This window comes from Crassostrea angulata, chromosome 1 (genome assembly GCF_025612915.1).
Source record: "Crassostrea angulata isolate pt1a10 chromosome 1, ASM2561291v2, whole genome shotgun sequence".
In the NCBI taxonomy this organism is placed as follows: domain Eukaryota; kingdom Metazoa; phylum Mollusca; class Bivalvia; order Ostreida; family Ostreidae; genus Magallana; species Magallana angulata.
In genome coordinates this window covers 7,838,273-8,114,021 of record NC_069111.1, presented here as the reverse complement: position 1 = coordinate 8,114,021, position 275,749 = coordinate 7,838,273, and the positions used below count along the sequence as shown (strand labels likewise).

At 33.0% G+C, this 275,749-nt stretch overlaps 10 protein-coding genes, 3 long non-coding RNA genes and 1 pseudogene across 16 annotated transcripts in view; 10 read left to right on the top strand and 4 right to left on the bottom strand.

The window, feature by feature from the left end:
- Positions 1-23,273: 23,273 nt before the first annotated feature.
- Positions 23,274-31,199, top strand: LOC128174628 (uncharacterized). The gene is made up of 2 exons (XM_052840140.1): positions 23,274-24,971; positions 30,010-31,199. Exons 1-2 carry the CDS (start codon positions 23,297-23,299, stop codon positions 31,014-31,016), a joined length of 2,682 nt encoding a protein of 893 aa, XP_052696100.1. The 5' UTR covers positions 23,274-23,296; the 3' UTR covers positions 31,017-31,199.
- A 4,241-nt stretch (positions 31,200-35,440) lies between these two features.
- On the top strand, positions 35,441-45,774 carry LOC128174650 (uncharacterized). The gene is made up of 4 exons (XM_052840154.1): positions 35,441-35,669; positions 41,122-42,853; positions 43,600-44,589; positions 45,206-45,774. The coding sequence occupies exons 2-4, from the start codon at positions 42,154-42,156 to the stop codon at positions 45,256-45,258; spliced, it is 1,743 nt and encodes a 580-aa protein (XP_052696114.1). The 5' UTR covers positions 35,441-35,669; positions 41,122-42,153; the 3' UTR covers positions 45,259-45,774.
- A 10,039-nt stretch (positions 45,775-55,813) lies between these two features.
- On the top strand, positions 55,814-89,076 carry LOC128174796 (uncharacterized). The gene is made up of 11 exons (XM_052840253.1): positions 55,814-56,151; positions 61,409-61,477; positions 61,586-67,378; positions 68,336-68,530; positions 68,630-68,839; positions 69,010-69,033; positions 69,786-69,986; positions 71,819-72,168; positions 88,039-88,135; positions 88,225-88,304; positions 88,738-89,076. Exons 1-11 carry the CDS (start codon positions 55,962-55,964, stop codon positions 88,777-88,779), a joined length of 7,251 nt encoding a protein of 2,416 aa, XP_052696213.1. The 5' UTR covers positions 55,814-55,961; the 3' UTR covers positions 88,780-89,076.
- A 4,827-nt stretch (positions 89,077-93,903) lies between these two features.
- On the top strand, positions 93,904-103,078 carry LOC128174678 (putative ammonium transporter 1). Of its 2 annotated transcripts, none has more exons than XM_052840174.1 (11): positions 93,904-94,074; positions 97,072-97,161; positions 98,447-98,683; positions 98,927-99,030; positions 99,494-99,631; positions 99,835-100,065; positions 100,799-100,937; positions 101,624-101,718; positions 101,982-102,108; positions 102,243-102,356; positions 102,534-103,077. In XM_052840174.1, the coding sequence occupies exons 1-11, from the start codon at positions 93,939-93,941 to the stop codon at positions 102,692-102,694; spliced, it is 1,572 nt and encodes a 523-aa protein (XP_052696134.1). In that variant the 5' UTR covers positions 93,904-93,938; the 3' UTR covers positions 102,695-103,077. The 2 variants fall into 2 exon arrangements, with proteins under 2 accessions (XP_052696134.1, XP_052696140.1); XM_052840180.1 differs by lacking the exon at positions 93,904-94,074 and adding an exon at positions 95,584-95,996 and having other exon boundaries at positions 102,534-103,078.
- Positions 103,079-103,350: 272 nt separating this feature from the next.
- On the top strand, positions 103,351-125,465 carry LOC128174817 (uncharacterized; annotated as a pseudogene).
- Positions 125,466-127,455: 1,990 nt separating this feature from the next.
- Positions 127,456-156,623, top strand: LOC128174806 (uncharacterized). The gene is made up of 18 exons (XM_052840262.1): positions 127,456-128,226; positions 133,054-133,143; positions 134,498-134,728; positions 134,933-135,009; positions 135,802-135,939; positions 138,250-138,474; positions 139,306-139,444; positions 139,532-139,633; positions 140,426-140,554; positions 145,416-145,505; positions 145,653-145,883; positions 146,319-146,422; positions 148,298-148,435; positions 153,365-153,601; positions 154,936-155,074; positions 155,171-155,265; positions 155,465-155,591; positions 155,859-156,623. The coding sequence occupies exons 1-18, from the start codon at positions 128,160-128,162 to the stop codon at positions 156,002-156,004; spliced, it is 2,505 nt and encodes an 834-aa protein (XP_052696222.1). The 5' UTR covers positions 127,456-128,159; the 3' UTR covers positions 156,005-156,623.
- A 12,274-nt stretch (positions 156,624-168,897) lies between these two features.
- On the bottom strand, positions 168,898-171,408 carry LOC128174695 (protein FAM124A-like). The gene has a single exon (XM_052840188.1). The coding sequence runs from the start codon at positions 170,031-170,033 to the stop codon at positions 168,978-168,980; it is 1,056 nt and encodes a 351-aa protein (XP_052696148.1). The 5' UTR covers positions 170,034-171,408; the 3' UTR covers positions 168,898-168,977.
- A 13,335-nt stretch (positions 171,409-184,743) lies between these two features.
- Positions 184,744-186,389, top strand: LOC128174837 (uncharacterized). Its single transcript, XR_008242587.1, has 2 exons — positions 184,744-185,046; positions 185,743-186,389. It is a non-coding gene; the product is annotated as an uncharacterized LOC128174837 (long non-coding RNA).
- A 9,716-nt stretch (positions 186,390-196,105) lies between these two features.
- LOC128174844 (uncharacterized) lies at positions 196,106-197,725 on the bottom strand. The gene is made up of 2 exons (XR_008242588.1): positions 197,427-197,725; positions 196,106-196,754 (listed from the first exon to the last, which is right to left on the bottom strand). It is a non-coding gene; the product is annotated as an uncharacterized LOC128174844 (long non-coding RNA).
- Positions 197,726-204,364: 6,639 nt separating this feature from the next.
- LOC128174785 (uncharacterized) lies at positions 204,365-206,303 on the top strand. Its single transcript, XM_052840246.1, has 3 exons — positions 204,365-204,529; positions 204,890-205,024; positions 205,874-206,303. The coding sequence occupies exons 1-3, from the start codon at positions 204,460-204,462 to the stop codon at positions 206,092-206,094; spliced, it is 426 nt and encodes a 141-aa protein (XP_052696206.1). The 5' UTR covers positions 204,365-204,459; the 3' UTR covers positions 206,095-206,303.
- Positions 206,304-219,574: 13,271 nt separating this feature from the next.
- On the bottom strand, positions 219,575-223,040 carry LOC128174826 (uncharacterized). 2 transcript variants are annotated; one of them, XR_008242585.1, is made up of 3 exons: positions 222,931-223,040; positions 221,351-221,483; positions 219,575-219,872 (listed from the first exon to the last, which is right to left on the bottom strand). It is a non-coding gene; the product is annotated as an uncharacterized LOC128174826 (long non-coding RNA). The 2 variants fall into 2 exon arrangements; XR_008242586.1 differs by lacking the exon at positions 222,931-223,040 and adding an exon at positions 221,785-221,858.
- Positions 223,041-232,390: 9,350 nt separating this feature from the next.
- Positions 232,391-236,846, top strand: LOC128174661 (uncharacterized). 2 transcript variants are annotated; one of them, XM_052840165.1, is made up of 3 exons: positions 232,391-232,910; positions 236,076-236,132; positions 236,227-236,846. In XM_052840165.1, the coding sequence occupies exons 1-3, from the start codon at positions 232,733-232,735 to the stop codon at positions 236,820-236,822; spliced, it is 831 nt and encodes a 276-aa protein (XP_052696125.1). In that variant the 5' UTR covers positions 232,391-232,732; the 3' UTR covers positions 236,823-236,846. The 2 variants fall into 2 exon arrangements, with proteins under 2 accessions (XP_052696125.1, XP_052696119.1); XM_052840159.1 differs by having other exon boundaries at positions 235,200-236,132.
- Positions 236,847-246,820: 9,974 nt separating this feature from the next.
- On the top strand, positions 246,821-252,350 carry LOC128174706 (fibrinogen-like protein A). The gene is made up of 6 exons (XM_052840194.1): positions 246,821-247,117; positions 247,191-247,290; positions 250,276-250,394; positions 250,778-250,874; positions 251,071-251,247; positions 251,669-252,350. The coding sequence occupies exons 1-6, from the start codon at positions 246,821-246,823 to the stop codon at positions 251,929-251,931; spliced, it is 1,053 nt and encodes a 350-aa protein (XP_052696154.1). The 3' UTR covers positions 251,932-252,350.
- Positions 252,351-275,590: 23,240 nt separating this feature from the next.
- Positions 275,591-275,749, bottom strand: part of LOC128177075 (ficolin-1-A-like) — a 3,276-nt gene continuing 3,117 nt past the window's right edge. The window contains exon 5 of the mRNA XM_052843605.1: positions 275,591-275,749. This exon is cut by the window's right edge and continues 68 nt beyond it. Within this exon, the coding sequence (XP_052699565.1) occupies positions 275,591-275,749 (159 nt within the window).

Below are 275,749 nucleotides of genomic sequence, written 5' to 3'. Positions count from 1 at the left end.
GATGATATAAGAATTCAATTGTATGATCATTTACCGCAATTGGATGAAGTTTTATTCAATGTAGAACTAACAAAAAACGGTGTGAATAATTGTATAGAATCATTTACGCAAGTACTTAATAATGTATTTTTACCGCATTGTAGCAAAGAGTTTGTTGTAAATAAAACTAGCAATTATACTCATTGTAAAAGTTATAAAACCTTAGACAACAAACCTTGGTTTGACGAAAAATGTGTAAACCTTCGGAGAATCTATTTACGGAATTTGAAACTGTTCAATAGTGCAAAAACTCATTACAATAGAACTCTTCTGGTTTCAGCAAAAAGAACTTATAAAAAATACGAAGGAAAACTTAAGCGTGTTTACCTCCGATACCAAGGAGATCATATGGCATATTTAAAAAAGAAGAACCCCAAACAATTTTACCATTTCTTTCGTCAACATAAGAAGAATCCTATACAAGGACCAACTATTATAAATTTTCATGATCATTTTAAAGAGCTGTCCTCCTCGGATAACAACACCTACTCCGATCAGGAAACATTCGCTGAAACGGACACTTCTTCGTACCCCGAACTTAACGGTCCAATAACAACAGAGGAGGTAACTCGCGTCATAAAACGTTTGAAAAAGGACAAGTCTCCAGGAATGGACAATCTTTTGAATGAATATTTTATTGCGTTTGGTGACTATCTTACTACATACTTAGTTGACTTATTTAATATTGTTTTTTCTTCCGGTATCTTTCCCCAAATATGGTCGGAAGGTATTATAACTCCTATTTATAAAAAAGGAGACTCTGTGGACTGTAATAACTACAGAGGTATCACACTTGTAAGCTGTTTATCTAAAATATTTACATCTCTATTGAACGACAGATTATGTAATTGGTCCAAGGCATATAATGTAATCACTGATGCTCAATTTGGCTTTAGAGCTGGACATAGTACAACAGATGCAATTTTTATTTTACATTGGTTGATTAGTCGAAGTATTGCAAAGAGGAAAAAATTATTTTGCTGTTTTGTAGATTATCAAAAGGCTTTTGACAAAATTGATAGAAACCTAATGTTTTTTAAATTAGCAAGAAGTGGTGTTGATTGTCGTATGTTAAACATTATAAAGTCTATGTATAGTAACATAAAGTCATGTGTAAAATATCAAAATCATATATCCGAGTTTTTTGATTGTCTCGAGGGTTTGATGCAGGGTGAGTCTCTGTCTCCTTTCTTATTTTCCTTGTACGTAAATGATTTTGAAATTGAATTCATAAAGGAGATGTGTCTACCTGTTGAAATTAGAGATATTGCTTTATTCTTAATTATGTATGCAGACGACACTGTACTTTTTTCAGAGACAGAGCAAGGTTTACAAAATATGCTGGATTGTCTACAGCAATATACATCCAAGTGGAAGTTAAAAGTTAATGTAGATAAAACAAAAATTGTTGTATTTAGAAAAGGTGGAAGGTTAAAAAATAATTATTGTTGGAATTATAACAATGAATGTATTGATATTGTTGAAAACTTCAATTATCTTGGTATAACTCTGAATTTTAATGGCAGTTTTCATAAAACGCAAAGCGTTTTAGCATCACAAAGTAGAAAAGCGATGTATTGTTTATTGTCCAAAATGAAGCCATTACAATTGAATGTTAATACAAAATTGTCACTGTTTGATACATATATTGGTAGCATAGTACATTATGGTTGTGAATTATGGGGACAGCACCCAGCAAGTGAATTAGAAAGTATACATTTAGATTTTTGTAAGAAGTTATTATGTGTTAAGAAAAGTGTTACATCAATGATGGTGTATTTTGAATTAGGTCGTAAACCACTGCAGTTGGATAGAAATTATAGAATGTTGAAATATTGGATAAAGTTAAAGAATAGTGATAATTGTATTTTAAGCAATATATACCAAGATATGTTAAATGAATGTGAAACACAGTTAGCCTCTAATTGTTGGCTCTCATACATAAAACAATTGATTAACAATTTAGGTTTTGGATATATATGGAACTGCAAAGAACAATTTAATGAACATGTATTCCTACATGAAGTGAAGCAGAGGTTGACCGACATGTTTATACAAGAAGGACATGGCTACTTTGAAAATTCTCCCAAATGTACAATGTATAAGCACTTATGTTATAATTTTGAAGTACAAGAATATTTAACAAAACCAATACCAACTGTATATGTTCAATTTATAAGTAAATACCGTTTATCCTCTCATCAACTCGAGATTGAGCGTGGCAGATTTTATAATATCCATAGAAATGAGAGAGTTTGTAAACTATGTTCACTATCACAGATTGAAGATGAGTTTCATTTTATTTTAATCTGTCCATTTTATAAGGAAATAAGAAAGTTGTATGTAAAAAAATATTATTATGAAAAGCCTTCTGTTTTTAAACTTATTCAATTACTTTCAACAAAGAATATCAAAGAGTTGTGCAATTTGGGAAAATACTTATATAAATGCTCAAAATTACGATAAAATTATAATTAGTTTTTGTTTTGATAATATACTCTTCATTATCCTGTTTACTTCTGTCATGTAAATTTTGCAGACTGCTGTGTGCACACGCAGTCTAATACAAGATTGTGATGGTCTTTCTTTTTTGTTTCTGTTTTTAAAAATTGTTTTCATATGTTTGTTCACTTATGTATATATGTTAAACCTATGAATCGTATGGTTCTTGGTAATAAACAATACAATACAATTACCAATATTTATATAATGTTAAGCCATCGTGCGATTAAATAAGCAAACCCCGCAGGCGCCTCAATTTGGCGTCATTTGAAGTCATGGGTTTTATAGTACAAAATCGATACAAAGTGTTATCACAGGCAAAGACACTGGAAAATCTCAATATTATGAATTAAACACATACACTCAATCATTTTATAGTTTTTTAGTTAACTGCTAAATAAGTTATCTTTAGTATTATTTTTTGAAATAAACATGTTACTTTGTGAGAGGGTTTAATTTATTGACTTTAAGACCAAAGAATGGAATTCTTTCTTCATGTACACGCACATAATAAATTTTCGGAGATATGTAAGCACAGGAATAAAAATATTTGAAATACACATATTATACTAATTGTCAATTGAAACATACAAGTGTTAGGGTTGTGGCCACTTGTGGGCATATGCCTCGGCTTATTCCCCCAGGTTCTTTTCAATGGAATTCAATGGCGTATCCCCTAAAAGAATAATCATATTATAACATATCTTATTTTTTTCTGGTTGATGAAAAAATCGTCAATTTTATTATCTAAACAGGATACTTAAAATAATTGAGGAATGTGGAATTATTGATTAAATCATTTTTTCTTTAAAATTATCGTGGAATAAGGGGGGGGGGGGTCATGACTTCGAGCAGAGGTTAGCAAACATCGTTGTCTGAATTTGATACTGAATTTATTGCTGTAGTTTCACCAATATCCATGTAAACCATTTTTTTTAGCATTTTGTTGTTGAGTTGATCAACAAAATGAAATGTTTAAAAGAAAATGATATTTTTAATAAGCATATTGTTTTGATAGGATCACTGGCCACAAATTTACATATCCTTGAAAATGGGTTTTAACCTAATCGTCAGAAATGGGCGCACACGAATTATGTACATATCACTTTGTTTTTAATATTATAGTAATAAAATGTAATTTTTAATGCTCAATTATGTATACAGATGTTTTGAAAAAAATGGGTTTTTTTTATTATTATTAAATACATATTATAAGAGAACCAGTTTTTTATATGTTGATAACTTTTCTTTCAGGTACCTCACTACACCTACACTTATACTTTTTAAGACACTACGTCACAAGATGGCGATTTAAATGTTTTGATAAACTGTTCATATCGTTCGTTTGGGTTGTATATAGTTATAGCTCAGTGGTTAAAATATTGGGTTTCTGAACCGCAGATCATGAGTTCGAATCTGCCTGGAGCTTTTGTTCATGTTAACAGAATTAAATTTTTGAAAATGTAATTTTTCATCCAAAACTGCACATTTTTTGCCTACAGGACTTAAATACTTCTTATCCATTATGATATCTATCATAATCAAGTAATTTTCTGCTGATTTGAGAAAATATTTCACGGTGTAGTGAGCCACCTTAATTCATATATATTTAAGTATATTGCTCTTATTTTATTTCTTATGCTATACCCTTCATGCTTTGTTTACATAAAATACAATTACGTGCATATTAATTTATCGTGTATTAAAATATCAAAACTTTCTAGAGTTTCATTTTTCTAAAACATCTATTTAATTTTGAAAAAAGAAAACAATTTTCAACATGAGGAAGAAGTAGACAACTATCATGATTTACATTTGCGTTTAATAGAATCATGAAAACAACATTGCAGGATTAAGAAAGATCTGGTATAGGAATGTGTTATCAGATTAAGGCGCCAATTACGTTATCACAATACAAGTCCTCGGGCACGGGTTATATGACTTGGTGGAGAAAAGATCAATACGAGAAGCTCATGTTCCTATTCTCATAGCTTGTTGTCTAAATTGCCAAGGCCAGGTGCTTAAATATACATGTAACTATACTGAACGTCTGAAGGTTGTTTCTTTGCTGCCGGGTTTAGCATTGCCACTACAAAAATAAAACAAAGATCATACTTCATGACTTCCGCAACGCTGTTGATTTGATATTTTTGGTTAAGTGTAACAATCTATACATGGTGTTTTGCTTTCATGTATCAACAGTATGATGTATACCACATGAAAACGCATTGATTTTATGAAAGTGTAATTAAACAACCTTTTCGACCTTTAAATGTTTATTTTTTTTAAATTCCACAACCATCAGAAAATTGTTAACACGAAAAGCATTTCTGCACCAATCGTTTGAACGTGAAATTTAAGAACAAAAACGATTTTTAGTACAAACAAGAATGACAAGAACTTGCTTGGACTACAACAACCTTGACTTCAGTGTTCGTTTATTGTTCAAAATAAGTCCTTAACGAAAACATGAAGATAATTTTTTTTTTGATGTGTTAAAATCCAAGGTAAATCAAGTAGTTTGTTGTCGCTTGTTAGGTTAGACCGATACAAGCATAAAAGTATCGGAACATATGTCGAATAGAATTCATACAAAATGCTACAGTAAAATTAACTTGGGTTATTTTCATCGAAAGGAGAGTTTCTTTAGCAACTGAAAGTTTCTCTGCAGTGATTGGAAATCTAGTTTCTAACATTTCCTCTCTGTAACATTTAGTCTGTCCCCTTTCAGATTGATGTTGATTTAGGAGATACTCAATGACATTTTGTTTTTACATAATGTACAGTGTGTTATGGTTAGGCCCTTGAATCTTTGTCTCTATCAATCCGGTGCCATGTTTTTCTACAAAATGTGTTTTCTTTATTACGTCGGGGAATTTAAAAATCAAAACGCAAGGAATTTCCTTGAAGCACTGGTAGGAACAACCTTTGTTCTTCCGTTAACATGCACATTGTCTATTGAACACAGATACACAGCACACCCACTATATGCCCGAGGACCTTCATCTATTATAAAATATTATTTTTCTTTACATAACTTGCATGTCTATTTAAAAGTGAACGGTATGAATAATATTGTCATTAAAAATAAACATGAGAATTACTAGAAATAAAGTTCAAGGTTGGGTTCTGCTAGAGAAACTTCGAGGGAAACGTCAGGTTTAAGAGGATTCGACGGTCGGGGCCATTATATAGACTATTTTTAACTCTTCGAGAAAAAGAGCTCTATATTAATGTACAGGAGAACGTTCAAATATAAACGCCAACTTGTATGGGATTTTTCTATACTGTATTACATGACGGTTAACTTTGTAGCTTACAAAATCATACCTTAAAATTTAAAATATATCCATTTGGTAACCGTTTGATAACCAAGTCCCCTTAAGTTAAACATATTTGATGCAAAACATATGATCATATGTATACAGTTTAAGTACATTGGTGCTTTTTTAATTATTTGAAGAAAACATCTTCATTTGAAAGGTGAATATAAGTCTTATACATGGAGGAAAATTACTTGTAAAATATAGATGACCATTTACCCTGAAACCCTCTGAGACTGGACGAGGAACAACCAGTCCAAGTCAAAGCATCAATAAATATTCTCTAAAAAGGAGCAAATTGGCTGTAAAATCAATACACAAGCGTGCTAGATTGATGAGGTGTCTAGTTTGTTTAAATGAAAGAATAATGATGAAAAGATAAAGGTATTTTGAAAAAGAACTTGTTTTGATGAAAAGAGAGAAGGCTAAAAACAAGTATTATCCGTATACCTTCTGGGGATAAGAGAGTATACTAGGAGTCGTTTATTTGCTTGTAAGATAAAACTGAATGGTAGTGTGTATGCAGGAAATATTTATATCAGAGGGAATACGCAATAATAACATTCTGTTAGTAATTAGAGTCAAGGACACTCTGCTTCTGTTTATCATTTGGTTTCATTAAAGCAACAAAGTAAATTCAATTTAAGGTATCACACTCAACAATGTTCTTTTATCAAGAATTTCTTGAGAAGTATATCATTGAAATTTCTAGACAAAACACAATTAAAAAATACAAAGATAATGGGAGGTCAATGTTCATCTCACTGAGTTATGGCCAATTTAACTTGACCACTTTGCACATAAAATGCAATTTCAGCCTGACTGGGATTTGTTGTCAGTATTTTTGATTAAGCAAACTTTTTGCTTTAAATATTATTTTTAATTAAGCGCAATGGTCACACTGAATAGAGGGATGTACGAAGCTGCAACATTTTTGTGTGACCTTTTTGCAATTAGAATAGACAATTTCTATGATAGTTACTAAAAACATTTGAATATCAAGAAATTAAGAGCAATCCAGTTTGCCTACATATGTATTTGGTATCATTTTGACATACCAAAACGTGGGAGGTCAGTGACGTCAAATTTTAGATATATGGCTTCAAAGGTAAATTTCTCACAAAATTTGACTTAAATAATTTCAGACATTTTCTATATATTTGCCTGATTTTATGCTACATATCTATCACTCTCTCTAAGTTTGGTTTTTGTACAAGTCATACAGAACCTAGAGAACATGTCACAAACACATCAAATGTTCAAAATGTGAATAATGAATAAAGTATAATAAAAAGAAAAGTATATTTAAAAATTCATAAAATTTCTTGTTTCTGTAATTTCGACTAAAAAACCTTCCGCACGAGAAAGTAGTCCCCCCCCCAAAAAAAAACCCAAAACAAAACAAAACTTGTTTGTTTCCTGAATTCAAATGGATTTTCTTTATGAATGTTGTGTTATTATGAAATGATGATCTCTCTGTGAGGTTTAAATTGATAAAATCATATTCCTTTAAATTATAATGAACATCTGCGCGATGAATCAAAACATGAGAAGTGAGATACCTTAAATTAATATAGTAAATTCATTTAAAATGAAAAAAGAGTACATTTTGTAAAGTTGTTGAAGCCAATGTGCTTTGCATCACACTCATTTGTTGACTTGTTTTTTTTAACATTGTAGTTGTTTATTTACAGTAGTGCTTTAAAAATTATAATTTGGCTTATCATATCAGATATTAAATGATTGCCTAATTGGTTTAATTAATTATCTAAAAAAAAAAATGCTTCCACTAGATACGAAGAATAGGAAAAAGAATTTATATTTTCACAGTTGCTTACTCGTTTTGGATTAAATCGCAAAGTATCCATACTTTACGATATAAAGTGACAAACAATATTTTTCTTCCAGTAAATACTAGAATTCCTTAATGCAAAGGAATTTATGTCAGAAGTATATTAATATCCATAAAATCTCAGTGTTTGTGCATTATACATTTAATGTGCTCAGATAAAAAACGTAAAGCTGAAAAATACACAAAATTCAAAATAAAACATCTAGCAATTACCGCCAGTTCATTATACAGTAAAAAAACAAAACAAATGTTTTAAATTAACACATTCCTTATGCTCTCAATATTTATGAAATGCCAGCTATTAACTTTCTAAAAACAATAGAATTTGACAATTGCTATTGCAGTAAAAGTTCTTGGTCCTTTGAATGTATGGTCGTAAATTTATTGTTTAACATTTTCCAATAAAAATCCTGAAACAGGAGTCGTTTTTAGAGAGACGGCTGATAGGGGAGTACGGCTACACAGTTAGCAGCTATTCATCTCATGTGACAAGTTTGTAGATGTGGCTTCCTGATATCTTATTATCAGGACATTTCTGAGACCACGGACTGATCACGGGTCTGATATTGTATCGAGCTCGTGTGAATTTGCATTTTCAGAACGAAAACAAACCTTAATCACAAGGATATTTATGATGAAGGTGCAAATGCGAAAAAAAACTGATAAAATGTTATACATGAAATATATTTCCTGAACATTTTTTTGGGGGGATGGGGTGTTTGTTATGTGTTATTTACGTCAATTTTTAAAATTCTTTCATTACTTTTTCTTCCATATTGTACATAAAATGTTTATTAATTTTAACATTTACTCAAGATAAAAGAGCGCAAATTACACGATGCTTTCATAAGCTGAATAAGTGGAATCGTTTCGGTTACTTTGGTTTTAATTTTGATATTACATTTTGTTAATAATTAAATTCCATTTCAAAGTTAAATAGATTGTATGTAAGCCCTAAACATATCGTTCATATTAATCAAACAATAAGAATTCTGATGGTATCGAATAAGACTGTACACATGGAATTATTCGCCCCCGTTTTATCTTCGCCCTTTCGCCCTCGTTGATAGCGGGCAAATTTAAGACTAGGCAAATTCCCATGTCTTAAACTAAGTCTTTTTAAACACAACTAAGTCTGGTGCGAAACGTTTTGCAATTGTAGAAGGGCGAAGCAAAAATAACATTGAATACAATAATAGGTAACTTATTTACATGAGTAATTTATTTACGGTTCATCACCATTATGTGGTGCAACAAAGTAAATTGGATCTAATGAAAAAAGTTCCATTATATATCTTGAATTGAAACCGGAACATAAATCTATACAGCACCATAAAATATGTTAATCCTACCTCATTCCAATCAATGGACCTAGTATGTTCATTTCTCGGTGTTTTTTTTTTTTTTATAGTTGATCAAAATCAGTAAAGGTTGATATAACCTTCGACACTTGGGATGAAGTCTAAGTACACTAAGTTTGAAACAGTGACTTGATATTCCTTTCGCGTTCAGTAGTCGCAGTGAAGTTACAGGACGGGTACCATCTATCAAGGGATGTTTTTGAAGTACGATACGAATTTTGATCAACTAATTCGATCCTTACAATTTATAAGACGGGAAACACATGTATTATTCGTAATTATCGCATTTTTACCCTTCATAAAACCCCCTTTCTACTGATTAATTTCTATTAAAGCCTTTGAAAAGAGGTAATTTTCGGGAGCATTTTAGAATTTTTTTTAATGTAAAACCTAATTATGAGTTTAGATTAAAACACATTCTATGCAGAAATTGAGTTTCATTGCGAGATTAACAACAATCGAAGGGAGATATTGTGAAATCGGCAATTAATTGAATATCATCTATGTTATGTTATGTACTTTGGCAAATATATCACTGGATCAATATAGCTTGTAACTGTTTCTATGAGTTATGAGATGGAGAAATTGACGAGAGAGAGAGAGAGAGAGAGAGAGAGAGAGAGAGAGAGAGAGAGAGAGAGAGAGAGAGAGAGAGAGAGAGAGAGAGAGAGAGAGAATAGTTAAAATTAATAGCATTTTTCTAAGGTTAAACAAGTTTAACAATGTTTAGTGGCATTGAGATAACACGTTTTTATGGCGTTTTCAATTATCACAGAAATAACAAAAGAATTGACTTTTGGTTTTAAGCACACAAGACGGGCAAAATGTGTTACACTTATGGTCTTTCGTGTGAGAACAATTGCTACAGTAAAACAATTTTTACAAGAGGAACATAGCATGATAATTTAGTCAATTCTATTTGATGGAGGTTGTTGAAAATAAATATCCGCTTACACGTGTTAAGTACTTATTCCACTTTACTTCAATGTTAGGACACGCGAAACTGGAAAAAAGAAAACAAAGGAAATTTAATTGAAATTTGCAACATTGCGCATCCCTTAAAACACACTAATCCTTGATAATGCGTTTATTGTCGTTTATTCAAGAACTTGAGTAAAGTTTGTGTTGAAGGATATTTCAAATCGTTAGGAATTATTTAAAAGTAAAATTGCCAAGTGTATGTCCAAACATATTTGTTATTCATGAACATCCAAATTCATAAACAATGTATTGAACTTGATTCAATCTCATTTGGTTAAATCGCAGCCTCCACTGTGAATGAGATAAAAAATGACCTATTTAAAGGTATATGTGGCGTATTTTTTCACGCTGAGAAATATTTGATTGATTTATTCATTTAAATACATGTATGTTATAAAAAGATAGATCTTCACAAAAAATCACTCAGTTTATATCAATCGGGTTAAAAAGATATAGAACTTAATAAATAATTTTTATAATTATTGTGAAGTCTAAAATAAATACAGCATTCGAATAAACCACGCTCAATCTATCACAACAACAATGGCGACGACGACAAAGATAGGTATACCGTTAAGTTTGACTGATTTGGCAATGAAAGAAATAAAGAGATAAGAGAGGCTGACAAGGATAGGAACAAAGGAAAGATTGTCATCGGAGACCATGTAGATTGATGGAATAGCCGAATTATACTTAAGTTTTTATCATTAAGTTGTAGGGGTTTTGCTAGTCAGGTTCGTACGTGCTCCACGTGCATGTTCCATGTCTTTACTTTATAAGTTATAAACCACAAGTGGATTTTCGTTTGGCGGAATTCTTGACTAAAGAATAAATAAACACTTTCAGTACACGTATCCCTCAGAGAGAGGGGATATTCACTCATTTTACTTGATTTTATTTCTCATATTACTCAATTGATGCTAAACTCATTTCATCTTTATTACACATAATTAGGAATTTATATCGTTCTACATTAAATAATAATGGAATAGTAATGCTTCGATTATCATCTGATATAAGAATTATCTAGTTAAAGACATGAGAAATATGATTCTAATTTGTAAACAAACTGTTCTTCCATCATGTTTTTATACTAGGTTTTCATGCGCAGTGGCGTTACAAATGGCGGATCACATTTATATTCATCAGATGTGTAGCAAAGTTTAGAGACAAATATAGACTAAAGAAAGAACATGTTTTACGGACTTAGATTTTGTGAAACGTCTAATTATAAGAAGCATGATTTATATTTTTATACTCAAACTCATGTCAAAGATTTTACTAAAAGGCCATTGACTTTATATACTTTATAAGCAGGAAACTTACTAATAAATAACAAAATTTAGTTTTAAAAGTGTGTGGTCCTTTACCCAGTGATGCTTTGTGCCAAGGTTGGTAGGGTAGATATCAGCCCGGTGGTTCTTGAGAAGAAGAATGTGAAACGAAAACGACGCCAACGACGAAAGACAACGGACAAGCGACAAATCTTAATCAGAAAAGCTCACATGAGCCTTCGGCTGGGATGAGCTAAACAGCAAAGTATTAAGCTGTGAATAACATTTCAAATTATTAATTCTGGACGTATGTTTTTTTGTTTTGTTTGTTTGTTGTTTTTGGCTTGGGTTTTTAAGGATTTTCTTCTTGCTATAATTACAGTTACAATTTGTAATTTGACACTGAGGACGTCCGGGTGTCAATGAGAAATATGTCTACCGAAGGTTTCTCTCAAGTTAAATGAGATTTGCGGTAAGATTTCCTACCATCGAGAAGACAAATTTAAGGTTAGTGCTTCTAAAATCTGTAATCAACTTTTTGCATTATTTACACAATCGTAGATCAAATAATGTTCTTACCGTTGCTCCTCGATTGTTTTTATTTTCGTCAAAGAAGCAAACATTGATATGAGAAAGAGAAAACGAGAGATTTATTTAAGGTAAGTGCAGTATAATTTTCACATTTGTTTTATCTCGCAAACATTTTCACATATTTTTTAACATACTTAATAGATTTTGGTAGCTATTACAGCAAAAAATCCGTGAAGTTGATAATTCGATTGAATATAAATAGCATGCAAAAGGTTTTGCATACTCTAGAGACCTAAGATTGTATTGAGATAATCTATTTCGTGACCTTGTAACTTTTTAAATAGAAGATATTGTCAGCTTTTACAACAGAAACTTCATAAACCTTACATAATTATAGCTGACACACGGTTCAGGTATACTTTTGTATTAGAATAGTTTATACAGAAGAAAATTTTGAAAGAGAAATCTTAATGTGTGAGTAAAGACAATTTGATTGCTGGAATTTGATATTTAAATTCATTATTAATTCACGAAAAATTCAATTATTATGACGTGAGGGTTATCGTAGTTAGCACATCTGGGCAGAAATTTTTCTGTAACATATCGGTATTAATGTATAACATTTCAGCTAACCGATATATTGTCTTGAGCATTGGAGGAGAATAGTGCAAAAACCAAGATCAAATTTTGTTCATAGTTTATTGCAATAATGTCCTTCAACGCTGAAACTAACCCATTGAGAATCCATTTACCCTTATCCAATCGACTAAACAAATTAATCTGATGTCATGTACCAAGTTCCGCTAGCTTCTAAAAAAAGGTGGATTATCTTAATCAAAGCTCTTTCGTATTTCACATTCATTTCTATAAATCGACAGGTAGAATTAAGAATTCAAATGAATCATTCGGTTTACGAATAGAATAAACGTTATCCATGGTACTTATTTTTTTCAGATAACTTGAATCAAAGGTTCTATTAATTTTTTTTCTCTGAGAATAAAATTGCTTTATATAAAAGGTAAATATTTTCCATAATGGGTGAAGTGAATAAAAAAAAAACCCGTGATTTTAGAACACAAAGGCAGAGCTCTATCAAATGATTTATTTCGGATATCTTTGTTGTATCCAAGACAGGAGCAAGGTGCCATTTTGACACTGAAGTAAGCAATACTCATCGTTTTTATTTTAGAAGCTAAAAAGATTTTCCATCAATTTGGAAGAAAAGAAAAAGGCTCAATCTGCTCATTAGTGTCTTCAGATTACAGGTTCCTTTTGTTATCTAAACGGCAGGGAAATGGAATATCGCTTTTACAACATAGATTATCTAAAAGGTAATGTACAAAAATCTACTAAGTTGAGACACTTTCTTTGGTAAAAGTTTCTCAGCACAACACAAAGTAGTGCAATTGTTTGAAATAAATATGATGCTCTTTGCATGCTTAGAAATCTAAAGCTTACATGAAAAATCAAAGTACTGAAAGTACTGGAAAGCGCTAAGCCGGAAAGAAAGTGTTGAATCATAGACAGTTTCTTCTGCGGTATATTTTAGGGTATATCAATAAATTGCATTAAGTCTCTAGCTCACATCTTATCATACGTAAAAAGTAGCGTGTTTCAACAAGTTTAATTTAAAGGGTGTTGTCATGGACGCCGATCCAAATGTCACAACAGATTTTTATCTTAGGTCACGTCAAAACAGGGCTGAGGAAATATAATTTCCGATTTTTCCTTCGAATTTGGGTCATTTCCACTTGCGACAAGGGATAACCTTTAATGTAATGAAAGAGCACGTGTAAGGTGTCTGACTATCAAAGTTTTGTAATAATGCAAGATCATTTGAATTTTTTATGCATGTTGTCTTTTTTAGGGGAGGGTGAATGAAAAGTTCTTGACTTATGGTCTTGTGCTTTTCAAGCACACGTGTAACTTCGACGTAACAAACTCTCACGCCTTGATGGACGCACATGTGTTTTTGCTAAGTTATTCCAATTATTGCTTAACACCTAATACACAATCAAATGCATATAACACCCATTTTTTCCCAAAAAATTCTAACTGGAAAGAAATCATCATGAATGTGATATCTTTTGGAGCACCCATATCCGACATATGATAATAATATTCATTAAATGAATTTATTCCCAATTTAATACTGATAGAACAAATGTATCTGCATGCAGGATAACTTGGAGATATGTTTTTTCTACTGCATAGTTATGAGTTCTCCCGAGTACGACTTCTCCAGGGTACGACTTCTCTAGCATCCGCCGATAGGTGGCGGTATTTCGGAAATGCGAAATCGAAAGTGGAAGTAGGATCAGAAATCTGGCGACAAAAAAGCGCTGCAGCTATGCTTAGCGCTTTAAAAAAGCCTGCAATTTCGAATTTAAGTTACAAAGGTTGTTAAAACTTTACTGTAAGTACTATCTGTAAACGTAAAATTAATTATCACCAACTGTCAAAAAGTGATAAATAAGGACCCTGGTTTTAAGTCATACAGTATAGAATTTTGTTATATGAGGCTAAGTTAATCAACACAGACGTGTTCTGTTTCAAACAGAAATTTTTCAAGGACCCATACAGCTGAAGACAAATATAATCCTTGCCTGCAGGGGTTACAAACTAAATCATGAACGAACACACCGCAACATTTCAAAAAGGAAATGGAAGCTTAGCGGACAAGGTACAAGACAAGTTATTGGAATTCTATACACAATACTTTAACATCCTCAGCGCTGTCGCTGTAAGTGGGAGCTGGGAGTTGAGGAATCGACTGTTATCAATAGCGTGCCGTTGGGAATGATCCATTTAATCTTGTTAAAGTCGAACGCGTTCGCTTTCTTGAGAATACGGCCCTTTTATGAGAGTTTACAACTTGCCGCCAAATTCGATAACACAGCGAATTTGCAATGATCTTCAGAAGCCGAGGAAATTCCTTTTTAGATAATGAAATCTCTGACATAATTGCTCAATCTCAACATCTACGTAAAGGTTTATTGTGGATGTATGAATTAGCAATTTATAGAGAACGACCAGAGTAGAACATATATCCAAGCCACGGTTGCCACAACGTTAAAAGCGTACTAGAGTGATTTTGTCACTTCTGCTGAATAATTCCTAACATCACAGTTGTTGATAACATCCGATACTACAAAATATACATTAAAACCACGGAATCATTGTGACAATGCAGACACATCGAACAAAACCTACCACACACACACACATATATATATATATATATATATATATATATATATATATATATATATATATATATATATATATATATATATATATATATATATATATACACACACACACACAAAGCAGATTAGTTTCCGTACATACAAAAAAGGTATTTGGAATGGAAATCAAACCAATGCAATTTTAGTTTCGTCGTTCTCGTGAAGACTTTAACGAGCTTTAGAGCATTTTGTCATCAGATTTGGACAAAAACCAACCCTGTTTTAAATTAAAACTTTTGAACTCCAGTAATATGTTATTATAGTATATATCTTAACAAAAAACCTTCTTCCATTCCATATTCACGTGTGAAAGATAATCAATAGCCATCAAGGATTCGACCGCCGGCTTTGTTCGTGTAGTTACAAACCTAATTTGTCTGAAGGCTGCCTGATACCTTTTGTATTATTTTTGGTTATTACAGTTTCTAATAATTTTCCATACAAATGAATTTACCTTTGAAAATTATAGACCTATTTATCTAGTATGTAGAACAGTAGAATCGATCATTTTTATTGATAGAAATGTTTGCAGAAACAAAAATTATTTCCGTATGGTAACACAAAATACATAGCTCATATACGTCATGAGTGTGTTAACACAGGGGAACCGTTTAGCATTGTCCCCCAGCTGCTAGGGTTTTTCTCGTTAGTTTTTTGGTCATGTGTTCGTTGTTCATGAAACTCCCGGGGCTCAATCCTAGGGTAAACTAGCACTACACTGTTTATCAAACTCCCTTTCATCTTGACATTCACCAAAGTTTTCTATCAAACTTTGCCAATTTTTGTATATTAACTATACAGGCGTATGCAAACACATCAGTACGTTATTTCGTCAAAAGTCATTCGAAACTTTAGAAGTCAAATCTTGGTTTGATGTGGATGTTTAAATTACAACTGTTATCATTTTTTTTTTATTAAATTACGTGACCGCACGCTTGCACAAATTTACATGTAGATTCTTATAATTTCCAATAATAATTCCTTATAATTTAAATTCTATTAATCAATTAATTAATTAATTTAGCAGCAAGACCGTTCAAAACAAATATGGTCAGTTTAAGTACAATGGAAGACGATGGGCGGATCTAGAAATTTTCCCATGGGAAGGGGGTTCTTTGACAGTAAGAGATGGTGAATTCAAGCCTATCTAAGAAAGGAGGCGTGTAAAACAGATGTCGTATGACATCAATGACAGAGCAATCAAACAGAAGCGAATTTTTCTAGGAAAAGAGAGCTAACTGTTGATATCTACAACTGATTCATTTGCTATTTGTGAACATATATTTTTCCAAAAAATTCGTGAAATATACAATTTATTGAAATCGGATCAACATTCTGATATTTGTTCCTGTTTAACTGTGACAACTGTTAGTGAAACAACGCCACTTAATGATATGAATATCATTTATGCGTAGGAATTGCAGCTCCATGTGCTATAAATTAATGCATTAAGAGTTAACGTTTCCAACTGCTAATGGTATATCGCTGCTTGTTTATTAAGCGTAACAAAGGCACAACAGCTCTAAAACTTAATAAAACAAAGTCCTAACTATTCTCACAATGGCTAATGATACAAACTGTTTATCATTATGCGTTCTTGTCGCACCCTTTAATGATACGTAACTGTTAAATTGAATAAAACAACACATTTATAGACTTTTTTCTTAAGTTTGCTTTAATAAGTCATTTTTTTTCTATGTACCTGTACTGTATTTATATGAAGTCTGCTTCAAGAATGAAACTTATAAAATCAGACAGGCAAACAAACAGATAGATAGATAGATAGATAGATAGATAGATAGATAGATAGATAGATAGATAAATTTCTAATGTTGAGCAAATTTAGGAAAATGGAAAGGTTTTTTTTTTTTTTTTTACAATAGAAGTGCATTCAAATTTACAAAGTATCATTACATGGTGCGACTGCAACACTTAAAAGTTTGTATCATTGGCTGTTGAGTGTGTAGATATATTCTTGTTTCATTAAGCGTTTATGACGCTTAAAATGATACAGTTCTATCATTTAGCGGCGATTTATCATTGGCAGTCAGAAATGTAATCTGTTAATGCAATTTAATATAATGTTTATACCATTAGGCGTTGCTATCTATATCATAAAGCGGCGTGTGGATCATTAAGAGTTCTTACATACATGCACCACCCCTACCACGGAATACGAATAAATGAAAAGGAAATTTGTGTATATAGAATTAATAACGTATGACATTTTAAACTTGAAAGCATGTCAAAAAGTATAACAGTAAAATAGAACAGTGCCGAGAAATCCTGGCGCTAAAACGCACTGCTACCGTTGAGAGAAAGTGTCATGGTGACTATGGTGACAACAATCAACAATCGGAATTTTCAAAATGAAAGTCGAGACAAGCTATGTCAATATATTTATCTAAAGGATATATGCTCATTCGAAGAGAAAGGTAAAAACTCACAAAACAGTGTGTGCTGCACTATGATTTGCTACCTTGCCTTTGTGTTCAATATCATCGAAACGACAGTCTCGAATTCTCTCTAGCTTATCTTACGTCAGTATAAAAGTAGTACAGTATATTGTTGTGGTTACTGGTTTTTTTTAAACAAAGAGGGTTCTTATATCATATTTGTAGTTTGATTCTTTTTCAATTGAGAAGTAGGGGGAGAGATACAGAGAGAAACACTGATTGAGCAGTACTAGTGGTATTGATTGTGTTTTGTAACGAATAAAAGATTATTTAATTTCCATTTTAACGTATAGACGAAAAAAGAAATGTCAGGTTGGAAATGTAACGCATTATATCCAATGGCGTTATAACATGATTTTAACATCATTTCTCAATCTACTGTAATAAATTGTCCCCCGTCTCCAAAAAAGCAAATTATTCTACCAATCGATGCTTACAATAATGCAACTATACCTTGACTGAAATCTGCAAACAATTTGTTACTAAAATTATAAATCGTGATTTACACTTTGGGTAAGAAATTTGATATATTGAGGCACCACACATAAATTTTGCAAACAGACAAACGAAATTCTTCCTGTCGTATTCTTACATTTATGTAGATGGCTCTATCAGCTTAAAACTATACTCACTATGCTTGGATAATTATAGTTACAACTAGAGCAAAGCTCGTTGCAGAGCAACGAGTGGGTCTTCCGTTAATGTTGGAGGTAAAGCCGGAAGTTCCTGTAAGAAGCAGAGCTCTTAAACCAATAACAAGAGTAACTAAAATATAAAAGATGAAAAAAATCGAATTATTCCTGGTACGACTTAACAAACTACGAATGATTTTAAGTACGACTTAACAAACACCTTTCCGATTTCAAGAACGACTTAACAAATAAAATCCGAATGTGTTCAAGTACGACTTAACAATTATTTTTGGTACGAGTTAATTTCACTTTAAACATTACGCTATTTTTTAAACCAAGGACGCGGAATTAAAATTTCCGGAAAAATTGATTTTTAAACCCCGATATCTCTGTAATGCATCGTCCGATTTTAAAACGGGTTTCGGTTTTAAATTAACTTAAAAAAAGCTTCTTTGCTGCTTTATGATTAATATCAAATTATTGGTCAGAAAAGAGTTATTATGAAAAGACTTAGTAGCCCTTCTGGCCCCTAATTTGAGAGGTCAGCCCCTTTTTCTTGATATCAAATAAATGGTCTTTGCTAATATCAACATATTTTGTTCTACAAGTGTTCATGAATTGTAAACCGTTCTCGAGATATCTGTACAAATGCGTTTTAGGGGCCGACCCTTTAACCCCTTACAGGGGCCACTAACAACAAAATTTTTGGTATCATATTGTGAAGAACACTATTTTGAAGAACTTTTGTTCTACATTGCTTTTAAAAATAGTTCTCCTTTTTCAGATATTAATGATCATAGTTTTGAGTTCTGGCCCCTTGAAACCCCTAATTACATAATATATGACTTGGGTATGGTAATGTATAGATGAACAGCTGTACAATGAGCATTTTTGCTTCTATAATTAATAACAAAATATTGTTCAGTAAAGGGTTATTGTAAGAAGACATTAGAGCCCTCTTGGCCCCTTATTTTAGGGGCCAGCCCCTTTTTCTTGACATCAAATGAAAAGTTTTGTAAATATAAACATATTTTGTTGTACAAGTGTTCAAAAAATGTTTATCGTTCTTGAGATATCTGTACAAATGTGTTTTAGGGACCGACCCTTTAACTCCTAAATGGGGTCATAAACAAAAACATTTAAGGTAGCATAATGTACAAAACATTATTTTGAACAACTTTTGTTCTACATTGCTTTTCAAAATATTTCTCCTTTTTCAGATATTAATGATCAAAGTTTTGAACTTCTGGCCCCTTGAAACCCCTAAAAACGTAATATATGACTTAAGTATGGTACTGTATAGATAAACAGCTGTACAATGAACATTTTTGCTTCTATAATTGATAACAAATTATTGTTCACTAAAAAGTTATTGCAAATAGACTTTAGAGCCATTTTGGCCCCTAATTTGAGGGGCCAGCCCCTTTTTCTTGGTATCAAATAAAAGCCCGTGCAAATTGAAACAGCTTTTGCATTACATGTTTTAACAAAATATTTATACGTCAAAAGATATAACGGAAAATGTGCGAAAATTTTGTGAAAAAATTTGGTGCTAATTTTCAGGTTCAGGCGAGCTTCTAGGCCTTGCGCATTTTTCGCAATTGGAAGCATGGAGGAAAATCTACAGACATTCATCTACAATCCCTGCAAATTTCAAGCTTTTATCATGATTAGTTTCAGAGGAGATGCGTGGACAAAATGACCCTTAAAAATTTACAAAATCGTCAATATCTGAAACCGGAAGTGACGTAATCATTTGAAATTTTAATAATCTGTAGCGACATTGATGCTTTATAACTCCTAAAAATTTGGTGTAAATCTGTTGAATAGTTTCTGAGAAATAACGATCCAAAAAAGTCAGAAAAAGAAAAAAAAGTATAACTAGACACGATCTCGTTGCGAGCAACGAGGAGGTCTTCCGTACGATTATTATAAGGATATGTGACGTCATTGACTTTGATTTTCGACAAGAAAACATGATATGAAAAAAGGAGTGGAGTACTAATGTTTTTTTTTTTTTTGGTATCTCTTTTTATAAGTTCTCTGACATTGCTTTTTTAAATACTTGCACTCTTCCAATTAAGATAGAAAAGATGAGAAAATCATTATGTTGTTAGGATATATTAACGTATTATACCTAATCTAGCTTTAATAACCTTTAACAAAATGGCTCTGAGTAAAAGGATATAGGTAAAATACTTTAGAGCCCTTTGGTTCCCTAATTTAAGAGGCCAGCCCCTTTTTCTTGATATCATTTGAAAGGTCATCTAATTCTAAACACATTTTGTTCAACAAGTGTTTAGAAATTCGGTATCGTTCTAGAGATATATGAGAAAGAAGGTTTTAGGGGCCGATCCCTTATCCCCTTATAGGGGCCGTTTGACGAAATTTTGAAGGTTGCATTTCGTTAAGAACATTATTTTGAACAACTTTTCTTCTATACTGCATTTAAAAAAAAAATTCCTTTCTGAGGTCTGGTTGATCAAATTTTGGGACCTTTGGCCCCTAAAAACCCCTAATTTCATAACACATGATAAAATCCTTACATTTCTTGGATACATAACTGTAAGGTAATCATATTTGCTTCTAAAACATTTCACAAAATATCTCTCAGTAAATGGCTACAGATAAAAGACTTTAGAGCCCTTTGGTCTCCTTATTTAAGGGGCCAGCCCCTTTTTTTTTGATATCATATGAAAGGTCATTTTATTCTAAACAATTTTATTCAACAAGTGTTTAGAAATTCGTTAATGTTCTGGAGATATATGAGAAAGAAGGTTTTAGGGGCCGATCCCTTATCCCCTTATAGGGGCCGTTTGACGAAATTTTGAAGGTTGCATTTCGTTAAGAACATTATTTTGAACAACTTTTCTTCTATACTGCATTTAAAAAAAAAATTCCTTTCTGAGGTCTGGTTGATCAAATTTTGGGACCTTTGGCCCCTAAAAACCCCTAATTTCATAACACATGATAAAATCCTTACATTTCTTGGATACATAACTGTAAGGTAATCATATTTGCTTCTAAAACATTTCACAAAATATCTCTCAGTAAATGGCTACAGATAAAAGACTTTAGAGCCCTTTGGTCTCCTTATTTAAGGGGCCAGCCCCTTTTTTTTGATATCATATGAAAGGTCATTTTATTCTAAACAATTTTATTCAACAAGTGTTTAGAAATTCGTTAATGTTCTGGAGATATATGAGAAAGAAGGTTTTAGGGGCCGATCCCTTATCCCCTTATAGGGGCCGTTTGACGAAATTTTGAAGGTTGCATTTCGTTAAGAACATTATTTTGAACAACTTTTCTTCTATACTGCATTTCAAAATATTTTTCCTTTCTGAGATATGGGTGATCAAATTTTCGGACTTTTGGCCCCTAAAAACCCCTAATTACATAACACATGATAAAATCCTTACATAACTTAGATACATAAATGTAAGATAAACATATTTGCTTCTATAACATTTCACAAAATATCCCTGAGTAAAAGGATATATGTAAAAGACTTTAGAGCCCTTTGGTTCCCTTATTTAAGGGGCCAGATATCATATGAAAGGTCATCTAATTCTATACATATTTTGTTCAACAAGTGTTTAGAAATTCGTTAGCATTCTGGAGATATATGAGAAAGAAGGTTTTAGGGGCCGATCCCTTATTCCCTTATAGGGGCCGTTCGACGAAATTTTGAAGGTTGCATATCGTTAAGAACATCATTTTGAACAACTTTTCTTCTGTATTGCATTACAAAATATTTTTCCTTTCTGAGATATGGGTGATCAAAATTTTATACTTTTGGCCCCTAAAAACCCCTAGTTATGTAATACATGACAAAATCATTACATTGCATGGATACATAACTGTGAGATAAACATATCTGCTTCTATAACATTTAACAAAATATCTCTCAGTAAAGAGCTACAGATTAAAGACTTTAGAGCCCTTTTGACCCCTTATTTGAGGAGCCAGCCCCTTTTTCTTGATTTCAAAGAAAAGGTCATGTAAATACAAACGTTTTTTACATTACATGTCTTAACAAAATATTTTTCAGAAAAGAGATAAACAAAGAAAACCAGAAAAAATAACGACGTTTTTTTAATCTCAATTTTCGGGTCCAGGCGAGCTTCAGCGCCTTTTGAGTCAGACAAAAATGAATACCTAAAGACACATCTACAATCTTTCGACTACAATCCCTGAAAGTTTGAACTCAATATCTTCAATCGTTAAGGAGAAGATCCCAGGACAAGCCGACCCTCTGAAAATCGCTAAAACGTCAATATATCAAAAACGGAAATGACGTCATCAAAATAAAAAATTACGTATAAAGTTTAGATCCGTATCTATCATATCTGAAAGTTTGATGAAAATCGGTTGAGTCATTTTTGAGAAATCGCGTGCACAAAATTTTTTGGAAAAAAAAGAAAAATAGCGAAGAAAAAGAAACAGAACGAAAACAATAAGGTCTTCCGTTGGAAACGGAAGACCTTAAATAAATGCACATCAAATCTACAAACATTGGTCAAGAAGAAGGAGTCGTATTGAAACCTCGTACATAGGAACTGCAACACAACATGCTGATATTAGTACACTTAATTCAACAAAGTTTTCAGATTTTCTCCACAGCAGCAGGAAGAGAACGTAATCAAAAGGAAACTAATTTTAATCCCCAGATGCTCATGGAATATCACTTGAATGACAAAAATTAGAAAATTACAAAGTGTGGGTCGGTCTTCGTCAGTTATTGTTTAGTTTCTCCATTTCTCAGTTGTGACCCATTTAACATTTAATACATTTTATTAACTACTTGCACTGGAAGGTATTGTACTAAAGTGTTTGTACTTTTGCTTTTGCTTGCAAATTCATAACATCGATATGAATTTCTACTAAAAATAATTTTAACAAGCGTGTAATGGTTTAAATCCTTCAAGAAATATTGACTTATGCACAACGCATATTTTTGATTGTTTGATCATTCATCGTGCAGTATGGAAATTCTTGAGTGGAGCAATGTACCTATTAATATAAAAATATGCACATTTCTTTGTCATAATGTTGTCTCCCACAGGTTGCCTAATTACGACCTAGACTCTCTACATCATGAACAAATCAAGCACCCTATATACCGTACGTCAGTGTTCTGAGTGTCCAGGGGACGCAGAGTACCATTGTGAACCATGTCCATGTTATCTTTGCCTCCAATGTAAAGAGAAGCATGTAACAGATCTCAAGACAATAGACCATGAGTTGGTGATATATCCTGAACAATTTAATTGCATTCCAACGAACGAATTGTGTATAAGACATCCCAGCTACGTATATAGTATGTATTGTGAACCTTGTGAAGTTCCTGTCTGCTATCTGTGTTCAGAGCATAGAACACACCGTTGGATGGATCTTCAAAGAGCTTATAAAACAAAGCAACAACAGCACAGAAGAACCATTCAAACCATCAGAAGTGAGGCTCTTTTTTACAGACCTGTTCTCCTGGCAGGAATCAAAGCTGATGTCAAGGCATGTCAAACAGAATTATATCAATCAGTGATATTAACAAAGGCCAAGACACTAAAGAATCGCATTGATAAAAGCTTAGAGAATGTTGATTACAAACACAGATGTTTCAAACAGAAGTTAGAAACATATAGATATATTGCCATCCTACAAAGGTATGAACAGATCTATCAACAGTCAGCAGTCAGTCCGCTGAAGTTCATTTCATGTACAAAGAAAGATCGCCTCCCAAAGATACTTCTTACACTCCACACCACCAAGCTTTTAATGCTTGGGTCACTCAACAAGAAAGGTGTGACTGAGTTATTGAATGCAATCCAAATGAAAGAGAGGGGAAAACGACACATAAGAAATGATCAGTTGCTTACCCCGATGTCTGCTCTCACAGTGACAAGTGTTGATAGTTGTGATCACATATCCTGTGTTACATCAGACTTGGTTTGGGTCAAACGTTGGACAAAGCTTATCTTAACAAACACAGCAGGTGAAAATCTACATTGTAGGGATGATACATGCATTAAATTACAATGTGGAGCACATACAGTGAACAGTGAGAGGGAAATAATTTACATAGATAATGACTATAACGTTAAAAAACTGTCAAAAAATATGAAAACAATTACCACATTTATAAAATCAACCCCCTCAGGGTTTGGTCCTCGGTGTCTGTACTGCTCCCCGGTCAGTGGCGATCTGCTTGTCGGCGTGTCACTTAAGGATACTGATGACGAATTGATGGAACTTTTTGGGATGTGTGCTATATGTATACCAGCAATATACGTAGTTGAAAGGTACAACCAGACCGGACAACTAATTCAAACAATTGAACGCGACAACACAGATGACCCATACCTGATTTTTAACTACAAGTATCCTAATTATATAACAGAAAATAACAATGGGGATATTGTGGTTTCTTACACTACCGATAGTCCTGAATACGGTTCTGTATTGGTGAGAGATCGTGGAGGAAAATATCGTTTTAATTACAAAGGCCCTCCATCAGGATCTGAACAATTAGATCCGCGTGGAGTCTGTATTGACGCGCTGTCACACATTCTGGTCTGTGATGGTATAACTAATACAGTACAGATGTTAGACTGTGACGGTCAGTTCCTGTCACATCTTCTGATTAGACCATCAGGGATATTCTCACCACGCAGCCTGAGTTATGATGTCAACACCCACCGTCTATGGGTTGGATCCGAGAGAAACAACAAAGTGTGTGTTTTTAGATATATAACCCGAAAACACACTCTGGCGGGTAAGTCTGATTAATTACATGAATTAAAGTGGGTGTTTTCAGAAATAATATGCTTTTTGTTATTTTGTTATAAAGTTATCTGAATTTTCTGACATGTTGATTTGGATGATAATAGTCCAGTTCCGCAATACCGATTTCGGATAAAATGTCCGTCATCATTTTGGGCGTTACTTACGATGCGGAAGTTACTTCCGAGGAGTTCAATATCGATATCGACTTGTGATTGATTGCCGCTGTGCGTTGTTTTTAGCATACCTTGTGTCGAGTGTGGCTTACAGTTCGAAGATTTAACAAGGTAAGCGTTAGTCTTGAACTGTTTTGAACATTTCTTGTTGACATTTGCAATGTTTACACCGTTGAACCATAGAATTGTTAACAAGTTATTAAGGCTGTCAACAAATACAAAATTACCGTGTGTTCTGGTTGTGTCATTAAAAACTGTCTATAGACACATTAAGGAAATAAATTGTTTGGGACATTCACTAATGCAATTACACATACATTTATGGGTAAAGTTGTAAATGCTTATTGATTATATTAAAGAAGGTGTCTTTATAGACATGTCATCAGATTCGGAAATAGAGAATGAAACCAATCCATCATTAGATGAGCTAAACACATGAAAAGTGGTGGAACACTGAAGGAATGGTTAACAAAAAAAAAGGAATGAAAAAATTGGCAACAAAGATATTCTTTTAAACAGATTTTACATGGGGATGAAAGACTCTAGATTCTGATGAATCTTGCGACAATGACAGTGAAGCTAACTGCAGTGAATGTCTACCTATACATCTTGTCAACGAAAATTGGAAAACTATAGAAAATAATAATATTCCTGATATGACAATCAAAGATGTGGATGCATACTTTTTATATCAAAAGAATCCAGCAACTGGAGGTTTGACAAATTTTGAAAGACAAATGAAAAAGCCAAAAAATTCAGCAACGAAGGATTTGTTAAGGACATTGAATATAATGAGCTACAAAAGGAATCCACATATTGTTACATTAGATGCAATTGTATGCCATCAATGCGACAAAATGTCATGATTGGTAACCATGGCAAGACTGCAGAATTTTACTCCCTGCATACTGTGGTTTCATCAATATTAGCTGAATACCAATTTTCGTGGATTTCGTTGTTAAGTTTATCCATGAAATTAAATGTTCATTGAAGTGCACTTTCTATTAATAATTTGTATTGACAGGGTCATTGGTCACGAATTTACGTATCCTTGAAACTGTGATTTTTACTTTATCCACAAAAATTGATACCCTTGAATATTAATGAAACCACAGTTTATGTGTCCAGAAAACATATGGCTATATCTCCAAGCAGCTCGTAATTGCAAAGCAGGTGCAGCTGGACTTTGTGCACACATTGGTGCTTTACTTTATACATAAGTAAAAACTGAAAAAGCATGCACTAATAATGAACGCAGATGGGACTGTCCAGGCCTCTGCAAAGGTAGCCAAGTCCAAAGCGAGTATGTGATATTAGTTTTTATAAAACTGCATGATAAAAAGAATCTAGTTGAAAAGGTGAAGCCTTATCCGGGTGTATACCAAGCTGGACCATGCGGAGAGGATGGTGAATCTTTTCTACAAGAAATATTAAATGGTTTAAAGAACATATATCCCAAAGTGTCTTATATCAAACTTTAACGGCAGAACCAGCTGACATAAGTTCCTTTTTAAAACATTTTATTCCTGATTTCATGTATGCAGGTCACATGGATCTAAAACTCACAAAAATGTTAAGATATTTTATCAAATTTTCTCTCAAACTTAAAGCTTACTAATGAAGTATGTCAGAATTTGGAAAAGGGAACAAGGGGCCAACAAATTAACAACAACTGGAGAGAGGCAAGAAGTTGTCTTATTACTGCCTCAGTTATGGGCGAGGTTGTGAAACGTATATCTACTAAACCAAACAATCTTCGAGGATACATAACAATCCCAGAAACTGTTAGAAGCATACAATACAGACGTAAATATGAATCTGTGGCCGTAGAACATTATGCTCAAAAACACATGGAAAAATGCAAAACAGTACAGATTGAAGCCAGAGGTCTTCTTGTTAATCCAAAATATCTGTATTTAGGAGCAAGTATCGATGGCCTTGTCATTTGTGAGAATTGTGGAACTGGATTAATTGAAGTTAAGTGTTCATACGGCTCTGAAAGAAGTGAAGTGCCTTGGCGGCATATGTTACCTATGGAATGCGGTAAGGATGACAATTTTTTTTTGTACAGAAAGCAATGGAGAATTGTTCCTTAAAGAACATCATAATTACATGTATCAAATACAAGGTCAATTAGCTGTCTATGAACTGGAATGGGTAGACTTTGTTGTATGGACAAACAAAGGAATAAGTGTTCAGAGAATACCCTTTCCATATGAAAGGTGGGAGAAAATGTTGCCAAGATTAAAAGCATTCTACTTGAATGGAATCCTACCCGAGCTATATTCCAGTAGAGTAAGGCGTGGTATTTCTTTATACTGACTGTGTCATTTAGCCATCATGAAAACCAACAATCAAAATGGACATTAAATAAATTTTTTAATCAATTTTTGGTGTCTTTATCTATTCAAACAGTTTTCAAAACAATTACATAACAGATAAATACCCAGTATATTTAGCAAGCAAAGGATAGTAACTGGGCTAAAACTCAACAAATCTTAAAAAAGAAAATTCAGTATTCACAAGAACTCAATATAAATATTGGTATGACATGATATGTTAGTCAGAGTAATTTATTTGACACAATTACTTTAGTTTTACTGTAGAAGAGGTGGTAATAAGTTGCAAATGGTCAATGATACACGTGTAACTATTATTTGCTCAGCAAGATGTGCCTCTGAAAGTGGTACCACTGAATTTTATATTTGAAAATTTTTCACTTGCCCCATTTTCATTTGGACTACTATTCTACCAGAGGCAATATGAGCAGTTTTAAAAAATTCTGATGAAGACATTTGACTCGTTGTTGACATTCTAGGGTGTACATTTAAACCAATATTTGCTGGAAGTAGATCATCTATGGTAAAACCTTTGTCTGCCATAATAACATCACCAGGTGACAATTTTGATATTAAATCATCATTCTGTACAATATGCCTATCAGATGCATTCCTTCCCCATAATCTTGGTACAAATGATACCATTCCAAAGGTAACTCCTTTGAGTATCTTAAAGGTGTTATGGTGCTTATACTCGGACCATGTTAACCACTGACATGCAAGAAAAGATGGCCTTTATACAAAAAACTCAGTGCAATCACCAACTACATTGTATGCGAGTATCTGAATGATTATTAAAATGTCTTGGTAAATTAGCAAGTATTTGTTCTCTTGTAGGCCATGCTATCAAACCCTTACTATGGTCATATATAGAATCAACACAAGTGTTCAATATTCTAGAAACAGTAGTTTTTGATATTCTAAAAATATCGGCTAAATGTTCTTGGTTTAGTCCATGTCTGAGTCTCATGCATGTAAGTAGAAATTCATCAATTGGTCGAAGTAATCTTCTCTTTCCTGGTTTTTGATGGCCCTCTTGATGATAGTGTTTGTCCCCCATTGACCGTCTCTCACCTTCCCAATAGTTTAGTTTCTCTACACCATGTTTCAGAAGTGTCAAAAAGAACATCCAGAATACTTGAAATGTTGGAAAACCTGTGTAAATTAATCGAACCTTTTCATCACTGTCCTTGATGTCCTCATAGATCATTCTAGGTAATCACACTGCACAGCAACGTCGCTGGTTATGGAGAAAGAAAGACCTACTTGTACTCCCACTTCATTGCTGTAAAACTCTGTACATGTACTAGTACACTTATTAGCAGTGTTTGATGATACAGCTAAACACTTTTGTTCCGGTGAAATTTCCATCACAGATTCATCTTCAAAAATTGTTTAGAGATAAAGAAAGTCATACATGCAGTATCACTGAACTCAGACACAGTAGTATTTACCGGTATGTTGCCGTTAAAATATGTGTGTCTTGTAATTGGTCTTCTTACCTTAGTTTGTTTTACTGGTTTTGATGGAAATACATGTTGGTACCGATTCATCTGTGAATGTGCCTTCAAAATGCGCACTACATATTCTTAAACTGACACTAAAAAACAAAATTGGCCCTCACTGTTTTAACTTTGCTTGTCCATTGGCATTTGAGCTTTTTTCTGGGACATAGGGAATCTGCGAAGAATTACTTTGGAACTGTTTTCCAGAATTGAATCGAAGGTGTTATGACACAAGGGAATACAGCAATATTTTTTACTCATCCTATAAAGAAAAAACTACACATTTTTTTCATATGGGTTTCAATATATATACTAAATAATAATCATGACCGAGATTAGTTCTACTAAATAGAGGAACACCGTGTGTTAAAAAAAAGCCCCTACCTGTATTTTCTGTGCACTTGAGCGTGAACTCCCCGGAAGTAAATAGCACATTAAAAAATTCAAAACCGAAAACAATATTTCACGTAAAATAGTCATTGCGGAACCGGACTATTAATGTTTCTTTCAGTATCATTTGGGTTAAATATGGTATACTTAGGTTGCATGTGGGTATCACTTTGGTTCTGTGGCCTATCGAGGTACCGATGTGGTTTTACTATTTGCAAAAAAGCTAGATTTATATCATAAAATGCCGCGCACAAAAATTAACCAAATTATATTCTTCAAAACAACTCTGCATCAAAAATGTTCCTTAAGCACAGTTTCAAATAGTTTACAATTCAAGTTGAAATGTTTATGTAAAAAAGGTATTAGAATTTGGTGTTTTTCCTTCCCTAATTTTTTTTATCGCAAACATTGATTGCTTTTAGACATAAAAAGTCGACCTCTTTTGATTTAATACGTTTTTTGTGATTACGTAATTTATAGAATTGTAAGTATTTATAAAAAAGTAAAACATGTGGTTTATTTTTAAGATGCAAAGATAACCTTTAGTAATTTTTCAGTAAAATTACTTTTGAATAAATTATTTTGCTTATGTACTTAAAATATGTATATTTAATTTCTAGACCAAGATAAACGCCATGATGTGATGGAGTCACTACGTGAAATACCAGCCATTAAGACACAAGGGAATAGGTGTCTGCTGAAACTGGTGCATCCCTTTAAGTTACTTGAAAAAATAATTATGCCTGATGATCTTAATTGTACCCACATTTCCCTATTGACTGCAAGCCGGGCCTGGGTCAGTGACTCGTTAGGCAATCTTTACTTAACAAGCAAAACAAGTAAAATTCTACATCGCATAGTCAATTTGCTTTATGGAAGCTCAGGATCACATACGGTTAACGGCAAGTGTGAACTTATTTATATAGACACGGACTATAACATCAATAAACTAAGAAAAGATTTGAGAGCATGCTCTGTATTCATTAGGAAAATAAAAGACTCTATATGGAAACCACGGTGTGTGTTCTGCTCCCTGTCCACTGGGGATCTACTTGTGGGGATGTATTCTAACGATCTAGACATAGGCAAGGTAACCCGGTACAACCAAAGCGGACAACTGACGCAAACCATACAAGACGACGGCACAGGACTGGAACTATATTACAAACCAAGCTTTATAGCAGAGAACAACAATGGGAATGTCGTGGTGTCAGACTCTGAATGGTCAGGCTATTACTCTGCGTCTGGTGCTGTAGTTGTGACAGATCGTTGTGGAAAGTATCGTTTCTCGTATACAGGACATCCACCAGGATCAGGAATACGACCAAGAGGAATCTGTACCGACGCGCTATCAAACATTGTGGTGTGTGATGATAGAACCCAAGAACTACATATTTTAAACAGTGACGGTCAGTTTCTGTCTCTTCATCTGCCACCATCATCATATTTTCAACAACGCAGCGTTAGTTACGATGCCGATACCTACTGTCTTTGGGTTTGCTTTGACGGCGAGCTTCATGTCTATAAGTATATATCGCTGCGGGACTCACAAACAGGTGGTGAAGGTTTGGAGGAAAAGTTTGTGAGCAAACAACATGGAAAAAGTGATATGGCAGCAAGTTTTTAATCTTTATTTAATGAAAACAGTTTGTTGATGGTGACAACAAATAGTTTTACTTATAAATTTCATTCCAATTTAAGAATATTACCAATATAATGACCGTAAAGATGATATTATTACTTATTAGGTTAGTTACTGACTCACTACGGAAATATATTGGGTTGATCAATCTCATAGATGGCGAGGCGAAGCCGAGCCTTCTATGAGATTGATCAACCCAATATATTTCCGTAGTGAGTCAGTAAGTAACCTAATAAGTGTTTTGTTTTCTCGAGGACTTTCAAACGACATATTTATTCACAAATAGCGATGATCTACGCAAAGCCATGTACAAGATGCCTTACATCTCGTCCAATTTAACTCATTTAAACTCTTCAAAATTTTTAATCTCACCTTTCAAATACTCTTTCAAAATCTTTGCTTCACCCATGTTTACTTACAATGTTTTGTTGCTATTGAATTTTAAATGTTTTCTCCCTTTCCTCTGCAAATTTCGACGCTACCATTTTGTTCTGCTCCAGACAAAACAATGAGACGTCAATATTCTAAGGGAAACTACTCTAATTTTAAAGAATTTCAAAGGGCAACTACTCCAAAAACTTTAAGAACTTACGGCATGCTGTTTATGTATAAAATACTATGAAATGTCGAAATGAGTAAGCGATGCGTCGACCAATGCCGGCCATATTGCGTAATATTTTTTCTCACAGAACAAATATAGAGATATATGAGGCAATCACGTGCTATGTTTAAACCAATGAAATTGTGACTGAAATGTCACATTTTCATTGGTTTCAAGGGAAAACAAATATATATTTATATATATATATATATAGAGAGAGAGAGAGAGAGAGAGAGATAGAGAGAGAGAGAGAGTAAAAAAACAATAAACTGTTTTTTTTATAATTCAAAGAAGCAATCATGAAAGCTTTAGCATTGCAGTATGATTACAATGCACATGCACATGCGTCAGCGCACTATAGAAATACTCACAGAAACCACCAATGAAATCATGGTATTGTTAAGGTTAAGAAAAAGCGTCAATAAGGAGCGTAGGCGGTCAGCAAAGTAGCCACCAGCCACCAGATTTAAGCTAATCTATAGAATTTGTCTTATCTTTAAATTTGTTAATTTTTTTTTAATCTTTATTCAGAGCTCTTTTTTAAAGGAGATCATCAAAGTCTCAAAATGGCCACGACCATTTTGTAGTTAATATATGAAATGTATAAATATCAGTTCACTAACATATGTCGTAATATTTTGACAATTTATTTGAATTGCTGATATAAACTGTTCTACATGGAGTGTCTGGTCCCACGTGGAATCAGTTCAAGAAATGTGAAAGTTTAAATCATGAATGTAAAATCCGTATATGTTTTTCATAATTTACTCTTTCAATTTAAATTGATCAGTGTAACATATGTGTTTACATAATTATGCAATGCGTGATTAGTAAAATGTTTATTTACCAGTATAATTCATTTTCTGTTCAGTCGAGAATGCTAGCCTGTATATCAGATTTAAGGTGGAATAACACACCTGGAAAAAGTCACTCAAATTAAAAGAAATTTTTTTGATAAAAGAAATAATGATAAATAAACTGAAGAAATATCATATAAGCGAAAAATTTGCAGTTTGGGAATAAAAAATGAATATCTAAAATAATTATTCCAGTAAGTAACAACAAAAGCCCCTGCGGAATTCGAACTCGGGATGTACGAATCACAAGTCCGACACTTTATCCACTGGGCTATGGAGTTAGTTACATGTTCAACTCATGAAATCCTTTTGATAAAATGAAATGACGTTTCGATCAGCGGTCAGCCATTTTGTGATTCCTCCTTAATGAACAAAATTCATTTCTTTTCTCTCCTCTCATTTATTTCCATGTAAACGACTGTTTTGAAGGGAAAAAAGTAGTTAAACATGATATTGCAAAATGATTAAGAAATTAAATTGTTATTACAAATTTTCTTTAATCTTTATCTAATTAAAGACGACCAGATTGGATTTTTTTTTTATAATATTTAAATTTACACAACTAGTACAAACACCTTTATAGTATTATATAAATCAAACGATACAGCTTTCTATATTCAACTTTTATTTTGGTGAACGAGAGTTTAACCACTTTTGACTGTCAAATATTTTATATGTTTGATACTTGTTTTCTGAGAAATAAATCTATATTTTTTATTGTTGATTAATGAATTTTCATGATCTTAACACATTACTGTATTCATGGTTATTTTCACACTGTCTTATTTTACACTTGCAAACACTTTCTCCCTGTCGGTAAAACTTTATATTTTTTCATATTAATACTGTTGTTTAAATTTTTCAGTTTGCGCAGTCTTAAACAGTGAGGGCAATAGGAACAAAAAATAATCAGGTCCGAACATTTCCCTGTATAATTATGGTATCTAGTACTCAACAACGTGAATTGCAATAAAATTTCTCATGTTTTATTGTAATTATTACGTAACTGTGATTCAAGGAAAACTTGTGTTTGCAATTTAAGATAAAAAGTATTCAAAGATATATATTGTCCTGTTTTTGCATTAGTAAAACAATTGACATTAGTGCTAGGGATATCAAAAGTTGTCCTTCGTACAAGTGATGGTTGACAAAACAAAGTTTATAAAATGTAAATCGAAACAACCAAAAAAATGTATGATTACTGATTCTGGTTTCTTCAGATATAAAAAGCCACTTCTAAACATGGATAGTACTTGTTTTAACACAATTAAAACATTTTTAATACGCATTCCTTCGTGTTTTTGTTTACTTTTATACAAGATATAACGCTTCCAAATTTAAAAGGAATCCAATGAGTTACCTGTAGGTGTCCATTCTTAAAAATAATGGATAGAAAACTGCCCATTCTTGAAAATAATGAACAAAGACAGGTTAACTTATTGGACGTCTATAGGTAAGTCCAAAACAGAAAAAAGACATCACAATTAATAAAAAAGAGACTTAATACTTAACACCTTAAGAAGGAGGTACTAGCATGATACAGCCAAGAAACACTTGAAACCAGTAGATATTATCCTGTATGATATATATCTATTCCAGTTTTCATAATCAACGTTTTTCAAGTCATTCAACACATTTTAACAGGTATTGATCAGCAACGTTTACGTCAGCTCTTGTTATTTGGTAGTCCTGATTATGTACTTTATGTCAATGTTAAAGTACATGAGGCAGTACATTATTGCATCAACGAAACGTTATGTCTAAATATCAATGAAAAAGATAAGTAGTCTTACACTCTTACTAAACCAGTATCAGCATTATTTTTGTTTCTTAATTTTATTTGTTTGTTTTCTTTTTCCCATTTATATCCTTTCTATACTTTGATTGTATTTACTCAACATGTTAAGTTTGACCTTGCTGTAGAGAGAAAACTAAAAAAAGGCTGTGGCTGCTGCATTTTATCATTCAATCTTTTTTAATAAAATTTGTTTAGAAAAGAATAAGAAAATTAACATTATCTGCAAGGTAAAGAAAGGACGCAATATTTAATTAATATAAAAATACTGTAATCCTTTTATCTGCAGAAAAATAACATGTACGGCAATGTGAAAGATATAACCTCAAACGTAAAAAAATCATAGAGTGCTTACTTTTAATTATATCCGAATTATCTGTCAAGTGTCCGTCGGTGGGCTTATACGGCTGAACAAAAATAGTACAGGTACATGTTATAGTAAAAAAAAATAATGTTTAGCAAATAAAGGGAAATAAAAATGTGTTTTCCGTAAAAGAAGTGCATTCAATTTTACAATTTTGTATCATTAGAGGGTGCAACTAAACGCCTAAAGATTAAAAGGTTTTATCCATAGAGGGATGTGGATATAAAATGTATACCAAACCTCTCTCCGGCAATCTTCAGATGTTATACAATGTATCACACTCTTTTCCGTTAATTATCGACTTTTATGACGTAGAGTTAGGTATGCGTCGATCAACTCCGATCTCCCAGCATGATGTCCAATAGTACGACGACGTCACACTGGTATACAAACAGCTGGCGCAAAAATCAGAGATGGAATATATAGACACGGAACGATGTGTTAACAATCGTCATTCATCGCATATTTTTATTGTTTCTTTGATATTTTCTACAAGTATATGATTTAAAAATCATAACATGGCAATTTTTTTTTATTTTGCATCGTAAATTAGCCCTCGGTCGCTGTATATCAGCGACCTCGAGCTAAAAAAAAAATATATAGGATGCGATATAAAAATTGCCATGTAATAATCTATATAAATCATTAGCCGTTGACGATGTCAAATGCTGATTCAATAATTCATAGTATTAGGCGTTGCATCATTCACGGTTATTAACATGTATTAACAAACATGTACTTCCCCAACCACGATACACTAATAAATAAAAAAGAAGACTATGTTAAGGAATTAAATAACGTATGATATGTAAAACTCGAAAGTATGCCAAAAAGTATTAGGACGAAAAAGAATAGTGCCGAAAAATCCTGGCGACAAGACGCACTGCTACCGTTGATAGAAAGTGTCACAGTGACCATGGTGACAACAATCAACAATTCGAATTTTAAAGTGAAAGTTCAGACTAGCAATGTCAATATATTCATATAAAGGATATAGGCCTATGATCATTTGAAGAAAAAGGTAAGGATTCACAAAACTGTGTATGTTGTACTAGATATGCTATATTTGTATATGTACCTTACCTTTGTGTACAATATAATCGAAATGATAGTTCAGAATTTCCTCTAGCTTATCTTACTTCAATATAAACGTAGCAAAGTACATTATTGTGGTTACTGCTTCCAAATATCTTTTCCTATAGACTAATATATTATCTTTGTAGTTTGATTCTTTCAATCGAGAGAGGGAGTGGGAGGGAGACAGAGAAACACAGCTTGCTGTTATTAGTACACTTAATTTAACGAAGTTTGCAGATTTTCTCGAAAGCAGCATGTAAAAAGTAACCAGAAGAAAACTTCAATTTTCGGATGCTGATACGAAAGTGAAAAAATCGGAAAATCAAAGTACTGAAAGTACTGTTAGACGGTGGCGTCGTTTGAAAGTGGCATATTACATGTAACAATGAGTGATGTATGATAATTATTTTTGTCGGAAACCGCGGCCAGTATCGCATTCATGTACTAATACTTAACGCTTACTCGCACAACTAGTCGTGAGTTTCCTACATGGATAATTCTGTGGAAATCGTAGCTGTAATCTCACTCTACACTTTACAAATGCTGTGTCTCTTGGTCGTCATCTTTTGGGAAATACCCAAAGATTTATCACAGTAGTCTTTGTCGTATAGAAGTTTGTATCTATATTTTGTATCAATATGTTTGTATCTATATCAGTTGACATTAAAACCCCGTTTGAATGGTTGCCACCACATATTGAATGAATAAATCAAATCCAAAGCGATTTCATCACAGTACGCCCAAATATTTGATTGTTTGAAGAAGGGGAATTTTGGTTTATTCCTTTTTGACCTTTGGGTTGGCCCCGCAAATGGGAACAACTTTTGAAAAGTGTGGATTGGACTATTGTGCTTTAAATATATTGTAGATTTCTCAAAGTAACGAGAACAAATAAAGCTTTGGTATGATAAAATACTTATTTTTACTAACTATCTGGGCATACATATAGTATATTAATTGTCCCTCTCGACAGCATTTTCCCTCATTTTCTTCACGGGGAAAAAGTTGCAGTCTTGTGGATCATCACATTTGCTTTTTTTTCCCTCGTAGTCAGTTAATACATTAAGGTGTAAAGAAAACGGAATGGGTTTACAAGAACCTGTTTGATAAAACTGGTATTGCTTTTGGAATGCACGTCATCATGAAACAGAAGAGTAAATCAATATTTTATCTTCGACTTTAGGGGATTATTTCCATTTGCTCACAACGAAAGTGAATGAAAATTTAAAAAAATATCATACAACATTCGGTCGCGGCAGTTTCATTAATCAACGTTTTAAACATTTGTTCTATTGTATTTAGCTATAGATTTATTCAAACCATTTGAATGAATTCGGGAAAGTCACATGTATATTTTATCGCTTCTCAGTACACTTTAACATGCATAAATTACTTGCTACATTAAACTTTTCTAGTAAACTTACAACAAATATTGATTAATTATACAAAATAAGTTTTTAAAAACACCAAACAAACAAAATTCAAGCTGAACGCACGTTTTTCTGACCGTACAGCTGTGTATATAAAGAAGATGGGGGATAAGATGGCGCAACTGCCCTTTTGGTTTAGTTGTAAAATACAATTTCAAATTTAGCATTTTTTCAATTAAATATATTTGATATGTTATTATGCAAGTTTAAAAAATGGTAATTTCTAACTATATTCAGTTTGAAATATTTCAAAAAGATAAGAAAAAAATAATAAATTTTTAAGTTTTGGTGGTATCGAACCCAAGTTCTATAAAGTTTCCTAATGGCTGGTGCTCTAACCATGGTGAGCCATTTCATTCACAACAAAGTGCGTTGTTTAAATGCTATATGAGACTATGACCACGAATTTTCGGACTTGTATTATATTTCTAAAACTTTCAATTGTTGAGCTACAAAATGACATTTTTGAACTGTAGTGGGTCATCTCTCCACATTTTTGTTGAGTCCAATCGGTTTATTAAATTCCATTAAACCACATTTAGACTGTAAAAAAAAATTATTGAGCTCAGACCCACTCTATGAAAGAAAATGAATTGAAGTAATAAAAATTACACGATTAGGAGGTTTTGACACGCATACGCCAGTTTAAATCAATATATTGCAAGTATATTTAAAATATTTAAAGATTACAATCCGATGTTACGTTAAATATACATTGTTTTTAATTATTTTTTAAAAAAGTATCAGATTTAATGATATTTTAATTTTGCCGTATCTAATCATTCCTCATATGGGCATTTTACACGCCTTATTCGCCTATCTTCTTTGATTTTATTCTTTGCATGTACTAAACAATAGATCTAGGGTTCGCAAATCCCGGCAATATTTTCGGAAAGCTATATTTCTGTAGCTCAGCAGAATTCTACAGTCATCTATGAAGCACATTTTTTTGCCTTCATGTTTCATTATTTATCGCAAATATAGCATGAATGTATACGCTACGGCCGATGTAGCATTGTGTTAAGTGATGACACTTTCAAACCGGTGTGTATTTCAATTGCGAGTCGCAACAAACTGGCGCATTTATATAGGCCCGCCTATTTGTAAATGCATGTTGACAAAATGATGCTAACACTTGGAAACAAATGTCGAAGAAAGTTCATAATAGAGTTGTACTCGCGAATTAAGAATCATTTGAGAACAAACGGGGCGATGTTTACGTACATATGTAAATAATGTTATCTGTTAGTGAAAAAATGCCCCCAAACCAAAGAAAAGATGCTCTCTTACATTACCGTTCATTATGTACCATAAATGTATATGGAATATCGCATGTTTTTTCTCACAAAAAAGCTAGCATTTGCTGCAAATTAGAGATAGACGAGCTGACACGCCGTGAAATCCATAAGACGTTTTACAGCATATGTAAAAAAAAATCTGAACTAAAAATCTTTGAAACATCGTAAAATGTAGTTTATATACATTTAAAATGGGGACTCGATTTGCACGTGAATTTTACAATCCGACGTCGATTAGCGTGTTTGAGAGAAAGTCAGCAGCAAGTAAAGCGTCAACATCTGCAGTAAATATTGTCTGATGAATATTGAGGTGCCTGTAATAAAATTTATGTTTCTACAGACTGAGTGAGGTACGAAATAAGGTACATTGTAAATCACAGGTCAGTCGAAAATTTAACACATTTGTATCGTAAATTTAAAGTTTTTGTGTGTTTGAAAACACATGCACACTTGTAGAAGAAACTGTGCCATTGATCGGTTGAAGTTCAATAAAATGTAATTTATGTAATATTCATTGTCATTATCTGTTGTGAATTCTTTGGAATAAGCTTCAACAACAAAAAATATACTGCTCAACTAAAACTAATGCGTTGAAAATGGCTGAATTTATCGATGAAGCATAATTGCTGAAATATGAAATGGCAAACCAGTTTAAATAATGTGTTTCTGACAATTATTTATATCATAAAAAACAAGAAGCAATTATTGTGAGATCTCTTGACCAATTATCGCAGTGATATAGTTTATATGCAGTCCTGATACAGAGTTAAACGTCAAAACTGGCAGTTTGAGCCTTAATTAATATTATTAATACCGCGTAAGCAGATAGGGTAACGGCTCTTTTAAAATAAAACCCAATTTCATACATTATTTAAATGTATGTACAAAATAATTAGCAGCTATAATGCTTAAAATATCTGATAAGATTAAAATGCGTTCTCATACTGAAATCGACACGTAGATAAAACACTGCATACATGTACCTAACAGAGTTATCGTTCGTTATCCGCTAGGGTCCCCGTGAGAAATACCCTTCCGGTCAGGACCGTAGCAATAGACAGTGGCTATAAATAGCCACCGTCTAATTATAAAGTGTGGGTCTGGGTCAGCTAGTGTTTGGGTCCTTCTATTCCCTACTTGCACTTGAATGTATTGTAGTAAAGTATGTCTTCTCCTTTAAATCCATTCATTACTTTCCAAATGAAAGCTGAATACTATGATACTAGTAAATAACACATTGTGTGGAATTAGCAACGACACGCTGCAGCTATTTAATATTTGGCATATTAAATGTACACACACATAATTATGGCATAAAGTTGGATCACATGATTTATTTATTTTAATAAAATAATTCTGAAAATTTAAACTTTCCGCTGTACGTGTCGTCCTAAACTGGTATTTAACACCTGAGTAATTCTTTATATATAGCCTTGCTAATAAACTGGTTCTTAAGAACCAGGTGACACAAACAGGTATTCGAATGAAAACCTTATATATCCGGATAATTAATTCATTATTATACCAAGTAGAAATTGATTTCTGTCTAATTCGTCCCTCAAACGAAAGAAATCATATTTCTTTTGCTTCTGCTTGCAGACTTATAAACAACGACATGAATGTCTAGTTAAAATAATTTTAACAAGCCCATAAGAGATGAAATCCTTTAAAAAATATTGATTTATGCACCTTTTTGGTTGTTTAACGAGGCCGGGTCTAATTTGTTCTGCCCTAGATATTTGGATGAAACTTTTTACATAAATTTCTACTGATATAATTATTATTTTAAGATTAAAAAATAAGACATTTACCACGCCGTTTGTTTAGGGGGTCATCTCAAAGTTTGTTAATCTTTAACATAGGACCCTATGGAATTTATCTTGAAATATATCAATTTTGCATATTTTTTACATTTCTTCAAAACTTCTGCCCTAGGGATTTCTTTTTCTGTTCTACATATTAAAGTTATTGCTAAAAGACATCAAATGGTCAAATAAAAAAAACCTTTTACCTCCTGGTTTGTTCCACGGGTTTTATCAAAGTTGATTTTTGTATGCCCAATTTCCGAGATTCGTCAGATAATGGCTATTTTATTTGACAAAGGCGGAAAAGGTGATCTATATAGTATTATTAAAACATTCAGACATATTTAAGTAATAAAAAAATATATAACATCACATATTAAGGGTCATTAATATAAAATACGTGGTAACTGTCTTGAGAAGACTTATGAATTATGCTATATTTAGGCGGGTTAAAAAAACTTGACAGAGGGCTAGGCTTGCTGAGCCCTCTTCACGTTTTCGACCCGAGCCCAAATATAGCTTATACTTCGAGACATTCATGTTTATTCCACAATATAACATTATTTTTACGCATCAAACGAGATATTTTCAACAATTTTCGCTGAATATCTGCAGTTGAAACTATCACGCCTTAGCGTCAACCAAGCAAAAAGATGACGTCACAATACAATTGAACGCTGCGCGAAAGCGTGCGTACTCGTTCTGTACTCGGCCTCGTTAATTTACGACCATTCCTCATGAAGTATGGAATTTCTTGAGTGGAGCAATATATAAATATGTGGTATTGAATTCAATTTAACATTCAATATGTTTCACAAAAATGCACATTTCTGTGTTAAAGTGTTTTTTTTTTCATCACACAGGTAATCTGATTACGACCTAGACTCTCCACATCATGAATTTATCGAGTTCCCCATATATCGTACGTCAGTGTTCTGAGTGTCCAGGAGATGCAGAGTACTATTGTGAATCTTGTCCATCTTATCTGTGCCGCCAGTGTAAAGAGAAGCATGTAACAGATCTCAAGACAATAGACCATCAGATGGTGAAATACTTTGAACAATTTAATTGCATTCTAACGAACGAATTGTGTACAAGACATTCCAGCTACGTATATAGCATGTATTGTGAACCTTGTGAAGTTCCTGTCTGCTATCAGTGTTCAGAGCATAGAACACACCGGTGGATGGATCTTCAAAGAGCTTATAAAACAAAGCAACAACAGCACAGAAGAACCATTCAAACCATCAGAAGTGAGGCTCTTTTTTACAGACCTGTTCTCCTGGCAGGAATCAAAGCTGATATCAAGACCTATCAAATGGAGTTTTCTCTCAATCAGTCATCGATATTAACAAAGACCCAGAAACTAAAGAATCGCATTGATAAAAGCTTAAAGAATGTCGATTTCAAACACAGATGTTTAAAACAGAGGTTAGAAGCTTATAGGTGTATTTCCAGCCACCAGAGATTTGAACAGATGTATCAACAGTCAGCATTCATTCCTCTACAGTTCATTTTATCTACAAAGGCAATCCGCCTCTCCTATATACATCTTACACTCCACACCATCAAGCTTTTAATGTCTGGGTCACTCGACAAGGAAGGTGTGACTAAGATATTGAATGCAATCAAAATCAAAGAGAGAGGAAAGCGACGCATAAAAAATGATCAGTTGCTGACCCTGATGTCCGCTCCTGAGGTACATAAATCTCTCACAGTGACAAGTGTTGATATTTGTGATCACATTTCTTGTGTTAAATCAGACTTGGTTTGGGTCAAACGTTGGAGGAAGCTTATCCTAACAAATTAATACAGCAGGTGAAAGTCTACATGGTAGGGATGATCTATGTATTAATTTACAATGTGGAGCACATACAGTGAACAGTGAGAGTGACATGATTTACATAGATAATGACTATAACGTTAACAAACTATCAAAAAATATAAAAACAATTACCACATTTATAAAATCAACCCCCTCAGTGTTTGGTCCTCGGTGTCTGTACTGCTCCCCGGTCAGTGGCGATCTGCTTGTAGGCATGTCAGTTAAGGAGAATGATGTTGAACTGATGGAATATGTTGGAATGATTGATATATATATAACAACAATATGCATTGTTAAAAGTTACAACCAGAACGGTCAACTAATTCAAACTATTGAACGTGACGACACAGATAAACCATATGCATACCTGGGTATTTATAACCATCCTGATTATATAACTGAAAATAACAATGGGGATGTTGTGGTTTCTTACTTTGGTTCTGAATACGGTTCTGTTTTGGTGATAGATCGTGGAGGAAAACATCGTTTCTCTTACACAGGCCCTCCATCAGGATCTGGACGATTAGGTCCGCTTGGAGTCTGTATTGACGCGCTGTCACACATTCTGGTCTGTGATGGCATAACTAATACAGTACAGTTGTTAGACTGTGACGGTCAGTTTCTTTCACATCTTCTGATAAGACCACCGGGGATATTCTCACCATGTAGCCTGAGTTATGATGTCAACACCCACCGTCTCTGGGTTGGATCCGAGAGAAACAACAAAGTATGTGTTTTTAGATATATAGCCCGAAAGGACACTCTGGCGGGTAAGTCTGATTAAATAAGTGTACTAAATTGGATGTTTTTCATGATTGAAATACTTTTTTGCTATTTTGCTATAAAGATATCTGACATGTTGATATGAATGTTAATTAATGATCCTTTGGGTATCATTGGGGTTTAATATGACATCATAAGGTTTCATTTGGGTATCACTTTGGTTCTGTGGGTTAACAAGGTACCAATAAGGTTCTACTTTTTGCAAAAAATCTGGATATACTTGTATATCATTATAAACTGCAGCGCACAAAATTTTAACTAATTATATTTTTCAAAACAAATCTGCATGTACAATATTCCTTTAGCATAGTTTCAAATAGTTTAACTATTCAAGTTGAAATTTTCATGTAAAAAAAAAAGATATCTTTTATTAGAATTTGGTGCTTTTGCTTTCCTGATTTTTTTTTCATTTTATCGCAAACATTGATTGCTTTTCAACACTAAAAGTCGATCTCTCTTGATATATAGAGTTTATTGTGCTTACATATTTATATATTGGCAAGTATTTATATAAAAATGGAAAACATGTGGTTTCTATTCAAGATGCAAAGATAACCTTCCGTGATTTTTTATTCTTCAGTAGTTTTTCTTTGGAATAAATTATTTTGTTTATTTACTTGTTATATATATCTATCTATCTATCTATCTATCTATCTATCTATCTATCTATCTATCTATCTATCTATCTATCTATCTATCTCAATCTATCTATCTATCTATTTATCTATTTTAGACCAAGATAAACGCCCAGATGTGATGGATTCAATAGGTCAAATCCCAGCCATTAAGACACAAGGAAATGAGTGTCTGCTGAAACTGGTGTATCCCTTTGAGTTACTGGAAAAAAAGATTTTGCCTGATGATCTTTATCGTTGTACTCACATTTCCCTTTTGACTTCAAGCCGGGCCTGGGTCGGTGACGGGTCAGACAATCTTTACTTAATGAGCATAACAGGTAAAATTTTATATCGCATAATCAATTTGCTTTATGGAAGCTCAGGATCACATACGGTTAACGGCGAGTGTGAACTTATTTATATAGACACTGACTATAACATCAATACACTAACAAAAGATATGAGAACATGCTCTGTATTCATTAAGAAAATAAAAGACTCTATATGGGAACCACGGTGTGTGTTCTGCTCTCCGTCCACTGGGGATCTACTGGTTGGGATGTATTCTAACGATCTAGACATAGGCAAGGTAACCCGGTACAACCAGAGTGGACAATTGACACAAACCATACAACATGACAGCACAGGACTGGAACTATATTGCAAACCAAGCTTTATAACAGAGAACAGCAATGGGGATGTCGTGGTGTCAGACCATGAGTCATCATTCCATAACTCTGAGTCTGGTGCTGTAGTCGTGACAGAGCGTTGTGGAAAGTATCGTTTCTCGTATACAGGACATCCACCAGGATCAGGAATACAGCCAAGAGGAATCTGTACCGACGCGCTATCAAACATTCTGGTGTGTGACGACAGAACCCAAGAACTACATATTTTAAACAGTGACGGTCAGTTTCTGTCCCGCCATCAGCCACCATCATCGCATTTGCAACTACACAGCGTTTGTTACGATGCCGATACCTACTGTCTTTGGGTTTGCTTCGACAGGAAGATTTTTGTCTATAAATATATATCGCTGCAGGACTCACAAACAGGTTGTGGAGGTTCGGAGGAAAAGTCACTGAAGAAAGAACATAGAATAAGTGGTATGAGACTTTTTAATCTTCATTTAATGAAAACAGTTTGTTGATGTTGACAACAAATAGATTTACTTATAACTCTCATTCCAAATTCCAATTATAAAATTTTACAAATAATATGACCGTAAAGACCGCGAGAGAGAGAGAGAGAGAGAGAGAGAGAGAGAGAGAGAGAGAGAGAGAGAGAGAGAGAGAGAGACAGAGAGAGAGTCTGAGAGAGAGAGAGAGAGTAAAGAAACTTTAAACCTTTTTTGATCATTCAAACCAGTAATCATGAAAACTTTAGCATTGCGGTATTATTACAATGGACATGCTTATAATTCGCCTCAGCACTATATAGATCGCCAATGAAATCATGGTATTACCAAGGTAAAGAAAAATGTGTCATAAAGGAGGCTAGGCGGTCAGCACCGTAGCCACCAGATTTTAGCTAACGTATAGAATTTGTCTTAGCTTTTCTATATCTTTATTTAGAGCTCTTTTTTTAAAAAAAAAAAGGGAGATCAATATAGTTCATTTTGAATATAATATATAAAAAGGATAGATATTGATACAAATGGTATATATTCAAGTAACACTTTTCACTATCATATGTTGTAATATTTTGACAATGTATTTGTAGATGCTGATTTAAACTGTGCCTGGTCCCACGTGGAATCAGATCAAGAAATGTGACTGTTTAAATTATGAATGTAAAATCAATATATATGGTTTCCATAATTTACTCTTTCACTTAAAATTTATCTGTGTAACATGTGTGTTTATACATAATTATGCAATGCGTGATTGGTTTATATGTTTATTTACCGGTATAATGCATTTACTGTTCAGTCGAGAATGCTAGCAGATTTTATAAACAAACTTGATTTTTTTCCTTCTCATTCATTTTCATGCAAGCAACCATTTTGAATGAAAAAAGGTAGTTGAACATGATATTGCATAAATGTAAAGAAAGTATATTTTTGTTACAAATATCCTTTAATAAACTAGTATATCGAATTAAAGACGACAAGAAAAGAATTGTTTCGTAATATTTACATCTACACAACTAGTACTTAAACCTTTATAGCATTATATAAATACAACGATACATCTTACTAAATTCAACCTTCATTCTGGTCAACGAGAGTTTAACCAATGTAGACTGAATGTTTGATATGTTTGATTGTTGTTTTCTGAGAAATAAATTTATATTTTTGATTGTTGTAATGAATTTATATGATCCACATTAATGTATACAGAGTAATTTTCACCCTGTGTTTTTGGGAGTTTATTTTAATCAACTCACCTATGCAGTTACTCTGGCAAACCGAAAGTGAAACAGTGTTTGGACCTAAGCACAAATCATCACTGCTGACAAGACTATGTTCTTGAAAATAATAGAAAAAAAATCGATGTAATGTATGCTGAAGCATTGTTTTTCAAAGAAACTTAACTATAAACACTTTGAAAATAGTCAAATTTTATATATTACGAACAATTTAGATATTTTTGTAGTCTCATGTATTCCTACGCCAGAGTTAAAATAGTCTCGTTCAACCAGACTCTCGGCTGTCTCCGTAAATCTGCGACAAGCAGAGAGGGGGCTCTCTTGCTTGTCGGATATTATTGGAGACAGCCGAGCGTCTAGTTAAACAAGACTAGAGTTCGATATCAATAGTGCTTGGATCTATATAATTTTTAGAATTGTTTCGATAACTAATACATACTAGTAGTTGAAATATATCTTTATATATTACACAACATGATTCATATGGGGTTTATCGAAATTCTTGTCGGAAAAGTCTAAAACTTCATATTATAAAAAAGTGCGTAATTCAAATACAAACTAGAAACTAATTGCCATGCAAGAGTAATTGATTTTAAAATAAATGATAATCGATAAAATCAACTCCCGTCAGTACTTCGGTACTTTGATTTCAAACTTGCAAACAGTTTCGCCCTGTCTTGAATTCACCAAGACACCGGTAAAACTAGATATTTTTCTATTTAATATTATAATACTTGTTTAATTTTTTCAATTCGCCCTGTCTTAAATTTGCCCGCCGACATGGCTAATCCTCATCAAACAAAACCAGAGTTATGATTATATGATATTTCATACAAAGCAGTAAATTATATCTTTATGAAATAAGGTGAAATTTACAAAGCATTTCTTGCAGTTAAGATTATTCTTGTTTTATTACAATGTAATTAATACGTAATTGTGACCAAAGCAAAACTTGCTAAATATTCTAAAAAATATGAAACATCAGTTGGGGTACTAAATGCAAACTTGTTTGTTATTTAGTTAAAGTAATCTTTGAATTATACAATTTTATAGCAAAATAGCGAATCATCTTTTAATTACTAGTTGAAAACAATATATACATGTATATGTGATTATTTGATTTCTTAACTACGGTGGCTCTCAAGGGGCTTTGAAATTTTTTTAGATGTAACACACAATTTACATATTAATCCATACAACTACATCTGCTTCAGAGAAAATACATAACAAACAGTTTGCACAGTACATGTCGATTTTAGTAGGTAAAATAGACCATATGAAGCTGTAAAATATATAAGGAATAAGGAATCATTCTTTGAGTATTACATTGTATGAGGTTATAATTTTGGTCGGGGCGTGATCAAATCCAATAAAGCCCGAAGGGCTTTATGAGAGATTTGATCACGCCCCGACCGAAATCATCACCTCATAATATTCGAAGAATGATTCCTTATTACTTATATTTATATAATTTTAAACCATCTTACGATTAAATATTTAAATATAAATAAGCAAACCCCGCTGGCGCCTCAATTTTGCTTTATGAGTTGAATAGTACAAAATCGATACGTAGTGTTATCACAGGCAAAGACACTGGAAAATGTAAATATAAACAGTTAATGCACTTGCTGAATGTAGTGTAATCATTTGATTTATTAACTGCCAAATCAAATTGTTTTCTTTTAAATTTGTAACAATGTAGCGAATAAGTCAAGATTTTTCTCCATTCCTTAATTCCCTTTTAGTTACTGCGAAGCAATTTACGATAAAAATGTAAAAGAAAAACAAAAAGGATAAAAATTCAAAATGTACTTTTCATTGGACACGTCATTGCCCCTCAATAACTCCTTCATCAAAGACCAGTAAAGATATCAAAACGAGTCACGCTAATGGAAATCATCAACCAATGAAAAGCCCCTGCTCTTTGCAATACTTTACTGGTATTTACCCTACATAGTCCCAGCATTAAGATGATATATGTTATATTAAAAGTTTAAAATCAAAGATTTTTAAACTTATCTATAACAATCTTGGTTAACGATTTAAAATTTACAAGCTGCTATGAGAACATAATCTCTCAAATTAATTACGCAATTTAGTTTGTAACAAAAAAAGGAAATAACCAAACAAACAAACGGAGATGCTTTCATGTGACAAAATGTTAATCCTCTTGACACTAGTCTTTGATATCTTCTTAAGTTAATCTCCAGGCAAATTAAATAATTGTTGGACAATAGAAGTGTGAAATTATCGTAACAGCTATATGTGTGAATGTTTACTTTTCTGGCATGCCATTACTATTCCTTTGTCAAAAAAGCAATGCCTGTCAAAAAAAAAATTATTGTAAGGGAGAATGGTTTAAGATCTGGAAGAGAACGGTTGGGCTAGCTGTGCTGGAACCCCGCACGTTAGCATAAAGTGATATGTTGGGCTAACTGTGCTGGAACCCCGCACGTTAGTGGAGTGTGTGTGATATCGGGCTAGCTGTGCTGGATTTCCGCACGTTAGTTTCGATTTTGTACAAAGAATTATATCGGACTGTCCGTGCTGGAATCTCCGCACGTTATCAAGTTGTTATCTCGGAACTCCGAGAATCGGTTTTCATTGGAATACCATGTACCGTTATTTCATCAACTTAAATACAACTTGTTGAACTTTTGTTTCGTTTTGGAGTTTTTATTCAGCGTAAACTTGAGCGAGTGTAACGAATTGAGCTTTCCCCTGAATTCACCATATGGATTTTAAGAACTTTTACATGTACAATTTACAGTCTAGAATACAAATCAAATACAAGATACGTTCATGAAAGTTGGGTAGTATTTTTAGTAGAAAGCCGATTGGCATGCTACCGGGCTAACCGCAACTTCACGGAAAATTCGCGATAGGAACTTTACATTTAAAATTCATTGATGAAAATTATACAAGAGTTACTTCTAAATTGTGACATACTTTTTATTGAAATAAACAATAAAACCAAGTTTAATTTTACAAATGTTTCCTTATTAAAACAGTTACATATACCTAACAAAGTGGCGCAATGGGTTACAGCATTAACTACAAATCTGCAAGTTGTTAGTTCGAACCCCGCTGGTGTTTTTATTTTACCTTTTTGGGAGTTGATTTTAATCAACTCTCCTATGCAGTTACACAGACAAACCGAAAGTGAAACAGTGTTTGGACCTCAGCACAAATCAATACCACTGACAACACTTAGTTCTTGAAAATAATTGAGGAATTCGATATAATGTATGCTAAAGCATTGTTTTTCAAGGAAACGTATTTATAAATACCTTGATAATAGTCAGATTTTAAATGCTACGAACAATTTAAATATTTTTTGTAGTCGTATGTATTCCTACGCCAGAGTTCAATATAGTCACGTTCAACTCAACGCTCGGCTGTCTCCGTAAATCCCTGTCGGTGATTTACGGTGTTAGCCGAACGTTTGGAGTTCAATATTGCTTGGATCCATACAATTTTTCGAAAAATATTTCTATCACTGATACACAGTTTGATTGAATTAATTTCATCTTTAAATATTATTTAACATGATTCATATGGGGGTTTCTTGACATTCTTGTCGAATAAAAACTCCAAAAATTCATATTATAAAAATGTGCGTAATTCAAATTAGAAACTACATGTACTTGTTATGCAAAATAACATATCATTGATTTTAAAATAAATAAACATTGACAAAATCAACTCCCGTTAGTTCTTCAGTATTTTGATTAAATATTATTAACACAAACTTTTGGTTAAGTATTTAATTATAACTAGACTTTGACCCGTGCGTGCACGGGTTGACTTGACAATGCATACGATATCGGACATTTACGAAATAGATACATCAACACACCGTATTGTTGACATTTACATAACCGAGTTTTAAGCCTACAATAAAACTATTAATTTCACACACTCTGCTTAGTTAAAATAATCTAACTGTGTATCTGGACAGGCCTTCACCCAAGTTAAAATGCCACCCATATACCGGTAATGTGGCAAAAAAATTGTAGAATCGCTCCGAAACGATTTTGGAGAAAATTAATAAAGCTACATTGAAAACAACAATCAAATTATTCTTTTTCATCTAAAAATTTACTTCATATTTATTTAATGAAGAATTCAACACTTTTTCACCAACGTTTTTTTCCTCGCTTCAAATTTACACATAATGTTGTCATGAACTCTCGGGATTTGCACTGAGTAAGAGTTATCTCCCGTATTTTCTTTGCTGAACAGAACAGTAGTTGATATTCTGAACCGTGATAAGTTCAAGCAAAGTGCAATGGATCTAAGTGTTAATAGAGTATATGTACCGTGTTAATGAAGAGATCTGTATATATTGGGTGTACTCATACTCAGACTGAATTAAACAAGATAATTTTGTTTAAAAAAACCCAGAAGATTACATACGTTTAACTTAATCTCTCTATTCTGTTTATGTCTCAGTGAAAATTTTTTACTACTTAGTGGATTCGATCCAGCGACCACAAAATCAGAAAGACATCCGCGTTACCACTAGGCCACGCATCTAACATTTTCACAGATGCATTTTCAATATATATGGCTATAAACATGATTGTATTAGAAAAGACACTAATTGAAATATTTGTCTAATTTTCAGTACTAAGACCACGTTAAACCAAAACTAATTCAATGTAAACCTGTTCTACAATACCTGTAGAACAGATAATTTTAATCGGATGTCTTTGGTTTAGAGTGGTTAAAATAGTCAAATATCCAACTTTTTTATCGTATACTAACTACTTTCCTATATATCCCTAACAAAACCTGAATATTTTATTGATGTCGTGTAAAATAATTAAGACTCTTAGAGCATGGTGATTGTGTAATTTGCGTTTTTTAAAAATATATTTAAACTAAATATTGTATAATATTGAAAATGTTTGATGCTTGCAAAAGGCTATATTTGAGGGCAAGTCGTATATGAAGTGCGCTATACCTCTTTTCAATGAAAATTTACACGTATTTGTATTATCGTTTCTGAGGTTATCAATGCAAATTGAATATTGTGAAAACATAATTAAAGACCCTCCTGTGACTTAGCGTGAATGTAATGCGCATGCGCAAGATTGTAAAATCCCAAAAATCAAGATGACTTCCGGATTTTTTAAAGGAATTTTCGTTATTTATTAATTAGCGAATCTTGAAAAAAAGTAAAAACAAATTGGTAATCTTCAAGTACCAATAATGTTTAAAATATATAAAACAAAAGACAGTACTTTCCGATTTCTCGGTATTAAAGCCCAAAAATTCGAGTCTATTATTTTAATATAGTAGTATAGATAGGAAAATTCTAAACCGCTTAAAGTATTGTAATTGTATTGTAATGCTATGCACAGTAAAATTGACGGTTGACCCATACCATGTCTAACCAATGTAATAAACGATCACTATCATTTGAATTTAACGAGGTCTGTGAATTATTTTACCTTATTTACACTAGTACACAGTACTGATATTAAAACAATAAATGATGCCAATGTGATAACAAGAGAGATTACCTTTATGGCCCTTGCTCTGCACAATATTTTACTTGTATTTATCCTACAAAGCACTGATACAAAACACGTTGAGCTAATGTGGTGCAAGAGGCCCTGCTATGTGCAGTATGTAACTGGTAATGTTGAAACAACTTGTTGGTATGTTTTTAATAATGAGGGAAGATGTTCAACTCTACAAAGTACTAATATCAAAACAACAACTTATACCAATGGAGTGCGGGATAATCAACCTGCTCCGTGACTTCCTCAACGGAGATTGGACTTAATGAGGGAGTGTTAGAAATAGATCTTCGAGTCGACATCTCGGACTCACTCAGTCAAACTCGCTTGTTTCCGGCACTGTTCCTGACAACTCGAGATACTTGAGTGGTGGTTGGAACTTCTGTAGGACCTAGAAATATCATTTTACATTTAGAAGTTCTAACAAAAGAGTCTTATTTTTAGACACTGACATATTTTTTGGTATATTTTTATCTCCCTAAATAACATGCAAATTGCCGGTTTATTTTCCCCTACACTTTGATAGCTGTTGTATTTTCTGATTTTAATTGTTATAAACTATCACAAAATCAGTGTAAATAGCAGTGACATTGCTTGTGAGTTGATATTGCAATTTGATAACCCCAATATAATATTGTCATGTGAAATTTCTGTATTCCTTTTAAGCTTACCTGAGTTTAAGTCTTAAATGAGGTTTTTCGGTGAACATTTGTCCGTTGTCCGTCGTTGGCAAACTTGTCGTTTTCATTGTCGTCGTTGTACACTTTTCACATTTTCTTCTTCTTTTTCTTCTTCTTCTTCCTCTTCTTCTTCTTCTTCTTCTTCTTCTTCAAAAGCACAGAGCCAATTTCAAATAAGTTTGGCACAAAGCATTATTGGGTAAATGGGATTCAGGTTTGTTCAAATGATAGGGTCATGTCCTCTTTGAAGGGGAGATAATTTTAAAATATTGAAAATTTTTAAGTATTTTTCTTAAATCTTTACACAATTTATTTGGCCGAAAAAAGATGAAACTTGTGTGGCAGACTTCTTGGGTAGTGTAGATTCAAGGTTGTTCAAATCATGATCCCCGGAGGAAGGTTGGGCCACAAATGAGTGTCATATTTTATATAGTAATATCATCGAAAAATCTGTGTTGTGTATTTCTTAATGCAATGTCGCATACACATGTACCACATGAATCACCAGAGAGAGAGAGAGAGAGAGAGAGAGAGAGAGAGAGAGAGAGAGAGAGAGAGAGAGAGAGAGAGAACATGTTGGATTATTGAAAGTATTAGGTGGGAATACATATCATCAAGATGATACTGGTATATGTATATCTATGGGCATGATGCGAGTTAATACCTATAGAATATTCCGGCGGTTGAAAATCACTTATGTTTGACGTTAAAATGATTCAAATGAATGTTTCAATAAATAAAATTTGCATTCTAAACTCGATTAAATAAGTGATGTGTTTATGATATCTTTCGGGGTTTCTTTATGACCCTCAGTCCCTCCGTCCGTCTGTCTGTCTGGTTTACATTCTTGAAGCAGAACTCGTACAAATAAAGTAAAAGTACACGTATCAGTGAAAATATATATTGCCAATATATAACATCTTTAAGGTAATAAAAATGTGTTATTTAGACAAATAGGCTGCTACTGCAACGCCTTAATTAAAAAAAACGTTTTTATCATTAGCGGTTGAGAGTTTACATATTTGCTTTTGCTCATGTTAGGAATGCGGTTCATGTTTGACGCATGCTGATTTTGGAACTCATGTGCCTTCTTACACAGAGTATATTCACGTGCTTGATATTTTTGTGATAGTCCTAATAAGAAAGAAAAGGAACCAATATCAATGAACCTAATTATGACCCACTATACATTAGATATGTCATTGTATGTCACAATTGAACGATTTTAGGAAATGATTGCAGTCCATAAATTTGTGTCCAAAATCCTATGTAGCATTATACACTTGTTTGTTATGACTGAAATGACTCAGAGGTTATTGCAACAAACAATAGATAAATTGGGAGAATTGAGATTTTAGGTTGAGTGTATTAAATCATTTGCCTATGGGTTTTTTTAAATGCAATTGAAGAAGTTATTGTTTGTTCACATTATATATAATTTAAAATGAACGTTAGTCTTCATAACGTGTAGGCGGCATTCAACTACGTGGTTACAAGAATAAAGTCTATACTTTACTGTAACATATGCACATATTACGATACAATCAGTATTTTATAATGGGCCAAAATAAGTAGGACAAAGAGGCGCGAATTAATGGCTACGTACGTGTTGCTGGTTTATGTTGATAGATCAGGGATTTCCAAAGCCACAATGCTTGCATAGACAAATGAGCCAATCTTTCCTTGTATATTAGGCTTATAGACCCTGGAAAGGAATATACAGCGTTTGTTAAGATGAATTCTGGACAATTTTTTTAATGAAAAATTACTATGTGGATATTTTAGTTCAACAACAAATTTCAGATTTATATGGCAAAATATCCAAAAAAAAAAAAATAACACATACTGTATCGCATTAAGTATATCTTTAAATTTGTATATGAATACATTTTGTTTACTACAAACAACTATTTTTATATTAAATATTAAAAACCCGGAAAAAAAATTGCTCAGAATGTACATTAAAGCTGCTTGGTCCGATTTTTTTGTCATTACAGTATCACAAATGTTTCCATACAAATCATTTATCTTAGAAAGTTATGGATTTTCTCCTATTTACACCAGCAGAATCAGTCTCCTTTCAAAGTTAGAAATATTCAAAGTAAATATTAAAAATAATTTCTTTTTGGGCAAACGAAAAAATAAACCAAAAGACATCACGGGAATGTTTAGAAAATGAAACCGCTTGGTTTCGTCCCCCGAATGATTGGGGGTTATTCAACCCGCATGCTATGCATCGATTGTAAAGAAAGCAGACTTCAGAAATATTAGCGAACAAAACGTACACATGTTTATTTGTAATTTGTCTGATCATTTCGACCTTTATTTAAAGCGATGTCAATTTCGTAATACAACCATACCCGTCTCGTCGTCAGGGGTGAAATTTAACATGAGGCGAAATAACGCGGTACCTTTTAATGTCTTTTGTTTTGTTTGCAAATTTTGTACCTACTTTGCTTCATTGAAATTTGGCATAATTGACGGGTAAAACTACTGCAATGTCTATTATTATACATATACTAAGCATAACCATTGTTTAAAAGCGTGCATAAAATTTGATATAAAATCGGACCAAGCAGCTTTAACATCGTTAAATGAATGCAACAAATCATTTCATATTATTTTGTGATAAATAGACTCTGAAAAATGAGCCTCTGGTTAAAGAGTTGTTAAATACTTAAGTTAGTAACCCTATACCCTTTCCTTAAAAACGAAAGTAACAACGTACATTAATGAACATGCACTTTAGAGTTATCCGGAAAAAAGTGCTGATGATGGATTTGAAAGGTACCTGACTGTGCTTAGAACGTCGGATCAACCTCTTGACCCAACTGTCTCCGCATAAGAAGCGGTACATTAAACGATCATCTATCAATGACCAATGTAGAAGGAACGTGGAGAACAAATGGACGCAATGTCACAGCGCCATTATCGTATCTTTTATTGTCTATCAATGACCCATACATGATTATCTGACCTAATTACTTTTAGTGTCATTATCATTAAGACGTAAAAATTAGTCCTCAATGATCGTATTTTATTTATTTTTAATTTGTACCATGTTGATATATTTACATTTACCGGGTGGCAGTATATTCCATACATGGAATACGAAAAATTGAATTATAAAAACAACAAATAAGATACAATTTGCGAAAAAAGCAAAAATATAGCTACGCCTTTCTGATCATGATGTACGACTGTACGTACAGACGTTTGTATATCAGGTCTGGCCCTTATCAATTTTCCCCGGTAAATATATATGGGTGTTTTATTTTCCTTCTTATGATTTAATTATCTCTGTTTTTTGATACAATTATATAAAATAATTTTTTTTCACATTGTTTTCGTGATTCATATTGTTGCATTATTTTTTGGAACATGGAGATTCGTTGTTTTTATTGGTATTCAAATTACACAGACGTTCCGGCATGGCAGAAACTTCAGTGCGTTCCTTTTTGTCTTGTTTCTCTTACCCTCTATAGGCACCTCCCGTACCTTACGTTTTTCTTCACTTTGGCCTGTTTTATGGCAGACTGGTTGGCAGACGACATTTTGGAGCGCGGGAAACGACATTCGATTGACAACACTGTCCAGTTGATCAGCAAGCCCCCCGACACTTCGCGTGACATTTTTGTGGATTTTTGTGGAATTAATTAATGAAGCGTATCCAGCACAAATCACCCTTCACTTGCGATGGACAAACGCATCGCTCTCGTTAGATCCATTATTTACATGGAGGCATGGGGACCTATTCCATCAATGGACCTACCTCAGTGGGAAAGCCGCTTATCTCATGTATCAACTTACATCTACCAGGGCTGCAAATCGAGAATTTCTAGTAAAATGAATAATGGAACTTTATTCTGTTTTGGATTATTTTCGTTGCTGTAAGCCATGGCATTGCCTATGTTACAAGTTGGTGCGGTGTTGACGAATTTAGTTTGTACGAAAGTGCCGATTTTAGCTCGTCCACATTGCTACAGAGATAATGCGGACCGATATCCCCATAAATTCAAATGTTGCCCGTATAACTACGTTTTCGTGAATTATGATCGGATTTGCTCCTGTGTGCCGAAGAAATATGGTAAGATACCCGACTTTAAACACTTTTCTTTATTTATTTTTGTATCGTTTCTAAAAAAAATATCATTTGTTTGCTCACTTCCGATCGATTCTATATCATTAAAATGTTTTGCTATGCATCCTCTCTCTCTCTCTCTCTCTCTCTCTCTCTCTCTCTCTCTCATTCTCTTAAAAAAACCGATATATACATGTAATATTACAATCGTTAAGATAGAACCATTTTAACAAGACCTTGGGGTTTTTGCAGGACGTAACTATCTATATTTCTTGCATCAAAACAAGTTATATTGACGCTGGTTTCATTTTAGTGCGAAATATCTGACGTTTTCCTGGCTTTTTTAACGATTTGGATATTTTATATGCCAGGAAAACGTCAGAACCGGCGCTATTACGAAAACTGGAAATTCGCCGCCTCAAACTAGAAGTGGTATTCTAGGCTCAATTTTAAATAGATACATATAATATTTTATATTAAATCTTAAAAAAATACAGCTCAAAATATAATTTAACTGCATATTTTGATGACGACACTGATAAATAGTGTTGTTGACCTATTTTCTCGCGAGCTTTCAAAAATGCACGAAATCAAAACAATTCTCGACAGTTTGATAGAATGTGTTCAACAGCCTGTTTATGGGATGTAAGGACCCGTAAAAGCGATATTAGCGAGCAGTGAAATCGATTTTATTAATTAGTTGTGAGTGAAACATTTTATTCAACTCGTAAATATTTAAAATCGATCCGAGAAAGCCGCCTCCAGTTGGAGGCGGCGAATTTCCAGTTATCGTGATGGCGCCGGTTCTGACTTTTTCCTGGTATATAAAGTATCAAAACCATTTAAAATGCCGGGAAAACGTCAAATATTTTGGACTAGTCTCATTTTTGTTAGACAAAATACCCAAAGTCCAAGCTCTTGTTAAAATGGCTCTGTATAATCATACATCACCTTTAATTAAGTTGACCACATGGCGCCGTGTGGTTTTGAATAATTGGTACTTGTTGTGTCTAAAAGACAGTCTGCTACATAAATAAATAAAAGTCAGCTAAAAAGGACCCTAAAAAAATTAAATTGATGCAGTATTGGTTAGAAAAACAAATAAATATGAATGATAAATCCTTCAATTTTCCTTTTTCCTGTCAAATCCGTTCAGACAATGGCGATTAGAGAATCAAATACACGAGGTTAAATATGCGTTTTTGTTGTTTACAGTTGTGTTGTGGAGAGCGTTTGGCGTTATACGTCTGTAAAGATTGTATATTGCCACCATAAAGCAAATCCTAACGTCAAATAAAACGCATGCTATACCGTTACTCTGTATACGCACATTTTCTACCGATCATAAAATCCAAAATCATGGTGATAGGTGTTTATTAATGATACCTCGCTAATCAGTATGATATTTCATCATATACATGTGTACAATGTACACAGATACATGAAACTGACATTCCATAGAAACAAACTACATGTAAGACTGTTACATCACAGAAAAATAAAACTATTTTTGGGAGGTGATATTTGTAAGACTTCTCGGCCGACTTCCTTATTGCCTGACACCTCCCTCAGGGGTTTCTTTATGTAACATATTAATTACTTGTAATAATATGGCCTTTGTTAACTCTTAATAAGAATATATACAATGTACCAAATGAGTAGGACTGAACAGAAAATGCCGGTATTTGATAAGGTAACGGACATTGATTATTTTATGCCTAGTTTGCACAGGACTTTCAAATACAGTGTTCTAACATTTTTTCTTCTTCAGTTTTTACATCAATAATGAAAAATGTATCAGGTATAAATAAGGGATTTATATAAGATTATGATATATAATAATATGTTTTTGTGATTTTTGTTAAAGGGGAAGGAAAGTAAAAAAAATGGTTTAAATTATCACATATGGCCATGCTGTTTTGATAGTAAACTACATAATTAAGCTTTAATGGACGTTTGAAGTTAGAGAAATTGTATTTACAGGAAGCTGGCATGATGTAGAACTCTTTTGCATTAAAAACCGAAAATTTATTATTTCTTCAAACAATCTATTCCGGTTTGGTTTACATATACAATGTACACAGTGCTCTAAATAAAACTATGGAACGCCTCAACTGCCTTATGTAGATAATCTTCATAATATGATGATACTTCAACATTACATGCTGATACTTTAACATTACATGATGGTACTTTAACATTACGTGCTGATACTTCAACATTACATGCTGATACTTTAACATTACATGATGGTACTTTAACATTACATGCTGATACTTCAATATTACATGCTGATACTTTAACATTACATGATGGTACTTTAACATTACGTGCTGATACTTCAACATTACATGCTGATACTTTGACATTACATGATGGTACTTTAACATTACATGCTGATACTTCAACATTACATGCTGATACTTTAACATTACATGCTGATACTTCATAATATGATGGTACTTCACGATGCGGTAGTTCTAAAAATAGGGTTAGGGAAGCGTCGCCTAGGGAACGAAATACGCTAAAACTCAGAACACGTGGATGCCTGTAAAGTTTTTAACACAGGGCTGTTTCTCTGTTTCAGAGATTGATCAGATTTGACTAATGTCCACTAAAATTTGTTTAGATCGAGATACTCAACAAATGCTACTATTTGATTAAGTGTTGTCTTTTAAATGGGTCATTTTAAATTTTAAAGAATGGCTGCATTGTGAGTTCATTGGGGCTCAGCGCATAAAAATCAGGGGGTACCAAAAGTCCTTCAGGGAATTTTGGTCTAAAAATGTGCATTCAGAACCCAATCTTTTGGCGCTTAGTCAGAGCGAACAGCTAATTTTTTTTTTTAAAAAGCACCTAAACAAATACTTCTGTCATTCATATTACATGTAGATTGGACTTATGGGGATTAATGTGTTCTTCCTGGAGATCCACGTGAAAGAGTGGGCAATGAAAGCACTTATTTGTTCAACAGTACAGTTACTGCTAAAATCAGATTCAACAGCAATGCAATGCTTTATCCTTTACATGATCTTATAAGTTGCATGTGTGGTTGTCGTTTGCCTAAGTACATTGCACCAAAACAAATCGTATGTTTCGACAATATTTTTATTCAGTAGAGATCCTCTCTCATGAGCTGGAGTGTATTGTGTACTTCTTCAGTTCCAGCTTTTTTTTTTTTGTTTACACATAAATCCACATACACACATATTTCAGACATATTTCATACATTTCAAGATTCTACATATTGTAATATCTTATTAATCTAAAGGAAATAGAGTATCCGTGTACTGTGAAAACCTGTTTTCTTGCAAAAAAAAAAAAAAAAAAAAAAAAAAAAAAAAATATATATATATATATATATATATATATATATATATATATATATATATATATATATATATATAAAATAGGAGTAAATGAAAAGAAAAAAGGGAGATATAGAAGATAAAAAAAATACAATAGAAAAGGGGGTACATGTATCAAAATATTTGTTTACAAGTCAATATAATTAAAAAAAAAAGAGAATAGTTTAAGCAATCACATATGTCACAAAACTTGTTATAATTTCTCACAAATTGATTGCCAGTGGTTTTCATAATCTGAGTATCTACAATTTTTTTAATAACATATATTTTTCAAGCAGAATCCTGTTTTTTATTATTTGTAGTTCCAGCATTTTGACATGATCCAAACTAGTCTCAGTGGACCTTAGTCCTAAGTGATCAATCTCTGAAACAGAGAAACAGCCCAATGTTAAAACTTCCCTATTTTTAGAATCATCGCATAGTGAAGTACCATCATATAATGAAGTATCAGCATGTAATGTTGAACTATCAGCACGTAATGTTAAAGTACCATCATGTAATGTTAAAGTATCAGCATGTAATGTTAAAGTATCAGCACGTAATGTTAAAGTACCATCACGTAATGTTAAAGTACCATCATGTAATGTTAAAGTATCAGCATGTAATGTTGAACTCTCAGCACGTAATGTTGAAGTACCATCATATAATGAAGTATCAGCATGTAATGTTGAACTCTCAGCACGTAATGTTGAAGTACCATTATGTAATGTTAAAGTATCAGCATGTAATGTTAAAGTATCAGCACGTAATGTTAAAGTACCATCACGTAATGTTGAAGTATTAGCATGTAATGTTTAAGTACCATCATGTAATGTTGAAGTATCAGCACGTAATGTTAAAGTACCATCATGTAATGTTGAAATATCAGTATGTAATGTTGAAGTACCATCATGTAATGTTAAAGTATCAGCATGTAATGCTGAATTATCAGCACGTAATGTTAAAGTACCATCATGTAATGTTAAAGTATCAGCATGTAATGTTGAAGTATTGTTATATTATGAAGATTACCTACATGAGGCAGTTGAGGCGTTCCATATAAAACGCTGGTTTATGCCTTGCTATTACTCAAGTAATCGACTGAACAAAATTGATAATGTTTTAAGTTCACATGTCAATCTTAAGAATAAATACATGTATGCATACATAAATGCATTTCTAATAAATAAATGACAGCTGTTAATCTGCAATCATTCAATGTTGAAAAATGGCCGAGTAAATTTTTATTCCGAGTCAAGTTTTACGCTAACAGAATACACTTTAAGTTTGTTATAATTGTAAAAAAAAAATGGATGGTTAAAATACAGTCTCTAAAATCGGAAATACCCTTCCGAAATAACGACGGCAGACATATTCTACGATACTTGATATCTGTTGACAATTTCCACAACTACGCAAAGATTTGCAAAAAACTGATGCTATGTTGATAAAACAAATCGGAATAGATGGTGTAACGTCATAAATTAACTTTCAATGGCAGATCCATAACGGCGGGAAATTTAGATTAAGGGATCGATATTTCTGGATTTATCAATAGATCCGGGGTTTCCAATGAAAATAAATACGAATTACAATTAAAGTAGATAGTACTTAATTGATTTATTGATTAATTGATTTATTGCACAACATTTTTTTAGTTTAGAAGGCAATGGGGCCAACAGACTGTCCATCGTATTTTCCATTAACTTTTAAATTCATGTACAACATTTTAAAAATATCTTATAAGAAATATTCTTGGCGTATTCTATAATAACGTTAGCATACATCTGTAGTAAATTCATTGGTGTATTTTCACACCGTTACCTTAAAAAAAACAATTTTATAAAAAATGCAAAAGTGGAATTCCGTTATTAATATCCATTTTCCATTTCTTTTTTATTTACCATTTTCTCTAGCACAAACGTTACGAAACGAACAGCGGTATCGTCAACAAAAATATAATAGTCCAGCATACCAGAAAACGGGTAAGATTATTGTGTTTGAAATGTTTGAAAACACATAAACAATGTATACCAACACTACATTATACATGTCTATAGATTATTATTACTCAGTACGTTTTCACATTGCAGGGTATCGTCGTGTGAGTAACTTTGGATCTCAAAGAAGTAAAAACTACGGTTATGCAACAAAATCATCAACGAAACAGTCTAGGTACAGACAAACTCCGTCCCTTAACGCAAGGAGAAAGGGGAGTTATCCGGAGCCGTCAGAGTCAATATCAAACAGTGTTAAAGTGACTTCTATCAAGAGAAGATACAAACAAAATTCTAATCCAGTCAAATTCAAATCTATTCGAAGAAAGACCACATCAAATTCATTAAAAAGGACACAGCATGTGCCTACCAACACGAAATCTAGGCGAAATAATCTTAGACAACGACCAAGAAAGGATTTCACAAACATGCGCATAAACAGTGTGAAAATACCAAAGAAAACTGTTTCAAAGGTACCACAAAAACGCGTGCAAGTGAAAACACAAATTCTTTCACCTGCGAAAGTTCATGATAGACAAACAAAACCGAAATCGGACAATTCGGATAAAAAGTTAATTCGTAATGTTGGATCTTCAATTGTTGCAACAAACCAACGTAAAGGAAGTCGGGTGAAACATATATCACCACCCAAGAGAACAAGTGCCTCGTTTGTAAAGAATGCTAAATCTACAAAAAAGAACTTGCCGTCTGAATTCAGACAGAGACAATACAAAGAAAATGTTTCGAAAATTAAAAATATAAAGAACGATGTTATAAACCATGTAACACAGACTTTGATCTCAGACACGAAGACGTCTCAAAACAGTGGAAATATACCAATATACTACTTGAACTATAATTTGAAGAATGGAATTGTTGTTCAAATGCCAGTCATTTATGAATACCATGTAGTATTACCTCAAGGAATAGACAGGGCGATTCCCATGCCTGGCAACAAGGGCTACCTCGTTCCCATCTCCATTTATGTAGCGACTTCCGGTCGTTTCGTCTTCAACCCCGTTATCCTTCGTCGTCATCCTTCCCTACTTTCCCATATCCGTCTTGCAAGACAGCGTGGCATTTCAATTAAACCTATTCCTCTTAGACAAGACACAATTCAAAGTAATGAACTTTCTACATATCTGAATGCTCGTTCTCATCAATTTGACGATATTTTAATTGACCATCCAGTTCCTGTTGATCCACTTCATGACGTAGTTCCCTTAGAAGCACAAGATCACGCCCCGCAATCACATTTTATAGGCGTGAATCACCGACATATCGATAACAATGTTCAACGTCAAAACAACGGAGTAGTTTTTGGCTTTGACAATACTCAGAACCAACCTCAACATTTTACACATAGCAGAGTAGTAAAGCATTCAAAAGATAAAACCTCGCAACCTTTTGAAAATATCAACACGTTCTTTGACAATGCTACTTTGAACGGACTTCCAAATAGAAACTCCATCGACCCTAAACTCCAGAGCTTACGAGTTCTGTCCAACAAAGACTTTGTGGATAAAAGCAGTAGAATAAAGCAAACTTTCAATCCTAATTGGATACCGAATTTAGATTTATTTCAAATGTTGACAAATGGCCAAAGACTCAATGAAAATCATCCGACACATATACAATCAAAACAAAACATACAGAAAACGTTCAAAAACCATTATGTGGATCTTCATAATATCATATCAAATATACCGTTAGACTCTCATTTCGATTTAAAGACAGATATTCTTGGTAGACCTATTCCAGACATCCCTGGCCCATTATCATTGAGAAGACAATCACAAGGCAAAAACCACCGTTTACACTTTTCAGGTACCCACAAAGGCCCTGTCGGCTTTCCATCAAACAATTCACCCCCGAGAAGAGCTGAAATCATGTTGCCTGAAACTTTACATTTGGTCAATACAGGTATACCTCAAATTTCTGAAAGCTCAGTCCCTCTTGCATCCAGTGGTTTTGCAGACGTGAATGTAGCAAAATCTTTCATCACTAAATTAGCTGAACAGCGTATGTCAAAGCGTAATCCTACTGAAACAATTAGTGTCATTCAAAAAGATCCCTTTTTAACTAAACAAAACAAGATGACCCTAAAGTTTCAAGGACCAGAAACACAAAATTTGAACCATCAACTATCAAATCCGTTAGCAGGAATAGCTGGATCAACAAATTCAATGACACCTATAGAGACAACTTTGCACACTGGAAAGGGAACAGGAAACATTGTTGTACAAACAGAGACGGGAAAAAATGCAACCACACTCGCAAAAACAATCACACACATTGGGAAAATCAATGCAAACATAAAGGGCAGTTCTAATATGATCGGAAACAATATAGGTGCATTTGAAATACCCATTGTGCAAACCAAAACAAGAAACACAAAGTTACAAAATATGTTGATTGGGAATGTTGCTAAAGTATTAGATCCCTTATCAGTGCTAAGAAACAATCAAAAGACACTAAAGACAACAAATGGATTAACTGGAACCAATACAAAGAAACTTATACAAACTATGATTAATGGACAGGCTAGCAATCTACCAAATTCTTTACATGGAATGGAAAACCCTGCCCTGATGAACTCATTGCTTGGGGGATCTGCGAATAACTTAACAAATTTAAAATCAAATTTGCTTGGACAAACTGGTGTTATAACAAATCCCATTGCCGGGGTCGAACACACTGCCTCAAATATAAATCCATTGATAGGAGGACATGCAAGAAGCTCGACCAATATACAAACGGGTTTGCACGTACAAAATGGAACTCTACCAAATTCACTAGCCGGTGTGAAAAACACTGCCTTAGATGTCAATTCTTTGTCAGGAAAACTTGCTTCAAGCTCATCCAATTTACAAACTTCACTAGGACATACTGGGACTATACCAAATCCACTGTCCGGACTCGAACACTCAGCTTTAAACCTCAATGTTTTGACAGGAAGACCTACAACAAGCTCATCTAGTTTACAGGCTAATCTTATGGGACAGACTGGAGGTAAACCAAATCCATTATCCAGGGTCGAAAACGCTGCATTAAATCTTAATGTTTTGACGGGGAAACCTACAACAAGCTCTTCCGGTTTACTGGCAAATCTTAAGGGACAAGTTGTAGGTGTACCAAATCCATTATCCAGGGTCGAAAACGCTGCTTTAAATCTCAATGTTTTGACGGGAAGACCTACAACAAGCTCTTCCGGTTTACTAGCAAGTATTCAAGGAATGATTGGAAGTAAACCAAATCCACTATCCGGGATCGATAACGCTGCTTTAAATCATAAGGTTTTGACGGGAAAACCTACAACAAACTCATCTGGTTTACTGGCAAGTATTCAAGGAATGATTGGAAGTAAACCAAATCTACTATCCGGGATCGAAAACACTGTCTTAGATATGAATTCATTAATGGGAGGTCCTGCAATAAGCACATCAAGTTTACAAACAAATTTGCAAGGACAAACAGGAAGTATACCAAACCCTTCAGCAGGAATGGCAAAAACAGATGTTAAACTCGATGCATTGATGGGAAGATCTCCAGCAGGCTCAACTGCATTACAAACAAATCTGCAAGGTCTGACTAGTAGCATACCAAACCCTTTCTCAGGAACGGAAAACACTGCTATAAAACTCAATTTATTGAAAGAAGGTTCCTCGTCAAATTACAAGAATTCACAAACAAACCTGCAAGGACGTATAGGACATATACCGAATCCTTTAGTCGGGGCGAATAACCCTACTGTAAACTTGAATACATTGGTAGGAAGACTTCAAGTTCCCTCAACAAATTTACAAACAAATGTGCATGGAAAAATGGGTCATTCACCAAATCCTATGGCTGGAATTAAAGCAACCACGGCAATTGATCTCAATCAACTTAAAGGATTGCCAACGTCTAGCGCAGCAAATTCAGTAGGAAAGACTGATCATTTACCAAATTCTGTATCAGGGATTGAAACTCCTGCCGTAAAGTTCAATACACTATTTGACATACCTGCATCAAACTCAATGAAACTACAAACGAATTTGCAAAGACTGATAGGTTCCATACCAAATCCGTTAGCAGGTACAGCAAAAACAGTAGCAAATGTCAATGCTTTACTAGGCTCACCAAAATCCCAAACAAATGTGCAAGGCCAAAGCGGTCCTATTTCAAACCCTAAGGCAATCCACGATCACACTGCTGTCAAACACGACCAAGGGATGAGAAGTCCAGCTGAGACCTCAGTGAAATTACAACTAGATTTACAAACACAGAGCAATGGTATACCTAATACTGTATCGAATATTAAAAATGCTGCAGTAACAATGAACAGATTTCATGTAACACATCAGCCTGTAGCAAGCTCAACAAAACTAATAAAACAAATTGGTAATTTACCGAATCCTATGACGGGAATGGGAAAAACAGCAGTAAAACTCAGAAATTCAAACAGGAAACCCGAAACAAGTACAGGCACGATGCACAAGTTACAAAGACAAACAAATAATCCACCGAATCCGTTGTCAGAATTCGGTAACACCGCACCAAAATCTGAAACATTGATTGGAATCGGACAACCAGCATTAAATTCGGTACACTTAGAATTGAATTCTCCAAGACACACTGGAAACGTACAAAATCTTCTTTCAGGAATGGGAAATAACGCGGTTGTACTCGAAAATCCCATAGGACAATCTGAAATAGGAATAACAAATACGTTTGAACAATTAAATGGACACGCCAGAGTTATTCCCCCTCAATCTGCCTCAGTTGGTAGGATAAATTCAGGACTGACTGACAACTCTTTAAGGAATAGAATGTTTTTGCGAGAGAACGTTAACATGCCTATTCAGTCAAACAAATTCAAGAAGATTCCATTCAATCCACGATTGCTTGCGAAACAAAACCCTTTTACATACAGGACATTTTTCAACTTATCTCCAAATGGTCCTAACACCAGATCAAGCTCGGACAGGAATGGTGTAATTGGAATCATTAATGGTAATACCAAGATTTATCCGATCCCAATATTCCCAGGCGCCATCAATACTAAGATGGGAGAACCAGTCTTTCAGACGGGCAATGGCTTTGATATATTTAGTGGACAAGAATTCAGCCCATTTATTGACCCAACTACCAATCTTCCTGTCGGTTTTACAGTCAAGAAATTCAATAATGAAGTTGGTGGAGTTGTTGATCTGCTACAAAAAGATAAACCAATGGCGTCGGATGGAAGGAAAACAATCAATGTTAGGGCAAAACAACCCAAAAAAGAAAATGGGGTCATCCGATTTTTGCAAAATGATGCTGTGATCAAAGAAATTGTCACTGTACTTCGAAGAAAAAAGAAAACACTGGGACCAAATAAGAATGAGTTATTCATTCCGCCAGAAATTATCGGCGAAAAAAGTCGGAACGATATTGTAATGTATTTAGAAGATGTGAAATCTTCGAAAAGTCTTTCTCGGAAACCAAGCAACGATAGCGTGCCAAAAGACTTAGTAAAACTACTAAAAAATCCAGTTTTTGTTCGATACATCGATAATAAAACACAAGAAACAACACCAAACACGGTAGATCTTTCTGATCCCCGCAAACTTGGTCTGATCTTTGACAGAATTAGCGGTTCAAGAAAACCCACTGCAATAGAAACAAAAACTAACATGACTTCGGATATCTCATTCACCAAAAGTAATACGAAAGTGTTGAATTCCAAATCTAAGGAATCGATGGTGTTCCTGACCGCAAAAACAGTCCCCCCACTGATACAAAAGCCGGATGCCGAGGTGTTGTTCCCGGCTGATCCGGTCATTACTCTTCCTCCTGTACCTGTCCTGAAATTCGACAGCATTGAGCTGAACCACCAGAAACCACTCAAAATGAACCTCACAAAAGGTATGACCGTCCAGTAACTCCTAACTGTAGGACTGAGGTCTCTTTAGTAACAAAAGTTTTATGAATATATTAGTTTCCCCTCGTATCTCGTAGCATTAGGTCGAGTTTTTTGGTGCATGTAAATGAAATTGATTTAATTATATATATTTGAATCTAAAAGTTAAGACTTTGAAGAATATGACACCGCAGTATTTTGATAATATTAATTGCATGGCTACTCATTTTGTAAATGTACATGACTGTACATGTATGATTGATTACAGCGTGTATTATCATTAACCCAAGAAGTTTCTGAAAAAAACTATTTAGAAGATCAATCATATTTTCTGTAATATTTATTGCTTATCATTTTTATCCAGGTAATTAGGTCTCTATCTCTATATGACTATTCTGTATATGGGGGTTTATGAGGCAAGGTCTTTCCAGGTGCGTTCATAAAAACGGGACAGAGCGTGTCATGTACAAGTAATTAATCACGGATTAGTGGCCCGGTGTTTGATTAATGAACATTCGAAGGCTGTCGCGATCTAATGACCAACTTTTGTATTTTTGATGACAAGAAGACCCCTGTCAACCATAGCTTACATAAATAGATACAAACAGAGTCTGTGTGACGTCTGTCTAATAAAAACCTGATGTAATATTATAATAGTATTATTTCAAAATCCTTTTTCAGAACATTTTAGAACTACTTGTTTACATTTGTTGAGTATTTTCGATAAACATAGGATATATTTATTTGTTGATCATGAATAATTTATATTTTTCTTATATTTTTACAATTTATAAAAAAAAATGAAATACATTTTACACATTATTAATGTAAATATGAACAAAATGAGATGAATTCTCTAATTTAAGTTGAGAGAAGCATAAGTTTCAAGAGAGATTAAAAGCATGGCGTAATACATGTATTTGAAAAAAAAATGTGTAATTTATGAAAAAAAAAACTTTTAGATTTGTGTCAAGGCTGCATTATAGACGGAGGTCTGGGATATGCCAACCATCCAAGTAGCTGTGAACGATTTATCGTCTGCTACCCCGGAGAGGGCGGGAAACTGGTCCCTATAGAACAACAATGTCCTCATGGATTATTCTGGAGCCAAAAAGCTCTGACTTGTCGTCTGCCGAAAGATGTTCTGTGCCCGTATGGTGAGTTTTACATTTATGACCAATAACCTTCAAAGCTTTGATGAATGCATTTCAAAATGAGTTCATATTCTACATCCAAAATGAAATTTGAAAATGTAGATATATGTCTGAGGAAGAAGGGAAAGCATCAATATCCCCATGAAGAGAATTGCCTGTCTTATTGGGAGTGTCAAGAGGGATACTCTGTCCCCAAATGTTGTCCCTCCGGGACATCGTTCAAGGAGGGGCAGGGCTGTGTCAGTAACGATGGGTCATGTAAGAGCAGGTGCCCGCTCGGTGACAGTGAAATACAGCCAGTGTTTTGGCAAGGTAATGATTACAGATATAACATATAAGACATTGATTGATATTCTCTATTTGTAACTTAAGTTTACTCATGATATAAGCGTCATGTTTCTGTTAATACTTCTTTTTTCTGTCAGACTTAAACGTAAACATTGTAAAATAAGATTTATATCATGAATCGTTTATTGTTTCAGGAAATTTTGTTACATCTTTATTGGGTCAGTTTTTTCTTCATTGTTTCGTTCTTTTAACCCCCAAGAAGTCCTAATAAAAACGTAACAGTGTTCATGTTTTTAACAATATTCACAAAACGTTGAATAAATTTCGGAAAGAATTATAATTTTGTAAATATGCCTTCTACATGTGTGTATGTGTATTTAACGCTCAATCCGTAACAAAATGCGCAGCGCCGACTGCTTCATGCGAGTTTACGTCGAAATTCTAACATTTTCGTCAATCCATAACCTTTGATGTTGAGTTTTTCTGTACTTATTCTTTCATGATGTCGCCATTATGAATTAAATTTTATGGGATTTGGAGATACCAGATCTGTTGTCATTAATATATCGAACTCATATACTAAATGTTTACATCATCATACATGTGAACCAACATTTACAATATGTAATTACATCTGTGTTAAGCGGAAAACATAATAAAAATGTGTGGTACATGTCCATTTAACTCCTTTCCAAATTAAATACGGTGAATTATTCGATAAACTAATCAATTTTCAATTGTAATCATTGAGCTAATTTAAGCATTTTTAATGATTTCAATCGTTTATATTATTAAGAAACTGAATTTTAATGTTTATTTTTAATTAATCTTAATTTTTTATAATAATACATCAAATCGCGTTGGATAGATAACTCGGCCAATCTTGTTGAAATATGATCTATAGTTATATTGTATAGTCATAAATTGTTGGGGAATACATTGACATTGTTAAAAAAATATATACTTTTAGGAGAATGTGACAGACGTGCAGTTCCTGGAAGTCGAAACAAATATGAACGACACGTCTATTACCAGTCACACGCTGGGGTGGCGGGGCGGATCCAGCAGGAGTGGATGCTTCAGGAGTGTTCACCGGGGACCGAGTTCCACCCGGAAGTGTGTGACTGTCGAGTATCAGGGGACCCAGCAGCTCTAAACAAAATAAAGCACGGTGAGTGGGTGAAACGAAAACATAAATAAAACAGATGCTTATAAAACCCACCACTGATATAATAATATTCTTATTCATTGCTCTACTTTTGCAGTAGTCTACCTTTCACCCACGCATATGGCCAGCTGTTATTGCCCATTATTACCTATTATACATTAATGACATTTTGCCCGACAGAATCGTTACAGAGTTCGTACTTCATCGATATAAATACATAATAAAATTTGTCTGTATCCATGCGGCGCTGACTTGTAGGATATGTGAATGCGATTTTTTTTGGTTGAGGTCAATATTTGTGGTTGCTTGTCCCAACCAGCAGTCAGGTTCTAATCCCACACGTGCACGTTTTGTCCTCAATCGTGTTGAGTTGTCTTTTTTTCCTTTGTATTTCTATGATAATAAGTATATTAGATCAAAGCAGTTGTTGTCAGCTGAAAAATTTGTACACTACATTACAAGAAACAAATTTACACAAGCATCAAAAGAACAACCACAAACCTGTTGGGTTTTTTTAAACTTAATTACACGGATTAGAAATGAAAAAAATCGAGTTATTGCATTGCATGAAAATCCCTCAAATACATATGAGCAAAATGATGCCGGCCCTATATCTATATATACACATGTTTATATTTATATACGTTTATAAATTATATCAGAGAGTCCTTAGCTACAGGTCTGTAGCTCCCGGTCTGAAAAAAAATTGGATAGACGACCTGGGAGCTACAATGCCCCACAAAGTAGAAAAAATAATGCAATTTACGGCGCACAAAAATTTGCGCTAGTTTTGAACTGATTATTTTTATATCCGAACACATTCCGTACACATATTTGATTCCAAAAAAAAAAAAAAACTTCAGACATTTTCGTTTATTGTCGATTTTAAAAAACCGAAATAACTTTTATTCTGGTTAAAAAGAAATATCACATGCGTGTATAAAATAGACTCCTGTGTTGGATGACTCAAATACAAACATTACTACATTGTAATTGTATCCAGTACTCAGTACCCGATTTTCCTCTTTTGTTGAATTTGAAAATGTATAGGAAACGTCAAATATAATAAAATTTTACGCTTTTATTAATGATTGTTCATTAATAGTCATGAACAAACAAATACTTACCCCCTTATGCAAGGCTTCAAAGCGTTAAGGTGGCTAACTACACCTTGAAATATTTTCTCAAATCAGCAGAAAATTACTTGATTATGAGAGATATCACAGTGGATAAGAAGTATTTAAGTCAAAAAGGCAAAAAATGTGCAATTTTTGATAAAAATTACATTTTCAAAAATGTAATTCAGTTAACATGAACAAAAGCTCCAAGCGGATTCGAACTCATGATCTGTGGTTCAGAAGCCCAATACTTTAGCCACTGAGCTACGACAATATACAACTCAATCGAACGGTATTAATAGTTTAACAAAACATTTAAATCGCCATCTTGTGACGTAGTGTCTTAAAAAGTATAAGTCTGGGTGTAGTGAAGTACCTTAAGTATACAAAACGTCTGGTTGCGCTACTTTTTACAATTTCCATATACATTACCGAACGCCTTCTGGTTGCCAGTGAAAACAGCGAAACACTTTCTTTGGTAGCACGAGTATGCATACAGAGAATAAGCTGTGATTGATACTTTACGTTGATATTACGTAGATACATGTATGTACTAACTTAACGACCGTGGCGTAGCAATCTGAAGCTTCTGGAAAGATCCATGTCTGAATAAGTATATTATATATTTAGCTATTGGTTTGAATAATTTATGTATAAGTTCAATATTTTGTCAAAATAATAATCACCTCAAGAGTATATTTTTCTGGAATTTTTTAGTATGTTCACCGGATGTGTATCTCCCATTTACACACAACCTAAAAGACGAATCTTCATCTCGGACGCATGTCCGTGCTGACAACGTTTCCCTGGCAACCAGCGGTTCGGCGTGTTTCATTGGTCGGTCAGCGCTGGCTATGCCAAAATTCGCCAACATGGAGTTAGGTTCATACCTTTACGTGAAGCTGACATACCGACATATGTCGTCAAGTCCAAAGAACGAGGTCTTAGTATACAACGGGGACTGTGAGAGGAAGCCGTCTTTGATTCTGGGCAGCACAGCTGACGGGAACTTTGTTTCCGTGGTAACGACCTCCGGAGAGCAGCACACACTACACGTGAAGTCCTCGGTAAGACAGGGGAGGTTATGCGACCCCACAAATGATTAACGAAATGTTTAGTGAAAAATATATAAGAAAAGAGTAATTAAGTTATCCAACCATTGAAATGACTTTTATTATAGTTAACAGTAAGAAAGGGGAGTAAATGAAACCCCGTAAAAAATAACGAGCACCTGACATTCAAATATATTTTTTAATAGAAAGTTAATGTCTTGTTTTAGTATTATAGTACGGGGATTTGATTTACTAAAAAAAAATATTTCAACGTCAAGTGCCTGTATTATCGAGAGCTTTTATCAAGAAAAAAAAAAGAAATGTACGGGGGTTATAATAAGCCTTGATAAATTGATAACGAGATTTACTCGAGTAATAAAGAGATAATTTAATTAATAGACGTTTTCAAAATATTAAGGAAGGAGAGGTTATAAAATTTTCTGAAAGTGCGTGTCAGATTTGCACATTGCTGTATAGGTGTTACAAATAAGATAAAAGTTCTCTTTGCCCGACAAGCGCTTGCTACAGTTGAGTTATATTCATTTATTATATAGCCATAAATGATAAAACCACCCATTTTATAGAAGTCATCTGCACTTTGTGCATTAGAAATTTTTCAATTTTCTGAACACATTTTGAAACAACACTGTGCAGGTTAATTTTGCCGGTGCCAAGGTGGCATTTTTGCACCCGTCTTAAAGCTGCATATATCGAAAAATTCAAATATACCATATGATAGACTTAAAGAGTTAACAACCACCTTTGTTATCATTGTATCTCACCTGTCAGGTGATATATTTACCTTTTAAAAATAAATTCCTACAGGAAAATAATTTTTCCCATAGAAAAAACAATATTCCGATAGAAAATTTGTAATTTCCTAACGGAATACAAGAACTTCCTAAAGGAATTTTACTTACGATAGGATTTGATAAAATCCGATAGGAAATCTTAATTTCCTATAGGAAAACTACTAGTACCTGTCTGAAGCAAATTCCTACTGGAAATATTATTCTCCGATAGGAAATATAATTCCTATAGGATCTTTAGAAAATCCTATAGGATTGTCAAAATTTGCTGTAGGAGAATAATTTCTCCTATGGGAATTATCATTTTCCTATGAGATATTAATTTTTAAAGATAAATGTCTCACATTTCAGGTGAAACACACTAAAATCAGAAGTGGTTATATACTCTCTAGACAGTGGTCTAACATTTGGTATATATGGATTTTTCCGAAACTGCATCTTAATTGGGTGCAAAAATGCCACCTTGGCACTGGCATAATTATCCGGCACAATGTTAAACTTTGAATGGCAGATAGTCGAAAAGTTGACCGCTTAAAATGTAGAGTGCACTAGGGTTCCTATTTCGGTTAATCATGTAACATTGTTAAGAACAGATGTCCTCGCGTTTAATAACGTCATTGGTTATGAAACATTGAATTAATGAAATACAGGTGATTTAGGACACACCCCCCCCCCTTTCCAATTTCCACCGCTGATTAAGAACAAAAAATGTTTTTAATTTTTGGAAATGGGATATGGTATGACATAACTTTCTATTATAAGAGAGTGAAGTACCCAAGGGGTCTAAATCGAGGGAGGGCAGAAAGGAGGGGGGGGGGGCTCTGTCCTCAGGCGCCTGTTATATAAATGTATGCAAATTACAAGGTTGAACGGTGTTCTAGAATGTAACGAATTAACGCTATCTCATCAAGTATCGACATTTATATTAAAATATGTCAACTTGAACAAGTAAACAGAAGAAAATCGCTAGGAATGACTAAGTGGACATAAAACTAAATCTTTTGAATTTAGAGAATATTTATTTAATAGGCCCATGAGAACTGAATGTAACTTCATAAACAACGTAGTAAATGACATCAGGAGGACCCCTCCCCACCTTTGTTACCTGACTTAGATTTAGGTCTACCCTGTACTGTTGAAAGAAGTAAACGTTATTGTAATTTGTGTAATTTAACAAAATTGGTGATGAATTTTATGTTATATTAGAATGCAAGGCATTAAGTAAATTACGAAGTCGGTTTTTAAATATATATTATTGTTCTTCTCCTAACACTAAAAAGTTCTATGAAATCATGTCTTCAGTTGATTACATTACATTGAGAAAATTGTGTTTCTTTATTTCAAAAATTAATCATACTGTTCGTTCACCCCACTTATACTTTCTTGACCTTTACAACTATATTGTATATATGTAAATATGTTTGGTCTTCTTATGTACCTCTTGTACCATTACATGGTGTTGAGTGAAAATAAACTGAACTGAACTGAGAAACAATATTACATATTTCAGCGGAGAAGTAAACGTTTGAAAGCAACACTTTTATTAATGAAGACGACGATTATGAAGGACTCTGTGTGTGTTGAGTGTTGATTGATATGTCATGACGTGCGTTGTCATAGAAATAATAACAAAAGTTTACATAATTTGTTTCATTAAGATAGTTGCATGGTAATTTCGCGTTATTATTGCGTGGAGGAAGCAGAACCGTTTTCTTTTGAAAAGGAAAAAAAACATACATTATTCTAATTCCTACAATGGATTAGCTTTGGTATTAATGCAAATAGGGGTCTTAATCAATTTGACCATTTTTTTTAACATTGACAAACTCTTGTGGAGTCTACAATGTCCTCCGAGACACCTATGCAGTACATCATTCTATTAGTAGCATTTTCATTTGTCGAATTCTAAATACAACTAGAGCCGAGCTCGTTGCAAAGCAATGAGTAGGTCTTCCGTCGCAACTTTGTGTCGCGAAAGGATTGTCCATCAGTCTAATTAAAACACCTCCTTCTCCTGACACTTGTCAGAGCCTGACATACCCTGTATTGATAAAAGGTCATCTTGACACGACCATTTCTTCTTACCAATTAGAGCTTTAGAAAATTGATTGGAACTCTTCAAATGGAGACAAAAAAAATTAATTCATGCCTGTTTTCTATGTAACCTCTAGATTGAGTATTACACCACTCATTAAACAGATAAAGGCATATCTTTGCTAAGTAGGTGTTTATTTAGATTGTATGCAAATGTGGAGGTCAAGTGGAGATAGTCTGTTATTGATACAGGTCTATCAGAACCTGGCGAGTGTAAGGAGAAGGGAAATGGTTTTTAATGATACTGGATTATCAATATGATAATAGTAAGTTCAAGAAATCGAAAACGAGACTCAATTTCAAAGTATGATTTTCATACCAGGCAAGTTCTTCGTTTAACTTACTTCAAGTTTAGGATAACTTGAAAAAGTACATCATTTATGTACATGTATAAATAAAAGTGTGGATATGGCGGTGGGGGAAGTGACCCAAAAATCAATTTTCTAAGCGTTAACTTAAGGGAAATTTTGGTTGAGAGAAAGGGGGGCATTGCTCCCACTGGACCATCTAAAAGGTACTGTTAGCAAGCTCACAAATGATATCCCCGCTAAGAAAAAAGTCATTACTCACGTATTTCTCTATTAGAGAATAATGGATGGTTCTTTTTCTTTTGTGAGTCAAACAAGGCAGGGTATATTTACAGGTCACAAGTAATCTTTATGTCAAACTCTAGCTTTTACTCATTTCCATTAATACAAGATATGACACATGTTTAATATGACTTTGAACTTGCGCAACTGACCCTGGGTCAAGTTCCTGACACATCATCGGTCATCAGGAATCTTTATATGAAATAGAAACTCCCAATGTTTCTCCTTAAATGACTTAGGGACAAATCATTACACACCCTCAGGTCTTAAGCAATCTTTGTGTGAATTAAGAAATTCCAAAGTGGACCGGAAACAAATTTTGCACTTTTCCTGCCAGTGACTTTTACTTTGTCCAAATGACCTTGGCTTTAGGTCATGATGCTTCGTCAGGTAATGAGTAATATTTATATGAAGTAAGAACACTTCCAATGTTTCTCCATCAGAAAGATATAGACCGGACACGACGTACGGACGGACAGGGTTATTTTTATTTACCCCCCCCCCCCTTCAATTTATTTTCGTGGGGTATAACAATCCTTTTCGCCCGTTTTGTGCGGCACAAAAAAAGACGTATATTTTTCAATTATTTCTATCATATCACATATAAATATACATGTAAATGTATGATTTGTATGCACATTTGAGTTCTTCTCATCATCGTCGGAAATGATAAGAAACCCTTGGGGTCCAATAATGTCTTTTCATGGGCATTTGTCAATTTGCATCACTAAATGATTTCCAAGCGGTAAGCTATCAAAGCTTTTGAGATGTTACATGTAGATATTGAATTTCTATAGATTTAAATTTAAGGTTAGGAAAAACAACACTTTTTTATACAGTAAAAAAATCTAAAATAGCTTTATGTACGCGTACACATATATAAGAAGATGTAGCGAAAGCTATAAAGACTTTATTTCTTCTGTTCTAGACTTTTTCAGAGTTAACAAGCTACAAGTTACAATCTACAATTTTGACAAGCTAGATTAAAAATAAAATATTCAGCTGAGTTTTAGGTCACTTAATCTGCATTACAACCTCATACTACACAACTTCAATGATTTTTTTTATTAATGTGCATATAACAATAAGTAAAATCCCCAAGAACAAATATCTATCGCAATTAAAAGCATATATTTTTGGGAGCCAGAAAAGTCGCTATATTATAGTCTGCAAGTCAATTGAACTACTAAAATTATTTCAAAGAAATAAGAAACTGTCGACACTTGCAGTACTCTGATGATTTAATGACGATCGACCGACTGTATTGCTTAATGTAGTCGTATATTATCACTTCTAATCCTGAGAACAAATTTTATTTAATCTTTGACTTAAAACTGTTAACTTATAAAACCAGAGACATAAATAACTTATTAAGTTATTTATGTCTATGATAATATATTTTTGCGTGTTCAACAGGTTAATTTTTTAGTCACATTCTCAGATTACGATATCGCACCTTTAATGTGAGGTTGATTGACATCGAATATTTAGACACTTATTGTTTAACAATTGACCGCTGCAGTGAAAGCATCCTTCCAAATGTTACTCAATTATTTATCAATTGCTGATCTGCAGCCCGGGGGCAATATTTTGAGCTATGTGCGCTGACGCGACACGAGATTTTCGGTCGCACGTGGAGCGGATTGACTGAGCATAGACTGACCGAATAAACACAGGGGTGGGAAAGTGACATACATTGAGGAGAAAAATGTACAAATGTTAAGTAGTCGCCCAAAATAGGTCTTCGCCACATTTTGAAAAAAAATAAAGCCCTTGCACTGTGATCATGAAACCGAAAACATCTAAACAAATCTTGTTTAAAAACTCATGTAAACATTCTAAAAATAATCACTAAATCCCTCAATTCTGGACAATTCTTTTATCGTGTCAGCCTCTACCGCCAATCGCAACTTCTCGGGCCTTTCCGGCAAGCTCGGAAAAACACTTCGAATGTATTACCTAGGCGTCTATGACAACCCCCCTTTTTATAAAACTTGATATAATTACAACATATTTTATGATCTGTTGAGATGTCATTTTTTGTGAGCTATACTTCATTAAAGGTATCAATATACACTAAAATATAACACAGAAACGCCATACAAGACTTCTTGCTGATACTTATTTTAATGGGAAGCGACCCCATTTTGTATAAAATTCTAACATCCGGTGATGTAAATACATTCGAGGTGTTTTTCCAAACTTGCCGGAAAGGCCAGAGAAGTTGCAATTGCCTCTACCGCATGTGTTAATTTGATATTTGATTTTTTATATCCTGCCTTGAACGCTTGGGGGGTGTTTCATTTTCTAAATTCGGCTAAATAATGCTTCCAATTTTGAGCGCTCTCTCTCTCTCTCTCTCTCATTTTATGTGCAACCTTATGAAGACGTCAACTACTTTCTACGATATCTATAAAACCTCTCAGCAGTATTTAGCGGAAATATTCGTGGGTAAATAAAAAAATCTTAAATTGAAACACAAGTCAATCTTACATGTACCGGTCAAAATCTCGAATAAACAAATAGCTGGAATCGTACAAAATATCAATAAACATGCACGTTTGATAAATTACATATAGAAGAACACGAAGCTACCGCGGATCACTGGTCCACTCGCGCGGGATCTCCTTGGCTATGTTCTAGGGGTGATCATCATTTTAAGGTTTAATCTTTGTGGTTTTTTGTTGTTTATCTATAACATTATAAGTACATGTATAGTTTTTAGAATATTTTAGAATTACAAATTCACTATTGATTTATGTCTGATGATGTTACTGATTTGGAATAATATCGCTTTTATCAATTTTTAGAGGGGCTTCTCAATTCACATTCTAATGTTTAATTAAATAAATTGAAGATGAACAAACTTTAAGAACATAAAATTGAAACAGTTCTTGTATATATATCTTGTTATTAGATAACCGCTGACCTCTAGGTAGTGCAGCCGCGACCGATTTCCTCGGCCGCGGATGAGGGATCGGATAACTTACGTAAATGTAAAACACACATAGAGAGCTCAGAACCAAGGAAGATTTACAATGTTTGCAGTATGATGACTAAACTCTAATTAATATAAGTTTTTCCCCCTTTAATCCCACAGTTGATCTATCTGTCTGATACTGCTTCAGTTGGAGAATGGCATTGCTTTTATGATTAAACAGAACGTCTTATTGACACTCTATCGTTTAATTCAAATTAAGAAGAGTAAGCTTTAATGTCATTGTGTACGATTCTTGTGTTTGCGGCTAAATAAAATCACATATGACAGACGCGATTCTTGTGTATTAGATAACCGCTGTCCGCTAGGTAGTCCAGCCGCGACCTTGGCGATCGATTTTCTCGGCCGCGGGCGAGATGGGTTATGTAATGACGCACACAACTAAGAATAAGGGCGATTTGAAATGCTTGCAGTAAAATGACTTAAATCTAATTCATGGAAGTTATTTTTTTTAAATCTAGTTTATGTATCTCACTAGATAAGAAAAATAACATTTATATTTTCTCGTTTTTGTATTTCTTAACGGTTGTCCACTATAGGACCTAAACAGAGGTGACTCCAAAAAAAGGCTGTAAGAAAAACATGTACACGTATACTTTTTTAGACACTTTTCCAAATGAATCAAAGAATTCCGTATATGCTAGTACACTTTCAGCTGTCAATTTATGTACGTTATGCGCACGAAGACGATTCGCTTACTTGCCAAATGAATACAGGTACATGTAAACAAGACAAGCTTTTTACATTCATATTACGCATTAACGGTACAAAATAATTTTGTAACGACATTGATAACACAATAATGAACAACTTTTTTATCGACAGCTATAGCGCAATATTAACCATTTTTGAGTTATAAAGCGAAGACTTTTAAGGGCTCTAGACCCCTAATTTAAGGGGCCAGCTCTTTTTCAATGGTGTCAAGTGAAAGCCCTTGATAGTTTACACATATTTTGTTCTATATGTGTTTAGAGAAAATTTTAAACTAAAGAGCTACATAACAAAAACACAACCAAAAATCAGCATTTTTTGAAACACAAATTCAAATTTATTTTTTGAAACTTTAAAGGAGGAAAATTGTAAAAACAAAACTCGGAGGACAACGTTCAAACTGTCTATTTTTAAGATTTGTGACTTTGTAACACATGCTGTGAGCGGTTGCAGAGCCTTTGCGTGCACAAGAATGCCTATATTTTTGGGAAAAAGGGAAATAACTCGGTACCGGAAGTGTCGATTTCAACGATTTTCCTTAGATATTGAGAAATAGTAACTACCAATAAGCTCTGAAAATTTGAACTTTATAGGACAACAAACAAGCAAGATATTTGAGTTTTAAAAAACGTCTAGAAGAAAAAAAAGAATAACTAGAGCAAAGCTCGTTGCAAAGCAACGAGTGGGTTTTCCGCTAATGTCGAAAGCAACGCTAGAAGTACGTCTTAGAAGCAGAGTTCTTAATCTAGTAACAAAGAAACCTAAGTACAAAAAGATTAAAAAAAATCGAATGATTCTTGGTACAACTTAACATAATCCGAATGGTTTTAAGTACGACTTAACCAAAAACCCTTAACCATTTCAAGAACGACTTAACAAAAAAACCAATGTGTTTAAGTACGACTTAACAAATTTGACTTCATTTTAGGTACAAGTTTACTTTACCTTGAACTAACATCTTTTTTCTTAACCCAGAATGCAAAATTAAAATTTACGTAAAAAATCAATTTTGTTTAAAACATAATTCTGAGCAACTTTTCCTCTTCACTGCTTTTCAAAGGGTTGACCTTTCGTACTGTGTGCTCGTTGCGTCATTAATTGTCAGAAACTTATCGATGTAAAGTTTACTTTACTGTACCTCTGTGAATATTTTCTATGTAAAATTACCATGAACCAGACAACATTGAAATGGTGAACATTTCAAAGGGCCCCGCTTATGTTATTTCAGAGAATTCTGCTTTGACCTTGACCTATAACTTGAAATTTTTCCAGCTGGCATAGAACTTTTAATTCAATTTCATTCCCCCTAACATACATGCATTTGTGTTCAATCTGACCAAGATTAAGCATATTTGGAAAATAATCTACTGTCTAAAACTAATTTTAAAAAGATCTGCTATGACCTTCACATTGACAGACTTGGTTCAAGCTCACTGCACGCCATTAACCAATAAACTCTGTAAAGGTAAAATATTAGCCAAATAGGGGCTAAAAGGAGAGTATATCTATGCTCTTAAATATGGATTTTTGTGTGATCTGATATGACCTTGACTCTTCATCTACAAATATCATTCGAGGTCATTGCATATATTTTGATCAAAGGCATCATGCTGGTGAAGTATGAGACTGAATGGAGCAAAGGGAGAGAAGATATACTCCGGACAAGGATTTTTAAAAATATAATTCTGCTATGACCTTCACAGTTTCTTTTCACTGAAAATAGGTTCAAGGTCACTACACACCCTTTCACCCTTTACTCAAAAGCTCTGCTTATGTGAAGTCTGAGCCAAATAGGGGTTAGTAGAAATTATATATGCTCTCAAAAAAGGATTTTTGCATGATCCGATATGATCTTCACCTGTTACCTAGAAATTTCATGCAAGGTCACTGCACATCGTTTAACCAAAGAGACACTCTGTGAGTATTAGCCAGATTGGACCAAAGGGCAAAAAGATATGCCCCAGACAGGGATTTTATATATATAATTCTGCTATGACCTTAACCTTATACCTAAAAACATGGTTCAAGGTCACTGCACATCCTTCAGCCATCTCGGATGGACAGACAGACAAATTGATCACTAGAAGGCACCCGCATAAACATGCCTTTTTATCTAATTTAAAATAGTATCCATGCTATCTGCCCATGGTGAATAGTCATCAAAACCATTCATCAGCAGAATTTGATTTCCCTCCTTTTTAAGGTGGTATGGGACATCTGTCGATATTGATGTGGATTAATGTACTATATAATTGAAAAATTTTCACCGGTTTAGAATTTTCAAATTTTACAATATTTAACCAAAAAATAGCTTTTAAAAATATTTGAAAAGGTAAAAATTGTAAAAACCCCAGCGGGATTCGAACTCATGACTTACAAGTTCCTAGTAAACCCTCTGACCCACTGCGCTAAGGAGTTAGGTGACCATTTTTGAAAAGAAACTACATGTACTTATATAATTACACTTTATTTTATTGTTTATTTCGATAAACAATACGTCACAACATGGAAGTGTCCCATATCACCTTAAACTCGGAACACCTCTGACCTAATAAGATCGCCGCATTAAATACAAAGTTTGATTTAACTCTAATTTGTTTATCATCAAGAAATTCTGCATCGCTGACAAATAAAGTTTTCTTCTGTATAATGAAATACCAATTATAAACTGACTATTGTTTTGAACATATTTTATTGAATAAACAAAAGGATCAGAAACAAGTTCTAACAACTTACAAGTTCCTCTCCTTTAGACAATAGCAAGTTTATTGTCCCACTCCACAGCAACTATTTCCCTTGGCTTTGCCTCATTAAATAGTTGCTGTCTTGGGGGACAATAAACTTGCTATTGTCCTCATACCCAGTAAATACTAAATAGGCATATAATATCCCATCCACCTACATTTCATGTTTTATAACCTCCCGTTTGTAACCTTCAATTGCACTGTAAAGTCAACACATCTGTCATAGCCGCAAGTTTCACAATTTATTTCTGCTTCTCATGTACTTAAAATTAGGGGCCTTAATATTGCTTACCAATTCCAACAAGAGACATCCCTCTAACTATTGATAATCATTAAAATTCATTTCATGAATCTACGCAACAATGATAAACCTTCAAGTACAGTCACTCTCAATTTTACAAAGATATTGACGGTACTTTATCCGAAACAGTTCATTGTACCTTTAACTTAGTACACTCACATTTTTATGAAAAGACGGTTTGTCTTAGAATAAGAAAGCTAATGCAATTCTGAGAAAAAGAATACCACATATTGCCAATTCCATTGAGGTTTAATAAAAATATTGCCATTTAAGTGAACCCACCATTTCCAATTTCCTTTAGTAAACACAGATTTACAGGGTTCTCCATAGTAAAACATCTTTACCTGACCTTTTAGAGGTCAACTGTTGTTCAACCACCTTTAAAAAGAAACCTTATTCAATACAACATACGTCTACATGATATAATCATGATAAAAGCTTCACATCACTTAGAAATACCATTACATGTATACCCCCCCCCCCCCCAATCTTTTGATTTTCATAAAAAGTCATGGTTTGAAATGTTTTACCTAATTTTATGAAACTTGTGGCAATTTCCTTGAGTCATTTCTCACACATATTTGAAAACAATCATCAATGATTCTAAAATTTGATCTTTATTTGTTTATTGTATGATTTGTACGATTTTAATTAACAAATAGACAGCTGTCCTGCTTGTGATTTCTTGTTTTCATGAAAAAAAGTAAGCCAACAATCATATTTAGTGAATATCTAATCTATTCTGATTTCTAGTCTCCTTCTAACCATGCTAAAACAGTAAGTTACAACCTACAAGTTAGACATCTGCCTTAATTTAAGGCCCTTAAATTAGAATTAAATTCAAACACACCCAGGTAGCTGGAGACAGAGTTGATTTCAATGAAAAATGTTCAAATTTGACATGTTTTTCTACTTGTTTTATGCATATATACCTTAGAAAGGTAGAAAAAGGTTGTTTCTTGTTCATTTCAAAAGTAATTATCATAGCAGATGTTATTTCAAAGTCAAATTATCATAGCAGATGTTATTTCAAAGTCAAATGTACTTTTACATATCCTACATGTAATCTTAATAGAGGGGGGGGGGGAATTTTTCAATTATGTAAACACATCTAAATATCTTTATGAAATAAAAAATAAAGGAAACATAATTGCATACTTTTATTGAAAAACAAATTTTCACAGCAATTATAAATTTCTTTAAACAGCCTTAATTTTGTTTTCATAATTTCTTATCAAACACAAACCACAACATGGCATGATGCTTTCTTCAAGTTCCATTATTGTTCATGCATTATCGGATTTAATTTGAATTACCGGTAAATAGTCTGTAGAACACAAGGAATATGCACCTGGATAGAGGTGACAGGATAATCTCAGGAGCTGACAACAGGTACCGGTAAAAGCCATGTGGTAACAAGAGTCTGTTTAGAGCTGAAATAAAAAAAAATAATAATTAGCTGTGTTTACATACATGTACTAGTAATAGCTGTGTTTACATTAACATATGCATAGTATTTCTGGAAAAAATACACTGACCATGCAGTGTAAAAGGTATGACATATCCCAATACATGACATAACATTTAGGCAGTACAAGATAAAAAATTTGCATATCAAGTCATAATATAATATCAAAAAATTTTCACAGGTATAAACACTTATCAAATTGAGAGAGAGAGAGAGTTTGAGAGAGAGAAAGTTTATTACCGTACTTGTAGTGCAACAGTCAATATTTCAATTCGTAAATTACAAAGGAATATTAACCACCGAACAGCGTCAAAGTACATGTACTGGTATTAGCTTCTGGTATACCATTTTTTATCAATTCTACTGTGTTTTTTTTTTTTGCAAATAAATCTAGCGAGGGTTTTTGTTTATTTTCTTATAAATTACATGTTTTAAAAACAATACTATGTGTAATAAGCATAAAACATGTATGAGTAAACTTAATGAAGAATTTTTAATAGATTATTTTTCACAGAATGTGGTACATTACATGTGTGTCAATCTTTATAAAACTAGCGTATATTTCGTGCGCCATAAATTGCAAGTTTTTTGTCAATATCATTTACTTGCATGATAGGTATATATGGTCTAACCAAAATTTTCTTCATAAAGCTACAGCTGTATGTACCACATATATGTTTTGTCACAAGTATACATTTTTTTAAAAAATACCCAAATTCCAACAGTTGAAAGTAACTCAACTCATTCTCTGATAAGTTCATTGAGTTTTGTGCGTGCATATCTTATTTGTCTGCTGCAACAGCAGCCAATCAGCGGTAAGCTGAATCCACAAAAAGAAAGTTTGTGTTTTAGGAGCGGGTAAATTGTTTATGCGACACTGTCAGGAAAACCACACCAAATAATAACAAGAAACATAAATATTCACTTAAATGTATTGTGTTGTAAAGTAAAGGTTTTTAACACTTATTGCATCTTGCAAAACATGTGATGACCCTTAATCATCTGTCATATATCTGATATACATGTATATAAATGATCTTCACCCTCGAAGATCACCCCTGGCAGGAGTTAACCTGTTAGTTCCAGGGGTTGGTCACAACACCAATATTGTAACAGGATGGGAGAAATAATGAAGGACCAAACCGGGATTTGAACCTGGGTCCCCTGAATCCCTAGTCAGGTGCTCTACCAACTGAGCTATCTGGCACTGGTATTCAAACCGGTCTGATCGTCACATATATAAAGAATTATTTTAAACAATGTTGTTAAAAAAAAATAACACTCGCAACCTTCAGTTTTTGTCTGTAATTAATCAATATTGGCGTGCGATCAGTTCTCGCCGAGTACCATTTCTCACCAGTGCATTGTTACGTCATTTTATCAACACATAAACACGTTGCAATGTATCGTGATATGTATCGTATCGCATCTCATGTATAGTGATATGTACCGAATCGGCTAAGTACAGAAACGTCCAAGCCTTAATATTGTAACAGAATGGGAGAAATAATGAAGGACCAAACCAGGAATTAAACCTGGGCCCCCTGAATCTCTAGTCAGGTGCTCTACCAACTGAACACTGGTATTTAAACCAGTCTGACCGTCACATATATAAAAAGTTATTTTAAACAATGGTGTTCAATAAAAAATAACACTTGCAACCTTCAGTTTTTGTCTGTAATTAATCAATATTGGCGTGCAATCAGTTATCGTTGAGTACCATTTTTCATCAGTGCATTGTTACGTCATTTTATCAACACATAAGATTATATACGAAAATATAATGTAACATTGCACCAGCGAGAAATGGTCCTTGACAAGAACTGCTGGCATGCCAGTACTGCCAGTAGTCAGATTAAAAAAAGAGAATATAAATGAAAAATTACATTTTAAACATTAACAAGGACAATTCAAGTACATATCAAAACTGCTAAACAAGAAAAATTATGTGAACTGGTAGAGTGGTACGCATAGTTCTAACTTGTAAACTACATGTACAAGTACATGTACCGGGTACCCGTTGGTCTGCTAAACCTCTCTAATGATACATTGATCGGCATCATAAAAATATTAAAGACTTTTTAGTCATGTTTTAACTCTGAAGTCTGAAGTATACAATTTTATTTACTTGATGTTACATGTATGTCTACAGGGTATTTATGTCTACATTTGGAGTCTTCCGCACAAGAATATGATGTTTCTAATTAGACCCTGCTTTGAATTTTGAGTTGAAAATTCACAATCTGATTTTTTTTTAAATAGATAAATTCGGTCATCCTTTCCAGTCACCGATGAACCTCGAGCAAGTCTAAACATCCAGTAAACAATGTAAAAATTACACGTTAGTAAACAAACACCCACACCATAACAAAACATCTAACTCTGTAATTCTTATAAAATTCTTAACCCAGCAGATGTTAAATCATCAAAATATATTTGTAAATTCATACGCGATGGACATATCATAAGAAAATCTATGTACAGTACCAACTACATGTATATTTGTATACTGTATGTATGACTTTCGCCACATGTGGATTTTGTCAATAAATTGAATTGTAATTTACACAAAATTCTGGTAAAAAGGAGAAAAAAACAAGTGAAAGGTACAACATTTGGGATTCAATTCTGTTAAAAGGATTTATATTGTCTGGACTATAGAAAAATAACATACATCAGTGACAGTGTGCACGTACTTACATGTACATCTATAGACTAAATGTTAACCAGTTAACATGCTGACATTTTAACCACTATAGACAAGAAACTTTAAAAGGAATAAAAAGCCTCACCTTCTTCAGTAACATCCACATAGATCACACACTTTAATGTCCATCTTTTCCCCTTTATTACTCGTAGCTTATCAACGGCTGATCAATAGAAACATAAACATCCGTCGACATGGTCGACAGAAGTGTGGCTGTCAGAATTTCCTCGTAAACGATTCACACGAGAATATATCCCTCCTTATACAAATATGTAGTATTGTTCCCTGTGCATGTTCATATGTTTCACAGTAACTTGAAAATGCATGTGTACACCGAAAAAATGCACAACTTATCTTCTGCATTACGCTCTCTCTTTTCTACAATGCCGTTCGTTACTGTTTACATTCGCGGGTCCGCGACAAACATTGCAAACATTTGTTCTGCGTGGCCGATTAGAACGTGTTAAATAAGTAGTTGAATTCATAAATGATATAGCCTAGATGAAAAAAAAATGAAATTGAATCACAACAATTTATCTAAGACGCAACACAATGTAATGCAGTAAATGTCTTGGCCTTAAAACGGCATTTGTTCGCTTGTGTGTCTATGTAGACAAATTAACTCGTTCATGTACGATTCACACATATTTGTTTTATGAAATTTGAAAAAAATAGGGCACAGAACTTTTTAAATTTGACACCAAATGACATTATTTAATATATTAACAATAACTGAATTAATTTTTTTTCATAAAATGATAACGATTTTTGCTATCAGAAAAATACGTGTATGAGCTGCTGACCCCTAATTATAGGGGCCAGCCCTTTTTTCTTAATTTTAAATGAAAGCTCTCGTTATTCTTAACAACTTTTGTTCTATATGTAATAACAAATTATTTTTAGTTTAAAGGTTATTATACAAAAAGCAACAAAATTTCAGACCCCCCAAAACCTTAAACTTTACCGGCAAATAGCTTAAAAACTAAAAAATATTTTGCCAAAATTTTCATGCCAGCAAAACTATAAAATGTTACCAACAATTCTGCCAAATTTCATGCAACCATCTTTTGTAGTTCCCGAGATCAACTCTGGACAAAAGACCCCCCAATTTTCAATTAAAGGGCAATAACTCATAACTGGAAGTAAATTTTAAAAATTTGAAAAAAACGTCTCGAGATATTAACATTGTCTACATACCCTGAAAGTTTCATAACAATCAGACAACAAATGTACGAGAAATGGCCTACACAAAATTTGCGGATAAAAAAAAAAATAATAATAAGAAACAGTAGAATAACAGAAGGGTTTTCCGTTGAAAAACGGAAAACCCTAAAAAGAATTACCAACAGAATCAGTACAAGGTCTTCCGTTGAAAACGGAAGACCTTAATGAAGATTTTTGGAGGGGGGGGGGGGGGGCAAATCTTAGATGCATAAATATATACAATTGTATTTATTTGGCAGGTGCCAGCCTCGGAATGGAGAACGGTCTCCCTCGTCATAGATAATGGTCACATCCGGGTCACGTCTGACTCGCAGACGGAACAAAAGAACACATTTGGTAAAAAAAAAATTTCATCATCAACTAATAAATACCATTTTTTTTTTAATTCAAGACTATGATGACTTTTATTTTTTACCTGTTTTCAGGTGTGTTGGAGCGTGCGCCGTGCGGACTGAAGCTCGGATGGGGCGAGGGGTATGAGAACTTCAATGGCTGCATCGATGAGGTAAGATTTGCTGCCCATTGATTCGTGCATTGTGTATTGTTATTGAAATTCATGTAACAGGAACAGCCACGCGTCACTCACTGTATCCAATTTTATATCCGACTGCTTCTTTTATGCACTACTAGGACATAAATGTGTCACAGTAGTATTTCTGGTAATTGTAGCGGAGAGCATAAGTAAACGGCCGTTATGGTTGATAGCATAAATCACGGAACATTTTTGTATTTTTTCTTAACGGTCGCTTTACTTTTAAAGTACAGTGTATGTGTGTACGTCTAAACTTTAATTTGGATCATTCAAATAGAACTGAAATACGTGTAGTTTACATGTAAAGCTGTTGTTGTTAACCCAATCATCATTCACAGAGAATCATCATTCTCCTAAATCCAAAGCAGAATAAGTTATACATGTATTTTCAATTTATTTTTTTCAGTTCACACTGTACAGATGTAGACCTGACGGACCTCTCGTATAGAAAACATTTTCCTGTGGACGCCAATGCATGGAAAACAGAATTTTTCATCTCCAAAATGACTTTTTACGTTAATTCTCTTTCAGCTGTACATGTCAACCTGCCATTTTTTTTTCATTGTAAATATCCATATGATTTATATTTGAGCCAGCGATGCATCATAGTGCTTGGTTCTTAAACCTTTAAGGAGGCGAGGGTGGCCATTGGGTATTTTATAATCATATTTCAACTCTGTAAATGTACCTCACTAATTGCAATTCACATTGGCATGATACGCTGGCATCATCCAGAACATCTCAGGCCTTTCTGTGAAGGCTCGAGGTGCTCCAGTTAAAGTTGACCTTGAATTTTGTTAAAAGAAATTCATATCATATTAAGTTAAAAATCATTAAAAGAACTGACCCGAGCTTCCCTTAATGTATCGCCATTTATTTGATTTGATATGAAGATTTCAGTTTATTGACGAGTATTGTCTTGTTTTTCTTGTACATATACATGTAAATATTATATTTATTTGATTAATGAACCAAAATATGTATTTGTTTTGAAACAAATGATTAAAAGGTGTATTAGATTTATGAATTTCATATTTATTTGAATTATTAACCGAACAATGAGATTGATCATTTGAGTATTTATTTTCCATGAAAAAATGTATACTTTTTAAATTTTGACTTTTAGTCCAGTGCTTAAAATATATCTTACATTTACAGTATGTATATAAATCATGTATGTATTTCAATCACGCATGTTCATCATGACTTAACCATGTTGCATTTATTTGCTTATTTGAAAAGCTCAATTACTAAATATGAATAATTATTGAAAATTGATGATTTAGGGCCTTTTTGATTGCTTCCTGAACTGTACTGTAATTCAATTATTTCAATAATATGTATTTGAGAAATAAATATTTTTCAAAATAAAAGTTGATTGCATTGATTTATTTTATTATCTGATAATATTGCTTTCTTATTTTGATTTCTTACACAAGAACTCGCTTGTCGGAGAGTGGAGTTCTTTATTATTTGTTCCTGAAGACAACATTGATTATATTTGGTAATTTTATGTGTATTCCTATGTATTCACCTGACAACCTCTGTTTTAATAATGTGTATTCAATATACATTAAAAGGACGACACTCGCCATTTTCAATTTATAGGGAGTCCTAGTTTCACTCTTATATAGTATGTTGTGTTTCACTAAGACGTTGAAATGTGACAGGTAATTAAATTTTCAGTTTTTCTCAAGTCTTAAAATTTAAATTTATGATGTATTTGTCAATTTGCTATGAACATCTTTTGGTTTAAAAAAAACTTTTTCAAAGAACTAATTTTTAATGCCTTTCAATTAGATCCAAAGAAACAAATTATATTGCATTCCATCTATCAATACTCGGTCAAAGCCAGTGGCATATGTTTATGTAGGAAATCAAGTGTTTATAACATTTTCAGTTAGGTCGTGAAAATAAGACAGTTTCTAGCAGATCACATAGAAGCCAAAATAACAGAGTTATTCGATTTACGGGACAAGATCGGGATTAGTAGAAGCCGAAATATATATCTTTGCTCAATTGTTCAAAATTCCTAAGCCCCCATCTGAGTTAAAAAGTTTTTCATTATAGAAACAGCAAGGCTGCATCTACACGCCCCGTTTATCAATTGGTCGAAACCTACAGCGACCTATAAGAAAAATCACGGACCGCACGGAATAATCATGATGATGCCAGACTTAAATTCCCATAAGAGACGATTTGGCTGTTTCTTTTTCTAACGTAACGATGTACATTAACAGTAATTTAGTGAATTTTACTTACTTTTTACAATCAATTTATTACTTTGTTAAAAGAAAGATGTAAATATAAACAATAAAATGGTTTCTTTGATGATTCATGCGGATTATGAAGGTAGCGATCATTGCCGAAAATTACGTAACATGCTAACGCGGATTATCTATTTTTTCTGTAATGTCGCCACCTTCATATTCCTCATGAATCACCAAAGAAAGCATTTTATTGTATAAGTCTGTCAATGACTCAATTCACTGACAACTTTAGGTACATAAAGAATTGGCGGACGTAAATTTAAGCTTACAAAAGGATTAAAAAGTAGAAAATTCAAAATTGAAACTGATATCAAAAGTAAGCCTGTATACAAGTTTGATAAAGTGCAGTCATCGGGCCAGACTCATTGACAACATGTCCTATTTTAAAAAAAAAATATCACACCATAATAGAAAACATGTTAGTAGAAATGTTTCTCTGTTTGCTTAAAACATGTCAAATTCCATTATATACCAGTTCTAGTTATTAATTGAGAAATAAGAATCATTCTTTGAATATTATGAGATGATCAAATCCAATACAGTCTCATGGCCTTTATGACAGAGTTGACCATGTTCGACCGTACTTGATCACCTCATAGTATTAAAAAAATGATTCCTTATCACTTATATTTAAAATTTTCCAGCTATTGTTCTTGACATTAAAGTTATTATCATGTCGTATAATCATGCAAACCGCGTATTGCGCCTCAACCGCGTTTTGATGAACTTTATCGGACAATTTGTTACAAAATCGATCCGTAGTGTTATCACTGACAAAGAAACTGGAAAATGTAAAATTATGCACATCAATACAAGCATACACTCTCCCAAGCTGCATAAAATATAAAACATGCACACGTCTCGTTTGAATACAATAAGGTTATATAATCATCTGCAGTACTTTCTTAAATGCCGTACCCAAACAATTTACTCCGGCAACACGGTTTCCAGACCTGGATATCGATGCATCTTTACCTCAGCAACACGGTTTCCAGAGCTGGATATCGATGCATCTTACCTCAGCAACACGGTTTCCAGAGCTGGATATCGATGCATCTTTACCTCAGAAACACGGTTTCCAGACCTGGATATCGATGCATCTTTACCTCAGCAACAAGGTTTCCAGAGCTTGATATCGATGCATCTTTACCTCAGCATCACGGTTTCCAGACCTGGATATCGATGCATCTTTACCTCAGCATCACGGTTTCCAGACCTGGATATCGATGCATCTTTACCTCAGCAACAAGGTTTCCAGAGCTTGATATCGATGCATCTTACCTCAGCAACAAGGTTTCCAGAGCTGGATATCGATACCTCTTACCTCAGCATCACGGTTTCCAGAGCTGGATATCGATGCATCTTACCTCAGCAACACGGTTTCCAGAGCTGGATATCGATGCATCTTTACCTCAGCAACACAGTTTCCAGAGCTGGATATCGATGCATCTTTACCTCAGCAACACGGTTTCCAGAGCTGGATTTCGATGCAACTTTACCTCAGCAACACGGTTTCCAGACCTGGATATCGATGCATCTTTACCTCAGCAACACGGTTTCCAGACCTGGATATCGATGCATCTTTACCTCAGCAACACGGTTTCCAGACCTGGATATCGATGCATCTTACCTCAGCAACACGGTTTCCAGAGCTGGATATCGATGCATCTTACCTCAGCATCACGGTTTCCAGACCTGGATATCGATGTATCTTACCTCAGCAACACGGTTTCCAGAGCTGGATATCGATGCATCTTTACCTCAGCAACACAGTTTCCAGAGCTGGATATCGATGCATCTTTACCTCAGCAACACGGTTTCCAGAGCTGGATATCAATGCATCTTTACCTCAGCAACACGGTTTCCAGACCTGGATATCGATGCATCTTACCTCAGCATCACGGTTTCCAGACCTGGATATCGATGTATCTTACCTCAGCAACACGGTTTCCAGAGCTGGATATCGATGCATCTTTACCTCAGCAACACGGTTTCCAGACCTGGATATCGATGCATCATTACCTCAGCAACACGGTTTCCAGACTTGGATATCGATGCATCTTACCTCAGCAACACGGTTTCCAGACCTGGATATCAATGCATCTTTACCTCAGCAACACGGTTTCCAGAGCTGGATATCAATGCATCTTTACCTCAGCAACACGGTTTCCAGAGCTGGATATCGATGCATCATTACCTCAGCAACACGGTTTCCAGAGCTGGATATCAATGCATCTTTACCTCAGCAACACGGTTTCCAGAGCTGAATATCGATGCATCATTACCTCAGCAACACGGTTTCCAGACCTGGATATCGATGCATCATTGCCTCAGCAACACGGTTTCCAGACTTGGATATCGATGCATCTTACCTCAGCAACACGGTTTCTAGAGCTGGATATCAATGCATCTTTACCTCAGCAACACGGTTTCCAGAGCTGGATATCAATGCATCTTTACCTCAGCAACACGGTTTCCAGAGCTGGATATCGATGCATCATTACCTCAGCAACACGGTTTCCAGAGCTGGATATCGATGCATCTTTACCTCAGCAACACGGTTTCCAGACCTGGATATCGATGCATCTTTACCTCAGCAACACGGTTTCCAGACCTGGATATCGATGCATCTTTACCTCAGCAACACGGTTTCCAGAGCTGGATATCGATGCATCTTACCTCAGCAACACGGTTTCTAGAGCTGGATATCAATGCATCTTTACCTCAGCAACACGGTTTCCAGAGCTGGATATCGATGCATCTTTACCTCAGCAACACGGTTTCCAGACTTGGATATCGATGCATCTTACCTCAGCAACACGGTTTCCAGAGCTGGATATCGATGCATCTTTACCTCAGCAACACGGTTTCCAGACCTGGATATCGATGCATCTTTACCTCAGCAACACAGTTTCCAGAGCTGGATATCGATGCATCTTTACCTCAGCAACACGGTTTCCAGACTTGGATATCGATGCGTCTTTACCTCAGCAACACGGTTTCCAGGTTTTGATTTCGATGCATCTTTACATAGTAATAGAGCGACGGATGAGATTCCAAGGGTCTGCTGTACGGATAGTGTTTACATGCAATAACAATATAATGAATTTTTGGTTCCAAATGAGGATCTGTGTTGGAAAGATTTAATTGATAATTTTTCAAGTATACACCCCGCATGTTGTGGTGTACGTAGTATTTTAAGTTAATTTTTCTGTTTAGATGAACTGTTCACATGGTTGGTAATATAAACAGTGCTATAGGTGTCAACATTGTAAAATAGTACCAGAGTGATTTGAGAACACTACTCACCGGCCAGTGCCAGGTACGACTTTGATCGATGGACTCGGAGACAATGGACGTCATGTATGCTGCTAACGCTTCCAACATGACTACCGAGCCAGGAAACAACCTGTCGGACTTACACTCAAATCTAGATACCCTCTTCTTGCTCGTCTGTGGAATGATTGTGTATTGTAAGTACAAGTATTAATTATGTTCAATCCAAACTAAAAACTATGGAAGGTCTCAACTGCTTTAGGTGGATGAAAATTCATTTTAAGATGATACTTCATTATATGCTGATGCTTCAACATTGCATGCTGTTACTTTATCATTACATGTTGATACTACCTAATTATATGCTGATACTTTATCATTACATGCTGATACTACTTCATTATATGCTGACACTTTATATAGCATTACATGCCGATACTACCTCATTATATGCTGATACTTTATCATTACATGCCGATACTACCTCATTATATGCTGATACTTTATCATTACATGCCGATACTACCTCATTATATGCTGACACTTCATCATTACATGCTGATACTACTTAATCATATGCTGACACTTTTTGTAGCATTACAAAATGATACTTATCTACCTCATTATATGCTGATACTTTATCATTACATGCTGATACTACTTCATTATATGCTGACACTTTATTTAGCATTTATAATTTACATGCTGATACTACCTCATTACATGCTGATACTTTAGCATAACATGCCGGTACTACATGTACCTAATTATATGCTGATACTATAGCATTATATGCTGATACTTTATCATTACATGCTTAATAAATACTACATCATTATATGCTGATACTTAAGCATTACATGCTGATATCATATTACGAGCACGCGGGTGTTTAGGTAAGAAATGCTTATATTATACAATTCATCTTATGGAATTCGAAAGCAGATATCGATTCATGCGGGACCGTTAATCAACCATGGAACTGACGCAATCCTAACCGTGTACATAATATTTAGCTACAGGTATGCCGGTATACCTGTGATGTCGTACACAAGTCATACACGCCCCACGTGCTCATCAGATGTTGCAGGTATTTAAAAAAGGCGTTCCTTCAGAAAGTGCTATGTGAAAATGCTACAATGTGGTTTTAAAATAAATAACTAGAAATTTAATTTAGCCGTTCTATGTTCCGTTTTGTTAAAATTTTAAAAGCTATAGATTACACTGACCGTAACATGCAAATGCTGGTTCAAACCGGCTGTTACCTAAAGTTGGAAAGTGATTACCTTTTTCAAAATTAAGCCGACGTAGCAGTTTTTATATCCTCGTCGGGTACGTGTACTTTGGTGAATTTTGAAATATTGTTCAATAAGCGCATTTTGTACGCAAAGGGCAAACACCGCCCCTAAAACACCAAGTTTTGATGCTCAATATTTACACCACACAATGATTAACTAATTAAGTTTAAAAAATGTTTTGTTTTTTTTAAATTAGCTATGCTGAACTGAACTAGACTGAAATTACACCTATGTACAATCGAACCATTTGTTCCACATGCATTAAAATGCCCAGACTATCTTAAGAGATGAATTATGAGATAATATTACCAAGTTTCCAATATTTATTATTATTCAATAATATTTCATAAATAAGTGTACATCTGGCATCAGTAAGGTAACACACACACACACAGTCATGAGAGAGAGATTCCATGCTATTAAACATCAACACGTAGAGAACCATCACAGGTTTGTTGCGTAACACGCCCTGATCACTCCGTCCCTCAGTGAACACGTGTGGAGAATTCTGGAGGCACTTTAAATTCACTGAACCATGCCTCACGGATCTTCCTCTCTCTAAAATGATACTTGAGTGAAACAGTTTGAAAGCTCAACGACCCGAAGCCACCGATCGATATATTACCACGTGACTTCATCAAATAAAATTGTGTATAAATACATGTGTACATTGTATGATTTGTCTGATTTGGACTTATATTAACAGTATTGCAAAATGGCAGAAAACGTCTCAATGATAATAGCGGTAGTCCCGAGGCTAACTACCATAGAAAACAACCTGGATATTCTGTTTTTAATAATTATGGGAATGTGCATAGTTTGTAAGTTTTCTGCATTATTACTATCCGTAACTTTTATGTTTTCATGCATTATTTTTTTTTAATCCTACCTTTAATTTTCTTTATCTTTTGAGTTTAAGTAATCACAATTTTTCTTTAACATCATAATTTCTTGTAAGAAAACCCATAAGGTCTTTAATTGTTTCATTTATTTGGCAGAGACATAACGAATGAAGAAAAAATATGTATAAAAGATACATTTGCCTGTAGTAGATATGTTTTCTTACATTTTTTCTTATATGTTAGCTGTGTTAAGATTTCCAAACGTATTTAACTGAATTTTATCATATTGCGAATTGGTGTTTATCCAAGTATCTGTCCTATAATCCATAAAAGTTTCGTGCAACAAACATTAATTTTATCACTGGTGTAAAAAAAATTAAGTCATCGTTCCTACTCTGCTGAGAAATATATATCTAGTCAATCATGAAATCAATACCTTTGGGTTTATTTTACAGGCACGTAGCATCAAAGGGGGGGGGGGGGGGTGTAGAGAGGGGGCAGCCCCCCTCCACTTTTTGTCGCAGCAAAGAATGTTCTTAAATTTACATATAAAAAGTGAATTATCAAGGTGTCCCCCCCCCCCCCCACACACACTTTTTTGAGACCAAGTGAAAAAGTAAAAATAAGGCAATGAACAGTGAAGATTTTTTGGATGAGTCTACCCCCCCCCCCCCACTTTCAAAAACGATGCTACGTGCCTGTTTTAAATTTTGATTTCATTAATATTCATTGCTTGCTCCGACCAGCAGGTGAAGAGAAAATATTAATAAAACCACATTAATTTGCCAATCTTCTAAATCATAATCTTCAGGAGGGAAGTTACCCAATAATCTCTTGCAATGACCCAAAAGAGGGAGGGAATGGGCGGGGGTTGGGATGGGGTGGGATGGGGGTGGCGCATGAGACCTCTTACATGTATACCTCTCTATATTGTATATCACTCAAGCATGATAAACGTTGAACGTAAAGTATTGAAACTAATGTATTTAACTAAACCATTGAAGTATGGCTTTAGTAAGTTTAATGCATGTTTGTGTTGGGTTTTTTTTTACAGTTATGCAATGTGGGTTTGCCTTCCTGGAGGCCGGCGCTGTTAGAAGTAAAAACACAACAAACATTCTGATAAAGAATGTGATGGATTTGTGTAAGTTAATTCATTACCTATATAACGATGACATATCACGTCTTTGATAAAAACCGATTAGAATCAAATATCAAATTAGTCATGGTATAAAAAAAATCATTTAGAACAATTTAGAATATTGAATGAATTACGTACACTATCAGGCTCACCGACAAGGACTAAAATGCGGTAAATGTTGACCTATTATGATAAGTTGTTAATTGAATTTCCTGAAAGATGAAAAGAAAAACGCATGTATATTGACATATACATGTATAAAATTGGGGGGGGGGGGGGGTTATTCGTGTAATACAGTCATGGTCGTATGTATAACATTTATAACAATCAAAACAAGCCTAACCTTATCGCTCTATACGCATAACCGTAAAGAAAGGACTCATTCCAGCATCCAACAAGGAATTGTTTAATTTGAACCCAATGCTAGTTCATACATGTACAGCTGTTGAATCTCGTCAAAGTACGGGTCATTGTGAAATAATACAGGGTACGGTACTAGGTATTGTCGGAACTCATTGACAAACTATTTTGCCTTTTCCTATCACGAAGTTAGCTCATGCAGCATTCCATTAAATGTCTACACAGCCCATCTTTGAGTTATCCTGACCTTGACAATGCACTAGAAAAAACTAGTTTTAACCTTGAAAAGACGCTGGAGCTTAGTATGCTAGCGGTGTGGCATGGCATGCTCATTAAAGAATTAAAGACCAAAAGTTATTGTCGTTGTCCGACCGTCTTCTCTTCTGAATTGATAGTGATCAATAACAATTTTTGAATCATTATACTTTATATTAGCATAAAGCTGTGCATATTGGAGATGATTTCGCACTGTAGGTTTTTAACTTCACGCTTCATTTAACCAAAGTTATTCGTTCGTTAATGTAAAATTGACAAACTGAGATCGATGCAGATTTTAATGTCAAAAATTCAAATAAACGGTATCACACCAGTCCATGTACATGTACTTAAAGATCTTTCTATGCATCGTTTCTCACCCACTTACATGTCATGAACACGTCCGTGAACATGTAAGAATGAAGCATAATTTAGGTGTGTACATGTATATCGCACACGAACAAAAATTCAATACTACACCTTTGTGAGATATTAGAATACACTGTCTTCTGACTAAATTGTGAACATTTTCACATGTGTATATAAAAGGTCTAAAAATTGCCATAATATGAAATATATACTATTAAAATGATGATACCGTATATAATCACTATTAATCTTACTAATGAGTTTTCTGTCCGGTGGGATACATGTGTTGTTCTTGATTTCCCAGTTATTTCCGGAGTGTCCTATTGGCTCTTTGGTTTCGCCTTCGCCTTTGGAGATGGTGGAGAGGCAGACAAGTTTATTGGACTGAAGTACTTCGCCTCCCACAGTCTTCCACACAGGCAGTACGCCATGTTCTTCTTCCAGTTCACGTTCGCAGCCACTGCCTCCACCATCGTGTCCGGGGCTGTTGCGGAGCGTTGCGAATTTGTTGCTTACTTCGTTTATAGCGTGTTTATTACAGGTATGTTTTAAAATGCTTTCCGTTAAAACTTGGTACTATAAAAACCAAGCTCCCTAGAAACATTTATTCTCCGGTTCAAATATGATTTGAAATGATGATCATAGCATTATAATTTTTAAGATCGAATAAATGTATTACTGTAAAGAAGGACTAATTTGAAAAAAGGCCAGACGATTGGAATATGATTTAGTTGAGTTTCACTGTGTGCGCGAAGAGCGATAACTCTGTGAATGCCATTTATAGGTTTCATCTACCCGGTAGTAACCCACTGGGCGTGGTCCTCCGGCGGATGGTTAACTGTGGGGGACAGCTACGCCGCCCTTAACAACGAGGTCGTCGCTTATCAGGTATTCAAACATCCTTGTATTGACAAAAATTTTAAATGAACGTCATATTGTGGAAATACCCAGTTCAAAATTTGCAGAAAAGTTAATTGAGGGTTGTCAGTGAATCCCTATGATGAACCAATACAAAGGAAACTGTTTACGCTAGTAATGTATTTTTTTCTTGGTTTAACATTTTCCTTTCAATGTACAATTTGGTATACGAAAGTTCCCATCCGAGCGCAAAATGGAAACGGATTTTTCATGTCAAAAGACAAAGTTTAATAATCCCCAATATACAAAGAGAACAGTTACTGTTATATCAAGCTTCAATTTCCTCAGGATGAACTTGTTCTATGTAATGCAACAAATGTCTGTCATTTTCACCAAAAAAAATAAAATAAAAAATAATAAAACTTCCCCTCCCCCCCCAAAAAAAAACCCAGATCTTCGGTACCGTTCACCATACCTTAACTGTTTTTGACAGGACTTCGCCGGAAGTGGTGTTGTTCACGTGCTCGGAGGAATCGCTGCCCTGATTGGAGCAATTATGTTGGGCCCCAGACTTGGCCGATTTCATCGCAGTTCCAACACAGTAGCCACCATCAGGGGTCACTCAGTACCCGTAAGTAAAAAAAACCCAACACGTGTGATACCTCATTGTTCTATAACATAACTGTACATTTATATACATATATAGTAAAAAGGAAAGACCCACTACCAGGGGTCTTGCATTGATTACTTGCATTGTCTTTATAATTCTATTTGCTACGTGTTTGGAAAATTTTAAATGCTAAAATGTTGAATAATATTCATTTTGACATACAGATTGCGGCTTTGGGTGGATTCATTCTGTTTTTCGGATTTTTGGCCTTCAATGGCGGATCCCAGCTCACAATCAGTAACAGCGGTGACGGCGAGGCTCTTGCAAGAGCTGTCGTCAATACCGTCATTTCCGGTTCCTTCGCCGCCTTTATGTCGCTCATCCTTAATCGACTCAGAGTCTTTGGGAATACTTGGAGTCTTCTGGTCACAATTAATGGTGCTTTAACGGGAATGGTACGTATCTGATTTGAGTTTGAAGACAGTTTATGTTATGTACCATAACATTTACATCTACCAAGTACGATTCCTTCCATTTCTTACGGAAATTGATATAAATTCTGTAGAGACTGACAGGACTGAAATCTACACGCCCCGTTTATCGACTGGTAAAAACCTTAAACTAAGGAAAATTACGCACTGCACGAAATAATGATGATGTCAGACTCAAGTTCCTATATAAGATGATTTGGCTGTTTCATTTATCTAACGTACTGATACAATAAATTAATTATTTTTTCTTACTTTTTACGATCAATTTATTGATTTGTTAAAAAGAAAGATGTAAATATAAACAACAAAGTGCTTTCTTTGATGATTCACGCGGGTTATGAAGGTAGCGATAATTGCAGAGAAAACTACATAAACGATAACGCAGTTAATGTATTTTTTTCTGCAATGACGTCACCTTTATGCCCACATGAATCACCAAACAAAGCATTGTTTTGTTTAATTCAAATCATCCACTATGGTGTCTGATCAAAATCTCTAGACTCAAAAATGTACGATTCTTATTATATTACAAGAAGATCTTTTGAAGCTTTAAATTTATTTATGCACATAGAAAATTCTCACAAATATGTTTTATTCTAGGTTATAGAATGTATCACTTGAAAATGTTGTATTCGTTTGAAAGATGGAAATATGTTATGTCTTTGTTATTTATGATGGTCTTTGGTCTGCTCACAAGGTTGCTATCTGTGCCGGATGTAACGTCTACGAGCCATATGCCGCATGCGTAGTGGGACTTATCGCCGCCATTGTATTCCGAACCTACTCTGTCCTGATGATAAAGCTTGGTATAGACGATCCTCTGGATGCCGTAGCAGGTTTTGCATTTACCAAACATCATTTAAGCATTCAATGCTTATATGTATTCATTATGATGTCTATTTGTATGAAATATTTATGCATCGTCGCTTTAAAGCCATTATATAGTTACGCTCTTAATCAGGGATATGAAACATACATGGAACAGCCATACAGTTGTATTAACATGTTATTTGGTACGCTTCCGCGACTTTAAATATAATGCCAGAAACTTTGTCGTCAGAATTTTTCATTAATATTGACGAATAGATATGATTTAATGATTATGTTCCATTAGTACACGTCAAATTGGTTAGGTAAGTTTGAACGTTTCATTTAATCATACAATTATGTACACTCAAAATGGAGAATGACGTCTATTTTTGTGCTCCTGGCGCATGAATTAGCTACATGTAAGTGTATTCATAGGAGATGGAACGTCGCAGATTTCCAATGTAAACATATGGGGAAATATATACTGAATGTAAACATCAAAATTTAATAGGTTGTATTGAAGATAGTTAAAGAAAATATATGATTATAAATTCAGTGATGTTATTGCAGTTTGTCAAATTAAATGCTCTTTTTTACCAACACTTGAATGAAAAAAATACATACATACGTTTTCCAAACAATTAGGATATAAAATTCACTTAATGCAAATGTTTACATGCACATGTACGATGTTATGCATTTCGTTTGATAGTGCACTTTGGAGGTGGGAGCTGGGGTTTAATTGCTGTTGCGTTCTTCGATAGCAAAGAAGGAATTTTTTATGCTGGAAATCTTAAATCTGGATACGTAAGTATTTCAGTCTGCTTTCTTGATTCTGTAACTTCCATATTTATTTCACATGTCTATCTTTATATGGACAGTGCTAAGGTATTTGGCACTAAGTGTACAAATAGTCTATTTTTACAGAAAATTATAAAGCACTATTTTGCTAATTCTTCTTTTAACATTATGCTAACATGCACAGCATTGACATGTAAGATTCAGTAATAAATTGACACTTCAAAAATCCTGGGAAACTTGTTTAAAGTTTTTTTTTAAATTTAATATAGAAACTTGGCTGGCAGTGCATAGGGTTGGCGGCCATTGTAGCTTGGACAGCCTCGCTTTCATGTCTGGTGTTCGGGTTACTGAGATGTTTTAAAATTCTTAGAGTCCCCCAAGAAGAAGAAGAAAAAGGTTAACATATAAAGTTTAAATTAAATATCTCAAATTGTTTTATAAACGCTCTGGCTTGAAAGGATTGAAATTTCAGATCCTGCTCTGCTTTTTTTAGAGGCTCAACTTGGTTTTTTGTTTGGTTTTTTTCCCAGGTTTGGACATTCCAAAACACAACGAGCCGGCGTACCCCGTTGAAGCTTATGGACACGGTCATATTGAGCGCCTCATTCAGATACTGGAAAACAACCCCACAGTTGTCACCCAGGGTAGGTCCTTGGTCTCCACCAGTAGCATTGGTATAATCGTTACCAATGTTCCATGGATAGATAACTTTAGAATCTGTACTTACCATTAGACTGTTTTTACATAATTTTATCATTGATTCTTAGTTTTTATTCAATTTTTTTCCAATGCATTATGCAATGACTTACATACCATTTCAGGATTTGCAAACATGGCATTCGAAAGAGAGATAACAGACAAAGGACCTTACGAAAATCCGGAATCTCGTCATGTTGTCGTGAATGGTTCTTCCGAGAAGGCTAAGCCCATCAACAAGTCCGGTAATGGCATCACCATCACTGTTAACAACACCAAACTGTGATGTCATTTCAATCCGCGACTATAAACTAACTCCAACCTGTTGTTGGTGGTTTAAAAATTTCAAAAAACTTGCTGCCCCCCCTTTATGATTACATATATTATATTTTGTTCATGAAAATCCACAGTTTATATCCTGTAAGCATATTTGCATTGCTTTTACATACTTGTGTATTTTTCTGTATAAAAAAATATGCTATTTTTTATATACATTTTCAATCCACGTAAATTGTTGTTACATGTATATTTCATATAATGTTTTCAATCGTGTGTGTCGCAAATTATACATAAAATGGCATACATGCATGTTCAGGTTACATAATGAAATTTCAAACTAGCGTGTTCTGCTCATAAACAAATGCATATGATGGTGCTTATATATCGATGATGATGATGATGATGATGATGATCATGATGATCATGAGGATAAAGATGAAATTTACATACTGCGAGTTGTTATTTATAATTTACTTTTTCATATCTGCGAACAAAGGTAAAGCTATGAGAATGAACAAACAATATTTTAAAGCTCTTATATTTACAGTTCGGCAGCATTAAAAACCCCTCTTCCTTAGAAAGAGTGACACAATTTGACAATTTGCCCTAAAAAAGAGTTTGTATGCAATTCGGCATTTAAATCTCCAGGATGTGACCTACTGTTTAAAAAAGATATATTACAATGCAAGTCCTGGTATACTCAACGGTTGAATGGCCAGCAACTACAACCTAATACAACAAATCGATGTCTAAACAACAAGGAAGCTAGGTAAAATGTAATAATATCTATGTACCGCGTGAGAATGAGATTGATACTTAATGGAAAATAATGTTGGATTTGGGTAATCAGTGAGAAATGGATTCATGGACGGAATACGATTGGTGCTTGTTCTCCATAGCAACTACAGCAGTAGGCTTCCTGTGTAAGTATTCTATCCTGTTCTCAATTTTTAAAGTCATTCTAAAGAGGCCATTCATAACTTTCTGCAATGCCAGTGTTGTATATAATGAAACAAGATTTAGTGAAACAGTATTTTCCGTATTAACTTCAATCATTGATGAGCTATTCATTGATAAAAATAGAAGTTCACATTCTTTAAAGTCAATGAACATTCTAAACCAACAAAGCGAAACAAGTGCAAGAGTATCTAGGACATGAAAAAATTGATTTGCACTGAATAATCAACAACAATTAACAACTTTATATACCGTTCTGATAGGTGGCTGATTTTAGGCTCACTAGTTATTTGATGAAAAAAGGTAAAAATAAGTCTTTCTTGTACCAATAACAGAAGACTTAATATGAAATGAAGGGACAGAGAGTGCAAATCGTACATTCTTGTAGCTTGAGTAGTTCAGAAAAAAATTATCTCGGGGGTGGGGGGGGGGGGAGAGTGGTGGTTCCGAGTGATATTCAGGTTTGGCAGGGAAGATCTTTTGAATTTACGGGAGGGGGGGGGGGGTTCCAGACTACCGCCCCCTCTAGATCTGCACATGGTACGTATAGTACATGTACATATAGTATATGGGTTTTAAGAGTTATTGACATGGTGGCAGAGCCTCGCGTTAGTTAGAGTATGACTGTTTGGGTTCTGTTTGAGTTGGGATCGAATATTGAAAAGCATGCTCTCAGTATTTTGGTATCTTAAGGTATCTAATTTTCGTATATGCAATAACATCGACAGAATACACTTGGAATGATTTTACATTGCACCTCTTTTTATTGGCTTGTTTAGTTATTCAATGTGGACTTACTCTCCTGGAGGCCGGTACTGTAAGGAGTGAAACCACAAAGAGGATCGTCATCAGAAATATTGTGCTCTTAGGTTAGTTCATGTAAAAATTGATTAAAGACTTAATGAAATGAAAAATGATGAAGAAAAAAACCTCCACAATAAATACAGAGAATAAGGGATTTTCAGGTCGTAATATGCAAATTTGCCAACATATGTATAATCGTTTTCTTTCAGTTATCTCAGGTGCTGCCTTTTGGTTGGTCGGATATACGTTTGCCTACAGTGATGGCGGTGATGCTGATAAATTGATCGGTTTTACATTTTTCACATCCTCACATCTTTCACCATTATCTTTGATCTACATCCCATACACAGCTATTGCCTCTACTATCGTGTATGGCGCTGTCGCAGAGCGGTGCTCGGTCGTTGCCTACTTGGTATACAATGTTTTTATATCAGGTACGTATCAGCAACCGTTAATGATACAACGTCACTTTATGATTTACGTATCTTTTTAAGACCTGCAATTAAAGAAAGTTACATGATTCAAAACTAAGGCATTGCTTACCTGTTCGTACATGTACAGTCATACAGGTACCAGGTAAACCTGACCTACATGTATGGCTAACTTATAATATCGAATACGTATACCATACATGAGAAAGGATAGTCTAGGAATTCTTACAAAAAGCGATAACACCGTATTTCAGCGTTTTTGTAACTTGTTAAAATAGTATCCACTCAGTTCAATAATCAGTTTATAACGTTTCCAATATAAACCAACGAAACGGATATATTTTATTTTCAATCACCAGCATACTGTGATGAACGTTGGTGCATTATCAAAGTCGTTGTGAGACAATTGTAAAATTATTACACCTGAAAAGCACCGTCCCGTAAGGCTCACTGAAACTAATTAGATTAATGTATCTTCTACGTAAGAACCTATTTAATAAATTACATGTATGTTTTTATAAGCGATATTATTTCTATACATCTTCTAGACATCTTCACGACATCTTCCAAAATAGCTTCATTTGTCATATAATGTAATTTGTACAAAAACGTCGTTCATATGTCGTACAAATTAATACCCGAAAATACAATTATAAAAAGTCTCTTTTCCTCCCATTAAGTCATAAAAGTACCTTTTTTTTGGCAGGCTTCATCCAGCCAGTAGTCACACACTGGGCCTGGTACAATAATGGCTGGTTATTCGTTGGAGAACGAGAACGCTACTACAAACTCAACGGTATTGGTTTTCAGGTGATTAATAACTATGGAATAAGGAATCATTCTTTGAGAATTGTGAGGTGATGATATTGGTCGAGTTATGGTTAAATCCAATAAAGTCCGAGGACTTTATTTATGATAGATACGATCACGATCCGATCGAAATTATCACCTCATAGTATCCAAAGAATGATTCCTTTCTTTTAATTATGGGAAAAAAATAGAAAATCGAATCGTTGACAAATACGCTGAATATGTAAATATTAGTGAATACTAGACCTTTTATAGCCGAACAGCTTCTCTAAAGTCATGCATGAAAACAAGCAGAATAGAAATGTTTTAGTTTATTAATTAATAGCATTGGTTTAATAAATGAATTTAATATTCTATTATTAGTTAAATACGATATAAAAAGGTTTGGGGCAGTTTACGAGAAGCGGTTTATAGAATAAGCGCAAACTGTCCCAAATAATTTTACATATTGTATTAAACTAATGAGTATTAAATTCTTTGCTTATATTTTAACTTTTTTGTAATTAGTTGTAGATAAAAACAGCCATTTTACCTTTAAAATTACATCAAATTGTACAAAATTGAAACGTAACATAAGGCGGATTGATACGGTTTTGACGTTAGTTTTACTGTGACGTAGGCAACAATCTTTATACGATATTAAAACAATTTCTTAGCCAATCAAAAATCTCGTTACAACGATGATCAATATTTAATAATTTATGTTTAACAAAACTCTTTATTGCTGTGCGCGTATTGTACGTTAACAGGACTGGGCAGGTGGTGGCGTGATTTACGTAGCAGGGGGGATAGCTGCCCTGACCGGAGCCATAATGGTGGGTCCCAGGAAATGTCGCTTCCATAATAGCTCTGGAACTGTAGTCCCCATCAGAAATCACTCAGTGACAGTAAGTGTTGAATTAAAGTAAACGCTTGGCAGATATTGTTTTCTAATGAATAAGTGTATTATATTTTTTTTATTTGAGCAGACAAAACTTGTCAATTTCATAAGCTCAAAATATCATAATTATGATATAATATGAAATAATATATAATTAAAAGAAGATTTTAAAAATATGTAATTATTTTACTATCATGCGATGTGTATTTGAAAAAAAAACTAAACAAAAGCACTAGGTTTTTCAGCGTGTATTGATTATCTAAACCATTAATACCCAAGTCTTACAATTTTACTTTACAAATTCCTACAGGTCGCTACAGTCGGTGGCTGTTTTCTACTTTTGGGCATGTTGGCCATAAATGGTGGGCCTCGGCATCTGCTTACTGATATTGGCGATGTCCTCCCTAAATACGTCATCAATAAAGTTATCTCCAGCACAGGCGCTGCTTTCACTTCATTACTCCTTTATCGACTTTTTGAAAAATCATGGAGTCTAATTGTTTTTATTAACGGTGCAATAACTGGCATGGTAAGTTAACAAATTCAAGGAAAATCAACGGTGTCACATGCATGCATTCATTTATATTTTCAATTACTATATAACCATTTGAATTGGTTAGGTAAAAAAATACTGTCCTAATTTTCTAGATTTGCTTAATTTTGTTCAACAAGAAATCATACATATTTTTGAGGATTAAAAATACATCTATGAGGTACTGTGATATACCGCACGCGTTTAGATCAGACGCTAAAATGATTACATGTGAAAACATGCTATGTCAAGTGGCACACAAGCTTCATGATTATTTGATATAGGTCGTGCATTACACGTTTTTCACTTTTTTTTCTTTTTCAAATTCTTGAAAATTTGGGTAGGTCTAGATATACATGTAATAAAAAAGTGGCCTAATAAAAGATTCACATTAATGTACAACAGAATTACTCAATTTCTTAATTTACTGTTATAGAGAGGGAAGCGAGAGAGAGAGAGAGAGAGAGAGAGAGAGAGAGAGAGAGAGAGAGAGAGAGAGAATGAGAGAGAAAGAGAGAGAAAGAGAGAGAGAGAGAGTTCCCTCTTTTAAGTTATACTTTAGTTTTATTATTAATTTTGAGCTTTTCATTCTTGTTTCTGTTTCCATTTAGAATACATTGAATCTTTCAATTCAAGTACATTATAGTGATTTTTGAAAATACATTTTGGCATTTAAAATTTTGATTTTATTTACTAGGTTGCAATTTCTGCTGGATGTGATGTCTATGAATATTATGCCGCATGCATTGTGGGTATTTTGGCTGCCGTTGTGTACAGACTATTTTCCATCACCTTGGTCAAAGTTCTTATTGATGACCCACTTGATGCTTTTGCAGGTATATCTCTAAGTATTATTACTGTATTTCGCTGAAGGTTCGGACCAAAAAAATACTGAAGCAGAATAATTTCCCAAATGTCTTTTAAAATGCATGGAGTTTCCGACGTGACATTTATGTTTTGTTACATGCGTGATCTTACGGAAAAATGTATTTATGGAATTGAAATTTCGTTCTTTTTTGTTTGCAAGGGGGGGGGGGGGTAAATGTTGAATGACATGGGCAACTTAGATATAAATAGACTATTTTCTTGCTATATTGTATTTATGTGGTGGTACCTTTAGCGGGCATTGTAAACTATTTAAATGAAACACTTGTTTATTGTTATACAACCCTCTACGGTTGTTGTACTTGTTTGTTATTTTATTTTTTACAGTATACGTTGGAGGAGGTAGCTGGGGCCTAATTGCATTGGCATTCTTTGACAACAGCAAAGGGATAGTGTATGCTTATAACATCAAATCGGCACATGCAAGTCATCTTTATATTTAATAAACGAAAACATTCCTATAACTTCGCCAGTATTTGAAATACGTGAAAGAAATATAGTTTTCGTAAAAAATCAAAATAGATATTTTTGATTAAACATATAAATGAAAACGTACAACTTAAACCACCTTAACATAACTTAAATATGTTGCTATTATGTAATCCCTTTTCAAAGTAAAATCAGTTGTCTTTCAAATCCATCAGTGAAGCCCACTTAATCTGTGTGTCTGTGGTTTAGTTCCTTGGCTGGCAGTGTGTAGGGATGGCATCCATCGCAGTCTGGACAGCCCTGCTCTCTGGCCTCGTATTTGGATTGTTGAGGTGTTTTGGTATCTTGAGAGTATCCACAGAAGTGGAGGAAAGAGGTGAACTATTGACACAGATTTGAAGATTTTGCAAAATTCAAAATGCTAATCTTGATCTATGAATATTAGCATAAATATATGAATGAGTTCATGTACTTCTATATGCTCAGGATTATGTATCTCTTTAACGTTTTTTCGTCTTTATCAAGTTTAATTCTTATATTTTTTGCATACATTAATGATTGAAAACACTATACAAAGTAATACTTTATAAATGTCCCTTATTTGCAAATGAAACTTGATTTAAAAAATAAAAAAACATAAAAAATTGATGTATCTCCAATTACTGTACACATGTATACAAACACATTTCAATACTGTATATCTTATTTAAAGAAAAAGTTACGTAATTTTTCAGTTTCACATTCGACAACATTTTCTAATGAGGCATTTGATGGAGAAGTGGAACGAAATACACGAGAAGAACATACCGCAAATACAGAGAGACTGGACGACACTGTCAATGGTCACCCGACCTCGCCTTGGTACATGCACTGGTACAATAACCCAACCTATCTAGTCAATGACCGTGATTATATCACCAAACTTTGATGTTTCTCTTCAAAATCAGTTGTCATCATAATCAAAAGTAGAGGAAACGCTCTTTAACAAATCTTTAAACATTTTTCACTTTCATATCCGGTGAATTTTATGATTTGTCTTTGCATGTATATGCATGTATTAATAACTGTTTATATGATGCTAAAGTATAATATAAACAGAATCCCCAAAAGCAATGGTTTTTTTTTTATTTAATTAGATGTTTAATCCGATCTTGAGGAACACTATTCATTAAAATAAACTCACATATTTTGTTCACTTTCAAACAGACACACAGACAGAACAACAGAGTTTTCACGAACCAGCCCGTTTGAAGTAAAAATATTAAACATCATGTTTACAAAGTATTGCCATTTTAACGTTAAACACCTTTCACACTGTCAGGATTTTGAGCTACATGTACAATTACGTACGATTTCAATAACCGGACATTTTTGGGGCTCATCGTAGACATAGTCGTAATTTTATTGCAGCAAATCGCCAAATGCGGCTTTTATTTTTTGAGCATGTTCAAAACAACTGTGACCACAGTGCGATTTTTAAGTATTCCTAGATAGACTTCTACTGGACACTTGCACTGCACTCTTGCACATAATTGCAATAAATCTTCGACGTTCGTAGAAAACTATGTAGTACTTCCGATGCAACGACTTTCCTACGATCTACCCCTAGTATATTACGAGTTCCTACGATTGTTTCTTGAATCTTCCCCGTGTGTCCTCCGAATGAGAAGTAATGTAGTTTGATTTGATATGAATAGACTACGAAAACAAATGCGACTTGGGACGAGTACATCACCAGAACTTTGCGAGTGAAATACGAACTAGTAAGAAAATAGGAGAAAGATCAATGTTATGCAATGTATTTCTTTTTTATTACTTAGTAATACTTACAGAACCTTGTCTTTCGAAATATTACATGTATTTGCAATGTCTTCTTTCTAAAAAAAAAATGTTTTCTCTTTATCAATAATCTTATTCAGGGAACAAAGTAAAAATTACTGCTACTGTTTCATGTTTGTTTAAACAACTGATGAACTCAAAAATTATTGCGATTTTCGTGTTAGTTTATAGTTACCGTACTATAATAAACGCCCGTCAGCAAATTATCAAAACATGTACAATGTTTGTCACAATATAGATTTTGTAGGTCATTTTTACCCACTAACTAACATCACTTTGTACGTGTTCTTTTTTGTATAAATCTATTATAATCTCTTGGAATATAAAAGTAAGAGTTTTATGCATATATACCATATATACTATATTTGTAAAATAATAAATATGTTAATTAATACACCAAATATATATTCGTAAAACTCGTAACAATACGCAGGGATATCGTGTGTCAATCGTACAATTTCGTATTCAGTCTTAAGAATACAATTATATAAAATCGTCTTCATCTTACCTACTCGTAGGACGATCTCAACACATTCGTTACTTAATCGCCAAAATTCGTACACACATTCGTCACAACTTGTCCTGGTATCGCACAAACATCGTACATTGTTGAACATACATCGTGTTTGTGTTGTACTAGATTCGAAAGAAAACATCTAAAACACTACTATTATAAAATCGTTGAGCAGTTTTATTAAAGAGCGAGTCGCTTGCCTAATTTCAAGTATTTTTAAGTGATCCTATAGATATCGCTATATATATACTTTTTCACAATACCATTCAATATAAAAGATTTATGTTTGCTCATAATCCAGGGGTACGAAGGTGGTTGAACGAGGAATCATAGTTCATCCCAGAAAATGTAATAGTGCTGATTTTTAAAGTCATTTTTAGCCAAACACTGACCTATTCTTATAAAAATATTAGAAATTAATTTTCAACTACTTTTTTCAAAAAACAAAATTCTTTTCTGCAATTCCCGTTACTTTTCAAAGATTATGATAATTACATTAAATGCAAATTTCTTCTGTTAGGTCTAAAATAATGTCAAAAGTTCAAATATGTATTGTCTCAGCGGTATAGCTTTATTCAGATTTACATAAGCTAAATCAAATAAATCTTCCATTAAATGTTTTTTTTTAAATGAAAATTTTAATGAAAAGGCATACATATTAAGTTTCCTTTTAAAATATTATTGGCTGCTTCAAACAAAACTGCCCGTTGGATTTTTTTTAAAAAATAATTGTGTATTTTTTCTTTACAAATATTGCTTGAATTAACAAGGAAATATTAGTTTGATATTGCTATAAAAGCAGGAAATTGATAAAAATAAATATTACTCATACCTTTTTAGTTTGCATTTTGTATATAAATTTCAGTCCTCACACTCAATTAAAACTGGTGAATATACTAATTAATTTTACAAAATCATAAACTATATAGAGAAGAGATCAAGTATAGAATAATTGTGACAGTACATAAATCGTAGGTTCGCCATCCTCGGATACACTTGTGTTCTTACGGCTGCATACACATATTTCGATGTGTTTTTACCTAGTAAATTCCCACATGTCTTTGTGTCGATATCTTTGACTGTTCTCTTGATTTGTAACAATAATTGGTATGTGAGAGAAAGCTTAATTTGATAATTTCTTGACTGAATGTCATAAAATATTTCCAAAGTCTTATTCGGAAGAAATAATATATTTTCTATCAATTACGTAATACAATATAAAATACTCTAAATACCCCATTCCCAGAGGCTGAGTCATCTATATACTTGTACATTTATTCTCGAAAATATTCATAAATTTTCAAAACAGGTAAAAGTTCTTTTCAAACAATTCAATTTATCCTTGTGCTTGTATTTCTGCTGAATATAATTTCTTCTGTAATTGAAAGGGCAGGCCGGGGCAAAAATTGGACAAGTCTCGTTATCTTTGCCTTCATCGTCCTTTTACACCCCTTGAAGAGAAAGGAGGCAACACACTTCATATCCACTATTACCTATACGCATGGGCCAACCAAGTCAAAGATTCCCAGGACCGCTGCATGGTTTTCATCTCATTCTCCAACGGTCTTCTCCATGTTGCCCTTTATTTCCCTTTCCTTCTCTTACTCTCTGGAGATCAATGTATCGCTATTCTTGAGCACAGGTCCTATTCATTTCCATCGCCGTTTGGTTATAATGTTGCCATGTCCTCTTAACTGGAAAGGATCTCGGAGTACTACATATATAGTATGCTAGCATTAGTCGGAGGCATGTGGTGAGAAAGAACTGTGATTTATAAATTGTGACTCTATCGCGGTCGTTTTCTAGCACTCGCATCCATATCTGAGGGTAAGTGTTTCACATTCTAGTATAGCTGCAGCTTGGTGTTGGTTCTGTATAGTACAGACCTCAAGATGTTGTTCATTCCTCAATACAGATTTCTGGCATTTACTATTAATAATAGTATGCTGTAGATGTCTTCCATTGTGCCACCCTGTGTTCTGATGATACTATCCAGGCTAGGTAAATCTTTTTATTCTTGAATTTAGTTATAAGTATAATATTTAAATCATACGCATGTTATGTCTCTTTTTTCTGTGCTATGTGCTAACGGCATTTATTTGTGATACAATATTTCATGACTATTTTAAAACATATATTTTTTGGTCAATTCAGTATTGTATATTTTAGCACATGTACATCTTTTTATAATTCGTCATATGTTTTTGTTGTGATCAAGGTACTAGATTGAGGATGTTTTTTACATGTAAGAAAAAAGCATTGAAATTCGTTAACAAAAGTATGGGTAATTGGAGACGTTTTGAACGCTTGACTGTCTATGTCGACGATCTATCTTTACGACATTTAACGAGGAAGTAGTAGACATACTGCGCATAAACTAGTTAGTTAGAGTTCTACCAAGAAACAATTTTAAATTGCAATACAATATTTACAGTGTTGCAATATGACATCTGTGAGTAGTTTTCCAGTATTGTCGTTTTATGTTGGCGTTATCTGTAAGTATTTGACATCATGTTCATTTAAATCATACCGGTCATACTATGCACACGTGAAATGCTAAAATGTCATTGTAAAGAGTTTAGTCAAAATTTACTTTCCGCTTTTAATGTTGACAATGTTTTAGGCATTTCTAAGAGTCAACCAAAATAAGTGTCAAGTCGTTCAGTTATCAATCTGATTAATATCAGATCCTTTGATCCGCTCACGAAGATCGCTACACTAGGATCTTCCTAGTGTAGCGATCTTCGTGAGCGGATCTTCCTAGTGTAGCGATCTTCGTGAGCGGATCAAAGGATCTGATTTTAATCAGATTGTTGAGTTATAAGCGATATAAACACCGCACAATTCGTTGTTATGTAAACACAACGCTCAGATCACGTTTCTGTTTAACATTTTGAATGTTATTACAGGTTTAGACTTAATTTTGAATATGATAGATGCTAAATACTTTTGATTAATGTTTAAAATGAATAAGCAGATATATACAGTCAGCTTGAAAAACATTTTAACTAGGATATTTAACCAATATTTAAAAAAAAACATGTCACCAACCTTTTTAACATAACAAAGAAATGTAAGCTCGGTATCTAATTGCTTATAACATAACTCTGTTCTCACAATCAAAGTTTAGTTGATCATTTGAAACACACTACTAAATTATTGTAAACAATTTAAAAATTGACCAAATTAAAAACGGTACTTTGCCTCTTTACCTCAAGTTAACTGACTGATTGAAAACTGGTTTTAAAAAAGATTGTTACTTGCGGTTCAAATGAAATCAGGTGGTTCTTGGAGTGCTTTTAGTATGGCCCACTGGGTCAGGGTGAAGGATTTGTAAATTTTAGGGAACTTACCCCAAGAATAGTAAATAAACAGACCTTGAGACGCATTTATTATAGAACATTTGGTATTAGGTAATAAACATTGCGGACGTCAAGTTATTTGAGTCGTTTATATAATCTAAGGGTATATTACATATATTTGCATCTTAATACGTACCCCAAAACACACTTTTTAGATTTTTTAGAAGACTGACATTGTAATCAGTTGTGTTATGTTAATCTTTAAGTTTGGGGGGTCAACGTTTTTAATTTTTGCTATGTAGTTGTGCAGAATTATAAAGGATTAATAAAATCATAAAACCTTGCAAAATTGCTCTTTGTGAGAACAATGATACTTTTCTATTAATAATTATAAGTGTACATTTGTTGAAAAAAACCTCACGTGATGCTTATTTACATTGACTTTAAACATCAAAAACTTGTGTCATTTTCCTATGCCAGAGTTCCGCCAAAAAAGACCTTAAACATATAAACATATAAACCTTTATTACTTTTTCCTGTGTCAAGATGTACAGTTGTAAGAAATGAAGATGAATATAATTTTTTTTTTAATTTTTAATTAACTTGATATGATAGATATTTATTTGAATAAACTTTAAATTAGTTTCTTTATTTTCTTTGATTTGTTTCTGATGCTTTCCGTTTTGTTTAGTATTACAACTTGGATTTGTCATACGCGAGGTTGGTGCTGTCCGCATCAGCGATACAAAGAGAATAATCATCAGGCATTTTGTCAATCTACGTGAGTCAACCTTAAAATGGATGATTACTTGTCTAGTTGTTATCTTTGCATTTTCTTACACAATTTATAATTAATACATGTAATAATTTCCGTTAAACTCGAATTCCATTAAAAACACTGTGCCGGATAATTATGCCAGTGCCAAGGTGGCATTTTTGCACCCGCTTAAGATGCAGTTTCGGAAAAATCCATGTATACCAAATGATAGACCATTGTCTAGAGAGTATATAACCACTTTTGTTTTTAGTGTGTTTCACCTGACAAGTGAAATATTTACCTTTAAAAATTAATATCCCATCGGAAAATGATAATTCCCATAGGAGAATTGACCCTCCTACAGGAAATATTGACAATCTTATGGGATTTTTAAAAATTCCTGTAGGAATTATATTTCCTATAGGAGAATGGTAATTCCTGTAGGAATTTGATTCAGACATGTAGTTTTCCTATTGGATATTAATTTTTCTTATCGGATTTTATCAAATCCCATCGGAATTGAAATTCCTATAGGAAGTTCTTGTATTCCGAAAGGAAATTTCATATCACCTATAGGAATATTGATTTTCCTATGGGAAACATTATTTTCCTATAGGAATTTAATTTTAAAAGGTAAATATCTTACCTGACAGGTGAGATACACTGATAACAAAGGTGGTTGTTAACTCTTAAAGCAATGGTCTATCATATGGCATATTTGAATTTTTCGATATATGCAGCTTAAGCGGGTGCAAAAATGCCACCTTGGCACTGGCATAATTATCCGGCACAGTGTTTAAACTGGAATGTGCAATCAAATTGTAAAATCACCCCAGGGGGCGTTGTGTAAGAGTGTGACTTTAATTTCTTCACTACTGGACTCAGTGCATTGTACAGAGCCTTTACCAAATTTGTAAAAGTGAAAAGTGTTACGGGTTCTGATAAAAGAGTGGGGCTGTATTTGTCATTAATTGAAAATCAAGTAAAATTCTCTGAAAGTTCTGATATTTACTACTGGACATAAAGCAGGCAAACCTAGGTCTGTATGCGTTAACAATGATGTATTTTCCTCGGACAGAAGTCCAATTGATCTTCAAAGTTTTCTTGAAGCAATTTGAGCTTTACTTTTAAAAATTTTAACTGTGCTGTTAAAGCAAGATATCATCATAATTCTGCTACTAACCAATTGCAAAACCTTAATGATAAATAAGATTGAAATAAGCCAATTGAATCATATAGAAAGATTTTTTCTACCTTGAGTAAATAGAAAATTATTTAATTTTGCTTCAGTTAAAGACTATAAGTAGCTTTTTCGACAACGAATGACAGAAGTTTATCAAACATAACCCTTTTGTCATTTTAGCTGTATATTAACAAATTCGCAATATAAAATTTCTAAAGGAAAATTGAAGCTCATATTTTTTTAATGGAAGTAACGATGATTTTTATTTTAAATGCAACAAATTTGCAATGTGTCCGTCTTTGAACGTCTATCAAACACTGTCAACTCTAATCTATATCTGAAATCTTTATGCTTCAAGATTTTGAACCCAAAGAAGGTACAATAACGTATTTTAAAGAAATGAATCTTGTTTTTTCTGTCAAATGAAATGCGTTTTCTTTCCTTTTTAGTTATCTCCGGAGTAGTTAATTGTTCATTAGGTTTCGTCCTTGCCTCTAGTAATGGTGGTGTTGCAGACAAATTTGTTGGCAAGAATATTTACTATGATCCCAACACGTTTTGGGATTACGTTTCCGGTCTTCAGTGGATAATTGCCACTATAACCTCTTCAATAGTGGCTGGTGCTGTTGCGGAGCGTTGCAGGTTAATCGCATATTTCATTTACACTGTGTTCATAACAGGTACGTAACAAACATTATTTATTTCATATTGTCCTTTCAAAAATATTTTATTTTTTCAAATAAAATCTGTTAGTCATAATGCAGAAATATTTCAAAAATAAAATATGTCAGAAAGGACAATAACTTAAAATTCCACATAACTGCCATACAATTTAAATTTCCATTTTTGTAGCACATGATGATTTAGCTATCCCAGAAGAGCTATACAAATTGTAATCACCAAGCAAGAAGGACTTAGAATTTGGAATTTCCCAAATATTATGATTTTCATCTGTCTTCTTATCTGATTTCACGTCTCACATCGAAACAACTATAAATACCAAGATTAAAGCGTGCAATATCATTTTATCAGTGAATACGCGATAAAAAATTATCGTTTTATCAGATGTATATCTTTTATATAGAAGAGTCATGCATACTGTCCCTAATGGACAATGTACTTTTCAACTGACTAAATAATCTTTTTGACCTCAAAACAGCAATATTATACATTATTGGAATGTCCTGCATATCGTTTAATAAGATACCTGGAGTGGTTTGATACGGTTCTAGTTGTTTAAACAGCTGTAAGTAACGAGATAGCTGCAATTACTGCAATTAATTGGAGTAAATCTTAAATCAATAAAAGCCAGGGTAAGGATAAAAAAAACTAGCAAAAATTGTTTCTTTAATTACTGAATTTAACACAGCACCTCGTGCAAAACAATCAACATTTTCAACATGAATTGTTAGTTTTGTATTCAAACGTATGAATAAAAACGGACAAAATTAATATCAACTGGCGGCAGGAATTTTAAATAATTTATATACATTCATTTGTTTGTGCTTATCGTTGTCTCTTATATGAGAGTTTAGTTTAAAACAAGACACTAACACCCAGCTCTATATCAGACAAAATGGACAGCCCGGCTCATCTGTCCCCAATTAATTTCGTGTTACTTTTATTTGACAATGTATCTTTTTACATAGGATAATTTTATGGCACAAATATTGATTCATAACATTTTCCCTGGCCTATTGTTGCACTATAAATTCTACAGAATCAATTTTCAAACAGCAGTGTAACACTACCATGCTAAACATGCCACACAATGCTAGGGGAGTGAATACCACGGTTTAGAGTATTTAAATATGTCATCCTTTACAGGTTTTATCCATCCCGTGGTCAGGCATTGGACTTTAAATAAAAGGGGATGGTTGGACGACGCAAACATCAGTTATCAAGTACTAGCAATTTATTGATTCGCTACAATAATTTATGCCATTCGGAATACAATCGGATTTCCGACTCGTCTTCCCAAGTCAAGGTCCCTGATCCGCTACGCTCTATATATTTGCGGATCGGATTAGAAACTATTGACTTAGGAAGATGTTAACAAAAAGGAGTTTGTCATTCAGTTCGATTGACCATACAAGAATTTTTTAATTGTTTCCAAATTTCCAAGCCATTATCAGTTTGGATTCTATGCATGAATAAATACTTTTCATTTTAATATAACAAACACTATTCAATCAACAATGAATAGAAATGATGCAAAAAAGTTAAAACACCATTTTGAACTCATGACATTTATAATATCAACGTTCACTTTATAAATAATAATATATATAAAGAATAAAGAACCAAAACTATGTGACCCAATTCCCTCGACTATATAGCTAGGGTGTTCTGTGTACACATACGTAAGTCATATTAAGGACGATCAAGTCAAGTTTTTAAAAGATTCATTATAAAGCTATTATATAGCTTCACTTGAAGTGGACTAATGCATTTTGCTTTCTTACTACTTACTTGTACAGGATGATGCCGGTAGCGGGGCTGTCCATGTCATGGCAGGAATTGCGGCACTCATTGGAGCCATGATGATTGGTCCTAGAACCGATCGATTTGAACCCAGTTTCAAAAAAGATTTTAACGACAGGTGCCATTCAGTGCCAGTATGTTGCAATGCAATCTGATTTGAATATTTCAAAAAAATGGAAATACAGTTGAATGAAATTCCCGCCAAATAAACTTTTTCTTTAATCATTATTTACTTTTTAAAAATTCTCTTTTTTCTATTTTTGAGGGGGATATGTGTTAAATATTTAAAAGTAAACCTTGCTTAAGTAAGTTTTTCTTTAAAAAAAAAAAATAACGCCCTTCGTCTGTCTCTATCGCTGTCATATTAAACTTTTCACATTTGTACCTTTTCAAGAATCACTTTCTCAACATTAACCAAATGTGGCACAAAGCATCCTTGCGTAACGGGCTTTACATTTATTTCAATAAAAGGCCAAAGCCACTTCCAATGGAAATAATTATAATAGAATGAAAAAGGTTTTAAACCCCTCATTTAAGAACTGACGATATTGTCCATGATATTCAAACTTTGACGTAAGCTTCCAGATATATAGTAACATTACGTTAAACCAAATAATAACGCCCAAGGATCAGAAGGAACACTAATTGGAGCTCATATATCACACAATTAAATAAGAAAAAAACTTTAATTCATCTTCTCAAGAACATGAGTTCTGTAAGTTCTTAAACTGATAATTTGATATAAGAGTCACATTTGTTCACATAGGACAACAATTTTTACATAGAAAAAAGAATCTTTTATTTGTTATTTGATATGTACGGCGGCGTGGAAGGGCCAGATGGAAAAAAAATTAATCTTATTCGTTCGGACGAATTAGCTATTTGTTCGGACGAATAAGTTATTTGTTCGGACGAATTAGGATTTGTTCGGACGAATTAGGATTCGTTCGGACAAATAAATTATTTGTTCGGACGAATTAGGATTTGTTCGGACGAATTAGCTATTTGTTCGGACAAATAAGTTATTTGTTCGGACGAATTCGGATTTGTTCGGACGAATTAGGATTTGTTCGACGAATAAGTTATTAATAGTGGTAAATGTATGAAAGAGAGAGAGAGAGAGAGAGAGAGAGAGAGAGAGAGGGAGAGAGAGATATGTCATAATCATGGATACATAAATGTGAAAAGTCAAATCTGTTTCACATGATCAAGCGCGGATCCAGAAAAATTTACCGGGGTGGTGGTGGTTCTGATAGATAGTTTTGTTTGTGGGGTGGGGGTGCAAGGCCCCCAGACCACCCCGGCTCTAGATCCGGATGTTGGGTTATTTTGCTGACTTTATATTATAAAGTATAAGTAAAAATTAGTTTGTTTTATAAGTCACTTAAGTAATTGTGCGATTATTAGAATTCCACGAAGCATATCAGTTATCTTTGATCGTATACATGTATATATAGTATAAAGTTAAGGCGAAAGATGATTTCGTATGTCCAGTGTCCCAAGTAAACAGAAGAATGACTACATTTTCAATATAAACATCGACAATCGAAATCCACCTGCGGAATCATATAATTATGACTATTGGAATCATTTCTTCTGGCATTGCGTGAAATAAAACTTATAGTTATCAAAGAAAAAACCTGCGCTGCCTAGAGATGGCATACATCTATACGCGGATCTAGAGCCGGGGTGGTCGGGGGGGGGGGGGGGGCTTGCACCCCCTCCCCGCAAACAAAACTATCTATCAGACCCCCCCCCCCCACCACCACCACCCCGGTAATTTTTTCTGGATCCGCGCATGATCATGTAAAACTGATTAGACTTTTCACATTTATGTATCCATGATTATGACATCTCTCTCTATCTCTCTCTCTCTCTCTCTCTCTCTCTCTCTCTCATACATGTACCACTATTAATAACTTATTCGTCCGAACAAATCCTAATTCGTCCGAACAAATCCTAATTCGTTCGAACAAATAAGTTATTTGTCCGAACAAATATCTAATTCGTCCAAACAAATGTTAATTCGTCCGAACAAATCCTAAATCGTCCGAACAAATAACTTATTTGTCCGAACAAATAGCTTATTTGTCCGAACAAATCCTAATTCTTCCGAACAAATCCTAATTCGTCCGAACAAATATCTAATTCGTCCGAACAAATCGTAATTCGTCCGAACAAATATCTAATTCGTCCGAACAAATCGTAATTCGTCCGAACAAATCGTAATTCGTCCGAACAAATAACTTATTTGTCCGAACAAATAACTTATTTGTCCGAACAAATATGTAATTCGTCCGAACAAATCCTAATTCGTCCGAACAAATAACTTATTCGTCCGAACAAATCGTAATTCGTCCGAACAAATAACTTATTCGTCCGAACAAATCGTTATTCGTCCGAACAAATAACTTATTTGTCCGAACAAAGAAGAATTTTTTATTTTTTCATCTGGCCCTTCCACGCCGCCGTAGATATGCAATCTAGGCAGAATGCAGAAATTTCATGTTTATGTTCTTTTAAATCGAAATATCTTTTTGAGTGTCAATAGAGTGGGTTTTCACCACATAAAAAAACAATATGATAGATATAGTCAAAGAAAGTGAACTATTCTATATTTGACATTTATACAAACCAACATACGTATAAATAATTTCGAAATATGACTTAGGTAGAATGCTTTGAAATCAATCTAATATACAGATCAATAAATAAAACTCAGTGACAGGATCAAATTTTTACTTAAAACTATAAAAAGTTATGCCGTGTACATGTAAATTAGGTAAAAACAAACTTTTTAAATATGGTAGTTTTAGTCTAGTTAACATTATAATAAGCTACTGCTGAGAAGTTATTTACATAATGAAACTCAGTGACAGGATCAAAATTTTTACTTTGATCCTGTCACTGAGTTTCATTATGTAGTTAACATTATAATAAGCTACTGCAGATCTAGAGAAGTAATTTACATAATGAAACAATTTACAAGGAAGCCGTTAGGTTTAAATATGACCCACTATAACAACAAGAATAATAACGAAATTAGGCATTAAAATTATTAATCAAAGTACTGAAGTACTGACGGGAGTTGGTTTTATTGATTATTTATCAATGATTTTCTCACGACAGGTAGTTTGGTAGCTTTATTTGAATAATTACGTATTTTGTTTCTATTATGAATTCTCGGCATTTTCGCATAAAGAAATCTGAGCTATAAATATAAACCCCAAATATGATTCATGTTGTGTAATATTGAAAGATAGAATTAACGCTATCAAACTCAACGATGCATTATGTACATGTATCAGTAACAGAATGCTTATATCTTCAATAACTATATAAAGTCTTATCAGCGATGATCATTTGAGGTTAGGTCCAAACACAGTTCAACTTCCGTTTTGCCAAAGTTACTGCATATGAGAGTTAATTAGTTAATTAAAATCAACTCCCCAAAAACAATTTCATGCTATTTAGTGAATTTAACTAGTCTAAAAAAAAAACATGGACAAATTACATTGTTCCATTTTTACAACTGTATATGATACAGTACAGCTATTGGTGAAATAATGTTTCATTCCAATTAACAGATAGCTGTTTCAGGGGGAATTCTTCTGCTGATCGGGTTCGTGGGCTTCATCTGGGGATATCGAAAACCATTTGGTGTATATCATAATAGACAATTTACTGAAGTGTTTCTTACCAATCCGTTCGTGTCCAGTTTTATTGCCGCCTTTACTTCACTCCTTATTAATAGATATTTTGGGAAAAAATGGAGTCTATTTGTTGCCATCAATGGTGCTTTGACTGGAATGGTAAGTAGTGCGACTTCAGGACAAAATCGGTTAATGTATATATAACGCGGATAGGTTAAAGTTCTAATTAAGGCTACTCCGAGCTTAATGATCGTAGATATTATAGTCATTTCAAAAACTGTTTATTTGATGAAAATAAAACTGAATATTATTATCAAGTGAATGTATTCACTAAGATACATGTAGATAGATAGATAGATAGATAGATAGATAGATAGATAGATAGATAGATAGATAGATAGATAGATAGATAGATAGATAGATATCACATGTTGACCTCAATATGCGGTGGATATTACTCATGGGATTAATTTTAATATTACACTATGTGTCTTTACAAAACGCGACTTGACGTCATAATTAAACATTACAAACGTACATGCGGTTGATTGACGTACAATGAAAAAGTTAAAATCCCATTCTGTATAACATTTCAGGAAATTTAGGTAGCATTGTTTAAAAGTTGATAGATATTCCTTTTTTGTATTTTTATGTGTAACCTTAAGATGTTCGATTTTTTATATTGTAAAAAATTCATACAAACCTATTGAATAGATTGCTATTTCTGCCGGAAATGATTTTTTTGAACCTTATGCCGCCGCCACAATTGGTCTGAATGCCGCCATCGTATACAGATCCTACTCTGTTCTCTTGGTCAGATTCGGTATCGATGATCCCCTGGATGTTGTGTCAGGTATCTTATGAACGATGTATTGGCTTCAAACTAATAAACAGGATAAACCTTGTTATTTAGTTTTCTTGTTGATAAATATACATTTTGTCTTTAAGTTCACTTTGGCGGAGGCAGCTGGGGTTTGATTGCCGTGGCATTTTTTCACAGGAGCAAAGGATTGCTTCATACATGGAATAGTCAATCTGCATTAGTAAGTAATTGCAACAGATCACATTATTTCATATGTCAATTCTCGGAAGACGTAGACATAGTGTATATTGACTTTACTTTTGATATTGTTCTAAAAAGCACACATGGTACAAATGAACAGCTAAAGTTAAAATCAATATATTTAATGAATTCTGCTTTCGCATAAATTAAAAGATGGAAATAAATTATATAGATGCTGATACAAATGTCTGCTTCTATGATGTAGATACTCGGTTGGCAGATGATAGGAATGATTGCGATAGCAGTCTGGACAGCTGTACTGTCTGGAATTTTGTTTGGGGTTCTCAGATTTTTTGGGATCCTCAGAGTTCGTGATGAAGTTTGTGACGAAGTTCAAAATGAAGGTCAGGTTGCGTGAAACAATAAGATCAACAAAACCTTCATAATTTATCAATGTTACTCGACCGTGTAGCATACTTATAAATGTTTCAGATCAGTTTTATTTTATTTACAATAGACAAACTTTTTACACACACGTCAAACTATATGCCATCAGTTCATTACTAAAAAAACTTATTTTGATGATACTTTCAATATATTGCTTATTTTGATTAAACATTTAAATTTCCTATGATATAGAGTTGTAAACATAAACAAGAGATAACTTTTTTATAGATCGGATCGTGATTATGCCACAGTGTATTGTTCTTATAGATATGAATAAAGTGAAAATCACAGTTTCAAGAATACGTAAATTCGGGGTCAAGGATCCTATTAGTACTAAATGTTAATAGACATTGCACTTCAATGAACATTTAATTTCGTGGATAAACATAACAACGAAATCCACAAAAAGTGGTGTTCAACGAATATTGATGAAACCACAGTATCTTAAAATTGTTTCTCTTGGCGATGAAATTATTTGTTTTTGTTTTAATGCAGTGTCATAAACATTGTTGACTGTAAAACATAAAGTACTGACATTTTGAGTTCTGCTACTTTGAAACAAGACTGATTCAAGTATGGGATAATATTGTAAAAAAAACAAATATGATTCTGATCTATTGTTACACGTATACTCCACGTGAGAACCCAATTATTTAATATGATTAAAGAACATTTGCTGTCTGTGTCTGACCTTGGGTGGGTGGTGGCAAACCTTTATAATTTTGTTAATCATCTAGTATATCAAGTACAGAACGCATTTGCTGTTGAATTATCTTAACGTTGTAGACCTCAACTTATATGCTGTTTATTAATGTTAGAACATTATAACGCCACGTGTTAAACTTTTTTCCATACTTTTTATTTATGTAACCCCAAAAGTTATAAAACCCCAAACGCTCTTTTTCGAAAGGCATTATATGTGATATAATTCCTGATTTAATAACAAATGCGAGAACCTGATGCTGTTTTAAATTTACATGTCCTTTTCCATTTAATAACAGGATTTGCAAACCCAGTATATGAACTTGAAGACATTGAGACAGAAGACCTAGAGACAGTAGACATTACTGAAGATGCTTCTCCAGAGAAGATTTGCCAAAAGCACACAAATATGGTCAGCAACAACGTTGGTGACGTCCATCTTTGAGGCTTCACAGGAAAAAAAAAATCAGTCAAATACAGAAACAGATTTAGTGACAGTCTATTGTCTCGGAACAAATACTGTAGATTTCTTTGTTTACGTACGCAAGAAGTCGATTCCGCGATTTAACCATTTTGCATCAAAAATTGCGAACGCCTAATTTTTATCATATATACATGAAGTTTCATTTAGTTTACATCTGTTCAAAAAATTAAAAATAGCTTTTGAAATTCGTGAAATGTGCTTCAAGAAAATTTACACAAATGTGAATTCCTTGCGTTAATATAGGGATTTGCAATAAATCAGAAACATAGATCCGCACATTTAGATCCTATTTGCACTTATACGACGGGTTTTCTCAAAATTACGTAGACACAACACCACCTTAAAGTCTGTTTACTGCAATTTTATAAATCAGCTATTTTTTAAATAATTTAATTATGGTTGTAACGCGGCATTTGATTGGATAGAAAAATTTAGTTAAATTTGTATAACCTGGTTTGCACGTAACAAGACACGTCACAATGCACCAACGTACTAATTCACTTGACGTTACGTTTGAATTTTGAACAGATTTATATCATTTTTAAAAGTAAAACGGACTCAATTTGTACAGCAAATTCCAGAAAATTAAATTATAAGGAATGAACTCAATATCTACCCAAGTTATACTCGTATAACCTGGGTTGGAGCAATTTACGCTTTTTTATAATCCGCTTCGCGGATTATAAAGCGTAAATTGCCCCAACCCAGGTTATACGAGTATAACTTGGGTAGACATTGAGTTCATTTCTTAATCAAAAACACTTTGTCAAATGATATCCAAAAATCTGGATTTTCGTTTCTTTATGTTGAATTTAACTTTTCGTTCGTTTTTGACATTGCGCAGAATGTCAAGTTTTTGACCTAGTATACTTTTCTTTTACAATTCATGTTTTTTGGTACGATATATATATTAAAACAAAGTTTAATACAAATATATAACTAGAACACTTGGCAAGTTCAACTGTCTGTGTCGTGGAATATCTAAATAACGTAACTTCTCTATATTGTTTGCGACAACCCTCGTATATCACATCCGATATTTAGATAAACCGGGGTGATTAAGCATTTTTAAAACCAGAGACTGAAAAGACGTAAACTTACAAAAATAAAATCAATTATATATCCATCAATTGGTTAATATGTTTTATTCTTTCTAGTTAAGTTGTTTGCTTTTTGTATTTATATTTTTACATTAAATAATGCAAGTGTGTTTTTGTCAGTTTCAGTTTTATCTACTTGTATATTAAATATTGTTCTAAGGAATATTTGAGTTTTGTCATTTGGTAAGATGCTTTTAATGTATTCATAAAAAAAACTACCGATGTGTGTTTTTCAGAAACCCTTATCATACGGTTAGCTTTCTCTGTTTTAAACATTTAGATATCTTTTTTTTTTTGGGTTTTGTTTGTGAATTAACTACATTCCTAGTGTGGCAAAGAATGATGATAGCAGAAGCTTACCACGTAAGTTAGTAGGTTTTTTTTCTTGAAGCTTGTTTTCATTTGTTATGTTCTTAAATTGCATATAATTTCAAGGTTTTTTTAATGAACTTGAGAAATGGAAAAACTTGCTTTACATGTGTAGCATCCACAAATGATTTTATATCAGACATTTCCCGCAATTGTGATATATCATTTTAAGGTATATAATTAGTCATGATGAGTAAGTACAAGCTTATTTTTGTTCTTTGAAAACGCATTGTTTTGTATACAGCCACATACCGTGACGTTATGACATGACTTTGTTTATGGATGCCAACACATGTAATAATTATTTCGATGATAGACACCAAATCACAGTACATCAATGTTTAGTAAGGAATCACCACTGTTGAATGGTGACCGCGCCAGGATAAGTGGGCGACAGACCAAGATTGTACCGACCGTGTGTGCATAAACATCGGGTCAAGAGGTCATACGCAAAACAGTTACTATGATTATCGAACGAACTTAAAAAGACTGTTGCGTTATTTTTTAAAATTTAAAACTAATATGTTCATTATTTATTTGAGGATTTTTTTAATGTCAAATGCATTTCAGTTTTACTGCATTTTCAAAAAGCACACACTGATTTTATAAAAAATGATTTAAACACGTTAAAATGTCAGTACTTACTCATCGATAAATACAATTAAAGTTAACATAATGTATAAAATATAGATACATTATATATTTTTAAGACCGTACAAATCTGATGATTTTTAGGACTAATTTCATTCATTCTGTCTATACATTGTGCTTCATATGCAAACATTGCTTGAACTATGAAGGATAATATTGCATTGGTGTTACTATTGAAACAGGAAGTTTAAAGAGATTGATTTCATTATACTGACCAGTGCGCTGAGAGAGTAAAGTTTTCATTTGTTCAGTCTATATACACAGGGAATTTATTTTACTGATTTTACATAACTTATCAATAAAGGGAGAAATCAAGTCTTAAGGAAGTACGCCTTAATTGATAGTCAGGCCTCCTTATATAATAATATATATACATGTAATGTCCTTCCGGGTGCATCAACAAGTCCTTATATATTTTGACCCAATTTCTTAATAAATAATATGAAAACTTTTGAAGAATTTGAGTTTTGTCATATCTTGATTAAACCTGTCATAAGTGTATTTCAGAAGTCACATTCGGAGGAAATTCTTTTTCTATTCCATTCTCAGATTTTGCATATGTATTCCGGGATTCTCATAGAATGTAAATACATGTCATCCGAAACATGAAATTATTCGAAACATGTTCTTTTATTTCAGATAAATAGTTGTGCGAGTTATTTCAATGGTCAACGTTTCTTCGATTCTTTCGTTATAAACATGGCAGGTTGTCCAGAAAACCTTTTCTTAGCTTTTTTTCATTGTTCATTACATCCAGTACAAAGTAGAACAGAAACAAATTTCTTTTACATATGAATATCCAAGGCCATCCTAGTTATTGATCATCAGAACCTCTTCATGGCTGTCATCTCACTTTCCGTCGTTCTCCTCCATGTTGCCCTTTCCTTTAGCCTCTAGGGTCTAGTGCAGTACTGTTTTTTGTTGACTAAGGGGATCTATCTGAGCACGTATCGTATTTATATCCATCGGCGTCAGTTACACTCCTGGTCTTGCCCTGTTTGTCGTAGATGCCCTGCTTTGTGCAGCCCTCTGTTTCGATGATGCTTTACAGTTGAAACTTCCTTTTTGCGGTCATTTCATTCTGATGTCATATCAAAGTTTTCTTTTTTCTGTGCTTTTCTTTCAACGATAACAATGATAAAATGTTTTGTAGCTATTATATTACATGTACATTAGTTTCTTTTCAATGGTAATTTTACATTGTATATTTAGCACATCTGTCTCGTGGATGCGTCGTCTCTTTCATTGGTGCAGTTATGTTACTGGATTTCGACTATTATTCATTACAGGAAACGGGTTTGAGACTCGGTAACAAAATACTTGGTAAATGTAATTTAAGACCTTTTAAACGCTTTGTAATTTACGACCTTTTAAACGCTTTACTGCCGACACAATATTGTTCAGCCTTATATTACAACGTACAACCAGGAAGATATCTGACAAACGACGCACAATCTAGTTTTAGATCTACCAAAAGAAATTGCTGGATTGTGATCCATTATTAATTGAAACATGACATCTAGGGGTGATTATTCTAGTACATGGGTGTTCATAGCTGGCGTTATTTGTAAGTTTTTGATATTATTTTCACTTTGAACCGTTTAGGTCATGTGTTTAGTACAGAAGCGTATTAGTGCCACTTTGTATTTTTTTTTCTTTAAAATTCCAACTTTAAAGTTGAAATTTCCAACTTTAATCTTGGAATTTCCAACTTTATAGTTGGAAATTCCAAGATTTAAGTTGGAAATTCCAAGATTAAAGTTGGAAATTCCAAGATTCCAACTTTAAAGTTGGAAAAATCAACTTTAAAGTTGGAATCTTGGAATTTCCAATTTTAATCTTGGAATTTCCAACTTTAATCTTGGAATTTCCAACTTTAAAGTTGGAAAAATCAACTTTAAAGTTGATTTTTATTATATTTATATATATATATATATATAGATTGATATATTCCAAGATTAAATGTTCAGTGTGAATTAGGCTTTACTCATAAAAAGAATGGGGGAGCTGATTTGCTTTCAAGAAGAACTCAATATAATAATACAAAAATTCGAACTCACTGGAAATAATAGAACATGTCATAATTATAATTTCAATTTTATTTTTTGAATTCCATGAAAACAATAACTATGTCATAATCAATTTATATATATGTGTATAAAAGGTTGCTTAATTGTATCATATACATTAAAAAAAAATAAAAATCCTCAATAAATAAAAGAATTAAAAGGATTAAGCATAATGAAGCATAGTACTGAAAAACATTTAGAAAAGTAATTATATGTAAACAATAATCTATTCTGCAATTTTCAACAAAGAATTTTCAGTTAACACATACATATACGGTAGTATGTGCATGATAATCTTGAACAATTTATAAATATGTTGAATTGAATCCCTAAATTAAAGTTGGAAATTCCAAGATTAAAGTTGGAAATTCCAACTTTAAAGGTAGAAAAATCAACTTTAAAGTTGGAAAAATAAACTTTAAAGTTGGAAATTCCAACTTAAAAGTTGGAAATTCCAACTTAAAAGTTGGAAATTCCAAAATTAAAGTTGGAAATTCCAACTTTAAAGTTGGAAATTCCAATTTTAAAGTTGGAATTTTAAAAAATGAAAATATATATAGAGTGGCACTAATACGCTTCCGTAGTTTAGTGATCATTATTGAATCATAAAAATCCATAAGTTTTTTATCAAACGAGAGCAAGTGGTTTGACGACGGCATTTAGCGTGGTTCTTTTGGACAGGAGGAAGATCTGGAGAATTTTGGGGTGGGGAAATTTACTCTATGTCTGGTGAATTCGGGAGACTAACAATAAAATAAAAGTATACAGACCATTTGTAGATAAGGCGGTTTAAATGCAAATACATAACTTAGTAAAAATGATAAGAATTGAAAATTAAAGCTAAGTACTGGCTTTTACAGTTTCATATCGTTTTACATACAAACGAAATATCTTTGAAAAAGAATTTCATCAAGTCTCTCTGAGTAAATAGATAAAGGATTGAATTTAATTCACACTATTTTATATTTGTATATTTAAATTTGCATATAGCATTTCTAACAAGTAGTGATCTTTTGTGGTAGGACTTGAATCCCAACAAAAACCTTTTTTAATTTTCTTCTTTTGTAAACATCCCAGTGACTTTCACCATTTCACTCATACTTGATTTTTTTATTATTCAATTAATGTATTATGTTTTGAAATGAAATTGCATTTGTGAAACACATCATTTGACATATTTGGTCAATTTGTTGACCCATGAGCTTTCAACGTTCAAATAGATGTTCACAATAAAATTGCATACTTCTGTAGATCAGAAATCACCGTTTTATGATTGTTATAAAAAGAAGTCTAATTTAAATTTTCTACATATCAATCAATGGTTATCATATAGAAATCGAGTACAATTCTGATTTGAAATTTGTTTTTTTTTCTTTTTGGGGAGTTGATTTAAATCAACTCACCTATGCAGTTACTCTGGCAAACCGAAAGTGATACAGTGTTTGGACCTAAGCACAAATCATCACCGCTGACAAGACATAGATCTTGAAAATAATAGATAAAATCGGTGTACTGTATGCTGTACCATTGTTTTTCAAAAGAAACGTATTTATACATACCTTGAAAATAGTCAGATTTTATATAGTACGAACAATTTAATTGTTTTTTGTAGTTGCAGGCATTCCTACGCCATAGTTAAATATTGTCTCGTTCAACAGGAAGCTCGGATGTCTCCGTAAATCTCTGACAAGCAGAGAGTCTCTCTTGGTTGTCGGATGTTAACGGAGACAGCCGAGCGTCTGGTTGAACGAAATTAGAGTTCAATATTGCTTGGATCCAGACGTGTACAATTTTTAGAAACATTTCCATTACTGATAAATAGTATGATGGAATTAATTCTATCTTTAAATATTACACAACATGATTCATCCGGGGTTTTCTCGAAATTTTTGTCGGAAAAATTCGAGAATTCATAATATAAGAATGTGCAAAATTCAAATACAGATTAGAAACTACTTGCCAGGCAAAATAACATATCGTTAATTTTAAAATTGATAATAATCAATAAAATCAACCCCCGACAGTACTTCAGTACTTTGATTTAATTTTGTTTTGTTTTGGTCTAAGAGGTAAAGTGAAACTTTGACCTTGCTATTTTGTCTTTCTTAACTTCTGCTCATAGAAAACGATTTGTACTTGAAACCACCTAACTGCGCCTTTTCTGAAAAAATTCTAGTTCTTAAACTATGTCGAAAGTTGGTTTTGGTCAAAAAGTAGATATTTCACGCCTTTTTCTTGATGTACATTTACCTCCAATCTTTTTAAGTAATTGTAATTGTTTTAAGGTGGCTCTATACACCCACAGTTTATTCCAATTTTCAATAGAAGACCACAAAACATATACTTATCAAACATTAAAATGATGATAGGGATACTATAGGTATTTTTAAAGAATTTTTTAATGTTTTTTCGTGGTTTTGAAAAACATTTTTTAAAAAGACAGCTATTAACAAATTGAGAAAAATTTGTTTGTCATATGATGGATATTTCCTTCTGACACATAAAAAAAATATAACACTTCTGAACATTTCAAAAATGTTATTTATTGCAATTTTTTTTTAGTATTTCCCCAAAACATAATTTTTCATGTTTTCTTACTCTGTTGAAAAATCATCTGAAAAAGTTTCTTGATGTTATAAGAAAATGTATTTTAATAAATGTGACATAAAAAAATTGAATGAAAACCATTGCAAATAAACACAAAAAATATTTAAAATTTTATTTGGTATGAAAGTTCCACAGGTAAGGGTTATCGTTCCTCAGTCCCAAGGCCAAAACACCTTGGGGACTTTTCATTTCTGAGTTGAAGAAAATTTCCTAAATGTAATGTTGGAATGATAAATACATACATATTTCATTATAGACTTCTCCCTGTATAAGTGAATATATTCGCTTTAATGCAAAACTAAGTCAAATAAATAAAGGGGAACATTTACTAGACTAATAGGTTTTATGTATCCCAACCTGAGAGAAATTCAATGCAACCCTCTCATCCCCGTTAGGTGTCGATATTAATGTGCATTAAAGTATATTATAATTGAAATATTTTCACCGGTTTAGAATTTTCTTTCACGGTATTCACCCAAAATAAGTTTTAGAAATTTTTGGAAAGTTAACAAATTTATTGTTCTCAACGGTAATCGAACTCATGACCTACTGGTTTGTAGTGAACCCACTAACCCACTGCGCTAGGGTGTAACATATCGATGATGGTAAAGAAACTATTTAAAAAATTATACTTGATTTTATTGTTTATTTCGATAAATGATACCACACAACGTGAATGTGTCACATACCACATTACCTGTAAGTAATGAATTTTCTAATTATCAAATTAAATCTATTCATTTAAACAATTTTTCAAAAGAGCGGTTCCCATACAATTCGCCTCAGTTTAAATCAGCCAGTACCGGAATTGCATGCTTCCAGATTTACTTTATTGCGTACTGCGTCATGAAAAAGTGGTGTATAGAGCCACCTTAAATTCAAAAGTCCAAAGGAAAATACATAACAGGAGCAGAACAAACACTGATCTAAAAAAAAACTAGCGGTAGGATCAGTTGCCATGGAGGAGTGAACATCCTCTGCTTACCGGTCATACCCGCCGTGTGCTTCTTGTCTTAATTGGGAAAAAACGGAAAAGTCCGTTGACAATTAGGTTTTTAATTATGGTGTAACAATTTGTTTGAAAAAAAGTCAGTCAGCATGCGATCCACTGGAAGATAGTATTTGCTGACAAGGTCGTTGTATCGACCTTAGAACTTACAAAAAGATTACTTCACTCGAGACTTTTGATAGTCCTGTTTTATCAACTTGTTTGTTAGTAGCTTGCCTCGCCTTAGAAACTGTTAATAAGACAAGCATGCCCTTGCGTAACGAGTTTAATGATAGACAAAAACTCCATATGTGGATGATGAAGGTACATTGCTTCCTAAGTAATGAAAGTTCACATGGTGAAGTTAATTATATAAAAAATGAAGTCATCGTGGTTATCATAATATTTTTTGTTAGGTTACCATCAATGTCCATTTCCAATAAAATATATCCAAATATGAAACAGATGATGTTTTGTATTCTTTAGTACTACAATTTGGATTTGTCATACGTGAAGTTGGTGCTGTCCGGAAAAAAGACACGAAAAGAATAATCATCAGGCACGTCGTCAATCTACGTGAGTCTGCTTTAAAATTGGTGTTATCTTTGCTTTGTTTCGTTGTCTTATTCTAAACCATTAACATACATTAAGTTAAACTTATTAATAATCAATTTTCACTTTGTAAGTTGTACGTACTTAACAAAATAGTAAAATTGGCTGCCCCAGGTTAAGAGGTGCTTGTTACAGTAGTAAACAGTAGAATACTCGTTTCAAATTCGATCAATTCAAAAACTTTATATTTACTTTCCGATTCACTGTTGTTATGATGATTCGAATGAGCACGTACCAATATATATATATATATATATATATATATATATATATATATATATATATATATATATATATATATATATATTGCTTGTCAAGAAATTTATTTTTGGATGAGTCTGCCTCCCCCCCCCCCACTTTCAAAACGATGCTGCGTACCTGAAAACTGCATTGTATTTCTCTGGAAATATATTTCCTAATGCTGGACGTCAAGCAGGCAAATTAAGTACATGGCTAGAGAAAGAAGGCAGTCTCAAACAGTTAATAAGATTACCCTTGTTTTTATGGTTTGAATTTAAGGGTGTGGTGATTATTAAGTGTTAGGTGTAAAAAAAAAAATGTACACATATTTCCTTTACTCTTAAATCCGTGTGAAAAATATCTGAGTAGAGTTCAGAACATCTTTTTACCGGCATTGGCGTATCAGCAAGCGCAATTTTCCAAATTTTCCATAACACTTTTTATTCTTTAAGTGTTAAGTAACTTGACATTGCAAACACTTTAACCAATATATTTTAATTTAGGCATTATCTGGTAATGAATAAAAGAGTCACTCGGGGCTATCCTAACAATCATTTACCAAAATGCTCCACATTTTTATTTGCCGGGGGGGGGGGGGATGCTCGTCAAACTCTCTTACAGTCTGCGACCTTACCATGTTTAAAGATATGAATTCTTCTCTTTCAAAAAGAGTGCTTGAACTGGTTTGCTTCTACATTTTTTTCTCTGTTTTTAAACTTTTGTATGTAAGAAAACAATTGCGGAGAAGCCAGTACTTTTCACCATTTATCTCGCCCTCATGTTGCTCATGCTTGTCTTTGTATTGCCAGGGTCGTATTTACATTTAACTCGTTCAGGTGACCGTTAAGGCCTATAAGGTTTAACGTTCAAATAATGGAAGTACCCATGACTTTCCTGCATTCAACCAATTATCCAATGTATACATGTATGTCTCAGTACGTAAAAAACACCCTTTACTTTGATTTATACCTGAAAACTTTTATGTTTCAAGATTTTAAATCTGAAGAAGGTGTAACGTACTTTAGACAATTAAATCTTATTTTTCAGTGAAATGAATTGTTTTTGTTTCCTTTTTTAGTTATCTCCGGAGTTGTTTATTGCCTGTTTGGTGTCGTACTCGCCTTTAGCTATGGTGGTGTCGCAGACAAGTTTATTGGCACAACGTTTGTCTATCATAACGAGTTGATTGTATACGTGTCCATTCTCTTCCAGTCCACTTTTGCATCCGTTACCTCTTCAATAGTGGCTGGTGCTATTGCAGAGCGTTGCAAGTTAATCGCATATTTCATAAACACTGTGTTTATATCAGGTATAAAACTATTAAGTTTCTTTTCTTTTATCTTTGAACGTAATTTTTTATAACAACTTGTGAATGTTTTGTGTAATTTTTTTTTACAGATACTGCTGTTTTTTATGTATACAATGATAAAGCTACGGCAGACGACGTTTTATATTAACAAAGCCAGAACGACTTAAATTAGAAAATTGTACAAACATATATAATTATTTACAGGTTTTATCCACCCGGTGGCAAGGCATTGGACTATAAATGGTAGGGGATGGTTGAACATCGGACGCATCGTTTATCAGGTAATAAAACAATAAAAACTGTGCCGGACAAAAAAAACCTCTTACATTGCTGCCTCAGAACGGAAAACCGATTTTGCACCTTGGATAATGCGAGAAAAAAATACTATCATCCACAAACAGTTCGCCAGGTTGTTTGACATTGCATGGTAAAATTTCATACTGATTTTATCAACATCATGATCATCATCACCATCATCACAGTTTGGTTTCATTGCATGAAATAATAGTATTTCTTATACCGTGTGAATATTTTCTAGGTTTCGTCTTTCTCGTTTTTATACTCGAAACGCCTTTATTGTAGTCCGAATTGGAAGGTTAAACAAAGTTTACCATCAAGACAATTTGTACCACGGACAGTACAAGTTTTCTTTAGTATTATAAGATACCTATTTACCGACTTTTCGGACGATAGCAAGTTTTTTGTCCCCCTCAACAGCAACTTTTTTCTTCTGTTTCGTCTCGTAAAATAAGTGCTTTCTCGGGGGTCAATTAACTTGCTATCGGCCTCATAGCCAATAAATAGGTATATGATGATCATATCAAATAAATACCGAAGCAATCGACAATAACCATAACATTATGAATAAATTCGTTCGTTTACAAAAATAGACTCATCTCTGTTTTACGGAAAATGGTATGCCCCATGGTCACATCGCTAACATATCCTAATTCGAATTTATTGTAAACAGTAAATAAAAATACCACACAAGTATATGCTCACACACAAGTAACTGATTACAGCTTCTGTCATGTCATAAAACATGATAATGTGTCCTTTGTTTACTTCTACAGGATAATGCTGGTAGCGGTACGATTCACGTTGTGGCAGGAATCGCAGCGCTTGTTGGAGCCGCGATGCTTGGTCCTAGAACTGGTCGATTTGATTCCAGCCTTAAAAAAGACTTCACAGAAAGATGCTACTCAGCACGAGTAAGGCCTCGTTGTACTTTTGATCTATAATAAAACCAATATATCAGAATTTATAAATGCATGATGTTTAAACCAACGAAATTTGTCTAATTTTCACTACTAATCATTGTTATTTTAAGAAGAAAAAATAATCATTGTTCAAAATCAACTTTATATAGTTCACCCTCACCAAATAACCCAAATATTTTGTCTATCTGTTTAAAAAAACTGAAGGTTGTCGAGCTCATGTATTGATGTTTCTAGCAATGTTTTCTTGACCCGTAGGGTCCATCACTAGGGAATGGGGAAACAATTTAACAAAACAAATAATTTGTAGAAAATGAAGGCCATGTTTTGTGAAAATAAAGGCAACGATGTAAGAAAAGAATTTAAGTGTTGACATAGAGTACAACGAAAATAGTATATAACTTGAAGTTTTACAACAGCAAAAAGTAACATTAATATTTGATTCATAAACCGTATCTCACAGGGTTTGCAGTTGAAATTCAAAAGTAAAGAAATTTAAATTAGATAAAACATTTCTAAAGAGTATACATTCAACAATACTTCTAAGTGTTCACCATAATATATATAGAATAATTTTGAAATGACAAAATAAAATGATGTTAAATTTTCAACATTTCAGAACTGATATGTCTTCTCTTCAATAGCACAGATAAAAAACAACAGCGATCGAAATCATTTACCCGTGACAAAACGTTAAAACATGACATTGATATTGTTCTGTGCATGCTTAATATGATATACAGTGGAGCCTCACTTATCCGGACACTTTTGTCCCCAGGCCAAATCGTCCGGATAGGTGAAGCGTCCGGATATTTGAATTGTGATATTTACCTTTAATATTTATGGAAATATAACTCATAAATAAATTATACAATTAAATATTCTATTTTGATAGCCATAAGCACTACCAAAAAAGTTGAGTTTTTTTTTAAATTAACAAAACAAAATATTGTTAAAAACATTATTTAAGGTATGTTTTTTCCACAGGAAAGCAAGCACTACATTCTACAAGGCAACACATGTACATGTACATAACAATCACTGTATTAAACCGATAATGATTAAAAATCTGTATATATTCCCTTATTTATAATTGTCCAAGCTATTTTTCATTGACAGAACTTACCCAAGCTAATTTTACGTATCCATCTTTCTATAGAGTTAATTGCACCCAAGCGATATTTACAAGTAGCGTGAATACTCACCCACGCCATGTTTGGCATAAATTATTATTACACTGTTAATTGAACACATGCTATAAAATTAATGTTGATACCCTGAACATCCCAAGCGGTCTTAATAACTATCGTAAACGGAACTCAAATTATCAAATATTTCATTTCAATTACGTTTTAAAATGAATAGGCGTACGAACGATCTAATCACACTACGATTAATAGAATTTTAATTCAATCAATAGATGACTTTTTAAAACACAAATTAAACAATTTTCATGACATTTTAATCAAACAATAACAGTTCATATGTTAAATGGCGACAATAGGCGTATTAAACATGTCGCATCCATGGTTATCGTAATATCCTCGGGCGAGTACATAGCGTGACACAGGTGACTCCGATTACCGGACGAAGGCATTGTTTAAAACCAACAACCAGTGTCAGATGTTTTTACACCAATTTGCACTTGCGCATAAAAAACTTTTGTGCCCCCGAACACTAAAATGTGACCGTCCGGTTAAATAAGGTAAAATTTAAAGGAAAACTGTATTATGTGGTAAAATTTGACCGTCCGGACCCGGAACGCGGAATTCCGGATAAACGAGACAAATTATTGTGTAAAAATTCCGTTCCCAATAAAAATCGACCGGAAAGTGAAGCGTCCGGATATCTGGCGTCCGGATATCTGAGGCTCCACTGTAATATATTTAATATTTTGTGATTGATTAAAGTCTTTGGTTATTGTTTTAAAAGAAAACCAATTAACATGACCAAAGTGATCACTGCAAACACAGCCAGAGCCGTTGGAAAATTGGTGTCAGCATTATTTCCACAACAGATCGTATTCACTTTAAATTTGCTGTTTGATTTGACCTCGACATGTGCTTTTTTATATATAAAATACATTATACTGGGTGAACACTTAAAAGTTTTGTTGAGTGTATGGTGTGTGGACATTATGGAGGCAAGAATGGTAACGCAATTTCTAACAAAATTATGCATTGAAATTAAAGAAAAATAATGTGGTCTGTAGATCTCTTGTTTTAGTTTTTTTTACAGTTAAATATTTACCTTAATTTCTTTTACAAATAACCTTATGTAATAATGTCTCATTTCAATAAACAGGTAGCTGCAGTAGGAGGATTTATTCTGCTGATTGGGTTCTTAGCCTTCATCTGGGGATGTCGGGAACTCTTTGTCTTTGAATCTTCATATGATCCAATAGCTCTTTCCAAGGTCAATCCTTCCGCATCCTGCTTTATTGCTGCTATCACTTCACTCTTTATCAATAGGTATTTTGGGAAAAAATGGAGTCTTTTTGTTGCCATCAATGGAGGTTTGGCTGGAATGGTAAGTTGTCCGATTGCAAGACATACATGTGCATGTACATTTACCAGTCATTGTAAAAAAAAATGATGTTTTACATAAGAGACATATAATGAAGTTTTTTGGCAATAGTAACAATTATTCTTTTAAAGCTTGTGTTGAATCAAATTTAGATTATGGTACTGATTATTAAATTATTCGTTATTTCACGGGACAATATATTGAAAATTTTTGAAAGTTAATAATTAAAATAGCAAAAAATGTCGCATTACGGATGATAAATTTCAACTCCAGATAAAAGAAAAGCCTACCTTATCACAAATATTACAAAACTTTTACATTCTTGGGACCAACAGGAACAAGGAACAACAGACATTTTCCAAAATATTTCGTTAGTTAAAAGACCAAATATACTAAAACTTATTAAAATTGATTTTAAACAAAATATTGATGTTTGAAACTCAAAAAGCTTTTTGAAACACATTTATTTTACAAATTAATATCTGAGTGCTCTTGCAGTATCAAACTAACATCTGTGTTGTCTAATATTCTTAAAAGGATATACGCATCAAGAGAAAGAAACATGTGACAAGTTATAACGTACTCCCTTCTGGCAAATTCAAATGTCGTTCTTCGTACACAATAGTTTTAATCTTTTATCTTCTGTCAGTTAGATATACAAGGCATAACTAAGAATTGCATTCTAAAACGAACATACATTATTTTTTTTACATTCAGTGATGGTTTTGATTTTTTCTAACTAAATACCATTTTTATTCAGTTGCACTTGCTTAAGATTCTTAAAAGATTTTTAATTCATTAGATTATTTAAATTGATATAAACATATTGTATAGGTTGCCATTTCCGCCGGAAGTGATCATTTTGAACCGTATGCCGCAGCCGTAGTTGGACTTATTGCCGCCATTGTATACAGAACCTTCTCTGTCCTCTTGGTTAGACTCCGTATAGATGATCCTCTGGATGTTGTGGCAGGTATCTGATAAGCGATTTAAATTGGTACAAAATAGTTAAATTTTGTTCAACGTTTGTTTGAAAATATACATAATATTTGTTTTTTAGTCCACTTTGTCGGAGGAAGCTGGGGTTTGATTGCTGTAGCAATCTTTCACAAGACCAAAGGGATACTTTATGCATGGCAGACCGAATCTGCAGCATCTGTAAGTAATTTTGTTTGGTATGATTGCTTAACACATCTCAATATTCACATCATGCTAAATCTGAGACCACGTACAATCATATATATAGTGATTAGACGTTTGACATTTTATTAAAAGCATACATTAAATGCAAATAATGAGCGAGGATTAAAATCACTATCCTTCATAGTAATCCTAACTTCTCTTTTGAAATTAGACCCAAAATAATTCTGATACATGCTTCCATGATTTAGATACTTGGCTATCAGTTGTTAGGATTGGTTGCAATAACTGTGTGGACGGCTGTGCTTTCTGGACTCATGTTTGGGATCCTTAGATGGTTTGGTATACTGAGAGTATGCGACGAAGTTCAGGAAAAAGGTGGAGTAGCAGCATACAAACACTTTTAAATTAGACCCACAATTCCTTTACAATAAACAATATTTGCATTACTGTTTATCAAATAAATATTCCTTATAATTTTTGTTTTATTTATCACGTACAACTTTATAAAACACAAATATCAACTTATACATCGGCAATCATGTTAATAGCGCTATAGAAAAAAAGACACACGTTTTGCTTACATGAAAAGTTTTTTTCTGTTGAGTCGCAATCGCGTAGCAAACCTTCATATTTTCCAACTTGATACTGGTAAAACGTATCGTTTTAAAAGAAAATGTCCATAGATTGTTCCTGGCCAGATAAAAAATGTGTAGATGTCAAATGCTCATTTTAATTTCTGAGAGTGTACTTTTTCACATATTAAATGAAACGATCTAGTTTGCTGTATTATTACTTTTCAATTCAATTGCAGAATTTGCACACCCAGCATACGAATTTATGGAAATTAAAAAAGAAAACGAAGAGACAGTGGATATCACCTTTAATGCTTCTCCAGAGAAGATTTGCCAAAAGGACACATACTTTGCCGGCGACAAAGCTAGTGACTTCCATCTTTGATGCTTCACGGAATGAATAGTCAGTCAAATACACAGACAACTGGAGACGAAATGTCCTCTTGTAACATTTATACTAATATCAGGTACATCTAATTAGCAGACTATGATTGATTATTAAGAATATGTCAGACACAACATCAATCTGCATCAGAAGATCATTTTGTACTACTTTACTCACTTTATTGTAAAGATAAATCAGAATGATTTAGCTTTGTAAATCAGGTATAGCGGGGACATGAACCTACGTAAAAGTTAGTATCCTCTTAATATAATTCTAAATTTGAAATTAAGCTGGTTTGATTGATCATAGTGAATTTTTTTTATCTCAGGCTGTAAAACGATCGTGTTATTACATGTAAGTATAAATATCGACTTCTGTGGCTTACGTCCCTTGTTTATGACGTAGGTAAGTGAATTTTTAATGACACGTTGGTTATTCAAAAAAATAACGTTGAAAGTTTCAAATCTAATAAAACCCGTTTATATAAAACTGATTCACATTTTGACATTCATTAAGAAAAGATTTTTGTGGAACAAAACGTTACTTTTACGTAGTATATATCAGATCAGTTTTGTACAAGACGCCAATGATGTAATTTTGGTTAAATTGGTAATGTATATAAATAGGCTTTTAAAGCAACATAATGATGACTACATGTAACAAAAAATCGTTCCATATGTTTTGTAATGCTTTTGTTTGTCTTTATTTTTTTTTATCATGAAGCTATGCAAACATTTAAGTTGTAATTCATTCTGTTTTATATACATGCATATTGTTTGGTTTGAGGAATTGTTTTAATTTGTTTTTTCCATTAGTTAAGTAAGATGTTTTGATGTATTTATTTATTAAAATCTGCTCGTGTGTTGGCCACCTTTTTAAATCCCTTACCGTGCTCAATAATGTTTACAACAGTGACCAATCACGTTGCATGTAATAGGCTTTTTCTTGTAGCTTGTTTGCATTTACTATATTATTAAATTTCATTTGAATTTTGGGTTTTTTTGTTATTTTTTTAATCAATTAATTTGAGAGGTGCAGTAAGATGCAATACATATGCAATATCAACGTTTTCGGTGATAAAAATCGAAATTACTTTTTTATCAGGTTCCTTCATAAGGAAATCAAAGTAAATAGGCGGCAAACCAAAGATCGTACCGTACATATGTGCATGTGTGTGTTTGTGGAGGTGTGTGTGATGGTGTTCGCACGAACCTATGACTGGCTATTGCATTATGTTGTAAAATTGAAACACTGTTACCATATGTATTAGTCCCTTACCCATAACACCGTTGGGTCTATTGTTTTTATCGTTATCTGTCTGTCCTTCTGTCCTCACTTTGTTTTCCAGACTTTTTTCGTTATTTTTTGGCGAATTTCAAACTTCTGTGTAGCTTTATAACGATGCCTTACAGATGCAGTATAAAAAGTTTACTTTTGATCAACAGATATTTATTTGATAAATTTTAAAAATGGCTCTAATTTACGATCGGGTTAAAGTCGTTTTTAAATAAATGAAGGTGAGAAAGAAAAAGACGATACTTTTTGTGCATATTCTATTGTACCATTCCATCAAAAACAGCGTTTAACACTCATCGAGTTCGACTTGCGTTTCTTTATATTCACTTGTTTTAAGATTATTAATTTCTGAAAATATCTCGTTTTTATGGTATATGCTGTGCTACATCGGATTGTCTATTAGAATGTCAGAATAATGTGACAACTTTTGACAGCTTTCAATATCATTGTCCTTTACAAATGGTGATGTATAGGGCTTCAATGAACGTTTTATTTTATTCCCGGCAAGACAATCCTGGCTCCGATTTCACAAAAAACTTAAGATTTTACCTAAGTTTGATTTCAAATCCTGAGAATTTACTCAGCTGAAATTTTTCTCAAATTGCATTTCACAAATCAAACTTAGTCATTTCTCAGCTGAGTTGAATTTTTTTAGTCAAGAATTTTCATTGTCACAAGTGGCCCCTTATAACATCTCCTGTTTTTTTTTAAATATATACTTAATAAAAACAATCGTCTGCTTATGTTTTCAACAGAGGAATTAAATTAACAAGAGTCATAAAATTTTAATCATTCATGAAATGTACACTTTGTTATGCTAAGTATAGATGGCATATCTACATGATCTTATATATTATATAGCTAACATAAGACCACATTAAATACATCATGGTTACCTTAAAATCATTAGAAAGTAGAATCACTGCACAGTTATTCCATTTAACACAAACAAATGAATTAGTTACCGTTGTTTACATTTTTGTTAAGGGAGATAAATCCGCCAAAATTATTACTTTTTAATGAGAAAAATATTTATTAAACCTGCATAAAATATTGCATATACGCTGATTATTGAGTGGAATATATCTAAGAAATGAACATTGCAGACAATATAATACTGTATTAATGATGTTAATGACATATTCACATTTGAGATTTGACTTAAGTCTGCTATGGAGGTAACTTAAGTTTTTTCTCAAACTGAGTAAAAAACACGACTAAGATTTTTTTGTGAAATGCAGAGATTTGAGTTTTCTCAAGATTGAGAAAAAAAATCAAATATTTGAGAAAAAACTCAGACTTAAGTCTGAGATTTGACTTATGTTTTTTTTGTGAAATCGGAGCCTAGTCAGCCGAACCAACCATCCTCTTCAGTGATTAAATGCTTCCTTGTTATTCTGTTACATGTATGCTTCATGATGTTCTTGGTCATTCTCTACATATCTTGTTCTTTGGAATGAAATTGAAAGCTTTTCTTGTGATTGACTGGCGTTTTGATGAATTTTCTATTTCAAAGAACCTATCCTTTTTATCTCCATCGGCGTCTGGTAACGATGGTGCTCTCTGTTGTAAGTTCTCTGTTGTGGATGTTCTTCTTTAGGCTGTCGTTAAATGATGCTCTCCATGTAAAAATTATGTGTACATGTACATTTTATAAAGTGTTTATCAGTGATACATTAACATTTACAACCATTTTCATTATTTTTTCAGCACACCTTTTTGTTACATAGAAACCGCACTACATTAACATTTTAATACACATGTAAAAAGAACCCCAGGTAATTTGAGGCATTTAAACCGCTTGACGGCCTGCATCGACTAACATATCTTTTTAAGAACTCAACTAGGAAGTTGGCTGTCACTTTGACGACACGGTGCAAAATCTTGTTTAAGTTCAACTAAGACATAGTAGGACTCTGATTCGTTATTTCAAGTATTACAATATGACATCCGTTAGGAATTTTAGTTCTGAAGCTGGATTTTGGTCTTTTATAATTGGCTTTATTTGTAAGTTTTTGACATTATTTTCACTTTGCATCATAGAGATCATGTGATAACAGGTGTTCATGTAATGTGTATATGTGAAGCTTTCTCTGAAATTTCATTACACTGCAAATGCCTAAATGCATGTATTAGGAGTAGGTTATTATGCAGCAAACGAAAGAAGGAAATTAGGTGAACGCATTAATTTGGTTCTGAAGAAAACAGAATAAAGCAATGATGGATTCCAGGGTTGGAGAAACCCACATCTCTACTACTTTTTTAAAATAATAGACTCGAATTTTTGGTCTTTAATACCGATAAATCGGAAGAAAACTGTCTTTTGTTTTATATATTTTAAACATCATTGGTACTTGATGATTACCAATTTGTTTTTATTTTTTCTCAGTTAAGCTTCGCTAACTTATTGTCAGCGAAAATTTCTTTAAAAATACCGGAAATCACCTGGATTTTTTGGATTTTACAATCTAGCGCTTGCGTAATATATTCACGCTAACGGGATCTTTAGTTTATGCTTCCACAATATCACATCTGCATGTAATAATACAAATACGTGTAAATTTTCATTGGATTTTTGCTATCCATATTAATGATTTCTTATGAGAAAAAGTATAAAATAACAAATATACATTTCAACTAGCTACTTACTTTTGTCTTCGTGATGACAAAAAATCTTTGATAACATGCAAAAAAGTTACATTATATTTGTAAGGAGAGTGAAAATAGAATATGTTTTATCGTAGAAATGAATAATATCTTACGACCCAGTTTTACAAAGAAAATACGTGTACGTTGGTGAAAAGGTGTTGAATTCTTCCATTCAATGGATTAAAAAAATTTTGTTTAAAGGTATTTGCAGTCTCAAAAAGGTTTGTTGTGATGAATTTGACTGTCATTTTCAAGGCAACTTCCTTAACTTTCTCTTTCCGGAGCGATTTTGCAATTTTCTGCTACACTACGGGTATAAGGGAGGCATTCTAACTGTGGCGAGGGCCTTTCCCGAAACACAGTTAAATTATTCAAACTAAGGAAAGTGTAGTGAAATTAATAGCATTATTGTAGGCTTAATTCTAGCTTTGTTATGTAAATGTCAATAATAAGGTGTGTCGATGAACCTATTTCGTAAATGTCCGATATGAAAGCCAACCCGTGCTCGCACGGGTCAATGTCTAGGAAACGTAAAAATAGGGCATATTTACACTTGATAAACATGCCCGGAAAAGTACTAAGACTACCTAAAGAGTATAAATTGAGAAATAGATATCACCTTATTCAACAATCTAGATGTAATTTGTACGGACATTTGCATACCTTCCAAGATCTTTAAATCTAATCGTTTTATAAGACAGATCTTCATACTAGTACTTTTTCAAAGTACTTTATATATACAGGTACATTATGCAGTTTGTTTTCTGTAGATGTGAAGGAAGTTGATGAGTTGAGTTTAATAAAATAGAACTTAAACTTTATGGAATCATTTTGAATATACTTCACGTTTATATTGTATAGAGTATTTGATCTGTATGTGATGTTTTGTCTGTCTATAGTTATACAAATTGGATTTGTCGTACGTGAGGTTGGTGCAGTCCGGATGGGAGACACAAAAAGAATACTTCTCAGACATGTCTTCAATCTTAGTTAGTCTCCTGTAAATTCAGTGAAGATTTGCAGTGATTTTATCTTTGCATTGTTCTTTCTTTTTTTTTAAATTTAAACAACGAATAAAATAATTCTGTATTTTCCGCCACATTTAAAACATGTTACTTTTTTTTTCTTCTCTTTAGTTCTCTCTGGAGTTGTTTATTGTCTTATTGGTTACGCCTTCGCCTTCAGTGATGGTGGAACTGCAGACAAGTTCATTGGCATGAAATTGGACTTTTCTGACGAGATTCTTGCATACAAATACATTCTTCTTCAGTGCATTTTTGCATCAATGACAGCATCAATTGTGTCTGGTGCTGTTGCGGAGCGCTGCAAGTTTATTGCACACTTCGTTTATACTGTCTTTATAACAGGTATGTGACTACATTGTTTATTTTTTTTAAAGGTAAAAATCCCCCATTGACCATCCAGGGAAATGTTGTACCATCGTTGTTTTTTAAATCATTATTGCTTTTTAAAAGCTACCAACGGAATGCAATATTTACTAAGCCCAAGAACATAAATTTGAAAATTGACTCATCGGAAAAAAATAAAACATTCTCGAACCAACCCGCTAAAAATGTATCATCTAATCACTATTATATATCACATGGAAAAACAAAATGCTGTTTGGATCAAAAACTGATTTTTCTACCTATGAAAAAGTATTATAATTGCTTTAAGATAAATGTATCTTTCGGATACATGTGTCATTGGATTTAATTTTATATTTAAAACGAAAAAAAAAGATTAACATAACATTTCTTTGTGTGATCTACATGACGACAGTATATATTAAACTTTTGCAGGCTTGATCCACCCCGTTGTTCGACACTGGACCTTATACAATAGGGGATGGTTATACAATGGAGACAAGTATTCAACTTTGGACTACGCTCGCATCGGTTTTCACGTAATTAAACAACAAAGAGTATAAGTCATGATGTTATATAAACAATCACACATCCCCGTTTTGTAATATTTATAGTAACACTGGCGTTGACTATATATATATATATATATATATATATATATATATATATATATATATATAATATGCACTTCTGTGATAGGAGTTATTATTATTCAACAACTAGCGCTTAATCAAACTAGCTAAATTTCCATATAACCCACCATTTGCTGTTTTGTTTCAAATTTCCTTATTGAACAAAATATAAGGAACAATGTTCTTACGTTAAAACAGCAACCCTTTGAAATCTTATTATAATATGAAAGTCGGTTTTTCCTTTCATAAACAAAATTTTATGTTGTTTTTTTTTTAGCTCACCTGAGTTAAAGGCTCAAGTGAGCTTTTCTGATCACAATTTGTCCGTTGTCTGTCGTTGTCGTTGTCGTTGTAAACTTTTCACATTTTCATCTTCTTCTCAAGAACCGCCAGGCAGATTTCAACTAAATTTATCACAGAGCACCACTATGTGAAGGGGATTCCAGTTTTTTCAAATGAAGGGCCACGCCCTTTTTGAAGGGGAGATAATTGAGAAATATTGAAAATTTGTTGGTATATTTCAAAAATCTTCTACTCAAAAACTATTTGGCCAGAAAAGCTCAAATTTGAGTGGAAGCATCCTCAGGTATTGTAGATTCAAGTTTGTTTAAATCATAGTCCCCGGGGGAAGGGTGGGGCCACAATAGGGGGATCATTTTTTACATAGGAATATATAGAGAAAATCTTTAAAATTTTCTTCTCAAAAACTATTAGGCCAGGAAAGCTCAAATTTGAGTGGAAACATCCTCAGATAGTGTAAATGCAAGTTTGTTCAAATCATGGTCCCCGGGGGTAAGGTGGGGCCAAAATTTGGGGGATAAATTTTTATATATAGAAAAAATCTTTAAAAATCTTCTTCTCAAAAGCTATTAGGCCAGGAAATCCCAAATTTGAGTGGAAGCATGCCCAGATCGTATAGATTTGTTCGTTTAATTAATAGTCCAGAGGTAGGGGGAGGCCACAATGGGGGATGAATTTTTACAAAGATATATAGAGAAAATCTTTAAAAATCTTCTTTTTAAAGACTATTGGACCAGAAAAGCTTAAACTTGTTTAGATGCATCCTCGGGTAGTGTAAATAAATTCATGTTTGCAAATCACAGTCCCTAGTGGTAGGGCGGGGCCATGATGGCAGTTTGAATTTTTACATAGGAATTAATAGAGAAAATCTTTAAAAATATTATGGGAAAGTTTTCGGTCCAAAATTCAGTACTTAGTGTGAAAGCACAGGTTATGCAGATTTAAGTTTGATGTAACCATGATTCCTTAGAGAAAAGTGGGGCAACGAAATGGGGGGGGGGGTTACAAAGGAATAAAGAAAAATCTTCTTGCAGGTACAACAACAAAAGGGGCTTGGTATTTACCATAAAAAAAGAGTTGGATAAAAATTGGTAGATTTTTTATTTTTTTAGCAAAATCTACTGTACTTAGTGGTCAAAATATTTTGATACTGTGATGCTAATTTGATCAGAATTAAGGAAATTGTTGCTCAGGTGAGCGATGTGGCCCCTGGGCCTCTTGTCTTAAGTTCGGATCCATAAAAAACATTTTATTGTTAATGTAAGGGTTTCTAACGAACGGAACTCCTAATCTAAAAAAACAAATCCACCATCAAGATTCGAACTCGCAACATAAGGATCAGTTCTTTTGATGTGTTTTGAAAATAACACCTTTTCGACTGAACCAAATGGTACCAGTTCTGGTAAAACAACTCTAATACTAAATAAGTGTATACTCTCGTGCATTAAACCAATAACAGTTCGTGCCAAATTACTTGTACAGGATGATGTTGGTAGCGGGGCTGTCCATGTCATGGGAGGAATCGCAGCACTTATGGGAGCCATGATGATTGGTCCTAGAACCGGTCGATTTGATCCCACCCTTAAAAAAGACTTCACCGAAAGATGCTATTCAACGCGAGTAAGTCCAAAAGTTTGAACGCTTTTTCATTGGTATTAAATGTTTTGATATTTTAATCGAAGGTGTTAATTCATTGTATGTTATTTAATTTATAAAACGTATTTTTATTGCCTAAAATGAAAATAAATTAGATCATTAATATATTTTGAAGGTGATATTCGGTGAAACATTAATAAAGGAGTATTACTTAATTTTTGCTTTGTAACTCACCTAAGCCAAATGGCTAAGAAAGATAAACGCCGTCCCCATAAAGTTTTCCTATTTTTACTATATTCTTATTATCTTTTAAAGAACCGCTGTTTGTTGTGGAAAGCATTCTAGACAAAAGGGTTTCATTTACTAAGGTTGAAGAAAAATGAAAAATAATATTGAATATTTCTTAAGAGAATTTTTTTAAGAAGTTAGGACTTGAAAACAAAGTTACCAGATAATTATATCAATGCTAAATAAGAAACACAATAAATTGTTCTTTTTCTTGGATGTGATCGTGGTTAAGTAAATAAACAGGAGGTAAGTCCAATGTAAGATGTTTGATTGATATTGTACTGGCCAGTGAAATGAGGAAACTTTGGTCACTTTTGTAAATGCGTCTTTATTTTATTTTGGAGGGTGACAAAACATGTAAGATGTATGACGATAGATGAATCAATAGACGTATAACGAATGACTAATGACGATTTACTACAAAAAATAGAGAAAAAATATTGTAAATAAACTAATTCAAAAACCCACACATACAAATTCATCCTAGCAAATATATGATGACAATGATGAAACGTATGACTATCTGATGTATCAGTATAACCTAATTCAATACATCACAATTAGATATGCATCTAGATACGTAAATCTGAAATGCCCTAGCACAGTTTGGCGACAGAAAAATGTAAACAAAGAGGCATAACTCTAGACAACTAAATGATATTATACATGTTGCAAATGGAGTTACCTCCCGTAATATATCAAATATAAACCTAACATAATCCAGCGAAGTTGCACACATGCCTCATAATTACATATAAGTACCTCTATATAGCTTTATCAATATATCATTAATAATGACCTTGAAATATCCATGCATATGCATAAATAGTAACTTTATACCTACACTAAAGTATGAAAATTATCAAATGTATTGAATATAATTCTACTGCACAATGTACATGTACATATGCATTGGAAAAACATTCTAACAATATACATATATCATAACACTCACCAATTAAGTAGTTTCCTCCAGAAAAAAGTACATTCAGTACAAAATGATCGTAAACATGAGCCCGCCTCACACAAGTTCACGGGCTCTACACACAAAAATATTGAGCTCAAAAACTGATGACGTCAGATCAGGTATGACTAACTGCAGTACCAGCATAGATATGACTAATTACAGTATTGGCGGTAACAGATATTGTCTATATCGCAGTGTTGACCAACATTGACTCGACAATTAGCATTTGCAGCGTACCTTCTATATCCTGTTTACATCGTCAACATTTTCGACATCATGATGTTGACCAACAGTGGCTGGACACATTGGGCTACATTGTGTGTCTTCTTCTTTTTTTTTACATCGTCGACATTGCAGTGTCGATCGAAGTCAAGTCGACATCGTGTTAATATCAAACATGTACCTCTTACATCTAATTTACATCGTCGACAATGTCGACGATGTAAATGTCAATGTTGACAAAAATCGAGTCGACAATGTACTTTATCATACAAAAATACAATCTAGATAAGAAGACATATATATAGTATATAATATGAATAAATATTCTGCTTTTTCACAAAAATATATGTTAATAATGTGTCAAATACTGTCAACAAACCTATGCAAGGAATGCGCGAGTTTTATCACGTTATTCTTTAGACGATTTCACTTATCATAACCACTCACCAAAGCAGGACTCTAAATATCTATCAGGTCTTACTTGGTTAATTTACCTAAGGTAAACCGATTCGAGTGACGTCATCATTGATGGTTCTAAAGACACTTTATTAAATATATATATAATTATCTCTGTAGAATTAAAAAATTATGATAATTGTCTTGTTTGAATAATATTGCATAAAAAGCAGAGCAATTTGAAGGGATTTTCATGATTTTTATCCATTTTACGCTTCAGAATAACAATTGTATACAAGTATTGCATGTGTTGTAACATATATCACTCAGGTTTAACAAAAGTGCTAATTTTATGAAGTTATATCTAAACAACAAAAAATATCAAAACTAAACACATTATATTCTGAAATTTAAAAAACTAAGAATTGGTTTAAAACACTACAATTCTTCAAAATATACACAACAATTTACAAAACTAAAATTCAAAACATGCATGTACACAACGATTCTCTTTTTTTTATTTTTATTTCCAAAGGGAAATTGATTGAGCTTAATTGATTATTCATGTTGTAAATGTCATACACAGATATTTAGCATGTTAATTTATATATTCATTTCAGCTTTAAGTTCAACAGATATAAGTCTAAAATTTCAAGAGAAAGTATAAGCCATTTAACCGTAAAATTATAAGAAATATGGTAAACAAGTCAAAGCTTAAGTACGACTATTCCTTATTTTGGTATGTTTTCGTTTTTCATCAGGTTTTTAGAAAAATATTTGTAATTCTATGATACAATTTTGCAATGGAACAAATTCACGCTATTAGTTAAAATATTAAGTAAAACATTAAGAAAAAAGAAAGTATTTGAAATTTAGGTGGTATCGAATCCTCAATCTAAACAAACATGTCCTATATCGTGTCGTCATTTGTTTTAGATACTTAAATGTTTTCGATAATCGCTTTTCGTCGCGTGAGGATGAGATTTAAAACACCTACATGTGTTATATATACACGTACACGTACCCGATTTGTAATCTATAAGTAGAGATTTCATAGGGATATAAACGTTTCCATAAATTTTGCTCACTTTCTTAATGTGATCACCGAAAGAACGTTATTTCGTTTACGCAAACATGATAATATTAGATGCTTTAAATATTGCTTCTTTACGTGAAAACGCAATTTGTTGCTTTTATCTACTCTTCTAAAAGAAGAAGACGTAAAATGTCAATGTTTAAATCTTGATGATTTATCTGATGATCATTTTTTTAAAAAAAATTCTCATCATTGATAGCTGCTTTTTCAATAAAAAAAAATTTCATATAAATTTTCTTACCTTATCATCGGTCATTTACAAAACTGTTTTATTAAAAAATATTTGGAATGTTCACACAAGTACTCTGAAGTGGATAGTTGTTCAATAAAAATTTATCACGTAAATTTACTTACCTTGTCATTGGTCATTTACAAAAGTATTTTGTAGAAAATCATTCGAATTGTGCTCACAAATACTCTGAAATAAACAAAAAAAGATGCTTGAGTTTCTGATAGACAACATAAATGTAGATTTTGGAAATCAGGTCTTCCAAAAATCTGTTGGATTTCCCGTGGTACCAATTGCGCCCCATTGTTAGCAGTCAGCGTCATCTGTTTCATATTTGGATATTTTACTGGAAAGGGACATTGTTGGTAACCTACATGTAACAACAAAACTTTATGATAAACATGATCTCTGCAATTTTTCTACACTCAAATTTTCTTACTTATGTAGCAATATACCTTCACCACCTGCATATCGATTTTTTGTCTCTCAGTTAATTCGATACGCAAGGGCATGCTCTAGTATGAGCAAGTTCTAAAACGAGACAAGCTACTGATCATGACAAACAAATTGATAGAACATGACTATCTACAGTTTCGGTTGAAGTCATCTTTTCTTACATTCTATGGTCGATACAATGACCTTGTATACATCTTTCACTAAGCATGCTGACTGATGTTTTTCATTCTAATTGTTAGACCATAATACCTACACCTAAATTTTCTACGAAATAATGAAATAATAACCTAATTAATAATTATACAAGTTGTAATACGCAAAAAGATGAATTGTAATACGCAAATAAGATGAAATGTACATGTAGTTACGAAGTAAATCAAATAATGGAATAATTTTAGTTGAAGTCGAAAGATTTTAAACACTAGAACATATTCAATGAATTCATATATCACTTTTATTATAACTATAATAGAAGAAAACTGTAGATGAATCATGCCATAGGAATATATGACTCTCAGTTATATAGGTTCAAAATTATTCACTATATATAAAGGAACAATCCATAGGTGTAGTGATGATTGTTAGATTACAAAAAACCATGACGCCATTATACGTCAATATATATCTACAAACTGGCCTCAGGATTATGAAGGATTTTCAGACTTGAGACAAAATTTCAGTCAGCCTTAACATTTTTGTTTATAACAAAATGACGATCAAAATTTGTAAATAACAAATTTATATCAAGCCAATTTTAGTAACATTTCAGTTTTGTCAGTGTTTTCAATCTAGAGACATCAAGAGAGTATACAATTTTTAACTAAAGTCTAAGATTGCTTCAGGATCCTGAGGCCTGGTGTTTAACTGTTGTAATATTTTAGTCACCACTTAGTGCGATATTTAAATGCTATATACAACTTTATCATAGAGTTATGGAACTTCTATCATTTTCTTAAAAACATTCAATAGTCGGGATACAAAATTAAATTGCTTATCTGAAGTGGGTCATTATTACAAGTTCTGGTTGATTTAAATTGATGCGTTTTCCAATAGTATTTTTACTATGAAAAAAATATGGAGCACAATTTAAACTCACTCTTCAAGAATGCAAGGCATTAATTTAGTTTATTTTTTAAAATGACACTTTTTTGAAGATTGTGGCACGCATACACCAGTCCAAAACAATATATATTTTAACTAATATGTTGAACATAAATAATGTGGTCAATGTGCTTTTTAGATACACATATATATAATGTCAAGTTAAAATATATAATGATGTTTCATTTTAATTAACAGATCGCTTTTTTGGGAGGATTGGTTATGGCAATCGGACTTTTGACCATCATTTCGGAATCTCCATTGCTATTTGTTATTAATTACCAAGGGGATCTTGATGCGGATTCCACTATCTATGTTTTCACTTCCGGTTCCTTCGCCGGTTTTTGTTTACTCTTGCTGATTAATTGTGATAATAGATATTTTGGAACAGGTCGGAGTGCGTTAAATGCCATCAATGGAGGGTTAACTGGAATGGTAAGTACTTTAATTGAAAAGCAGGATATGTTTTATTAGAATAAAATTAAAATGTTTGTTTTTCTTGGTTTCTCCAGAACCAATTTCAAGAAAACTTTGCAGAAAGCATCCTTGGGTGAGGTGGATATAAGTTTGTCAAATAAAAAGCGCACTTTGAAAGGGGGATAATAAGGAAGTATTAGAAAAAAATTGTTAGTAAAATCTACTGCTCAAAAACAATTTGCCCCCAAAAAACATTTTCAGGTTGTGTGGATTAAAGTTCCATATAATCAAATTTTTACAAATGAATATACACTACTTGCTCTAAATGCAAGCTGCAGTAATGCAGTAACTTATGTTGAAGCATCCGCATTTAGTGTAGATACAATTTTTGTTGAAATCATGATCCCCGCGGTAAGGTTGGAGCCACAATTGGGTGGTGGGGGTCGAAATTTTGAATAGCACTTTTTAAAGAAAAATCTTTAAAATCCTTCTCAAAAACTGATAGAGCAGAAAACATCCATCTTGTGTGAAAACATCATCAGGTAGTGTAGATTCAGATTTTCCCGGGGGTTAGGTGGATTGTTACATAGGAATACAGAGATATTTTTTTTTCTCCAAAACACATTTGCTGTAAATTATGTGGAGGCATATTCAGGTACTTAAGGTTTAAGTTTGATAAAATTACTAGCTCGGAGAGGAGGGAAGGGGGGGGGGGGGGGGTAGAGTACGACCTCAATGGGATTTTTTTTTTTTTACAGAGGAATTAATATAGATTTTATTTAACACTCTTCTTTTTGAAAATTATTCAGGTAGAGAAGCTTAAACTTGTGTGAAGTCATTTTCAGGTTTATATATCAAAGCTAAAATCAAGTTAAAATCATGATCCCCGGGAGTAAGGAGGAATAAAAAAAGGTAGTTAGAGGGAATGTGGTTTTCATAGGAATAGAGATGAATCTAGAACAACAAAAGTGGCTTAGTGTTTAACTTAAAAGATATCTAAAAAAAATTAAAAACTGGTTTATTTTTTAAAATGTTTTAAAAGTTTACCAGCCATCACCTGAATTATTATCCTGTCCGTTTAAATACAAGCTTAGCAACAACTTTTTGGGTTTTTTTTCAAGTGTAGACGAACAAAAATTATTATAATATTGATTTCTTTGTGGGTTATTACATGGACTTATGTATAATATATTTTTTTGCAAAGAATGCTTTGCAATCTGATAAAAATAATGTTAACATTGTGTTAATAGGGCAATATACATGTACTTTACGTTGCTTATACATACTCCTTAAACTATGCTAGCGTCTGTATATTTTGGAATTTTTAAAATGTATTGAAACTTATTGAATAGATTGCTGTGTCTACTGGATATGATAATTATTCGACACATGTCGCAATTGCTGTTGGTGTGATTTCCATCATTGTATACACAGCCTACTCTCTCCTCTTGACCAGACTCGGTATTGATGATCCCCTGGATGTTGTTGCAGGTATTTTACTGGCTATGCATTGGTTTCGATGTTGGCTAACAAACAAAATCATCTTTACAACTTTGTTTCCTAAAATACACCATTTCTGTCGTTTAGTCCACTTTGGCGGTGGCAGCTTGGGATTGATTGCAGTTGCTTTCTTTCACGAGACTTATGGAATATTTTATGCATGGAATCTTCAATCTGCATATGTAAGTGATTTTGAAATGTTGCTCGTCAGACAGCTTTCCATCTACTCATTACACTTTTCACCTCATAGTATTTAACGGACGACCCTCATTTTGCCTATAAAGACTTTACTGTAAAAAATAAGATATCCTTTATAATATTCTGTTTGCGTTTATAATGACTGACACATATCTAATACATATTTCTGCTTCTTTGATGAAGATCCTTGGTTGGCAGTGCATTGGCTTGATGGCCATAATTGTCTGGACAGCTGTGATTTCTGGACTTATGTTTGGAGTACTCAGATTGTTTGGTATCTTGCGAGTTTGTGATGAAGCTCAAGAAAAAGGTGAGATGGTGGCTTTCAACAACAAACTACATCAACAACAAATTTTACAATACCATGTTCCTTATGTTGTATATGAAATGATATGATGACACTTTATCGTTCAAGTCGAAGAATTGTAAAAGAATTTGAAATTGCATCTGCTTTTTTATTTTTATTATCAATTATTAAAGGTATAATTCAGATTTAAAAGTGAATTATATTGGCATTTCTTATTGTTATGATATATCATATATCTTGTGCTAAATTAACTGTTCCATTCAGTTGCAGAATTTGCAAAACCAGCACACAAAATTAAAGAAATTACAAAAGAAAATCAAAAGACGGTGGTTTTCACAGTAGAAGCTTCTCTGGAAAATACTTGTCAAAAAGATATGTATTTGGCCAACGCCAGTGTTGGTGATTTCCAACTTTAAGAGAAAAATGAGACAATCGCCAAACACAAAATTGGAGACATTAGCTCCCCTCATATCAAAAAATAAAATCAGATTATGTACTTATAAAACATTGGACACATGGACTTACGTTAATGTACATTATCTCAATAATATTATTTAGCAACATAGTTTATGCGTGTACTCCTTATTGCATATTGTTTATTACACTCAATATGTCATCGTTGTACAGATATTAAAGTATTTTCCTTATGTTATTTTTGAGGCTTTTGTCATATTGTTGATCCTATTGCTGTTTCTTTGAGGGTTTTAGGTTACTTTTGGGATTTGCGCTTTTTATTCGTATAATATTATTGTTTTGTATAAAAGAAATGTTTTGGTTTTGATTTGGTCATTCTTTTCTAATTATGTTTATGATGTATCAAAAGAATTAATTTTTTCAGATTTATGTAATGCCATTTACACTTTTAATTTTTCTCCAAGATGTTTTAAATATGCATTTTTTTTATTTAGACCAAGTACATTTTGATTCGCTAAATATTATAATAATAATCGTTTATATTTTTTATCACATAGGTTATTTTTTTTCGTGAAGCTTGTTTGAGTATACTATATTAATTAAATTGTATTTTAAATTCGTTTTTGGGAGTTTGATTTTAATCAACATTAGCTCCTATGCAGTTATTCTTGCAAAACGGAAGTGAAACAGTGTGTGAACTTAAGCAAAACCATGAATGGAAACCATTTCCGCTGACAAGACTTAGTACTTGAAAAAAAATTGATAAATTCTATGTAATGTATTACGAAGCATTGTTTTTAAGAAAACTTAATTTATTTAAAAATAACTTGAAAGTAGATTTTAAATAGTACGAACAAATAAGATAATTTTTTAAGTCGTACATGGATGTATTCCTGCGCAAGAGTTCACTAAGACTGGTTCGCTGTCATTGAAGTTCTACAGCGGTAGCGATTGGAATCAAGGGCATACTATTTAATCTAAAAATAGAACCAGTACGGGCGTAGGCTAGACTTTATAGCTATGTATTTGTTTGAAAATTACTTGGGTACAAATTTTCCGAAACATTTCGATTACTGATACATAATGAATAATAGAGTTTGATGGCGCCAATTCTATCTTTAAATATTGCACATGATTTTTATGGGGTTTTCCATCTATAGCTCGGATTCTTGTCGGAAAAGCCTGAAAATCGATACAAGAAAAAATGTGCGTAATTACTCATTGATAAGTACAGCTAAGAAACTTCTTGTCATGTGCAATTACATATCGTTGATTTTAAAATAAATACTAATAGATAAATAAACAATAAAATCAACTCCGTCAGTACTTCAGTACTTTGATTTTTAATCAATCGGTTTGGGAAATGCAATTAGTTGCAATATATATGTTATGAGGGCTCGATCGTCATGGATATTTTTAGACTTTATGAATTACTTTAAGAAAAAAAAAGCTTTGTATATAGAAAAAAAAACATACTTCAAAGTTAAATATATTGAAGTATCCTTCACTAAATAACAGTTTATAACTAGATAATCATTATTTAAAATAATGTAGATCTAATGGGTCACTTAATGACACCCAAGCCTGGTTAAAATGGAAATTTTATGATAAAACCAAATAACTTTATATCAACTTCTCAAAAAAGGCAGACGGAAAAAGTAAATATTTGTATTCATGGTGTAAACCTTTGTTAATGGTATTTTATTAATAATTATGCCATTCATAATTATGCCAAAGATATTGATGAGAAATACTTCTATTATGAATACTTATCGAAATAGAGATAGTCGCTTCGGGCACTTATTTTTATTTTAAAGTGTGGAGCCAGACCTCCAAAATTTAAAGAAAAAGATAAGGCTTGTTTCTTGTACCATCGAGATGAAGTACATATCTCTGGATTAGATTGCAATCTCCAAGGAAACCCTTATTGAATCACGATACAGAGCAGTATCCGAAAAAATAGAGGATAGATGATGACTCCTGTATCCCATATCCATTTTACGAAAAAGCTGGAGGAAAGCAGGACAAAAGACAAAAATTTTTGTTGAGAGAGAATGGGCCAACAGACCAACAGACCAACAGACCAAAGACCGTATCTGCCATCCTTCATCCGTTCGGGCCGACATCCTCCACAGAGAGATGCCAGTCAGTGAGTGAACTTACCGTTATAACGTTGAACATTTAAAGATCACTTAGTGATCATTAGTGATAAATTGTCATATCTTGAGTCTTCGTCTTGATAAGGTATTTTTTTCTTCTTAAATTAAGCGAATGTATGTAAACACAATGCTTTTTTAATTCAAAACAACAAGGCACATACAATGTGAATTCATTTCTATATCAAATATCTGTCCATTTATGAATTTGTCTATGTTTGACTTACCTGCAGCACAAAACCTTTCCCTTCTGTCATTTCTTTTCTATTTGTTAGGTCAAGTAACAATACTATTCTGATGCCCCAACTTATCGAAAACTGTTGAAGAAACCTGGATGGTCGTGGTAAATTTTGAACTATAGTAATGTAATGGAAATGTAGCGCTCTTTATAAATTAGTAAAATGTGCACTTTAAAGATAAAATATATGGGGTTTTTCTGTTTTAAAAGTTAAATACTGTATATGATATATCTTCTTGTGAATAATTTTTTGACCACCCAGCATCCAAAAACGGAATTTTTGATAATAAAACTAAATTACATTATATCAATTGATCAAAAGAGCAGACGGAACAGATAAACATTTTTCTACAAAAGATATACTTTAAATAATGGTATTTTTATGGATAATTCTGTCACAGATATTGGTAGGAAATACCAGTATAATGAATACTTCTGTTGAAGATAATAATATAATAGACAATGGTTAAATACTGTATGTGATATGTGATTGGTATGATAGATCTAATGCGTAATTTGTTGCCTGCATAGCCTCCCACACGGACGCATATAGACTTCCTTTTTATATTGCAGGATTTTCAAACCAGGTGGTTGTAGATGCAGACCCTGAAAAATACACAGACGGAGGATGGTACAGTATCTACCACCCAGTAGATTCGTCGTGCTACTGACAGGATCGATAACTCCTGATATTTTGTCTGCAACATTGTGTCTTGTTACCTCCGACTTTCATGTTTATTCAAGATGGCTGGCATATAGCTTAATGTTGTTGATATAAAGATACAATCTATTGTAAGAATCACATTAGATTTTTGTATATAATAATGAACAAAATATGACTAACATACGGTTGTGGAATATCATTAATAATCACGACTTTTTATCCAAAATAAAACTGTTATAGATTATCATAAAATGAGTTGCCTCTTGATGATAACACGTGTAATTCCAATATTTTCATTCTACTTGTACAGGTCGGGTTCTGGTTTTATAAAGTATTAACTATTGGACTTGTAAATTATCTTTCTAAAATTCATAAATGGAAATGTAAACTAGTCTAACTGTAGAAAAAATACCTATATGGAACATTTATCACAGCTATGCTGACTTAAGAAAAGTTATAAGAATTGACGGATTGGTTTATTTGGATGTCAAATCCATTTGCTATCATATTGTACTTACCGTTATGATTCGTATCCATTTATTTTGTTTGAGCATAACTATTAATCTATAATAACCAAAATAGGGAGTTGCTTTGATCATTTAAGAATAAAATAGTTTGCATGTTATTTCATTTGTCGTATAAATTCCAGAAATTTTTAACTTTTAGCTTTTTCAAAAGAAAGATCCAAAAAGAGCAGTTAGATAACATGTTTGGAATTGTTCAAAAGAATCCATGAAAAACAGCACCAACAATGTTTTTAACGTATTTGAATTTTGTTACTTTGTGTAGCTGATAAGATATCCTGAGAGGTTCATAAATCTATTGTCAATACAAAATGACCTCTATTATGATAGCAATCATAGGATAATCCATAGGTTAAAGAAATACATTATTCGTTGCCTCTGACTGTGCTAACGGTCTTAGTCAATATATATTTAAAGTTATGAACATAAGTACGTTGTACTGTCAGAGTGCTTTTTAAAATGTTAAATCCTACGAATACCTATTAAAAGATTAATCTTTTAATGAATTCAAACTGATTTAACATGCAATAGCTTACAATTAATATGTCGGACAGTGCGATTTCCGTTACATTTTTATGAATATCAAAACGATTTATCGTTCTATATGTACATTTTTGTATTTTGGGGTTCTTTATCGAGATAAAAAATTATTACTAGTATATTAGATATTAGATAAATATTGTATGTAAATAATTGACATAATTGCGTACTAAATATGTACCCCTTATGATCAATGCAACTTTTTTCTGTACTTACAGCACAGTTGTTCTGATATCACAAACAGACAAACCTATTCTGGCTGTAACTGGGTACAGCATTTGCATACAACATCACATAAACCACAGATAATATTACGAAGACACTCGGGTGCAAGACAGCTTGATTCAAATAACACAAAATTGGAAACCAAATAAAACATTAGCACACAGTTTATGACTACATAAATAAACCTGACAAAAGTCTCATCTTTGAGTCTGTTGACAATGCGCGCTCATTTCGAAAAAAAAAACATGGCGTCTATAGTGATCAGATGGCTTTAACTTGGGTGTTCGATTTCGTAGTTTTTTTTTCGCGTTTTAGCATGTCTTCTGTTATCCCCTTTTTATCAGATGTGGAATTGATAGGGTACTTATATTATCAAATTGCAGGGTTTTTCATCCTTAGTATTAACATATATGTTAAGAACTAAACGCCTAATTACATAGAACATATGACAAGTCATCAATCTTGAATCCAGACCCGCCGTTTTACACGTTTTGTAGGTATTTTGTAGCGCAATAAAGATTCGATGCCATGATGCATAAATCTCGTTTATATGTAAACCAAGAACCCCGAGTAAGTCTAAAAATTCTATTCTACCCTTTGTCTAAGATGCTTACTCATTTTGTAGAGGCATTTGTTTGAATATAATTAAACTTGTAAGAAAAGAGATTAATACCCGTATTGTAATAAGTTCAGAGGACGAACTCTAATTTAAAGATCAAAAAAATTTGCTCCAAAAAAATACAAAACTGCTTTTGTATACAAAGATGGCAAACAATGGAGAAAAGGGATGCTATCAATATATCTCATTAAATGGAATAGGGTGAATAAAAATATAATTTAATCAAGATTTCCTGTATTTGATCATAATGTGTTTTCCAATGCACATATATTGATAGATATTTTTTGAGATAAGATAAAATTGATTAAATAATGTAAAAAAAAAAAACCAACAGATCCTTACCAAAAAGATTTGTCTGGATGTATGTAATTTGTTTCTGCATATCTAGATATTTGTGTTTTGGTGTTATAATTGGGGCAAAATAACTAGACTGAAGTGTTTAGTTTAGATTTTTTATTCAAAAGGTATCAGCATATATTATAATGAATATATAATACATTGTATATATACAATATAAGACATAATTTGTAGCAATGCACTTATTAATGCAGCAGAGTATTACCTATTTATCTATTACAGACATATTTCTGTGTGATTCGTCTTTCTGAAGATATTTTCCATTATTTAATTCAGTATATTTTCAGTTGACAGTAATTGTAGCAGTTTATACATACTTGGTTTACACCAATACTATTTTTGATGTACAGTGTCCTATGTTTATGATACATCGATCATTTAAAAATAAAGTGATACTCATCTTCACCTTGTCAAATCTTGTTTTGCAACATTCTCCCCTCCTGTGAGCCTATTTAAATACAATCGTTCCACAATGATCCTAGAGCATAAACCACTTATGGTGATATCATATACATTTATATGTATAAAAAAGCGCCAATCAATTATTAAAATGGTGAATTTTTGACGTAATTACTTATATCTGATTTGACGATGCTCTGTAATCTGCAAAAAAATGTTAATCCGAAAGATCAAATAAACAATTCGAACAAAAAATAGCGTTTATTTTGCATAGAGAACAAATATGGTTATACAGCTCGTTCGGTGCACATCCAAACATGCACCGCTTAACCACAGAATAATCTGACACGCTTTCCTAACGTCATTTGCCATTCAAGATAATTGCACAGATATCATATAATTGTGCAATTAAGTGACATACTTAGTCTAGCTTTAATTTGATTAAAAAAACGTATGTTTTTTGGTGTAATACTTGATGTTTTTAATAAATTAAATATGTTCATACCATTTCTTTATTTATGAATTTTTGAATAACGTTCAAACTATCAAAAAATACATGTAGCATATGTGCAAGTACTTTATGCTTGTATATCAAATTCTGAATTATTGCAATGTAATTCTTGGAACAAAAGAAATATTTTTTTCTATGACACACAAAAATGGCCCATACTGACACATTCAAAATGAAATCTCTATTTTCTTTCCAAAATGAAGGCATTGTGTGTGAGTGCATCACAATCACCAAACTAAAGGCATGAATGTTACCAAAAAAGGAACTTTTTTATAGGAACTAGGCCTATCATTTCCTTCACCAAAAAAAGGTAAACAACAAAAATTGACAAAAAATTTCAAGCCTTTATTTTTATCGAAAGCTGACAGATTATCAAACTTCAAGCGATTACATCGAACAACTATGCTTTTTTTTAAGGTAAATTTTGCAACTGTATTTTAATAATACATATATTTAAAAGTACTAATGCACCGTATTAAGATAATAATAATAGTCAGTGGGTTATCTTTATCGTTATGATTATTTTATGATCATCTACTAATTTATGCTAATATCTCGACTGGGGTACAAATAAAAGAAATATGCACTACGCAAATGCTTGTTGTTAAACAGTCCTTCAGTATCTTCCAACGCTTTTTATAAGTAAAATGGGTATAATTTGTATATTTCAGAATGGTGATTATGTATATCTAATAGATCAACCAATAAAACTTACAAAGAGAACATCACTTTGGAAATCGTTAATTCAACAATCTTTTAAAAAACTTTATCAGATTGTAACATAAACGAACCAAACTTGTTTAGGATTACGTCTAAACGACAGGGGCTTCTTTAACCCTTGTCGCCTTCTCTTCGAGACAGGCTTGCATGGTTTATGTCCTATACATAATGGCTCAATGCTTTTTCTGTGTGAGGAAACTGTATCAGATTTTCGGTCTACGATTCAAATTCTGTAAAAGACCTTTCTATAGCTCGCAGCGTTGGTCTGTCTTGGGTTGTATATGCTCTAGATTTAGTCAAGTTTAGTAAAGAACACAATTTCTTTATTTCGTTGAAAATTAACACCAAACATTTGAACCAGTAGGGGGTTCGATGTAATCACAAATTAAAAAGTAGCTTAAAATGTGCATACCAATTGTTAAAAAGCATGTATTGTCAATAATGTAGGTAAAGGTATCAAGGTGTGCAACTTCCTTTTACAATGTAATACATAATATTGAATATTTTTCTTAATTGTGTTATCATTGATTTTATTTTATTATGAATACTTTATTGTAAAATTGGTTCAGGCACGAGGGTCTTGCTGTATGAATATTTAATTGATAACCATTTAGATGTTAAAATCAATGGTGTAAATTTTACTTAAAGTTAATATGAGTTTTTGAATAGCGGGAATAATCGTTATTTATATGAAATGTGATATACTAGCAGTCACTGTTACAAAATTAAGTACATTTTATCGGATACAATAAAAAAGGACAATGCCATATCAATTATTTAAGAATAACAAGAAAATAGTAATTGTTTACTTGTCTTCTATCTATAACTTACATGTACCTATTGCATAAATCATAGTAAGGCGGTTTTTGGTTGTTTTACTGTTGATTGCAATCAATTGATAAATGCATTCGCATGTCATTTACATGTATAATTGTTTCTTAATTTTGAGTTCACATATTGAAATTATACATTTTCTTTCAATAGCAGATCCACTTACTATCGGAATAAATGATTCCCCTACATTAATTTTATACTTTTATACATATAAATTTGGGCTCAGACAGTTCCTAGATAGAGGAATAATTCCGTTGATAATGATACATCAGTTAAGTTTTGTCCGTTCGTATGCCCAGCCACCATACATACAAGATTGGTAAATATATGCCCAGTAAAAACTTAGTTATAGGACCTGCATAACATTTCGCGTTCAAAGTGTTGACTAAGAATATCCCATGACATGAATGTGATGACTGGCTCAGATTCAAGGGTTAATAAAGATCTTCGAATTGTCAACGCGTCCTGTATTCCATCTATGATCCCTTCCCTTGAAAATTTGATCTGTTCAAAGACCAGATGTTTTCTTTTAAAGGATGTGGTAACCTTGCTCTTTCACCTTGAAAATAGGTAACTTACTTTAAAATCCATAATGTTTTTCTTGCAATTGACTACATTTAATTTCAGTTGAAGTCTGTCGCGAGTTTTGAAGTCTTTTGACGTCTGAGCTCCAAGATACATAACAAGCATCTTCCTCTGGCTATTCGCAGCCTGATACAAACTACGATCATTCTACCTGACACCCGAAGTCGGTTTCTTGCTTAAAATGTGCGGACATCTGGCCCCAGGGCCATAAAACTTAGACGAGCTCACTTTCGATCTAAGTCTCACTTTTCCACTATACATTCCTTTTGTAAAAGTGAGATTGAAATCAAAAGCGAGTTCGTTTAAGTTTTATTCCAAATAAAAGAGAATGCATTAAAATATAATCATTTATTATTAAAACTTTGTTATTTTCTTTTCATCTTGCTACATGTATTGGAAAATTTGCAACCGTCATGGACAATTCAGTTAAATTAGAAAATGAGATGTCTAGTTGTACCTGTATGTTCGTATGCCATTTTTAAAAGATATGAATAATTGACTCGAGACTCTTTAATGTCAGTCATTGATTTTTTTCAGCTTTCAGAAACGAATCAAGAACAAGTTTATTATCTGCAACATATTGACCACATTATAAAATCCTCTATCACAATAGCAAGAATTTCTGATCCGTAAAAATTACCTTCCTTACCTTTCATGTTTAGGACCCCCATGTCAATTTTTTATTCACTAGTTTCTCATAAAGTCCATTCAGCAAGAAAATTACCTCAATTTATTGCCGGCCATACAAGCCACGTGACATGACTTCAATGGGGACGTTGGAATGTTGTGAGCCAATTTTGCAATTTCAATGTTTGTTTTACTTTGAAGAAACATTTGTACGTTTAACAGTTATCGGTGCAGACATTGACAGCTTTATGGGAATCTGCCGATCAATTTGATATAAGAAGGTGAAATAAATTAGTGTAATAAAATACGAAGGAAAGTTTGGTCGATGCCTAATTTGATCTTATTGATCTTATTAATCTTTTTAATGTCATTGCTATGATCTTAGAGAAAATTAGCACTATCATCCATAGAGATTTATGTGTTATTTTGAATAAAATACATCCTACTTTTAATCTTAGCTATCATCCGGAATAAAATCCATAATACTTAAGATTTTACATGTTAGTTTCTTTAGAATGTACCTGATGCCCTGCACTGTTGTTGTATTTTATCTCTTATGAAAAATATCTATATACGATTACATATGAAGTTAACATTGATAAAATTCTTTGCGAACAACTTTATCTTAGAGGGCATGTCCTTCGCACAGAAAATAAAGAATAATATGAGATCACTACTTTTATTACGAAATTTTCACAATGATGTGCAAGCTTGATCATAAAGATGCCGGAAAAGGCGAATCATAATAGAATTGGATTCTACCTTGTCACCCCGCATCTTTCTCGTGTAAATGTTGTGTTATGCTATGTTCTTATTAAGAGACCTACTGCTGTGCCTATGTGTTTTATTATATGCTCAGGTGGAACAACTTTGAACCTTTTTGTTCGCGGGTCGTTTCATAATCCATTCCAAAAGAAAAAAATTAAAATCCACCCGTTTTGTATCTTAGCGCTGTCAACGTCAAATCTAGCAATTTTATTACTCAAACGCAGGGTTGTAATTATTGTTTTGTTGTCTGTGGCGGTCTTTTGTGGGTAGATGAATTACTACCAAACATAACACGGGTCTTTGTGATTTGGCTGGGAAAAAACGACATCCCCTTGATCAAATCCAAACAGACAACTAATGCAGGACAATTCATCTAGTCTCTTATTGTTATTGTAGAATAATGGCTCGAGTTGAGAGAGAAAAAATGATATGTAATTAAATTAAAATCTTCTCCACTACTGAATAAAAGGTCGGGGTGTTCCTTGGATTTAATTTCAAATGATACTACATTCCCTGAGATATTGTTGTCTCTTAATATTCTAACATCTCGTTCAGACCCGGGTAAAATCTGACTGAAATCTGCTGTATAAACGTATTTATTTTCAAAACTCTTTATTAAGAGGTCGTGGTTAGAAGAACTGTTAACTTTAATATTTCTATCACGCAATATGGTAAACAATTGGCTTCTCTGCTTGATTAATTTTGCATTGATGTCCTTAATTCTCGTCCCACAGAAGGGTCGCTTCCATTCATGGTGAGATCCGAAATTCCACATACTTAGTCATATGGTTGTCAGCTTTATTCAAACACATCGTGCAAAAATCGCTGATTTGCAACACGATAGAAGATCATTAGGGACTGATTAGTTCGAGAGGAAGGTGGCAGCACGAAACATTATTTTGTGTTTAACCGCATTAGTTTAAAAGAGTTTTACAGTATACAAAATATTTTTTTAATAAAGTTGCTCGTAAAACTCGGGCAGGTGAACATAGATGAATATGCTAACTTTATACGAGAAACATTTCGTTCTCAAAGAGCTCTGTGTTTGATTAACTATAGATTTGGAAATGTTTTAGCATTTTAATATGTTGCTGTGCATTATACTCCAAATTGCACTGCTAAGATGAAAACCAAAAGAAAAAAACTTTAATAATCAAAATGCACAATAAGAAGATAAGGAAACGGTATAATTAAATAATTATATAGCTGTACTTCTTGATAGAGCAACCGAGCTTAATTTCATACAGAATGTACCAGTCCCAAATATCGCCATCGACAGCTGTCCGTCTCAGTAACGTAACAGCCTTAAATTTGCTATAATTATATCTTAATCAATTATCACACTACCTACTCTACTTTACCTACTTCATATATCAGTGTCAGAACTTCACTTTATCAGCAAAAGTTTAATTGATTTTTTTTCACTTTAAACTGTCAAAGAGGCTAGCTTTTAACAATGGGGTGCAATTTACGATTACATAAAACCTTGCACAATCAAGGAAAATGTTTTCTATAAAGAAAAATCCTTCAAAATGCACGATAGATTAAGGTGGTGGAATGACTACGAATCAAATACATGTTTATGTAAGAAAACTCACAAACGCAAGTTTGAAAAAAAGATAGAAAGAATCTTTTTTACTCACAATGGAAACATGCAACCTGACCAAAGTTGGTTTCATTACTTTTAATCATTCTCGGAGAGGGAACAGTTTGTTATAATAATGCAGCTTGTATTATTGGCACATACAACTTACCATTTTTGTTAGCAGTTAGCGAGATTCATGTTTTCTGATATAGGAAAAGTGTTTATCTTATCCGTTATAACCAATTAAGTTTTAAACTGACAGGAAAACAATTAGTTTTTGTCATTTGTGTAATCTCTGCTATTATCAGTCTGTCTAAAAGTAATATTTTTTCACAAGAGGACTTATTTCTTATGAAATTAAACTTTGTTATCTACATGCAATTGATTTTGTTTAAGATTTTTTTAAAAGTTTAATTAAAACACCATTTATCTCACAAGGAAAGAAGTAAATTGTCCACATTCACAGCCCCCTTCGTACTCCCGAAATATTTATTAGTCTTGTATCTCTGTCCTATAAGATACCCAAGGCCGTCAATTACTGTTTTTTCATGAACCTGAAAGAGTTTGTTCACGAAGACCAAAATTGATTTTTAGCAGCATCAAGCAGGATATTAGTTCGTCACAAGAAGATCTTTAAGCCGGGTGGTGCGGAAATGAAGGGAAGAAATAATTCAAATCATCAATATTTGGCTCTAGATATCACTTGATCAAAGAAGCGAACTCCACGCGATTATCATGGATGTAAAAAGATCCTCGTTTTGATAGAGCGTTCATGCACTAATGAATATTTTATAACTCTGTAATAGCGCTATTGTTACATACCCATCTGTGATTTTTATCATATTTGTTCAATATAAATCTACCGGGTTTTTTCTTTAGAAACAATGTATATCAAATTTGTAAAAGACATAATCAGACGCAGGTCAAAATTAAGGGGAAAAATCTAGAACTTTGACGTAATCGGGCGATTATTGTTGTCCAACAATTTTATTTTTAAGGTGCTAAAATTTTGTTATTAACCCACAGTTCTATCGCAAATACTAGTACTGTCATTTTCGAATGTTTCAATTTTCTGAGCCAGCAATAAATGCCCTCATTTTCTAAAACAGCATTGACATAATTATATAGTAACGTGTAACATTGTCAATTTTAAGTGTAACGAAAATTCCATACCCGACAACAGTCCAGTAATTAAAATAGTTCATGTTTTCAAACTTATGTAACGAGGCGCTGATTTCAAGGATCTTTTCAATCTGTAAATTAAAATTTTTCACAAGATTCGCCTAGTTAGGTACCACTGACACTTAGTGGCCGGCCGTTTAAATGATTCACGCAGATATTTATTTACCTTTCGATTAAATCGCGGATAGCTATTTCTTGTACAAAAACTTTATTGCGTAAGGGTTACACAAATTTATTTACTTTTCGGTGCGACCTGCAAATTGCCTTTCGAGTTTACCTTTAAAGATATTGCAGTCTGTGAAATACTTTGTAAAAAGTTTTTATGCCATTTTGTGCTTAGTAAAAACTTCAATCCAGTGAAAACGTTTTAAAAATTGATTTATTGCACAAAACTGTAAAAATTAAAAACTCGTTACCCGTGCACTTTTGCTCGTCCCTTTGTTACAAATAGACTGCTTTGATTTTGTTTTTAGTGTTAAGTGCTGGTGGCATAACGCAATTTTCTCGTATTTGAAGCACATGTTCTGTCCGAGAATTCAGTCCAAAAGATTCATTTCGAAAAGGTTCGGGTTCGCTACACCAAATTTCACTGTCTGAGCACCGCCCTGAATCATGGCTGTCCGAACTTCGGCAACTTTTTATATCCTCTGAGAATTTTTCACCTCTAGTTTTCACTGATTTCGTTGGTATAGAAGATTCTGTATTTGGTATTTGGTAAAGTTGTACTTTATTTCCATCAGGGTCAGTTGCTATAAATGAGTTTCCCTCAGCAGGTTCTAGATTGCATCCAGTAAAAGCCCCGATGGACTCAACACTTTTCACCTTAAATGACAAACGTGTGGTTGAAATCGGATACGGTTCGATGTATTTTGAGTATTTTAGAGCTACTTGAATATCCAATCCTGGTTGAGAACACATTTGGAATATGCAAAATCCAGGTTTGCTACTCTCCATTTCACTATCCGTAATGACCCTGTAAAATTCCACCATCTGATGAAAATTTCTCACATAAATAAGAACTCTTAGATGTTCGTTTCCGTAATGAACTGGACACACTGACCAAAGAGGCATGTCGTCTGCTATTTCGTAGAATTCCTGGCAGGCTGCAGTTCTTTCCGGGGAACGTACGTTATAAAGCTCCACCTTGTGGTGATAGGCCCAAGGAGGCAAGAGGAACAGCTTTTGGACATCCTTCGATGACATGGTACCATTTTCAGATAAAAACAGCATAACGCTAATGGAAGGTGCTCTCACGCTCTCCACTTCGCACTGTTCTGAAGTTCTACTGGGTTTATCATCGTTTCGAGGCTGGATGTCACTTTCAAAAATGTTGAAAAATTCGAAAGACGGGTCAATCCATTTCGTTAATGGGTATAGAATTTTTTTGAGAAGTTTTCGCTTTCCTTTCGGCACAGTGATGCATAAATTGCACCAAAAGGGATCGAACGCACTACTCATGTTGGAGTAAGTCCTTAAATCGAGTTTATCAACTGTCATTTAAAATATTCCTATCTCGTGGAAACAGTTATAACATCACAATGAAAAATTAAACTCAACAATGAATTTCTCATTTACGCTGACTTGTCCCAGCATCTATCAAGCTTAATATGCTATTAGGAGCATTAGTGTAAGAGGCATATCGATCTGGTAAATTCATCAGAATAACAGCACAAATCTCCTTCCTGTAAGCTTGAAAAAGCCTTTCACAAAAAAGTTTATCTTGTACCACTCCAACTTCAAATGAATAAATTGCATGTAAACGTCCCCGCTCGTTCGGGTCTAGAGATTGCGGTTTGAAGTGATGACTGCCTTTACTTGGACACATTCATCACCTACTGCCATAGTCCTGTCACTTCTGAAGCAAAGTCAGCACTAAACCTGTCTCGTTACTGTCTAAAGACAACTTCGAAACTATAACAAAGCACGTGGTTTACCGTTGTATGTTTCATTTCTTCCCACAGATCCAGAGCAAGTAACACAACGATCTGATTGGACAATAGGGATTTTTTAAAAATATTATCTTCTCATTGGCATTTTAAATTTTTACATTAACATTTCGGAATCAGAATTTGAGCGTTACGCTCCTTCTGCGACAAGAAAAACCTTTAAAATGGTTCACAAAATAACTCCCTCAGCATGTAATAGATTTAAATGGACTGCTCCCTCTAATACCCGAGGTGGTACCCCGAGGTCAAGACAGGAAGGGCCATTTATTCCAAACTCATTATTGCGGTCGCATTCCGATTGTTAGGTTAGGATGGAATAACTTGCGTCATTTCTTTAATTTGGTCGATTGATTAATTGAGTGTCTTTACTCTTTTCTCCACACAACAATATCCATTTTCTTCATTCAATGTTGAGGGTCCCCTCCTTACATTACTTACTTTACGGAATATCTACATATCGTATTTTCCTTTAGAACTCACAAAAGAAAATTCATATCAAAGAAACGGGTTGTCAGTACTCATTGCTTGCATACAAGTAATTTACTTGAAATCCAATCATTGTCCACTCAGTGTTACCGTATAATATCCTAGTATATTGTACAGAAAAAAGTCAGTGACAAAGCATATCAGAAGTCTTCAAAAAACCACTCCAAATGTTCTCATAAGATGACATGACTTTGAGACACTCGAGCCGAACAGATTTAACAAGGTACAAATCAGGAGATTAATCCGTCACTCAGTGTTACGACAATTCGGACAAATTACAATCCGTCATCGGCTGTGAACTCCATCTTACCGGTTGTCATGGCGATTCAGTCCGCGATAAACGTTACACAATGACAGTAATTTGTCAGAGGGGCCACACCAGACAGTGGGGAAGAATTTGACACAGGAACGATTGCCGGTGACAACTCGACACTTGCTGGATATCTGAGATGGGAAACACTTCTAAAGCCCTCGTTATGGAAATTTTTGAAAAGAAGGGTTTCGACTTCTTGATGTTGATTTCCATAGGTATAATAGATCGGTTCATCTTTCACGACACGAATACACCGTGGAGTGTGGGTTTATTATTGTAACTGGTTGGATAGCTCTATAATTACAGATTTTGTAGCAAGTTGAATCCCTATGAAATAAGCAACATATATTCGAAATTAAAAAAATGATGTAAGGATCTGCTGTATCTGACAAACTCGCACGTTAATTTTCATTTTTTTTTTATTCCAGGAAGAATATTCAAATAAATATTATAGGAATCGAATTCAAGGATACAATGTTTGAAGTTATGTGCGATTCCATTTATATTTTCATTTCCAGGAAGAATATTTAAATAAACATTATAACGAACTCAAGGACACAATGTTTGAAGTTGTTGTGTTTCCATTAATATTTACGATTTCGAAGCATCAGTTTTAGTTCTCATTTCAATGATAGATTTACTCGATATCACGATCGCTCAAATTGATTTTTTTTTTTCATCATGCAAATCCGTTGATGAATTAATTTTTTGAGAGTTTTTTTTCGAATTTATATGGTTTATATGAGAGTTTTGATTTTAAATGAAACATTCCATCTCTAATAAAAATCAATCGTTTTTCTGTTAAGTTCGTTCGTTGAAAAGTGGGGCCTTTTTTCAGGTGTACTGAGATTAACGAGTTTACCTTTACTGTTCAAAGCTGCCTTCCATTCACATAGATGCTGTTCGAGTTATTATTGATCAAACTGTGTTAATATATTCCGACATTAACATATTTTTAGAAATAAGGACTTCCTCATAAAATTAACATTAAAATAGTATGGGAGGGAAAGGCGAAACGAAGGTTTTCTTTTTCTACAATACATTTCCATTTGCGAACAATAGCTACACAACCGCTTACATTTGATTTACTGATAGAGATACAAGGAATTATGTCTTAACGAAGTTCTTGATAACAGTACTGATTTTGATTTATTTTTGTAGGATTTTAATCGCACTAGAAATCCTTTTTAAAACTCCGGAAATTCAGAGAGCATATCCAGCGAATTTAACATTAAAGTACTTCGCTATAAAACGGGATTTGATAGAAATAATACATTGATTATTTCGATGAATTATTGAGACAGCAGTGTTTGTTTATTGTCATAATCAATTTTGATTTCATAATTTTTGTGAATAAATTAATAAAAAAAAAACTAAAAACTAACGACATATCAAAAGTTTATCAAAATTTGCTTTCTAAACAAACATCAACATGATGTCAGTATAATATAAAATCTATTATTAATTACAGATTAATAGAGATTATTATCTGTTAGGTTTGCCTTAAAAAAGGGTAATACTGGGAAAAAGTTGTACATACGGACACTTGCAGGTAGGAAGCAAGTACTGTGGGTGTAAATCTATACCGAGCAAGAGAGGTCCATTAAATCTAGTGACATTGAAATATTTGATAGACAATTAAAGATTAACTTATTACCTAAGTAACCTGAGAACTAACAATATTAAAAGAGCCATCACACTGGTCAAAAAAGGTCTAATTGTGAATGATTACAATTGTCTGCATACTCCATAATTAAAGTCAATACATGAATGCTGATTGGCCATTATTGGTTTTTGCCACGAAACAATTTTCCATGTATGAGGCAAATTGCTCCCCCTAAACTACATGATTGGTTTCGCTTTGTGATCACGGAAGTTAGCCCGGATCAAATACCCGAAGCTCGACAATTTGTTTCTTTCCTTGAACAAAGATTTTTTCAACAAAAAGTGCACAACATTTAATCCTTTGCATACTTTTTTTAAAGATTGGTGGTAATTATTTTCTGATAGAAAAACAGGATTTGCAAATAAAGGTGGTGTGTCTCTTTAGTTCAAACATGTGATAGTGTTTTCATGCAAAAAAGAAAAATGTTGATTTTTATATATTTACCATCTCTTAGTTCAATATGAGATAATCGGAAAATTGATTGACACCTGGTGAATCTATGTTCATGTCAAAGTAAAAATATGATACTTTAGTTTCGATTTTTACGTTTAATTTTCTTTTGATCTGATGCATTTGGGTTATTTAAGGTTGTTGCTTCTTTGTGACTTCAACATAATGATTTATAACGCATACATTTATTGATTCAATATTCCAGTCTGTGCTATTTTATGTATGCATCAAATATACTGTTTTTAAACTGGGTAATTATCACCGATGTGTCAAAATTAATGCACCTGGTGTCAAAGGTTTCGATAATTCATAAATGGCTGATTTTGTGATTAATGGAGGACACTAATCACATCACGTGCTCTGTAACAATGCACGGTGTACGGAATGTGAAAGTAAGAATCTCATTTGTGTCCATTTGACGATTTTCTAAACTCGGTTTTTGTTAGATTTCAATGTGTTTGTCGATGAAGGATAAGATAAATGGTAGAGTAATGTGCTGTCGATGTATACGTATCTTAATTGGTTGGATTAAAGAATCAACACAGGTATTCACTTGATTTGTCTGTAACGTGTGAAATTTAATCTGACATTCATGATCGTAATTATCAGACAAAAAAATTCGGGGTTTAAAATGATTTTAGAAGACAATTCCAAGAACACCAAGACATTTCAAAATTTACCACTACTGCTCATATATAAAGTTCAGGAATTCGGAAAACTACATATATAAAAGTAATAGCTTTCCAAAAAGCTTGCCTGACTAAACAAAATTATTCAATGGAAGCATGCATGTATCAGTTAGGCTATCTTATCAGAAATGAATTTTAATTTTCGCTGCTGATCATAAATTTATAAATGGAACATGCAAATTTAAGACGAAATGTTAGTCTTTTCTTCGATCTAGAACATGTACATATCTATCACTTAAAATTCATTTATTTTATTAATTCAATTTTTTATAATTAGGAATGCACACATATCATATAAGTACATGTAAGTTCGAAAGCTGGAGAGTAAATAGTCGTTTTTTCAAATTGTATTTGTTATATTAATTGCAAAATCAACTGAAAGGCATTTTTTAAAACTTCCAACCTTCTGAAATATGAGAGGGTACACAAACACGTATTGTTTTTGAATGTGTGTGGGCAGCTTCATTAAAATCATCTTGACAAGCAATTAAAAAAGGGTGAATTCTCAAATTCATGAAAAAAACCCTAACTGTAACTTCAATTCAATTATAATTTCTTATTTGCAGAACTTTTCATTATTGCATGCTCCTACAAAAATGGAGGGGGGGGGGCAAATCCATGATATTTTCATTTATCCTATAAAGTTAAGAAAGTGCCAGCTGTCAAAAAAGAAGGGAGGGGGAAGCAGCCTCCCCCACCCCAACCCCCGATGCTACGTGCCTGTGATGTAAACACATGGTGTGCTCTGGGGTATTTGCATGATCCCAACAGACTCGTCAACTAATCGACGCACAAAAACTATGAATGATACATTTTGGCGCGAAATCCTGCTTTACCGTTCACACAACGAATGAACTCATCCATTGGCAGAGATCCATTGGGGGGGGGGGGGGGTAGATGAATTTTTTGACATTTGTTTTGTAACAGCTACATATATGTATATTATACTTTGGATCGGATGTTTTGGAAGAAATCTATCGAATTAAGAAACACACTTGATTAGTAATTTTTAAATGTAGTAATGTACATTTAGTAAGAAATCGCCCAACTAAACGAAGATGGGGTCACACCCGCTTTGGCGATTTAGTTCCTCCAGTAAACATTCCAGCTGTATAAATATATATTTGTTTTAATTCCAAACTGATGACTCTCTTGTAATAATGATAATCCAACACCAATTATGTCTTACATTGTACCGTAATAGACAATATGTTACAACTTGTTGCGATGACCCCCTCCCCCTTTTTAACCGTTCAAATATGGTGGAATGCTGATCTATTTTTAAAGCAGGATCTGCATGGTGACCGTCCTTTTTACTTGAAAACTCTTGCTCGCTGTTGTTATCACATGCCATATAACATTTTCATCAATTATGAACGTAAATGCTGACATTTTAAACATGCATCGGTCAATCTTTTTTTGTGAGATATCATGATTTTGCTTGTCCCATTGTCTGCACTGTTTCGGAGATTGCAACTTTTAAACCTTAGATATGCCTGACGTCATGACGTCAGGCAATAAATTGAACATGTGCTTCTTGGGATATATCGGAATGAGAACAAATCGATGGCCTTATTGTTAAAAATAGGAGGGGTTGAACACAATTATCTCAAACCCAATTTAAAAGCGGTATCTACTACATTAATTATGTACATGTATTTTTATTTCGAACCAACTATGATACATGTTCAGTAAGTCGACGTTTATATATATATATGAGAGAGAGAGAGAGAGAGGGAGAGAGAGAGAGAGCACTTGAGTTCACTCTCTGTGTTTTAATAAGAAACATCTTATATACGATTTTTACGGACTTCTTACTTCTTTTGTAGATCACATATGAAACGAAAATCTACCATGACAAAACTTTTTCGCACATCATAATCACGTCTTGTAAGCCTGAAATAATTATGGGAGATATGAAAAGAACAAATAATGGACAAAAATTGAAGTTTGACATTTAATCTCAAAAGCAGGGTGGAGTAACATAAAAATAACACTCTGTCCCCGGTCCTCAATCAAACCCTGACTGGGCGCCGATCCCCCGTACAATGGCCCGCGCTGAGGGTTTATTACTTTCATCAACATACCCCACGATCACTTTATTTTCTTTTTCAAACATCTGGAATTGACTTCTTATTAAGTTTCCATCTTCCCTGTTTTATATTGTCAGAGAGCAGCTACTGCCTTATCATATCCCGAGAATACTTGGAAATTGAGGGGTATTTAGGATCGTGATTAAGTACGCTGGGTACTATTGATATTTTTTGCCTTATCTTTCATTGTAAGCAACTCGATGTTTTCATCTGTCATTTGATTTGGTAATATTTACATGTTGTATGTCGTACTTTTTTGGCATGTGTCATCTTAGAATGTTTTCTTAATGTTATATTAATATCGTTCAGCACACCAACGTCGAAAAAAACCGCACTTTATAGTATATTTTTTCGATATAAGCCCAAACATCACACCTTTAAATATCCTTAATAGGTAAACAAATTAAATTGGTGTTAGGAATTTGAATGCAAAAGTGGTGTGTCACATAAATTAACATGAAAGTAAATGAGCCAGAACCGATTTCCAAAATTTAGATTGCAAAAAACAGTAACAATCATCGATAGATTCCGGCCTTTCCTATAGTTAATCGAAATTTACTAAGATATTTTTTTAAACTAAGTTCACTCTCTTTTTAAAATTTATTCATTAAAAAGGGAGATGATACATTACAAAATTTTAAAGATGTTTAATGAGATGTTAAAAAGCCATTAAGCTATTATAAAATTTGATTAGTAACTCTTTGACGGCTGTTTTATTCACAATTTATCGGTTAGTTAAATTATCAGGCGATTTAACACGATACGGATTTAGGTTTGAACTTAGAAAAACCGATAAGCGAGATGGAAATTGTTAGCTACATATACAATCACCATATATACTTAAAGTTACAACATTATCTTAACAACATGTCCTTTGAAAAAAAATTTGTAAATGTATTTTTGTCGCAGTTTTATTCAAAAGGGTTTCTTTTTACTATAAATCTATTTCTTTCATAAAACTATAACATTTATACCGAAAAAACATTTATGTTTAGCTTAAAGACACAAATTGAAAATCTTACCGGAAGAAGAAGAAGAAGAAGAATTCGGAAAAGTACATACGCATTAAATGAACATGTGATTCTTGGGATATATCAAAATGAGAACAAATCGATGGCCTTATTGTGAAATTTAGAAGGGGTTAAACACAATCATCTTAAACCCAATTGAAAAACGGTATCTGCTACATTCTGTATTTTCTTTTAAAACAAATTATGACATCTGTTCAGTATGGAGAGCGAGCGAGAGAGAGAGAGAGAGAGAGAGAAATGTTAAAAAGGTAGCCATCTTCCCCATGTGTTATTAAATTTATTCATTTTTCCCGCATTTGCAGTAAATTTTATTGCCTTAATTGATATTCTATCGGTTTTGCTTTGTTACTCTAGTCCATTACAATTAGTGCTTACTGTTACTTGGTTGTGTTGTTCAGGTGTGTTGTTTTGTCAAGTACTGGGGTACTCATGATTTTTCTCAAATCATTACTTAATTCTATAAAACGCATAATGGCCTGCAAAATAAATTTCATTTCATCGTAAATATGTTTCTCCCTCCTCAGGGACTCGTCAAAATATGATCATAAAAACTTCAATGTTTACAACGTTATGAAATGTTTATATTGAAAGCCTTGGGTAATTAAATGTCTTTCTGTAAAGTATGCCGCAAAAATGGTTGTTTCTGAAAAGAATAACGAGAATTTGGCGGTGGTCGTAAGTAATTCACAACGCAGAGTCTCAACCTGATATTAACACATTCATAATTCATTAATCACGTATGTTTTGAATTTTTTATTTCTTTCATGTTTTCTTCAATGAAATTTTGCTTGTATTACTATCAATTGATGGCCTTGAACCGAATTCAAAAGACATGCTCAGATGACAAATAAAACGTAAAGATGGCTATGTCATCTCGCTTTGAGTTCCTTATCCCTGAATATTAACATTGTAGATGTCAAAGACTTACCGAATGGGTATATTTTCTTTTTTAGACAATCTAATACTTTTTTACATGTACTTTAAACCGTTCACGTATTTATATTCAAAACAAATAGAAGTTGGGATTCAATTGCCATCTTTTCTTATTGTTTTGTTGTTCGTACCAAAGTTCACTGACGTAAACATATTCTCAAGTTGTTTTTAATCGGAGAATGTGTCACTTTGAATTAGCAGCACCAACTGTGTTCTGTTAAAATTGTTAATAGAGTATTTACCTGCAAAGTTCTCTTTGCGTCAGAGTAAGAAGAAACACAAAGGGGTGTACGATACTTTCTTTTAAATTCTTAACAAAAAATTCTTAACCATCTGAATGAAACTTGAAAATAATACATTGGGTATAAATGCACATTCTCCTTTTCTGTTGCAATCTGTTCAAATTGAAAGATCATAAACAAAACGTTGAATATGAGTAAAGAAAGAGGCTCAGAGTGGAAGGATACGCCCATTTTACAATATATAAATAGTGCCTGTTTGGGAGGGTAACAGTTGAAATTTGCGTCGGTAGACAATGGTTTCCTCGGGGTGTCAATTTTAACTGTAAATTACCCTCCCAAACAGGCACTAGTCTACTTTTTTTATTATACTGAATGTCCTAATTTTAGGGAATTCGTTGTGTTACCCGTTGCTAAGTGTGTTGCTAACACTGAGGGTAATAGAACTGATTATAAACTGCCTCTAAACAATTCAGATTTCAGTATTTAACATGAAAGTATGATAATCTTAATTGTTAATATATCGTCTACACTGACCATTCCAAAACTACTACGTATACATACTTCTGCATCACCATCACGTGGTTATACATTTTGATAAGCAAAAAACCGGGTGGTCCATAGCAAGAGGTACACAGTGCACAAACAATAAATTTTGATTAGCGTGTGCAAATGACAGCAAATAATTTTTTTTTTTTATTTTGTTATTTGTATCTGACAAGCAATATTGAATCTGTACTTCTCGTTTAATTATCCAACTTCAAAGATGTACTTTTGCTGCGTCGCTGTTTAGTTTAATGATTTATGGGATTCAGCTGGATGGGAAAAAATGCACAATCCATTAAGTTCTCTTTAAAATATGCACTATGCAATATAGAAATGAAATAAACATATTTTGTGCCAGTTCTAATGCATCAAAGTGAATATGAACACCCGGACTTTTAAAGTTGAGAAATAAAGATGTACCATAGTCAGAAATGAATTTACGTGTGAAATAAAACATTACAGCATTATTGTAAATAATAGCATTTATGTAAATTGTGATATGTTATTTTTATGCTAGTACCAAAAATAGTAGTCTAGTTATAATATAATTGTAATTCTAATTTTTGAGTACTTTTGAGTATTTAGCTGATCTTCCTTTTTGTTTACATTAACCAATCAGAGTGCGGCATTTAGTCGCGCGATGTTTTGACTACGTCACTTTAACACATATGACGAATCTTTCAGAAAGCTTAGGGAGTCTTTGGCTGTAGATTGGCAAAAACCTATTGAATAATTAAGAGGTAAATGTATTGCCATGTCCAACATTTGTAGTGAAAAATCTTACTAATATTATTGATTTTGTTGGTTTGAACCCTGCTCTATACAAGGGTCACAGCTTCAGGATAGGGGCAGACACTCATGCAGCACATTTGGGTTATTCTGAAAACTGCATTCAATAAATAGGAAGATGAAAATCTGATGCTATTCGCAGATACATATGTCTGTCAAGCTTTACATTTTAAATATGTATAACAAATGCTATGTATATAAAATTTTCTTGGAAGATTTTCACAGTTCAGAAGTTAACTGCTGTGTATTATAATTGTATCTGATATGCATTGTTTGTGTTTTGAATTCAATGTATAGATTAGTTGTATTTCAAAATTCAGTTCTCATCACAATTCCCTATCATTTGTCTTCTATTGGACATTATTCAAAGTGTGATTCATGTATACATTTATCTATACTATGTGCATGATGTGGTTACACATAACATAACACAGGTCAGAAGTAAACTGATGTGTTTATGTCTGCTGTATAGTTTTTTAACCATTGTTTCTGTTGTTTGATTTTGTCATTTGAGTAACATGTGCCTACTGGTTCATCTGAAAATGTTTGATTACATGTATATCTGTCTTTAAAACATGTTTGATAATATAACAAACTTTTAACATGTATATTTTATAGCAGCTGTTTTATTAACACAGGGCAGAAGTCAACTGATGTGTTTATACTTGCAAGGTTAAAAATAAGATGTTCCAAGTGGTATTCAAATTTTTAATTGGTTTGGTTATAGATAATCTGTGCCTTCATGATATATTAATATTTATATCTCCATATAAGGCAGGCGTTAGTCATTGCCATATGTGTTGTATGTACTGCCATCTTTCATATTGTTGACTACCATGATCTGGCTAGTCCACTTTGTGTGGGGTCTTTTGTGCAAACCTGCTGTTTGCTTTTGGTGGCTGTTTTTGGTCAACAATATTTTTGTTGCATGTATATTTGGTACATGTTGATAATGTATACATCTTTGTTTAATATGGGGGAGGTCATTTGCTCACCTTTTATAACTTACATTCAATGTCTGGTTATTGAAATTATGACTGTTTGAAGACCTCCCCTTATTGCCTATTTTTTCTTATTAGCAAAAATAAATGGCAGTACATACACACGTCAACCATGTTTTATATTTTTCTATCAATCCTAGACAGATCAACAATATTACATAATACAGCATTATTGTAAATAATAGCATTTATGTAAATTGTGATATGTTATTTTTATGCTAGTACCAAAAATAGTAGTCTAGTTATAATATAATTGTAATTCTAATTTTTGAGTACTTTTGAGTATTTAGCTGATCTTCCTTTTTGTTTACATTAACCAATCAGAGTGCGGCATTTAGTCGCGCGATGTTTTGACTACGTCACTTTAAGGTAGCTCGCGGGTTTACCTGCTTGTGAGAAAACCTACCTCGAAAATTTGTCCACGTGATCCATAGGTTTTATAGTTTTATTTCTAAAATTTATTTAAGATTCGTCTGCGCGGTAATATTGTTATCGTGTTTCAAATACAGTGTCATTAATAAAATCAAGCAACGCCATTTCAATGAAATATATAGTAAAATGCACATTTTAACCGAGAAACGCATTACAAAACTATGCTCCAAACTTTTAAACGATTCAGACGAAATTAATCATACTCAACACAAAAACAGAGGAGATAATTATGAATCGATTCATAAAAAAATATCAGTATGTGTTCTCGGCCAATTTTTGGCAAAAAAAACTTTAAAGATTTAAAAGATTTCTCAAAACCTTATATTTTCATTACGACGTTAGCCTGACGTCATCATTTCCTTACTTCTTAGAACACCAAAATTGAAATGCATTTATTGACAAGAATAGCTGTTTAACACAGTTTAGAACATGTAAATGCTTATTAGACATTATTGTGAATGTTATCAAATGCAATTAATGTAAGGCTGTAAAGATACAGAAAATTGCTATTTTTGTTTTTATGAAACTCTGAGTCAATCAATGCAAAAATAATAAATTCCAGGCAACTACTGACATTATAAGTAAGTAATCGAATAAAACAGTTGTCTGAAGCCAAAAGAAATTTAAGAATTTAATCGGTAGTACAAATTACAGAAGTTATAATTGTAAAAAAAAAAAAAGCGAAGTTAATGCATACATTCTATTTTAAAACATGACTTTAAATGGAAGCGTTCTGACGCACACTCATTCTTTATCTTTATAAAACAAAATGTGACAATGTATGTGACATCTTTAAATTTTCAGCACTTGATATTATAAATCTTTGTATAAACAGTCATAAACCGCATGTATATAAGCTTTTTAAAATATTTTCTTTTATACTCCTAAATATCTCATTTGTCATTTTAAAATAAAATTATGAGTTTACTATGACGGTCAACTCTTTACGTCGATTCCTATTGTGACGTCAGCAAACCCGCGAGCTACGTTAACTGTCAGCTGTCAACAAGTTTGTAAATACCCGAAGTCAACCCACCCTCCTTCCCCTTCATCACCTTTGTAGTTGGGGATTTATTTTGCAATGTATTACACATGTATGTTGCTGTTGGTGTGAAATGCTGTTTTTGGTCAACAATATTTTTGTTGCATGTATATTTGGTACATGTTGATAATGTATACATCTTTGTTTAATATGGGGGAGGTCATTTGCTCACCTTTTATAACTTACATTCAATGTCTGGTTATTGAAATTATGACTGTTTGAAGACCTCCCCTTATTGCCTATTTTTTCTTATTAGCAAAAATAAATGGCAGTACATACACACAACCATGTTTTATATTTTTCTATCAATCCTAGACAGATCAACAATATTACATAAAATCTTTTTTTGAAATACTCTAAGAATTGATAAATTTTCAAAGAAAATTACCATTCATCAGCACGATTCATGTATAGCTGAATAGAAAAAAAAATCATATATATCTTACACGTGTATAATGCAGATGAGTTCAATCTCTACACTTAGTTTATCTCAGTGGTTTGATCTGTGTGTACTACTGTAGAGAAACTCGATCCCGATCAGATAATCAAAGTACATAGTCTACAGATGACAATGAGTACTCGACTGTAGCTCGGTCACACCGATCATCGACTAAAATTTTCCTAGTCGATTTCTCTAAATAAAGTGAAAAAAAAATCAAAATATTTTTTGTTTCCTTTACGCAGCAGTTTTTGGGCTTCGAATTAAAATAAGGGTTTTCTTTTCTCGGCATTTTTGGTCTTGTTACTCTCTGTTCCATTAAACAGGTGTCCCTGGTATATTTTTAGGCGGCTAACAATTTATCTCTGTTGAATTTGTATATCAAACTATTTTTTTGAATAGAAGTAACTGTACTTATGCAAGCATGTACTTGAAGAGATCAATTTTTGATTCTTTTAATCAGTTATTTATTGGATTAGATTTCTGTATTTATCAAAAATTTAATAATATCACCTCAATGTGTTTGTTTTTATACTCACTAAAACTTTTATTGTTCATTTGGCCCGGCACGGGGCAATGGGTTAACGGTAAGCAGGAAACATTAAATTTTGATTTGCCTAGTAAGATGATAATTATGGAGCTTAATAATTATAATTATGTGTAAGCGTCATAAGAAAAAGAAAAGGCAAAGACATTAACTTACGGATATTTAGATAAAATACGTTTTAATTTATTTGAAATTCAATACATTTAGTGCGTATTATCTCAAGTTTGGTTTAAGTTACGATGTATGTGACTGTAGAGTTATTTGATTTGAAAAGGACATAAAGTTTAAAATAAATCAACGAGTACTCGACTACCGTACGACTAAATGTTCCAATTCATCGACTTCGCCAACGGAGTAAAATTGACACCCCTACCTTAGTATTTCTAGTTCTATCCTTATTTTACATGGAACTTTCAATCAAGATTTTGTCTGAAGACAGACAACTTTTTTGCATATGTACATACAAAATGTACATCTATCGAGTATCTCTATGGGCGGCGGAAAGGGTAAAAAGACGTTAATGCAATGCGAACAACTAGTTTTTAAAAACGAAAAAAAAAAACCGAAACAGACCAGCTTAGAATAAAATCAACAGCCTCTTTCGCAAAATCACATTGATACAAAACAAACGAGCACCGATGCAAAACCAACAGTATTGTTGTGAATTAGCGATAAATCGCGTGCAAAGAGGCCGGGTATCGGGATAGTTCGTACCCTGGAAAAAACATAACCCGGAGAAAACGTACGGTGTAAGGGACGACTACTCTCTGAAAGTATCAGCATAATTATCATGTAATAAATAGAGTTGCTCTTCTTGATAAATGCTAATCCTTATATCGCAATCGCAACTTCTCGGGCCTTTCCGGCAGGCTCGGAAAAACAACTTCTCGGGCCTTTCCGGCAGGCTCGGAAAAACACCTCGAATGTCAATCGCAACTTCTCGGGCCTTTCCGGCAGAGCTCGGAAAAACACCTCGAATGTATTAAGAGGCTGTCCAAGCAAACATCAGGCGAATATATAAGAAAACGTCGCACATCGATTTTCACGATTTTTTTGTTTTCCCTCTGAAATAGTTTCTTTGTATTCTCTTTTAACCCACAATAATGATGATTTGCTTGAAAAAATAATTTAAGTGGTTATTCGGACGGGAAGATATATATTTCATTCTCTTATATAAATCATTGAAACCATGTACCAAACTGTGAGCTTTAAAATCCAATACATTGTTATTGGTGAGGGTTTGTATTTTTTATAAATGAGAAAAATATTTTGACTTTTTATTGATAAAATAAAATGAGTGGGAAAAGCTTGCGTTTAAAAATTGTAGACATGTATATTTTGGTAATGTTTGATAATTTCAGTTACCTCCCTTGCCAAATGATAATTTGGAGGCTTAAAAACTTAAGAAAAAAATAAAAGCAATAAATTTTCAACAATAAATAATTCATATAAAATCAGCTTAATTGTTTATGATAGACAAAATTTTTTTTAACGTTGAAGTATATTTTTTAAAAATATTCAGTGCGGGTATATTTCGAAACCAGTGTAAACAAAGATGGCCGCCGCTAACGTCTGTGCACAGCATGCTGCCAGAGGAGATTGTTTTTCGGTGATTTGGTGAAGTTGTCTCTCAATACCATTGGAAGTTAAATCAGGTCGCCAATAATAGTAAGCATCCTGAACCTTTTATTGAAATTGAGATGAATTACTGTTACCAGACGAATTTCAACAAGTCAGCCAACAAATTATGCAGCTATGGGTACATTGATGTACACATCCATTCCTCAAAGAAAAAAGCAAGAGGTATTCACCTGATGACTACAGAGGAATGTTATTTCTTGACAAATGGGTAGTTCAAGAGGGGTCAGGTAAATAATATGCATTGAGAGAGAGAGAGAGAGAGAGAGAGAGAGAGAGAGAGAGAGAGAGAGAGAGAGAGAGAGAGAGAGCATTCTTACATTTATATTATTTAATATCAGATGTTTACTTGCACATTTAATTTGTATTAATTGCATTCACATTATCATATATAAATCTTTGTAAAAAGAAAGTACAACACTAATCATAGAGTGTTTCATGTGGTTAATATTGGGAAAATATCCTACAAATTTTTTAGATAGGATTGTGTTGAGATTTAGAGTACTCTTTTTTTCCTTTGATAGGTCATTTTAGTCTTCAATCTTCATCTCTTTAATTTTCGTAATTGAAAAATATTGCTTTGTAAAAAAATTGAAGAAAAAAAATGTTATGAAATGAAAGTTTTTATAACATACACAGCAGAAAATATGGGGTGTTTTTTTTTGTTAGCACAGCAATATTATTTAACACAGCAGCTATTGACTTTGCAATTGGTCAGAGTACATATCTGACATGTGACAAGAAATGTAAATAAAAAATTTCACACAACAGTATGATATTAGTTTTGCTGATGATAATCAGAATATGAAATGGAATCTCTGTATGTGTTCCACAATATTTATTATCAATTTTAAGATCTTAACACTTGAAGGTACCGGTACATGAATTTGTTTTATTAATATGTGTTTCTCTATTTATTTTTTTAGAGAAGTGCAAATGAAATATTCTTCTGGAAAATACTGTCCTTCTATATTTAAACTTGGATAAAACATAGAAAAAAACCTACAAGATTGCTGAAAGAAAAAAACCCATCAGGTTGCTTGGCATGATGGATCTGGATGACTTTTACAGCATCTAATATCATGGTTAAAAATGATGTTCCTGCATATGAAGCAGTGAAAGTGTGCCGAATAAGAAGGAAGATCAAGAAGGGGGTTCAGGGATTATGTGAAGCAGTAGTTTGAAAGGATATATTTAGATGGCACAGAAACTAACTAGATTTGCAAGTCATTATATAAATGGCCACATTCATTTGAATTAACCAATGTTTTCCTAAGGAGTGGTTGAATTTCCAGAAGATATCACTTGGAATTTGTTTTTCTCAATTTAATCATCTGCACATTTTTCTTCAATGAATAAAAGTTGCAAACAAGACTAAAATAAGATGCTTTGAAGTTTGTCAGATTGACCACATGAGAGAGAGAGGGATAGAGAGAGAGAGAGAGAGACAGAGAGAGAGAGAAGAGAGAGAGAGAGAAAAGTTGAATGAACTTGTCTTCATGCATCATGCACTGTATGTACATGTTATCATTTAGCATTTTAATGCTCAATAAATTGTTATCTTGCATGAGTTTATTCTCTGTTTATTTATTCCAAATTGCTACTGCACACTTTCTTAGATAACTACTTTAATTTTAATGTTAATATTATTAGTTTGATATCTTCATCTATTATGGTTGTTTGTCATACTATGAAAGTAACTTATATACTAGCCTAGTTAATTTGTATGTTAAGAGATTGAATCAATATCTTGAGTAAATAACTAAATATAATTAAGTATATTAATTAGTACAACAGTATCCACTGTTAACATGCAAATACATGTACTGACATCACTTAGCATTAGCAATATTATAAAATAACACTGTCCAAGCAAATTGTCCAAACATAGCATTGATACATGTAAATGAAATGTATTCTTTCACTCTTATGCACTGCTTATTTATTCAAATATGTACAACATGCTTGAAAGTTAGTCAGCTGAGTAATTTAGAAATACATTTTTAAAAAGAGGAAAATACAGTTTACAAGAGGCACATTGATTCTTATAAGACCATGGATTTGATTTGGGAATAGTAATTTAAAAAGGGGTTGTTTCAAAGCAAACTGTCCCTTTTATATTTTAGCTGCTCATCATACATGGATTATAAAATGGATTAGTATGGGGAATTAAAAAATGGGGGTGGGTTGTGATGTCTGACATTTCTGCTTGATTCATTGTGGACTTAGTCTGACTAAATAATTGTTGTATACCAGTCTGTTTATGTTAATTTTTACCCAAAAGTTAAACACCTGCCTAGAATTTCCAAAAGCTATGTACCCGACTGAAAGTAGAGGTCACATTTCTTAGTTCTCATTCCAAAACAGTTGTATGCATTCATTTTGAAACTTTGGATTGAACAAGTTGCTAATGGCACTAATATAGAGATAATAACGAATTCAAATGTTACTACTAAGAAGAAATGATTTGATATATTTATGTGTATTTGTACATTATGGAATTGTTATAATTGTTTTGTTTAAAAAAACAACAACAAAAACCCCTCAAATTCAGTAGTACCAACGATAAATTGGATTTGACCTTTTCGCACAATTTGATAAAAAAAAAACTTCTTTATTATTATCCCACCAAGTTTATTACCAGTTTAAGAAGAAAATTTTAGGTAATACTTATTGAAAACACACAAATACATTGAATTTGAAAAATACATTCAGTTTAACACTGCATTAATTATTATTCCGTAATCAGTGATTAACACATTTTGAATCCTTATTCTCAAATTTATGTACTTCATGAAATACTGAAAACCCTTAAAATACATGTAATTTGAATGTATATTAGACCATCCAAATAGTGAAACGTTCAGCTAATTTTCTTCAGTTGTGAATAGTTTTAGCAGACTTAAACTCAGTTTTCAACATTTTTTTTCAAAATGACCTTTTTGCACTTAAAATTATGAAAAATGTTGGTTTTTGATGAGTGATCATTATTTCTTTCCTCATAAAGCATTTCCTATTATAAAGATATAAGCATGTATTAAATTATAGTCAATATTTGTGACATGAACTCTGTCATTTACTGTCTTTTAACAATAATAACAACACGTTATGCATGGAAAAACGTCATTTTCAGTGTTAAAAATAGGTAATTTTGTGCAACTGCTTCTATGAGACCGATGCTGTTCCCACTGAATTTATTTTTGTTTCTCAAAATTTCATTTCTCAGGTTTATAAAGATGCCTCATTTTTTCCTTTCATGAAAATGTATTGGATTTTATTGAAATTTCAAATTAACATTAAAATACCAGAATTTTGGTTTACAAAATATGCATCAACTTTGATAAGGCATATATTTTTATTTGAAATATATTTATACTTTAAAAGCAGTCTAAGCTAAAGAGTTAAGTGTGTTTAATCTAAATAATATAATTTTTAAAAAGGTTTAATAGAATTTAGTAGTTTTACAACTTATCAAACTTCACAATATTTTTACAACTTCTGTGACCTTTTTGCACTAAACATGTTCCAAATTCAAAAATAGACATTTTTCTGCCTAGTTAGGCATACAATGAACTTTTTCTTTCACGTGTATTACAGTCATGTTAAAATGAAGTGATACACAAAAATTTATTGAAATCCAAGACATAGCATGTTCAAAGCCCTGCCTGAATTTTGCTTGGACAGCCTCTTAACATCCCGGGATGTTAGAATTTTATACAAAATGGAGTCGCTTCCCATTAAAATAAGTATCGGCTAGACAGTCTTGTATGTCGCTTCTGTGTTATATTTTAGTGTACATCGTTTACTTTAATGAAGTATAGCTCACATCTCAACAAATCGTAAAATGTGTTCTATATATTTCAAGTTTTACAAAAAGGGGGGTTGTCATGGACGCCTAGGTAATACATTCGAGGTGTTTTTCCGAGCTTGCCGGAAAGGCCCGAGAAGTTGCGATTGCTCGAATGTATTAACATTACCGGATGTTAGAATTTTATACAAAATGGAGTCGCTTCCCATTAAAATAAGTATCGGCTATACAGCCTTATAAGTCGCTTCTGTGTTATATTTTAGGGTATTTCATTTACTTTAATGAAGTCTAGCTTACATCTCAACAGATCGTAAAATGCGTTTTGTTTATATCAAGTTTTATAAAAAGGGGGGTTGTCATGGACGCCTAGGAAATACATTCGAGGTGTTTTTCCGAGCCTGCCGGAAAGGCCCGAGAAGTTGCGATTGCATAATATCGTTCAAGTTGTATCTTTCTTTTTTTAATGTTAAGAAAACGAGAAATTCGCCTCTCCTAAATTTCAAATGTTGAAAGTGTGTTGATACATGTAACAATTTCATCATTCTGATAAAAGTAGTTTTATTTATAAGAAAAAATGTTCAAAATTTCTGAACATCCTTGATTTTGGTTTGGAAGGTCTTCAGTTCGTAACAATATTATGTTTTAGCACTTCAATTCAAAGTTCTTGACTAAACATGACTTTTTATGTACCTTGATGAAATCTTACACTTTAAAAGTCTTTTATTAATGTCAAACCTTAAGGGATTTTTCAAACATTATAAGGTAGTTCACTCCGACTTATATTTCAATTATTTCATACCAGATAACAAGTACCATTCTTCCAAGGTGAGGGGCATTTCTCCATGGCCTTTTCCTAGCTCGTAAAATAAATTACACGTATTTTTCACTCCTTCGAAACCTATACTTTATACATACATGTACGTAGATCAGCATCCCAGATAAATCTGGATTTCTGATAATGGACACATATATCTAAAACCCCTGTCACACTGGAGATGCCAAAAGATCGTCAAATGGATTTTATCTCAATTTATGTTTTATAAAAAGGGATTTGGACGCCTATTTATTACATTCGAAATGTTCTTCCGAGCTCTGTCGTAAAGTCCCAGGAAGGTGCAATTGAACCATGACAGCGCCATAACGTTTCCAACAGAGCCACTAGAGCTCATAATCGCAGTAAAGTCGCAGTAATGAGTCGATTGTGCTTATACCGATTTTATGATGTCACTGTGTCTCTATTGCTCTCTCACTTTACAGCGTTAGAACGTTTTTCATTTTGCTACGTTCACACAGCGATCCCAAAGAGCTATTGCTTCGATCATCGCTATCCTTTGACGTTTTTTCTACGTTCATTAGCGTTAATACCGCGCCCCCGCTGTGTCTCAAGTGCGTTGTCAGTCTGTTCACATTAATTTGAACAATAATTGTTGTACAATATTATTCAAACTTGATGTTGATGACTACAGTATATGTAAAAAGTAGCATTTTAGAATATTCCAGATTACTGTGGTTTCATTAATATTCAAGGGTATCAATTTTCGTGGATGAAGTGAATATCACAGTTTCAAGGAGATGCTAATTCAAGGCCAATGACCATATCAATACAAAATGATAATAGAAATTGCACTTCGATGAACATTTAATTTCGTGGAACAACTAAACAACAAAATCCACGAAAATTGCTATTCAACAAATATTGATGAAACCTCAGTACATTAAAGACGCAGATGGAATTTTTGTCATTTTGATCTGATGTTACCAAATACTTGATTGTTTCCTTACAATAATATTGTACTAATGCAAATTCACACACCATTTAGTAAAGAAAACCCTGTGCACGCAGTCAGCGAGCATTTTTATTTCGCTGTGAACGTGAGGCAAAAATGTTGAGCACGTCATGAGCGCTTGGCGGATTCTGAGCGAGAGCACAGTCAATTGCCAATTAGAACTCTAGATCTGTGGAAACGCAGTTACACGTTGTTAAGCTCCGTAGAAACGCTTCGGTCGCCGCCAGGACATCATGACATATTTTCAAATTATTTCAAATAAGATTGTATATTTTTCTGATTTTTTTTCCTGCGATCCTACGGCAGTTCCAGGATTTTTTCATCGCTGTGAAAACGTTGTGAGAAAGCAACTTTTTGTGACAGGACCTTAGGAAATAATCAAGGAATGTTTGTCTTATCAATAAATATTTTTAATTTATTTGCATTTTTTTCTTAAGAGCCTGTTATTTTTGTAACATATTTTAAGAATCAAACGCTATGAATCATATTCGTGGAATTGAAATTTTATTTCACAAAAACAAAAATATCAATTTGCTGAAACGTGCACGCGTTGCGTCCTTTTGCAGGTAGAGGAAATCGGTCGATTCATACCCACATAATAATCTTTTTTGCTGATGTATACATGTAGCAGCGTAAGTTAATACAAATTCAGTTTTCTTATAAGACGCTTCTAAAACCTCATTTCAAATTGGAATACAAATGTTCATTGTAAAATATATTGGATTTTTAAAGCCGATTTCCATCTTTTTATTCCACTGGATTGGGAATTCTCCTTGAAAACGCAACAAACACTATCAAACACTTTATTTTTATTGGCAATAAAATATACTCTTCTAACGTTTCATTAATTTAGTTCTTTTTTCATTCAGTTGTATCAAAGCTGATACATACGTTTAATTTTCGATTACATGCCGGTACCTCTTGCAGAATTCTTCAACAATGAACATGTGGAAATTTAATCACCGTTACCGTTTATAATTCCATAGTGACCATATAGGGAAGATGTGTTTATTTGTGTGAATAAATATGATGTTTTAGTTAAGTCTTCTCATTTTCAAATATGTTTTCGACGTCATGTCTTTGAAATGATATTATTTTCCTGATTCAAACTTTCACTAATCAGCTACTGGTGTCCCCTGGTATTTCTTGCAGACAGTGGTTCGCAACCACGATTGAAATAATTATCTATATAAACGTGATAATCTTTTCAAATTTATTTTTTTTTGTGAGCGAAAGGATGATTATTCATGTTTATCCCCTCCCCATACGTGTATTTTGTAGGGGGGGGGGGGTGTTGGGGGGTGTTAACTCAATCCATAAATACATTCATGTACATAATTTAAAAATCGGGTTGTTTATTTCACCAGCTTGTTTGTTTGTTTGTTTTTTAACTGAAACTTTAACGTGTTTTGATAATTCAAACTTTATTTCGAAATTAAAAAAGAACACCAAAGCAACATAGAAGCTTGTTTGTTTATACGATATAGTACAGCAAAGCTTAGTAAGTTGTAAAAGTCATTTATTGAAAAATTATGCAAAATAAAGAAACATTATCAACTACATTGAATATGGCGGAATGACTCACACACAGTTGACAAGAAAAATTGATACTGGAATGTATTTATCTAAACTTGAGCATTTTATCTATGTTTCATAATTGTATTTAAAACGATTTGTTATTTAAACATGATCGATTCACTCGTGCAAACCCACCACCTAAATGTACTAAAAACGACATCGGGAGAAAAAAAACAATGTTTTCAATTTGATAAACTTAAATTGTGATGCGATTTATAGAAAGTGACATTTGAGAGAATTGCGCTTTCATGGTTCAGTAATAGCTGGACACGCATAAAATAATAACTAAAGATTGGGCATGGTTACATGGTAGAGTGGACATCTTATGTACGGTTTCTGAACAAACAAAACACAGAGACAAAATGTTTTTTCTCTATTTCGTTCCCTCTAATTCCCTGTACATGTACTAGATAGCGTCGGCGTAGATAAACAGGCTTTAATACAAATAAATACAAATATTTTTTTTTCCTTTTAACCTTTAATTATTGCTTTATGTTACAACTAACTGACAAAAGATAGATGAAAACCATAGGTCAGAAGCAAACTGAGGGTGGATGACAAGACTAGACCGAAATTTTGACAAGCACAAAGAAATACATGTAAGAAGAAAAACACATGTTCGCCTATCCTCAAAATCAAAACCGTTGTGAGGTGGGGGGGGAGGCGTTGATTCATTCATTCTAGCGCCCCCTTCCCGTTTCAGACGCCTATGGAAACAAACTTTCATAGACACGCCACTCTTCTACAATATACAGTGTATCTATCTCTGTATGGGGGGTAATCGTGTTCAAAAATCCAGACATGTAAACTTGTAAATCCGAATATGCAATCGTGTTGATGTGTGAGCCTGAGCATGAATATGTGTAATTCTGATCGTGTAACCTATAAAACTCGGGCATAAACACGTGTAAGATTTGACTCAGTTCCTTCGCATGATGCACATTTTGCAACTTTATTGTTTACATTAGTTAATTAAACCTTCAACTTTGCACACTTTCAATCCGTAGTTTCTGCGTTTGTAACTTCAGGTTCGGCAATAGCACATCTGACATGATACAAATTGACAAATGTAAAGTCTACAAGTTTGTCGAATTTTGACATGACCTTATATGGCAACTGCCTTGCTGCGGGAAAAGGCATGCCGTAACCGCCGGACCGGAATGAACGAAAAATAAACATAATATTCAGCTAAACTGTTGCAATAAGCTTTTAATGAACGACACATTTTCTATCGAAAACACCGGTATTATTTGTAGAAAAAAAATTGAGGTATGATTGAAACTGGACCAAACAGGAAGAGGTTCATGTAGAAAAAAAATCGTTGCCGTTGTGACGAATGCGCTAATTTCCGTAATATAATTCTCATGGAATTATAAAGGGAAATGCCTAATATCTTACATCTCTAAAAAAATATTGACAAGTAATTTAAACTGGAATATAAGTAAATGCGTACTCTTTTTCTAGAAATGAGACGGATCAAGAAATTTCCTAAGGGGGTAAATATATTTTGAGCGGCATGGAGTTCGAAGACCGCCGTGAGGTCCCATGTAGCTCCATTGCTTCTGAATTCTAAGAATTTTGAGAGTGAATTTTTAACCGGGTTTCCGATTATTGAAATAGTAAAAATTGGAGATGGGCGAGTGGCTGTCAAAAAATACCCTTATTGTACCGATAACTCCTCGAACAGTTTTCAAGATAGGAAGTTGTTCTTTTGCAGATCATTTATACGTATATATCAGAAGTATGCAAATTTCTAGGATTTTGATTTTTGATAATTTATAAAAATATCAGCTGTTGAACTTAGTCATTTTTGGGCCAAAACATTGCATATAGAGTACCCCATTTTTACTCTTGTTATTTTTCTGAATTAGTTAGAATAAACGACCTGCAAGGATTTGGTAATTTTTCGCGGAAAAAGGACTAAGTGCGGTTTTATGCAATTTTTGCCCCCCAAATTCAAAGTTTTAGAAAGAGCTTTAAAATAAGGTGAAAGATAGTTAAGAGGCTGTCCAAGCAAAATTCAGGCAGGGCTTTGAACATGCTATGTCTTGGATTTCAATAAATTTTTGTGTATCACTTCATTTTAACATGACTGTAATACACGTGAAAGAAAAAGTTCATTGTATGCCTAACTAGGCAGAAAAATGTCTATTTTTGAATTTGGAACATGTTTAGTGCAAAAAGGTCACAGAAGTTGTAAAAATATTGTGAAGTTTGATAAGTTGTAAAACTACTAAATTCTATTAAACCTTTTTAAAAATTATATTATTTAGATTAAACACACTTAACTCTTTAGCTTAGACTGCTTTTAAAGTATAAATATATTTCAAATAAAAATATATGCCTTATCAAAGTTGATGCATATTTTGTAAACCAAAATTCTGGTATTTTAATGTTAATTTGAAATTTCAATAAAATCCAATACATTTTCATGAAAGGAAAAAATGAGGCATCTTTATAAACCTGAGAAATGAAATTTTGAGAAACAAAAATAAATTCAGTGGGAACAGCATCGGTCTCATAGAAGCAGTTGCACAAAATTACCTATTTTTAACACTGAAAATGACGTTTTTCCATGCATAACGTGTTGTTATTATTGTTAAAAGACAGTAAATGACAGAGTTCATGTCACAAATATTGACTATAATTTAATACATGCTTATATCTTTATAATAGGAAATGCTTTATGAGGAAAGAAATAATGATCACTCATCAAAAACCAACATTTTTCATAATTTTAAGTGCAAAAAGGTCATTTTGAAAAAAAATGTTGAAAACTGAGTTTAAGTCTGCTAAAACTATTCACAACTGAAGAAAATTAGCTGAACGTTTCACTATTTGGATGGTCTAATATACATTCAAATTACATGTATTTTAAGGGTTTTCAGTATTTCATGAAGTACATAAATTTGAGAATAAGGATTCAAAATGTGTTAATCACTGATTACGGAATAATAATTAATGCAGTGTTAAACTGAATGTATTTTTCAAATTCAATGTATTTGTGTGTTTTCAATAAGTATTACCTAAAATTTTCTTCTTAAACTGGTAATAAACTTGGTGGGATAATAATAAAGAAGTTTTTTTTTTATCAAATTGTGCGAAAAGGTCAAATCCAATTTATCGTTGGTACTACTGAATTTGAGGGGTTTTTGTTGTTGTTTTTTTAAACAAAACAATTATAACAATTCCATAATGTACAAATACACATAAATATATCAAATCATTTCTTCTTAGTAGTAACATTTGAATTCGTTATTATCTCTATATTAGTGCCATTAGCAACTTGTTCAATCCAAAGTTTCAAAATGAATGCATACAACTGTTTTGGAATGAGAACTAAGAAATGTGACCTCTACTTTCAGTCGGGTACATAGCTTTTGGAAATTCTAGGCAGGTGTTTAACTTTTGGGTAAAAATTAACATAAACAGACTGGTATACAACAATTATTTAGTCAGACTAAGTCCACAATGAATCAAGCAGAAATGTCAGACATCACAACCCACCCCCATTTTTTAATTCCCCATACTAATCCATTTTATAATCCATGTATGATGAGCAGCTAAAATATAAAAGGGACAGTTTGCTTTGAAACAACCCCTTTTTAAATTACTATTCCCAAATCAAATCCATGGTCTTATAAGAATCAATGTGCCTCTTGTAAACTGTATTTTCCTCTTTTTAAAAATGTATTTCTAAATTACTCAGCTGACTAACTTTCAAGCATGTTGTACATATTTGAATAAATAAGCAGTGCATAAGAGTGAAAGAATACATTTCATTTACATGTATCAATGCTATGTTTGGACAATTTGCTTGGACAGTGTTATTTTATAATATTGCTAATGCTAAGTGATGTCAGTACATGTATTTGCATGTTAACAGTGGATACTGTTGTACTAATTAATATACTTAATTATATTTAGTTATTTACTCAAGATATTGATTCAATCTCTTAACATACAAATTAACTAGGCTAGTATATAAGTTACTTTCATAGTATGACAAACAACCATAATAGATGAAGATATCAAACTAATAATATTAACATTAAAATTAAAGTAGTTATCTAAGAAAGTGTGCAGTAGCAATTTGGAATAAATAAACAGAGAATAAACTCATGCAAGATAACAATTTATTGAGCATTAAAATGCTAAATGATAACATGTACATACAGTGCATGATGCATGAAGACAAGTTCATTCAACTTTTCTCTCTCTCTCTCTTCTCTCTCTCTCTGTCTCTCTCTCTCTCTCTCTCTATCCCTCTCTCTCTCATGTGGTCAATCTGACAAACTTCAAAGCATCTTATTTTAGTCTTGTTTGCAACTTTTATTCATTGAAGAAAAATGTGCAGATGATTAAATTGAGAAAAACAAATTCCAAGTGATATCTTCTGGAAATTCAACCACTCCTTAGGAAAACATTGGTTAATTCAAATGAATGTGGCCATTTATATAATGACTTGCAAATCTAGTTAGTTTCTGTGCCATCTAAATATATCCTTTCAAACTACTGCTTCACATAATCCCTGAACCCCCTTCTTGATCTTCCTTCTTATTCGGCACACTTTCACTGCTTCATATGCAGGAACATCATTTTTAACCATGATATTAGATGCTGTAAAAGTCATCCAGATCCATCATGCCAAGCAACCTGATGGGTTTTTTTCTTTCAGCAATCTTGTAGGTTTTTTTCTATGTTTTATCCAAGTTTAAATATAGAAGGACAGTATTTTCCAGAAGAATATTTCATTTGCACTTCTCTAAAAAAATAAATAGAGAAACACATATTAATAAAACAAATTCATGTACCGGTACCTTCAAGTGTTAAGATCTTAAAATTGATAATAAATATTGTGGAACACATACAGAGATTCCATTTCATATTCTGATTATCATCAGCAAAACTAATATCATACTGTTGTGTGAAATTTTTTATTTACATTTCTTGTCACATGTCAGATATGTACTCTGACCAATTGCAAAGTCAATAGCTGCTGTGTTAAATAATATTGCTGTGCTAACAAAAAAAACCACCCCATATTTTCTGCTGTGTATGTTATAAAAACTTTCATTTCATAACATTTTTTTTCTTCAATTTTTTTACAAAGCAATATTTTTCAATTACGAAAATTAAAGAGATGAAGATTGAAGACTAAAATGACCTATCAAAGGAAAAAAAGAGTACTCTAAATCTCAACACAATCCTATCTAAAAAATTTGTAGGATATTTTCCCAATATTAACCACATGAAACACTCTATGATTAGTGTTGTACTTTCTTTTTACAAAGATTTATATATGATAATGTGAATGCAATTAATACAAATTAAATGTGCAAGTAAACATCTGATATTAAATAATATAAATGTAAGAATGCTCTCTCTCTCTCTCTCTCTCTCTCTCTCTCTCTCTCTCTCAATGCATATTATTTACCTGACCCCTCTTGAACTACCCATTTGTCAAGAAATAACATTCCTCTGTAGTCATCAGGTGAATACCTCTTGCTTTTTTCTTTGAGGAATGGATGTGTACATCAATGTACCCATAGCTGCATAATTTGTTGGCTGACTTGTTGAAATTCGTCTGGTAACAGTAATTCATCTCAATTTCAATAAAAGGTTCAGGATGCTTACTATTATTGGCGACCTGATTTAACTTCCAATGGTATTGAGAGACAACTTCACCAAATCACCGAAAAACAATCTCCTCTGGCAGCATGCTGTGCACAGACGTTAGCGGCGGCCATCTTTGTTTACACTGGTTTCGAAATATACCCGCACTGAATATTTTTTAAAAATATACTTCAACGTTAAAAAAAATTTTGTCTATCATAAACAATTAAGCTGATTTTATATGAATTATTTATTGTTGAAAATTTATTGCTTTTATTTTTTTCTTAAGTTTTTAAGCCTCCAAATTATCATTTGGCAAGGGAGGTAACTGAAATTATCAAACATTACCAAAATATACATGTCTACAATTTTTAAACGCAAGCTTTTCCCACTCATTTTATTTTATCAATAAAAAGTCAAAATATTTTTCTCATTTATAAAAAATACAAACCCTCACCAATAACAATGTATTGGATTTTAAAGCTCACAGTTTGGTACATGGTTTCAATGATTTATATAAGAGAATGAAATATATATCTTCCCGTCCGAATAACCACTTAAATTATTTTTTCAAGCAAATCATCATTATTGTGGGTTAAAAGAGAATACAAAGAAACTATTTCAGAGGGAAAACAAAAAAATCGTGAAAATCGATGTGCGACGTTTTCTTATATATTCGCCTGATGTTTGCTTGGACAGCCTCTTAAAATCATATTGGAAATAAAGGTGTAAAAGGTTATCATCATAGTGACGTCATAATGTAGAAATGACGTCATGAATATTGCATTATTTTGATAAATTGATGTATTGTAGCAAAATATGGGTGTTTTCCGATGGTTTTTCGACTGGGAAACATCGAGCGCAGGCTTGCTCAAGTACCATTTTTTAGTATAATATGTATAACTATCTGAAGAAAAACATATGTTAAAATCGCACTTGAGCAGACCTGCGCTCTATACTTCCGAATGCAAAATATATGGCAAAAATGAGAATATCTTTATTTGTTTGCAAATTTGCGGGAATTATGTCATTTATGTGACGTCATAGATAAACAGCGAGTGGGCAATGATGACTAAAATCAAGATTAATGTTATAGGCATCCTCTTTACAATGATTTGTGAAGATTTCATTTTCATACGATACTATTTAAAAATTGGTTGAAATCGGGGGCAGATATTTGACCATACCGCACATAGTCCTTTATGTTACTTTACATGACTGTATTTATACTTTTTGTTGTTGTGTAAGTGAAAGACAAATAATAACACAATCTTCAATAATAATAAAAAAAAACTAGCGCATATTTTTTGTGCGCCGTAAATTGAAGTTTTACTACGGGAGGCACTGTAGCTCAAAGATCGTTCATCTGTATTTTTAGACAGGGAGCTACAGACCTGCAGGTAGTTCACAAGTGGCTGTAAAGCTGTATTATACTAACTCTCCAGAAAATTTTTATCAGCCAACTTCACAAAGTGAGTCTGTATTGAACCGACATTCAGGACGTAATACTCAATCCCGTAATAATTGCTTAAAATGATTTTAAAAAATGTCAATTTTTACCTGCATGATAGGCTTTTTTCCCTATATATTGCCGACAATGCAAAGAAATATTTCTTAAAATAATTTATACACATTTTAATTTCACGACAGTTAACCTTATCTTTGGAATTTTTATTCATTTTTTTAAAGAGGGCGTCGCTTCTTATGTCTCATATAACGGGGTAATCACAACCTCAAAACCAATGTCTTTAAATAGTTTTTCTTATCGATAACTTTGCAACTCAGCTGACGGACCCCGTGTAATTTTTCGCGTGGGGGGGGGGGGGGGTCTTGTCACAACTTTTTGGTAGCGATAAGGATGCATTTGGAGATATTTTCTTAATTCAGCCGAGGCCTATACTTTAACAATTTGTTGCATGTACTCTAATAACAGTGGCGTCGGAAGCAAATTGAAGGGGGGGGGGGTAAACTAATCATGAAAAATATTGACAAGAATTCCCATAATCATGAAAATTCTAATCCGTGGGGGAGGGTATACCAATAAATCCAATCTTACCTGCCCAATCCCCCCCTCAAATCATGAAATTCCTAATCCGTCGTGGTGGTGGTGGTGATGGGGTGTGCTAGTATACCTACTATGACTCTAATTTTCAATATCACTATTAATATTTCATTCTCTTTAAGGTCTTTTAAGGAACAATTTTGTTTGTTGCGAGGAAAAAGTAGGGGGGTTGAATCCTCCCTGTTGCTATGTTCCTAATGGTTAGGTCTAACTTGGCAAAAAAGTGGGGGGGGGGGGGCTAAGTCCCGACCCCTAGCCCCCCCCCCCCCCCCCCTCCCGGTTCAGACGCCTATGAATAAAAATGCGTATATATCTTTATACATGTGTATTCAAACAAAGTCATTAATTAAATGTAATTTTTTTCAGTTCTAAGAGGATATCTGAAGCCGATCGAATTCTTTACTCGCATCTTTTATACATTCTCTTGATAAAATGTACACCAATCTCATTATTTAATTTTCCGAAAAATGATATTCTATGAAATGTTATCCAGAGATAATATGATTATATGCTTACCTAATATTTTTTTTATTTATTCCGTCCCTATTCCGGCGATTACGGCATGCCTTTACCTGCAGCTAGCCTTTTTCTATCAGTGACGTCACTGTTTCCATATAAGGTCATGTCAAAATTCGACAAACTTGTAGACTTTACATTTGTCAATTTGTATCATGTCAGATGTGCTATTGCCGAGCCTGAAGTTACAAACGCAGAAACTACGGATTGAAAGTGTGCAAAATTGAAGGTTTAATTAACTAATGTAAACAATAAAGTTGCAAAATGTGCATCATGCGAAGGAACTGAGTCAAATCTTACACGTGTTTATACCCGAGTTTTGTTGGTTACACGATCAGAATTATACATATTCATGCTCAGACTCACACATCAACACGATTGCATATTCGGATTTACAAGTTTACATGTCTGGATTTTCGAACACGATTACCCTCCATATCTCTGAACTTAAATACGATTGTAAAAATGTTGGTTAGCGCAGTGCTAAGTTCTACATGTAATCTACAATGAAGATATTAGTTACATACTATTTTTTCTTAGCGAACACTTGGTCTCATTTCAAATCTTTGAATGTTTGCTTTGAAAAAAAAAAGTTCAACCATATACTGTCATCTTTGAGAGAGAGAGAGAGAGAGAGAGAGAGAGAGAGAGAGAGAGAGAGAGAGAGAGAGAGAGAGAGAGTTTTCTTCCTTATCTTAATTTGTATTTTGCTTAAATTACCTTTCATGTATAGTATAGAAAATAGCCAAGGCATGCAGAGGTGTCATGATTTAGCATAATAACCAAAAACATACAATTATCCTGATTATGAGATGAATAATAAAAACTTTTCGACCGTTAACGCCTTAAAGTACACGAAAGTTCGCGTTCTCTTTGATGAGGTACGAGATTGTTCATTGTTGACGAAGTTCAAATCGAGGCCAAGACGGTCGACTGTTTCATGACCGCACTAACCAAAATGGAGAAAAATGGAGAAATTTAATTGACGCTCTTCTGTACCAAAACTGATTCAATGAATCTATGAACATAATGGGCATCAGCCCAAGCATGGAATCGTGCATCGTCCGTAACGTTAATTCTCAAACATCATTTTCACAATTATGATAAGAATTGTTTTAAAAACGTGTTACACAAAAAGCATGACCCTTTACATGAAAATTAAAAAAAATATTTCTTGATATTTTATAAATCTAGACACTTTATTTTAAAACCTATTCATGTATTTTGAATATTCAAATACCTATCACCAAAACTAATCTGTCCCTACCTTGTATAATTTATCAGATTTTGACGCATCTACGCACAAAAAAAGATAATCAATTAAACGAGGGCATAAAATTTGTACTACATGTATTTCGTACGTTAGTCTTGTTTTAAAGCGTTATAAAATAAGTGAAATGTTTAAAAAAAATATTGCATGTTTATGAATTTGGTTTGCGTAAGCTTTAGAAAAATCAAAATAAATCAACTCAAATACATATCTGTTGTTGATATTATCCTATTTACATGAAACACATAGATTCAGTATGAACGGAAATTGAGCTCTTTTTTGCATAATTTTGTTTGTCATTTTGAAAGTTTCTTAGTCTATTTGCAAAGGATTTACAATAACAGGAATTTTTATATTTAGTTTCAATCGAAATTTGATAAAAGAACGTGTAAATTGCACGGTAGCCAATTGAGGTGGGACCAGATATAATGCGAAAGAATAGATACAGTGGTGTATGCTACCTGACTTTTATCATCTTCAAGATTTGTAACAAGATATTGTGGTGTATCCAAACCCATTTGATAAGTGTTTTACTAGTACTTCTAGAAAGAAAAAAAACCTCCTTAAATCCGATGTCGTCATAAGAAAGATTAATACATGTATATATGTAGACAGACATGATACATATAAATGATCCAGGCTTTCGAAACCACAGAATCAATTTTCAAGGACCCAAGGTTTTAATTAAAATATTTTTTGTCAGCTGGATCTCTGACTGTTTAACAGTATGTGATTTTTGCATTATTGTTATCATTTATTAGCTTTCGAATTCCTCAAACAATGTGTTGTATTGTAATGTGTCAAACGGAGCATCACCCCATCAGCCATCCATTAAATGCATTCCTATTTAAAACATGCATCGATTGGTTATTATGGAGAAAATTGACACGTTTTATGATTTTAAGATTTGATTAATAACAAAGGAGTACGGAATTTCTTACACTCCAAAGGCCCATACTTTAGTCACATTGAAGCTCTATAAATTCAAGCGTCATAGTTTTATAAACACGCTTTTTCATCCCAACAAAATAGATATAGATTTTGATGGGATGTTGAGAGTTACAAAACATTAATATCCTACAAATTATTTATTGATATTTGACTCACTGAATATACAAAAGCCACAAAACAAGGATCATATTTTCAAGTATTTTTTTAGTAAAAAAGTGTCAATATATAATATGAAACCAGGTGTCCCATGTGTTAAGATCAGATAAGATAAAACAATGCAAAGAGGCATGTACAGCTTGCTCCGTTATACATGTAATACACAGTTGAGGTTAATAGATGTATCGATATAGTTTTTGATCAAAGCCGGTAAGTGGGATGAACAAAAATGCGATAGTTTCACGCCAATAGATAATACGGATTTTTCCTGTGTATACCAGAGAAGGCACAAAACTCATTTAGACGATAATGATCAATTTTTAAAAAAAAATCATGAATTTTACAAAGCTCGCATATCCCAAAGACACTGTTTTATTTTCTATTTTCAGTGACTCACGGATCTTTGTGCAAATCAAATCCCCAAAGTCAAGTACAACTTTGTTGAAGACGTCATATGAATAATTTGGAAGGAGTGGGAACAAATTCTACAAACTTTCTGATTCCCTCTTCAAGTAGAAGGAAAGGTTGTCATGCATTTAATTATGCATATTAGATATGCATGTATTTTGAGTTGAACTTACTATTTAAACCTATGTATCTACATAAATGTATACAGGTATCATTTATCTAAATTGGTTTAGATTATATTTACAAAGTGTTTCGTTAATGAAAAAGGGAGATTTTTAATCGTTGAAAATTACTAGTATAAGTTCACAAAAGAATGGACTGAGATGGTTTCCCTTGTTTCTAGTAAATTTCATTTATTAACAGTACCGAGCAAAAACTTTGCTTAAACTAACTTTTTTGTTGACGAATAATGCCTCTAATCTAGCACATAGAGTCAAGACCACATACAAGTCTCTGAATTGAGTCAACAAAGAGAGACGGGGGAAAAGGGATACACGCGTTGTACAAGATTGCGCAAGAAAGAATCGGTCGACTTCTGTAGGCCTGGTGGTCAACGAATTACTCATCAAATCTAGCCTCAAATTTAAGAGATTATTTCTTCCACAATAACTTATATTTAAGTAAAGAGAAATATTTTAGCTTTCAAAAATAAGAACTTTCTATTTCATGTATTTTCTACACAAAGCACTTCTTTTTAAGAAGATTAATAAAGTCTTAAATTAACCATGACCATCCACCCGTCTTGAATTGATGCCGGATCAAGGAGAAAACATTTTTGCTGTTATTTTCACTTTGGACTAGTGCAAACTCAAGAGGACATTGATCCCCCCCCCAAAAAAAAATATTAATATTCTGGGCGATGATTCCTACATTGGTCAGTCTCATAATCGGCGAGGCGACCAAAGATTCTTCGTTCATAAATAGATGAACATTATTAATTTCACGGTAGGTAAAAAATCTTGTCATGATCTTTATTTTATATAGAGCAACACAAATTGTAGCATATAAAACATTTTTTTTCTAACATTCATACTCTCTTTATGTATCAGATTCAAACAATGTGTCGTCATGTGTACAAAACATTAGAAGCAGTAACACATTTTGTGTATTGATTTGTGTTAATTTACCTAAGTACCTGGATGACAAACTGTAAGTCGTTTAATACATACATATAATACAAACAATCAGCTGTTGCATTCAAAATTTCCACCGCATTAAACAATTTGAATTAAATAAATCATTTAAATATACATGAATTCAATGTATTTCTTAAGAATTGAAAAAATAATTCAATTTGACAAGACCATAGCCTTAGACCTTCCTTCTTACTTACGCTCCATGCACACGATGTGCAGCGAAGTGTAGATATCAATATCTATGTAAATCCCTCAACAGGTGATGGGGCAATTCATTCAGTCGTACCCGAGCAGGTAAGAAGTGTATTTTTCATTCCCAAGGATTAGACCGTGAATTTGTACAGTAACAGCAACCATGGAATACCGACGACTGTTTTCCTGCAGTGTGGTTCTAGTCGTTTGTTTAGTCAATGTTGTATACACTGGTAAGTATAATTATATATGGTTAGAGTATACAACTTCGTTTATTTCACACATATATATCAGATAAGCATATTTTATTGGCGCGTTTAAAATTGCTAAGGATGTCCGAACGAATTGTACTGGAAAAATATCAATTACTTATGGTTAAAGCTGTGATACAGTTTCATCTGAAATCAGCAATGCTGCAGCTGGGATCTTTCTTCTTTCTTTTTTTTAAACGCTTATTTTTTTGTTGAAGAGTACTCATTTGATAAATATAACTGTTTGATTGATTATCTGTTAAATAGATGGATTTACTTTGTTTTTTCTACATCAGAGAAATAAAACAAAATATAAAATAAGATAAATTTATGTTTTCACAGACGATGCAGTTTGCAGTAGATTGAATGAATCAATGCGAAATGTGTGTTACCAGAACTCTGTCTACCGTAGATGTAAACAGACCTGCAAAAAGCTACTTCTGGCCGACAACGGGAATAAAAAGTACAAAGACATGCGTAAGTAAATTCATGTGTATATAAAGACTAGATTATAAAAAAACGAACAGCCATGCTACACGTACCGTTTACTTCAATTCCCTATGGCGGGTTTTACAAAACATCACTACGAAGAGGGAGTATCATCTTCACTTTACAGTATTTTTTGGCTTCTCAGAGGTGACTGATTAATAAGTCTTCATCCTCTTCCAGCCATTGCCTTGACCTTTGACTTTTGCTTAAAGTGCAGAGTTCAGTTTCAATTTTGAGCTTGCTGAGGTTACCTTGTTTGTGAAGGTGTGGAGTAGGAACATTTTAGTTTATAAAAGTTGTAAGCATTTAATTTAATGACAAACAAAATTGATAACAAACTCCTGATACATGTCTGTCCTCTTCACATATGACAGTATGTTAGGTGTTTAACAAAATGAGGTAATTTTGACATTTCAATTGCATTAAAATAATTCTTTACGAAGATGCAAGAACTATGCAATATGCAGGTGACTTTTGAATGACATTTTTTTAAAAAGGATGAGGTCAAAACAAAATCTCTCGAACCCCGGAAAGTGTATTATACTAAATATATTTTCTGACGTTATTAAACAACAAACCCCCTTCCACCGTATCATTCTAAAAATCAAGTGGATAGCTAATTTTGACTTTTCTTAGTGGTTTTGTGAAAAAAGTTAAACATGAGAATAAGCAATTGACCTTTGAGCAAACAAAGTGCCAAATTGTATACCAGTACACTGTGAAAAAAATGCGGTATAAACTTTTATTTTATCATTTTTTGAAGGAATTTTTATAGGAAAGATGGTCTTTAGTGTCTTTGAGCTACAGTAACTCAGAAACTGGTTCATCTCTTTGTAGTTTGTCCCTGGGGAAACTATAACAACATTAGAGATTCCGGTCTGGATTCTCGGTGTGAAAAGAAAGTCAGTGGCAAATGCAGCAGATACTGCACCAACCCTGCACCGGGCACCGATCTGAAAGACGGACGGAACTGCTGCAAGGCGTGCATAGACCTCTGTCAGAAAGCACCAGGACGTGACAGTAACTTCAGAGAGGAATATCCAGAAATTTACAGCTAAAGTGTAACTGATAATTTCTTCCAGCCAGATTTTCCTAAAAATGGTCACCATTAGACAGCACGTGTCAATTTCGTCACGGTAGAAATTCCTAAATTTTTAATTAGACTAAAATTTGATTAGAGTTTGGATGTTTTTCCTTTTGACTTTCTCTATAATATGTCATTTATGTTCACTATATTCTCAATTGTCAATAAAGGGCTTTTATCCAAGATGCCTTTCGTTATATTTAGTTATTTAACTTTTAATTCTTAAGATAAATTCTATGTAAAAACCGAAATTTCATAACATATACACGAATTTTTTTTCAAATTGCTAAAATACGAAAAAGTCAAAGAGATTCTGAAAAGCAAAAATACTAGTTTTAAACACATGGTAAAACCATTCTTTGTTGTTATTTGTTAAAAAAAAACAGGCTCAATTTTTTATACACATTTAATGATTATCTAGCAACAAAAAAAAACTTCATAACAACTACCATTTCATACAATTGATATTACAAGAAAGTTGAGGACATGTATGGTCATTCCAATGGATTTCTTTAATTAACCTATCAAGTCACATGTTTTGATAAAAGTTCTTCCATTGTACCTTAAAAAATATCAAACTGTATGTATGCCATATTAGTCTTATTTTAATAGCAAACAGATTTTGTGTAATGATAACTGAATGCATTGTAATCATTACATTTTTTAATGTATTTTTTTTTTTCAAATAAGTTTGAATCAAGAAGGAATGTTGAATTAAAAGATATTCAAAGGTAAAAAGTGAAAGTTCTTACATTTATACAATGTATATAAGGATGACTGTGTAGATATTTTTTCTTCGGATCACTTCTAGGGAAATGCTAAAGAACTTCGGCTTCTTTGGTGAGAGTGTAGTTATTACGGGCCGCCGGAAGGCGCTCCGTTATTTGATATACATATTTAGATATTGTAACTGCGTTTCTGCGGGATAGTGTTTGTTATCGAATTTTAAAATATTATGCTTATTTTTATGAATTAAAAGTAAATTTGCATGTAGAAATATGTTTTAAGCCTTTATAAAATATTACATATTTTTTGTTTTACTCGTAAATGTAAAGTAGATCATAGCCTGTCGTGTTAGGCGCGTTTTTATCGAGACTATAATTTCCTTCTTTATTAAACATTATATCGGGATCGGTATACGGGACATACTTAAGAACTAAAATTCTAGAGACCTGAATGACATGAAATTTCATATAAATGATATATTTGTATTTCTATGTTCTGCGTCAAATAAAATGACTTTCTGTGTGTCTCCAAGGGAATAATGATGAGTTGAATTTTGTATTAGAATAATGTAAATCAAAGTGTTCTCCATTACTTTATACTATATCTACGGCAGTGGTCATACAATTACCGTTAGAAAGGCTTACAGTAACGAACTCGGTTCTTAAGGTGGCTCTATACACCCACAGTTTATTCCAATTTTCAATAGAAGACCACAAAACATATACTTATCAAATATTAAAATGACGATAGGGATACTATAGGTATTTTTAAAGAAATTTTTTAATGTTTTTTCGTGTTTTTGTAAAATATTTTTTAAAAAGACAGCTATCAACAAATTGAGAGAAATTATGTTGTCATATGATGGATATTTCCTTCGGACACATAAAAAAAATATAACACTTCTTAACATTCAAAAATGTTATTATTGCAATTTTTTTTAGTATTTCCCCAAAACATAATTTTTCATATTTTCTTACTCTGTTGACAAATCATCTGAAAAAGTTGCTTGATGTTATAAGAAAATGTATTTTAATAAATGTGACATAAAAAATTGAATGAAAAACATTGCAAATAAACACAATTTTTTTTTTAAATTTTATTTGGTATGAAAGTTCCCCATGTAAGGGTTATCGTTCCTAAGTCCCAAGGCCTAAACACCTTGGGGACTTTTCATTTCTGAGTTGAAGAAAATTTCCTAAATATAATGTTGGAATGATAAATACATACATATTTCATTATAGATTTTGCCCTGTATAAGTGAATAAATTCGCTTTAATGCAAAATTAAGTTAAATAAATAAAGGGAAACATTGACTAGGCTAATAGGATTTATGTATCCCAACCTGAGAGAAATTCAAAGCAACCCTCTCATCCCCGTTAGGTGTCGATATTAATGTGCATTAAAGTATATTATAATTGAAATATTTTCACCTGTTTAGAATTTTCTTTCACGGTATTCAACCAAAAAATACGTTATTGAAATTTTTGGAAAGTTAAAAAATTTATTGTTCTCAACGGGAATCGAACTCATGACCTACTGGTTTGTAGTGAACCCACTAACCCATTGCGCTACGGTGTAACATATCGATGATGGTAAAGAAACTTTTTAAAAATTTATACTTGATTTTATTGTTTATTTCGATAAATAATACCACACAACGTGAAGGTGTCACATACCACATTACTTGTAAGTAATGAATTTTCCAATTATCAAATTAAATCTATCCATTTAACAAATTTTTCAAAATAGCGGTTCCCATACAATTCACCTCAGTTTAAATCAGCCAGTACCGGAAATGCATGTTTCCAGATTTACTTTTTTGCGTACTGCGTCATCAAAAAGTGGTGTATAGAGCCACCTTAATATTTAAAATTTTCATTAAAATTAGTACAACCAACTCTTTACTTTCTTCTTTGTGGCTAGTTTTTCATGTAAACAACCAATGATGATTCATACATCAATTATATTTTTTGCCGCCCATTTGACGCTTGCGTCAATATCTTTTCTTGTTTCTTTTACTGAAAGGTATCATATTGCATAGTCAATAAGAGGTATGCAAGTCAGCCTCATGTGTGCGTCTCAATTAAAAATTAGATGAAAACATAGAAGTAACAACACTTGTTCTAAAATAAATACGACTAAGCAGTTCGATAACATTTTCGAGACTTTTCAACGAGCGGTTAGGTTAAAAACAAAAACTGATTGCGATTCACAATCAAAAGAAGGTTTTAAAAGAGCGGTAACTCTGAAAGAGAAAAAATGTCGCACTAGAAAGCATTAAGTGTCAAAGGAAAATACCTGAAGGGCTTCTCAGAAGATTTGATAACACACTAAACAAGTTCATGTCCCGGTGAACTTTTAAACATTGTTGTTTATTACTTATATTTACATTTGAAAAAGGCAACTCGTTCAAGATTGTTAAAATTACAGTGTTTTACCCTACCGACAAGCGACTACGTAAATATGTCACCATATATTCCATATTCCCATTTGCCATTATTTTTTTTTTCATGCTACTAACTGGCATACACAGTATTCTGAAACAATTCCCAGACATTTCTGATACCTCAGTCATATCACCTGAAAAATAAGACAGTGATTTGAAAGTGGGGAAATCACGTCCTCTTTAATATCAACCAAAAGACTTGGCAGACTATCCATAAAATAGTCTGACGTTACCCGGAATTTGCGATTTCACTCTATATATTTCGCAAATGTGATTTCAAAAAAAGTATCAACGTAGAATTTTCTCGGGATTTGTATTTACTTTATACTAGTACTTGAAAATGCAAGCTTTGATATGTGCATAAATTATGTAATGCAGTAATAAATGGTGTATAATAATTATGCTATTTTGTATACATGATGATGTACATGTAGAAAAACCCAAAGAAGAGAGTTAATATCAGTCATTTAAAAAGTTTGAATTATAGGGAGCTCTGACCTGTCGGAGAGCAATAACAATATTAAAGTAAGTACTTTATTTTAAAACTAGATTTCTCAACATGACGCTTTACATTGATTTATTGAGGTACTGAGGTATTTTAAATACACGATCGCGGTTAAAGGTCGTTATGAATTACAGAGAAAACCAGATTACTAGTTTAGTGTTTTATGTTAATCTATGTTACACCTTTAATCTTAAAACCTGACCTTAATACAACCTGAAATTTACGTGATTACCAAAGCCTGATTTTTCTAGTTTATGAAATCTGCCAGTTGTTCAGTGTCATGAAATATGAAAGAGTGAACATCGTAAAGATGAGACGTACATACATCGCTTTCGCCTTGTTGTTTTTGCTGGTTGGAGTAACTGCCACGGAGAAAAAGAATAAAGCATGTAAAGTAACGATGTGGCAACCTACCCTTGCGGTACAAAGGTTGAGTATTTCCCCGATTGTGGTAATTGGTACAATCTATGGTTACATGGCGCACAACGACAGCGCCGTGGACTCTTTTCACGCTTTATTCAACGTCACGTGTGTCCTCAAGAGCGACGATATCGAGGTGAAATCACAAGTTGTCATTGAAAACATCTACCCCAGGACCGGATGTTCCGGCACCAAGGAGGATATTCTAAAAGACGAACGGTCAGTGGTGGGACTGCGTCGACTCGAAAATGGAAACTTTGAGTGGCATGAAAAGAATCCATTAGAATCAATGTCAATTAATGCTTCGTACGACTTTGTGTCTGAGCTTTCGCAGACGTGTGGTCTGCAAAATTGGACCGTACCAAGGGGAAGTAATGACGTTGAGTGTCCGATATGCTCTGTTGATTTTGGAATCGTTGGCGCTGAGGACGAATGCATGATGTCCAATTTGCGGAACGAAACCTGCGCAGAAATTCCGGAATTCAAGATTTTCAGCCACTGCAGCTGTGACCATGCTTCTACTGCTGGCATTGTGTTCTCTGGTGTTTCCATCCTGAAGTCAGATCTTCTCTTTGTCTTAGTCATGTTTTTATTGAATGCTATGTATGTCTCCATGTAATGCTATACATAAAAAAATATAACAACAAAAACAAGCAGAAATCATATTTACCATTTTTATTAGTTTTACTGCACTTTTTTCATTGTAAAAGAAAGAAGTAACATATTGTTGCGACGATTACCTCACTCAGTAAAGAATAGTAATTTGTCGAGAATATAATTTATTCAAGTTAGTCTATACAAGGATTTTTAAAATTTCCTTTCTTATAATATTTCGAAGCTGAAACAAGTCTGGCTGTTTAGTTTTGATAATCCTATAATCCTATTATCGTTTAAATCCCATGGCCATTAGACATTTGTAGTATGTGGACTGTTCACGTTCGATAAGACAGAAATGTGCCGTGGCGGATCCATACATCTCCCCACATGCTTCACAGATTTCAAGAAAAAACTTGAAGGACTGGCCTTCTGGCAGATTGCTGTCAAAATAAAATAGTTTTCTGAATGCATCATAGAACTATTACTTCATTAAACACCTGCAATGTGGTTTGTACATACATTTTGTTATCATACGCAGTTTTACTTTCATATTAACGAATGCAAGATATATTTGTTTTACATGCATGCAAAATTATGTGTCGTTGTAAATGTATATGTACATGTATAATTTGTACGATGCACAAAGCTGTTGTGTGTAATTTCACTATATATTGAAATACTTTTGATCAAACAATACTATAAAGTACATAAATCTTTATATAATGTATTGATAAAATTACTATTAAATCCTCAAATATGCTGCTTACTGAATTGTTTTGTTATTTGTGGAGGATCAAGCGATGTTATTTTTATCACAATTAATTACAGTAACTAAAACTTTTATCACTTTATTAGCATATACCATTACATTGCTTTTTTGTTGCAATTGTGGGCAATAGAGGTTTATACGATCAATTGTTCGTAAACGATTTTATGTGCTTCAATTCTTTGTTACAATATTATATAGAGACGAGGCACAACGGTTTAATTTTAACAAGAAACAATTCATTCTATACATGTGATTCAAAAACTTATTGTTATAAACTGCCCCAGGTTACTGTTTCATTCACGTTTTGACGATTTTAACTAGAATACACATATAATAGTCAAAGAGGTTCAATTCATATCGACACAGGAAAAAATAATCCAGGATTTTTTTCACAGCACTTTATCTATCATTACCCAGAAAAATTAATATTTATATTAAACGAAATCAGATTTTTTTGGGAAATTTACAATGGGAGAAATTTGCACATTTTTTCCATTAGAAGTCCTCGATGCGCTTCGCACAATTTTTCAACGTTATCGTCCATGTTCTTTTCATTTCGTTTGCAATACAAAATTCCCGTAAACTTTTTTTTTGGTTGTGCATTGAAACCTGCAGCGGTAGGAGGCTTTTTAAAACAGAAAATCTGGACTTTTTTTATTCCAGTGAATGAACGTTGGTTGGGTGCAAACGTTTTCTGATTATCAAAATATTAAGTAAAAAGTGGTGGAAGCAGAAACTCAGGAATGAGTTCTGACAAATCGTATGAGGTTATTCAATCAATTTTTTTTTTTATAGATTCTCATTTATGCTAGAAAATATGATAAATTTGCTTTGGATTTAATAAGGAACATAGCTTTATATAATTTTTGGTTTGAAAAATATGAATAAAAGATGACATGTTGTTAATATCATGTACCTATTTAATAACAACAGATTTTTAGCTATACAGTTTGTTACTTGCAACAAAAAAGGGTACCTGTAAAATGCAAAATAGAATAAAACGAAACAAAACGAAATCTACCGAAACAAAACAAAACCTTATTTTCCACTTTTTCATAATAAATGCAAAAAATCGTATAAGAAAACTACAAAGGCATATTTACTTTTTTTAAAGAACGAAATCATGTTTCAGAAATAATGCTTTAACGGACCTTAAAATAACAGTTTGTAGTAGCTTTCCGCCTTAAAATGCCTTTCGCCTATAAAAGACTTTAAGAATCCTTTAAACACTTTCAGAAACGCTTTGCCTGTGGTACAATACTGGGCGAATTATACGTCTACTAAGATACCTTGGTCTGGTTAGAAAAACCCATAGAATGCTGTGTTGATTTTCAATGTTCTCTTACCTTCTGATGGCTATTTCTAACGGAGACAACTTCCTGGCATTGCACACAGATAGTACACCACAGAGAATTGTCACTAATTCAGTCCAATGCGCGCTCATTCTGGAAGACGTCACCCTTTAACCTTTTCAAATTCCAAATTTAAAATCTTCTCCTCACTTTTCTATTGATTATGATCCGCTATAAAAGATGTCATTAAATGTCAGATAATCTGATATTAGAGAATGACTGGAATTAAAGAAATAAATATATATAGAGAGAACTTGTAAAAGAAACCTGATGCCCAATATCACTTATTTAGCACGACAAGTCAAGATTTATGTTTCAATTTTCTTTAACACTTTTTAATTTAAAAAATAAAGTAAGTCTTTAAGAACATAGTTTTCATATTCAAACCAATTTGAATGGTAGAAAAATAAAGTAACAGATTTGGACAATTTTCTGATAAATCTCTTACCTAAGAAGTTTGTTTCACGTACCTGCGTATCTGAAAAAAAGGGTGATTGAAAATACAATGGGACTGTTTTAAATGCAGAAGCAAAGTGCTATCGTCATAGCAAACGATTCAAAATCCATCAATGGAAAGTGGGTTTCCAAATGATGATTTCTATAAATATGTAATAAAAATTGGATTTTTGTTTTTCCGCTGCTCGGACAGTAAATTTGAACAATTGAAATCAATGGCTAATGTCGATATCTTTGTAATTAATATTCATCGAGGGAACGTTCTTTTCTTTTCTGTTGTAATGCAGTCGATTGACACCTCTTGGGATATGAATCAACCGATCCTTTTGTGGAAGCAAAATGGAATAAAACTACGAAATAAAATTCATTTTCTGTGCTGGTAAGACGAGTAGATAATTAATAAAACCCACGTTTCTGTAAAGCAGACAAATTCAATTAAAATTCTGTGTTCAAAAAATAGAAGGAACCTATTTTAAGTACTAAATTATTCGATTTCGATGAAAAATAAAACCATCTCGATGTTTTACATACTAACCCACTTTTCCTGTCGAAAATTTATGACTTTTTTTTAAAGTATCAATAAGCTAAATCGGTAATGAGTACCAATAAATCATATAACACCTTCCAATTAATTCAATTTTAAATTTACGTAAGAGATTACAAATCAATCAACTAAGGAGTGTGATAAATAAGAGAAATTGCCCAAGGAACATTTATGTATTCATGGACATATACAAATGTACGGTAGCAGTGAGTGATCGGAATGTTTGGGTTTGTCGAAAAGTTTCTGTGTTAATTTAAGGAGGGTCAATGGTCAACAACTTATTTTACATTTCTCCCTGTGCTATTTTTCACCATAAACTATCATTAAGCAAAGAGAAATACGATTAGTGTAGCGTAAAATTCATCTTTCAATCGCAACTCTCCGGCTAGCGGCACTCAAATGTATTACGTAGGCGTCCATGACAACTCCCTTTTTATTCATGTACAACTTGATAAAGATACATTTTATTATCTGGTATTGATATGTGAACACACGCGACGTTCATCAGTTTTAGATAATTCTCCTTAATAGAAATGTTTTTATTCATTTGCATTTAAACCTGTAAAAGCCCAAAAATTCATTGTGCATTACCAGGCTATTATTTTAGTTAGAATATTCTGTGAAAATCTTCACATTTCGGAGATATGGGGGGGGGGGGGGGAAGAAAATAATGGACGATAGGTCACGTCTGGCATAAAAAGGGGCATGGTTACGATTTTTAAAAGCTATTTTTTAATGATAATAATTTTTTGTAAGACATTTCTAAAAGTCAAACAAAGGTTAAGAGCCAGGCGTTGAGTTATAAATCAGATACAGAGCTCACAATTATTTGTTTTGTAAACAAAGCTCAGGTCATGTTTTTGTTTAAATTTGAAATATTGAAAAAAAAATTCCAGGGTATGACTAGACCTAAAATGAATGACAAACGCTAAAAAGTGTTTACATATGTTCGAACCGAATTGACAGATAGAAAAATCAGCTTGAAAGAGAACTTTTACCGGAATATTAAACCAATATACACACTATCATGACAAAAGCCTTGTTTATATACCGTAATACAGAATTGTGAGCTCGGTATATTGTGTTTAATTTTACGACTGACACTCAAAGAAAAAGAGATAAAATTTGACCAAAATAGTGACCATGACCCTTTAAAAAATCGATATCACCTCAAGAATACAAAAAAAAAAAATACACAAGGATTGAAAGCAACTTCATTTTGTATAAATTCTATTATCTAAATACTTTTGAGGTGTTTTTCGAGCTCCGCCGGAATAGCCCGCTAAGTTGAGAGTTGCAAATGCTACATGTATATCTTTATATAGATCTCTTCTTATTAAGATTATAATAGTCTAACAATGACCAGTCATTGACAACTCCAGCTGAAGAACCGGCGCTGCTCAATGGCCCCGCCTACCATATTGATATCTAGTCTGCAATATTTCGCCGGTATCTGGCGATGTCTCTTGGGAAGATCTCGCCGTGACAGTAAACAACAATCATAAATCTATGCCCAACAGCTGTACACATCATGACAAAGGTAACAGTGTAATGTTCAATTGTTCATCCCTCCATAGCTTTGTTTTACAAATCAAAGTTATAAAAGTCAGCAGTTTGAAAAAATTCTTTATTGCAGTATGCAGTGGCGTGATGTAGAGCCCAATAGCAGACAATTAGAAATATTTTCAAAATCATAAGACATCCTAATACGAGTGTTACAATGCTAATGAATTTCAGTTGTTCGTTGGTACATGTATGTTTAACGATGTGCACAAGTTTCAGAGCTTTTGACGTCCATACATGTTGTGTATTGTAATAGTCATTGAAATCTGTAAGCTTAATTGTATATATGAAGTTATGAAAGCATCTGTTGGGGAACGAGGTGAGTTTTAGATATATAAATATAGCTATAAAAAAAACTTATTTCAATACGTACAAACTTAGTTACATATGTGATACCAGCTGAGTTTATACGTGAAGTGGATTGATTTAATCAATACAAATACTATATCTATAAGTTTCATTTATTGTTTTGAAATTAACGATTTTCTTAATTTGTTATAAAAGTGTTCTGTTTTTGGTTATTTTTCTTCGCCCTTTCAATCATATTAGAATTGGAAATAGTCTTTAGCACAGAAAAGAACTTTTGAATTCAAGTATTTCTTTTAGATTTTACCATTTTGCACTTTTTAATATTCAAACCAACTCTTGAGAGATATTAAAATCCTACAATGATATTAGTGTGATAATTATTTTTAATATTGGGGGGGGGGGGGTATCTCCTGTGATAAGACCTAATTATATGCAGAATAATCTTTCCTAATCAATATCTTTATAATTTATGCATTTTTTTTTTAAACTGCAACATAGACGGGTAAAAAATATTTAATAATGCTTCGGTAAAATGTTTTCTCAAATAAGAGAAATAATATAAGAGAAGATAATTTTAAAAAAATTCCTTTAGTATACATTAACATTTTGAATGAATAGATTTGTCATCTTCCTACCTCAAAAATGCTTCCTACCTCAAAAATTGTCATAAGTTCTCTAGAAAGAATTGCAATGTACGTCTGCTTGCTGTAGTCAAACTCACATGTCTTGGTGACTTACAGAAAGAAGTATTGGTGTGTTTCATCAACCCAACACACTATTGATGTCATAGAAGTTATCAAGAAGTATTACACCGAGGCAATCTATAACACAGCAGCGCTTTATCCTTAGTCTGTGGCTTGCATACCCCATGAGAACAATTTATTTTATTTCGAGAATGGAATTAGCCCTAAAATCAACAGGAAAGTCAAGCATGGATCAAAGTATGAATGTCTTTTTTTATTGATTTCTTCCATACTTAAATCACAAACAAATTTAATTTGAACATTATAATTCATTTGGATTTCAAAAATTTTATGACAATTTTTTTGTTTGTTATATTTTAGGGATTTCAATTTTACTTGGTTTGCTTAGTCGATTAGTCGAGAGCTATAGTCGAGATATAGTCGAGCACTCGTTGATTTATTTGAAGCTGTGTGTCCTTTTCAAATCAAATAAAAAAATCTGTCACATACATCTTATCTTTAACTTAAAAATATTCAAAAACGTAGGATAATATGTAATTAATGTATATGATATGAAACAAAGTGGAAAGTGTTCTATCTAAATATCCTTTAGTATACGTCTAAGCTTTTTTTTTTCTTTTTCTTGTGACGCTTACACATACTTGAGCTCTATATGCATGCAGTATCATTTTAAGCAAATATGACCTATTCCATATTTTGTCATTGTTCCGTGCCTAATCAAAATGAAGATAAATGATTATAAATTGAAGCGATTTGAGATTATTATTGATATGATTAAATTCTTGATTATACAAACATCTAACACAATAGATAACTAACAATAAGAAACAGTTTGTTCTAATCAAGTATATGTCTTCCTAAGTACTTCTTTTCAAAGCAATTATTTGATATACAAAATCAAAAGAATTATAATCAATTATCATCTGCTCAAAAATATACACCAGGGACACTGACGGAACAGGATGTAACTTTTGGATAAATTGCCTAGAAAAGAAAACTGTTATTTCCATTCGTAGTCCAAAAACTGCTGCGTTAAAAAACATAAAATGATTTCAATTTTTTCCTTCATAACGAGTAATCGAGAATTTTACCGACAGTCATAGTCGAGTGCTCGGGTACTCGTTGACATCCCTAATTTTTCGCTACTTACCATTGAAATTCTTTTAGACCTAGGTTTCTTACTTAAACATATAAGTAGTATACCAATCACTGTATGAACAGAACAGAATAAACTGACGATATAATTATTCGCCGACATGTATGGTACTTCGAAAAGCACTGTTGATTTAATGTTCGATATGGCTTACAACAAATTCACTATCAAATATAAAATTAAATTTTGCGGTTTTATTTCCACGTTTTACTAAATATGCTTGAATTAAATAACAACATAAAATATCAATTTTTTGTCACTTCGATAAAGAGGGCTGGATGTCTATCGAGAACTATCATATATTTTAGATTGTAAGTTTAATCAATGATTTAAAGGGTTAAACAGATAAAGTTCAGCATTGGAATTAAAAATAAAAAAATAAATTGTATCAAATTTATTGACTTTTGAAGGCACAAAACATTTCTAAGAAAAAGAACATAGATTTAATTAATCTTACGAATTATGAATTAAAATCTATCTTTTTATCACAAGTTTTATAAGCCTTTCGGTTAAAAGTTTCATATTAAGCTTTTCCTTCTTGAAAAAAAATTGTCAAAAAAAAATCATTAAAAAAAAATAAACAAATTTTTAGGATTTTTTTCTTCTAATAATCATGAATGTCAGATAACTCATTTGTAAAAACTTAAGTGCAAAAGGTTCATTTCATTGACTACATACAGTCTCCTGAATTGGGTCCTTGCCAGCCTCATAATAGTTTTAAAAGACAAAAAATAGTTGATATGAATCAAAATTGTTTAAGTCATTTCAGTTATACACGGACTACCTTGCAATAAAAATAATTTTGTCTTCTTGAAGAAATGAACGTAACCAACTTTTATTTTTATTCTTGACACACTGTACATGTAGTGATGTACGAGTTTGTAAGCTCAACAGGATTGATCTAATGACGTCACTGACTTCAAAATTTTTATGTTTTTTTTGAAAAAAAAAAATCAAGTTCAATTTCAATGATTTATTTTTTTTCCTCAAGAGAGTACACGTCTTAATCATCTCCAAACATCTCTCGTACATGCTATTCAATAACTACAAAACCCTTAGATTTTTGCAATAATAACATTTCTCTGGTCTGTCATTCAAGCCGATTTCTCTGTTGATACGCCGGATTCTTCAACTGCAGAACAAGACCAACTCATAGTTTTCATTCTATAAATCTTTTCATTAATGTATTAGTATCTGCACTTTAAAAAAAATAGTGTCACTCATGGCGCTATTCATTACTCTCAACCAAAATAGTTAAGAAGTATAGTACAAACTGCGATCATATATGTGACAGCAAACTCTATGCTCTCACATTGCAAATATGAAACAAGAACCTATTACACTTTATTTTTCTTGCTTACGTGCTAGCAAATCACTATTATATAATCTACTATTTTTCCTTCTAAAGTGAGCAAAACTGCAATTAATGTACTAAAATTAATCCGAAAGATGCAATATTTTGTGGTATCTATTTTTGTTAAATGCTGCGTGAGAAACGTGATCTTAGTGTAAGCATCTATTATTTAAAAATTACAAAATGGTAAATATATCATTAAATACTGTAACATCGCTTGAAAACGTATTCGCTTCAACTCCGTTCAACATAACAACGCATTTCTATGAAAAACAAACTCTCAACCAAATTAGTGCCGAATTGCATATATTTATATGTATTAGGTTTTGACGACAGCAAATTACATAAAACTTTAAAAATTACATAGTTAATTCACTGTTAAAGTATTGCAGTAGGTAAAGTATAACGCTAGTTAATGTATAACACTAGGTAAAGTATAATGCTAGGTAAAGTATGAGACTTAAAGCCCCGTAATCATTCAGTGTATTTTGTTGATGTTAAATATTAAAATGCATGCGTGCGAAATCATGTTAACCACTTTTTTATGGCTGGGATCAGAACAACACAGTATACCGATTGTTTGCCGGTTTTATTTTAAATTCAAAAAACAGAAAAAACATCAGCGGATGTTTATGAACCTTTTCCCATCCTCATGTTTAGAACAGTGACTGTTAAAAATGTCAAATAATCTAGTTAATTTGTATATTTATGATATAGCTTTCCGGCAGTTGAAATAGGTGTAGAAAGATTTCCTATCGGTAAGGCATTTATAGGTTACACTGGAGCCAAACATCTCTCCACACGCCTCGCACGTCTCCATGAACAGGTGGATTGTAGCTCCTGGGGGGACGTTTCTACAAAAATGTAATACTTATATACACTATTGGAACACGCCATCAAGTTTAAATATACTAGTGATGAAAAAAATACCCATACATGCAGAAGAACTTCTACTGTTCTGTCTTGAAACATTAGTAATTTGATGATCTTCGGCTTCAACTTTAACGAATATTGTTGGTTTTGATTAGGCATATCAATTTTAGTCGGTCTGCCAAGTACATCTTATCTTAATTATTGATATGATTAAAGTTTTGATTATCCAATCATCTATTCCAATAAATAATTGATTAATTGTTCTCGAGTACATGTCTGCCAAAGTAAATCAAAAGAGATCAGTTATAAGCCGCTTCAAAAATAAGTAAAGTAAAGAGAAAATAGTGTAACTCACGGATCAAACATCTCAAGAAAAGACATTTATTATTTTGCATTCCTAGACCAAAAACTGCCGCGTTAAGAAAAAATAAATTATATTTTTAAATTCTATTCATTTTATTACGAGTTAAACGACAAAGAAAATGTTAATTGCTGGTCGGGTGACCGAGCGATAGTCGAGTACTCAAGTGCTTAATTTTAATACTAGAGCTTAATATGGTAGTTTTAACGGGTTTTTTTTTTACTAATAAGGTAAGTGAAAGTGATTCTCAATAGGATCGTGTTGATTATATTTAAACTGGTAAAACACAGCATAACCAAATCTGAAAATCAATACAATACTAAATTGGTTCTACAAACAAAATGCCAAGGTATGTCGCTGAAATGGTATTTAATGTGAAAAAGTTTTATGCGAGGGAAAAAATATTCCTCATTAAGGAAATGTTCTCGACATAGTTACATGCATTTCGTTCCTCCGTGGGACTATACATGTTTAAGATTACTTATTTACAGTCAAGTTCTGACATTTTGATAGGAATCAATGCAGTGCTGTAATGTTAGGCTGGATTGAATTTCTGGTTATCACCGCTGTGTGTCGTGCTAAGGTTGATGGAAACTCCCGAATCAATCGTAGCCTATATTCTACACAACGCGGGATAATTATTTGCAATTGTCTAATATAATATCTAAATGCTTCGTAATCAAAATCAATCCTCATTCTACGAGGGGCACTGACCATGTTTGACCATGAGAGTAGGTGTCCGTTTGTATTCAACTTGTCGTATGTGATGTGATTTTAACAAGGACTCAAAAAGGCCAGATATGAGCGTACTTGCATCTTCTACTAGTGTTCTTAATACAGGAAAGCAAAACTGTTCACCTTATAATGAGTGTTTTCAGTAATTGTAAAGAAATATAAGAGTACTAAAACATAGAAATAAGTTCACCTCTCAAAGAATGAACTCAGTAAGTGATAAAAAAAAGACATCCTGTAAAAACTACCCAGAAAAAGATTACACAGTAAAGAGTAGAAATAAGTTTACTTTCTGAATAATATACTGAGTAAGGGATTTATTATAATGATCTTCTAAAGTATGTAGTCAGTATAAAAAAAACTCACCTTCTGACGAGTGTACTCATTAAGGGATACTGCTGGTAAGACAACTGGATTGCACTCATAAAGACAACTAACAGAATTGCGACATTGGTTTTTCCCAGTGACATTATCCTGTAGGATGGTGCGTCAGTAAGTCCTACAACATTAGAAGTACGCAAAAGTAACAGAACAGTAAAGCTACTTTAGAAAAATTTTGTCAGAATTATTATTTTCAAAATTGTTTTAAATTTAATATTGAATTTCACTAAAACAGCACGAAATATCCGGATCCATTATGCTATTCGTCGATTTTGTAGCAAATAAAATGTATTAATAATGTACCTCTGAATTTATCTTTTGATTGTTCGTCTATCACTAAATATAACAATTAAAAAAAGTATTAAAGAAATAAAAATAATATTTTTCAAAAAATAATATTAAGTAGGAAGAATAATTACATTACGTGAATTTGTTGCTCTGAAATAAGGATATGAACGTAGAATACATTCGCAAAGATTTTCAGTGTATATAAGATGATGAGACAGCATCATCAATACTCAATAGCTCACGAGAGCGACTCTTCTTGTTCAATGAGATCATTATGTGGGAATATTTTTAATTGGTTCTCCAATCGATCGCGATTTGTAGAAAACTTTCGCTCATTACTCTAATTTGTTCAATGCTGACTTGCCAAGAATTCATTTATGTGTAAAGAAGTTTTCTCTTAAATATTTTACCTTAATTTTTATTTTATGTGAAAATTTAGATAAAACGCATAATTGAAACAAATTGTATGTAATTTATAATATGTGCATTTGCACAAGTGGATGTGTTTATTAAATGTGAATTTTAACCCTTGATTTTTTTTTAAAAAAAGCAAAGCCCTTTTTAATCAAAGCTACTTATGTTAAACGTTCTTGTAAATATAGAAGAAATTGAAGGCAGTGAAGTGCTCAATATTATGTCAGTTTTATCTTTTCAACATATGATCTGTGTAGCAAATAATATTACATGCACAATACAATAAAAAGCTTTATCCAAGAAAAATTAATATATCCACAGTATATCCACAATAACAAGATGAACGGTGTTGTAGAAAAAAATCCAATTTTCATCATTATTATTAGTATACTATTATTTCCGTTATCTAAATTTTAATCGACCCTTTAGTATAACGAATCGTTTTCCTAGCACAACATTGTAGATGTAATAGTCCTTTATACAATATTTTATTTTTTTTCTCTTATAATAGCTGCAAATATTTAAGTTTGAAGATATCTTGTTGAAAAATTTTGTCATATTTTATCAAATCAGTACAAAAATCACATTGGTATGCCTGCTTTACAATTTTATTTCATTCATTTGATATATTAAACATACACGAATATTTCTTTGCTTACAATTGCTGTATCTTTATCAAAGAAATGATATATCCTTGTATTTTACTTATCAGTAACACGCTAGTCTTATTTAATAATTTGAAAAGATTAGGCAATCATAATGCATTTTCATCGATTCCTAATAGAAAAAAACTTACATTGAAACTGCAAATATTGCGTATGTGCAATAAGTAGTAGTAATCATGCTTTACAATACACTCTTACCTGAATATGGAATACTTAGTGAAATTCCCTTGGAAGTCTCTTGCTATATATATGGAGATACTGAAACACACCTTCGTGTTAATTTCTTTGAAAACTTTGGCACCTTATACGTCACAAAAAGAAGTGTAGAAAATAAATCGATAGAGACATCAGTTGAGTAAGCCCATCAAAACAAACACCAAGTAGTCCAAAGTCTGACAAAAATCCTAAATTTACGAACAGATCAAAATTTACAACACAAAGATCTTTTGATTTTTATTTGTTTTCTTTAATAGGCATCCCCAATACAAGACTTAAAAGTCTTCACAGCTTTCCGATTTCCCAAAGACTTTTCAATAAAATATTGAGAATTATTTCATGTAATATTGCATTCTTTTCATATTTTGATGGATTGATAATTGTTCTGAATAAACTCACTCCAGTGTAATAACATGGTATAATGATTTTTCTTAAGATCCTTCAACAGTGACGACAAAATCCCTGACCCATGACCTCAATTCATATTCGAACGTTACATTACTACGCATTCGGTCTTTCTATTTTATTTCTATCGCTCCTGTTTTACTGTTGGTCATCCTAATGGATGTTCTATACCAAAAGATCGAGGCAAGTGATAAATTTACGTGGTTTCTTAGGATCTAATTTGTTATTCAAGAAAGTGTTTGCAAGTAAAGCATATTATATTTCAAATCTACTATTGAAAAATTACCTTTATGCACCCAATAGAATCTCTGGGAAAGCACAAGGGAAGAAATTGTGGTATACATATTTACAATTAAATGTTGCCGATATTAATTTAAATGTGATAAAATGAAATTGCATTGTATAGGTAAACAAAACTTATATTAACAAGGTAATGCTTAAGAATATTACAGATCAACTACTTATTATGAGACCAATGTGTTTAATTGCTTGAAAATGCGGTTTCAATTTAATTCACGTTGCAAAAACTGAATATTTTTATGTTTCCAATTACTTTGCATTCTCTGTTCATATTGTATCTCGGAATCATTTTTGCTAAAATTTTGTCACACAACCCTGTATTATAGATTTTGTGTTTCCATCACTGACCAAGAGACCATCTTCTTCCCATGGTTACTAAGTAATCTTTTTTCTATCTATCGAAATTCCATATTCTCAAATACACCTATACGTTAACAGAGCTAATAATCCCCTGCACAAAATCCATAGTATAGACAACGACGACCTCAGAAAAATCGCCAATCCTAAAGTAGCTTCATCCTACATGTGCCTCTGATCCTTCTCCTGAAGGGCTTCACCCTGTGATTTGTTTCCATGATCATAAAATAAATACGACAGACACGTGTGTTTCAACTTCATTTGATTCAGATTAGTTGTTACAGAAGAAAATGATTGTTTATGTATTTGGTCTTAGAGAGTCTCTTAATTCTATTATTATACTTTAAGGTTAAATACTGAAAACTGGTTGTTTTACCCACAGTTTATAACCCTCAGCTTTAGCAACACACTTAGCAACGGGTAACAAAACGAATTGTTACATGCGAGTAAATTTTACGCGTACGGTTCGAAGTAAAAAATGTTTTAAAAATAAAAAGCAGTAAAGTTTTCTTTAAATACATTCAGTATAATGTTAATAGAATGAATAATGCCTGCTTGAGAGGGCAGAAGTTGAAAATGACACCTCTCGAAAACTATTATCAATGGTTTTTTCGGTGGTGTCAATTCAAATATTGTACACCTGAACAGGTATTATTTATACAATGTGTTAATGAAGGGTCAATTTTAAAATCTATTAATTTTTGGATTTGATTAGGGTAGAATGAATCCCAATGATTCTGTCTAAACGCACAAATGCATACTTTTGTGTCTAAATTCTTAAATTATAAGTTGTACCAACATTCCTTCATAAATTTAAAGCAATATGAGCTGCAATTTTCATGGTGATTTTTTTTTGTACGAAAATGTTATTTTCTACTAAAATGACAAAAATATCATGGTTTTTAAATTTCTGTTAGCCTTATTTTCTGATAAAAGCCGTAAAGAAGCCTTAATTGAAGCAAAAATGAATTATTGTCGTCCTGTACAAAATCTGATCTGCTATAGATTCCTTAGAAGAGAAATCTTTCTACTATCAAAAACTAATAATTTTTTCTTAAATCTTATTTATCATAAAAGTTTAAGTTACATGCAGACTTAGCATACTAGCAGGTTTTTGAAGCAAAATAAAATTCTAAAAAATACAGCTCATATTGCTTTAAAATCAATACAACTTCAACAATACCACTGCAAAATTTCTTGTGTTGTTATAAATGCTTGAAACTGTCTGTGAAATTAAATAAATTTTGATACGTTAACGTAATAATAAGGAAGGAAGATACAAAATCACGATTATCAAGGAATATTTAAGTACTTTCAAAAATGTCTACTGATAATTGTGGAATTTAAAAACATGAATGGTTATTCTTTAGAATTTGTAATTTTTAAAATATGCCATGTAAATGAAACAACAAAACACTTAAATATTGAATGTGATAATGTAGTAATGTATGGAATGCTTTCAGTCTTTATCTTCAGATAGATATGAAATAGAAACATATCATTATTGAATTTGTTATAAACATAAAGGAAGGTTATATTACAGGCTTTTCCAAAATTTCGTAAATTCAACGAAGTATAAATTTAGTGGGTGATTTTAATTATGTTGATGTCATATACCTGTTTGTTGTCTGGATTTGAAGGTTTGTGTTGTGAAAAGATGTAACTAGCTGAATAAAAAAGAGTTTGATATTTTTAGAAGATTTTTTTCCTCTAGGGAGTCTATATAATAACGTTCATAAATAGGTAACATAATATAACCTTCGCATCGGTTAACAACGGTTTTCTCGGGGGTATCAATTTCAACTGTTATCCTACCAAACGGGCACTATTTATTTTATTATACTGAATGTCTTAATTTTAAAGAAAACTTAATTGACTTCTTTAGAAATGATGTGAATTCTTTGGTGAACCGTGCGCACATAATTTACGCACATGTAACAATTTGTTGTATTACCCATTACCCAGTGTGTTGCTGACGCTGAAGATGATGGAAAGAATAATAAACTGCGTCTAAGCCAATCAGATTTTAGTATTTAACTTGAAAGTATATTAATAAAATGTTCTACACTTCTATTGCTGTGCCAACATATTGATTAAGAGATACCTTGGACCATTATATAGGGGTGTGTTACCGGTGATACATATACACAGATTAACCTTACAAATACATTTATTGATAACAAACTCAATATTTCTCCCTTTTTCCACAAAAAAACAAATGAAAACAGATATTATATTAATTCTTTCAAAGAGTTCCATTTCATAAAACAATGATGCTTTTAAGTTTTGTCCCAAGTGTACCAATTCAAGTGCAAGATGAACATCGTGTATATTTTTACGTTTTTTTATTCACGTGATCAATGAATGATAAACTCACGTGCCAGACAATGTATTTAGCGACATGAATTCAAAATAATTAATTTCAAACCTTAGGAGTTTAACAACCTTCACACGATCGGGAAAATCTTTGCAATATACCGTTGAAACCTAAGTTGTAAATTCAATATATTGGGGCTTTTTATGATAATCTCAATGTGTTAGCTATTATTATAAGTAACAATATATGTCTGAGCATGAATCATGAATATAATGCCTACTTTAAGGAATATCATTAATAATCCTTAATCCTTTGTTTATGTATAACAATCAAAATTGATATTAAAAAGGGCATTACTGTATGCCGTTGCTACAGTAATCTTACAGATCATGTATTCCAATGTATTTCAGTTGTCTGCCGAAAATAAACAAGACAACATTTACCGAACTTGGCAATCAGGCGAACTCTTCCTTTGATATCCACACTTTGTCAAACTAATATCCCTGTTCATTATACCTTTAACCAAATAAACCAGTTTATAGATATTTCCTTCTTTGTTCTTATAACCAATTTTTTTAACTTTGTATAACTATCACTTAAAAATGTCATAATTTAAAGTTAATAAAAAATTCCAATGCACATATCATCTGTATTAAAAATTGATAAAAACCAACACAAGGCACATTCTCTTGCATAATTCACTCAAACTTAATTAAGGAATTATAACACTCTTACAAATGTGACTCTTTGATGGGAGGAATGACATTTATCTTAAGTAAAACACACAACCCCTATTACCCTATAGCTCCGTTCATGGCCTTCGAAAAATATGTCATGTTGGAAATTTTGTGGAAGATTGTTCATTAAATTTTCAATGTGACACTTCAATCTACTAACACTTACCCTATTTGAGGGAACGGTAGTAAGCGTCGGTATACTGGGGTAGACATATTAATAAGGTCCACGACCGATGCCGTTTTAACATATCTTATTGCGTTTTATCTTAAAAACGTTAACATAATAACCATAGTTTTATTTTTGTTTCTGTATATTAATTAACCATTGATATTACGAGCATTTCCAATTAATCTATTTGAAAACCAGACCAACTATCCCGCCATAAAGGATGAATTAGCATACAGGTAATTAGTAACGTGTTAATTAATACAAACATTTTCTGTATCAATGAAATAACATCACTGTGGTGGGAAAAGGGAGGCTGTCTAGCTGACACTTAGTCAATGCGCCAAGTTTATGGGATGAACATTTTCAATGGAACATCAACATCTAAATCTATGCATGACTTCACGATCTTTGGAGATTAATATCGATCGCTTACACTTGCTTAAGTCTTTATTCATGATATTGCAAAATATGTTATAAAAATGATTGTGCAAATTAATGAATTACAGTGTTCTTTCAGTAATAATAATCATTTTTTTCCTTTTTTTTCTTTTCAGTTTTTAGTTTCTCCAGTTTTCATGGTCTGTTTTTTTTTTCAAGCTTGGAACATAAAATAACCGATAAAGTAGCTAAGTTTTGTGCACCAATTTTGTGCATTAATATCATAGATATGATCGATCTATTTCATAACTTTCTTTTGGAGTAATATTTTTCACTGAAATTAAGTGCACATTTAGTGCGCATTTTTTCGGGGATTGTACATGTATTTTTCATATTAAAAGAAAATTCATCTTTAAGATTTTTTTTAACAAGAAATAATTTACCTATATAAAGTTTTAGATACTTTAGGGACGTGAGGCGGGCAACAAAAACTCGCAATTTATCATTCTATTAAAATTATTTACATGTATCTTTATTTCTTTGGATCCTACATACATACAGATATCAAGAAAATGTTGTGCAATAACCCAGAATAGCTTAATAAAATAAGTGACTTGATCGAAAATTTAAATTCTTATTTATGAAAACAACATTTACGTAAAAGGGCAACTGATGCAGAAAAATATACCTAAAACTTGGGTCTATGACAACTCATCGAAATACAACTCATCGAAAAAATTCATCGATGCGACAACTTACCGAATGGACAGCTCATGGATACGACAAGTCATGGAATAGACATCTCATGGATACGACAATACCTCGATACTCATCGAAACTTATCAAAAGTAAAAATAAAAGTGAAAAAGTAGACACTAAAAGTGAAAAGTAAAACTCAAAAACTAATAGGTATCAACAATTTAATTGTATTCGCACTGATTAACATTTACATAAATACCTTACATCCTTCAAGGTATGGTAAATAATTGCCTTTCGCGACTCGTTCTCCGAATGTTGAAACGATCGAGTAAATCTTTTTGTTTTTTCCAATAACTTTTTTCCGATCACAAATGTAAATAAAACCATTGAAAGCTATTTTGTTTTATTCCTTTGTGAAGGAATAAATGTAAAATCGCTTCTTCCCTCAGCCATATCGTAATTGAGAAAAACATGAAGACGATAACCTGAAAAGTGTTTAAACATTTATATTTTTATTTCAATTTATGTCAATGAGTTGTCGTCATCCGCGAGATGTCTTTCGTTGACATGTCGCGTCGGTGAGTTTACTTTCGATTAGTTGACTTTCGATGAGTTGTCGCATTCGGCGAGTTGTCTTTCGATGAGATGTCCGGCACCGCTAAAACTTTTGTATATAATTGCAAACCAGAACATGCTAAAAATATACAGAATAACATGCACGTATATTACGCGAGATTGTTTCCCATAGTACATATTGGACCTATCAGCTTAAAGTTTAACATTTGATGTCATATTTCAGATCATTGTAATTTGGACTTATTATTTGACATCTGAACTAAAAAAAAAATACATGTATAAATTTAAAATACATAGAAGCATTTAAATATTTGAAATGTTTTTAAAAAAAATCTATAAAAAGTGTAAAATCTATAAATTTCACACCTTGCACACCTTGTCAGCAATATGAATGAAAACGTGATACTAAAAAGCACTGTGTGACAAGATTATAGTTTTTTTTTAAAGCGCTGACTTCGCTGCTTTACAAGCTCGTGTCATGAATATATCAGTTGTAATCGTTCTCACCTAACCCGCCGATATGACACGTGTAGCTATATATCCGATATGTTATTATTTCATTCAATGCAAATACAATGTGTATGGCAAGACTATTCCTTAACAACAATAAAATAAACAGGTCGATATTCAAGGCTTTACAAATTCATGTTTAATGAATAAACAAAGGATCTCAAAATATTCAGATGATTATGTTAAGAATAGTAATACATTGTCAACATTCGCATGTACATTGTACAGGAACGACATTAGTGAAATCTATCATTCATGGTCAGATAAAGCAATCATAATGCCTTCTTAATGATAATACAGCACTGGTCTTTACCTGATTTATTGATATCAGAAAAATGAGGACCAAGTCAATTCCCATAACACAAATTAAAAAAAAAACACAACAACACCGTACATGTATCAATCCACAGCAATGTCTTTACTTAAGTCGAACACAGAGCAATTTAATGCATTCGTGTGTGACCGGTGTCGTATAATTTAAGGTCCGCCCTGTAAAATGGTCCGGCCAGACCTTTAATGTTAACATTTAGGGTCCGACTTTCTCCTATAAGAAAAGGTCCTACCCGTAGTCACTTATTAAAAGTTCTCTTAAAGTATTTCTTCTTTTTGCTCATGTACATGTATCTTAAAGATGTCTTTGTTTATGTAATCCAATCGGACATTTGTGTATCGTACATGTATGACCGTATTACTAATTAAATTACTTTTGGAATATTAAATATTGATAGCGGGTTAGATTTTGACCAATTGTATAAGAATCTGAAGAAAAGAAAACCAGGAATATTTTGACAATAATTTGCACACACTATTAAGTCCCTTTGTTTTTAAATCTCTTCCGGTGTATATGTTTTACGACAGGTGAACACGGGTAAAAGAAGCCCTGCAGGCATTCACACCTGTGCTAATCAGAATACACCCCTGAACTGTGAAAGAAAAAATGTCTCCGCTGTAGTGTTCTACACAACTTAGATTGTCTTTTTAGCTCGTGCTTTGTTTAAATTTCAGTAGGTCAGGAACGTATGATTATATACTATTAATTTATACGTCTCTAGGTAGATTTAACATTTATTTAGTGTATAATAAATGATAAGAGGCCGCATACATGTATATGGATTACCTGAACAAAAGCGATATACATGTACGTTGACAATATAGTGAACATACGTAACTGTGGTAACTATAAGGGCGTGAAAAAACAAAAGGAAGTTAATTAGAAGACACATGTACAGATCACAGGTTTACAGATCCCCTACAGAGAAGATGACAACGTGAAGAAACTGATAAGAAGAGCAGCCGTCCTACCCCTAGTTCCTCTAGACAGCATCGAAGACGTGTGGTTCCAAGCCCTGGAAGACCGCGATGAAGCCGACCTGACGGAAGTGACAGAGACCTTTACAGACTATGTGACAGAACAGTGGGTGAATGGTGACAGACTTCTTTGGAATCACTTCGGAACCAATGGACCACGGACCAATAACAACCTAGAAGCATGGCATGGGAAGCTGAAGAGGATGGCCCTACACGCAAACCCAAACATCTACACTGTCATCAAGATATTCAAGGACATCCAGAACAGCAAAGAAATTCTTCAAATCCAGAAACAAGCAGGAGGAACCATTCGGCAACCGACAAAGAAGTACGCGACCATCAAGAGGAGACTGCAGACCCTGAAGGAGCGATACCAGGACAGGATCATCGACCTTATGACCTACGCAGATTCAGCATCGGAACTTCTTCATTTAGGACATTGACATAGTGACAGTGAAAGTGAAAGGACATTAAGACAGACTCCGTGCCCAAATTACTTTGTAAATATTGTATATATACTGGTATGAATTATACTTTTAAAACTTTATGTCATTTTGAATTGTTAATATTTATTTTTAGACAACCATGTATTTATGAGTGTTTTAAAACAGTGCTATGTGTCCAAAAAAAGACAATTGTGTATAAAATGTAATGCAATTTTAAAACATTATTTTATTTTTTTAAATAATATGTAGTGCTAATAAATTAAATAAATATATTAAAATTTAGTCAATGTTTTCTTTTTATTTATGCAATAATTTTAATTATAACGACATTCAAAAATGACAAACTGTTATATTATTTTTCATTCAAGGAATCACAGGTAGACTTTACCTCAGAGGTAAAGTCTACCTGTGCCCCTTTAGAAGGCCTCATAATTGCCCAGTTTAATTGTATAATGATAATTGGGCAGTAGGCGTTCGGAGAATCAGCCGTACCTATTATCAAAAAGCATGTTTTGATTGACCACAGGAACATGTAGTGTTTATTCATTCTTTCTTTATTCACTTTAGGCTTAACAGCCCATCCGTATTCATGTACATATAACATATAAGATTTTCTCCAACAATATGGTTTGATATATTTTTTATGAAAAAGATCATACAAATGACACACCAATAGAAAATTCATCTTCCACACAATAAATATTACAATATAATTATACATTTTCTTCGAATTCTGAGTGTTCTATTCAATCGACACTTTAAAAGTAATGAAAGTCTGATAGTGTGGTAATAATCTCTCTCTCTCTCTCTCTCTCTGTTTTTTTTCTCAAAATATACATGCAATTTTGTTTAAAAAAAAAAAAGTAAAGTGTTTATTCCCGACCGTATTTGATCACCTCAATATTCTCAAAGATTGATTCCATATTCCTCTATTTACAATGTCCAATATTTTTACATGTATATAATAATGCATACTAATGCAGGATTTGGAAACGAGTAAACACTGAATAGATAAATCCGTTTCCATCGATAAATTCTACAAATTTCAAATTTTGGTATGTCCAAGTTAGGATTTTTCATAAATGAAAATTTAAAGTTGAACTAACAGCGTACTTACAAAAATTGCGTTGAGGGAGAAATATAAGAAGCAAGGTATATAACCTGTGATATGTTACAAAGTGTTTTTATGCAGAAATATAAATCTATTTGTAAACTGCCTAAAAATAACATCCTTGCTAATTTAATAAGATTTATTAATTAAAAAATAAATCAATTTATTTTAGAGTGAAGCAAAGTTTTTTAATTATTCCGGAATTTTTTATTCCGGACATTTGTACAGTTTTGGTTTACGTTTAACAAACTTCCTTTTTGAAAAAGGCAGCAACCGGGATGCACATGAAATAGTTGTGAGAAAAATATTTTCAAATAAGTGAATCTTTTGTACAAAATATCGTGCGAGATTATTGAAACTGGTTCGAGTAACAATTTACAGTCGCAATATTTACGTCGATAGTCGAAAAAAATAAAGGATTAAGTCGATGTTGGTGGATTTCTGTTGGCCTGACGTTAGCGTGCGCACATCATGCCGAAAGTAAAGAAGTGTAACCGGATTGCAGAGCGGAGAGAAGGTCCGACAAAAAATCAACAGCAGTCAAAAGCAAAGAGGGGGCAATCTGTAAACAGGGACACTTCGGAGACAGTTGAGAAATCCCCGGAGGTTGACCATGTGGTTGGAAACCCAAAACCTTGCCCGGAATCAGGTACAGTTCAAAATTTTACTGAACACAATGATATTCCTCAAATGATTGTTAGCTATAACAACGTTTTAGGTTTAAATGTCTCTCCAGAGGTGAAGAACAAAATAATTAACGGTCAGTACGTAGACTTGGCAAAAATGTTTGTTAATTCCAATGAGCCTCAAAAACAATCGCTTGTTATGGTTAACGGCGAGATTCAAGCTACGGAAAAAAATGCCAAAAATATTACTAATATTCAACAATGGACGGATGCTTTTATCATATTTGCAAGCATTTATTTGGAGGCTCATCCTACTAAAGCCTTAGATCTCTTGAAATACATGAATGACGTTAGGTTAGCAGCAGCTAGGTCATCCGGTTTAGGATTTAAAGAGTATGACCAGCAGTTTCGATTAAAGCTTGCAAAAAACCCATCGGGAGCATGGGGGACAGTTGACTCAGAATTGTGGTTAATTTACATTACACCTATAAGTAGGTCATTTCTGGCTGCTGATACACAAAACCAGAGTCAGAATAGGAAGTGTTATACATATAATTTTCAGGGGTCTTGTTTCAAGGCACCCTGCGGTTATTTGCATCAATGTATAAAATGTAATGCCCAGCATCCGCTAGCAATTTGCCCAAAGAAAGAGCAGATGCAGTCATCCAGGGGGGACCAGCCATTTCGTAGTCAGGGCTCCAATAGAGGAAATAGGGGACAGTACCAAAATACAGGGAGTAGAGGAGCATTCCATTTTAGAGGGGGTAGAGGCAATCACTACTAGGCTCAATGTCTGGAAATTGGGATATACCCCAATTAAAATTCAGAATTTAAAACCACTACTACAAAATTATTCAAATAAGGCTGTAGGAACTGAATTATTACAAGGTTTTCAGTTTGGTTTTAGAATTCGCTATAAGGGTCCAAGGCTAGGGGGTGAATCAAAAAATTTAAAATCTGTTTTGCAATTTCCAGAAGCAGCAAGGGAAAAAATAAATAGTGAGGTTTCTTTAGGCAGAATTGCAGGCCCCTTTTCAAACAAACCAATATCCAACTTAAGAGTTTCGCCAATAGGTATAGTCCCCAAGTCTGGAGGTAGCTGGAGATTAATAACACATCTTTCTTATCCAGAAATGAATAGTGTTAATCATTTCATAGACCCGGAGGACTGTTCGGTTGCATACACACCTCTAGATCAGGTATTACAGGAGGTTGCACGGTTAGGTAAAGGCACTGTTTTGGCAAAAATGGACATAAAGTCTGCATTTAGACTAATGATTATAAACCCAGGAGATTTTGACCTTCTAGGTTTCAAGTTTGAGGGAAATTATTATATTGATAAGTGCCTGCCAATGGGCTGTGCAATTTCTTGTAATCTATTCGAAAAATTTTCAACATTTTTGCAATGGGAATTGAAAAGACGAATTGAAACGGGTAAAATTTTTCATTATTTAGATGATTTTTTATTTTTGGGTGCCTCTGGTTCAGACGAGTGTGTTCAGCTGATGCGAGGGTTCCAGGACTTGTGCGAATTCATTGGTGTTCCCTTGGTTCAAGAAAAGACAATGGGTCCTTGTACAAACATAATTTTTCTAGGTTTAGAAATAGACACCTCAGACATGGTTGTAAGAATCCCACCAGAAAAAATACAGCAATTAACTGCACTTCTAACATCAAGTTTGATCAAAAAATCTCTCCAGCTTCAGGAAATTCAGAGTATTGTTGGGAGTTTAAATTTTTTTAGCAAAGGTGTCCCAAATGCAAGGGCTTTTAATAGGCGGTTTTATGATGCAACTTGTGGAATAACCAAACCTCATTATCATATAAAATTAAGTAGTGGTATCAAGGAAGATATAATGATGTGGTTAAAGTTTTTGCAAGACTTTAATGGGGTAAGATTGATCCATGAAAGTGAGTGGTTAAGCAGTGACAATATCGAGTTGTACACCGACAGCAGTGGAAATCCAGAATTAGGGTGCGGTGCTTACTGTCAGGGTCATTGGTCTTACTGGTCATGGCCCCTTGGTTGGGAAAGCTCAATCTTCAAGGAAATGTCATTTCTGGAATTAGTGCCTATACTACTGGCAATGTATTTGTGGGGGAAAAAATATTTTGCAAACAAAAAAATCATAATGTATATTGACAACAATGCTTTAGTATCCATAGTTAACAGGCAGACATCAAAATCAAAAAGGGTTATGATATTATTAAGGAAATTGGTACTCTTGCTCCTTAGAAATGACATCATGTTTAAAGCACAACACATATTAGGGAAGAAAAATAATATAGCTGATTCTTTATCTCGTAAACAGTTTCATCACTTCCATCAGCTAGCACAGTGGGCAGACTTGAACCCAGAGACCATTCCAGACGAATTTCTAGCAATGATGTCAGAGATGAAGTGAACAAATTATTACAACTAGCAACAGCACAAAATACACAAGAGACATACAGACAAGGGTTGACATGTTTTGAGGAATTTCGTGATACTATCAGCCTTGAAAGGCTTTGGCCCCTTCCTTTAGAGCAAATTATACAATTTGTTGGTTACATGTCAGCAAGAGGGTTGGGAGAATCTACAGCAAAGACCTATCTGTCTGGAATTTCATACTATCTCAAGTTGTATAATTACACAGATGTGACTCAAAATTTCATAGTCAGAAAATTATTAGAAGGTTGTAGAAGAAAGGCTAAGTCTAAAGATATCAGATTACCAATAACATTAAACATTTTGGAGAGCATTTTGAAATCATTGCCAATTGTCTGCAATGATATTTATGAAGCAAAACTTTTTGCAGCTGCTTATAGTTTAGCTTTTTTTGGATATTTTAGGGTAGGTGAGATAACTGAGGGGAAAAAACAAGCTGTAGGTCATGCAGTCCAATTTAAAAACCTGGAGTTGTCATCAGATAAATCTTTAATGAAATTATATCTGGAACACTCCAAAGCTGATCAAAGGGGAAAGGGGGAAATGGTTATTATTCAGAATGTTCAATCATTAACTAGCATAAAGCCAGTTTATATTATGGCAGAATTTTTAAAAGTTAGACCCATTAGACAAGGCAACTTGTTTTGCCACTTTGGGGGTCAGCCGCTTACTCGTTTTCAGTTTACATCGGTGTTGAGCAAAGTATTGAAAACAATTGGCATTGATAGCACTAAGTACAAATCCCATTCTTTTCGAATAGGTGCGGCTACCAATGCAGCCAAATTGGGCTTGTCAGATGATGAAATCTGTAAAGCTGGTAGGTGGAAATCCAACTCTTACAAATCATATATAAGATTTTAAGAATGTAATGGTCTTAATTACAGTCACATTTACTAAAAATATTTTTTCAGAAATTGAAGCTTGGTTTGTGGGTTCTTCTATAGTGAAAAGAGCATTTGTTGCAGCCAGAGATAGGCCAGGTGGAGTGTCCTTGGGTCTTCAGAGGTTAGGGATAAATATGTGGTGGCAAGGAAAAGGGGGTATGATCTGGACAGACATGTATAAAAAAATTAAAACTTTGTTGAAAGTTAATGACAAACCCCAGTATTTGATAATGCATTGTGCTGCAAATGACATGGGCAAAACAAAGTTGAAAGAGTTAATTGAGAATGTCAAAACCACTTTAGGGAAAATTCAGCTACTTCTGCCTGATACAAAAATTATATGGTCACAATTGTTACCTAGGAGGAAATGGAGATACTCTGAAGATGTCAATGCCATGAACAAATCTTTAAAAAGGTTAAACAGCTCCATTGCAGCTGAGCTTGTTAGAAAGGGGGGTGGCTACATTAAGTACCCAGATATTAAACCCAATGATGAGCTGTTGTTTGACAGGGATGGTGTTCATTTGTCTGAAAAAGGAACCGAAATATTTTTAAATACAATTTGTGCTGCTATTGAACAATTTAGCAAAACTGGGATACTTGTTTATCCCAAACTCTACTAGTTTTGAACCAAGTTTATTGTTCATATGGGATGTGGCAAGGTCTAGGCTTAAGGAACTACCCGCTTCCCCCACATGGTGGCGGTGGCTTCACTAAATACATACAGTGCATGCATTCACTTTCGCCATGTGGATGAATGCGCGTGTTGTTCCCGATCTACTTGTGCACAATTGATGTGCAGTTGAAATTATTTGATAATGACAATTTGAAGTTGAACAATTTTTGTCTCGGGTTGCCGTTTACCGGAATCTGAGTTGACCAAGTTGGTGTTTTGCATTTATATTGATTGCAATTGTTGAAGTTGTAATATTGTTTTTGAGCCATTTGCTAATTTTTTATGTTGCAAATATTTTCTTTGCCGTTAACCGGAAAGAATAAATTTGCACAGTTGGTTGTTTGAAAATTGTTGAATTTTTTAGACAATGATGTGTTTTTGACCATACCCATTTGGTGTCAATGCACTAATGGCATTTCCATTGTAAAATTATGATGTAATTTACAAATACTTTATTTACACATATTTTACTCATTGTCTTGAAGCCAAGACCAAACAATGCCACAGAGGGGGGTAGATTACAATACATGAAAACAATAAATCTGTTGTGAATCTGATTTGGTGTTTTATTTTCATTATTTAGAGTTCAGTATGGCATGTTAGAAAATATGGATTGGTTTTATGAGTGCTGACCATGTTGAGTGGTAGCATGCTTCAGGTCTACAATAAGAAAAATATGTATCCCCTTTGAGTAAAAGATTGACGTCCTTACTAAAAAAAATAGTGTCTAAGAAAAGCAGGCTTGTATTGGTATAATTTATTAAGTCTCTCTCTCTCTCTCTCTCTCTCTCTCTCTCTCTCTCTCTCTCTCTCTCTCTCCTGACTTCCATATTAGAAAGGGGCCTAATTTCACATCACTAGATGAGATCTGCCCCGATGGAAAAATAGGATCTTTTAATTTAGGAGTAGGATTTGATATTATGACTCAAGAAAAGATCCGCTTGTTGAAATACTGGATGTAAATAATCAATATTCATATACTAGACTCTTGCTTTGCAGGCACGTAGCGGGGAGGAGGGGGGGGTCTAATTTTCTCGCAGAAACTAATTTTCTTAAATTTACATATAAAAAATTGAATTACCATGGAGTCCCCCCCCCCCACTTTTTTGGGAGTATGTATATAAAATTGGCATGAAAATAAGGAAATTATGAGTGAAATTGAAGTTATAACACGCCAGCCAGCCAGCCCCCCCCCCCCCCCCCCTCCCCACTCACGGATTAGGATTTTGAAGATTTCAGAAAATTCAAACTTCCCCCTTTTTTTCGTTTGCTTATCAAGATTGTTTTGATGAGTCTGCCCCCCCCCCCTCTTTCAAAAACGATGCTACGTGCCTGCTTTGATTTACCCCGAGGATCTTTTAATTTAGGAGTAGGACCCAATACTATGGCTCAAGAAAAGGTCCGCCCGCCGTTGAAATACTGGATGCAGATAATCAATATGCCTATTGATTCTTACTTTGATTTACCCCGAGGATTTTTTTAATTCAGGGGTAGGATCTAATATTAAGGCTCAAGAAAAGGTCCACACGTTGAGAAAAACTTGTTAACACCTGTAGTTAAACAATGAATTAAGTACAAGTAGTTATTACATATTGAACAAGTTTTGATGTTCATCTAGATTACACTTTTATTTAGGGGGTAGGATACAATATCATTGTACAGAAAAGGTCCACCCCATTGAAATGCTGTATGTAAATACAATTCACAGTATTTTTACCCGATGACTTTTAATTTAGAGGTAGGACCCAATATTATAGTTCAAGAAAAGGTCCGCCATGTTGAAAGAACTGGTCATACATGGATGTAGTTTAATATTCATTTGATTCTTGTTGTGATATTTTTCACTTGATCTTTTTAATGTTGGAGTGGACATAAAATTGACTTCAGGGAAGTTTTTTTTATTTATTCAGAGTAGTTACACATTATTTATAAGTATTTAAATAATTGATTTTCATCGCAAGATATTTCAATTAAAGGAATAAGACCCGGTTCATGTATATATAAATGCATTGTGTCCCTAAAATGATCGTAAAGTTAATGTAATATTTAGTAGGAGAAGTTACTGTAGTAAAACATATTTATAATTAAGTTTTATCCGACGACTTTTTAAAAATGTGGCAAAGGCCTGAAATCCATTGCAAACGATTGTCCGTCTCATTGAAATAATCTTAAAATATTAAGCTATGTTTGGGCTATTTGTCTGACGGTATTGATTTTCATCTAATGGCCTTTTTATTCTTTAAATTGGTGAAGGGCCAAGAAATGCATTTCATAATGTTTATATGATACTTTTGGAAACTCATTTTGAATGATTTTTCAGAATTTATGAAAGTAATATGGACAATTATGTCTGAACTTCAATTTCTATGCTCATATTTAAAAATCATTGCATATGAGGACTTATATCAACCTTTTTAAATACCCCATTGTCAATGTTCAAAAGAGAGGTACGTCCTATTGAATTAAAAGCAGTTAGTACTACCCCATATTTGGGACAACATAAGTAGAACGCGCGTTGATATTTTCTTCAGGGACATTCATCAGAATGCTTAACGGACAAACTACTTTATGCTGCATATAGCTTGCGCTTAGAAGAACTGCGTTTGTATATTTGTGCATTTCTACTACCGTGGCTATTCACGTGTGTTAAAAATGTACAGTTACCTGTATTTATTTCTAGTGCACAATGATAAAGTCACCAATACACAAATGTGATGTTTTTTTCTTATCAAAATATGTTTGTACTTGTATGCGTATGTTTGTCAGTCGTTTGATACTGATCATTTTTGAAGCCACAATTAATCAACTAAAACAACAATATTTTTTAATGTGAGCATGGAACAAAGTTAATGGTACGTAATCTTTTCTTTTTTACCTTCTAAAGTAAAAATCAAGATGTACAAACATTCCGGCAAGCAATCAAATATTGTGTATAAAACAGACAAATACCACGTGCGTTTGTTGAATCGTAAACACGTTATAGACCGTCATGCATTGCAACTCATTCACTGGATTGGAGAATTTGTTTGCCAAAAATACTGTCACGTGTTAAATAATGCTATCCATATAAGGTAGTGTACCCGACCCGTTAAATGCTACATAGGACTTCAACCACGAATTTACGCACTTGTAGTATTTTTCTAAAACACTCAATTGCTGAGATATAAAATGACATTTTTAAAGTATAGTGGGTCATCTCTCCACGTTTTTTTTTGATTGAAATTGGTTTGATTTCCTTTAAACCTTATATAGACTATGACAAAAATATGGAGCCCAGACCCACTCTATAAAAGAAAAAGCATTGAAGTTATAAAAAATGACACTATTTGGAGGTTTTGACACGCCTACGCCAGTGTAAATCAACCTATTCCAAATATTTAACATATTTTTAAAAAGGTTATAAATCGATATTGTGGTAAATATACATTGTTTTCAATAATTTAGAAAGAAATTATGAGATTTGTTCATATTTTAATTTTATAGTATCTTATCTAACCTCAAATAGGCAGTTTACACGCCTTATTCACCCATCTACTTTTACCGGGGTGTCAACATTTGCCTTTTTCACACAAATATTTTCTTTTTTAGAAATTTTTAAACTGAATCACCTTAAATTCTTTTAAGATACAAAATGCTAAGACAGCCGAAGGAATGTGGCTCTTTGCTAATATTACATGTGTTTAATTTCTTATGAACAAATCAATTCCTTTGGATACTCCCCTTCTTTGATATTAACAAAGGCAAAAGTCTGATCCAAAAATATAATTATAGAAAAAAGGATCAAAGAATGAACAATTTATTATAATTAGCATAACTTACACATGTGCCCTAGTGCAAATAAAAAATAGCAATAATACCTACCGCTTGCAGGTATTGGTATTTAACTTAATTGTAAAAACTATTTGATTTTGGAAAGATGTGCAAAAAGAGGACGTATAAAATGTATAATATTATTGTTTACATGATCATTTCAAACAGTCAAACACCGGAAGGTGTGAACCCATCACACCTTCAGGGTGGTGTGTGTTTATATAACACCTGACTGAAGCCATTGTCTAATTAGTTACACCAATCAGTTTCATTTCCTGTTTACATAAGATCGACTGGCAAAATTAATGTTGAAATAAAAAAATCCCAGGTTTAAACTGGGTTTTTTAATGTGAGTTTTAACTACATGTAAAATTATGTATTTTCATTTACACTTCGTGATGGATGTTTACGAACTCACCTTGGGTAAGTACTCCTTTTAAAGAATTACAAAACAATACCACTTATTTTATAACAAAATACTCGAAATTGAAAAAAAAAATACAAATGAAAAAATATATACCCCGGACCTTTTATAAAAGGGTCCGGCCCGTATAAGAAAAGGTCCTTTTCTTATACGGGCCGGACCCTTTTAGAGCAAAGGCGGACCTTTTAAAGACTAATTCTATGTAAGAATCAAGGAAATGAGAAGGGGTCTGGCCACTCAATGTCACAGATTACCTTGATTTTCATTGTGTCATCTTCAATTACACTATCTTACACAATTTTGACCTTTGAACCAAAATTCTTAATTCCGTTGCCATGGAAACTGATAGTGGTGTCATGAAGCTGAATTACACTAATAAAATCAGCCAATTTTACCAATGTTTAATCATAAAATTTTATAATTGCTAAAATAATACCACAACAAATGTCAATAAATCTTAAATTTACATAAAATTATCTTTCATTTTCTGTAGTTTTTATAAATATGGGATTATTATTTTTTGCCTGGCTCTTATGCAAATTTATTGCCATTTGGAACTTTGCCAAAAATTGTATTTTTCCTGTTTTTCACAGTTAATTTTGCATTGTTTGGAAAATGGATATAAGAAATCTAATTATAAGCAATAAATTGTCAAACATAGAACCTTTAATATAAATGAAAACATTTATGGAGAAACGTTCGAGAAAAAAAATATTATGACATAAAAATAGTATGTTTTGGCACTTTGCCAAAAATCGTAATTTTTCTGTTATTTACAGTTAATTTTGCATTGTTTGGAAAATGGATATAAGAAATTTAAATATAAGCAATAAATTGTCAAACATAGAACCTTTAATATAAATGAAAACAGTTATGGAGAAACATTCGAGAAAAAAAATATTATGACATAGAAATTGTATGTTTTGGCACTTTGCCAAAAATCATCTTTTTCCTGTTTTTCAGAGTTAATTTTGCATTGTTTGGAAAATGGATAAAAGAAATCTAATTATTAACAATAAATTGTCAAACATAGAACCTTTAATATAAATGAAAACATTTATGGAGAAACATTCGAGAAAAAAAATATTATGACATAGAAATTGTATGTTTTGGCACTTTGCCAAAAATAAGTGATCATTTCTTCCTTAACAACAGGCTTACAATTGGAACACACCTTTTAAAAAGATGACAGCTGAGGCATAAAATCATCTAATTTTTAAAATGTTTATGCAAATGCATTGATTAAATAAATAAAATAACAATAATCAATCAACTAAGTGATAATAAACATACATTTGTCATGACTAGAATTTGTTAAAAACACAAAAAAAACCCACCACCAACAACAACAAAAATACATATAACAGATGTGTTATCAGTAACAATTCTCTCCATGTATACTTCAATCGTTTTACATTTATAGATTTAACCTCAATGTCATACAATTTTAACAATTTTCAGAACATGAATGACGACATTGAAATGAATCAAGGTTCATGATAAGTGAATATTATACAATGCACGATGATTTGGATCAACACAGTAATCAGTAAAATTAAACTATGTTGTTATTGACTCAATTTCCTTAAATGATAAACAGAAAACACTTTAAATACAGAGGGTCTACAAATCTATCAGCTTCTAACAGTAGTTTACAATAAAAATGACATCTACTGATTAATCAATTCTCAGAAAGTTTAACTAAGAAGAGATGTTAGTGTTCAATATAAATCATGTTCACAGGTTTTATAAAACATGGAGAGACTGATGTTGAATATGGACCTTAGACTCTAATTCTATGAATTAATCCATCTTTATAAAGAAGTAAATATACCATACAGTTACACCGAATTGAATTTCATTCTCCCTGACTTAATCACAAGTTGTAAAGAAGGATATAATGAATTACCCTATAAGACTTCGTTAAAACTGTGTTTTACTGTATACCATTCAGTTAAGTGGACTGGCAATGTTATATACGTGAAAGAACTTCCTCTTTTAAAATACACATCTTCTTGACAGAAGACGCCGCCAGGAAATCGCCATCTTCACATTTTCTATCTTTCTGAGAAAGTCTTGAAAAAAAAATTGCCATTTGCGTTGGGGTTAGGTACACCTCCTTACCAAATCGATGCTTGCCGTCTTTTTTCACATAGGGCATGTCTCTGGAGACTTAAGCAGGGTCCTCTTTTTAACCCGTAAATTTACCAATGTTGAATTTTTCATTAAGGAAATCTTTCTGGTCATCGTTAAAGAAGACTTTTTGTTTTTTTATTTTAAGAGCCCATCCGATCTGTTTTACAGACTTTTCATTCATGGCAGTAGATGACTGGGAATGATCTTCATAGAATGTAGAACAAGTTGTATTGACAGTAAACAATTTTTCTTGATACAAAACCTTGGATCTGTCAAGAAGATTCTTATCTGGTCTGAGACTGCAATTACCCAGGAGCTGATGGTGTTCAAGGGATGATAGAGTTTTGAAATTTCTATCACACTCTTCATTGGCACAGTGAAAAACATTGTCAGATGTTTTCTGTTTCTTGGGAACTGGCTCCGATGATTGGTTGTGTTCAGGACTTTCATCATCATCTAAAATTCAAATTTCATGCTGATCAGCTTAAAATTACAAAAAAGAATTAAATGGAATAATAACCAAATCTTTAACTAAAATCGTTGGGGTGCAGTTTATAACACAAAAGTTGGGATGTAGAAACAAATTCCATGTGACCCCAATAAGCGGATTGTTTAATCCTTATAGATATGAAATAATTTTTTTCATTAACTAAAATTTGAGGCAACTTGAAAATGGTAAGAAATCCTATAAGTTAGTTAATGCCAGGGTTGGCCGGGAAATACCAGTGGTGGGAATTACCGATGGTAAATACCGGTATTTCCCGTCCCGGTAATTACTATGTTAACATTTATGGTCCGCCCCGGACCATTTTACAGGGCGGACCTTAAATTATACGACACCGGTCAGCAGAGGATGCTTACTCCTCCTAGGCACCTGATCCTACCTCTGTCTATTTGGAGGTCGTTGTTGCTCTGCTTTGAATTAGTTTTTCGTTTTATGGATTTTTGAGATGGTTCACGATTTGTTATTGTCATTTTTTCATTCAACCAATTCAATTAAATATCCATTCAGAATATAAATGAAAATTCGACAAACATATATATTTCATTAAAATTTCCGAAACCAAAGCACATCTTTGATAAAAACAATACCACTACTTGACAGAGTTAAAGATATATTTCTGTTTGAAAAATTTAAAATAGTAAAAAGATTCTTTTACAATTTGATTTATTTACATCACCAAAAAAACCGAGTGAAGCGATTTTTCAACACACAAATTTATTATATGATGAATCTAAAACTATCTGTTTTGAAATATGGTTTCAATAAATAAAAGCCTGATACCGACTATCCCATTTCTCGGGTTGTTGTTGTTTTTTTTTTTTTACATTTTTCTTCAGAGAATCAAGAAAATTTTGTCGCTGCAATCATTTAACTTGGTCTCAATTTATGCATAATATAAATCTTTTATGTACATGTCAAAGGCTAATTTTTTTTTTTTATAAAAAAGTATGAAAAATTAAAAAATTAATGTTTACATTACTGTGGCTTATTTCACTATATAATACATAAGGTGTGTCGGGCAACCTAAACAATGCACTATAGATATAAAAGTACTTTAAATTAGCAAAGTTTACAATAAAAAATTTAATATATAGATATTTGACACAGTTTGTGCATTGTGCATTTAAAGTGTGATAACTGCTTCACAGGTTTATAAAACAAATTCATTTCCTTAATATTATTTTTTTAAAAACATTTCAATTAAACGTTGTAATAATAATTGTCCACACAAATTCTAATAATATTCATTTAATATACATTGACCATATCTCGTACAGTAAACCGTACAACAATGAAATTAATCGTACAGCTTGTTCATTGAGTAAAATTGAAATCAAAATGAGTTATCTAACGATGATTTTTAGAAATTGTAAGTCTATAATTCTGTATTTTAAATCTTATCATTGCAGTGAAAAGGTACCTAGTTAATATATCTATTGCAACCCATGATGTTAATTGCTTCAGGTTTAAATCTTTCGTCATTGTTTTCCTTCATCCTTTGATAAATGCATTGAAACATGTACATGTATACAGTAGGGGGATTTAAAAAAAATCAGTGTTTATATTTATACTACTTGTGTAAATCACTAATGCATCTACTCAATTCCAAATATAATCGAAACATTAATATACTTTTATTAAAACTCAGGGGTTGAAGTTTTTGTAGCCGATTCTTTTATAGATTAGATTGTCGCTTTATCGTGAAAATACGTATATAGCCATCTCGCTTTCTTGTTGATGATCAAATCATTATGATATAGATTAAAAATAAATGCAAGCTTTGTCATGTTTCCGGGTTAGATAGATTGGATAAAATATATAGACCAACAGCAGGTTTAAAAATGTACCTTAATGTGCTCATTTATTTTAAAGGCTTTCCAATGTAGGACAGAGCTAAAAGTCTACGGAGATTGATTGTAAAACAGTATACCCCTACAATAATTAATGATTTATATCTCCGATGTGATTGTGTTTTCTTGGGTAAGAAAATACAAGAGAACATATATCAAATATTATCATATTAAGTACATGTAAAATAAGGAGAGAAATTCCGAAATTTATTTTCTTGCCAATTTGCTGAGGACTTCAAGGTGTCAATTCAGTATTTAACATGGCTGAGGCAAAATAATACCCGAATTTTCCTTTGAATTTGGGGCGTTTCCGCTCGAGACAGGAGCTGATTTTTTATGAGATGAAAAACAATGTGTAAGAGGTCTAACTATTCCAGTTTTGTAACAATGCGAGGTCATTTGAATTTTTTATGCGTGTTGTTTCCGGAGGGGGTGAAAAGGCCCGGGCTTGATTTTCAAGCACATGTGTAACTTCGAGGTACACAAAGTTTCACGCCTTGCTGGATGCACGTGTGTATTTTGCTAGAAAATTAAAAATGAAGCGTTGTTTAAAAAGATGTCAAGAGGATTTTTTCCAGATGTTCGTTTTAAATTTTTAATCTGTATGTAAAGTTGTGCAATTTTGGTAAGAATATATAGTAAAATTTAATACTGTATTGCAACCTGCAGTCACACTATCTTAAGTGTTTGATTGAAACGAGAACATTTGTCGATAGTTTTTGACAAGCTTAGGAGAGTGAACACAATTGATTTTTGTTAACCTTTACAATTCAAGGGAACCTTAGCAATATCTTATATTTGATTTAATCTACAAAAACAATGTCGTGACTTCAAATGTGACGACATTCGGTCTCTTAGAGAAAATAGATGGCAAGTAATCGTTCACATATAACGTAGCTATTTGTTTGAGGAAACCTCCTAATATTGATGATCAGATGTATATTTTATGAGGGGGCTTTCAATGCTCATGGCAAGAACTGAATCAATAAAGAATTATTATTTACTTTAAATATACTAAAGGTTCTTATTAATATTTTTTCAAGAAATAGTAATTACGTCAAATAAATCTTCAGCACATAGTATTGTTTGTTTATATATAATAACAGAACTTCTAATATTTGTTAAAACGTTCGATAACATACGCCGTTTCCCTAACATAGATTATAAAAACTTACTCTTTATCTGGAGACATTTAGACAGACGAATTGAAGGTATCAGTGATGAAGCATTTGATCCTGTTGTTGTGTTTCTGTTTCGTCTCTCACGCTGTCAGGAAGGAAGCGCAGTTTGTCTTTAGAGGTTTTTCCCACAATGACAGTGACGCCAATGTCGCTGAGACAATGTACCCCGGGGGTAGAGAACCTCTGCTAGTGTCATGTCCCAGATTTTGCGCACAACAAGACTCCTGCATGGGCTATGACCTCTGTGACGTTGGGAATTCCACAGTTTGTAGACTTTTCGATGTTGAAGGTTGTTTAGCACGCGAAGAAAGATCCCGGTGTCGGTATTTTGAGAAGGTGGGTAATATGAAATGTTGTGTTGCCTCTTAATCAAAACAGTATTACTTAACAACCAAAAACACTTTCACAGGTTAATATATCAGCTTTGGAGTTCGGAAATGATTTCAGAAAGGAAGTGACCACAACAGCTGCTGTACATGTTACAGGGATTGGTGGGGACCTGTCTTCTGGTAGGTTAACTATTGCTGACACTATGTTTAATTTGATATAATTTCTAAAGCATAGTTCTTTTTTTTTAAATCGCTTTTTTGTAAGAATTGCATTTTCTTTAATAGAACTTAATATTGCTTTGTATTTGAACCCACTTCAATCTTTAAAGAAGTCCGTGTTTGCTCTGCCTTAATTTGTATTTCGCTATATGGATATTTGAGACAATTGACAGTTTGTTATTGTCATTTATATCAAAATTTTACTTGAGGAACTATGGACATTTTTAATAAAATTAAGAAGAGCAAAGCTTTAATGAATTATGTTAACATATGCGTCTTTAAACGTTGGATATTTTAAAAAGTTAAAAAACAAAAAGGAATATACATATTTCATCATAATAGTTATCAAGGTAAACTTCTTTAAAGGGGCATGGTCACGATTATGGTCAAAAATTATTTTTACGATTTTGATGTTTACAATGTTTTCGTAAGGCAATTTTAATAGGCAACGAAAATTATAGCGGGTAAACAAAGCGTTTATTTACATTTTGAATGTTGAAGTGAAAATTTCAGTTTTAGACCTAAAATAAATGTGTTAAACGTTTAAAACTGTTTATTTAAGCTTAAAATGAATAAGAAGATAGATAAATCAGCTTGAAAAAGGTTTTTACTGGTATATTAAACCTATTTAAACTAAAACAGAGCACGAGCCTTGTTTACTTGCGTAGAATTGTCAGTCCTGTCTCTTGCTTATCATTAAAAATGCATTCCTTAAGCATCGTAAATAATAAAGACAGTATAAAAAAGAAGATGGGTGGATAAGGCGTGTAAAATGCCCATACGCGGTCGGACAGGCTACTGAAAAATTAAAGTATCAATAAATCTGATGGGTTTTTTTTTAAGGAGGCTGACTTTAGTTTGCATTGCGCATGTTTTTGCGCATTCTAATATGATACAGTTGATTTATACTTCTAATGAATTTTTTTCGATATCATTTATAAAATTGAACACAATAAACAAAATACAGATAAAAATATTTAGATTGTTAAAGGAAATTTTTATTTTTAACACGATTTTTACGTTGTGCGGTAGGGGAGCATTGCCATTGCGCTTTTATGACGTTATGATAAAATGAAGCTTTGCAGGAGTACGTTATCAGAAATAACATAATAGAAAAAGTAAAAATTGTACGCTGTTGAAAGTTTATATACAGAATGATGCTATCCTCGAGGACATTTTCCTCATTTTTGGAATGAATCCATTATACCAATCATCATTCGTGATGATCCAAATATATAGCAAAATTTTGTGCATTTTAATATTTTGAGATGGCCCCCACTAAAAACCAGACGGTAGAATTTTGTGTTTTTTACATATAAGGTTGGAAAAGCAATTACTAATCATGTATAACAATTTGAGTAAAAAAGCTATTGTAGTATTTTTTTAAAACTGCTTTGATGTGCGGAAAATGCAGTTTCCTATATATTCCTATAGTAAATGTACGTCTATTTTGAGATGGTCCCTAAAAAGAACCAGACGGTCGATTTTCATGAACCTTCGCAAATAAACTAGAGTTTGTTTAAATTACATATGGTTAAAAAATAAAGAGTTACGCTATTGTAGTTTTTCCGCAAAAAAACCCAAATCGGCCTCCTTAAATCATTGAAATCAATATATATTTAACGAATCATTGATTTTTAACCTATAGGTCTGTTCAATACTTGGAATATGTTGACTCAAACAGGCGTGTACGCATCAAAACCTGCAAATACTGTCGTTTTTTAGAACTTCAGGGCATTTTCTTTTATAAAGTGGGTCTGTGCTCCATATTTTTCTCATAGTCTAATTAAGGTCTATTGGAAAACAAACCGATTTCAATCAACAAAAACATGGAGAGATGATCCACTCTACATTAAGAATATCATTTTGTATCCCAACAATTGAACATTTTGAAAAAATAATACAAGTCCGGTAGTTCGTGGCCTTAGTCACACATAATATTTAAAAAGCCCACTTTGTTGTATCTGAAATGGCTCAGTGGTTAGAGCACCTGGCATAAGCTAACCTTATACATGTATATCTAGGGTTTTTATGTTACGGGTTCGATACTATCAAAATTTTCGACAATATTTTTTTTTCTTATTATTTTGTTAAATATATTAAAAACTGACTATCGTTAGAAATTTTGCTTTTTGAAAGCTTTAGTATAATATATTTAAATAGATTTAATTGGGGGAAAATAAATTCAAAATTGTATTTTACTACTAAACCGAATGGCCATTTGCGCCATCTTATTCCCCCATCTTCAAATTTGACAATATATAAATAGTGCCTGTTTGGGAGGGTAACAGTTGAAATTGACACCCCGAGAAAACCATTGTCAACCGACGCGAAGCGGAGGTTGACAATGGTTTTCGAGGGGTGTCAATTTCAACTGTTATCCTCCCAAACAGGCACTATTTATTTTGTTATACTGAATGTCTTTTTTAAAATTTTTAAGAAAATTTTACTGCTTTTATATAGGAATAACGTGAATTCTACAGCGAACCGTTCGCGCATAATTTTCGCGCATGTAACATTTTTTAATGTTACCCGTTGCCAAGTGCGTTGCTAACGCTGAGGGTAATAGTAAATATTATTAACTGCGTCTTAACCAATCAGATTTCAGTATTTAACATGAAAGTATAACAAAAATCGTTACCATACCCCTTTAAGTCAGTACAGATAATGATGCTTTATACTAGTTTTATATGGGTAATCTGCATCGTTCAATCATTCAAAAAAATATACACAGTTTTCAGAATGGCAGTTAGGCAAGTACATACATGTCGTATATATATGCATGTGTATTAAGTATAGTGATATAAGCCTTTGAATCGCAAAGAAGCCGGGTAGATTTCGTATAAAATTTCCTTTTATAGCACATAAGATATATTCTGTCGTCTGAACTTCTTTGTAAGAATAGCAGACGTTTTATTCAGAGATTGCAATTGTAACATTTGACAGATTGTGCTGATTGTGGATGTTTATCCGGGTCTTACACAACCAGTGGTCTCTACCAGGTAACCCTGGGGGGTCAACAACTCACAGTGGAGTGCGTCAAGGTCGACGGCACGGCACACACTGTTAGTGGTACTTTATTTTTATTTTAAATTAGCATTCAGGATATAATATCAAGAACATCAAACAGTAACATTTGAAATATTGAGATGCGTGCATAATTGCATCAGCTGAATTGCTTGTAATAAAACTGAATTCTTGCAAATAATATCTTTAACTAGAATTACGAAATAATATTAGTTGTTGTTTGTGTAAAAGATTTTTGTTTAATTAAAACTGTTTTAAATATTATTTAAATTTCTTTCAATTTTTCAACCAATAAACTTCGGGGCGTAAATACTAAATTATTGAAAAATGAAAATTGTTTGGAAAAGATAAGAGTAAAATGTTTATATTTTACATAGTAATTGATCAAATTTATAATTTAAAAAACCAAATCATTCTCAAGGTAATATATCATCGGCACGATGGAAGTCTTGATTTCAACCGAACGTATGCAGAATATGAAAATGGTTTCGGATCTGCTTCCTCCGAAAATTGGCTTGGTTTGTTTTCTTCTTATACTCTTTCAAACATTCTAAAACATTCTTAATTCTTAAGTGAGAACTTCTAAACATCTAGAAGTAAAATTATCCTTTTTGTTCATTCTATCTATCTCTGAAACTAAAGGATACAACAGGAAAGTGTACATATTTTTATCATGTAAGCTGTACATACATGTGTGCTATTCTTTGTTTCCAGGAAACAAATATATTCACTTGTTGACACAGACTGGAAACACAGTGCTGAGGATCGAGGTTAAATTCGTTGGCTCTCTCCTCAATACGTATTCCTATGCTATAGAGTACAGTCATTTTTCCGTTGGTAACGCATCCACGGCCTATAAACTAGATGTATCTGGCTATTCCGGACTGATTGGTAAACATTTAAAGACACTTTGTCGCAATATTAATTACATATTTCTCTACAACTGCTTATACAGTACTGCTATTTTGTGTATTAGAGTAAAAATAAAATAATATATCCCGGTATGAAGGAAATCATCATTATCCTCTTTACTTATGTAAAAATATATGTATATTATTCGTTCAAATAAAGATTTGCTTACATCTGCGTCACTTATAATAATACATGTAAGACACAAAACAAAATCATGTTTGCTTTACGGGTTTAATAAGATGCTCTTCATAGGGTAATCCGATTTTAAAATTTATTAACATATTCTCTTTTATTAAGTTTACGAGTTTTTAATTTAAAATTTTTTGATTTTTAATTTTTTTATATGACAGTAATATATGATATGTAGGATGAGAATAAACCTTAATATCTAAAATTACAGGTGACGTCATGACCGGAACTAATGGCGCTCCATTTTCGACAAGAGATCTTGACAACAGCCCTAACCTCTGCGGCTGCGCAAACCGCCTGTCTGGTGGATGGTGGTATCTGTGTTGCTCCAGCTCTCAGCTGACAATGCCGTATAACGGTTACAATAAATCACTCTCCTTTGGATGGTCCTATACTTTCTCTGATAGCTTGTTCTCTTTCACTGCCACTACCTCCAGCATTGCGAGTGTTAAAATGATGCTGAGGAAAACTTAAAGGTGTTCTAAGCATGCTGTTTTACAAATAAATTTAGGTAAAGATTTCTGGACTTTAAAGATTAAACATTTCCTTTGTATGCCATACACAGCTTAGTTCAATATTCATCGGTGTTGATTTTCTGTCAGTTTAACGACAGTCAGTAGTGATTGTGAAAAAAAAATGTGTTCATCATTTTCAGCTGTTTTCAGCTTATCCGTAGTATCAAATTAGTTCACATTATTGACATACAAACTGGTCAAAATTTTTTAGCTTTTTATTTTGTGTGTCTTTTCATTTTAACCATTGACTTTATAACGACCACGCATAAACGAATTGCCTGTCCCAAAGCATGTCTTGTCAAGAATGGTTCCTTATTAAACGTATAACAGTGCGACATTTAAGTCCGGACATGACAAGGTCCGGGCTTTTCGCTACCATTTCCGTTGGACATAGCTTACTTTTGTTTATATATATTGGTGGGACATTTTACTTTGATCCTATCATGTCAGCATGAATGTACACATTGCTCTAGTTTCCTCTAATTTAATTATTCAAGGACAGATCTTGTCTTGTATGGAATTCGAATCCATGATGATGTGTTTTTTTAACTGGAAAATCCATAGTGTATATTTGTATATACAAATAGATCCGTGTCTGCTGGCTTTGAAATCCTCACACCAGCCAGGTAATGTTAACCCGCTGGGCAAAAATGCTATGAGATCTGAGGCAAAAAGCAAAAAATTGAATTTTTTTAAAGGAAGTTTAAAAATATATACATGTATATATATATTTCATTACGCTTTTGTTAATTAGTATTTAAAATGGTATGTATGAAAAATAAAAAAGTACAAAATGCAACACGGTTAAACTGTTTATTCGTTCCTTAAGTATTTGACAATGTTCCAAATAGATAAAGTATAGGTTAGTTATTCAGTTTTAATTTTTAGTGTCTCCAAACCGACCTAAGAGATATTTTACCTTAAACATTTAAAACCTCGTAGGAAAATGTAAATTTCCAAAGAAAAATAATTCGGGACATTAGGACAATTCTTTAGGATTTTTAAAGAATAAAACACTTGTCAGGAGAGATATTTAATATTTACCTTTCAAATATAATTTTCTACAGGAAAATATATTTCCCTATAAGAAAAACTAAATTTTACATTAAAAATTTGAAATTTCCTATCGGAAAGATTTTCAATATTTCCTGTAAGAGAATCATTTCTCCTGTGGGAATTATCATTTTCCTATGGGATATTAATTGTTCTCACTCATCCAAATGGAGTCCAGCAACAATCGTGTCACCACCCGCCGTACTTCACTGTAGGACATCTGCAACCACTGGGATCCACATCGGGGGTTCCGAAACGAAAGCCCTAATTATTACGTAATATGTTACCTAAAAATTAACCAAGTATGATATGACAATCATAAAGACAAGAATATGTTGGAGTTGTCTATACATTTTACATTGATACTATGTAACTCATTCATCAAAAATGTTTGCTACAACTCCAAAGAACAATGTCCCCTAGTATATGCATGAATATACTTGTTTCAACCAAATACCCCAAGATATAATGATGTAATACAACTAAAATACGATTTCATCGACCGGGTCTTTTGAAATGACAGAGTATTAAAAGAAGCACCATTACTTCAATATTCAAAACCTCGTACTTGCGTTTCCCGCCATCTTGTATACAAAATCGAGTGCATATTGGTGGGAGGCACTGCCTATGGAAACATCATGATAATCCGCATACCGTCATTGTACTTCAAATCAAAGTACAAATGGGATCCCTCCTTTCCTGTAATAAAAAGAAAACGTGTAAATTGAGAGAGAGATATATATATATATAGAGAGAGAGAGGTTCGTCTGTGTGAACATGTGCGCATGCATGAGTACAAATAATGTCGTTATTACAACATATTAGTATCCAGTAATTATGACAAATGGGATATGGTTATATCTCAGATTACCCTTTTTTGTCACAAAATAAGATATTTCGTAGAAAAGATCTAAATATTCTTACATTTATCAATAAATATTTACTTAGCTACATTTCTGTGAATGGCGATCCAAACACGTCCCAGTACTCGGCATACGTCCAATTGAGGTCCATAGAACCGTCATGTCGCTGGAGGCTTATCTTCATTGAAATAACGGATTGTTTAGCAACTGATATATGTATTTGAAAGGAAACCTGAGTAAGCTCACATACCTTACGCTATCACACCACTTGGCAATGCCAACACAGATCATCATCCATTGTGTATTTTGCAACATTTTGGGCCCCCGAGTAATTTTATATTTTTTTAATATAAAACAAAGCTGTTGATAGGAAGCATTGTTGAACGCATTTATATCCTGAATTTTATAAACCTGTAGGCCTCTTCCATTTACTAGATCTTGATCTTAATATATAAAAAGAAATATTTTTAACGCCCAACAGGCGCCTTTAATGTGAAAGGATTTTCTCTAAATTATGCATTGTGCTCATTGACTGTTTACTTTAAATATAAGGGTTTCTTCCGAATCACATCATACCGGACTCCAAATCTAATGAACTCAAAATTTCACACCAAGCGTTGAAACTGATATTAACACTTTAATCAGTGCCTTCAATCAAATATTAAGTACATTTATATGCACCGAAAGTATTAATGCACTTTAAAGAAAACAAAACTGGCTAAAAATCGGAGTTAGTTCGGGTTTAGTCCAAAGGTTTGTCAATTTCATAAAATTCTTAGCCTCATCGAGATCAAGATGCTGGTTTAAAACCTTACTATGTAGTCATATTCATCCATTATCACACATTCTACTATGGTGGGGTTGTTTGGTACTGGACCGATTAATCATAAACTCCACTGACCGACGTGTAGCTCGAAACACAGCACAGTAAGAGCACCTACAAATTTACATTGTAACATCTACAAATTCAAGATACAAATAATAATCAAATAATTCAGATATAATTCATAATCGACAAAAAAGAGCAACAGAGGATGTTAAGGCTGACTTCATGGTTTCGAATTCTATCTTGTTTTCTGCATAGTCTTGACAAAGAGTATTGTGACGTAAAATCGATATCAACCTTGAAAACGTTATGATTAAAATGATAACGTAAAGCGATATTATTAACAAAAAGAAATTTGAGGGTCTAAATTTCAAAAAGAATGTCGATATCATCTGAATTGTTTCTCTTCCTTACCATTATGAAACAATTATTTTGAATAATTAAAGATAAAGATCCTTAACATTATTTAGATAGAGAGGGAACCATATTTTTCTGAAGTGGTAAATAGTGAAACGATATCACCTGAATATGACCCGATCGGAGAGTTTCTTAATATACATTTATCAGTTGTCGAGAACCCGTCACACGAGTACAAGTTGTGGGAGAGCTGAGAGTTAAAATTTGAACATTATTTTGATACATTATCAAAAAAAGATGCAATTACATTTTGTAGATTTCGAACATGTAATCACCATCTACCCATTAAAAGTGGACGTTGGGCAAATATTCCCAGACATGAAAGATTCTGTGCTCATTGTAATAAGTGTGAAATAGGAGATGAATTTCACTACATACTTAGTTGTAACTCGTTGCAGCAAGAACGCAAGCAATGCTTATCAAATATAAATATAAAAATAAAAAATGCTATTAGTTTTAAATTTATAATGGCAGGTACAAAACACTGTTCTTTGAGGAAATTATGTGCTTTTATTAGAAAAATAAATAAGAAATGCTCCCCAGGTTAGAACCCCCATACTTCACATTTGTATTAACGAGTCAGAGTTGTATATGGTCTTTTTTTCTCTCTCTCTCTCGCTTACGCATGCATTGTTAATTATTAAGAAATACCACATATTGTATTATTATAATCTCTGTGTACCATTGTGCAATGGTGTTGAGATTGAAATAAATGAATGAATGAATGAATACAGAAATGAAAAACAATAATTCTTTACTAGTAACATTACTACATGTATAGTTCTTGCATAACATGTTTTTTAATTGTCTTGCATGCTGAACTCGGGTGCTTTATAAAAACAATTTATGTTATATAATTATATATGATTCAATATTCATTATCTTCGTATGGTACTACAAACTTGTGTTTGAACTATAACAAGATACCTTTATGAAGTGCCGACAAGGAGCAGAATTATCCAGAGAAGGCTTAGGATTTGGACTGTCATTTGTAAGCTTACACATCTGTGACGAATCGACTTCACATAGTTCAAACCCGGTACATTCGTTTTCTAAGATACACTCTTGAGAACAATTCGCCATTTCGCGTCCTCCAAGCATCTTAAATTCCTTGAAGACATGGATGTCGTAGTTCACAAAACCTTTGTTAAGGAACTTGGACTTGCTGAGGATGGCGAAGGTAAAATCACTAACACAGTGGACCAACGGTACATAGTTTAGAATATTTGAAATAACCAACCATTTATCTGAAAGGAATGGGGACATACATTCATGTATGCATGCATAAATCACTACACTGCATAGCTCTTGAAGAGAATAGTTTTTAAAAAGAACACCTTTGTTTAATATTTCCTTATTAGTAAATAAACAATGGTGAAGCACGGGAACCAATCTTTATCATAATTGGGATTCACACGAAGGGAACACTAATATTTCTTGCTTAAAAATATACCCTCTGTACTTAAAACTCAAAAGCATATTTATACATCGCCTAGATAAACGTTACTTTCTTTAATGTAAGTAAGAAATATGTTTGATTTATCGACTAAAGGGGAAATCTTTCTCAATAATTCAAAAGGTGAATTGATTTTTCAAAACCCTACACATAGTTTTACTTGTACAAGTTTCTAAAAATATCATTTAACATAAATAAATTTTGTAAAACATACAGAACAGTGAAAATAACACTTTTAAAAACAAATCTGTCAATACTCCATTCTCTCTCTCTCGCTCTCTCTCTCTCTCTCTCTCTCTCTCTCTCTCTCTCTCTCTTACACCCACACACACACATAATATTTTTGTAGATCAAAATAAATAATGCCATTGAATTTTCATTTTAAAATCATATTTTTTATTCCAAACTATGCATCATTATCAATTTAAATTGTAATATTTCCAGACTGAGAATTTACCCCAATAAAGGTTAATCATTCACAAAGAGCCGACTATATCATGCTCCTGATGACCAGTAACTATGACAGCAGTATGTCTTTCTTTGTTTAATTTAGAAGATAAAAGTGTTAAAAGTGGCATTCTTTACACGCTAGATTCATTTGTTGTCATGGCAACCGAATTTTCATTGTCTTTCAGCAACCCTGATTTGGAAAAAAGAGATGCAGAGTGTTCATCTTTTCCCATTCCTAAAATGATGAAGTAAAGTTCCAGCCTGAATACATGACGAACAAGAGCTGTCTTGTAACGTTCAAAACTTCCAGTAGAGCATACACTATTAAAACTGTAGTCTAGCATTAACTGAATATTGACATATGGAATTCTAACACTCTGTAACAACTCTCCATCGATTGTTTTGAGATTTAAAGTTGGTCATCGTATTACACACACCGATCATTCACTTCCCAAATGCGAGTCCATCGCGATGGAAATTTGGGTAAACACTTAAATGCATATGTATCATCAGATACATATACATGTATGTGCTACCTTGTAGGTTTAGTGATATCCTTTCTCACAAGCCATAGTTATAGCAAATACGATAACAGATGTAAAGGTCAAGTGCTTATACCAACGTAACTAATAAAATTTAATTGATATTCTCCTTTCATCACAAAAAAACTCCATCTCCTGTAAGTGCATAACTCTTATATGGTTTATCCAAAAATAAGCTGATACCCCCTTTTAAACTGGATGGATTAAGACAATTCAGATGTACAGTCTTTACTCGAAACACATCAGTTCCCATAGTGGGATTTAAAACTAAACTTTCAATTACAATTCTATCTTTACAAGACTTTCTCTTGTTTTTACATATATATATAAACTTTATAAGCCTTATAGTCAAAGTCCACACTTAAATGAAAATTAGGGATTTTCAAACATCATCAGGTGTTGCTCTTTAATCCAACCATAAGACTGTGATTTTTGGTGATCAGCTGGTAGGAGCAGGAATTAAAAAAAACTTTTTTTCTTCAAATCTAAGTAGTTTGAATGTTGTGGCTCAATTTCCGTGGTATTCGTCGATAGCACCCCCACCACGAATTTAAATCCTCAAAGAAAACAAAATTAAAGAGTAATCTGACACAACCACAAAATTACATCCGTACTACTAAGCAGAAAACCCACAACCCACGATAATATGCGCCCACAAATTTAAATGATTCCACGGTATACCAAAGCGTCATAAAAAATATGTAAATGTTTTAAATAAATATTAAGCACGGGAGGATTCTCGTGACTCTTACATATGATTGAGCTGAGCCTACAAATCTAAGGCAAAGAAAACGTGTCTTTTTACATTGTAGATGCGAAGTTATTGCCCCATGCCTAATCAACAAATAAACTTATCAATTATAAAAACAAACGCCTTGAGATACTAACTGACATATTTGAAGTTTTGAATATACAAACAATGTTTAAAATGCACACAGTGCGTATAAATTCAAAACAATTTTCCAATAAAAATAAAAACCGGTAAAGTCTTAAGATAATCAAAACACCCATGAAAATATATACACGTAACTTTTTCGTTACGTAGTATCCATAAACAATGCAAGAAAAATATATCAATAATAACCCAAAAATTGGATTTTGCGAAATTCAATTGATATTGTAATTCATACCTGATTTTGTACACAAATACTTGCGTATTTAAATTCTACTTTTAAAGGTATATCACACAATATGCAAAAATATCTTTTATCTGAGATGCAATATTACGGCGACGAGGAAGAGCCAAAAAAAAATATTTGTTTGGACGAATTAGTTATTTGTTCGGACGAATCAGGATTAGTTCGGACGAATTAGGATAAATTCGGACAAATTAACTATCTGCTTGGACGAATTACGTTTTAACTTAAACGAATAAGATATTTGTTCAGACGAATAACTTAATTAGTATAACAGTGAGAGAGTGAGGAGGGGAGGGATGGAAGGGTAAAAATCAGGTATACGCTGATGTTAAAAGTTAAATCAGTTTTCAAGAACATGCGTGTATACAGAATAATAGAATCATTCATTATTAAGAGTGTGGGATAGTGAAATTCCACCGAGGGGACAAGATTCACGGTCTAGGACGAGGCTTTGCCGAGTCCTAGACCGTGAATCTTGGCCCTGAGGTGGAATTTCACTATCCCACACGAGTATATAATGAATGATTATTTTTCTCGCATTATTTTACATTAAAAAACCATGTCTGACAACTTTCTTTTATGACTTTCAAAAGATTACTTTCGGTTTATCCCTCCGCGTGCTTTATATAGTGCAAGTCAAATTGAGAGCACACGACAGTTTTATCAATAAAAATAGCATAAACTGTAATTTACTAAGCAAAACAATTACTTAATGAATAATCTAAATCATTCATTTTGCATTTCCCTACAGCAGAAAACGTTTGTTTACGTTTTAAAGCGGCGTAGTAATACACAGTGTAAGACAGAAAAATCTCACACTGCTGTCTCACACTGGACAAACCGATCTCACACCGGTGATAATGCGAGAATAACAGAATATTCCCGGGGGAGGGGGGGGAAGTAGGGCTGAGAGTTAATTTTGTTTGCTAGGGGGTCCGATTTTCCCCTTACCTCCCCCCCCTCTCTCTCTCTCTCTCTCTCTCTCTCTCTCTCTCTCTCTCGCTCTCTCTCTCTCTCTCTCTCTCAGAGATGTCTTTCTAAGCAACGCAGGGTTTTTTTAGGTTACAATAAAAAAAATCGCGCTATGCCAGAATTGAGCTTCAAAATATGTCAGATATAGTATAAATATTATTGACTAGTACATGTAACATTTATGTGTATATTAGATACATGTAGCAATTTATCATTTGAAGGAAAAACGACATTCTAGGAAAAAGGTGGCTTGATCCCGACGCACCCCACTTATCTCCATCATTGAGACATCAGATAAATTACTCTTTTAACTTTTCGTCCAAACAAACAGTTAATTCGATAGAACAAATCCTAATTTGTTCTATCGAATAACTTTTTTGTCCGAAAAATAGCGAATTCGTCCGACCAAAACATCTTATTCGTCTGAACAAATAAGATTTTTTTCATCTGGCCTTTCCACGCCGCCGAACAAAATCACAAAATACAGCAGATTATTTAAATAAAGATACGTCAATATTAATTATTGTAAACAGCACCTTTTTTAGGTAACACGAAATTATCACAAGTTCACATGTATACATAGCTAGACATCTTTGTAAACAAAATTACTAATACATTCTTACATGTAACTAGTTTTTTTATCATACATTGTTAACTAATAAAATTAAATATCAATGATTCTGCAGAATATAAATATTGTTTTTTAAAGCATGTCTATTACAAGACGATACTATAATAAATGGGCATATGATAGCCTGGATTGTCTGTACATTCCATTACATACATTACACATCCATATCCAGGTCTTGCTCAACCTAGTGTCGATGTACCATTTTCTGTCGTATTGTAAACGATGGAAGTCGTGTTATAATTTCTAACTTCCGTATTATCCGTCTTGTTTGTGACAACAACGGCGACAATGACGATTGTTAGGACGGCAATGACGAAAACAAGAACGATAATGATCACCTTTCTCTTTTTCTTACAATTAGGACACTTTTTGGAGTTAATTCTTTTTCGTTGTTGTGTCGTTTTAAACATTTGACTCTGCAAAAATAATTTAAAAAGATAAATTTAAGAAGGCTCGATGGTCGTGGTCATTTTTAGACTCTATTGATCTTAAGAAGAAGAGGTCGATAGAAAATGTTATGGAAATACCTAATTTTAACAGCAAAAATACACGGATATAAAAGTTTATAATAAAATAAATCATTTCTTAACATTTTAGGTAGATCTCCTGGTAAATCTGTTGACCATCTAGCCTCCTTGAAATAAATGCTAAAATATCAATGTCTGGAAACCAATGAAGGGGAGATTTATAGTAACGTGCACATGAAGATGATAATTTGGTTTTTTAATACTAAAACCATTTTACGTTTATTTATGGTTTGTTTATTATGGTGTATTTATTTTAAATTAGATAGACCTGAGATATGTTTTACTTAAAGGGTAACTAGTTTTTGTATGGAAATGGTTATTTATGGCATGGAACTTTCCATCTCTTATCCTGAACTTTAAAATCTTGGATTATTTAACTTTGAAAAAGTTGATTTTTTTTTTAACTTTTGCCTTAGAATTTTCAACTTAAATATTGAAATGTCCAACTTTATAGTTTATTTTTCCAACTTTTAAGTTGATTTTTCCAACTTTATAGTCTGAAAGTCGAACTTAAAAGTTGATGTTTCCATAATTTAAGTTAGAAAAATCAATTTTAAAATTAAAAATTCCAAGTTAATGTGAAACCGAGAGGTAATTGAGAGTTATCTTTCTTGGATCAGCTACGTTTCTATTCGTCTCAATAACTGGACTTAACTCATATTGAGTTAAGTCTGATTAATGTTGGATGTTAAACAGTATTCATTATATCACAGGTAGACTGTGCTATAAACTTATACATTATGTAGTTATGAACTAGGAGTTTTTTTCTATAAAAATAAGATTTAACCGTATACATGTATACAGATATCAATATCGAAGTAACTTTGAATCAAATCAACGTTATACAGGTATTAGAAAGTAAAATAAAAATATATCGTTTATTAAATGTAGTATAAGAGAGGCGCAGACGAACAAACAATTAAAATCAAAACAAAGCTGTGCAATTTGTATATTTTGATTATGCCATTATATACGGTACATGGCGTTGATAAAAATGACTATTTTAAAAACATTTGTCTGAAATTTAAAAATAACTTATTGTAATAAATAAATCATAAGAAGATCAAAGTTGCAAGTTAGGTTGGAAAATCCTTAATTAACGTTGAAAACTTCCTTCTTTAAAAATACCTTAATTTGGAAATTCGCCGATAACAGTTAAAAACTTCCAACTTTAAAGTTGGAATTTTAAGAAAGAAAAAATTCAGAACGTGGCACTTGTACTCTTCCTTAGTCGTGTTTTTACATTGTCATTTTTAGTGTAATAAAACGGAAACCATTACCAATCTCAGAGATGTTTGTTTTTGACGAAAGAAATATATCCAAAATGCCTAAACTCTCTCTAAAAACGGCATATAGAATGTTCTTAACCTTTTTTTTGAAACGATATTGAATTATATTGGATATACACATGTATGTATCGGCATTACTTTGTATAGGATTTCAAATATAATGTCAAGATAATGTTTCACTTTCTACATAATTTCCTTACATTCGTAATATACGGGGAAAAGATCAATCAAATCTTTTATGACGTCATAACAGATGTAGCATAAAAATACACTCGATCTAAAATTATTTATTAGATCTTGATCCTAATGATGATTATCAAAAAATAATAAAATGATACTAAAGAAATGTTCTCTCTCTCTCTCTCTCTCTCTCTCTCTCTCTCTCTCTCTCTCTCTCTCTCTCTCTCTCTCTCTCTCTCTTGATGCAGTTTTGATAGTTTCATTTTCATCTTTCTGGTTGATTTTCTTGAACCTTACTAGCTTTCGTTAAAAACGTTATTTTCACAATCACACCAAAATGCATTTTTTCTTGTTCCTTACTGTGACGTTTATCAAACTCTCTCCTCTTTCCCTTAGATTGACTTTTTCCTCCTCTGCATGATTGATTTTATCCAATGCATGGTTTTTTAAATTCATCAGCTCACGTTCGGCATCCTCTTCGGTTTTTCTCTTCGCAGCGTTCTTATTCTAGAGGAAAAAATGAGGTAAATTTTTAACTTAATTTTCAGCAAGCATGTTCACAAAACTTTCATAAGTATGACTTAAGTGTGTTCCTATGATATGAGCAACTTTATTTCACAAAAATCGAATTTGAAAGACTTGCGCAGGGATAAATCTTTAAAAAATTTGACATGGAAATTCATACTTAAGCATTGAATGCATAGTTTTGGTTGCCGTCGGTCCTATAACACACCATGCAGTGCAGACAAATTAGTGCATTTCAAAAAGTAAGGGATATGTTTGACATAATATGTGTATATATGTGTATATTTATATACACTGCTGAAAGCTCAAGTGAATGTAATAAACTCATGTGAACAAAAACATGACTCAAACCAAGCTATGTATCTTGCTTATATTTCTGCGATTGACGCTGAAATTTTGGTTGATCAATAGAAACGTCTTGCTATAAAAGGATGAAATGCCGTGACTACTTTCTGGTGCCCCTTCTTAAACGATGAATTGCATAAAATCTTCATAGAGTTTTGATAGTTTTTTGAACACAAGTAAATAAACACGACGTCTTTTAAACAGTTTCCATAGTCCTGACACATTATTATTATAAGGATAAAAGCATGATTGTTGTTCTTTAAACATTTTGCAACTGAAAAACCTTTGTAGGTATTTGTTGTTTTTCAATAAAGATGAAAATAATCGGTGGGCCTTGATACAATAGAGCGACATGCCTGCCAATACATTGATTTGAATTATAGCTCTTTAACATATGTGACAACATTTTTCAGTTAAGTTTATTCATCATTCAAGTGAGTAAGGATATGAAACGTCATACAAAATGAATTCATGCCTGCTAAACGACAATCGTTTATAATGAAGAAGGCCAATTAAATTTCTCAATGTTTTTAATTTGTAGAAATTGAGCGCATTCATTCTGGCTCATTGAGGTACACTTTTCTTCTTTCACATATAGATTTTTTAAAAATAAAATTCAATAACTAGTAAGTAGTGAAGGGAGAAAATATACCTTTATGCTCTCATGTATTTTAATCGTTTAATAAAATGATGGGGAGGGGGGCTAAAATAAAGGGACCTGGAAGTTAACCGTGAACACCAACTGAAAATTTAGTTATTTATATTGCATATGATCTTATTTTCGGTAAAATACTTAGTAGGTATTCCATAAAGGTAAATATGTTAAAAATCAAGTATGTGCGAAAATAAGTTTAAAATTCGGATATTCATTTTAGGTTAATCTACCGAGGGGCAATATGACACAATATCCCTTGAAAGCCCATATAAAGCCAGTGTTGCTCAGGTGAGCGATGTGGCCCATTGGGCCTCTTGTTAAATTGTGTATCCATTTATCACCACCACCCATTAAACTCAGCAAGAATGCCACCTGTTATTCTAGAGACAATCCCAGGACTCCTAGGAGAAGACGGGAGAGTATGGGTCAACCTGGCAGAGGCAAAGGCCGTAGGAAGCGGTGCAACCAAAGCACCCCCATTTCATCATGCCGAAGCCAGTCGCTGGATATGATCGAGAGCCAGCGTCAGATGCCCTCAACCCCGCCGGAACAAACTGCACCACCAGCAGTAGGAAATGCATCTTCTGTGGTAGAGACCGAAGCGGTAGATTCCATGCATCATTCCTGGCACCGGATTCGTCCAGTCGTGACGGCGGTGCAGGTACAGACATGCGTGCAGTAAATGCGGAGACAACCACCCAAGTACCAGATGTTCAAAATAAAGGTTCTTTATATTCATTGGGCACAACACCTATCAAGTTAAAAAAGCTATGTAATCACCCGAGAGGTTATAAGGATAACTATTTTTAATGGCACGGGTTTTCTAATGACTTTAAGCTTCAATATATGGGTCCTAGATTGCCCTGGAAGTCTGTCAACCTCCCAAGCTCACATGTTAATTCACAAATAGCTAAAACCAAAACTCAGAAAGAAGTGTTTTTGAAACGGGTGGCTGTCCCATTTGATTTCCCACCAGTCCCCAACCTACAGGTTTCTCCAATAGGCCTGATACCTTAAAAGGATGTGGACATGTGCATTATTCATCATCTCTCTTACTCAGAAAATTTGTCTGTTTATGATGGTATAAATCCAACTGCATGCTCAGTACAGTATAAAAATATAGGCCAAGCAGCCGAAATGATAGCTCTCGCTGGTGAGGGTGCATTTTTAGCCAAAACTGACATCAAGTCAGCTTTTAGATTACTCCCTGTATCACCTGGTGATTTTGATCTTCTTGGGTTAAGATTTCAGGGAATATTTTATGTTGACAACATGTTGCCTTTTGGATCATCAATAAGTTGTGCATTGTTTGACAAGTTTGCATGATTTCTTCACTGGCTAACCCAGAAGTACTCCCACAATAATTTTATTATTCATTACCGAGATGATTTTCTATTTTGTGGGTCATCATATTCATCCAACTGCCACCACTCTCTCCAAGTTTTTAGGACCATTTGCTCCGACATTGGTGTCACAATCGCCTATGAAAAAACAGTAGAACCTACTCGTGTCCTTACTTTTATAGGCATTGAGTTAGACTCGCAAAACATGACTGTAACGTGTTTTACCTAAACTAAATATCGGGTTCTTTTTAAGGGATATAAATATATTAATTTTACTTCTACTCTTCCTGAGTACAATAATTAAACTTGATTTACAATTGATTGGAGGTGTATTTAAATCACTTATTATTGTTTAACTGGGATACTTATCCCCGCGTGCCTTGGTAAAGGGTTCTTAATATTACAGGAAGTCAGGCGCCTCAGTCATATAGACTTACTACCTCCCGACAACCAATTAAGATTCCAATTCCAATTACCGCTAAGGAGTATTCCTTCCCCTAGTCTGTCTACTTACAACCTCACAAATTACTTCTATCAGGTTTCTATTACCTTCCAGGTCTTGCGGGTTCTTCTGAGAGCTGTTTCAGACCTACTCTGCCTAATCTGCTGGATGTGTCTGCTTATATACCCTTGGGAGAGTTTACTTCCAAGGGGGCACCAGGTCATTCCATTTCAATGGGTGTACTCTATTACGTGTACGGGTGTGCTTTATTACTTAAACTTCATGGGTGTGTTTCTCTGTTTGTCACTACCCCTATTCCGTTTCAATGACTATGCGACTCCCCACTGAAAAATTAAACCTCCTTAATTCTACATTAGCTAATTTTTTACAAGCAAAGAAAGTGTCCTTGAGAAAAATGCAGTCGCTTATTGGACTATTAAACTTTGCCTACAAGGTAGTTGCACCTGGTCGAGCTTTTTGCAGGCGCCTTATAAATTCAAAATTAGGCATAACCAAACACTACTACAGAATCAGAATCACAAAAACATCAAAACAGATCTCAGAATGTGGCAGGAATTTTTGAAATCTTAAAATGGCATATCTGTAATTTCTTTTTTTAACCATGGGTACATAACAACACAATCCAACTCTTTATTGATAGTGCAGGGGTTCAAAATGGGGGCTTTGGTATTTACTTTAAAGGGAAATGAGCACATGGGTCCTGACCTACCTCTTGGGCAGAACAAGGCATTATTAGGGATATGACCTTCTTGGAACTTTTCCCAGTGGTAGTTGCCCTCATATAATGGCAAAGATAATTCACAAACTCCAAGCTACTATTTCATATTGATAATATGTCAGTTGTCCAAGTTATTAACCAATCTACATCCAAGTCTGAAAGGGTTATGAATCTGATCCGCAAGCTTGTTTTAATTTGCCTCAAGTCAAACATTTGCATTAAGGCATCACACATTCCTAGAAAACAAATTTTATCTCGTTCACAGTGGGGTAGATTAAGGCGTTTAGCACCACAAACAGACCCACAGCCTACTCCTCTACCGATCCACATCAATGGAAAGTAAATAGATTACTCCATTGTTCTTTCGCACCATCAACTCATAAAGCATATTCAGTGGGCCTAACAAATTTCATGAGTTTCTTTCAAAATACAACTTTAAAAATACTTGGCCAGTGACAGTTACACAACTGCTTCAATTTATTGGGTACCTCTCCATTTTAAAGAGGTCATACATAACAGTTGCATTGTACATAAATGCAATATCCTATTTTCATAAAATAAATGGCCATCAAGACACAACCAAACTTTTCATAGTGATTAAATCATTGGATTGGTTGTGCAGATCGCCTGGGATAACCAAAGACACAAGAACCCCCATATCACATGAACTATTTTCCAAAATTATTAAATCATTACCCCATTTATGTAACTCCGCATACGAGTCGGCATTGTTTTCAGCAGTTTTCGCCCTCGCATATTTCGGCTTGTTAAGAGTCAGTGAAACATTAGCCTTGCAATGTAAAGACATCAAGATCAAAGCCAATCTACTCATTCAAATCACTAAACAAAAGTCCAAGGCAGATCAAATGGGGGTTTCCTCTGTTGTGGACGTAACTCCACACCCTACATCTTCTCGAGCTCTAGAGCAGAGGTACTTAATAGCCCTTCCCACCCACCCTTTGCATTAATTTCAATTTTAGAATTTTAGTGTCATTTGTCTGCTGTTCTTTGTATTTTAGAATATAGCAATTAGATCTTCCAGGACGCTACATGAGAAACAGGCGCCAATGCTTCCTGTTGACCACACGGACGCTGAAGGCAAAACCAACGCATACCATTGGCATCAATAAAACCAAATTTAGTAGCTAGAAGGGGGTTGAAATAAATTTTAACAAGGTTAAATTACTTTGCTTAGGTTACTTTGGTTGAAATGGGGTTTATGCTTCATGTCGCAATTAAGGGGAGGGGGGCTGTGGGATACTTTAGTGTATGTTGTGATCAAGTGGCCCCATAACCTGGTTGTCTCCCCCACCCTGCCACAAGGCAGTGGGGCGTGTCCGGGATGTTATACATAAGTGTTTATAAAATATATAACCCTAAATGTTAATATTAGTGGTCCATAGCCTGTCATGGCTGGCTCCACCTCCACCTCGCACAAGCGGGGGGAGGCCACAGTCTGGTAAGTAAGGTATAAACCAGGTGGCACGGGAGACAGGGAGAAGGGCAGTCACTCATTCATTGGTCCAGAACGTGGTGATCGTTCGGATTGGGCACTTGTTTACACTCGGCCCCCTGAGTGCTCATAGTTGTCTTGGTACTCTTGTAGGTATCCCCAGTCCCCCACAAAAAGTTGCGGCCTACTGTTACTAATTTTGTTTTGTAATGTTAAAAACTGTTGTGTTTTGTTCAACTGTGCCTTAAGTAACAATAAATGTATTTCAACTCAACAAGTGTTATTATTCAAAGCATGTATATGAATTTGAATGTCTCGATCGTGCTTGTCTGTCTGTGAGATTATCATTTCATGTTAGATATGCTTTGTCCATAGTCCCACTGCGCGTCCAGCAGGTGGCGGCCAGTGGCAAGGTGGCACCAGCCACGTCGGTTGGAATCTTCCTGTTTCTAATAATTAACTTATTAATGTAATGCGTTTAATAATCATTACCCATAGAATTTATGTGAATGTTGAAATCATCATACTACCATAAAAAATAAAGAAAACTTAATTCATTTTGAACAGAGGAGCCAAAAAGTATAGCAATCACAAAGAAAAATAGAGCATTACATGTATCTCTAACAAAGCTCAGCTCATTTTCTTTAAACAATGCTGTTTATTGTAGTATTGTTGTGCTTTTTGGGAAAATTGAGTGACAACTAGTTTTTCTAACAACTAAAGCCTTCCTAATCCTATTTGAGGTTCTAGTCATGAGCAAACATACACAAGATGATCCAATGCAATATTTAAGTGAACCAAATTAACCACATTTCGAATAGCATTTTCTATACAGTGATTTGGATCTAACCGATTGTGCAACAATTGTTAACAGAAAAAATCAATATCATTGGAAGACAAATATATTGAATCTGAAATAGTTTTTACAGTCAAGCAGACAAGCAATTAATCTAAAACAAAATTTAAAATGAATTATCAGTGAACATGAAAATAACTATGAAATTATGTTTGATCATAAAACTTAATATGCATAACTTATGCAGGTATTTGTATAATATGGAAGTTATGGACAAATCGTATCCCATTTCTTTCCTGCAAGTTTTCAACAGCATTAATCTAATTCAAAAATTTAGTGAAAGTAGATTACACGTTGTGAAGTTTCAGCTTAAGGTATGTAATCACGAACATTTAAAAAACACGTTTCTAAAAGATACACACGATGGTTTTTTTCATCCGTTTAGGACTTACCTGCATACAGATTACCGATATATCTTCAATTTACATTGTTTAGTCCAGTTACCCTTTAACAGGTAAAAATCTCTAATCTACAAGTGTTGAATGCATAACATAAAGTTCCGCTTCATCAATCTACAAATATTAACCTTACCATATTCAAATAGCTAGATAACGTCTAGTAGATGTCATGAAACTATTTACAGTCCTGCGAAACACTCGCTTCCCTGTGAACTGTGTTGTTATTACGTGTTCCGGCTCTGTTTCGGCACAAAAATGTGCTTTATCTTAATAAAAAAAAAAACCCTATATATCCAATCGTAATTTTGAGAAATACCGGTATTATGTTACCTCGACACGGAAGACATACTTTTGTAGCTATTCATCAAGAACTTCCTTAATGAAAACATAATTTAACAAAAGGCACATTGGCCACATATCTTAACAACAGCTGTTGAACACCTCTCTAAATATAAAATCTTCTGCGTGTTGTAAATTTTTTTTTTTAAATTCTTCTATATTTTCCAAGATTTTGAATCTTAGTATCTTCATATTATCCTTTTACATTACCCAATGTATTTACTCATTTGAATTTTATATATAATGATTTTTATCTACATTCATTTCTTATAACTGTTAATCGAGAATGATATGTTTAAATTTTAAGTTATTTGAAAATCTACAAATTATTCAAAAATATCAGTACAAATGCAAAAAGACATTTCCAATAAAAATAAAATAACAAAAAAGTATTGAAAAAATGTCAAACAAGTTCTGCTGAGAGATTAGTCCATTAGTAGATTCAAAGCTTGTAATGGATCAATTTCACAAAGTCAAAGTTTACGGGAAAATTATACGAGAGTTACTGGCTGCAAAAAGTAAATTATTAAAAATAACTAGATGGTTTTTTTCCCATTTCATGCACTGTAAACCAGTATGCTTTTTGGGTAACTAAATCAAACAGGCAATATTAAAAACCATTTCGACGATTGTTCATAACCTGTTAAAATCGTTTTCATGAGAACGTTTCCATATTATGCAGTAAAATTCAATTATCGATTTTCTTTTGATTAGTTTCTGTTAGATAATAACAATGACGTATAAGAGTTCACTTTCATTCGCATGTTATAATCGTTGAACACAAGATATCCAAAAGTTCTGTAGATAAAAGATACGCTGTTATATACTCTAACCAAATTGGGTTCAACTAATTGTCTTAATTTATTCAAGTCATTCATGAAATTATGAACGCCATGCATATTATGAATACAAGCAAAATTAAAGAGACTTTATTCTAATGAAATGAATTATGAACCTTACGATGCTTCAATAATATATTAATAATATAACGTACACTACAACGTAATCTACATGTAATCTAAGAGCCTGTTATATCCGATAATTACCCAATGAACCCCAATTATACGGTGTGTTCTCCCAAAGCCTACTCCTCAATTAAAAATAATAATTAGTCAAGGCAATTATGGGGCTCTCTAAGGGGACACAGGTAGACTTGTATTGTATTGTTTATTAGTCAACAGCTGTACAGCTCATAGACATATACAATTAATATACACATGTTATAATACATATACTGGTCACTTGAAAAAGGCAAGTTTATACATGAAGTTTTCTGATTACAAAAGCATTCTTAATATATTTACCTAAATTGCACAAATCCTTTACATTTTGTGTTGACAATAATAGAATTAATTTAAAGACAGAGGGTTTAATATAATAAAACTTCTTAAGGAATTTTTCTCTTAAGTTACAGTAATAGGGACATTTCAATATAAAATGATATTCATCTTCTATATCTAAAGTACATAGAGGACATACCTGTATATACTTTGGGGCACAGGTAGACTTTACCTGTATATACTTTGGGGTACAGGTAGACGAAATTGTCTTATTTTTAATTCAAAAAAAAAATAAATAAAAGGATGCAATAAATAGTGCTATATAATCTAAATGTTTCAGTGAAATAAAATAATCATTAAATGTTATTTAAAATATATATATATATCTTTCTTCATTTTTAAATTTACATCTTAACAAAATAAAAATAAAACATTATATCTTAAGGTATAAATTAAAATCAGAGATTTTAAAGGATGATTATCTAAATTATGACTGAGATAAAATTATGATAAAAAATCACTTTCTTCAACAAATTTGTCCAAGCTATGAATAAATGAACAACATAAGCTTCAATAAAGTCATAAAACCAAGTAATTGAACATCATTATGGTAAAAAAAATTCACTTTGATATTTTTTAAATATTAGTTTTAAAATCAATTACTGTAAAGATGTTGAACTAAAGCTGTAAATATATGAAGTTAAGCTGAACTCATCCAAGCTGTAAATAAATGATGTTAAACTGAACTCATCCAAGCTGTAAATAAATGATGTTGAACTGAACTCATCCAAGCTGTAAAAAAATGATGTTAAACTGAACTCATCCAAGCTGTAAATAAATGATGTTAAACTGAACTCATCCAAGCTGTAAATAAATGAACACAAGCTGCAGAATTGTATAAATATAAGGAAAGAATCCAGACATCATCACTATTCACAATGGCAAATGCACAGATCAAGGTTAAGTTCATCACCAACAGAAGAGGGGGACGTAATCTCGTAATCAATGGCTACATTTACCGGGTAAATCGAAGGACGGACAGCAAGATCTTCTGAAGGTGCACTACATCTGGATGTTCCGCCAGTATCTCAACAGAGAACGACATCCCCACAGGTTTTGGACGACAGCAACACACCCATGCAGCGGACCACACTGAAGTTGTCGCCAAACAAATTATGACAGCCATCTCCAGAAGATGTACAGAGGAAGTTAGGCCCATCCCATCCATTTTCAGCGAAGAACTTAACAAACTCCGAGACAACGAATGGGACGACACCAGCAGAGAGCTCATCGAGAGGCTGCCGACTTTCAACACTGCCAGGTCATCACTCTACAGAGCCCGCAGGAAACAGACACCACCACTTCCAAAGACTACAGCAAACATCAGACTGGAGGGGAAATGGACAGAGACAGAGACGGGACAACAATTCCTTCTACTAGATGACATCTTCCAGAACAACAGGATACTTGCGGGTTTACAGATCCCCTACAGAGAAGATGACAACGTGAAGAAACTGATAAGAAGAGCAGCCGTCCTACCCCTAGTTCCTATTGACAGCATCGAAGACGTGTGGTTCCAAGCCCTGGAAGACGGCGATGAAGCCGACCTGACGGAAGTGACAGAGACCTTTACAGACTATGTGACAGAACAGTGGGTGAATGGTGACAGACTTACTTGGAATCACTTCGGAACCAATGGACCACGGACCAATAACAACTTTGAAGCATGGCATTGGAAGCTGAAGAGGATGGCCCTACGCGCGCACCCACACATCTACACTGTCATCAAGATATTCAAGGACATCCAGAACAGCAAAGAAATTCTTCAAATCCAGAAACAAGCAGGAGGAACCATTCGGCAACCGACAAAGAAGTACGCGACCATCAAGAGGAGACTGCAGACCCTGAAGGAGCGATACTAAGACAGGATCATCGACTTCATGACCTACGCAGATTCAGCATCGGAACTTCTTCATTTAGGACATTGACATAGTGACAGTGAAAGTGAAAGGACATTAAGACAGACTCCATGCCCAAATTACTTTGTAAATATTGTATATATACTGGTATGAAACTTTATGTCATTTTGAATTGTTATTTATGTTTTAGACAACCATGTATTTATGAATGTTTTAAAACAGTGCTATGTGTCCAAAAAGACAATTGTGTATAAAATGTTATGCAATTTAAAACATTATTTTATTTTTTAATTTATATGTAGTGCTAATAAATAAGATAAATATATTAAAATTGAGTCAATGTTTTCTTTTTATTTATGCAACAATTTTAATTATAACGACATTCAAAAATGACAAACTGTCATATTATTTTTCATTCAAGGAATCACAGGTAAAGTCTACCTGTGCCCCTTTAGAAGGCGCCATAATTGGCCAGTATAATTGTATAATGATAATTGGGCAGTAGGCGTTCGGAGAATCAGCCAATTATACTATGTAGAAAACCAACCAAACTTATTGATATCCCGATGAACCCAAATGACCAAAACTACCCCAATGAATCTAAAATAAGCCACCTGCAATGATACATTTCCTAATGATACAGAAATGAATCCCAATTTACTTAAAAATATCTAATTCCAAATATTTATTAAATAGCCCGACCATACTCAAAACAACATTAATATACCTAGATGGTACTAAAGTTTAGCAATAATGATGCCAAAATGAGTAGAAATTGTGATGAAAAAAATGACAATACCATTTCAAAAATCCATAAAACAAAATACAAATTCAAAGCAGAGCAACATTAATGAACCTCAAAAATACTATTCTAAGTTGTTATTTAAAAATCCTATAATTTACTAAATAAACCTACATTACCAACATTTTTGTTTGACTTTCATGGTTCGTGTAACATAAGAGTATCTTCAGAGAGAGCCAGATCTCAATTATCATGGTTTTCTTTAACTAAAACTTGCTTTATTTGGTGTTTTTTTATTAATATAATATGATTATTATTTACACATTTTGCATTTTAGTAACAGCGGGGTCAGGACGTTGCCAGGTAAAAAATTTTGTCCATGAATTATACTGGGTTTTTTTTATACATCAACAAAGATATTTTAATATGAATTACCACCGACTTTTCTAGCATAATGCTTTTAATTTTTGACAACTTTTAATTTTTCTTACATGAGTAATTAAAATCCAGATGTTTTTGGAGTTTCCTCCCTTTATTATAGGGTCTCGCAAAATTAATTTTTAAAATTTTTTAACATACTTTATTCTTTGTTTTGTTCTTTGTTAAAAATGTCACAATGCTAATGCATCACAATGTAAAACAACACGTCATAATACACAACTATATACTCAATGTTATAAAGTGAGGAAGGAAACATGCACAAAGTATTTTTTACATTCATTTTATGCTTGAGAGTCAAAATAAAACTCTACTTAACACATGTACAGAGCAAAATTGCTTACGCAGCAATTTTGTAAGATAAAGACGGATCAACGTTATATTAAGTGTTCCCTTTAGGGTTCAAAACACAGTTTTATATGTTACGTTATAGTGACGTTTTTAGATAAGGGACAAGCAAAACTGACTTGCATAAAAAAATTGTGAATTTTATAAATATTTAAAAATAATGCACATATAACGTAATGCTAAAATTTATTTGACACTTAAAGCATGAGAAAATAGACAATAACAAGTACATGTACATTTTAGGCTTCTTCTAACGGCAGAATGCAAATAAATCAGCTATTTTAATTTCTGTGCATTTTCAAGAGCAAGTCCTTAGGCATCGTTTTATAGTATTTTCAGGGTACATTCGCCAGCTTTTTAAAAAGCTATATTACCCGCTAAAAATTGATGAAATTCTGCACTCTTAAAATTCGGATGTTTTTGGAGTTTCCTCCCTTTATTATAGGATCTCACAAAATTAATTTTTAAATTTTTTCAACATACTTTTTTCATGTATTCGAAATATGCAATTTTATGCAATTGAGAATTAAAAAAATAATTTAATCCCTACCCATCACGCTTTTTTCCCAGAGAAAAACCTCCTGGATTTTATACGAAACTGTGTTTAGCTACCCAACATAGATACATGTACTTCAGTTGGAATCACCCAACCCCTATTTCTGGAGTTTTAACTTTTTGTGAAAATTTATGTTTTGAAACATCAAAAAGTAATATATATTTTGGAATTATTTGTCAAGTAAACATTAACAAATCAAAACAATATTCAAAATATATCAGTTATTACATTTACCACTTATGATTTTGTAAATCTACATTTCTAAAGTTAAAAGTAAAATTCCGAACTTATGTAATTTAAAAAGAAAATTTTCCATAATACAACTAATCTGAATGTCAACCACTAAAAAAAGAACTAAATGATAAGGTTTCGGGGAGGGGCACAAGTCAAAATCGATATGTTTTCTATACACATTTATAGATTAAATAAACGACTCAAACAACTTGACTCCCACATTGTTTGGATATATTACTTTTTGAAAAACAATATTATCACAGAATAACACAAAGGTAGATACAAGTATGCCTACAGACTGATGCTTATATTTTTATATACATTTTATATACATAATATAATTTACATATAGCTTGGTGCAGTTTACTAGACGAAGTAATTACTGTAAGATATACAGTCATGCACAAATGAATATACGTATACGTACTGTACATAGCCTTTAAAGGATATTATCTGATGATTTTGCATTTACCATTTTACCAGATAAATCTGTTCATAATTTACAGTTTTCATAGTTTGAAAAAACAGTGCCGACAGATCATATTTATAAATGATAGATAAAAACTTATTCATCAGTTTCTTTATAATAAACATTTTCCCCAAGTCTCACTTATGGTTCTAATAACACACGAAGAGTTCAGCAAATTTCTTTGCATTGTATTCACCTTGTAGTCATCATTTTCACACTTGTTAGTTTGATGGTTGTTTCCGCGGTACAGTTCCATCCAAATGGATAGTTGGGGTCGTTATAAGGCATGGTCAGACCACATGTATCGGAACAACAACTGTCCCACCACCCTCCGTACTTCAACATAGGACA

Bases quoted from the DNA above. Each gene is read 5' to 3' on its own strand.
- LOC128174628 (XM_052840140.1), top strand. From the start codon at position 23,297: ATGAACAAATCAAGCACCCTATATACCGTACGTCAGTGTTCTGAGTGT. The intron at 24,972-30,009 runs GTAAGTCTGATT...TTTAATTTCTAG, and splicing joins CCGAAAACACACTCTGGCGG to ACCAAGATAAACGCCATGAT.
- LOC128174650 (XM_052840154.1), top strand. From the start codon at position 42,154: ATGATTTACATAGATAATGACTATAACGTTAACAAACTATCAAAAAAT. The intron at 42,854-43,599 runs GTAAGTCTGATT...TATCTATTTTAG, and splicing joins CCGAAAGGACACTCTGGCGG to ACCAAGATAAACGCCCAGAT. The intron at 44,590-45,205 runs GTATGAGACTTT...ATGTATTTGTAG, and splicing joins GAAAGAACATAGAATAAGTG to ATGCTGATTTAAACTGTGCC.
- LOC128174796 (XM_052840253.1), top strand. From the start codon at position 55,962: ATGGCATTGCCTATGTTACAAGTTGGTGCGGTGTTGACGAATTTAGTT. The intron at 61,478-61,585 runs GTAAGATTATTG...TTCACATTGCAG, and splicing joins TCCAGCATACCAGAAAACGG to GGTATCGTCGTGTGAGTAAC. The intron at 69,034-69,785 runs GTCAGTTTTTTC...ATATACTTTTAG, and splicing joins TTTTGTTACATCTTTATTGG to GAGAATGTGACAGACGTGCA.
- LOC128174678 (XM_052840174.1), top strand. From the start codon at position 93,939: ATGGACTCGGAGACAATGGACGTCATGTATGCTGCTAACGCTTCCAAC. The intron at 97,162-98,446 runs GTAAGTTAATTC...TTGATTTCCCAG, and splicing joins AAAGAATGTGATGGATTTGT to TTATTTCCGGAGTGTCCTAT. The intron at 101,719-101,981 runs GTAAGTATTTCA...AATTTAATATAG, and splicing joins GAAATCTTAAATCTGGATAC to AAACTTGGCTGGCAGTGCAT.
- LOC128174806 (XM_052840262.1), top strand. From the start codon at position 128,160: ATGTTACTGGATTTCGACTATTATTCATTACAGGAAACGGGTTTGAGA. The intron at 134,729-134,932 runs GTATAAAACTAT...AATTATTTACAG, and splicing joins AAACACTGTGTTTATATCAG to GTTTTATCCACCCGGTGGCA. The intron at 135,940-138,249 runs GTAAGGCCTCGT...TTCAATAAACAG, and splicing joins AAAGATGCTACTCAGCACGA to GTAGCTGCAGTAGGAGGATT.
- LOC128174695 (XM_052840188.1), bottom strand. From the start codon at position 170,033: ATGACAGTTGATAAACTCGATTTAAGGACTTACTCCAACATGAGTAGT.
- LOC128174785 (XM_052840246.1), top strand. From the start codon at position 204,460: ATGGAATACCGACGACTGTTTTCCTGCAGTGTGGTTCTAGTCGTTTGT. The intron at 204,530-204,889 runs GTAAGTATAATT...ATGTTTTCACAG, and splicing joins AGTCAATGTTGTATACACTG to ACGATGCAGTTTGCAGTAGA. The intron at 205,025-205,873 runs GTAAGTAAATTC...ATCTCTTTGTAG, and splicing joins TAAAAAGTACAAAGACATGC to TTTGTCCCTGGGGAAACTAT.
- LOC128174661 (XM_052840159.1), top strand. From the start codon at position 232,733: ATGCCGAAAGTAAAGAAGTGTAACCGGATTGCAGAGCGGAGAGAAGGT. The intron at 232,911-235,199 runs GTACAGTTCAAA...TCTCGTAAACAG, and splicing joins AAAACCTTGCCCGGAATCAG to TTTCATCACTTCCATCAGCT. The intron at 236,133-236,226 runs GTAGGTGGAAAT...ATATTTTTTCAG, and splicing joins TGATGAAATCTGTAAAGCTG to AAATTGAAGCTTGGTTTGTG.
- LOC128174706 (XM_052840194.1), top strand. From the start codon at position 246,821: ATGAAGCATTTGATCCTGTTGTTGTGTTTCTGTTTCGTCTCTCACGCT. The intron at 247,291-250,275 runs GTAGGTTAACTA...AACATTTGACAG, and splicing joins TGGTGGGGACCTGTCTTCTG to ATTGTGCTGATTGTGGATGT. The intron at 251,248-251,668 runs GTAAACATTTAA...CTAAAATTACAG, and splicing joins TGGCTATTCCGGACTGATTG to GTGACGTCATGACCGGAACT.